At 36.4% G+C, this 227,438-nt stretch overlaps 9 protein-coding genes and 1 pseudogene across 17 annotated transcripts; 6 read left to right on the top strand and 4 right to left on the bottom strand.

The window, feature by feature from the left end:
• Positions 1–5,040: 5,040 nt before the first annotated feature.
• Positions 5,041–23,513, bottom strand: LOC124637441 (zinc finger protein 605-like). Of its 4 annotated transcripts, none has more exons than XM_047173932.1 (16): positions 22,893–23,513; positions 21,628–21,853; positions 20,657–20,907; positions 20,078–20,231; positions 16,280–16,437; positions 15,922–16,065; positions 15,108–15,295; positions 13,240–13,573; positions 12,858–12,941; positions 11,072–11,186; positions 10,556–10,635; positions 10,277–10,377; positions 9,847–9,967; positions 9,126–9,305; positions 8,123–8,277; positions 5,041–6,850 (listed from the first exon to the last, which is right to left on the bottom strand). In XM_047173932.1, exons 1-16 carry the CDS (start codon positions 23,019–23,021, stop codon positions 6,733–6,735), a joined length of 2,538 nt encoding a protein of 845 aa, XP_047029888.1. In that variant the 5' UTR covers positions 23,022–23,513; the 3' UTR covers positions 5,041–6,732. The 4 variants fall into 4 exon arrangements, with proteins under 4 accessions (XP_047029888.1, XP_047029887.1, XP_047029886.1 ...); XM_047173931.1 differs by having other exon boundaries at positions 13,246–13,573; positions 20,657–20,943; XM_047173930.1 differs by having other exon boundaries at positions 10,277–10,374; positions 20,657–20,943.
• Positions 23,514–23,973: 460 nt separating this feature from the next.
• LOC124637785 (COP9 signalosome complex subunit 7b) lies at positions 23,974–26,227 on the top strand. The gene is made up of 4 exons (XM_047174437.1): positions 23,974–24,351; positions 24,713–24,965; positions 25,331–25,551; positions 25,992–26,227. The coding sequence occupies exons 1-4, from the start codon at positions 24,157–24,159 to the stop codon at positions 26,142–26,144; spliced, it is 822 nt and encodes a 273-aa protein (XP_047030393.1). The 5' UTR covers positions 23,974–24,156; the 3' UTR covers positions 26,145–26,227.
• Positions 26,228–26,994: 767 nt separating this feature from the next.
• On the top strand, positions 26,995–155,867 carry LOC124637815 (protein yippee-like). Of its 5 annotated transcripts, none has more exons than XM_047174493.1 (6): positions 26,995–27,376; positions 145,552–145,667; positions 147,946–148,082; positions 149,236–149,279; positions 150,215–150,323; positions 151,580–155,867. In XM_047174493.1, exons 2-6 carry the CDS (start codon positions 145,631–145,633, stop codon positions 151,667–151,669), a joined length of 417 nt encoding a protein of 138 aa, XP_047030449.1. In that variant the 5' UTR covers positions 26,995–27,376; positions 145,552–145,630; the 3' UTR covers positions 151,670–155,867. The 5 variants fall into 5 exon arrangements, with proteins under 5 accessions (XP_047030449.1, XP_047030450.1, XP_047030448.1 ...); XM_047174494.1 differs by lacking the exon at positions 26,995–27,376 and adding an exon at positions 106,476–106,734; XM_047174492.1 differs by lacking the exon at positions 26,995–27,376 and adding an exon at positions 129,768–129,855.
• Positions 53,809–56,571, top strand: LOC124637528 (annotated as a pseudogene).
• On the bottom strand, positions 155,851–163,358 carry LOC124637813 (transcriptional repressor CTCF-like). The gene is made up of 10 exons (XM_047174489.1): positions 163,062–163,358; positions 162,624–162,882; positions 161,864–162,138; positions 160,830–160,943; positions 160,325–160,468; positions 159,434–159,584; positions 158,819–158,921; positions 158,366–158,492; positions 157,754–157,823; positions 155,851–157,424 (listed from the first exon to the last, which is right to left on the bottom strand). The coding sequence occupies exons 2-10, from the start codon at positions 162,843–162,845 to the stop codon at positions 157,029–157,031; spliced, it is 1,602 nt and encodes a 533-aa protein (XP_047030445.1). The 5' UTR covers positions 162,846–162,882; positions 163,062–163,358; the 3' UTR covers positions 155,851–157,028.
• On the top strand, positions 163,309–172,362 carry LOC124637812. Its single transcript, XM_047174488.1, has 11 exons — positions 163,309–163,777; positions 164,169–164,253; positions 164,596–164,666; positions 164,846–165,167; positions 165,610–165,796; positions 166,083–166,162; positions 166,452–166,667; positions 167,355–167,498; positions 168,140–168,268; positions 169,603–169,705; positions 170,795–172,362. Exons 1-11 carry the CDS (start codon positions 163,672–163,674, stop codon positions 170,975–170,977), a joined length of 1,626 nt encoding a protein of 541 aa, XP_047030444.1. The 5' UTR covers positions 163,309–163,671; the 3' UTR covers positions 170,978–172,362.
• A 528-nt stretch (positions 172,363–172,890) lies between these two features.
• Positions 172,891–174,703, bottom strand: LOC124637814 (26S proteasome non-ATPase regulatory subunit 11). The gene has a single exon (XM_047174491.1). It carries the CDS (start codon positions 174,550–174,552, stop codon positions 173,287–173,289), a length of 1,266 nt encoding a protein of 421 aa, XP_047030447.1. The 5' UTR covers positions 174,553–174,703; the 3' UTR covers positions 172,891–173,286.
• A 3,770-nt stretch (positions 174,704–178,473) lies between these two features.
• On the top strand, positions 178,474–205,817 carry LOC124637272 (WAS/WASL-interacting protein family member 2-like). The gene is made up of 8 exons (XM_047173613.1): positions 178,474–179,354; positions 182,162–182,487; positions 198,903–199,056; positions 199,460–199,697; positions 199,984–200,096; positions 200,433–200,587; positions 201,143–201,314; positions 204,999–205,817. The coding sequence occupies exons 1-8, from the start codon at positions 179,009–179,011 to the stop codon at positions 205,073–205,075; spliced, it is 1,581 nt and encodes a 526-aa protein (XP_047029569.1). The 5' UTR covers positions 178,474–179,008; the 3' UTR covers positions 205,076–205,817.
• Positions 205,085–207,458, top strand: LOC124637273. The gene is made up of 2 exons (XM_047173614.1): positions 205,085–205,997; positions 206,385–207,458. The coding sequence occupies exon 1, from the start codon at positions 205,319–205,321 to the stop codon at positions 205,973–205,975; it is 657 nt and encodes a 218-aa protein (XP_047029570.1). The 5' UTR covers positions 205,085–205,318; the 3' UTR covers positions 205,976–205,997; positions 206,385–207,458.
• Positions 207,459–209,942: 2,484 nt separating this feature from the next.
• On the bottom strand, positions 209,943–218,116 carry LOC124637400 (BUB3-interacting and GLEBS motif-containing protein ZNF207). Of its 2 annotated transcripts, none has more exons than XM_047173833.1 (9): positions 217,890–218,116; positions 217,628–217,754; positions 217,249–217,375; positions 216,983–217,050; positions 216,632–216,756; positions 214,912–214,998; positions 213,633–213,915; positions 212,448–212,700; positions 209,943–210,505 (listed from the first exon to the last, which is right to left on the bottom strand). In XM_047173833.1, the coding sequence occupies exons 1-9, from the start codon at positions 217,928–217,930 to the stop codon at positions 210,426–210,428; spliced, it is 1,191 nt and encodes a 396-aa protein (XP_047029789.1). In that variant the 5' UTR covers positions 217,931–218,116; the 3' UTR covers positions 209,943–210,425. The 2 variants fall into 2 exon arrangements, with proteins under 2 accessions (XP_047029789.1, XP_047029790.1); XM_047173834.1 differs by having other exon boundaries at positions 213,639–213,915; positions 217,890–218,115.
• Positions 218,117–227,438: the final 9,322 nt, after the last annotated feature.

Genomic DNA, 227,438 nt, shown 5'->3' on the forward strand with positions numbered 1-227,438 from the left:
AGGAGCCTAGTAGATACTAAAGTCTTGCATTTTTCAAACGCAAGATCCACAACTCAAACAAAATCACGAGAAATATCCTAAGGCCATTGTACCTACATAATGTGCAAGAAGCGTTATATAAATAAATATCGGTCAATTTTTAGGGTTGCATCTGTTGTCGGTCGTCAAAAACCGACAACAGGCGGAACGCAGCCGAGCAGGAACGAAATGCTCGCAGCGCGCTCGTTAGAGGCTTGTAAGTTGGTCCACACCAGACGAATTGTGTTTGGCTCGTGCTCGGCTCGTGCTCGGCTCTCCTAGCGCAGACGCAGCTAAAACTATTTATCATATCTAAATCAAACCCTAAACTTCGTCGACACTTCATTACATTTCATCTCAAACATTCATCATCCCCATGAAAATTACACAATATCTATTCAAAAGCCATTAAAAATGCAAATTCCGTTCTCACAAAGGAGGTGTCATACATCATTAGAGAGTTATCTCGAAGCGCGGGAAATTAGCGGCGACGTAATAATTCCTAAAGGCGTTCTGTCACTGCATGAGTAGGTAATGGCTAGAAGTTACAAGTGAATAGATACCCAGGCTGGGACTAATGGGGATGATTTGATATGTAAGATTAGGTAGTGATATAATGTTAGGTACATTCGTTTTTCATGTTACATTACAAGAAGAATTAATTACGATAGTGATTACAGGTTATAGGTATATGTAGGTACCTAAGACCACCTGCTCTCTAACATTTCATCTCATAAAAAATTGCGATCTACCACCATACCACCAAACCAACATAATTATAGTGGATTTAGTGGTTACCTACATCTGTTGGATTAACGGGCTTTCTTTAATTAAGATTTACAGCAGAGTATTAATTCTCGTCATAAGTGCGGTTTTAGTCGACGTAATCGACACACATGCCACTAGTGAATTAGCTTTTAACTAGGCTTTTGCTATTTTATTTTAGATACAATAGCCTCTCTCCATAGCTATAATTTCCATACACCCAAAAAGACTTTCCAAAGTAGCTACCAAAACCTTAAAATATAAATTACCCTTTATAGCTCCGTAACAAAATGCACATTCACTCACATTACAACGCATTCAGTTAGAGACCCCTTAATATGTCCTTTCGTAGCGAAAAAAGGTTTAGATGACAATAGACGGATGAGGGAGGTTCAGATCCAGCTACAGCCAATCCTGTGACGTCATTAATCACAAAAACTGCGCTTTAATGGATGACGAGCGTTTCTTAATGTGATCTGGAGCGAGGCTTCGAGTGGATGAGGCTGTCGTCTTGCCGCGTTGGAAGTGTGTGGTAAATTGAAGCAGGATTTTTATTTTTTATTTATACGCAGATGGTCCTAAGTGGCATGTGTGATTTTATGGAAAGTTAAGAAAATGTTCGGAATTTAGCTAAGTACATCAATGCTTAAGCTTTTCGTGAATTAATGCAAGGGTCGGTGACTTTTTTACTTTTTGGTTCCCCGTCGCGGGGTAGGTAAAAACTCATTTCAACTGTCCTCAACGCTTATATCAGTACAAAACCAACCCTTCGTCCCTTTGTCTTCACTCTCAGAATATTCTACGACAGAACTTTTTGCCTTCCATTTTCCTTTGTTTTAACTCAATTGTACCGAGGCATTTTATATAACTAATCCTAATATTTCATTCAGGGGTAGGCAGGCACATTGAACGGTGATAATGTCAGGGAAATAAATTTAATTTTTAGGCTTTCGTAAGCTGGTTTAAAAAGGGTAATTATCTGTTTCAAAAAGGATGTAGAAGGTACTTTCCTGGCTATTAATCTTTTAGGCTAATTAAGGTTTCATTTTCTTAGCAAAATTTATAAATCTTGTAAATAAGTAAAACTGTTCATACCACAATGAGCATGTCTTGTTTTGAGAGCCCAGAGTTTAAGAATATCTACGCAAAGCAATTGGACGTGCATCTAATCCAATTATATTCAACGGACTTATCGTCCCGTTGTGCCTTCTCTGCTGAGCCAATACTCCAGTGACTAATAAAATTCTTCTTTTCATCTCGAAGCCGCAATCTAATCCATAATGAAATCCTACTAAAGCTCTAGTAGCTTTATCTATAGATTTTTGCATCCACGTAAAAAATCGAGATTGAGTAAGTAGTAGAAAAATTTCAAAACGACTTTCGCACTATGATCAAAAAGTTACCTGTACATTGTGAACCTTACTTCTATTCCTACAAATAGGTACCTATTCAATATGTATGTAGAGGCATAGACATCTTCTTTTATTGCGTACGAGTGTACGTTATCCTACTTGTGAATGGGCTTGTTTCAGACCAATCACTTTATTTTCGGATTTTCCCCTTTGACAAGTGGAGTTAGGAACTTGGGATCTTTTATTGGGGTAGCACATTCGGGTAAGTTTGATCCGTGACTGAACTGAGAAATGTATGTAGACAGTAGGTACAGTTAGGTTCAAAGGTAGCTGAACTACTTACTATTTTTTCAGAACTGACTCACACCGTGTCGTCGATAACTTACTTACCAGAGTATTCATGTACTTACTCATTTTAAGTTCAGGATTTTTAGTAAAAAGACGTTTGGGTTGTTGAGAAATTATGACCCTTTATGTTATTGGCTATTTTTGAAAATCTTGTTTTTTCTACTGACTGTACTTAGGTTACACTACAAAGTGCTTATGTATGTAAATAGGTCTGGGGACTCAAAAGGTTTCAATTTAAGATTGACCTGATTACAAGGTGCGTTTGGTGTAGTAAAAAAAACTAAAATCAATTTTTCTCATTGCTTATGGCACGTCTGAGTGTACTGTAAAGCCTACATTGTATGCCTGGAATGCATTATCAACGACCCAAAAGAAAATTAATCGTGGTCATACAATCTAGTAACAAAATCCTCAACAGACCTCCCCAATTTAGCATCCTTCATAAAACGCCGGCAATCTCACCAAACGTACTAAAGGGACTGAACAATTTGGACAACTGAATATACAACAACTTTATGACCCCCTGGTGGGTACGAGAAGTTTTTGAAAAATGTACGCAGATAGCGTCCCTTTGAATGTGGGACACTTTGGGAACTTATTTCGTCGGTAAAAGAATCTCTTTTTAGGGACTCCTGGGATTTGAGGGCGAAAGTGTTGAACCCTCAACCTAATGGCGTATAGGTCAAGAAATTGAGACTTCGGGTCAAGTCGTTTTGTTGTCTATGTTCGTAATAAAACTCAGTTTGTAAAAGGGGTGAAAATAATACAAAAACATGATTACGGTATGTATATTCTCATTTAATATAAAAATTATACAAGCTGTTGATTTGCATCCGTGCCATATTCAAGGAGGTAATTATGCTAATGATTCTCGACCCAAATCAATAAAAAAATTGGTACGTAATTTTTTTTCTTTCATTTTTTTTCGGAATTCCATAAATGTTATCCAGCCTTATTTAAACTTGGCGCGTATGTTACTGGCGTTAAAACCGTGCTGCACCCTCACACAAACGCAAACACAAAGCATACGCAACGATCACTCATAAATTTCATTCATAAAATTGGATTACTTCGGAAATACCACGACATTACAATGACAAAAAAAGCAGTGCATATTAGTTATTTCCAATCTACTGTAATTCCAATCGATTATTTACGTATTGTATGTCCTCCTCCTGAACTATGGCACAAATGCAAATCAACACCTTGTAGATATCCACTATAATATTTACATGTAAGTTAATGGCAAACCACTTGTCAAGACTCAAAAATATAAAAGAAACATACAATATGGAAGTTATTCTGGTGTACCAGACATTTATATTTATTGTATAGATGTTTTATCTCAGGAAAGCGGGTGACCCATACTTGTGTGTGTGAAAGTACAAGCACATCGTCTTTGTATGCGTAAGCTCGGGAACGCTCAGTATTGGTCGAGTCGCCGAGTCACACAAAGACAATGTGCATGTATGTTAACATACACAAGTATGTCTGACTCGCTTTCGTGCGATAAAACATCTATAATAATGCATTAAAACTCAATAATACTCTGTACATACAAACTTGTAAGCAGATTTCTCGAAGTTTTCTGTCCGTAATATGTCGAAATCTAACATTAGGTATTATTTCGGTACAAATAAATTGTATACAAATTATTGTTTGCATTAAATGGAAGTCATGATAATGGAAGATTTATTTTATTAAGATAAAAATCGTTTTTTCAGAAATGGGTTTGGATACTTTTACACGTGGGTTGACACAAATAACATAAATCAGTACATATTCTTGTATGCATTTAAATTGGTGTCTCATTATACAAAACTAGTTATGAGCTTGTACAAACTGAAATGTCACAATTCTGTATTCGCATAATTTCAGCTAACAATACATGATTATGTACCATACAGTCTATTTCAAAACAATCATTCAAAAATAGTTTCAATTGACACAAACACTACCCATATTTTTGCATTAAAACTACCTACATAAATTATCAAAACCACAGAGCAACATATTACGGACAGAACAATTCATTCCCTATCACAGACTAGATACTCAATTTAGATATACCAAAAATAATAGACGAGCGCTATTTTTTAACTCTGGTAAGTTTGCAATGCTGTTTACGATACCAATTGTTTATGGAAGACTTTGTGCCACTCGCACCTAAATTTATTGGAATGCACCTTTTGAAATGAGTATTTTTATTTATAATTTATTGACAATTAAGTACAATTGTTGGCTAATGCAACTAATAAAATTTATAGAGACAATCAAACATCATTACTTTTTATATTAAAATTGATAATATTTGAGATGTGGCACATCAAATACAGTTGGGACCTTAAACAGCAGAGCTTACAGTCTATTTTAGTTTGAACACTCATGACGCAACTTGCTGAACACAGTTCACAATTATTTAGCAATCAATACTAAGATACTACAACACCTGTGTAGATGGAACTGAACAATACAGATTAAAAAACCCAAAGGAATAAAGCTCATTCAGCCAAGTTGCCTTAAAAAGAGTGAATCCTTTTTAAAATAAAAACTCAGATCTATAAATTTATTTAATCTTGAATTTTGATTGCACATTATACTCCTCCCATACTGCCACAACTTTGTAACAAATGAAGTAAACTGATTTATTTATATGTACTTAAAGAAAGCTTATTCGACGTGACACCTAAATTATAATAACGGTTGAAATGTATTTGCCGGACATGTTACAGGTGTTTAAAGACTAAAGTGAAATGACTAATGGGAAAATTAAATAATACTAGCAATTTTCTCTAACAATATTTTCGTTAATCTTAATTAAGTGTGCGTACTTTAGGTCCAAGAAAACTTTAATAATTACACCTGTAACATGTCTGAAAAATCTTATTCAACAATAACCCAAAACTTAAATGCTGGAACCTACATAGATTGTACATTTTATTACAAAAACCGCCGCTCAGTGCCGTAAAAACGTTGATATGTACAAGAGATTACAAACTATAGTAAGTTGCCCTTATGCTAGACTATAATACACAAAACACGTCTCCTATACCTTGTCTTTATACACGCCAATGTTCTAAATTTTAGAACATTCACTAATATACACAAATGAATCAGTTACGCGTTATTGCCATCGAAATTAAGTAGTTTCTGTACTCTACACCTATAGGACAAACAACGATAAAATTAAGGCTCTAATGTAAGGCAGACGTCTAAACATTAAATAAAGCTTTCCGATCTATTGGCATTATATATTTTTTTTAATTTAGGCTTAGATTTTAGTTCAATTTGGCTTAGATGGTTACTAAGGCTTTGGTATGTGCGAAACATTAAATAAAATCAGATAAGATTTATTAAAACAACAATGGATGTCTCTAAATAAGATAAATAACTGGTTTAACTGCTTTCCAAATACAGTAAAAGTAAAACATGTACCATTTTTCTCAACTATTTCATTATTAATATTCGCACATAACAAAGCCTATAGCAACCATTTTGCACCAAACGTCCTTGCAAGGGAAATGATCCAATAACAACCCATTCCACTGTATGTACACTCGCCGTAAGTCGTCAGTCGCGCTGTCCTGCACTTTATTTATACAAAATGTTCCTTTTTAGTTTTTGTGTTGAGAGTATGCTTGTATGAGAATTGTATTGTTGGATATAAGTTTTGTCCTTGATAGTACTTCTTTGTTAAAGTTGCGTTTGATCTTTGCGTTTTTAGATTAGAAAATATAAGCTTTTTGGGAATCAAAGATTTTTATTTTTCTTGGATCTTTGAGTAACTTTTACACTACAATCTTAGTTACATTGCCTCTTTTTTCGTATTTAGGCTATAGATTACAAAATGTCGAACGAACCAGCGAATTTGTACTTATATTGAGACATTCAACATAGACATTATTTTCTCATTTTACAGTGATATTTTCAAATAAAAATCTGATACCCAAATTGTTGTTAATCTCTGGCAAAACATAACAGAATCAGATCACAACAAACAGAATCATGTCTGATTCTGTTGTTTTGCTTCTGACCCAAGGAATTTCAATCTGCAACAGTAGGCACTCCACAGATATGGCTCCTCCCTTCCTCTACAATACATTTAGATCCAACTAAAAAAAAAAAATAAACTCACCACTATACTCCCACAAGACAATTCCCCACACAAGCATACTCTAACACTTCACTATAACGTTCACAATCACTTTTTGAGCCAAACGACCATAGGTTCGTCTGGTTCACGCTTCACTCAATCCAATTGTTGCACTTGCACCACGGACGTGGGGGGCGGGAGGGAGATCTCGTACTTGATGAGGCCTGTCCGACCCGCTGATAACACGAGGCCTCCTACTTCTTTCGCGTCACCACTGTGGGAGGAAGAACGGTTTATTTAGATCAGTGGTTCTTAACCTTTTTGACATGAGGGACCACTTTAACTAAAGTTTGTCTTGCCGGGGACCACCTCATCGGTTTACCTAAATTAGCACTAATTTCTTTATTATTTATCAAAAAAAAAAAAACTGAATTTTTGGGTCCGTTCTACTCAAAGCTAAACGCATGTCGGCAGTTGTGTAGGTAAGCAAATGCAAATAAAGAAAACCTTGCCTATGGAGTTTCCAAATGCGCGAGCGAAGCGAGCGCGAAATTTTTATCGGACTTAAACCAAATATTACGTAAAATGTAGCCGAAACGTACTTAACTTTTTGTTTCTTGACAAATGCAAAAATAATATGCTGAATACGCGAGCGAAGCGAGCACGAAATTTTGTCGGACTTAAAACAAAAATTTCGTAAAATTTAGCCCAAACGTACTTAACTTTTTGTTTGTTGACAAATGCCAAAATAAGGGCATACAGTTTCTGAATACGCGAGCGAAGCGAGCGCGAAATTTTAATTATTTTTTAAGACTCAAAATCAAAATTACGTAAACTGTAGCCCAAACATATATTTTCGTGAACTAGGTACGACACACCCGTTATACGTCCATGCCAAAACCCCCGCTCGCAATTATAAGTAGATAAAAATTAAGTTAGATAACGTATAGCAACGTCGCGAAGCTAAGCTTCGCGGACCACTTGGAATGCCTCCAGGGACCACCAGTGGTCCGCGGACCACCGGTTAAGAACCACTGATTTAGATGGATGTGATTTTTGACATGGTTAGTTAGGTGCATTGTGCTGTCATTTTTATGCTGATATACGATAATGTAGGAGCTTTGTAACAGGCTCACGAACCGATCCATTGTAAACGCCTAGCACGGTCGGTCAGTGGATGGGCCACCATCTTGTTACGGAAGGCACGTCAAAATGGTGATTTGAATATCTTTTGCCGTCGTAACGGGTAGTCAGAAGCCTAAAAGTCTGACAACCAATAACAGTTAGTTAGAAGCCCTTAGGGGTTTCGAGTTATTGGTTGTCAGACTTTACCAGTAACTCACTGGTGCTCACTGGGTTAAGGAGATTAGATAGGCAAATGCTCAATGTGGCTCACTGATACTCGGCTGCATCCAGTTAGACCAGAAAAAGACTCCAAAGGCTACATATGTAATAATTTTGGGAGAGGAATGGAGCAGTGCTGAAAAGGTTAATAACCCCTATATTCATGGTCTTTCATAAAATATTCCAGACGTTATTACAATACCTGGTGGTATGCTGCCGCTGGTTGTGCTTGTGCGTGAGATGCGCGAGCGGCTTGACGTCGCGGCCCAGCAGCTGCAGCGGCGTCACCAGCCGCCGCGTGCCTAACCCACCCACCACTATCTGGTTGCCGATCACCTGACCTGATCTGTTTGTTACCTGCGGAACATGAAATAAAGTTAACTAGGTGTTAACTAATTCATTAACAATAGATGGCCTGCGATGTGAAATTGACTACATGTACTATCAATAAAGGTCTATCAATATCCTCTATCAATACATGTGATACCAATCCTTCCATATGGAATTTGTAAAATGCGAAATGATGCTAATAAAACCAATCTAAAAATCTTCCATTTCCTATTTTTCAATGCCACTAAAGAAAATCCTAAAATTAATTCTTTTCTAAAATTATCGAAAACTCAAAAATAACTAACTAAACATGTAACTTACTCAGTAATAATAACTACCTACTACTATTTCAACTGTAATTTTATACAATTTACATCTACTAAATTAACATATTTCAAAATTCTTACAAGTATTTCTCCATAAAAATAACTGACTCAAAGATTCGACTTCTTTACATATTTTCTATTCCTTGCTTTGGACTTGGGCACTACTTGAATCTAAACAAGTAAAAGGAACTTGAGAGGTGTTAATTAGAGCCTGGTTCGTCTGTTTTTTTTTTCAGTGTTTTTTTCTCATAATTGAGACTTTAGTTAATATGCGATCAACTTTCTTTTTTTAAGTGCCTTAGCCTCTTGTATCTTGCTAATTACAAAATAATAGTAAATTAATTAATTGTGTCTCACGTATCTGCACTCTGACATACAACGGGATAATTATTTTTAAAAATTCTGCAAGAAAAACATAACCATGGTTGGTAGTAAAAGATGTTCATATTCATAAGGTCTATTATGTTATTGTTGCAGTTGCACCTGTCCTAGATGCACAGCTTGATGAAAATAATCATTATATTATAGGTCATGTTGAAAGTAACTCACAACTTGTATATGTGTGGCCTGCTGATGGTCCTGCTGGTCCATTTCGAGACTGTTCTGGTGTTGCACCTGTTGCTGTTGTTGCACCTGCTGTTGCACTTGTTGCTGTACTTGTTGCGCTTGTTGCGCGGCCTGTTGTGCTGCTTGTTGAGCTGCTTGTTGCGACGTGTTTACTGGTTGACTCTGTTGGTGAAATTAGATCTTTTATAACCTGAGTTTATTATGTATGTTTTTGGAAACTTTTCCTACTTATATCAGGGTCGACTTCTTTACTTATCGAATGTAGAATGAGATCAAGTATTGAACATGGAGCGTCAGCTGATTTCAAACCATTTATGAAATTCTCGCCAAACTTTTAATCTTCACGGAATTGCGCGAGTTGCTGCGCAGAAACCTACTTTAGGTATTAGGTTTACGTGACAGAGAGCACACGAGAAATATCGACACAAGCGCTACATGTGCTCGGAATTTAGTCCCGGACCACTTACGAGAACTGTACCTGGGCATCACAATTCCCTTTGCTAGTATAGGTATCGGCACGGATGTTGGGCTCTCGGCGGAAGAGTGGGGATCGCTTTGCGCACTGTACACATAAGGCAATAAACCAATAAATCGTTTCTGCGCCGGTGAAGGTCATAGCCCAATATCCGTGCCGATAACTATAACGATTGTCAGACTATCACAATTATTATCTATTCCTATAAAACATACAAAATCTTCTCACATTTCTAGGCGGCAGGTCCATGTGCTGGCGCTGGTGCAGCATGAGGTGGTTCTTCTGGAAGAACGCCTTCCCGCACTGGTCGCACACGTGCGTGCGGAGCGTGCAGCTGCCGTCCGGGTGTCTGCAAGAAGGGACAAACAATCACTTTGCCGCTCTGAAGTGAGCTGCTAATTAATGAGTTCATGATGGTCATAATGATGATTTTTCAGCTCTGAATTAGTCACATAATGACTACAATGGGTAAGGGTTTTGTTTTTCAAATATTTTCGCTATTGGCACCACTAGTAGCCAACTTCAGAGCAGCAAGGTTATTTGTCGATCGATAGTACATTGTTATAAAATCGACTAATTATGCTATTGTTTTTACAGGTATCAATATAAGTCTTTTACTGTATTCTTACAGAGCGCAGAAAATAAAAGTAGTTCATACCTTCTTTGATGCGCTAAAAGACCGTGTTTAGCCGCGAATCCCTTCCCGCAGTCTCCACAAAAGTGGATCTTCGGTCTGGGAGCCGTTATTTGATGATTCTGCTAAAACAACACGTTACATTGTTAATACATAATCTCTAAAAAACGACATATTGAATATTTAAATATTGAAAAATATTCCGAATGTATTATTATGTATGTGAGATTTCCGCTTATTTCTGAAAGTATTTTCGAAATAATCACATTTATTTATTATTTACTAATAATGAATGCAACTCACCGCAGCTATAACTTGCGTATGCACTACGTTGTTGGGGTTAGAAGAAATTATCTGTATAGGTTGGTCTGGAACTATGAAACCTGAAAATCATTTGGTATCCTTTAGTTAGCTCATATAGTAAATACAACAACAACTACTATATTAACTACAATGTTTTTTTTAAATTATAATAATTATGTTGTTGGAAGAGCTAGGGGCACGGTCAGTCGATCTTGTCATAACAAGTGAAGCCATATTACATTTCCTGGCTGTCATTTGAACATCTTTGGCAGTCGTTACAAATAATCAGATGCCAGAAAGTCTGACAGCTAGCCCTACCAAGGTAATCGAATTTTCAAGTAACTAGATTTAGGAGTTCAGATAAGCAGACGCTCTATTGATACTCAGCTCCATGCGGTTAGAATGAAAACCAGTTCTGACTAAGGCTTTCATGACTAGGCAGATGATAACCTCTTTGTTTGTTTAATAAGCAATATAGAACATTATCTTACTACAACAGAGTATATGTATACTTACTATGTTGTTGATGTGCGGCGACAAGCCCGGGCTGTAGGGCGGCAGTCAAAGCACATAAGTCCGTCACACACGTGCGGTCACCCGCGTGCAGACGGACATGCAGGGATAACGCCTCCTGTAATAGTGAAAATATATAATTTATTATATTGTACATAATATTAGCTACTACAGTTTAGATACAACTTCAATCACAAAAATGTGCCTTACAAGATACCTCAACTGTTTTCACAAACCTATTTCTATGAGTTTTTATTCTTACTCAAAATTTACTTTCAGAACAATAACCCTCTTATTATAAAACGCGGTATCAAATAAGTATCGGCTTTTGTACTACCTTTAATCCACCTTTAAGTACGACCTTGAAAAAACGTTATTACAAAACGCAGTTTATCGCAAGTCCTATTACTATCTGTAGTACAAAAGATAAACCATCGAGCCCCCTAGTTTATCTGCAGTACTTAGTCGACAAACGTCAAATGCCGACATTATTTACTTTTGAGGTTATTTGTTTTGTGATGAAAAAAACGAAAGTGGATATAAATATGTGTGATTTGGAATACTTGGATGTGTTAGAATACTATTGAGAGTGTCCGGGGACCCAACAGAATGCGTCATCGACAAAATCTCTTCAAATTACCTGACGACAATTTTCGATATAAATATCGATTTACGTTTTTCGAAATAATAGTCAATTGAATGCATGATGATAATCCAGGATGATCCTATGATGCTCAACTGGGCTCGCCATAAAGTAAGTAGCCTTTACAGTGCAAGTAGGTTGCCAAAACATCCTAATTAATTGTATAAGAGTCAAAGTTTTTATTATGGATGTTTGTTTATGTTCCACGCATAAACTACCACATAGATTTTGATGAAACTCCGAAAATATATTAGATTATCATACAGTCTATTGTTTATTTACAGATTCAAGACTATTTTGGCGTTTTGCACGCCGTATCTCTGCCAGTAATATGCAATGTTTGTAAAAGACTGGAAGCTTGCTAAAATGTAGAAAAATGCCTAGATGAGAAAGGGAACAAGATTGTGTGATGAAGAACAGTGTCCAACATGTATCAGTGCATTTGACTGTATAAATAGACATCGGAATAAAATATAATTTTCTACTTTTATGTTGTTTCAAATGTTTCATTTATTTTGGTAATTTAATGCACACGATATTCTGTGTGTAAGTTATTGTGCACTTAATTTTGAAGAGGTCCTAATTAGATGCACAACGTCTTATTTAATCATTTAAATCGGGATGAAAATAATCCAAATTATTTCTAACCTAAAAACAAAACAACTCGGAAACGCGCGCTGACGTTCCGTTATACGCGAAAACTCGATAGTTGTTTAAAAGAGAATAATTGGATCATATGTATATCGTTAAAAGATACTAGAAATATAAAATTACCTTTAAATAATAAAAAGTAATATTTTCAACTGCAGAGATATTTTTTTTATTATCATAGTTATTTATTTTTCATCAAAATAGACTTAACAAAATAATGTAAAAAGGAACTGCGCATAGAATTCGGAACGATTGAACGAATGATTTAAATATTTGTTGCTTATAATCTGTGGATATTATTTGAACCATAGACAAATCGAAGTACTAAACAGTCTTCTCTTAGTCTACGTTTTGTAATAAGGATGTGAAGACTATCGTAAGTACCGTAACAAACCAAGACGTCTTCAGTCGGGTTTAAACCACTACTTGCGGCAGTTTTTATAATAAGAGGGTAAGGGTTATATTAATCTATCTTTTGCTATAAATAGGATGTACCTTAGTGTTAAAACACGATCCGCACTCAGGACACGCGTAGCCGGGCGACTTTTCCGACACTATTTGTCCGTCTGCGCCTATCACCTACAAACAAAACAATCACATTAATTAACATCGCATTTATCTCCTAAATCTCAACAAAGAAGTGTTTTTTATTATATTTGTAGCCTAAAGGCGAAACTACTGGACCCATAAGAAAAATTCTTAACTGTTGGGAAACTAGACTGTATACTACTATATTTTCGGGTTTCGGGTACGAGAAGTAGTTCACCAGGGAGGCTCTTGAAACCGCGGCAAAACAGCTAGTTGTAAATATAGTCTGGATTTAGTTGCCCTGAAATCCTACCTCAACATATTAAACCTACATAGTAATAAGAGTAACCTGTACAATTTGCGGTTTAAAGTCATCTTGTTTTATCACAGTTGCTTGTTGCTGTTGTTGTTGCTGTTGCTGCTGCTGTTGTTGTTGTTGTTGGGCCTGTTGCTGCGCTTGCTGTTGCGCTTGTTGCTGCGCCTGTTGTTGCGCCTGTTGCTGCGCTTGTTGTTGCTGTTGCTGCTGTTGTTGTTGCTGTTGTTGTTGTTGCTGCTGTTGCTGTTGCGATTGGCTTGTGGTGAGACAGTGCCGCGTTATTTTGCAATGTTGTTGTAACTCTGATTTGCATTTGAAGGCCTCGCCGCATTCTAAGCATGCTACTGCTCCTTCTCCCGTGTGGATTCTGGAAGAGAGCGAATAGTGTAAAAATTAAATAATGTTTGATTTTTTAAGTTCTCGATTTAATAAATGAAGAAATGTTAGTGCTTGATTTTCAAAATAAAAATATGATTATATACCTACATCGAATGACCGACTCTAATATATAGGGTCAGCATTTTGGACAAAAATTTGGTGTTAGTAATTGCCGTCTTTTCACCTGAGCGGATGCTTTTTTTAATATTTAGCTACCTGCTTACAGGATTTTTTTTAACGAATGCTATCTCACTCAAAGTTAAAGAATTTATGTTTTTTATGTAGTTTTCCTAACACTAACTTCATGTGCGTGACGAGCGTCCGCTTCTGCAGGAACTCCTTGCCGCAGACGGGGCAGGCGTGGGGCACGGGTGACGAGCTGGAACACTACTCACTTCATGTGCGTGACGAGCGTCCGCTTCTGCAGGAACTCCTTGCCGCAGACGGGGCAGGCGTGGGGCACGGGTGACGAGCTGGAACACTACTCACTTCATGTGCGTGACGAGCGTCCGCTTCTGCAGGAACTCCTTGCCGCAGACGGGGCAGGCGTGGGGCACGGGTGACGAGCTGGAACACTACTCACTTCATGTGCGTGACGAGCGTCCGCTTCTGCAGGAACTCCTTGCCGCAGACGGGGCAGGCGTGGGGCACGGGTGACGAGCTGGAACACTACTCACTTCATGTGCGTGACGAGCGTCCGCTTCTGCAGGAACTCCTTGCCGCAGACGGGGCAGGCGTGGGGCACGGGTGACGAGCTGGAACACTACTCACTTCATGTGCGTGACGAGCGTCCGCTTCTGCAGGAACTCCTTGCCGCAGACGGGGCAGGCGTGGGGCACGGGTGACGAGCTGGAACACTACTCACTTCATGTGCGTGACGAGCGTCCGCTTCTGCAGGAACTCCTTGCCGCAGACGGGGCAGGCGTGGGGCACGGGTGACGAGCTGGAACACTACTCACTTCATGTGCGTGACGAGCGTCCGCTTCTGCAGGAACTCCTTGCCGCAGACGGGGCAGGCGTGGGGCACGGGTGACGAGCTGGAACACTACTCACTTCATGTGCGTGACGAGCGTCCGCTTCTGCAGGAACTCCTTGCCGCAGACGGGGCAGGCGTGGGGCACGGGTGACGAGCTGGAACACTACTCACTTCATGTGCGTGACGAGCGTCCGCTTCTGCAGGAACTCCTTGCCGCAGACGGGGCAGGCGTGGGGCACGGGTGACGAGCTGGAACACTACTCACTTCATGTGCGTGACGAGCGTCCGCTTCTGCAGGAACTCCTTGCCGCAGACGGGGCAGGCGTGGGGCACGGGTGACGAGCTGGAACACTACTCACTTCATGTGCGTGACGAGCGTCCGCTTCTGCAGGAACTCCTTGCCGCAGACGGGGCAGGCGTGGGGCACGGGTGACGAGCTGGAACACTACTCACTTCATGTGCGTGACGAGCGTCCGCTTCTGCAGGAACTCCTTGCCGCAGACGGGGCAGGCGTGGGGCACGGGTGACGAGCTGGAACACTACTCACTTCATGTGCGTGACGAGCGTCCGCTTCTGCAGGAACTCCTTGCCGCAGACGGGGCAGGCGTGGGGCACGCGGCCGTGCACGCGGCCGTGGTTGACGAGCTGGAACTTGCGCGCGAACGTCAGCCCGCAGTCGCCGCACACGTACGGGGAGAGGGAACCGTGGAAGCGGCTGTGCATTACTAGGTGCTCCTGGGGGATAGATAAACTTTTGTTAGGTATATGGATATTTAGGCTCGCTTCACAGCTTATCCGCGAAACCTGTACGGGCTATCACTACGAACGCCCGGAGCCGGAGCACATATGAGGCGCTAGATCATCGTTTGACAGCGACGCGGAACGCCCGTGCTCCGCGAGTACAGTCGATATGAGCTGAATTATATAGAGGACCAAAGAGAATTTATGACCGTCTGATAAAAGGGGTGTCGTACGGGTCGAAAGATCAATGTAATTGTGTATTTATTTATTTATTGGTTTACCAACAATTGAATACAATAGCATAAACATAAAAAACAAGCAAAACAGATAAACAATAGTACACAACCAGTTACAGGTAAACTCAGCATTCATATGGTAGTTGTACGTATGCAAAAAGTAAAACAATGAATTATATAGGAACTATATAGGAACTTTAAATAAATATTTAAATATATCAATATTAAACCTAAAAAGACACATTTATGACACAGATATGACAAAGCGACCACAGCTCCTCTTACATGTAAATCTTTGAGGTCAGAAGCCACTAAGTTTAAGGTTGTTGTGACCAAAAAATTTCATTGAATTTCTAGTCTATTTCTAAGGTAGTGGCTAACTACCTTCTGCGCGAAGCTCTCCCCGCAGTCGCTGCAGACGTAGGGCCGCTCGCCGGCGTGGTACTTGCTGTGCGTCACGAGGTGCCGCTTCAGCGGGAACCCGCGCCCGCACTCGTTGCACACGAACGGACGTTCACGACTGTGCACCTGCAAGTGGAGAGAAATCACGTGAAATATGAGGTAAATAATGCGTTATTAGTGGTCCCAGAGAACCTTTTTACTACAAGAAGACATGTGAACTTTGTGATCTAAGTTGATTTGAAACAATGGACATGGTTTACAGGCAAAATAAGGAAGAATAATCATCTCCTTGTTTAATTGACCAAGTATGTATTTCTGTACAGATCTACAAAAAACTCACCCTAGAATGCGTAACAAGATGATGTTTCAACGTAAACGCCATCTTACACTCGTGACACCTATACGGCCTCTGGGCCGAGTGCAACAGCAAATGCGTATTCAGGCAGTGTTTCCTCGCAAACGCCTTGCCGCAATGTGCGCAGACATGGGGCCTTTCACCTACGAATATTAATTAAAAAGGACATGTTATTATTTACCCGTGAATGTGAGAGTAGGTGGTGTTTGAGCGTGAAGGATTTCTTGCATTCGGGGCAGCGGTACGGGCGGTTAGTAGTGTGCAGTAAGAGATGGGTGTTGAGGCAATGCTTGTGCGCGAATGTCTTGGCGCAGTGGGGGCAGGCGTAGGGCCGCGAGCCTGAAACAGAGCGCCGAGTACGCACGCTGGGCTACTGCTACTAACTACAATACTGCTACTTTTACTTTTTAGCATGGAATATCCGCAAACGATTCCTGCTATGCGTGTTTTTTTTATTTTAAAAATGTTTTCACGTCTCCCCATATGTATAAAGCGGGTGGGAGTGAAGACTGAAACGTATACGAAACGTTTCTTCTGAAGGCAGCTCTAGAGTCGCAGTCAGGCTTTCGAAAACGCATTTACGAGATGGTGATGATTAACTTTGTAACACATGCCACGTTCTGACGACGCATTTACATGATACGGTTGAGATGATACGATTCGATGTTGAACTTCATAACATGCCACGTTCTAACTTTTGAAAATGTCTATGTAAACTAAGTGATCTTATAATCCACTAGCTGTTCCCGTGTCTCGCGGAAACAGCATCCAACACCCAGAAAAAACGTACCTATGACCTTTTTCAGACTGTTTTGACGTGAATGTCTCATCGGACACATAAGATTTAATTTCGCAAGGAATAGAATAGGATCAGGTTGTAACATTAATACCAACTCTCACTGTCCGTAAGTGCCTATCAAATTACATACTATGCATTTATTTCCATATTCAATTTAACTGTGTAAACAAAATACTCGTTTACTTCATAAATCGTTTTATAGCCTAACTAGGCAACAATTTAGTCACTTTGTCACAAATTCCTTAGAGTTTATGTTTCCTGTATTCAATTACTCATAAACGCGAACCTGATTCTTAGAATTCATTCATGATACCAACTAGCGCACCGTCGTAAATTTTGTTTTATAGTCAGAACGTGATTTTCGAAGACTGAGTCTAATCATTAGTAAAATAATGTATGTGTAATGAACACTGAATGATCTGAATCGACCAAGGCGGACGCGCCGAACGAAACGATTTTGATATTCTGTTTATCGAGTACATCGTAAACGCTTGTGCACTATAATATGTCCTGCGCAGTTGGCTGATCTCCTTACTTATATGAGAACTGCCACCATGACCGACAATCGGCTGTGGACAACATATATAGGAGAATATCAGGAAGTGCATAGGAGTAGTACATATGGGAGTACGTAAGGGATTGCATTAGGAAATGAAGCGGACAGCCGATCAGACTAGATATTTGTAATTAATTGAACGCAGATTTGGATAGCAACCTCTGAAGTAATAAAATGGCGATCTACCTACGATGGCCACGTAACTATTCGAACTTTTAGATCAAAAGACTAAATATACATCCAATAACTAAGCTATGCGTCACAATTATTTAACACAAGACATTTCATTGGTTTTCAAAGCATTTCAAGTCATAAAAATAAATAGGTCACCGCTGGATGCTGTAGCCGATCTATCGTTCCAGCAATACGGGTGTTTATTACTTTTTGCTTTTAACATCTCGTAAATTCGTCTGCGTTGAAATATTATTTTACTGTTGCCACTAAGTATTAACTTTCAGAACTTTTTGTACATAATTAAAGCAGTAAGTTCCACACATGATGCTCAGGTAGACACTCAGGTACACGCTACCTAGAACCCTTTGCCACTTCCTATTTGTTTTTTAACCGACTTCCCAAAAAGGAGAAGGTTCTCAATTCGGCCGGTATGTTTTTTTTTTTCTATGTATGTACATCGATTACTCCGAGGTTTATAGACCGATTGACGTGATTCTTTTTTTGTTCGACTCGGAATAGCTGCCAGTTGGTCCCATAGTCATCAGGTCAGGATCTGATGATGGAAACCCTGAGAAATCGAGGGCAACCTTCGAAAGTTGTAGGCATACATAGGGTAAAAACTTGACACTCAGGTGTACGCCTAAAAGCACTATTCAACAGTGAAGATTTGGAGCTGACCTGATGATGGAGACCAGAGAGGGCCGAGGGAACTCGACAACTGAATATGCAAACTACCTCGTGTTTGGGCTTAAATTATTTGTATTGACAAGACCTTTGCAACAGTGAAGGTTTGGAGCTGACCTGATGATGGAGACCAGAGAAAGTCGAGGGAACTCGACAACTGAATATGTAAAATGCCTCGTATTTGGACTTATATTCTTTGTATTGATGAGAACTTCCCACTTATATGGATAGTGACAACTATTCGTATCACTGAAAAGCTGTACATGAAATACTTAAAAAAAAAAAATTAAACCGACTTTCCAAAACACTAAAAGGCAAAAAAAAACTAATTTTAGGTGCATCGGCCGAGAAGTCGGTGGCAAAATTAACTTAGTAACATCTATTAGACACCGACTTCTAGGCCGATGCACCTAAAATTAGTTTTTTTTTGCTTTTTAGTGTTTTTGTGATATAAAATGCCGGAAAACCCCAAGGAGTATCAAAAAACTGCAAATATGGATTCAGAGGTCAGACTTTTTTGTTTGCTTAATGAATATCCTGAGTTTTCGCCTAAAGAGAAGAATTGTGCTCGAGTATGCCTTCTCATAACTTTTATTCTATTATATTTATCAAAGGTGTAACCCGGAACTTATTAATTGTTCAAGTAACTCACCACGGCTTCGGGCCGCGTATTGCGGAACTTTATTACTACACATTTACGTAAATATTTTTTATTTTGTCAAAAACTAAGCCAGTCGTGTGCCAAGGGCCGAAGCTGAAGAAAAAATGCAATTTAACAGACTTTGTTGGTTCAAAATTAACACAATTATCACGGTTTAACATCCGTTAGAATTTTAGATAAAGCTATAATAAGCCTTTTGTTGGTGCCAAAATATTTGCTAAATTGTTTTGTCAATAATTTTGGATTTTTGTCTTGTCATGGTGAGTGTTAAATTCATGGACCGGGGCAAGGAACTCCCTTATACAGAGAAGGCCAATCATTGTACACCAGTCACCATGCTTAACTCACACTACTGAAAAACGTGCCTACTACAGATACAGTAAAAATAATGGATAATTTATTAAATGGAAATGAAATATAAGTGGTGTTATTGATATAATTCTGCACGTTATAGTTATGTAACAAGAGTGATTAAAGAAAACCTATATTACACGCGTTTTGATTTATTTTCGCGGCACACGCTGCAATAGAGGAAGGGAGTAACGCCAAGAATCTTGTAGGTATGATAACTGGAGATGATCACGTAAAGGAGTAGTGTTTCGTAAGGTAAGATGTTCTCTACGTCCTTTATCAATTGTACTGTGTGATTTAATGAGTTTTCAAACGATTTTAGTCTCACTAGTGTCCAGTTCCTACCTAACCTACAAGAAGCTTGACCTCTACAACTAATGCCTGTTCCTAATATTCGATTTCGTCGATTCCCAATATTCGTTCGATTGATTCGCTTAGTAAAGACAGGGACTTGACATTACTTGTATGGAGCTAATGTTAAAATTCTAACTCTAGTAAGAAAACAATCGATAGATCAGTTATTGAAATCGGCAGTAAAACTAGACATGTTCCACATACCTGTATGTACTCTAGCGTGGGTAGTAAGATGGTGCTTCAGAAGGAAGGATTTGCCGCACTCGTCGCAGCCGTAAGGTCGCTCCTTCACCGCGGCAGGGGGCGCTGTCGTCATCACCGAGTTTGTGTTCATGAGCTCCGTCTGCGAATATACGGTCTAACAACACGTTATTATGGTACCTGTGAGTTTGGGAAGTAATAAAATTAAATGTAAGGAGGAAATATGTACATATTAAAATTACGAAAAGTTTTTTGCATTAGCATTTGCATATATACCATATGTATATCTCTTCTGCTTTTCCTACTAATAAGAAATTCTTGGCTGTACGAAAATGAAGGTAGGTATGATGAAAAAGAATGACATCACTAAAGGTTTAGCTTGAGGAGTGAACTAAAACGTCTTTTTGGCCATAGTTTCCTCAGTCTTAACTTGCAACAATTTGCACAAATCAATTTTTTACCAAGATTTTTTCATGGATGTTCATTGTTCATACAGTAGGGTTTCAACAAAGATTTTCTTGGCAAGTCCCAAAAGAAGATGGTATCTTCCAACTTTCCATAGGACTAATATAAAACACTTACTTTAGGCGAATTATTCGCCGTCCCCGGCTCCTGTTTCGTATGCAACAAGTGATGCTGATGAACCGTCGTGGTCTGAATGGTCTCCGCTTGGGTTTGCTGTGCCGTCGCTTCAGCCAGACTCTTCAACCCTCCGTTCAACAACGTATGGTTCAGTTGCGACGCATCAATGACTGGCGTGGCAATCCCCTGAGCTTGTAACGCCCTCTTCATCAATATTTCGTTGCATTCTTCGGCAGTCAACTGGATTGGACCTATTGGTGTCATAAACGGCTTAGCTGCTAAGTTCGCTGGAAATGATATAGGGTGTTATGTTTTTCATTTTGTTTGGGGAAGTTTGCCTGTCTTATTAGATTATATGGCTGAGTAACAGCCGTTTTGAGGTAACACAGAACTCGGCTCGGATGTTTGAAGAGTTACCGCGGCCCTGGTACATAAAGGGCTTCAGAAGGAACATGATGGGTTTTAGTCAGTCAGAGTCTGACACTCCCTCACGCTGCCAACCCACAGCGGGAGGGATCATTAAATGGTTTCCGATAAAAAAAACATTCCATGATCGCATGATCTTGCCATGATGTCATGCTGAATGAAACTCTCTTTAGTCTTGTATCAGAAGGCAAATTAGGTGTTATATAATAAAGCATTTTCCTTTACCTAGTAGTTAAAATCCTGACTCATTTTGCAATTCTGCTTCATTTTCAATCAAATATGAAACTATACTGAGACAAAGCAGTAATATTATATAATTGTATGATTTTATCAATGATTTTGAATTGATGTCAGACCTACTGATAAAGATCACCTAACAATTTAGTATCAATCTCGAAAAAACTATTATCTAATTTAGTACAGTTAACAGGCAAGTACCTGGTTAAACATGTAGAATTTGAGTGATGGAAATATTTTCTTGAACCAAATTGTGATGGATAAAGAAATAAATGAGCTAAGGATATAAACAAAAAATCATTACTCACTATGAATAGTAGTAGTTTGATTCTGCTGTGAAACTCTATTCAACGTATGTGCCGCAGCATCGTTGACTACAAACATAGCTCGTCTCCCTGATACCGGTGTGCCCGTAGTCACCACCCTTGTTAATTGTGCCCCTGCATTTGAAACTGCTACTGTGACCGCACCGACTTTTTCTTGGACCTGCGGTGTCTTGTGGGACATAACCGTTAGGGTTGTTTCCGGGGACACCTGTAATGAAGGAGACAAAGTTTTTGTAAGGCATTGCTGCTTTTTAAAGTTTATGTTATTGTGTCTTTGTATACTACACTTGAGTAGGCATTTATCTAAAGATAAACAATGTTGATATGACTTTTTATGATAACAAAAAAAAATATAGTTAAAACTCAATGTGAATAGAATAATAACAATTAATTAATTGAACCATTATTTTAAGCCACTAATAATTTAATATAGTTTTATAAATAAGCCTTATCATATAGATATTACAAGCTCTGCATGATGATTTCATTGTAGATACCTATTTGAGGATAATCTCTGGTCAAGAATTTTTTGTACCTATAAACTGTAAAACCTATTACGATACATACCTATTAGGATTTTAAATGGTAACTTAGATAGACAATTTTAAGCAATCAAATCAAATGTCTATGCTAAGATCAGAGATCATCAGATAAGCAACTGTTGTGTTATAGTTTAACGTTTTTAGTGATAAACTTAATCTAATTTGGAATTGATTTGATTATGAAGGGTACAGAATTTAATTACTATATTTCTTTTTCAACTTTGTCCCCTAAAGTGGGCCATTTCACACCTAAAAGTGCAGTATTGTATTATTTAAAGTCTTGTACATAAGCATTTTTGCCATTTAATGGAACTTGCATCTAAGGAAAACATCAAATTAGTTGCTCAATTTTCTCATACACATAAATATTATCAAAACAGTAGTTTTGATAGAATGTATTATGTAAATCATACAACATGTTTTTCATTCAAGTAAGTTGTTTCATGTGAATATAATTGTGTGTATAGTATTTTTGAATGAAATTTAACAAAATGCAATAGACCAAAGACAACCCCCAAAACATGTAAACATTGCTTACTAATATCTAATTAGAACAAAACAACTTTAAAACTTCATTGCAATTGATATAATTCATTCAAAGATAGCATTTCTATTGTATTTCGAAAGTTAATTACTATGCAAATAATGTCATTATGTATCGAGTTTGATAGATATTTAAAGGTTAGTTGAAATTATAATACGTACCGTATTCCCCAATGTATAACTCAAGCTACTCGGTGTTTCCACTTCGCCCTTCGTGAGATCTGCCGAACTCGTGAATCCCCACGAGTAGCCTCCGAAGCCCGAAACATTATTAGGAGTTGGCATACACATTTTTAACAACAAATATAATTCATTACAATTGAAAAATCTAAATCACTAACACAAATTCGCTATTTGATAGTAAACAAGAGTCCTCATGACAGTTTTATCATTGCGAACATGTATGTACGCTTTCACAACTACAAACGCACAACGCACTCATCGATCACGATGCCGACAAAAAACGTACTATCTATGTAAATTCATAGTTAACGATGCTTTTATTGACTGACGAACACCAGTCTACACGAAGAAATCTTCGTAAATTAGTCTAATCAACTCAATATAAAAGGCGGCATAGGACAACGACGCTATGAGCAGGATTGACACGCACATTATTTTCATCCAACGAACCGTGATTTAGGTCTTTAATCATACTATAACTATGCATCTTTGCTTTTAAATACTAAATAGTATACTTATTTCGCCAAAACTTAGATAAATCTCATGATTTCATGAAAACAATAATTTTATCGCACACACAAAAAACCGGACGCCATTTTATTGTTTATGGTCAATTAAGGGTTTTAAATTCAACTCATTCACATTCATAGCAATGACAATTAATCACACAAACAAGCAAAGTCGATAGTTCTCTTTTTATTTTAACAATAAAGTGATTCATGTATTTTTATTAATTATACAGATTGGTGCGTTTATATTCTAAAATGTGAAATATAACACTTTAAATAAAAAGTTGTATTGCAAAAAGAGTTTTATATAAAAAGTTGACATGAATCTATGGTAAAAACTATCGACTATGAAAGACGTTATGTTTATGCATAACAAAATGAACATCTTTTAAAGAATAATGTTTTATTTAGACATTATGCTAAGGACAAATTAATTAAATGTTATAATTATGATCCATTAAAATCATTTTTGATTAATCTTAACTTTCCTGTTGAGTTAATATTTACCATAAGTTGTGCAAAAAAGTAAACTAAACGCAACGTCAAGTAATTTTTTTGTCGATTCGAGTCCGATTGGTCGCGAATTTGTCAATTGCATCGAGTTGTAAATTCATTTCGTCGTAAAACAGAAAAAGTAACAATTTATAGAGATACATTATTCAACAAGCAGTGATTTTAGAAACTGAATACTTTTTATCTTACATAATAAAGAAGGTAACTTTTGAGCATTCAACATGAACCCGATGTCAATGGACAGAGATGAACCTTCTTCATTGTTATCATTTTCGACCAACCATCCTTTGGAGCAGTTCGTGTTATTAGCAAAAGGAGCTAAAGGATCAGCATGCGCGGAGCTCATCAAACAGGTTTTAGAAGCACCAGGAGTCCATGTATTCGGAGAACTTCTGGAAATGCCGAATATAAAGGAGGTTATATATCGTTCTGTTTACTATTTCACTATTGTAAACTATGCTTTATTAGTGAGATAAGGATTGTATCGCTGACCATTTCGGCGCAGGCTATACAAGATTTAAAATGATTTCCATTTCATAAAAAGGCTTTTGGAGAGGCCTATGTCCAGCAGTGGACTGCGATAGGCTGATGATGATGATGATGATGATGAAAAAGGCTTTTAACCCAAATCATTGATAATTCCTATTGTTGAAGATATAATTACAAAATATCGAAACATAGGTACCAATTACACTAAGCTTACTAACACTTTCAACCTAGAATTACACCACACTGTATCATAGTCATCAACTTTTAAATCTTTAAATATGATTTCAGTTGGAAACCGGACCTTACGCTACCCACCTGAAGACTCTAAACCTATTTGCATATGGCACATACAAGGATTACTTAGAGAACAAGGCTGATTTCCTAGAGCTGACTCCAGCACAGTGCAAGAAGCTCCAACATCTGACTATCGCAACACTGGCCACACAGGAAAAATGTATTCCTTACAGCGTGCTGCTTAAAGAGTTAGATATTAAAAACGTGAGGGATCTTGAGGATTTAATCATAGAGGCCATATATGCTGGTGAGATTTTTTAATACCTAATTGAAGTATGGTAAAATTTTAAATATGTAGGGCGGAATGTATGCATGGGTATAGCTAATGTAAAAAGCAACATATCTGCCATTAGAATTTACAAGCAGTTGCAATAGGGGTATTGCGACTGCTTGTAAATTCCTCTGGTGCAACGACTCCCATCATTCATCAGTAATTAAGGTTTACCATAAGAATGATGTACTTATTATTTTCAAGATTTGTACTATCCAACATGTGTCTGATAACAAATAATGGTCAAATTGGTGAAAAGATTCCTTATATTCTACTTTTAAATCATCAAAATAACATTGTACATAATCCAAATACTTACCCAACTATTCTGCACTTTCCAGACATAATCCACGGTAAGCTGGACCAAGAATGCAAGCGAGTTGAAGTGGACGTCGCTCTCGGCCGTGACGCTCGCCTTGAAGATGCCTCAGCTATAGCCGATGTGCTAGCAGACTGGTGTAATGCTTGTGAAGCTGTTCTGAACTCTGTGGATAGGCACATACAGCGTGCCAACCACCATAAGCAAAGGTCTATTAGGCATCAACAGGCTATTGAGCAGGAGGTTGGTATAATCAAACCCTGATTATGTAAAATTCTATGATTGGTATAGTTGTTCCTAAAGAAATATGCAAAGAGTTGCTGGTTGGCAATCACTTTTTGGTACCTAATACATAGCCGTGGTTTTCACATAAAAAGAATTGTTGTGAAATGAAATCCTTATTGAATCTGGTGACCCAGTAGGTCATCAGCATTTATTTATAGGATGTGTGGATTCTTTGGGATATATTAAAAAAAAGGCATGGTCTTCTTTGGATCTTACTATAAAATAGGTCCTGTAAAATCCAAAGTAGGTCTTGTATTTACTGTGTTGTATGATGACACCTGTATCACTATATAGCATAAATCATAAACAACAGTAGAATGACTAGGGAAAGATAAAGCAGCAAATTCAACACGCTAAATATTTACAGCAAGATTTAATATTCACATATTTACTTTCAGATAATGTACATAAAGAAAACATTAAAATCTCAAGCAGAGAACGATGAATCGGCCACGGGCGGCGGCAGCGAGACTCATTCCGCACCAAAGAAGAATTCTGGCAAAGGCAAGACTCCCCGTAATGCCGCCAAGTTCTGGCAGAAGAACACATAACTGCCAACCTGGAATCATAGATATTTAAACAAATAATATTGTAATTTTTGTGATACTGTTAATAAACACTTAAGTATGCTCTCGATATTTGTTTTATTGGTGGCCTGATAGTTTTCTTGTCTCATTAGCTTTTATTACGATTCTATGGCCTATAGTTTCGTTATTTTTGTTTATATCAGTATCAACGAAATAGTTTCAATAACAGAAGTATTCGTCTATGAATAGAGTACCTACAAGAGTTTTGTTGTGGAGAGAAAGCATAGAGAAAGTTGTAAAGTTTCCATATTTCTACTGTTTTGGTATTTTTGCACTTCTTAATTCAATCAAGTTTAGGGTCTAAAAAATATTACGCGCACCTACTATAGCTTAATTTTATTCACGGATAAGGTAACTACTAAAAAACTATAAAGCTATTACTATATAGATAACATTCCCAATAATTATGGAGTATATTTATCATATTGCGGAATTTTTGGGATCGTATTTGAATCTTATAGGCATTCTTGTTATATTACTTGGAAATCCTTTTAAATTAGTTGATGCAAGATATATCACAGATGTGTGATTGCTATTCAAATACTATCAGGCGCGTTTCGTTTTCTACATGACTTTTAACTAACATTTTACGATTAGAAATTATTGTATCTTAAACTAAACATAAACCAATAAGAAGAATCAATTATTTTCATAATATTTTGGAAGAAATTCTTGTAAATACTACGTTTAAAGGTTTTAAAAACGCTGCAACCCAGCCGGCAAACGTCAAATGTGGGAGTGGGACAAACCGCGAGGTTTCCTAGGCCAGCGAATGAGAGGGTAAACCGCTCCGAGCGAGGCGGCGATCTCGCCCGACATTGAGTGCCGAGAGACTGTTTTGTTGACGCAGAAGCGCAGCAAATAAAGTGCGCAGGCAGTGCAACGATTATCACGTTCGCAGGCCTCTAAATAGTGATGTAAATAATACATTTATCGTAATACAACGTAAACGTAGACTACGTAAAGTACTTACGGCAACAGAGTTATACGAAAAGAGACTCGGAGTCAAGTGTCGTGATAATTCACAGCACCATAGCAACCGAACAGTGAAAAACTACGACATAAGTGACCGTCGCGTTTTCCACTATGATGCCGTGATAAACCATCAAAATAAATAGACAATTTTGTTTTGTAAAGGGACTTGTTCATCGGAGTGCCACATCTCGAGGGCCTTCGTGTATTGGATGAACAGAAAGGCAAGTACTAAGTTGCCCTTTGTAGGTCGTATGTATTCATCTTTCACGTAGGAGGGCCTGATATTCATGGTCAACAATGTTTACTCAATACTTGAGCCCGTTGTCATGCAGCTGTGCTATAATAATATTCGATTGCGACGTCAAGGCTCGATAGAAGACCTTGTATCATCGTATTTGGCTGTATAATCAATTAATTTTGGGATGTTTCGTTGAAATATGGACTGATTATTAGTGTTGTAATTGTCTGCGTAGTTGTAGGGTTTCAATCAATACAGTAGCGTGTGCCTCCAGTTGAAAATAATAATAATGTGTCGTGATTGTACGTAGCGTGTACAGTGTTATGTTTGTGTGGGTTGGGTTGATGTTCTTTGTTGTCGGAGCTGTCAGCTGTTCGCGGGGGGAGCGCGGGCGGAGCGCGCAACTGGTCCGACGAGTCCGCGCGCGCGCCTTGCATTACATTATACTCGTGCCGTCTGACCCTACTCCGTTTGCAAAACAAGCTTTCTTTTCATCAAACCCCTTTACTAACCAGATTGATGGCTAAAGCACTTTTTGTGCACAAAGTGTGACATCAAAGAGCACGCGAGCGATTATGCGGACCTATCAATAAATATTTATGAAGCGCCTGATAAAAAGGCCATGTAGGTAGCGTGAATTACTTTGTAACGTTCCAGCAGATCGTATCTGTATAGGTACACAGCGTTTAGGCAAAGCTGGGGCCTTGCCAACAACTAAATGCGCACTAAAAAGCATGAATATTTTTGTTGAAGCGCTTTAGATAAGAGCTGAGTTATTGTGACCCCAACTCAGTAGGCGACTTCATTCAAATCTCGTTTGAATGAATAAAACACACATTTTTTTTTTTTTGTTTTTTTTTTTTTTTTTTCTGTCGGGACACCTTTTTCACACACGGTCGGTTAGCCCCATGGTAAGTTATTTATTAACTTGTGTTATGGGTGCTAACACAACTGATAAACTACATATAGCTACATATATATGTTACCGTAAGATTACAAACATCCTTAGATTACAATCTATCTCGAGAGATTGTAAACTGTCGAATTATTGTGAACCGTAACATCTGATTGCAATTTAACGCATTATTTTTCGCTATATTATAATCTATCGATGAGAAATTGTCAAATTGTCAACTGTCCGAAAGCTCTCTCTGATTGGTCAGTCTTTTTGTAAGATCGACCAATCACGACCAGCCGTTCTGTTCCCATGGAGTTCCCGTAGAGTTAGGAATGAAATAGAGGTGTCAGTTAAATAAAATAAATGCTCTTCAAAAATTCTTCAAGTATTAAATTTATATAAAAATAACTCTTATAAAAATACAGTTATAGTTCGGCCATTCAGAGAATGCGTTCCTGACACGTCGCGATTGAACTGACGACGTAACTTTGCAATGGCGTTGCAGTTACGATAAAAATATTTTTGCTGGTTGTTTACCGTTTTAACAATTGAGGAGCATTAAAACAACATTATTATATCAATAATCAATGAATGTTATAATTTTGTGCCAAACTGAGTGTCAAATAACTTGGTAAACAATATTTTTCTAAATCTATACTGCGCTATTACAAGGTTATGTCAGCGGTTTATATTTTGTAGTGCTGTGCTAAAAATAACAGGCAAGTATCGTAATCTGTTCTTATACAGTTATAATATAAAATAATACGTTTTGATTTTCTTTTTAAGAATTGGAAAATAATGGACTATAAGACTTAATTATAACTTTTATGAAATATAAAAATAAAACTATGACCAAACCGCATTTTTATACTTAGATTAAAAATGGTAACCCCAAATAGCGTTATGGGCCGCCATTTTGTGACGCTAAAACAGTCGTCCGTTGTCGTTTCGTGCGCATAGACCACGTTTTTCAAGTGTTTTCGATCTGTTTTTATTTGATTACCCGGCTTTTGTTAGACCGAGATATCAGGATTGATTCTGTTATTGATAATAATATAATTATACATGTAGGCGAAGATGATGATGAAGACACCACCTCCTCAAGCAAATCGGAGTCTGATTAATATTCTGTTCGCACATTCAATTCAATGTACTTGTAACAAAGAATAAATAAAACAATTTTATTATATGAATATTACCTTTTTTTGGTTTCCACTTAAATAACTAAAATATAAAACAAATGATTCCGCCAATTTAAAACGAAAATAATCTTAAAATAATGCGGCGGTTCATTTTGAAGGAACGGTAACGAACTCAGTGTTATGTTGTGCCCATCACTAGTCGTGACTAACTGATAGGTGTCAGGAACGCATTCTCTGAACGGCCAAAGTATAGGTATTTTGTCTTCAAATACAAACTAATATTTAAAAATAAAATAAAAGGGGTGCTAATTAAACAGGCTTCTTTTTAATATCATTATTCGCCCCCAAAAATGTATGTTGCCTTCTAAATTACTAAGTCAGCCACAATTAATAAAGCGTCGAGCATCTAAATAATACTATCTTAGCCACGAGTTATCTTCCACTCTAAATACAACTCAGCATGATGGTTATTTTTTTGCATCTAAATTTGTAGCATGCATTCTAACAGTAAACTTCTTAAATACTATTAAATGACATCATAAAAATATTTATTTACCTTCTAATTTTTTAACTCGTTACCTACTGAGTTTTTTGTTTAAAATATAACACATCCCATATTAATTGACCCAGCATGGAAGTAAGCATGCAACATGCAGCAAGCATAACTTCTGTCACGGCTTTTGGATCTCGGGTCACGGGTTTTGAATTGCACTCTAGGGGTAGGGCAGACAAGACTACGTGGAGTCGGTTTTGCAGCGATTCGTTTTCGTCACTAACTTCAATTTTTAATACAATTTTTAATTGTGTGTAATTTGAGTCTTAAAAATTAAGTACAATTTTTGATTTTATAAAAAATTAAACCGTCACTTATTTTTGCACGTCAAAGAGCTGTGACACCGGGAGTTGCAAAGAACATTGTCTTTTTGACGTTCTACCAATCAGCGCGCAAGATGCATTCCGTTCTACGCCAGTTGACAATTTGACCGCTCTACATCGCTCTCGATCTTACAAAAAGACTGACCAATCAGGGAGAGCTTTCGGACAGTTGACAATTTGACAATTTCTCATCGATAGATTATAATATAGCGAAAAATAATGCGTTAAATTGCAATCAGGTGTTACGGTTTACAATAATTCGACAGTTTACAATCTCTCGAGATAGATTGTAATCTAACGATGTTTGTAATCTTACGGTGACATATACATATTTATAAATACATATCATAACACCCAGACCACGGCCAACAAGCATGCTCATCACACAAATGTCGACCGAACCGGGAATCGAACCCGGGACCTCAGGTTCGGCGGTCCGGCATGATGACCATTGCGCCATCGAGGTCGTCAGAGGTAGTTTTACTATGAAATGTTATTATGAGCCAGGTAACCGAGTAAATGCGTAGGTAAACATAAATAAGAAGACTAAAACAGACGATCAGTATCTATTATGTTAGCTAAAGATTAAAGCACACATCAGACATTTTACAAAATATCTCTGAAAATGTATGTAGGTACAGGTTGGTCTAAAAAATAACATTCAAGCTGAAAAATCTAGATTCCTCATACTCACACACACGAAGACATCGCACTGATACTCCGTTACATCTTCTTAGACCTCCTTAGGTCATAGATAGACTAAACTCCATAAGATCCTCATCAAATAGAAATTGGAACTGTCTAGATAGAGGATCTAGGAACATGTTTCCTATTATCATCAATTCCTAGCGAGGATGTAGCGAACAAAGCTTCGGACGAAACTTCAGCATGCATTGATAAAGTTTGCCTTTGTTCAATTTGCCGTGGTCTGAAGTGAAATGATACGAGCGTTTACTTCAGAAGTTTGCCTTCATTATCTAAACCGCAGATAGTGTAGCTAGCTACCTATAGTCTCCGAACTAATTTCATACATGATGTACCTAGTACTTACGTATGAACGTATTCTTTCTACCTTGCGACTTTGTCTTTTGGGGTTCCAAAGGTATGGTATTCCAAATCAAGGTATTAAAAGTAAGCAGATTTAATCACCGGAGAAGGCAGAGGTTTCTCAAATCACCCTAACTTCGAATATGAACTAACTACCCCCTGTTACTAAGTAAAAGGCGGGTCTTTCTGCTCTTTTCTAGGTACGATGATGTGTAATATCACCAACTTCTCTGATTTTGGCTTGCTTTGTGAATGTTTCCCAAAACATGTTTCAAGGATTGTGTGTCTATTATGTAATGGTACACTTTTCTATCAGTTTCCCGCAACAATCCTTAAAAATTAGTCACGAACTTTAAAACCTACAAACCTAAACCCACCGACCCATAAAACGAGCCTAGAATTACCACATAATCGGCATAGAAACAAGATAACACCTGCATATTACAGAAGCCAGTCCACTTGCATCTGTCCGGCTTCCATAACGAGTAATGAGATACATTTGTGACGTCACTCACTATGTAGGTAAAGCCATTATGTCAGGCTGTCAGCAGACTTCCTTGTCATTACGTAGGTATATGAGATTAGTGCTAAGGTAACTAAGGTAGTTTTGTTGCAAGCGAATGCACTAGCAGTATTTGTGAATTTAGATTGCAATTACTAGATAAATACCCAGTTTCTGAGGTTTTATAAGCTGTGGCCATGATAGGTTATAGCTAGAATAAAACAGTCTTCAAAACTATAATATTTATCAAACTTTTAACTCTCTCCTATTATTTTATTTGGGGTAAACGCAACATGATTTGTTCTTCCATACCTCTCTGTCAATCGTCATTTTGACATTCTCTCCCTTCTTATTCATGTCATGTCTATTTTCAGACAATCCATCTTTCAGTTTGTCTCTCCTTCCAGCCATTCACTTTCAGAATTAACACACTCTTTGGGGCCTAGTTAATAGTATTAAACTAGAGGTACATAACACGTCAAACTCCTAATCGTAGGTGTAAAATTACTTAAGTAAATGTTAGAAGTTCAAACTAAAGTCAGTTTTAACCTCTGTTTGTCTTTAGGTTTAACTTCCAACCCGTATTTTATTTAATTAGAGCATTCCCGTGGTACTGTTATAATTTTCATTAGGTAAGTTTATGATTAAACATATTTATATTAGCCTTTCAAAGTAATTTCATAAAATGGTTAGTCATACACGTCTGTGCCATCTTTATGAATTAATTAATTAACCTTCAATCAACCTATGTTGTTTTCTAGACCCCTTTATATGAATGACATATTTTTTTTCATATATCTCAGTAAAATCAATCAATGGCGTCCAAAGAATATTTTTCGTTCCACACAATTCGGATCGGTCGCCGTTCTAATATTAAAGGAATTCCTATTACAAAATCCATTAACCGCTTCCTTGGTTTTCCTATTTTTAGTGGTAGTAAAATATGCGAAGCTTTTTTATAATCCTTCATAATTTTTCATTCATATTACATGACCATCCTTGCCCTGGATAGCACTTAATTCCTAAAAGAAAACAATTACATATTGTTTTCTAATGTCATGCACACGAATTAGTTTTGGACAAGAAGAAGTGGTAGGAGTAGTGGGGATTAAAAAAAACATGATATAAGAAAAAGAGCTGTTGCTAACATAAAACCAATAGACAAAGTTTCTGAAAACCATAAAGTATTAAAACACAATAATTTCCTTAATTGTGATAACCTTCCAACGTTTAACTTGGCAAGAAGCAACTTCATACTTAACCGTTTGAAGCCTTAAAGCGAAGAGAACTATGAAATATGAAGGTCTATTAGTTCTTAAAGGCAATAACTCAGACGGAGACGAACAAATCAAGCGTTCTGACTTTGAGGGATGAGGGTTTTGTCTATTAGAATATTTTACCTGTTTACTTTCATGGGAATGTTGATAGCTTCTTCGCGGTGTGTACTCGTACTTACATATAATATGCTATAGATCTCTCAATGGGTGTGGTAATTTTGATCAGATTAATCTTCGTTGTTTCACCAGTCTCATGTTTACAATTAGCTTCTGTTAGCATTTTACGCGCTGCACGTTGGAATTATTCACCTGGATAAAAAGTATCCTCGAAGCCCTCTATAAATGGGCCATCAAACGCTGAAATATTTAATTTTAAAACGCTTTCATTTCCACTTTTTTGTATTGAAACATCGCGATTGTAACCACGATGTTCCATCATAGAAATCAGTCTACGAATTAAATGTCTCGCAAAATGTTCGAACGCACAATGAGTGGTCTGCGGTTTTGCTGCAACCGCAGTTACTCCACCGTTTGAAAGCACGCACGTCATCTCAGATTACCCGCACTAAACACTTTTATTGTTACTTGTACCTGCTATAGAAGGTGCAACAACCTTCTCTGTAACTATTTCTGATAGTATTGTGTTTGCCTCGCTCTGTTGCGTCGGTATTAAGTGTCGTTGGGCTGATTCTATAGCTTCGTTCTGCGGTTAGGCAATCTGCCCTTTGTATTGATGCTCATGTGGTTTGCGCATCCATCTAGGATCGGGTCGACGAACGCAAGGTTTCTACCAAAAGAGTAAATGAAAAGCGACAAACAAGAGAGACGAATGAAATCCGTAAAAATGACAAAGTTACCTTTGACGTTCCAATTTTAAAACCGTTCTGATTTGAAAAGCTTTGATCGAAAAAGTCTGTCTACGTCAAATTCCATTTTGCAGACAAACAGATTTAGAAATCCAATTCAGTATTTATAGGTTGAGTCTAGAATTAGACTTAGAATAAACTCAAACTTTCAGCTTTAGGTAACGGAGTTTCTGGCTTATTTAGGGCATGGTGTAACAAACACAAAAAGTTCTTATTACATGACTCTTTGAAGCAGAAACTGTATTTAGTCTCTAATGTTTAATCTTTGCTAGTTTGTTTGAGATATGCTCTCAGGAACTACAAGTGCGATTTTTAAAAGAAAAAAAAAATCTACCATGTACCAATATGTATTTTTCATACCTGTCATTTTACCCGGGTGTGCTGAGTAGTTCCCATGGAACGCGGGTGAAACGACTGGTGGTGGGAGCTAATTTAACAAAACCATAATTGGTGGTTATTTCACAGAGCCAAAAAGGTCTAATGCGACTTCCAAAATGCCAAATAAGTTTTCTTCGTATAAAGTTTTGTAGTTTTCCAAATCGTGACCGAAGTTTTCATACAAGTGAAGTATTCGCTGAGAATTTAAAGAGTGCATGAAGTTGTGAAGAGTTGGAAACTGTAGCAATTTGTGCATTCTGCTTGAACGCGATATGGTTGAATATTTTCTTGACAAATTGCTGTGGAAACTTTTGATGTTCATGTCCATTTGTTGATGTAAACGTCTGTGAAACTGTAAATGATCACGTCGAAACTGATGGGGAATTTTATGGTTATATACTTGACTTGTAACAAACCTCGAATATATGAAGTTATAGTTCCATGCCTGGGAGGGTACGTAAAGCTAGCAATCCCTAATGCTGAGCAGCAGTCGTTGTGGCCCCTCGGTTTTGAGAAAACTGACTCTGGGGCTTGTGTGGTGTCTGGACAAGAAGAAAACCATACAATGGTAGTAGGTAGTGCAATGGTCTTGTTAGTATGAACTCAAAGTGAGTGATAAAATAAAACAGCGTTGTAAAAGAAAATGATATCGTTTAGCTTGTTAAAAAGTTTGAGAAAATATCTCCGCTCTTGTTTTCATGCAGTTTATGGTGAATCTGGTTCAATTTTATGAAATTCTTTGATATGTACCTAAGTGCAGAATGACTTCAATCAGTGCGGTTGTTATAAATCACAAGCGTCTCCCCGCGGTTTCGCCCGCGTCCCGTGGTATCTAACTCGAGCATGCGAATAAAAGTAGCCTATAATAAAACCTGCCGCGGTAAATGAATACATTGTGTTATTTAAATTGACAGTTTCAAGTTCAGTGTAAAAAAGTTTGAACTGAAATATTTATTTTTTATTTTTCGCTCTTGAAACACCAGTAATTGCAGACATAAGCCTCGTAAAATTCACGCAAGAAAAATCTCAATTTTACGAGTAAATAACCCGTAAAATATTGTATGCAATGTCGTAAAGGCGGTTAGTATATTACCGTAATTTTATTGGCACCTTCTGTCTCTTACGGCACTTTAATAATAACGTTATTTTATGTTTTTATTTAATAGGTATTTTTTATGTGTAACAACCCCATAAGATCCTGTGGGTAAAAATCCTGAAGTAGTGGAAGACTAAACTCCGAATGGTTGGTCGACTTGTCAGTCAGATCATCATCCTCCGAGCCTTTTCCCAATCATGTTGGGGTCGGCTTCCAGTCTAACCGGATTCAGCTGAGTACCAGTGCTTTACAAGGAGCGACTGCCTATCTGACCCCCTCAACCCAGTTTTCCCGGGCAACCCGATACCCGTTGGTTAGACTGGTGTCAGACTTACTGGCTTCTGACTACCCGTAAAGACTGCCAAGGATGATCACTGACAGCCGGGACCTACAGTTTAACGTGCCATCCGAAACACAGTCAATGGTGTCTAAGATATACTTAGAAAGTACTTGTCAGTCAGATATAAAGAACTTAAAATTATAGACTATTTTCTTTGACTTTGAACATTACTGTTCCGGTGTAAAATGCTGTATTACCGTATATTGTAGTACTTTGCCTAGAAGGCATCTTAATATCGCTTGAAAGTTACCTGTACGTAAACAGGCAATTATAGTCTGTTGACTTGTTAACATCAAATTCGCCCATTTCGCTGCATAATAAAAATTGTGAGTAGGTTTAAACTATGTTCATATCTACGTACACCGTGTTTGAAACACTGACATTCAACACGGTCTTATATGAATTTATTTAAATAAAAATCTGGATACTTTATAACAATTTTTCGTGCAATTTCGTGCAAAGTACAAAAAAAATACATATAGCTGAAATTATTGTAAAACATTTTGGAACGGTTGTCACCAAAATTGCAATAAACGTCACTGAAATAGTATGAAGTGATAAATGGGGACTCTGCATGGCTCTTATAAGTTAAAATATAATAATGGAGATGAATGAAAATGTTATAAACGACAAAGAAAACATTCTTGTACGTAGTAGTGAGTACAATCTTTAGTAGTTCAGCTAGAGCATTATTCTAGGTTCATCGTGAAATATGAAGAAATAATGAAATCTCTTCCGTTCCAAAGAGATTTCATTATTTTATTTTTTATAAAAAAATCATTCGGGATCATCTTTTAAGTAGATAAGTACCTATTCCGATCCGACTTTGAAATCACATTCGCTGAAACAAAATAATAAAGAATAATTAAAAATACTTACAGTAAAAATATTTTTTTAATTGTATTGTCAAAATGTATGTTAAGAGCTACTAGATAACGAGAGCGTTCCAATTAATTTTAACGATGCAATCAGCGATCTTGTATTATTAACATCAATGATGTGATACTAATTTTAGTTACATAATATTTTTCATCATCACCATCATCATGATTTTTCCTTCCTCTCTTTTTACTACAAGCTGTGCCCATTTTCTTCTTCAAAAGCCTAGCTCTTGTGGGTTCCTTTCACTTTTTGCCAATCGAATGTCATTTTTTGAGTATCCTAATACGTCGAAACTTTCACGTTCATCTTTAGCCATCAGGGTCCATAACTGTTACTTCTTTTTTATATTGCCACCTTGTACATTATGGATTGCAATAAACGATGTGATAAAGCGCCCTTAGCTGAATGAAGCAGAAAAGAGAGCCAACCATTCAGCTGGGAAATTCCCCAAACACCACCAAATTGAGACAAACCGAACGCCTGGCAACCCTACCAAACCCAACATCTTCTCTTGATGAGGGATAATATATGTTTGGTAATTTAGTAATTAATTACATAATTAAACATCGCCATGATGAACGCAAGACAGCTATATTAGCTATATTATTTAGATAATTTAAATTTCTCCCATTCAATCTCTTGACTCAATGACATTTATTTTATTTTGATTTATTATTTAATTATTATTTTTTAATGTTTTTACATTATTGACAAGATACATTCTTTGTATTAATTTTCTGTTTTGGATTTTAGTAAATAATACTACTTAGCGGGAACTGATAATTTAATCTTGATATTGAGTTGTGTAGCAGTGAGTATGTACGTCATGCTCCCTTAGACGGCACTGCTTGCGGTAGCGTCGGCGGTCGGGTTGCCTCCCTCCCTCAAAAATGTGCGAGGGGGGCGATGGCTGATCCTCGCGTTATGCTCGTGAACGGGTGCTGCTTGTGGTGCCAGGTCGTCTTACTGACTATCTATTAGTTTTTTTGTTTTTATTTGTAAACTCTTTTTATTTTACATATGTTCTGGCTGAGCGGTCTAATTTACTAGTTTACAAAAGAATAGCACATGTAGGTGGGCACTCCCTGATATTCTATTAAGTGTAAATATTTGGAGGCTATAATTTTCTGTTCATCAAACATATTCAATGCTTGAGTTAGTTAAGGTATGTAGGGTGAGTGCTAGCTAGCATGTGGTGTATACATTATTTTTACTGTATTGTCCTCTTTTGTAATATACAAATTAAATTGTATACAAATGTACATATCAAACAATGTTTAAGGTTCTTCTAACCGAACAGACAGACATGTGTTGCTGGGGAGTTTGTTGCGCCACTTCTTCTTCCCAGCAAAAACACATAGGAAGTGGTGAAGGGTGGGCGTTTTGGGGGCTGTCTTTTGTAAATTTTTTTTTGACGTTCGAAAAGTGCTGTTTTGCAGCCAAGTTTGAATAAATGACTTTTGATTTTGATTTTGAACATAGTTAGGAGATCGTGTATGTTTACCAACCACATAATTACCAACAGAATATAGAGTATACAAAGTCGACTGCGAAAATGATTTATGTAACAGGGCCAAGTTATTATCTATTAGCTGACATATTTCGATAAGTTGCTAATATAGAGGCTGAAAAAAGAACGAATCTAAACTAAATTTATATCAAATGAAACTGTGAATGTTGCAAATTCACACATTTCCACTTCAGAGTTCTATCCGGGACGGAAAGACAGAAACTAAAAAACTACCCTCCAAAAATATTCCGAGCGAAAGTTTGTAACTTGGTTGAGAAACTGAGGCAGATTTCGACCTCACCCTAACCCAAATAGCTGCAATTTGACCCGCAACTTGCAATGTAGGCCATGACGTCACTATGCGGAGATGCATCGCTGCGATAGGGGAAAGTCTATTGGTAAGTTGCTATGCTTCATGGGAATATGGGAGTAGAGTATGTTGGTGAATGACAGGTCGAGATTGAAGGCTCGTTTTTGTGATTGGAAAAGTTTCGAATGAAGAACGGATTTTCTGGAATTTTCGGGCAGATTGTAAAGGTTTTGTGTGTTTATTTGAGTAAATGGTAGTCAATGTTTATGTCAATATCGGGTTATATCTACTATAGACGACAAAGGAGCTCAAACAAATATGTCACTTATGGCAAATGTTCTGTCCTGTCTCCCAAGGCGTAGTTAGCCATGTAGCAGATTTCACGTATGAAACATACTGAATACCTGTGTAATGATGGCTGATAAGGTCCAATGCCGTGGTAAACGGGATCACATAATTCCCTAACCATGGATCGTTCGAAAGATAGGTGAAAGAAAATGGCTATGTGCACCATACATTTAAATTGTAAGGATGCCCAAAATGGTTTATGAAAAAGTGCCAGTATCGAAGAAAGCATCGCATAAAAATGTATTGTCAAAGTAGAACTTGTTTGCCAAGAATTTTGAACGACAAGAAGTCGTGGAAGTATGGTCAACGCCCACCGACTGTGCGGGCGCCAAGAGCACTCTCTTCTGAACTTTTCATAACACGATTCAGATTTCTGAATCTGGTAAAATTTTCAGTATGCTTATATTGCTTATGTTAGGAAATATATGGTCCTGGTAGTGAACGGGTTAATGGACGTTAAAATACCAATTTTTAAGCGTTGAAAAATATTTAATTTATTTCTTTAATTCTACACCTTTTATTTTTGTTTGTTTTTCTACTCCTTATTTTCAACCTAATTTTATCTTAGAACCCCTTAGAAAGCTTCTTTTTAAACACCTTTGTCGTTCCTTAATGAAAAAGTTTCGCGAAAAATCACCACCATTTATTCTTTGCTGCAAAAATCTGATATAAAATCATAACAGCTAGTGTTGCCAGCTAATCATTTATTCCGCCGGTGTGTCCCAGTGCATTATGATGCAGTGGCCTGACTGCAAACTTCTGATAGATAATCCTTCATAGCCCGTTATGTAGTCTCCGAGTATATTGGGACTTGGCTATTGCTACCTTCATGGAGAGATTACATGGACAGATATTCTGCGACATTTTGATATGAATTTGAAAATAAAAGGTGAACGGTTCATTATACTAGATTTATGGAAAGTTGAATATTTGTTTTAAGATTTTCATAGACGAAAATTGTAATGAGAGCAAAGTTCACAAAAGGGAATCACTATTTCCAACGCCGCCGCCAAGTTTTCGAAGCAGGAAATCCAAAAATGATTGTTATGAAGTATAATTTGAAATGTTTTTTATATTTCAAAAATTTCGAGGTAATTACATACATAATATACTGAAAGAAAACACTTATTCAGCTTTCAGGCATTTCTCTGCACACATCATGACAATAATCACGTACACAAAACAAAAATAAAGTTTGATTCACACTCCAAGTCACGATGCGATCGTCATCTGTTCGCAGCGTATGATTTCCTATGAGTGGGCATTTGATAAATTACATACAAGTACTTATTATTATATACCTGTAGTACGTACATAGGTATTAGGTGTAACTCATTATTGCTATTATGACAATCCTGTGTAGCTATGACTATGCAGAAGAGAGGAGTTCGATTCATCATCTCCCGAGCCTTTTCCCAACTATGTTGCGGTCGGCTTCCAATCTAGTCTGTAGTAGTAGTCTGAGTGCCAGTGTTTTACAAGAAGCGACTGCCTATCTGACCTCCTCAACTCACTTACCCGGGCAACCCAATACCCCTTGGTTAGACTGTTGTCAGACTTACTGGCTTCTGACTACCCGTAACGACTTCGAGTTCGATTCACTCCAGTTTATTTTGTACTTGATCAAGCGATTCGATATTGATCAACGAGAAAATCAACCTAAAGAATCTGCAGTCGATTTCAAATCACAGACTTTTCCAACAGATTCCCAACGATTGTAATTTAAAAAACTCATCAAACCATGACAAAACAAAAATGCCAGCAGACCCAAGACACATTGCACTCACAAACATTCATTTTCCACTTCATCGTATACTCATAATTGGAATCGGTATCCATTTTGTCGTTTTCAAAAGCCGAATGGAATCGATTTCCATCGGCATTCAAGTAATATGATTAGCCAGACTGTCTGTCTGACGCGGAGGTATCGATACCTAGTGTAAATCGATTTTGGAAATGGTCTAAGGATAGTTCCAGGGCTTGGGATAGCGTCTTGTGATGTTTATTCGTTTTCTGCTCTAGCTTTAGTAGTGCGTTATTGTGTTGCTTCTGAATTTATTTAATATGCAGAAAGAAAATGTGTAGGTAGGTAATAGATTTATTTTTCAATAACAACTGTAACAATTGATGTGAAAATGTTTTTAAAGTATCATAGTTTTCCTGACCTATCAAGGGCGCCTTTGTTAATTGAAAATTGGCATTTATCTTACTGGCAAGAGCTGCCGTGTCTTTTTGTCATTGGAAAGGCATTTCTTTATATGAAGTCGTCATGTGTGTGACGAAAGTGCTGTCACAGTTTTGCCATAATTTCATCTTCATAAATGCCGATGTCCGTTGCACTTTTCGATATAAAATTTTACCAGGATTTCAATAACCAATCTACTTATTTTTTACTTACTAGAGGTCGAATTTCGACAATAGACCCCACACATGCAATTCTAAGTTTTTATCGCTAGTAAGAAAATGTCATTTCGTTATTCGTTTTACTTAAAATTTGAATCAGAAGTAGACTCAGACCTACATGCTCATAGTCTTTTTTGTCCCATTCCATAAATAAATCTGTGAAAACGCAACTCAAACCGCGGGAAAAGCCAGCACTTTCTATAAATTGTTCTTCCAAAGCCCCGACAGTTTAAACAAAGAATGGCCTCCTAGCCTCTACACATAGACAATACAGCATGGTGGTCGCTCGAGCCCTTGGCTGCTCACAATAGACAATGCTGGCTGAATATAATACTGTTCGCTAGCTTACTTTACTCGTTTGCTAGAGAAAAATAAATTGTCTTATTGGGTTACATTTTATATTTTTAACTTGAGAGAGTGTTTTGTTTTTGATTTATTAAAAGTGAAATATATTTTTGTTTGTATGTGTTTGGAGATGTAGATCAGGTAACAAAAATATTATAACTCCTTCATCCTAATTTATCTCTTCATCTTTTCTCTTTTTTTTTTTGAAAAGAATATGCGCTTGTGGGTGATAAATCTGACTAGGAAACTACATCCCTCTAAGAGTCCCCCGTACTGTGCACTGTATTTAGGGATGATTTTTCTTTAGTGAGGCTTGTAGGTAGTATCCTATTTTAAACTATCACAACCTCTACTATAAATTAGATACTCCTATCAAAATATTTCCACAAGCGAACACCGCCTATTCTAACAAAACATCTAGGAGGAACAATGGGAATAGGTGCAAAACATGCGGTCTGACAGTTGAGAACACATGACCGATTGCGTCACTAATGAGTTGTGCAACTTTGTCAATTGTCTATGACACGAGTCGTGCCAATGTCCTTTGTATGCATTTTATAAGTAGTAAACGGGGAGATGGGGGGAGGGGCGGTCCTTTGTTGATATTGTCATAGTATGACACGTTTTTGCAAAGAAAGCATACTTATATGGGATTTCCCTAAGTGTGTCAATTTGCGAGTATTTAATAGAGGAATGGTATTCAGTTCTAGACAAAGACATACCAAGTTTTCAAAGGTCTTTGTGTGTAGATATTGTTATCTCGTATCGATACTACTAGTTAGGAATATAATTGCTCAGTATTCACATCTTTCTTCTCTGTGATACTCCTTAGAGAGCCAGTTTTAAAGTAACTAAGACTAGCCTAACACTGCCTTTGGTGGCCCTATCATTATCCCCAAAAATGGAGGCTCCACCTTTTGATTTTGTTACCAGTTAAAATCATATCAACACTCCCTGCCTTGCCTTTACATCGATTTTCTGAAGAATCTACCTGAACAGGTTGCCTTATTCAAGCTTCAGCGCCTTGAAAGCCTACAACGACTTACTAGTTGTAGTGTGAATTAATGATATCCTGTAACATTTAATTAATTAGAACTAGTAATAAAATTATTAGAAATGTAATGAATAACAGGAACTGATATGATATCACTTCTTGGTACCGATATTCTGTGTGTGGTAGGTTTGGTACTATTTCTGGGAAGTTTGAAAACAAGTGGCTAAAATATAAGTTTGATCTTTGCTTTCTTAGTTATTTTTCATCACCATCTATGCGTCCATGCCTTGTCCGTCCCATTTCAGATTTTTACTCCTTTCAACTCCTTTGTACCTTACAATTGAATTTTACACACAATTGCATGAATTGTCACTCGCACTAGAAAGCCTTGAAAAGCTTATTTATATTAATACGTTTATGTCATACATTTAAATATTACTATTGTAATACCGTTATCTACTACTGTGACATTCGTGATGTTACGAAATATGGTTTATTAATACTAAAAGTGTTTTCATGGATATTTGAAATATTTATGCTGGTCATGTAAATATTCTGTCTGTACCCACTAGTATAATCATATTCTCTGCCCACGTTAATATTTTTACCTACTTTACAGCAATTGGTAACAAAAGTATCGGAATATTGGATAACTATTGTCATTGTCCCTAAAACTGCCTGTTAAAATGTTGAATGTCATTTATACTTACTTCATTGGTGAGAGTATGAAAGATACTTTTTATTTTATTTTTGTGACTAATCCTTCTGATTATGATTATGGTTCCTTTTTTTATTTATTTTTTTAGTTATTTTTAGTAGTTTAGTAGTTTTATTATTTTTTGTCTTTAGAGCATAAATGATTTCATACCGATCGACACCCGCAACTCCTCATAGGTCCAGTTGAAAACCAGCGTCAGACACTAGCTGTCTGGCATAATGCTGAACTGGACCTATTTGGCACAACCTTTTATTACTTTTTTTTTTAATTATTATTCTATTTTTATTTCTTTGTTTCTTTCTTTCTATAAGAAAATACGTCGAGCGTATCATCTGTGTACCTCGAATACCTCTATCGCTTGTAAATAAGACACAACAAGTTCTATAACCTTATTCAATACTCAATCACATATACCTTTCAAACATACAGACAGACAAGCAACAAACTCTAACAAGACAAGAGACGGACGCGTTTTGATTAGCCAGCCACCAGTGAGTAATCGCACGTCAAAAGCCGTTGGAACTGCAGTATGCGCGGGCGCACAACGTCATGTACCAATCAGCTGGCCGATGCCAATTGGCTCCAATTTATTCGCAAATTGAACGATAACCGATACCATAGCAACTGAATAATGTCTTTTAGTTTTTTTTGCTGACTAATGGCCGGTTTTTGAGGACCTTAGACCACTGTTTAAGTATTCATTTTTCCTTAAAAAGTTTTCAAGGGAAAAATTACGTATGTACCGACAAGGACTAATGGTTGAGTAACTCTTTCAATTTTCAATTTGACTTTTGAACTGTCAATATCAGAGACGCTCTGCTCATAAACTACATACATCTCATATAGATTTTGCATATTACTAGTGATTGTGGAAAATTGCACACAACATATTAAATTGCAATATATTTAGCAATACCCGGGGAACATATTCTCTACGCCATTTCATTGTTTCAAGCTATTAAGCTTATTTAAAATGTGGGCGATTTTATACTGTAGTGTTATTCAACCTGTACAAAGTACTATAGAATGGCATACCTAGTAAATGGCGGTCACTATACACCCACGTGGCTATTAAATCACACGAATTTTACGACTGCTTGTAAACTAACTGTGGTAATGCTTGACTGTGTTGCAAGAGGAACTCACAGATTACATGTCCTACATAGTTAGGGTTGCCAGATGTTTACGTCTACGTTATAACGGTGCCACAGTCTACCAGTCCGTGGTCTAACTAGCTAGTTCTCGCTTGAGCGTTAAATTGTTGCCTAGAAAGGAATCCTTTAGAAATCGTTCTATTGAGTATCATTAACCAACCCTGGTAGCTCTTGAACAGTTTTACGAAGTGTAATCTAATTATGTATAATAAACAATGGACGTTAAGTGTACCATACATAATCGGAAAAAAAATACTTTTTATGTTAGTTATGGTTGAGTTACAAGAAAATTTTTAGGTTAGATAAAAAATAGATATTAATTGTCGTGTATAATAAAAATCCACTTGTGAACACAAGTTTATTGGTATTTTTTTCACAGAGTTTTTCGACAAACTGAGAACCTCTTCCTTTATAGGAAGTAGGTTAAAAATACTGCCCATTTCCCTAAACACAAAACTAATTGATCAACTGCATCAAGTTAGTCTGTGGCCGTGTGTGTGGTATTGCATTTAGTGAAGCGCTACTGTAATAGAATTACAGCGGGAATTTTCGACGCGAATTGATTTTGGAATATTTCAACTGACAAATTGAATTCAGGTTTTTGCATTGGAAAATTCTAACCAAAGCGCGGTTGTAGTGCGTTCGATGAATTAGTTTGTTCTCTGAAAAATATTTTTTTTTCGAAATATTGTTTTCAATATTTTGTTTATTGTTTTGCATAGATGTATGTTTTATTTGTAGGCTTATAGGGATGGATGGCGAACATTGTATTGGATATATCGACACTAAAGTGTTTTCCAGCATATGATTTAGATGAGCATTTAGAGTTTATGGGATTTAGGCCTTCCTTTATAATCTTTAAGCTTGATGCGTCCGACTTCTGCTTTGTCGTTCGTCATTACATTTGGCTGAAAAAATCCTGAAAGAAATCACAAATGAGATTTTATCGGGATCATAGACAGCCCTATTTATTCTTATAAGTAGTTAGTGAATGGGTGTTTATCAGAAGATGTGTAAATAGCGGCTAAGCGTGTTCTGTTTAGTATGAAAGCTTTTCAAATGAGGTTATCTGTAAGACTAATGTGTTTATCATACAGTGGGTCAGTGTTTAGCGAGAGGAGAAGTTAATTATGCCATTGCAATTTGTTCCCTGCATATTATGCATACATATTTATCTGGAGACTAGATTCTGCCAACGGTTTCAACCGCACACCAGAAGAAGAGTTTGTTTGCCTGAACGCGCAAATACAAGGTGTTGATTTGCATTTGTGCCATAGTTCAGGAGGAGGACATACAATACGTAAATAATCGATTGGAATAACAGTAGATGGGAAATAACTAATATGCACTGCTTTTTTTGTCATTGTAATGTCGTGGTATTTCCGAAGTAATCCAATTTTATGAATTAAATTTATGAGTGATCGTTGCGTATGCTTTGTGTTTGCGTTTGTGTGAGGGTGCAGCACGGTTTTAACGCCAGTAACATACGCGCCAAGTTTAAATCAGGCTAGATGACATTTACGGAAATCGGAAAAAAAAATAAAGAAAAAAAATTACGTACCAATTTTTTTATTTATTTGGGTCGAGAATCATTAGCATAATTACCTCCTTGAATATGGCACGGATGCAAATCAACAGCTTGTATAACGTATTAGGGCCTATGCACACTACGTTTTTTAAACGCGCCGTTGACGCGCGTTTTGGGAACGCGAGTCGCCGGCGCGTTTTTATCCTGCAGAGCAGTTTGTTGTCGTTTGTATCGATACAAACGCGCGGCACCGGCGCGTCTGTATCGATACAAACGCGCGTCGACGGCGCGTTTTTATCCTGCAGAGCAGTTTGTTGTCGTTTGTATCGATACAAACGCGCGGCACCGGCGCGTCTGTATCGATACAAACGTGCGTTTCCATCGCTACACACGCGCGTCTGTATGTATACAGGTGTGCAAAGATCTACAGGCTGCGTCTGTCTTGCGTGCGTATCGCGTCTGTATCGCTACAAACGCGCGTAGACGGCGCGTTTAAAAAACGTGGTGTGCATAGGCCCTTACTGGAATGGCTCTAAAAGAGTCTTTGAGTGTTAGATAGCTCATTTATCGAGGAAGTTTACTACTTATTATCTGGCGCGTGAAGTAGTTGCAACAGGACCGCTGGCGGAAGCTAGTTAAAAATAAACCATCTAATTTCCCAACTAACCCATTTTAAACCAAATTGTCTTTTAACTACATATATTATTTTAAATCACGCAAACTTCCTATGACGACATCTTGGAAGCAGTAAAGGGAACGCCACACGTACGATGTCGCAAGTCTGATGAAAAGCCGTCTTCGACTTATTTTGACACGATACGTTCCAACTGGCCCAATTTAGATGCATCGGGTAACTGCTGGATTAGAGCGCCGCTGTACCTATTTGCATTTGGGTTTAAACATTGTGAAATGGAACGTCTTATTCTTGTGTGTTTGTGAATTGTTTCTTTAGAAAGAAATTGCATTTACCTAACGTTAAAACCTTTAATATGCTTGAAATTATTCCAAGACTAGCTGTTTCGATGCTTACCACAATTTTGGTTGATTGAAGAGATTGCCCACACTTACGAGCATTTCAGTTTTGAACTGGTTTAAATAATATATAGAAGAAGGAGAGACGGAATAAATGCAAAGAAAATTTGCTAAAAATAAAAATAGACAACCCACCAAAAGTTAACACCTCCTTGTCTTAGGTAACGGTAATGTAATATTTCCCGTAATCACGAATTCTGGTCACGCCCCTTTTGAAAATATTTACTAACCTCATTTAAAGTTCAGATCTCATCGACACAACTTTAACAGCAGCTAACAGACTTAGATATTTACAGATAGTTCACCGTTCTTACTTATTTATAATGAGAAAGTTTATTCAATTATTTGTTTTTGGACGGCTATAAATTCTGAAAGTTTTGATGCTTTTCGACTTTATTGTTTGGGCCTTTCCTTTATAGGATAAGTTAAGACTTTTGTTTTTGGGATTTGTATTGTTGTTTGATTCATAATTTAGTCTTGATGGTTTTTTTCACTTTTTCTCACCTTAAACATAACATCTAACCTTATATACCTCATCTTCCCTGCGAATAATATTCAAATTAATTAGGTATATAACTAGTATCTAAATGCTATTTGCTGGTTAGCTATGCCGTGTGTATAATTTACCTCATACACACAGGTATACTCTTTTGCTTATCGCTTTTAGTTTAGTATTAATCATCACAGCACGAAGATAACCCAAATATTGCAACTAAAAAAATACTCTTCGAGTCCTCACTCCTATCACGCACACCAAAACCAATCTCATTTCCCTTTTGCCTTTATTTATATTTGTCCAAAACACGATGTTTAATTCAGCACGGTTGCAGGAAACAGGCTGAATTGACGGAGGTCTGTTCCCTTTTCCGACATGTTTCAAAAATACTACGAACGCCATTTTGACGGTTTTTGTGCGTATGCAAAGATGCGTGGGATGGCGGGAACTGGTATTGAAATGTTTGCAGATTCATCTGTGTGTTGGGTATTGTTCTGTTTTGATCAACAAATGAAGTGGGAAGGGATTTCTTTTATTCTTAAATGCCTTTTTTGTAGACATTTCCAATCGTTTGCATCGTATCTGCATAGATATCTAGGATGCGCCTTTGCCTAAACATTTCAAATAAAACTTTCTGCTCAGCCTGTTGCCATTGATAAATTTCTATGTAGATAAACCAACATTGTAATGAAATAGGAAGATATTTGTTTTATATGTAATTAGGTACATTTTATATGTAAAAGGCCTTTCATTCATGACTGATAAAGTATCATAGAATTTTCATTCATTTGCCTCACACCTCCCTATGCTTAGTATTTAACCATCTCCCTTTACAGATTACATTTTCAATATTCAAATTGCCTAACCTAACCAGTTTAAACCGGTAAAGTTAATTGGTAAAAGTATATCAACAAAGTTTATCAACTCGCCCTTACACGCAACGTAATGGATGGTATCAATTAACGGGCTTAGCCGCTTGACATTTATGCAACATGCAACCTTTGGGTTGACGCGTGGCAGCCTGACTTGATTAGCCAATCCGGTGGCCATTGAACCGGGTGGACCAATCAGAGGGATGGCTTTAACACGTTTTGACCAATCAGGTGCGAGGTTCTTAACTGAATAATGTTAGGTTTTGGTATTTATTGGTTTAGTCACAAACGTAATGTTATATATTGAGATCAAAGTGTGGTTCGAGGACCTTCGAGGGACGTTTAACATTTCTTATTAAGTTATTCAATCATTCACCATGCTTTTCTAGTTCACATAATAATACCTACATTTTGCGGTACACGCACATTATGGAACAATAAATGGTCCTGATTCTTTCTCCCTTAGGGTGCGCTCAGACCAAACATATATAAGATTAGAGCTAAAACAGGAGCAAAGCATTCTTTCATTATAATATTTACTGCTGTAAACAGCGTTGGAACACACGAACAGTCCTTGTAATAGAATGAATACTTGCTTTTTTTTAAACAAAAACACCCATACGCGACTATTCCTACCAAACACCCCCCCACCGTGAACCATATTAAAGCTACTATTCCAAAACTTATCATTGCAGTATGCACAACAATGTTTAACTGCACCGTCTAGACAAGATCTCTGTTTGCACTACGATACACAGACGATAAGGCGTTAAAATTAGAAGGAGAATATTTACTAAGTTCGTTACAACTGTTAAACAAATATCGCACTTGATTTGTATGGAGTGTGCTTTGTGTGAGTTCGTTTGTTTAGGTGCTACTGTGAACGACCGTAGTCAGATTTGAAGTCCTTCAAGAAGGTATCTTCGCCACTGGCATTATAGGCACCTAAAGCATCTAGAATAGGCGAAAATTAATTAAGAATGTCGTGTCGACCTTGTGAGGCTAATGATCTTTCTTTTGCGGATGTTTTTTGAAAGACTAAAATATGGGCTATAATAAATATATGGTTGATCTGAAAAAGTGCGTCTAGACTCAACGAACGAAGAACGAGAAGAGATGGGGCATTGTTTATTTGTCTTTTAGCACCTATTTTAGAACCCAAAAAGAACGATAGAGGATCCTGCGTTTGTTTAAACAAAAAAAAAGAAACGAAAGGGTGGATATCAATGCACGTTTGAACGTTGGATGTAAAGGTCTATCAAGGTGGTTAAAGAAATGCAGAATCTGACTACTAAGAGTACATCCAATTCAAAGCCACAGAAAGAGGTTACTACAAAACTACACATTACCTACATACCGTAGTAATTGTATTCACTGTTTCAAGACGCAAACTATTTGACGAGCCTTACCCAAAGGTTAAGTGTTCATGAATAGTTTAACACTTGAACTTTATCGGCTTACCCTTTGATTTTCAGCCGCTTGTGCAGTCACAAGTAATAGTTAGTCTGTTCTGGGAATTTATTGTTGAGAACAACTGTACTTGTCTTGGTAGTCTGAAATACGCTTTCAGTGTGAATTTCTGAATGAAATACTGTCTTGGCCCTCGAACGAAGGAATTATCAAGTCTTGAGGGTCAAATTGCAACTCAAAATTGTGTAAGACTGTTTTTTAGTCAAACCACAATGATATTTCAAGCTAGCCTTATTTCTGTGAATAAAGCTGTGAATTCAGAGGGTTTCGAAAAACAAACTTTAACTCTAGAACACACACAGAAAAACAAATGAATAACAAATTCAACATTTCGCAAAGCAAAGTGAGCCAAGTATAACCGTATATTTGTCCTCCCACACTATTTAAAGCGATAAGTACTAACTGGGCTTAGTAACTCGAGAACGCTTGAGAACGCTTTAGAAGCAGTTCTCAAAGAATAGCTTAAGAAAGCCAAGCTGATTAGAGCTTATATACGACCAGTTGGGTCTTAGAATGTTAGGATCCTAATTAGTTTGAAAATGTGGGATAAATATGTATTTTCTTTGGAGTTATTGCAGAATTTTTTTAGCGTCTTTAGATTTCTTTAACTTATCTACGGATTACGTTTGTATCATACTTTATACTTTTACATCATCATCATCCTCCTGTCCTTATCCAATTTTGCTTTTGGTTCGTGTAACATTTTTCTCCCGTCATACTCATCTATCATCATCTCATGTCTTCTGTCCAGCCATTACACAAAAACAAATGCTATTTCTGAACCTATAAAACTCCTTTAAAGAAGATATAAAACCTATATGGTATATAGGTATACAGCTGTTTACAAAAACACCTGTAGTACCGACCACACATTACCAGCCTGACCATCGGCCATTTTACCTCAGCTCGCGTGCGACACATAAATAAAATGCATTAACTTGACATATCACGCGAAATGTTTACAAACATAGGTGTAGGCATTTTACGTAGTTTCTGTTTATCGCATGTAGATAAACAGAAACTACGTAAAATGATAAAGGGTAACACGTGTCTGTGTATGTACACACACACATGGTAAGATCAATAAAAACTTGAGCCGTTTGAAAAAAAAAAAGGAAACGTTTTCTTACCTTTGGTGCGTGATTTTAGTAGTTGCAATGATTGCAACCCTGAATGGGGATCTGCAAAGTATTTCTCTCATAGATTTGGGATACCGATACCAGATTGGCAATGCGTGACAGATATCTTCATATATGTGGTACAAGTCTCAAAACAAACACTCTAGGATTGTAGTGTTCTATACAAAAACAAGAAACGCCACAAATACCGATTTTTAAGGTGAGCAAAGCAGCACATATTTACTAAAATATAAAAAGTCACTCAAAGCTGACGTATTTCATTTCTGGCTTTACAAAAATCATCCATCCATAAATCCATCTAGGATTTGCAATGGAGTCCTTTATCTATGAATTTTACTTAAGTAACTTTTTCTCTCACTAATCACACATTTGCACAGTATTTTTCGTTGTACTACCTATAATTATCTCACACAGTTAATAATAATTCATAAGTGAGCACGAGTAATTCGATTCTAATTGCTCAGATAAAAATCGGAGTGAAAATCGATTATTCAGATTACATTGTTCAAGTTTTTTCGCAAAGGTGAATGAACTCTCATTGTTAGTCGAGTTTAATGGGAATAGATTAATTGTAATAGAAAAACGCGTTATACTTTAGTCAGTGGAGCGCTAATTACTTAATTGTATGATTAATTAAGAATGTAATCTACAAAACGAATAAAGCAACAAAAAATAATGATGGCAATTTTAGTTTTTAGAAAATTAATTGGCGGTCTTATAACCAAACCTTTTATGATTTTGAGAACAAAGCACCGAAAATACGGACGTCCGTTTTTTCGTAAAACAACTGTTTACTATCAAAATTTAAGGAGATAATTCATTGTAAACAGTATTTTTTTTAAACTAACGTTTATGTTGTCGGTTAACTTAAGCCTCCCTTAGTCTGTTTCCATTAAAAAAATTTCAAAAAATTGATTCAGATTTTTGTTACATGGTATTATATTATGTAGTAATTTAGTAGTAAAGTCACAAACAACGTACATTGTTTTTATTACATAAGACAAACTACTATAAACTGTCAATAAAGATTTATGACGTTTTATCTCTGTATCTTAATACACTAATGCAAGTAGGTATAGTAAAGCCGCCATATGGTCTAGTCTATAAATGAAGTGCGTTGTCTGATAGTCTTATCTAATCTTTGAACTCATTACAAATGCTGTTATTATACGATAAATATTGTAAACGTCTGGTGAGGGCTTTAGATGTCTGTACTTACAAAACTTTACTGAGACGATTTTTTATATTTTTTCTTAGCCTTTATTGTCCCACTGTTGGGCAAAGACCTCCCCATTTTAACACCACACCTCTCGATCTTTCGAGTGTTGCCACCAATTTAAGAAGATTCTCAAGACAAATCAGTTTTGTAGGTTATGTTACTCTAGTCTAGATTCAAACGAAATCGGTATTTATCTTAAGATGGTGAGATTAATTAAAAGTTAAATGGGTTAAATTCTAATCATCCCACTCTTCTCCCACCTGTAGTTGCGATTTCAATCAACTAATTGATATGAGACTTACCAATCAATTGATTGATACAGGATCCTAAGCAATCAAATGATTGAGATGGGACTTAACTATTTCATCCAAAATGAGCAAATACGTATATTTTTATGTTTATCCTGACGCAATCGTAGGGGAAGAAATGTGCCCCTAACTCTAGGGATTTGAAATGCATCATAGTTTAAAAAAAACTCGTTCCATGAGTAATTATTACTTTTTCCTTATATATATTTTCATTGTCATTGTTTTCCTTTATAAGGAACACTGATAATGGGATTCCATTGTGCACATAAGATTGAGTACATCCACTGAATTAAATTGTCTGTGAAAGACAATTCACAGTGTTCACTTTTTGGAACCTTGCAAAGTTGCAATTAAGTAGTGTCTAACTTCTTATAAGAGCTTGCAAAGACCCATTTCCTCTCATCTCTCATCATCATATGACCCTTACACCACATACATAGCAAATCCTACACGTGTCCATATACCTATAGATAGATAGATACATAAGTAGGTACGTATATGTATCTAACAACGACGATGTCTTTGTAAACAAGCCAATGTCTGAAACGAGCAAATAACGAGCGGTTATGTGCCGTGTAATGAACATTCAGGATATTATGCAGTGCCATTATAGGCACGCATAGAGGAATGAGGAGTGGTATGACAGCAATTATGAGTGGCTTCCTTTTTATGGTGTGGTTTTAAGAGACCGGGGAAATTGGATGGGTTTGCAGGAATTTTGAAATCAGTGTTAAATTTTTAATGAATTGCTTAGGTTGTGTATGTTTTTAGAGGCTGTACATCTAAACCTTCTAGTAACAACTTACTGAAATATTTTAAACATTTTCAATGTCGCGCAAGCCTAGGTCGAAAACCTTCACCACTTTATTTAAAAAAATAGTCTTAAAAAGTATAAAGTCCGGGTAACTGGGTTGAGGAGGTCAGATTGGCAGTCGCTCCCTGTAAAACACTGATACTCAGCTAAATCCGGTTAGACTGGAAGCTGACCTCGACATAGTTGGGAAAAAGGCTCGGAGGATGATGATCAGTTTTAAAGTGTCAGCTGTAGTCAGTATCCTAGCACCAGAGGCACTGTCGTGTAATGAACATTCAGGATATTATGCAGTGCCATTATAGGCACGCATAGAGGAATGAGGAGTGGTATGACAGCAATTACGAGTGGCTTCCTTTTTATGGTGTGGTTTTAAGATTGGGGGAAAATTGGATGAGTTAATAGGAATTTTGAGAGGTATTGGAGCTTGGGGAGAAGTTGTTTGAATCTCAACATGCAGGTACTGTCTCACTAAGAATGGACAGAGGCATGAGAGCATACAGAAGAAAATCATTGAAAATATTATGTTTGAACTGTATCCATCGCGTGGGTCCAGATCGAAAACCGGTGCCATATAGTTAGCCTGTATATTAGATTTGTTGTAGTTAAATTTTTATTTCGAAAATTGTTCTTATTTTACAAGAATGCTCATCTTTGTTGCTTAGCTTGCCCATTCATTGCTTCGTTTCATTTTAAATCCGGCTCTCAATGCGTTGTTTTTCGTACGCTTACATAAATCTCTGAAAAGAGAGATCAACAAATCCGAACAATAGGACCTGATTAAGTTACTGCGAACAAGAAAGCTAAATAATAATTTCCAAATACACCCACTAATGACAGCCTAATAAATTACCGGAGGGCAATACACCACTTCAATCACTGCCTTAGAGCACTTAATCAACCGGAGACACCATGGCCTTGCCTTCCTCTGCCAAAGGATACTAGACCACCGGTCATACTCATACGTATGCGTCAAGTTTATGCTTGTGTTTGACAATTTTTTCGTGTAATTTTGTCGTGTGCATGTCGATGGGATCAAAAATGAACGACTGAGTTATCACTATTTGTTGCGTTGCCTCCCCATCTCCACCACTGGTAAACTTTGCTGTAACTCTCAAACCTTTTCGCATTGAGCACGGCTGGCGGTTCCTGTTGGTTCGATGATCTAAGGTCTCTACCGTGGGCGTTATCCTAACTTCGACGTATAGTTCGTGACATATGATTCACAAGTAACCTTTCATTATGTCCGAAATAGAAAACTATCATTATCCAGTGAAAGCAAAGTGACGGTATGACGCACGTATGTCTATCAAATATAAATGTTACTCATTCTTTCGACAATGTTCAGGAATTTTGTATAAACCTTCCATTAGGCGGAATTCGTGGTTGATACCAAGAACTTTGAGCTGTCTTTCAAAGTGACTGAAATCTGAAGGTGATTGTTGTTTTGTATTCAGATTTGTGATGGCTTGGTAGAATGTTACTTTTCATATTCTTCAGTAGGTACAATTCTGCAACTTCTCTGGCGTCTTATTCATGTCTGTTGCTCTGGTACTTGGCTTAATCCTGCAAAACACTTCAACAGAAGTAGAAGTATATAACAATATAAAAATCTTACTCAATATTCATAAAGCTGAAGAGCTGGATTGATTGTTGATTTTCATCAACTACAGCACTTATTTATTTGACAAATTACCATTAGATAACTCATTTATCAATTAAGGCTATAGGCTTCTTTTTATCCAGGTGTGCGAAGTAGCTAATTCCAATGAGACGCGAATCAAACTGCTGACAACAGCGAATTTAATATAAGGTATTCCTCCCAAAAACCCTCTGTATTTAAAATTCTAAACCTTTCGTATCTCACTGGCCAGTTGGCAACAGACCACATAAATCAAATCCCGGTGCAATTACGCCTGCTATACGACAGTGGAATGCATATCATTCCATCAGTCCAGTGCCATACGCGGTCGAGTACGGACGCGTTTGCGCTGCACTGTATGAATTTTAAATTCGCGAATTGCGCGGCTATAGCCGCTGCCCGGTTTTCGCTATGAGTGCACAAACGCTCATAGCCAACGAAGTGTTGGCATTTATTAAACATGCCATCGACTACATGGACGAGGTTAGCATCTTGCAGATCTGCAAGACCTCGTTCAAGGAAGATGAAATTAGCAGTGCTAAATTGCTGCTTTTCACGACGCTTGGCAAAGTTAGCCAGATGCCGTCTCGTCGAAGGGATGGCACAGAGAAGAGTCTCCAAGACATCGTCACGCTGTTGAAGGAGACCGACCCGGACGACGTGCCCGATTTCGTGGCGAAGGACCTGCACAAGCTTCCTCCCGTCACGTTCGACCACGTAGATGTCACCAGGCTGCTGAAGGACATTACACTCCTGAAGCAAAGCCAGGCCGAGATGCAGCATCAGCTGGAGGTGTCCAACAACACCATCAGTGATCTACGGGCAGAATTAGTAGCATTGCGCAATGCAATTTCTGCAAGTAGGTCACCTACCGACGGCGACAGAAATGTGAACACGCGTCGCGGGGCGCAAAATGCCTCCATCTGCAGTTTCGAGTCGGCGGGCTCGAATGCGTCACCTACTGCCGAGAATGCATGCGTTGCAACGTGTGCCGCCGCCGTCCCTGCCTCGACATCGGTAGAGACGATGACTCGTGTAGGTTCGTCAACCCCCAAACGAGCCTACGCAGCAATTGTAGCCGCTAAGAAGCCTGTTGAGTCACAAAACTCGCAGGTTAAAATAGCGGATACCACAAAAGGGGGTAAGAAGAGCCGATCGAAACCAAACCAGGTTTTGAGAAGGCAGGGTCCCAAGGTCGACACGTGCGACAAGGATGGTTTCGTCAAGGTCGAGAAGAGGAAGAAAAAGAAACCTCCTTGTCGGAACCAGTGCGGTACTGCGCTGGCGGGGCCCAATATGCTGCTGCGTCCAGCTATTCCGACGACGCAGCTGTACGTGTCCAGGCTGCACCATTCCACGAAGGTTGAGGAGGTCGTGGAATATCTGCGCGTGAAGACCAGCTGGACCTTGAGGGTCGTGAGGTTGGAACCGCGTCACAACACAAATTTTAACTCGTTCGTGGTGCGTGTTCCGACACAAGGTCTCGAGAAGGTCCTCAAGGAAGATTTTTGGCCGAAGGGTGTTCTGTACCGCCGGTTTCGTGGCCGGCTACGTGACACCAGTCAGCGTAACACGACGCCGACACATCGTGTGCATTAGTTTTAAGAATATTTGTTATGTATTTATAGTATGTTTAAGTTTTTATAGATATAGTATTGTATATATATATTGATATGGTGAATTTTTATGTATTAGTTTATAAGTATTGTAATGTACGATATATGTGTATTTGTATTTTTATGGGCCCTAGTTGCCTGAAATAAAGGAATAAATAAATAAATAAATAAAAAATTGTTGCTAGTTGTCATCCAATAGCAGTTCTGGTGTATTTATAGGAGGTATGACGCAAAACTTAGGAAGATGCACTCCGTTTGATGCAGGTGGGAAGACAGGTGTGATGGGGTAGGAATGTTTTGAATTAAGATCACTGAGATTTTATTAATGGAATTCTTTGGTGATTTTAAAAATGGAGTGAGAGATAAAAATATTATAAATTATAGTGCTTATCAAAACGATCCTGATAATAGAGATTCTATTATACTCTGTACATTGAATTCAATTGCAAATTACCAAACAATAAATAATAGAAAGTCTGCAGTAGTAAATAATCACGAGGAAACAAGAATTTACGGAAAAGATAATAAATCTCAAAAAGAAAAATGCTTTTGGGAATTGGGACTGTGAATTATTAAATACGTTAGCCACCTCAAAACAGAGATGCGTAGTTAGTGTACCTATGTAAAGAATGAGCAAAAAATCTAAAGCTCCCGAGCACACTGGTTAATAACTTAATTACTATATACAGAATAGGAAATCGCGTGAAAAGTTCCCATCAATTAAAAACCGTACATAATTCTTACGGCTTTTCAAATAAGGCGGGAATTACATATCTGGCAAGACATGATGAGTAACCTCTTTTGTGCAGTAAAACAAAGAACCGTACGCAGTTTATATGTGAATCATTTGATGACGAGAATATGGACGACGTTGCCCGAGGACGAGTTTTCATGTGTATTTGAATATTTCCTCGAAAAATGATTGATTGTGCGCTTAATTAAAAACTAAGACAGATATTTTTTTAAATTGATGTTTCCGACATATAAGTAGTAGAGAAAAACTATCACGTCGAAAAATAACTGGCTCTTGTCTATCTACACATGTATCATACTTTTCTTTCGATTCAGTATGTTCCAAACCTACGTACATTTACCTAAGTGTATTTATGATGTAAATAAGTATTTTAGTTTCAGAATCTTCTATCTAGTGTATCAATTCAAATTATTTATAGCAAATTCGATGCAAATCTATACAATAAAATCCAAATTTAAAATACTTTTAAAATTAAATAACCTACCTAAATGTTAAATTTTTAAAATGCTTTTAAAAATAAATTACCTACATAACACCTGTCGCTGATTTTAAGTACCAGGCGACCATAAGTATGTAGAATCGGCCGGCAACTGAACATTTAAATTAACGTTCTAACAAGCTATTTAAAAAATAAACTAGAAATGTTACATAGAAAAAACATTAAGAAAATGTGTGTTCGGCGTTTTCCTCAAATACTTGCGTCGAGGTAATTCCTTATTGTACGTTTGTATGTTTAATTAGTATCTAATGTTTATCGAGTAATTAAAAGTGGTTGGTTTCTTGTTATCGTTTCAGGCGTAAATTCTCCTTGTGACGAAATAAATTGCACAAAGACAATTGCGCACGAGGTTGAATCTAATCGCATGTATTGTCTTCAACTTCAACCAATATAGTTCTTTTTACAGGTTGAATGCGAAAATGTTTGTTTCAGAAGAACTTATACCGAAAACGAAACCGATTTTATTTCGAAAAAGTATTGTGCTAAGTCTAAATTAAGGTTCTATTCCTAGTTCAAACTAAATGTTACAAAAATTGTTGTGAATTTTTTTTGCGACAATTTCAGATCCTTTCCAATGCAAATTGTATGTAGGTGCAGGCTCTTCTGGAATTTAAATCAGAATTCTGACATGATGGTATATCATCATTCAAGTCGCAAAAGACCGCTTTAGTAACGACTGAACATAACCGTATAAAACCGCTTCCCACTAGAATCCAACTTGTGAATACTAAAGAAAATTTGCATATAAAGGGCGTGGTCTTATTACTCCAATTTAGTTGTTATACGACTGCTTCGGGCCGAAGTAATCCAGTGAACACTAAGGTCAATGCTCCTCCGTCCTCGGCGACCGTAATCAACAGATTCACTGTCCACGACAATTACATAAATGGCTCCCACCTTACAGTATTTAAACAAACTACAATAATTATATTGTTCTGTAAACTAGGACGCGATTAGTAACAGACCATTACGCGAACCACTTTGCCTCTTTATTGAAGGAAGTTCGGCGAACAACGAAAATGTTCTTGCAGTGATAAATTATTTAAGTGGTACGTATATAAACGAGAAAAGGAGGCGTTTGCTGCGTTTGTGAAATAGAAAACGCTTTTCCGTTTCACGATAAATTACTTACTTTGTTTGATTCTTGGTCGGATTTTTATGCTCCGAGCTAGAGGAGAGGAATACAGAGAATTACAGGCCATTTCACCTGTAAGCCGCAGGGGCTGTAAAGGGAAGACGTGTAGCGTTCAGGAAATAAAATATGAACAATAAAGTTAAAGCAAATTAATCCTGCTTTTGTTTTGAATTGTTTATACGGAAACTTCTCATTAAAAATACAGTTTTTAAACGAATTTTAGCTCACACGTGAGGATTAGTCTCGTCTCTGTCTCACAGACAGGTACCAGGATAACATGAACGGGTGGAGATTTGCAAAGATAGGTCTGGCGGTGGCAGGAGGGATGCGGGCGGCGGCGACCTAGGCCGAGAGGTCAACTCGGGTCGTGTTCCAGTTAACTAGGTCACAGACTGCTTGTGTACCGATGGGTACCAAAATAAACCGCTCTGCAAAACACGATGCTCACAAGCCAACGTTGGTTTGAAATGCTCGATAAATAACGGTTTCGAATGTTATTTAGTATTGTAGTATTTATTTATATCAATCTGCATTATTAAACGAATGGTGTTTTTGTTTCAGGTATGTTTCTAATCCGAAGATTGGAGCGCTCGAGACGAAAATGGTGAACGGATTATGCAACAAAGAGTTTTCATTGCATTTGGAACGCTTTTGAGCAACGTTCTAAGTTTCATTCAATTTATTTTTACAACTTGATCCTTTTTATCGTTAAATTCGTGATGGACTTCGGATGAAGTGTAGTGAATTTTAGATGCATCTCTTCCATTTTATGTATGTTTGGCACTTTTTAGCTGAAGTACCTATTTTAAGCCATTATATTTAGGAAAACCTATAGAACAGTGTACGCTCTGTCTATCCTTTAGTTAATCTTGACTTATGCAACAGGACTGCCATTTTAATTTAACCATTATTATTTCTGACGCCATGTCAGAAACTGCAATTTTCTTTTATGACAAAATGCTGATCAAGCCAGCGCTTCGTCTCCATTTTATTCATCTTTTTATTGCTTTAACGAACCAGGATAGCAGACAACCAAGGAGTTCGTTTACTCCTCGCTCAAAGACAATGCAATGTGGCGAGGGAGGTACTTGCTTTATGAATGTGAATACCGAATACTTTTTATCTTTTGCGGAACAAAAAGTAGCGAAGCGTTTTTGCTTTAGTAAAAGGGTGCAACCCGAGTTGTTTTTGTTTTATTCAATTTCAGAATTTCATTTTTGTGTGTTTGTGAAAGGAAACGTTTTTTGGTCCTTTATGTACTTCTTCATAACTTTTGGTTATTTTCATGCTTTGGAAATTGTATTCAAAGATTCGTATTCAGAACGCTATCAGTTATTCTTGTAAAAACGTTAGCTGTTTGTTTGAAAATGTGCATAAGTTTTCCACTTTTGCAACTGGCGACTAGCAGCCCTTTCAACAAGCAAAAAAAGTTACGTCATCGTCTCTCAAAATGGCAAAGCAAAGAACAAAAGCTCGCCACGCTAAGACAAAAGAGAATCAATAAGTACCAGGCTCGCATAGGTCGAAGAAAGTATATTGAAACGGTTCGTCAACAGAGATGCAGGGCGAGGGCACCGGGTCAACAGTCTACGCTAAATATAGGTCGCGATCTCGCGAGCTTGTCTGCAAACATTCTTTATTGCAATGTTTTTATGGTTTCGAAATTAGAATTACTCTTGCGAGTTCATGCGCTCCTGGTATTTCGTTTGGGTTTAATTATGTTTTGTTGATGGGATATTTGCTACGTAAAGATATGTTTTTGAATAATATTTTTGAACTAAGCGAAATAACTGCGTATTTTGTTTTATACCTTATTTACCTATCTCGTATCATTTCATGTAAACGTGGTCTCAATGTATTATACAAATATTAGTCATCAAATCCTAGGACAGCCGTTATCTTTAAAATAATAGTGAGAGATGGGAAGAGTTAATTTTGTTCTGCATATTCATATTTACATTTATTTTGTAAATACATAAGTTCATATGATTTTCTAAAGCTTAAATAAGATCAAATAAGACCTGTTTACATATGAAATTCATAGCAGCACTCAGCCCAACTTACTTCTGAATAAATCACCAACATTTAAGAACACAAATTTGAAAAACCAACGTAAAAAACGCTTTTCATTCCGTAAAAGTATTTTCGGCGTTGCGGGATGCGTTTCGTTCAAAGGAAAAAGTGTATTATAAAACACTGCACTGAACTGGTTTCAGTGACACGGCCCCATTAAAACTGACCCAGTTAATCTCACTAACTGGATGAACGAAGTATTTAGACCCATAGATAGATAGATAGATAGTCTTTTATCTATCTATCAGCTGATACCTATCTGTTTTGAACAATGAAAACAATGTTATAAAGTCGAATTTTATGTAGCTTACCATATATTTGCATATATTCTTAGATCTTTCTTAGAGCGATTTCAGCAGACTCTATAATGAACTACAACCACTAAAATGTATCCCATAGGCGCATGTTATTCTGATGTATGCTGTAGCTATAATACAGCCCAGTTTCAATCAAAATCCGTTTAATAGTTTTAATGTAAAAACGCAAACAGCCACAAATCCAAACTTAAATGTTCGTGATGTAATATTAGTGTATGTGACTTCATCCTCGTCTTTCTCTCTCACTCTCTTGAACTGGCCAAAAGTTACACAAACTGAGAAAACTTGCAAGTCCTGGTAGCAACGCATTAAGTTCAGTGATTTTGTCCGTAAAACCGTAACACGTATAAAGTTACTATCTACCATTTAGAATAATTAAAGCAACTTCATTTCGAGCACTTGTATATCACTTACAAATAAGGTTAATTCCTATGTAATTTAATCACTCTATCAACAGTAAAACCTACACTTTATCTATTACATATAATAAATCTGTAAAAAAACTGTGTCTGTACATTGAATATATTAAAAAAATAATAATTGGGTGGGGTTTAGAAACAGTAATGGAGCACAAATCCAAAAAAAAAAATCTGTCTGTATGTCTGTATGTCTGTATGTCTGTTTGTTTGTACACGCTAATCTTCCGAACTACTGAACGGATTCCAATGATTTTTTCTTTGTTGTATCAGTATTAAGCCTGGTCAACATATAGGCTATAATTTGTCTTCGAAACTTGAAGACCTGATGCAGAACTCCAACAGACCAACAAAACTATAAGAGATACAAAAATGGTGCCATGGCAAAAATTGTTTCATGTGATGAGCATTTTCAGCTGAGATAATAAATTTGAAGATCTGGAACACCTGATGTGGAACCCCAAGAGCCCAGCTTCTCTGTACCATATACAGGTATGATGTTTTAGCAAAAGTTGTTCAATTTGATACGCACTTTCTATTGACTTATACAAATTGAAGATCTAAAACACCTGATGTGGAACTCCAGGGGCCCAGCTAGACTATAGCATATGAAGATATGACGTTTTAGCAAAAGTGGTTCAATCTGATAAGCACTCTCTATTGACGTATAAACATCGAAGATCTGGAACACCTGATGTGGAACTTCAAGAGCAATACTACACTTGAAATGTATAGAAATGAATGTTATGAAATAGGTATGGCGAATCAAAAAAAAGTAATTAGTCCGTCTTTTAGATAACCCTAAAATAATGGACACGTATTTTTCTTTTCTCTCTCTCACAAACAAATAATAACGAAGATACAACACGCTTGAATTTTGTGTTAAGTCACTGCTTAGTACAAATTTTACATACCTAGACGTAGCGTTACGAGCCCCCACTCTCCGACTTTGTTGCGTTATATCTCATTATTATTTTGTATGTCTCTTCCAGACCTCGGGACCACAGAGTTCCGAATTTTTGGGAGGCAAACGTGGGGCCGAAGCCAACACGCTGAAGACCCTTTGAGACAACTTTAATGAAATGGTGACACAAAACCGACGATTATCCCTTTATACACTATAGAAATGAACCCAAGGACAATCCCCGATGGACGTCGTTAAAAAAAGACAATCCCCGGTTCTGTGCTAAACTATTGCTAACTATGGAGGAAAAGTACTTGAGCTATTGTGATGGGATGTTAGTGGATGACAATGTATTAGGTACATGTAAAAATGGCAGGTGGAGACTTGCCACCTCACTTACTGGGCCCCCGGGAACCAGTCACTGAATAGCAACAAGAGGGCAACAGGTACATGAGCGGCTGTAGGGTGAGGATACCTCGGTGGACTTTAAACGCTGATTACGCGCTCCCTGTGCTTACCATGAAGCACCTACCCTCCGAGCAGGGCTACTAATCCTGCTCTAGCGACTCCACTCTGGACGTCCAAACCAAGCCAGAGGCGTGAGACCTACCCCCGTCATGGTTCACTCCGACCGGCCGGAGATGGGGGACAGTATACTCTCCCTGGAAAACTCAGTATATATAGCCCCGCGGGGTCGCTACTCCCCGTCATCAGCCTCAGATGTCCTGCGGTACCTGTATCTCATTATTATTGTCGTTATTATCTCAAGAGCCTTTGTCCCAATTATGTTAGGGTCGACTTCCAGTCACGATGCAACTGAGTACCAGTGTTTTACAAGGAGCGACTGCCTATCTGACCTCCACAACCCGGTTACCCGCTCAACCCAACACCCCTTGGTAAGACTTACTGGCTTCTGACTACCCATAACGACTGCCAAGAATGTTCAATGACAGCCGGAACCTACAGTTTAACATCCCCTCCAAATAACGGTCATTGGTATCCAAAATATACGTAGAAAGTACATAAGAACTTAGAAAAGTTGCATTGGCAGGCACTTGCCAGACCTGGAATCAAAGCCGCACGCTCATACTTGAGAGATTGGTTCTCTACCCACTAAACCACCACGACTTCCACTAAGTCACCACGACTTTGTCATCTATTTAATGTTTTTTTACGTAATAATACGTGTACCTAATATTTTTGCCACTCACAACTTAAATGCGGACTAATTAGAATCACCACTTTTATCCCTATGGTCACGTCTATTGCGGTTCAGTTCTCAGCGTTTTGTTTAGTCTACTGTGCTTTTGCCGTTAAAGTACAAAAATTAAATATATGGAACGTTTCTAATGGTTATGCGTATTCCGTTGTTTCCAAGTCAACGGGCCCTTAAAATTCAATATCAGACTATTCAGATCTTTGATTTTGCTGACCCCGTAGTCGCTGGCATAAGGGACAGGATCCGCGTACGAAGTCGCGGGCAGAAGCTAGTATGTAATATGCAAGTTTACACTGCGGGGGACCAGAATAATTGTTTATTCAGTCTTTACGATTATCGATAAGCAGCTGATTTCAATATTCTATCTGATAGTTAATTTGATTACTAGGGATAGAATTTTGACATCAGGTACATACAAGTAATGTGTAGCTGGGGAGTTTGTTGCGGCACTTCTTCCCAGCAAAAACACGCAGGAAGTGGTGAAGGGTGGGCGTTTTGGGAGCTCTCTTTTGTAAATTTCTGACGCTCAAAAAGTGCCAAGCAGCCAAAGAATAAAGATTTTTAATTTGGAATGTCAAATCCCTATATATTGTGTATAGATAGATATAATATTGCAACAAGAAGTAAGGTTATCACCCACTGACTCGATACAATAAATCGATTCATAAGCAAAATTAAATTATGTAAATATCAGTGTCAATCACCTTCGTTATTAAAATATTCTAATTGGGTATGTTACAAGGAAAACCTTTGTTTGTTTGTATTTTTGTATATTGTATTCGAGAAATTATATCTGGGTGGCGGGCTGATAAAAATGGTATTGCAGGAAATATTGGTAAACAATAACTGCCTTTGCATTTATTATATTGTGCGTTTTTTGACAGCTTGTCTTGCTATTACGTTTACTGAGAGAAACATTCTTGATTCAAATCCCAGACGAATAGCTTTTAGGAGTAGCAGTCTGAAGCTTGTATTGGTATTTTTACATCGTTCAGCAAAATGTATGAGGTGTCCTTTAAATGGCCTAATGTCCTGTAGCCTGTAAGTGTGTCGAATGTGTCCCGATTAAAAAATAGAAGCATTTCTCGCAATTCTCACATGTAAAGATTTATTATATTTTTGGCTGACTATCCACAAAAATGTCGTCAACACTCTTGCCCCAAGTGACTTTTTTTCTATCCACAAAAAAAACAGCTGCCATATTTAATTCAAAAACCCTACATCTATCGTCAAACAAAAAACAGGAAAGTCTCCACACAATAAGTACTAATAATTTATCTCCACAAAGACCGTCACTTAGGACATTATACGCCAGCCTTTGTTGGCGCTTGTAACATTTCATCATAGACGTAAGTAGGGCGTTGCGTGCCTCAAACAAAGCAGGGAATTGATCGGGAGACATGGAAAACAAAATGAATAGCGGAGGTGCTATAACGGAAAATCTCCTAAGAAAGTAGCGCGCCAAGATGAGGGTGAGAGGGTGACGAGGAACGTTACTGTCTTCGCCCTTACGCCTTCTTTGGACCCGACCATTTTTTAAACCTAATACCAAAAGTCGTTGACAGATGTCTCAAAGAACCCGAACGCTACCTTTAGTTAACTCGTAACTGATCTTTGGTCATGCCCATCGTACATATTTGACCTAGAAGTAGGCGCCTGACCTACCTGTATTATGGCATCTCCGCTCATCTTTTCTTACTCCGTAATCGGGATACAATCGGGACGTTCTATAATGGCCTACATGTGCTTTGTGACTAATGATCCTGTACTAACCTTGTTTGCAGCGATGACATTGTAGAGCGCACTTCTTTTGTTCGTACTCAAGTTACACCTTTGTTCTTTCAGTTCTTTGTGAAAATGGATTTTTCACAAACAAGTTCGAATGTCCCTGCCCATACATAGTTATAAATACTCAAAACAAGTATGGGTCACCTGATTTCGTGAGCTAAAACATCTTTATTATAAAAAGGAATTTATGGATGATTTAAGGGTTTACCATACATTTTGCATTCAGTGTGATATAATATTTTAGTATGTCATGACATGTCTACATTTCCAGTACTGATTATTCAATAGAAAGTATCTTTAGATTTCCCCTAATGTCAAATTATGACGTTGACATATGGTTCATTTTGCAGCCAAAATTTTTTTAGACAAGTGTAAAACAGGGGTTTAAGTTTTTGAAGTAAGGCCACTAAGATCTGTGCTACAAACGTGCAACATAAATCGTAGGTGTGCGTAGACCGTATCAGATTACGTAGTAAAAGAAAGCTCGTAGCAAAAATTACGTAGCAAGTTTTAAGCTACGGTAGTGTGTGTACGTAGCAGAACATCGTACTGTTGTTAGTAGTGTAAGTAGTTTTTTGGCATATAAATGTTGAAACTCATATACATCATTTTCTAATATTATTTATTAATCTTAATAAAAACAGTATTATTAATCATTTTCTCGTACATATTTCAATAAACAAAATATTTCTTACCCTAAAAAAAAATTGAAAGTCTGGCATCTCTATATAATACAAGCATTTGTTAATAGAGGTGCGGTTTTCTAGGTACAATCTCAGTGGCAGAGGACAGACAGGTCGTTGACCCCGTCTCGGAGGGTCACGAAACGTCCCTAGTATTAGAGAGAGGTTAGTACTATGCCTTTTGGGACTGTCTCGTTTAGTTCATAATTTAAGGCCATAATGAATAACTGGGGTTAAGGTAGTGAGATAAATTAGGTGGTAAAGCCTTACTATTATAAATGTGTTAAAGTGAATTACAGTTTAGTCTTCGCGTTAAAGCAGCTGGAATAAATTTTGATAGGATTGTGATGATATACATATTTATTTTGGTATGGCGATAACTCCTCCTTTTAAAACTTCTTTTCACTTTGCTGGACGTAGTCCCTTAGAACGCTTGTAAAAAAATGTGTTTAGCAACTTCAGAACAAATGTCCCTTCTAGTGCAGTCGGGAAAAACATGTAGGTATACGTACTATATCGGTCCTTGCGATTGAGACAAAACTAATATTCCAAGAGCTGTGCGATTAGCGCTTCGAAATAAACTTTTCCCTATTGGTACTAGTACTAGTATTGGTACAAATTGTTTGTTAATCTCTTGCCACAAGTTATATACAAATAACTACTGAATTTAATAACATCAGGCGGAGTGTATGTTACAGCCGCACCTCAGTGGTTCACCGATGTAAACTTTATTTTCAGTTATATGTTGTACACGAATTAAACACGTTTTTGATGGAGTACAGCCACATTTTTAATTAATGTTTACGTTATGTTATTTATGACGTTGTTTGTACAACAGTATGTTTTTTTTGTTAATACGTTGTAAGTACTTAGTATGTACAATTATAAATAGTACAGGCCAGGCAACGGCATACAAATTCGCTTATGTTACTTACTAATACTATAAAAGAAGTAAACGATATTGCAGGGACATTTCATGAAAATTATTTTAACAAATGGAAGCGACGTCACTCGCGATTTTCAGTGGGTATATTATTCCGGACGCTGGAAAAACCTCAGAAAATAATCAGTTTAGCATAACTCAACCTTCACACTTAACATCAGTACTTTAGGTACCCGTTATAATGTCAAACGGGATACAAAAATATACAGTTGTAATGTCAATCAACTGGGTTAGCACGCTAATGACACACAAATGACATGTTGACGTGCCAAGCAAAGTTGGAGTCATTTGAGAGTCATTAATGTACTCGTTAGGTCAAGAATTATGCGTGGTCAGTTACACAAATGATAGAATCTTTCGTATTATTTTAATGAAGTCAATAAAAAAGTTTATTTAAGTAGTTCTAAGTCATCATAATTAAGCGGAGTAATTTAATGTTTCTTTTGAAGTTTTTTTTCTAAATTAAGGTTAGGTTATGTCGAGATACCACCGGTGACACACAAAAATGTTTTTACTGATCTTCTAGCTTAACATTAACAATTTGCGTGCGAACATGTCTAAAATATACCTACCCACCAAAACTGCTACCTTTTTACGCGATCACATGCAAGCAGAGGACCTCCGCCTATGCGTTAACATTTTTGCTCGCGTGCAAATGTGCGCCAACAATTTTTGTGGAATATCGCCATAACCATATCTTGTGGTTACTATTGATCTGACCATTTATTCATCACCATCATCATCCTCCTGCCCTTATCCCAATTTTATTTGGGGTCGGTGCAGTATGTTTTCTCCTTCCATACTCTTCTATCTACCGTCATCTTACGAGTATCTCATTGATCTGGCAAATTTTTATGTGAAAGTAGGTAATTCTGGCATTTACTCCATTGTTGGAAAATTCATAATGATATGATTACTTGTCTAATAAATCACCCAACAAATACCATTAAGTACGTAGTTGTCAAGCTCATGCGATTTTTCTTCAATTTCACAGTATGTAACATCAATCCTTCTAATCGCTCTGATAAAAGTAATCAATTATGAACCTTTTGCTGTATGTAATAAAGGTCACTGCCTTTCTGAGCATGAGCTTAATCATCTGGCTACGATCTTAATTCTTTCAGTACTTTCGCGTCCCGAATTCAATCAATCATTTCGATTCATCTAAATTCAATTCGCTGTAGATCTACTGAAAAAGCTTTTCGGCTCATTTTATGGCCTGAAATATTTTGTTTTTTATCAAGGATGGAAAACAATCAGAAGTGCTTTGATTTTCTAACGAATACGATCAATGGAAATTGATAGCTAAAAATTAATTGGCACTAATCACAAATGGCTCTTAATCATGACAAGATCTATGATTAATTCAAGAATCAATTTCCAATAATTCTTACAGCGTTTTCACGCTCGGTTTTTCTACACGCGACATGCGGAATATGTAAAAAAACAGGCGCTTGATTTCAGGTGTCATTTTTCGTAGCGGTAGTTGTAAATTGTTTGTTGACATTCGTATAGAGTCACAGCGCGAAAAAACCGAACGGAAAATCCACTAGTGCCTAATGACAGTAGTGAAGATTTAGTAATTATAATATAGTAAAAACCTGAACAAATCTGATAATAACAGAGTATTCCGATAAACATAAATAATACCTAACAGTCAAGGATAAACTTGTAATGTCTATTATTATCCCACCCAAAACAAAAATGTGAAAGACTGCCAAGTTCGATAATATGGGAATGCTTTGCCTATAAAAGAAGTGAGATCTGAATAAGTACCAAGTTCCATACACATACCTCAGTTAAAAATAGTTACTTTTTATGATGTTACTTGGCAAGTTTTCATACACCTTGTTATAAACCTACTAAACGCAATGAATCAAGTATTTAATTTTCTATTAAAACTTGCCAAGTAATCATCATTAAAAAGTAACTATTTTTAACTGAGGTATGTGTATGGAACTTGGTACTTATTCAGATCTCACTTCTTTTATAGGCAAAGCATTCCCATATTATCGAACTTGGCAGTCTTTCACATTTTTGTTTTGGGTGGGATTTCATTTATTTTTGTAAGGTTGTTTATTTTATTTTTTTCTTATGATGAAGTTAGTTAAAGAAATGTCTCATTTATACTATCTTTTAGATTTTTTAATATGCACTATGTTTCTTACAAAGAAATGAACTAGATTAACTATGACTAGATTTACCAACTGACTGACATGACATGTTATCATATATTATGTTCGTGGATCAAAGTTACACATTCGTTATTTTCTAAAGTGATTCACACTTGGCCGTTTTCAGATTTTTACTTTACTTTGACTAAATACAAACCTTTGTACCATTCGAAGATATATTATATAAATATAGATAAATTTAGTTCGTTTTAGTTCCTTAGGGGTATAAATTTACACCGGGTATAAAACACCTTCATTATTTTGAAACCGACTCACACTTGGCCATTTTCAGATTTTTTCCTTTACCTTGACATAAAGACCTACCTCCATGCCAAATTTCAAGTCAATACGACCATTGGAAGTGGTCTAGGTTTTTGATGAGTGAGTCAGTCAGTGAGTGTATAGTAAAAATAGCGATTTTCTGACGTCAATATCTCAAGACCTACAATAGGTATATTAATGAAATTTTGTATTTTAGATAAGTGAGGGGGTCTCAACAGATACTAGAAATTTGATATGCGTAAATAAAATAGATTTTGAGTTACAGGGGGGTCGAATTTGGCCCGAAATGGTTCGTGTAATATAACCCACGGCCGGTGTGTCGCCTTTTTTGCTCGAACTTGGCGGACACACTGCCGTGTGTCTAGATTGTAATTCTGGTTAGCAAAGAATAGAAGCTATCTAGGTAATCGTGTCAGGTTGTGGTCAAAAGTTTATTACGTACAAGGTAATGTTATTATTTCGTGATCTATTGTTATTTACCTGGATATGCATTTACAATGGTTTAAGTGACAAGTAGCAAGCGCACGGGTCGATCGACCATAAGGTTAAGCAACGCTTGGTGCGGACGGTCCGAGGATGGGTGAGCGTCTTGTCAAGAGTTTTTAAACAACCAATAGAATTTATTAAGAAAGTCGAGTTGTGAGAATAAGCAAATTCCATTGGTTGTTTAAAAACTTCTACGCTCTGGTTGGTGGAGTCTAGGCCTTAGACATCCTGGACCAAATGCTTTTAGCCTGTGTTTGTTTTGAAAAAATATGGTGGGAAACCGACCTAAAATATATCATCGCAAATCCATACCAGTATTCAGTAACAAGTTCTTTTTCAAACCGTTGTTCCCCGCGGCATTTTACTGGCAAATCGAACTTTACAGTTGCTACTAAATATCGCTGCTGGCTGGCAAATCGCCAACGCTTACGGTGTGACGCGCGCTTTATAGCGAATCTATACCCAACTGCCGCCGAGCCATAAATAAAATTGTTGAACCTTTAAAAATGCATTTTTTGTTTTTTTTTCTCTTCTTCGCTTCTTAGGTAGAGTATTGTACTTTAAAGGGAACGCATGTTTTGTCGCTCTGAAACTGCAGTTTTCAATTTTATTTTTTCCGTCATTTCCTCCTTCAGGTTTTTTCAGTTCAGGAAATCATTTATCATAATGCTCAAACTGCAAGTTATTTCATATATTATTTATATTATAAGGTGCTTTATTATTACCTGCCAGGACTTGAATGGGGGGTAGTATTGCGTTTATAGTAATTTGAAGTATACAAGTAAAAATCTCATATAGGTATTTGGGAATACTCAATACATATGGATAAAAACTTGTTAACTTAGTAAAAAAAAATGATATTTGAGCAAACTCAACGCCATTTGAAAGAAAAAGACTTGTTCTCTGAGACCCCTGGAATACTTTATCAGGTAAAAAAAACTCGCCGGTCTACATAGGCCTTAAAATGGTTAAAACAGTGTTTTTCGCACTTTTAGGTTAGAATATCTCAAAATCCCGAGCTAACAGGACAATTCTGAAGCCAAATTTGGATTCAGCGCACTGAAAACTTCCTAAAAACTGAAGTCTCATTTCTGTGGCTGGAAGTTGGTCTAATTTTGTTGACCAGTGTTATCATACAGAAATTATGAACTTTTTTCCTATAAGCTCACCTATTTAACTATAACCTTGAATAAATAATGTAACTTGTGTGTTGCGCAAGCGACTGTTTTAATTCACGTAATTTGAATATCGAATGAGGAGCCGTGAACTTCGGTTGCACTCGTCCTATGCATCGTGCATGGTAATAACATGCATTTGTGTGTGTGTGTTTGTTTTTGTACGTGTGTGTGAAATTAATTGCTAAATAGATTTTGTTGGAAAATCAAGGTTGAGAAAGGCTGTTGGATTGTGTATGATTTTTTTTTTACTGCATGCGTTTTATGAGTATTTGTTATAGGCGGATAATTATTGTTTTTCCTGTTTTCTTGCGATCTTTTATGAGTTTTTTACCTGAAAGCTATTTTTAAGTAGATAGTAGTTAGTTATGTTATGTCAATTATGTTCTCAAAAAAAACGCAAGTAATAATTTTCAATGATTTTTGTACAATCCAAAAATACTCTCAACTACCTCACAAAACCCTTGTACCATGTACTGGATATAATATTCAACAACCCTTTACCACTTAAATAAGTGAAGTCTTTACATAACCGTCTTGCCCAATAGCAGCGTTCCTTTGTTGTCTGGAAGCGCCCTGCACTGGACCAAAAATGTTGTAATTTTGACTTTATAGGATGTTTATAGAAAAGCTGTTGGTTTTTATTTTTTTGTTGTTTGTCAATAAAGATAAGGCCGTTGGTATATATGTTCATAAAAAAATGACACAAAGGCTGTCCTGCGCTCAAATTGTTTGCATTTTTCACTGAAAAAAAAAAAAAACAGTCCAACTATTTTACGGAACTCTTGTACTATATACAAGTGTACATAATATTCTACAACTTTACCACTTACATAAGTGAAGTCTTTACATAAACGTCTCGCCCAATCGCCGATTTCCTTTGTTGTCTGGAAGCGCCCTGCACCGGACCAATAACGCTATGATGTTGACTTTATAGGGCCCTTAAATAAATTGCATTTTTCACAACAACAAAAAAAATTAACCAATCTCCCAATCCAAAAATACTTCAACAATTTCATGAATCCCTCGTAATATGTCATCATCATCTTCCGAGCCTTTTCCCAACTATGATACCCCATCATCGGCTTCCAGTTTAACCGGATGGAGATGAGTATCAGTGTTTTCCAAGGAGCGACTGTCTATGTACTCTCTCCTACTATGCATCTACATAATATTCTACAACTTTGCCACTTACATAAGTGACTACATAACCGTCTCGCCCAATCGCGGCGTTCCTTTGTTGTCTGGAAGCGTCCTGCAACGGACCAATAACGCTATGATGACTTTAGTGAACGATGTCTGGTTTGGCTTATTGGGCTGAAAAGGTGTTGGTTTTTTTCGTAATATTAGTTTAGAGAAAGCTAATTTTGGTAAATAGTTAGAAGGTTGGCATAGTTTTAGAAGGCTTTCAGTTCTGAAAACAGTAAAGGAAATCAAGGATGGGATATAACTTGATACTTAGAAGTTTTTATTATTGTTCTTTCGGGGACATCCCTATAAAAAATGTTGAAGTCGTCCTCAAGATGCGCTGACAATCTCGAAGAACGTTCTACTTGTAGAATGTTATCAAGAGATATTATATTGTATCTATTTGTGCAAGTGCAGTACACTTGCCTTATACATTTTTTCACCACTAGACATAATATTTTTACAGAATTTTACACAACGCGAGTGACGCTGCGTGCACATATTAGTCAAAGACAAAGGACCGCAGCTAATGAGCCTTACTTCCTCCACCCTTTAATTTGTACCTAGACCAGCCCCCCCCCCCCCTCGTCACAAAATACACAGGTCCTTACCCCGTCAATTAATCACGTGCCTTTGTTATCTGCACTCTGCAGCCGCCATCTAGAGTCTGCAGTTTGCAGTCTGCATCCACGGAAGTAAATGTCTGAGAATAAATCAACCATTGTTAGGTGCGACTAATCTTGTGGTGTTTTTAGAGTCCAGTGCTGAAGAGTTGTTTCCAATATTTTATTAGAGGTCGAGTTTCGTATGTAGATAGGATGGAATGGCAAGTTTTGAAAATCATTTGTAGACAAGTGACTCATTATTAGTTCCTTTAGATCCTTATCAATAGTATAATTGCGAGAGTAACTCTGTCGGACGCGCTCTTACGCCAAAAGTACTGAATCAATTTTATGTAATGTTTGGTACAGATAGTCTATTAAAGCCTCATAACGGAACCTCGCGCGGTACCTAAATTCCTAGATCCAATTTTAGACACAAGTAAAAGAAAAGTAGTATATTCCTACACAGTCGCGATTTTTCCTTTGTCGTCTGCATGTTTACATGTCCCCGCCGGTAATAGGTCTCGCCGTACATAAATCAACTTTTTGTCCGCGACAAGCAATCCGTCTCAAAAGTATAGCTCCTATTTTACATTTAATTCATAGATTCGAATGCTTTTGTAAAGTTCTAGAAAAGTTTTTGTTAGAAATTCATTGAAAACTTTGTTATCAGATAGTTTTGAAACCATTATAAGTTGAACTATTTTAGAACACTATTACGAAGCTCGTTCATATTCATGCGCAAAGTTGGAATTTGTGATCATTTGAGTGGTAAGTATTTTAATATAGTATATTACCTATACTTTATTTTGCTTTTTGCATAGATTTTAATAAATTCTTGCCCTACAATCTAACAAGACAATATGACTACATAATTTGAAAGAGTTAAGATAAAAGATTTTTATCCTATCAATTTGAAGCTATTCTTCTGTAGCATTCATGGAGTATGTAGCTACCTAACTTTACATCGTTTTTTGATCATCTTACCAAATGCACTGTACTAAACTTATTTTTTGATCACCGTAATATGGAAAGAGAATACATTATATTACAGTGCTACATAAAAAAAAATGTATGCTATTTTGATGTTAAGTGGTTGGATATGGTTATGAACGAGTGAAATACAACCCACTCCTTTTCCGAAAGCAGGCCAACATTTGTTAACAACATTAAATAAGGTTTGTAGTTCCTTTGTTTTAACCGGTTCTATTCAAGTGTTTACGTTTCGTTCACGTGCGTTTATTTTTAAAATAGAAAGTGGCTGCTTAGAATTAATAATAGGTATGTACCTAAATGATAATTTAATTCGCGTCATGAGGAATCTACTTACCGTACCCGAATGTATTATATGGGATAAAAACTATATAAACGATATCCTATTTTCACCTGGTTTTAAGCTACCTTGCTTCTAGCTGCCGATCAATTTTCAGTAAAATCAGTTCAGCCGCTCTTGAGTTATAAGTAAGTTTTAAGTGTAACTAACACTACATACTTTCTTTTATAAGTAGAAAGATAGATTCTCGTCCAATTCACACCTCCAGTTCATCTTATACAATTCTCTTTAATCTGCCATAAAACTAACGTACCACCCCACTGTGGTCAGAGTTCAACAACCCCCCTCGCAAGTGCATCCATCAGTAATACTGCATCTTATAAAGAGATAATTGAAGCTGTGTGGGTGGGTGTACCTCCCGAACGATGCCCCGATGTTACAACTATATTGGATGACGTCATCAAATTGGACATTGCAGGCTGCAGTTTATAAATCTGAGTTAGCAGTGTAGGATATTAATTAATGTAGGTATCTGTGTCTCAATTGCTACACTTGACAAGCTCATTTGAACATCTTTAGCAGTCATTACAGGTATTCAGAAGCCAGCAAGTCTGATAACCAGTCGTACCAAGGAGAATTGGGGTGCCCAGGTCACTTGGTTGAGGAGGTCAGATAAGCAGTCGCTTCATGTGACACACTGGTACTCAGCTGCATCCGGTGAGACTGGAAGCTAAACCAATCATAGTTGGGATAAAGTAAGGTATATGATTAGCCTGACTTCGTTAACAATACTTTAAAGAACCTTCTGAAGATCTTAATACAGTAAACTGCAATTATTTAAGAATAATTAAAAAACACAAGACTCATATTTTTATTCATAAAGAAATTAACCTTCACATTGTTTACACAACAACGTAGAAATGCAAAAAAGGTTTTATTTATGTCTATGCAAAAATCTGACCCGTTGCAAAGTGCAGCAAAACAGTATAACAAGGTCGTAACACATAAACTGTGGCATATAAAGCTTATTCACACATTTGCATTCAATTGATATCATTTCCAATTGTTTATGCATTTTTCATGGAACTGTATGCATGCATACATACATGCGTAATGTGGAATTAGACTTTAATGTAGCTACTGTTTGTACACAATCTTTTGAAAGTTTTTTGAGTATTTGCAAGTGTATTTAATTGTTCAAAAGCTTGTGCTATTTTCTACATTATAGTTTTATTCATTTTTATAGGGCGAGTATATAAAGAACATAATTTAAACAACGGGGTAACTACTCTATTTCGAAGCAAGTTTATTTCTGTCAATTTATGCAGTCTTGACTACCAAAACTGAAACTATCAAAAATCGTCTGAAAAAAGAAAATTCACATTCACTAAAAATAATAGTTTTGACATAAAATCCCAAAAAAGGCATATTAAGATTATGAGAGCTTTATTCGGGGCTAAAGGCCAACCCTTTAGTGAGATGACATTTTTACGAGCACAGACTTACGAACCAGTAGACAGTCCTTTGAATAAATAAAGATAAGTTGAAGAACCTCAGCGATTGCTTATTGTAGGGGTTTGTAGATTTATTTGCAGTACTTTAGTGGGCTAAAGCTGTGCTTTATTTTATTTTTACTGTTTATTGGCTGTAAAAGTTAACGATGGCTGAGACAGGTCATAGTTGTAGAGACTTCTTTTTGACAACGATTTTTTTTTGTATTTGATATATTTTATCCATTATAAAAAAAGGTTTTTCTACGTATTTGTGCTTACACATTATTAAATATTTACAGTAAAAATAAATGCAAAATTATTTAATTTGAGAGTTCGTGAACAGCCTACTCAATAGATGTAACTCAAATAGACAATTAGGTTCATAGCCTTTTTAAATAAAATTCAAAAGTATTAAATAACTAATTGTATGTAGCGCGTTTACAATTTTACATTGCTTTGGAAATCAATGTGTGCAAATGAAAATACTACTAAGTAGCTGTCATGTGTTTTCCCAGTTTTCAGTGCTTTTTTTTTTTTTTTTTTTTAATAAATAATGTCGGGACACCTTTTTCACACACGGTCGGTTAGCCCCATGGTAAGTTATTAATTAACTTGTGTTATGGGTGCTAACACAACTGATAAACTACATATAGCTACATATATACATATTTATGAATACATATCATAACACCCAGACCACGGCCAACAAGCATGCTCATCACACAAATGTCGACCGAACCGGGAATCGAACCCGGGACCTCAGATTCGGCGGTCCGGCATGATGACCATTGCGCCATCGAGGTCGTCGTCGTCGTTTTTTTTTTCAATTCGGTTCAGTTGTTTTGGAGCCTTTTCATGTCAAACAATCTTTTCTCTTTATAATATTAGTATAGATAATATAAAACCAGTCGTCCTTTACTATGCATCAATAATTTATTCATCATCATCATCATCAGCCTATCGAAGTCCACTGCTGGACATAGGCCTCTCCAAGTGCACGCCACTGAGATCGATTTTCGGCTTCTCGCATCCAGCTCCTGCCAGCCGTCTTGCGCAAGTCATCACTCCACCGTGCCTGAGGACGTCCTACACTACGTTTGCCGAGGCGTGGTCTCCACTCTAGAACTCGTTTACCCCAACGGTTCTCGGTAATAATTTATTATTCTATGTTATCTATGGTACCTAATTCACGCCTGTCCTGGCATTAATTTCAAAGCTTCGCACCTAATATCTAAAATGTTATATGTGAACAAACTTGCTAATGTAAATTCGACCTTAATGCCTTTGTGATTGTATTACGTTAAAATGAATAATTGAATACACAATAGATATTTATTGCAGATTAACATTCTAGTGTACACTTGAACTAGTTTGAAAGCATTTAGCCTAATTTACGCACTTAGGGAATTTGATTAACATGTGAACGTTTATATAGACTGCTTTTCGTCCTTCATAGTAGGTAAATTATTATCAATATTTTCTTGTATTTAGGTATTAAATAATTGCCCTGTAGCATACTCCTAGGTGCATTATACCTACATTTGAAATATCATCATTGTCCTGCCTTTGTCCAAATTTTATTTGGGGTCAGAGCAGCATGTTTTCTCCTTCCAATTCCATACTCACCTAACCTAACCATAATCGACTTCAAATCCATCCATCGTTTCTTCGGTCGTCCTCTTCCACTACATTCATCCACGTTTATGCCCATAACCCACCCAACGGGACTTATTCCTCCTACATTTCAAATAATGAATACCTAAAACAAGCCACTTACTAAACAAAGGGCTAACAGGCAATAGTTTGCGATTCTAAGAACGGCTCCTAATTTTTCAATTCCTAAAATACAGCTTAAATATTCATAAAAATCTAACTAACCGGCATAGCAATTATTCGAAACAGAGGCAGATGGTTGACTCACGTCCGTACCTCACATCGTTCCGTCGGATCCAAATTGTATTCTACTAGCCGTTTTCCCGCGGTTTCACCCGCATCCCGTGGCAACTACTCGTGGTAACGGGATAAAATGTAGCCAATGTTACTGGGGTACAAACTAAAAAAATATTCCTCTTTATTATGGCATAGATAATAGTTACAAGGGCTTACAATATTTCTTTGAAACATGGAGAACTGTCTTTGACAAGGCCATTAAAATCTATACTAAGTACATATTACATTTTGTTGATCGACCATCGGAAAACCTAAGCTTTTCTAAGGTAACTAAGAAAATGTTTAACAATTCATTTGACCTCAGAATCAAGCTGCCTGCACAGTCACTACAGCCTTCACTGTAAATTAAACTTTAATACATGTTGTAATTAAGTTCATTTTCAAGCGGTTTAAATGAGCTTCAAGTTTGCGGTGTGCCGTAATTTAGGTTATATTAGACTTCCTATAGTCTTGAAACCTAAGTAGTGCTTAGTTCTAGGAAGTTATAGTCTTGTGTCATTGGAAGCTTTGAAGCTTAATATCTAACAGGTGGTCTCTATGTTCTACCTATTGTTAAGCATAATTGGGTACCTATATATTGTAAGAATTGAGATGTGCAATGAATTTCACGTACGTATATTTATCTAAATGAGTAATGCTTATATATCTGATAAAATCTTAATTTGATTTAATACGATAAGTATGGCAAATGTATCTCTATACTTTATACTAGCCGTTTTGCTGCGGTTTTACCCGCGTCCCGTGGGAGCTACTGTCCGCACCGGGATAAAATATAGCCTACGTTACTCGCAGATAATATAGATTTCTAATGGTGAAAGAATACTTAAAACCGGTCCAGTAGTTTTTGAGTTTATCCATTACAACCAAACAAACAAAGTTTTCCTCTTTATAATAGATATTAGTATTGATGTACATATGTATGTAAATTCTTAAATTAAGGCTATTGCGTTTGCCACAAAAATCCCAAAAACTGCAAAAACTGGACTTAAAATTGCAATCCGCAGTATCATCTTGATCATATTACCGTGTGGGTTCTCCAAATAAAACCAAAAAATAATGAACTCATTCGGCATGCAAATCAGTTATTTCGAGGAAAACAATACGGTTTAGTTTAGTCAGAAGCTGACCCATTCACACGCCGCCGCCCGGGCCTTCGGTCCGAAGCCCGAGACAGTTGTCAAGGGCGGGAGGTCCTCGCCTCTTGTCTGGAAATGTTAATGTGCAGAAGTACCATTTTCCACAAATTCCATCAGATCTAGTAATTATTAAAAAAACATTATTTGCAATGTTAATTTGTACCTTCTATATAAATATAACTTTATGTATGATGCGGCCTCTCTCGTATACCTGAAGGAATACACATACAGCAAATTATGTCGTAACTTTAAGATGGATGGTGTGTAGGTATCCTTCGTTGGAGATCCAATAAATAAAATTAAAATGTAAAAAATAATTAAAATATTAGAATGTTTTGGTGTCTGTGACGAATCTGCATTGACGAATCCTGTTTTTTTGGACGCTGTGAGATTGTTCGAAAGAGTTACTGCTGCCCTGGTTTACAGAGGGATCCAGAAGGAACCTAGGTTTAGAGGAAAAAGTGGTTTAAGCATGCGTCTGACACCTCCCATCGCACACACAGTATGATGGTATCTAAAAAAACTGGTCCTTCTGTACATTTTTCTTTACTGCTATCCTCACTATTTATATTATGATTGAGTGAATCACTTGATTAGAGACAATACGTCTGAAAGCTCTTTGTGTTTTATTCACATTAGTGTTTCTGCGAACGACGGTTGATTCTGATCAGTCCACACGGGTTATGAGAGATGTTGATTTAATCATCATTGGCTGAGTTTTTTTGTTGTAAAAATAGCATAGTTTTTATTGGTTTTAATTAAGATATATGGGAATAGACTCCTGCTATCATAAATCTTTGACAGTTTAACCCTACTTCTTCTTGACTATTTTCAGCAGTTACTTAGGATTTAAAAGCGACACTCCTTCCGATTTAGGATTCCAGTTAGAATACTAATTACCTAAGATATATATTTCCTCTTTCACTATACTTCGGCCGTTCAGAGAATGCGTTCCTGACACCTATCAGTTAGTCACGACTAGTGATGGGCACAACATAACACTGAGTTCGTTACCGTTCCTCCAAAATAAACCGCCGCATTATTTTAAGATTATTTTCGTTTTAAATTGGCGGAATCATTTAAAATTTATATTTTAGTTATTTAAGTGGAAACCAAAAAAAGGTAATATTCATATAATAAAATCGTTTTATTTATTCTTTGTTACAAAGTTACAATCTGTATTTCTATGCAATAAAGTAAGTACATTGAATTGAATGTGCGTACAGAATATTAATCAGACTCCGATTCGCTTGAGGAGGTGGTGTCTTCATCATCATCTTCGCCTACGTGTATAATTATATTAGGTATTATCAATAACAGAATCAATCCTGATATCTCGGTCAAAATCTGCCAAAATCAGGTTTTTAGTCTTTGCGCACGAAACGACAACAGACGACTATTTAGCGTCACAAAATGACGGCCCATGATGCCATTTGGGGTTACCATTTTCAACCTAAATATAAAAATGCTACTTTCTTTCGCGCGTTCAGTTTGATCATAGTTTTATTTTTATATTTCATAAAAGTTATCTTATAGTCCATTATTTTCAAATTCTTAAAAAGAAAAACATTATTTCATATTATAAGTATAACTGTATAAGAACCATCGACTTATAAGAACAGATTACGATACTTGCCTGTTATTTTAAGCACAGCACTACAAATATAAAGCGCTGACATAACCTTGTAATAGCGCAGTATAGATTTAGAAAAATATTGTTTACCAAGTTATTTGACACTCAATTTGGCACAAAATTACAACATTCATTGATTATTATTGATATAATAATGTTGTTTTAATGCTCATCAATTGTTAAAACGATAAACAACCAGCAAAAATATTTTTATCGTACTGCAACGCCATTACAAAGTTACGTCGTCAGTTCAATCGCGATGTGTCAGGAACGCATTCTCTGAGCGGCCGAACTATAGGTTAGTCACTGAATTATTTAGGGCGCTTCAATTAAGTCGATTGGAATAAGGCCTTTTCATTTTTACAGTTAGTGTGCCAAAAGACGGCCAATATTTACTGTACTTATACTGATTTTGTTCTAATGATCTGAAAGTAAGTTCCACTTGACACTTGCACCTCCATCCGCGTTCCTAAAAAGTTTAATAGAATATTGTATTATATTAGAAGAATTGTATTTATGAGCATGGAGAGACGTGACAGTGCACGCATCATGGTTATCATAACATTTTATGATCATGAGTGCTAAGAGAAATTCATGGGAACTTTGTTGCCTTCGCGGCTGCTTTTGTTCTGGATATCATCAGATCTGCGATCTGTTTTTGTTTTTATTTTTTGAAATAGGAAAGTTAATTAATAAGGCAAGAAGTGCCTAAAGAGGTTTGAAAGCAAAATAAGACAAAACAAAACGCAGCGACTATTAACATAATCTAATGTCAAAACTTTCAATCAACTATAGACAGCAAAAAATTAAATAAATTTTATAAACAAGCACTATGTCACATACATAGTGCACTCATTTGTATACAACCATACCTTTATCAAATAAAGAACTGTAGCAACACCCTCAAAATTAACACACTTAAAACCAACCTAAAACAAACAGCACTAAAGTCTAAAATCCCATATCAAAAGACCAGCTCCCAACCTCAACCATATCTTTGATAGCATCTCCCTCCATACATATATACATGAGCGATGGCAATTGGCATAATTTCAACGGCAAACATAATTTTACCTATTTACAAGTCATAATGTTGCTTTGTTTACCGAAATAGAATTGCTTTGGCAAATTATACCCTTATTCAGCAAGGCTAGCCTTGGGGTTAAAGGTTAGCTAAATACCCTCGGATTGTAATCGCTTGTAGTTTTAATAAGAACATGGTAAACTGTTTTGTTGTTTGGTGTAATTAATTTTGTTTGGGCTTCTTTGATTTTCATAAGTTTATATTGGGTGATTAGAGTTGGCATTTGTGTAGCGAAATAAAGGTCCCTAGAGCTACTGCTTTTAGATTCCAGTAGTTACTTGAGGGGTAAAGAACATTCATTTGCCAAATGCCATACGGAAAGTACACCAATAACTATTTTGTCTACCTTATTCTTAACGTGGCGTGAAAGCCGCTGTAGAATTCTACTTCTTAGCCCTGTTTCTTGACGGGGTCTGCTTTCCGTACCTCCTTGTTCCACTTCGCTCTGTCCTGGACATCTTCCTCTTCGAGTTTAATTTTGCACTTTCTACCCACTGCCCACTGCCACTGACTCGTGACGTACAGATTTAAATATTTCAGCCATTTATATGAAATTACATGTAACTCCCACTGGAATGCATTTTGGCTCACCTCTATATTCGAACCGACGATACGAGGTGTCGACAGCCAAACCTCTTCAATTGAGAGATTAATATGTTTACACCTTCGTTGATCTCCAATGCGTAAGTTATATGAAATGGAATGTCTTCCTATAGTCTGATTTTTAATTCGAGTCAGTAAAATGACATTTCCAGTGTTGCGCGGTTTTAAAAAAATAGGGTCCCAAATAAATAGTGATGTGGGAAATCGAGATTTTTAAATCGAGAATTAATAGTTAGTCTAGATTACATTCATTTATTTATTTGTACATACATTACATTTTTTATTAATATCAAATTGGCTTTATATTAATATAAATATGTAATTTACGGAAATTAAACTGGAGACATGTAATTAAATATTACATAGAATACTGTTGTTATATTTTTTTTTGTTATGTAATAATGTTGTAATGAGAAGTTTTAGTATGCTGGGAAGGTTCATATTTCTAAAATCGTATTATTTAATACGTTATGCTTTAAATATTTAAGAATAAATCATGACTAAACTTCTAAGTCGATCGATTGTGGAACATCACTATTGTAGTGGGTCACCCTTTTTTGTGAAAGTGACAGTTGCTCCTGTCATTTTACTGACTCGAATAAAAAATCAGACTATAGCTTGTTTTGGGATTGTAAGTAAATATTTTTGTTTCGTTTTTTAACTATCTGTTGATTATCATCATCCTCCCAGCCATGTTCGGGTCCGCTTCCAGTCTAACCGGATGTAGCTGGGTACCAGTGACAAGGAGCGACTGCCCTATCTGATCGCCTCAACCCAGTTACCCAGGCAGCCCAATACCCTATGTTGATTATCTTACCAGCGATACAATTTTTTTATTAGCCCCATACAAGTATTGTCAAACTCCTATCTATAGTAAATAGTTACCAAATCGACAGATAGATAGATAATCGCGAACAGTCATTGATAAAGCTGAAGAGTTTAACACGCTTACCCCAGGAACTTTTTCCACTTGCAAAATAGGGATTTGGGTAAAGTCGCAGGCGATAGCTAGTAATTACAAAAGGAATGTTGACGTCATGATTTCTGTAACCGTCTCAATCCGTGAATTGTTCAGTTTCTCGCTAAATCTTGTTTTGACTTGCTTCAATAACGCAATCTGTAGTTTGTGAAGTTATGAGCGCAATGACACGCTTCCTCTTCGCAGATGTGTGGTTGGTTAAATGTTATGATGCGTGGTATTTGATGCAAGTTTGTTTTATGTTTGATAGCGGATTATGTTTTTATAATCGTTCTTTGTTTTTGCTTGTGTTTACCGCGATGAGGCCTCTTTATTTCAATATAATCACCCTCTTGTCTTTGATCTAAACCGAACGAGCTACGATACCCATTCTATCACTATTTATCACATTATTTTAGGGAGCAAACCGAAACAATGCCCTGTGTATGTTTATATTAAAAGAACTTGAGAGTTTAAATGACGTTTGTTGGCCTATTCTAGCTCAACAACAATACTTATAAGAAGAACTAATTGCAATGTCGCGACCCTTACAAGAGTTTCAATTTAGAAGTCTAATCTTTACCACGTTATTTAACACACCGTTTACCTAACGACGGTAGCTAAGAACTAGACAATGGCCTATAGCTTCTATTACAATTAACAGTATCCTTCTTTTCAATTGGATCTACGCTTTACGAAACATCTGCCTGACCTAGACAAATTAGATGAGTTTTCACAATGTGCCAAACTGACAAACAGTCAAACAGAGTGACAAACAGACACACAGACAAACAAAGTGACAATAGTCACAGCAGCTGCCGGAACAGCCGATGATTAAGTAGACAAATGATAAACGGCCGGACGCCGTGTCGTAAAATCAATTGGTGACATGACGATTATGTACAAATGAATATTTGGGGGTTAACTGTAGACGATTCTTGTAATAGTAAAAAATCTTCAGGGCATTATTCTCTACAAGAATCTATTATTTTTTTACTTTGGCCGGCACTTTCATTTTTGGGTACAAAATGTTCGAGACTTGAATGATCTCCTTTATCTATATTTATATAATATATCTTTGAATGGTCGTACCGATCTGAAATTCGTTCCAAAGGTTTGTATTTAGTCAAAGTAAAGTAAAAATCTGTAAACGGCCAAGTGTGAGTCACTTTCGAAAATAACGAATGTGTAACTTTGATCCACGAACATAATATAAATGATAACATGTCATGTCAGTCAGTTGGTAAATCTAGTCCATTTACTTAATCTAGTTCATTTCTTTGTAAGAAGCGTAGTGCATATTCAAAAATCTGAAAGATAGTATAAATGAGACATTTCCTTATATAACTAACTTAATCATAAGAAAAAAATAAAATAAACAACCTTACAAAAATAAATGAAATCCCACCCAAAACAAAAATGTGAAAGGCTGCCAAGTTCGATAATATGGGAATGCTTCGCCTATAAAAGAAGTGAGATCTGAATAAGTACCAAGTTCCATACACAAACCTCAGTTAAAAATAGTTACTTTTTAATGATGTTACTTGGCAAGTTTTAATAGAAAATTATATACTTGATTCAATGCGTTTAGTAGGGTTATAACAAGGTGTGTGAAAACTTGCCAAGTAACATCATTAAAAAGTAACTATTTTTAACTGAGGTTTGTGTATGGAACTTGGTACTTATTCAGATCTCACTTCTTTTATAGGCGAAGCATTCCCATATTATCGAACTTGGCAGCCTTTCACATTTTTGTTTTGGTTGGGATAAAATAACTACTTATGTGCTTTTCATGTATCAATACAGGATTTGTACCATTCACTTCTTCTACCATCAAAGGGTTTGGCGATTATCTTTTTGGGAAGCGTGGTGTGGCAGGCAAATGAGGCCTTGGCTAATGATGATCAGGTTGCTTTAAACATAAATTTTACATTTATATTTAAAAATGTTACATTTATATTTAAAAATGTAAAATATATGTTTAAAAATAAATAAATGGAAATAAAAATAAGTCGTTTTGTGTGAAAACAGCAAAATCATCATTTTGTTGGTTACGATAATATACGTAGGAGGTGTCGTTTTATGTTTCTATTGTTCGAATTTGAGTTTCTTTTATCCGAAAATGTTTCAAGAATTGAGATATATTCGATAAGTTTAAAAAAAATGACATTCGTTACGTGTTTCACTAAAGTTCTTACTAATAAATTGAGTAAAATACTAAAGAAATAAATTCTTGTGAATTGGAATTCATTTGACGACTTCTAAATAAATTGGGGCCGTTTCTACAAGTTTTTTGTAGATCGTATAATAATAATCATTTTGTTAGTTATGTCACGTTTGCAACTAAAATGGGCATTGTGCACGTTTTTATTTAATCAAGTGTAATGCTAGACTGTATCAGTGTAGGACTTAGGGCTGCTACCTTTGGCTAATATAACTCTATTATTTCTTTGCTAGATATTGTCAGCGCGCGATTCATTTAAAATCCTACAGCTCTCGTCAAATAACTTTGCCACTTTGAAATAATTTTTGTCTAGCTAGTTTGCTAGTGACTGCGTTACAGACAAAATATATGAGGCCTCAAAGGCATTGATGACGAGCGTTAAAGTTACTCGACCACAGTACTTTATACTAAAAATATTATCCTATAGAATAAAAAAGTTATTTTTATTCGATACAGTTTACACAGGAATACTTTGTATTATATGAAAATTGGCACCCTCTATATCAACAACTAGCTCGTGCCAGTGGTTTCACCCGCATCCCGTAGGAACCTCGGCACGAACCCGGATAAAAAGCAGAAAAGCCTGGAGAAAGATAGCCTATAGCCTCCCTTTATAAATGGGCTATCTAATACTGAGTAAGAATTTTTCAAATCGGACCAGTAGTTCCTGAGATTAGCGCGTTCAAACGAATAAACAAACTCTTCAGCTTTATAATATTAGTATAGATTTGCATACTTACTACACTTTACGACCAGCTAATAATAAACAGTAGACCACAGTGCAGCAACCCTGCCACTGCAAATCGGTCTTGGTTATGTTTCGTTATCCTATATCGGTGTCAGGGCGAAGTTTCATAGATACGTACCGACTGTACCACGGAGTAAGGAAAGATCAGCGGAGATGCAATAGCAGGTAGGTCAGGCGCCTTCTTATATGTCAAATTCGTACAGTGGACATGACCAAAACGATCAGTTATGAATTAACTAACGCTTCATTCGGTTTCTTTGAGATATCTGTCAACAATTTTGGGTAGGTATTATACAAACAGTCGGGTCTAAAGAAGGCGTATAAGGGCGAAAACGCTCCTCGTTCCCCTCACACCCGCGCGCTACTTTTCTTCTTCTTCTTCTTAGCGTTTATCCCGTTTGGCGCGCTACTTTCCTAGGTGATTTTCTGTTATGGCACCTCCGCTAGTCATTTTGTTCTCCATGGACTGTTCATACTTACATACGTACAGACATCGATATTTAAGTGTTGAATGCACGAGGTTAGGTGAGCGGGCCTGTCTAGATATACGTTCTAGTTGTTGCCATGGTAACTGGTAGTTTTTGGCTCTTGCGGAGTTTCTGATTGATTTTTGTTGAAACTTCGTGGTTTCAAGTCTCGTTATATAATATTGCAATTCGGAAGTCGGCTACAGTGACTATAAAAATATATGAACACAAGACTGTAGAGCATGTGCGAAGTGTCGAATGGCTGATTGCAGAATAGGTAAGTTTTAACAAGATCAAGTCACTTATGGACAACTTCGGACACGTGAAGTTATTTGACTATACACACAGAATAAAGTGAAGTAAATATCATTAAAAAAACATTGCAACTACTAATTACCACGAAGGCATTCATCATCCACTTACTCTATATCATTTTATCTCAAGCCACATTTCAGAAAATCCTTCAGTATTAAATCTCGTTGGTAAAATACACAGGTCTTAGTTCGAAGTATTCCATTTGTCCCGCGGGGATCATTCAGGATGGATGGGATCGACTCCAACAGTAGTGTCTCCGTCTTTATAAAGTCCTGAGGCTACGTATACTTTTGTTTTCCGTAGTTCATCTTCATCATCTTCTTCTTCCTGAGGTTATTGATCTGCTGACATCTAGTGCTTTTGAAGACGAGATTTTAGAGCACAAGGTGCACATCACTGTTTGGCTTTTAAGTGTACAATACACGCAAATGATGTTTCTGGTCTGCTCGCCAAACACAACCGAATTACGCACATTTTTTTTCCATAAGATCAAAGTTTTATTATGTTACTGGCTTCAGCCACCGGCTTCGCCCGCGTGGTGTGTTGATAAAAAGTAGCCTATGTGTTAATCCAGGGTATCACCTATCTACATACCAAATTTCAATCAAAGCGGTCTAGCCGTTTTTGCGTGATTGAATAACAAACATACATCCATACATTCTCATAAACTTTCACATTTATAATATCAGTAGGATATAAGTAGGATTGTTTTGTCACTTATAATAATAGGATTTTATTCTGTTACAGGTATGTGTCTTCCGTATCCTGAAATCGTAAGGTATGGCTTTACCGATTCTTTCGCTTTGCTGTCATACAATGCATAGAATCTTGTACTTTATGAAGCTCATATATGTAGAAAATCTTTTTTGCCATGACATAATTTAAATAAAATATAACACTTATTCAATAAAATTCAACTCAAAAAACATTTTATCAATAATATACGTATTTTGGTCTCCTTCAATCTTCGTACTGCAGATGTAATTTCATTTCGCAGTGACAAAGATGTAATAAATTCAATATTGGATAAGCAAGTTAGCAGAAAACCTACGCTCACAAAATTGACTAATAAAGAAAAGTAACTGACAGCTGTCAAACGTGGGGTATTAGTTGGTCCTTGGCTTTTGGCTTGCGGGCAAAAGGACCAATAAAGTTATCGGTACGTCTATTGGTAAATTGAATTGCTTAGCGTAACTAGTAAACAAGTATAAGTATTTAAGCCCCAACAGGATAAGGTGATCTTCACACTGCCCCGCATCACGCTGCATCTTGCGTGTCGACGCACCTACGCGCGTTCCTGCGGGAGTGCAGATCTGCATCATCGTGCGGGTTTTTCGCGCACTCACGCGCGTAGGTGCGTTTAGTAGATTCACGCACGGCGGCTTCCATTTTCAAATATACACGTCACGCCCATTCAAAATCACGCGCGGCAATGCGGGATTCAGTGTGCCATACCTTGCGTCTCGCCCCGCACCTACGCGCGGGGGTGCGTATTTCTCCGCATGTATGTGCGTGATCCGCATGAACGCGCGTGGATGCATTTTCAGTGTGTTGGACTATGCGTGTTTTCCATACAAACGGAGATATTTACAAGCAACGGAAAAAAACGCATCCACGCACTACGCTGCATCATGCGGGGCAGTGTGATAATCGCCTTAGACATCTATTAATTGGTCTGTGAAAAACTATGTATACTGTCTTCGTGCTAAAATAATTAAAAACTGTTTTCATTACTTCCCAGTTTCTCTTTACATCTTCTAATCTTATTAACATTCTGTATCGGTGTACCAAACTTTTTGGATGTTTGTGAATTCCTAATTCAAATTGACGCGTGACACTTTTTAGAACTTGCAATATTTTATTTACAACGTTATTTTATTATGACATCCAGATAAAAACAGATCTCAAGTAACATTTTATAGAAAAATATGCAAAGTCATGATTGTTTGCACATATTTCGCGATTGGCATTGATTTGACGTAGAATGCACAGTTTATTTAAAGCTTTCGAATTCTGTATTGACAGCATGTTTAGATTTTGCACACCGATTTCAGACAGTGAACTGGTATATGCTATCTGAAATACTGACGTCGGGTTAACGACCTCTGTCGTGGTAGTTACAAAATCCTTTGGGAATTAAGTATCTACATGAGTTGCTTCAAATACTAATGCATTGTCATTACCTAATGCACTGAATGTATTGTGTGACAGCACTAGGTATTACTAGCTAATATCCCCTTGAGCTTGCGGGTTCTTTGAATAATTTATAAGTAAATTTATCAAAGTCTTTTCTTGTATTACTGGTCCACTTCTGTCATCGGTCAACGCTCTTTAAAAACTTCCCCGATAACTTTGACCTAAGTTTGTCTTGATAAGAACCGTGTCAAAATTGTGAAAAAACTACATTTACATTTTGTAATGTGGAACTGTAAGGATTTAATCGGTTCTGTTAAGTTTTTAAAGTTTTCACGACCCTCACTCTATGCGTAATTTCTACTTAAAAAAATATATTATACATATAAGTTTTCTTTTTCATTTTTATTTATTTTTAAGAATCACTAGTTTTCGCCCGCGGTTTCACCCACGTCCCGTAGCCGGATGGTGACAAAAACTATCCTAAAACCTTCTCCTGGGTCTAAGTTCCCCCCCTCTAATTATCAGCCAAATCGGTCAAGCCGTTTTCATGTTATATCGTGACAACGGAAAGCGGGTTTCATTTATACAATATAGATGAAGATTACTTCCAATATCTATATTATTTTCAAATCTCCATCCACTACATACGTACGTACATAAAGGACCAAAAACACTATTCGTTCCCAAATTGTTCCTTTGATGACATTCTGAAAGTTTTTGTCGGCTGGTATGCTACCTGGATTGTTTCCGCGGCGCGGTCATCGCTCGGCGCTCCATTCGTCGGTACGTTGACATCGCTTTGTCTTGCACCGATCGAATACAGTGCAACTCGTCTGTATTGTGTAGTCGATGTGGGAAGGAAGTGAGCTGGGTAGATGCGGTAGTGAGGTTTAGGGTAGGTCAATTGAATTGTGACAGTTTTGGGGTTAGAATTTGTTGGGAATGAAAAAGTGTGTACATGTTTCTTGTAATTATGTCGCTTTGTATATTTTTTAATTTGATGTTAAAAATGAAAATATTGTCAGTTAAGTAGGTTCCCACTATTTCTAATCAAAGTACAATGTAAAATATGTGTAAAATGTAACTAATAAATCTTTGGTAGGTTTAACGGAGCTTTTCTCCTCCGTCCGTTTCTCAATGTTATCAATAACTGAGTTGATATAATATATCTACGTTCTTGGTAAGAGGAAACTACATTTGTGCTGCTATATCTGTCAGAATGTGAATAATTGCATCCGTAAGTTGTCGTCAGTTTATTTAAACATTATGTATGTTTAAGTAAACTCAGATGCATAACATCATGCATATTTCACCCAAACACGACAACACAAAAATATTTTTCCTACATTACCTCCCAGACACGAATCTACATAATTTCCTCGGGTACACCACGAAGGTTGTTGAATTTATGTGTCTGGTCGCGTCTGCCGTCTCGTCGATGCAGGACCAGCACAGTGCATCGTGCATTCAGTTGTGAACGTCACCTGGCCGCGGCGGCCGCGAGTTGCGCGCATCGCTCATCCAAAACCGCGTTAAGTTTCGTAGTTCTGTGGTTCCTTCGTACTCACTGACGGATTGTTACTCGCTGCCAACAAAAAGGTTTGATTACAACGTTTTGTTACTATTTATTTATCGAGAAATGCTTAAAATGTTCGCGTTTGATGAATTCTTAGGTAAATTCGGCGCTTGCAACTTTGTTTCGAAATTCGGGGATCAATTTCCAATTAAATGTTTCGGATTGTTTTTAACTTTCTTAAGTCTTTTTTAATGAGATGTTACAATAAACTCTTTGTAAAATTCGACTTTGATGCAAATAATTTTACATAGTAAATTATTTCTAAACGGGCTAGCTATTAATCAGAAATATGAGTTGTTTTTTTCGTCTAGAAGCTCTATAGGTATTTAAAACACAAACACAGTTTCAAACTTCGACAAAAAAGTTCTACTAACAGCAACAAAGGTACTTATTCCTAACTATTTACTCTCGACTGTAACTAAATAAAAAAAAATAGACTACATTAGGAAAAACATTATGAAAGGGAAAATTATAGCCATAGCCAAGTATAAGTGCGCTTGCCCGCCATTAAAGAAATTAAGGGTAATTTCCAACGGCTTAACCCAGGTGTTTTTTAAATGAAAGTTCTCAAGAACGTAACATGTAAGTAGTTTTTCCCTCTCAAGAGCTACTAGGCACTTATTCATAGTTTAGCTTTAAGTTTTTTATTTCGTCTTTTGAATCGGTTTTCGAAGGACCAATTTTCTTTTATATAAGAAGTAGAGACTTACAACATATACTTACTATGCAGGTACCTATTTTTTGTTCTTTATTCTCGTGTTTACATTACATATAAATTATCTATATCTTAGATTTGTACATAGGGGCTTTTAGGACTATTGACTAAAGCTGAAGCTAGAAACTCATTGAATGTTGTGAATAAATAAAAAATACTTAAACATGCATCACTATAAAATAATGAAACATCTAGTGACAAATAAACATCTCATCTCATCGTGGAACGTGATTCATACAAAAAAATATTAAACGTTGACTAATTCGGAATTTAAAGTTTAGGAAGAAAGCCAAGTGTGTTGTTACTGTGAAAATATTTGTTAGGCATTTCCGGTTCTTTCTTGACAACGTCTGTGTAAATCTTAATTTTATTAAAAATCAAAATAAAAAATCATTTATTCAAACTTGGCTGCAAGACAGCACTTTTTGAACGTCTGGTGCTTATTCACAAACAGTAATCACTGTAATATAAATGAAAGTCCTTGATCTTGGGTTACTTGAGTTTTATTTCACAACACACATTCACACAGTTACATAGTCGACCCATACCAAGGATATGGAAAAAGACAGATGACAGATCATAGCGGAAGTTATTATATTAGTGACGTACTAATTAGTATTACTAATTAGTGATGTTACAACATCCCCCCTGTTAAGTTTAAATTAACCCTTGACAAACAATAGACTTAAGACTATGGACTGACTTGACAAAAATTGACTTTATTATACATAGTTATGATAGACAAAGGTTTTTACTTAATTATGACTTAATTTAGATTACAATTATATACTTAATCTATTTCTTCTATTAGCCTACGAGAAGGCTTTACAAATCGACCTGAACGTGTGACAATTTGACTACTTGAGGATTGAGATGAGAGTTCTTGAGGTCCAGCCTTCTGACTGTCACCATCCTCTCTCCCCTGCGACGATGACGACGACGACGACGAGTTGGATAGCATAGGAGAGTACTTATGCCTTAAGTGAATTCTATTTCTCCTATACCTAACTCCATTGACATCCTCAATGACATATGACCTATTATTTGCCAGCCTTTGCTTGACAATGGCATGTTCCCAATTATAATTTGGTTTTCTTTTAAAGTATACATGATCATTAGGATACAACAATGACAAAGGCTTAGAATTTCTATTATAATATGTTGACTTATTGACATTATTCTTGTTTACACATTCTTTGTAATCTTTAAATTTTACAACCTTTGGTTTTAATTTTTTATATGACTTTGGAACATTATCTCTTAAATTCCTAGACATTAACAGTTGTGCTGGGGATGGTAAATTATTTTTAGGTGTATTTCTATATTGTAATAAGGCTATATAAGGATCAGACGAATTTTCTTTACATTTTTTCAACATATTTTTTACAATTTTGACTGAACTTTCTGCTTGACCATTTGACTGTGCATGATATGGGCTAGTAATAATATGTTCTATGTCCCATTCATGTAAAAAATTCTTGAATTCTAAAGATTGGAAAGGAGGTCCACCGTCAGACACTAATGACAAAGGTATACCATGACGGGCAAAAATAGACTTTAAATGTGTAATTACATTTTTGGCTGTACTATTTTTATTTAACAAAGCTATCTCTATGTATTTAGAATAATAATCTGTAACAATTAAATAAGAAAGGTTATCAATATACATTAAATCAATACCAACTTGTTGCCATGGATACTTATTAATCTCAAAATTTTGTAATGGTTCTTTTTGGTTACAAGGTTTGAATTTCGCACATATAAGACATTGTTCTACTAAATTTTTGATATCACCTGACATGTTTGGCCAATATAAAGAATCTCTAGCTAATTTAAGACATTTGTTTATACCTTGGTGACCTTCATGAATTTTATCCAACATTTCCTTATACATAGACTGTGGTACTATCAATTTTGAACCTTTGAACAACAAATCTTTTACGACATGAATTTCAGCTTGTATATTCCAATATGGTTTGACTAATTGACTGACTTTACTTTTACTTTTTGGCCAACCTTCATAATAATATTTCTTTAACAATTGCAAACTTTCATCTTTATTAGTATGTTGTGACAATTTTGTGCTGTAGTCTTTAGTGACTGCTAAATTTGAATACATTAAATTGACATGACAAGTTATTTCTGCCTCATTTTCTGGTATATAATAATCTTTTAAGGCAGCTCTAGACAAGGTATCAGATATAAACATTTGTTTACCTGGGACATGTATGACTTTCAAGTCATACTTTTGTAAAGTTAACATCATTCGCTGTAACCTAGCTGGTACATCATGTAATGGTTTATCAAATAAGTAGACTAATGGTTTATGATCTGTATGAACTGTGACTCTATGACCATATACATACTGATGAAATTTTTCACAACCAAATTGAATTGCAAGCAATTCTTTCTCAATTTGAGCATACCTAGACTGAGTTGTGGTTAATGTTTTTGAACTATAAGCAATGGGTTTATTATTTTGTAAAATGACTGCTCCCAATGCTGACTTAGACGAATCTACTGACAAGACTAATGGAATATTGGGGTTATAGTGAGCTAAAACCGGTGACTTTGTAATTTCATCTATTAAACTCTTAAGACATTTATTATGATTTTCATCCCAAGACCAGACTGCATCTTTTTTCAAAAGATTTCTTAAAATTTGAGTTTTTTCTGACAAATTGCTAATAAAGGGACCTAAATAATTGATCATACCTAATATTCTTTGCAATTCTTTGACATTTTGTGGTGTAGGCATATTGACAATTGCTTTTACTTTTTCTTGGTCAACCCTTGCACCATCTTTACTAAAGACATAACCTAAAAAACAGACTTCAGAAACTAGAAATTTACATTTGGACTTGTTAAATTTTAAATTAACTTGACGAGCTCTTTGCATTACTTTATGTAATCTCTCATTATGTATAGACTCACTTGGACCATAGACTAGAATGTCATCGATGAATATCAAGACTCCTTCTAAATCACCAAACAAATTCATCATAACTCTTTGAAATATTTCTGATGATGCATTTATGCCAAAAGGTAATCTTAAATATTTATATCTGCCAAATGGTGTTTGAAAGGTACATAAATTAGAACTATATTCATCTAATCTTAACATCCAAAAACCTGAAAATGCATCTAAATGAGAAAAACAAACAGCTCCTACTAATTGAGATCTTATCTCATCAATTGACTTTATTGGATAAACTTCCCTTATGATATTCTTATTCAAATTTCTAGGATCTAAACAAATTCGTAACTGACCTGAACTTTTGACCGTAATTACTATGCTATTCACCCATTCTGTAGGCTTAGTGACTTTTTCAATGACTTGCATGCTCTCCATGCGATCCAACTCCTCGCGTAGCTTTCCAAGCATCGCAAATGGTACTCTCCTGGGAGGATCCACGCATGGTACTGCATCAGGTTTGAGTTTCAGGTGACAGACAGGAGGTAGACAACCAAGACCCTGAAAAACATCATTATATTGTGTTAGAATTTGTTGACAAAAATTTTGTTTAGATACTGAAAAAACTCTTTTAATTATTCCTAACCTTTCACAAGTAGGAAGACCTAAGACATTGGGACATACTAAATTTGCGACTATGAATACTATATTTTCACTGACAGTGTTATTATTTAATATTAAATTGCATTTAATATTGACTTTTCCCATAATGGGTATTGACTTGCCACAAAATCCTGTGACATTTATGTGACATTTGACAAGTGACATTTGACTTTGTTGACGTTTTAAAGAATCAAAAGTTTGTTTTGACATTATGTTAAGATCAGCTCCTGAATCAATGATACAATTAAATTGTGAATGACCTACTTTAACATTTATGTTCCAAGACTGTTTACTATTGTTAATGTTATGTTTATGTTTTGACTCGACTGTATTGACCTGACTAAATGATGATGTGACTTGTTGACTGTGATATGGTGATGTGACTGTTGTGATTGTGTGAGGTGATTCCTCAGACATGTGTCTGTACTCATCATTAAGATACCCACTTTGACTATCACAACTTTTATTTGAATTATGACAATATGACTTGAGAATTGATTTCTCTGACTGGTGACTGCTTTCATCACCGAGGTACTTTTCAGACCTCTCAGACATGACATTATCACCCTTATCATCTTTGAAATATGACTTGAGAATTAATTTCTCAGACTGGTGACTGCTTTCATCACCGAGGTACTTTTCAGACCTCTCAGACATGACATTATCACCATTATCATCATTGAAATATGACTTGAGAATTAATTTCTCAGACTGACAATATGAGTCTCGGTGAGATCTCTCAGGAATGACACCAATGTCATCACCGGAATCATTCCCTGACTGTGACTGACTATGTATGTGTGTAAATTGTGGTGGTGGAGACAAGTGGTACAGTGAATGTGTGCTTGCTGACTTGACATGTTTATAGTGACTGTTATATGACTTTAAATGACAATTAGACTTATGACTTTGACTGGAGCTATGACTATTCAAAATTCCAAAAAAATAATCTTGTTTATTATTATGACTTTGACTTTAATTAAACGACTCTAAATGACTGATATTTTTATTTTTGAAGCAATATTTAGCAAAATGACCAAATGATTTACATGACCTGCATTTGACTCCTTGCGCTGGGCACTTGTAGCGGTGAGATTGCCCACAGCGGCTACACGGCCTCGAGCGCCTTTCAGGGTTGGGAGACTTCCCTGCGCCAGAACCCTGCTGACCGACTGGTGAAGCTCGCTGTCGACGATCCCCTCGACTACGGCTCCTCCGACGTAGATGCATGACATTTTCTGACTTTTCAACGTTGGAACTACTGACAATTTTTTCAGCATCCTGCTGTGCGACGATCAGTGTTGTTGCCAGTTCTCGCATCTTCTGATATGTCAGATCAGGTTCCTGGAGTAGTCTCTGACGTACATGTGCTAAATCCATATGCAGATTTGCAATGAAAATATCCCTGATGAGCGATTCCCTGAGTGTTCCAAATTCACAATCTTGGCTTTTGTTCTCCAGATCTGCTAGGAATCCTTCGATCGACTCGGATTTCTGTTGCTTTCTGGTGAAGAACATGTGACGGCACATGGTTATGTTCCTTCTGGGCTCAAAAAAATTCTGAAATTTGGACTTGACTTCGGCAAGCGTGGTCTTCTCAATGGTGAGGTAGAAAGTATTGAATATATTTAAGCCCTTTTCACCTATGAGATGCAACAAGATAGCTATCTTACGCTTTTCGGGTGCCTTATCCAAACCCGTGGCCAACAGATACAGCTCCAACTGCTGCCACCAGCGTTTCCACGCCTCCGCATTATTATTTGTGGAATCTGACGAAATTTGCAGTGATTTTATTTTGCTGTTAAGGCCTTGGACGCCATTATGGTCGCCCACGCCGCATGGCTCGGAACTCGACTGGTCCATTTTCGCGACCGACTATCTTCCAGACTTCGACTTTTTTTTACTTGAGTTCTTCTTGACTTCTGACACCATGTAATATAAATGAAAGTCCTTGATCTTGGGTTACTTGAGTTTTATTTCACAACACACATTCACACAGTTACATAGTCGACCCATACCAAGGATATGGAAAAAGACAGATGACAGATCATAGCGGAAGTTATTATATTAGTGACGTACTAATTAGTATTACTAATTAGTGATGTTACAACAATCACAAACAAAGGATACTGATCTAGTCTAGCTACAGTTAACTACTTAATTGCGGTGTCGCGAAACTTTTACCTGAATGTTATAATTATTCAATGTTCATCTATTTTTATATCGATTATAAAGAACAATATCATCCATTACTCATAAAAGCTATAAAGGTAAGAACAGACATAAGTCACTATCACACTCCTTAACTTAAAGAAGCACTATTAATTACATATGCAACGTTATCAGCGCTTTAATGCGGTTCTCAATCAGTGTTCCATTAGTGCAAACATAGCTTTATAAATGTGGAACTCCCATGGAGAACAAAATGACTAGCGGAGATGCCATAACGGAAAATCTCCTAAGAAAGTAGAGCGCCAAAATACTGGTGTTTCAGGGTTAGAGTAATTTTTCTGTCTCCGCCTTTTTTGGACCCGCCCATTTTTTGTAATATTGAAAGCCACTGACAGATGTCTTCCAGAACCAGAACTCCTAGTTAATTCACTCGTAACTGATCGTTTTGGTCATGCCCGTCGTCCGTATTTAACCTAGATGAAGGCGCCTAGCCTGTCTGTACTATAGCATCTCCGCTCATTTTTCTTTACTCCGTGTGAACTCCTTACGGAACTCCGCAAAGGGCATTGAACGAAAACTTCAACAAGCACAGTTTTAAACCACCACGCATTTGTTTAGCGAATAAATTCGACAAAATATCACGTTCGGACCACCGACAGAGAGAAAAACATTCAAACATATACTTAATACGTGTTATAAATGCGAATGAGAGTGTTGTGAATACGCTATCACGCTAAAATGATAAAAAAATTGAGTTGTAATTTGACATGGGTGAGGTCGGACCTTGAAGACCTTAAAGGCCTAGATCACGGGTTAAGTAAGGAACTTTGTGGATGCGGTAAAAAGTTTTCTTCGGAATGCAAAACCTCGGAAAATGCCAGTAAAAAGTCTACATTGTACCTACCTGTCTTTTTGAAAAATAAACAAACTGAAGTACTACCATATTTCCATAGCTAAATGTCTAGCATGTCAAACACTAATGGTACATATCGGCGGTCCCATCTGTGACGTCATATCGCTACAACGCCGTGGTTGAAACGACACATGTCATTACGTTTAAGGGTGAAGACACAGTTATCAAATATCTTGGCTCTTTTTGTCGTTGGAAATCTCTAAATGATCCCTGTCGCCTGCCTGTGGGTGCAGCGTGAGGGAGTGTCAGACTGTTACTGACTAGAACAAATCATGTTCCTTCTGGAGCCCTTTCTGTGCCAGGGCCTGCGGTAACTCTTTCGAGCAATCCTGCCCCAGCAGAAAAATCTTGGTTCTCACGGAAAATTTCTGTTCCGTGTTGGTCCTAGTTTTCTCATTTTATTGCATTAATAAATTTGTCATTGGCGTTGTCAACTCTACATTGCTTTTATTCATTGAAACACATACAACAACATGTATGTAAACACAGTACATTTCATAACGTCTTTAGGTCATCGAATGTACATTGAACGAAGGCATTTGACAAGTGTAACACCAGCCTAAGAAAATGTTCTGTTTTGATTTATGTCCAAGCTGGTGGACACTTTGTTTTTCAGACATTATTAATTGGTGTCCTATGTCCACATGGATGGCACGTGTATTCTTTCATTTTCTAACGAAGTTTTGTTGTGCTTTCAGCAACGCCTACAGTTTTTAATTGATCAAATATTTACATTCAATTTCATTCATATTATTCTGATGTATTTTGTATGCGGTGCGGACCGAAAGAACCAGTTTAAAGTCAAAGTCAAAAAAGTTTATTGAAAGTAGGCTAGTTTTTAGCACACTTTCAAGTCAAATTTACAAAGGAAGAAAAGCACCCCGAAAACGCTTTCCTTTCACCACCTTGTGATATGGCTGGGAAGAAGAAGCGGTGAAGATCAAACTTCCTAGCAACCAGTTTAAAGACAGCATAGAACTTGATATGGGCTATGTTTCTAAGCTTTTGTATAGATCTTTTTATTCCTTCAAATAACAATGTATTTGTATGATTAACAAAACACTTTCTTCGAAATATTTATCTGCAGTGAAAAAGTGGAAATACTCGTAAATAGTGTGAATCAGTGAAACGGTGTTGTTTATTTGCGAGAAAAAAATCTAGCTAGGTGAGTCAATGTTTGTTAAGCTTTTCTTTGAATTAGAACGATTTAACTGTCAGAAGTTGTTTACATAGACTTATTTGACTTTACTTCGGACACTATTACTCAAAGCTTTGGCAAATCTAAAAATAAATTGTTTACCTCCTGAAGAACCTTTTTTTTGTTCTTTTGTATAAAAAAAAAATATCTTCGTAAATAGTTTTTACTAAGTGTCATGTCAAGTTTGAGCCTCGTAAAAAGTAAGCGCATTCAAAGACAAGAATAGAGGGAATAAAATAAGTTGAAAGCTGCATAAACTTTTTTTTCTTTTAGATGTTTGCATTTACTACAGAAGTACACTATCAATATCGTTTCCATGAGTTTCTTGTTCCAATATAACTAATATTCAGTAGCCTAAATCCAGTAGCATATTGTTAATCAAAAATCTCGTTTAATAACAATCCACTTCACGAGACTGCTCATAAGCCAACTAGTTCAATTTTAATTTCCTTAATTGATTTCCCAATCAAGTGCTGCCCCCTATTTGTAAACACAGAACTTCACGAAAACAGGTTTTATTACGTAACGGGATTAGTAAAAGGTTAAAGTTGCCAACGATCACGCAACTGAGTAATCTGTGCTTAATGAAGTATTTACTGAAAGGACCAATTTCGATTCCCAAAGTACCAGGAGACCATTAATTGGTCCTTTGAAATTTGGCGGCAAATTAAAGAAAATAGAGGAAGATTCGACTTATTTTGTAATGGTTGATCTATTTGAAAACAAAGGTTGATTAAGTAACATTGTGATTGATATGACACATATTTAAGTAATTAACATGTAACTAGAGAAACTACTCATAGTGCACGTAAATACAATGTAGGTACACGTAATCGTGTCAAAATACAACAGAAAAAGTCATTATATACCTAAACACGACCTGAAAAAAGGTTGCCGTATACTACCTGTGCCTATCGAGTAACAATTAAACCTCTAAAAATAACTTCTGAATGAAAATTTTCTGAAATGAGGTCAAGTGTTCATAATAACATACGTACAACTGGCCAGTTTGATATGAACGTGGATTGTATTTCTGCACTCGACATGCCCCGCTTTTTACACATAGATCCATTTAATTACAAATTCCGAAACTGTACACTGAGAGAATTAAGACTAATTAGACCTCTTTTTGTCTCCAACTACTTTTAAAACGCGTATTTGAAAAGCGAACGTGTAAAAAATATATTATTATGTGCCAGTTTTACTTTGTGTTATGATAATAATCCTCGCGTGTGGAAACAACGGTTGATTCTATTGTTCTCTATTTGAAACCGAGTTTGTCTCGAATTTTCGATGAATTCAGGATATCGAATAAAAGTTTGGTATTGTGAATTTGAATAGGAATACCGATTTTTTTTGGTCCGTAATTTTTTTTCCCCTAACTTTACAATAAATATACTTTAATATATCGCACATAGTAAACAAACACTGGTCCTTCTGGCGAATGTAAGGACCAAATTAAATAACACCAATGTCTTTGACAACAACACAGCTATTCACTTACAAACATTACAAACTGCTAATAAAGGTCATAATGAAGAATAATGACCATCACACATTACAGTACTGCCGTCCACAAATCGATCAGACAATTGGCCAGCACGCTACCCGTGTCAAGGACTAAACTAGATCTTACGAGCTAGATAATACGGGTCAAGGTGCAATGCACTGATTGGGGGCTTCCTTTCTACGGAGATACATAACAACTTGTTAAGGAAAGATTTTGATGAAGATGATGATGTTGTTTCATGTTGTTGACAAACTCTGTTCTGATCTTTGATACGACAATTTCAGTTGTTAAATATTTTGAATAGACAGACCTTATAAGTGACGAAGCTAAAATACAGGGTTTTTAAACCCCAAAAGAAGCCTGAACGTTATTCATCGCTATAGATATATTCCCATTTATAAATACAAAAATCATATCAGCGATATCCATGATATTGAAAACATCAAAATTATTAAATAAAAGCAATCATTAATTCTTTTTACCCTTTACACTTTTCAGGCTTCTATTATTCGGAAAAATATTCAAATATCGAACGTTACGTCATTGGCTGATGTAATTAAGTTGTTTGGGGGTGATTTCCCAGAATTTCCATCAGTTCAACGAAGCGCGGTGGTACGAAACTTTTTGGTATTGTTTGTACATGAACTGGTGGTAAAGGCACGAACATTTAACTGAATTACGTAACAAAACCATAAAAATAGCCTATGATAAAATAAACTATGCAATTTACATACGATACTCATAAGAGTATAATATTTTTATAAAATACCACCTGAATAAAGTGAGTAAAATACTCTACTTATGAACATCAATTTTCCTGTAGACGCTTTACGAGATAATAGAGACACACTCGAGGCGTATCGCGTTTGATATTTTTTTCATATTTATCGTTTCGCTCGTAAAATGTATCAGTAATCTCTGATTTCGTAGCATCCTGAGAGTAATCTAAAATTGAATTTTGTACCGAATTAGTGAGTCATTAAAAGATAACGATAAATACAATTTTTATTGGTAAAAAGTTCTCAATTTAAACATTTACTTGGCTTATCCAAGCTATGAATATCTGAGGAAATTAAAAAGGTATTACTCCCAAAAATACAGTAAGACATAAAAAGAAATATAAGATTTGCCAAACAACTGGTATCTGGTAGATGCACTCAAAAAATCCGGCTCCCAATACTCGATTTGTCTCAAAGTCATTTAGTGAGCCAATTCCGGTTCGTTTTGGACAAAAAAATATCCCCGTCACTTTTGAAAGGCTGTTTTTCCAGTAAGTAACATAACGAGACTCTTTACGAGTATTGATTACCTATTCTTAAAGCAACACTAGTTTGTGTATTCGATGATTCAAAGTTGTGTGTGTCATACACACATTTACATTGTAATGATGTCGGCATTACACATTAGCTCCCAATAATGAATTCGTACACGAAAATCTCGGGAACATTCATGGATATTCAACTGTTATTTTTAATTTGAAATCGATTCTTAATTTAAACGAATCGATTCCTCAAATACGGGGCACTGTCCTTTCTAAAGGTCGTTTGGAAATAAACGAATTACAACGAACGTCAATGTTTTCCGCGCAAATTATTTTCTTTATACTAATTTGTGCAGCGTAGTAGAACTTTATCTGTCAACGATAATGCATGTGTCATGTACGTTAACAAAGTGAGTGGAATATTAAGCAATATGAGTTTGTTACTTGAATCTGTCATCACTCAACGTCAGACTCGAGAGATGTCCCTAATTTTTTATCTACGTTCACACCCCGATTTTAATTAACTCATGTAAATTATTCGCCTTTTAATTTCGATCACACTTTCGACACCGTTTTAGGCAATAATGACATTGAAAGCCCCTCGAAAATCTAGGTGATATATTCGTCTTTAACACTCACCTATTTTACCTTTCGGGGCACGTATTTGAAATTCATTGAGTTCTATTTAGAGTCCCGAAATTTCAAGAAAGGCACCTTTGGCGCTGTCATTGTACTACGTCGACGATATCATTGAAATCATCCGAGTGATGTAAATAAAGTCACTGAATCTAGATAAACAGCCGTTTCACAATTTGCGTAGATCTTATGCAAGGATCGAGTGATTTGAAATTTCGAATACGTCGTCCATTTTGAGTGCGTTGACTCGATTGAATCACTTTGGTTTTGCGTTGGTCTTTCGAGCGTTTTTTGTTTTGGTCCTTTGAACCGTTTGTATTGGGTTACGAGTCATAGTGTGTGGTTTACATAAACATCATCTATACTTAGTTCTCAAGCACCTACGCTTTAACCTACGAACATAACTTATCTACTTCTTTCTTCCATTTTTTGTTGGGGTTATTCAGTGTCAATAGGCAAGTAGTATAATTTTGATTACCTACACGCTTAAATATAGATCTGACTGATAATAGTGGTTGATTGAGCATGAATATCTAATGATTAAGCTTATTTCTATAATTCAGTACACAGTTCATTAACCCCCAGTAGATTAAGAATAACTTAGGTACTTCTGCATTAATTCAAATATTGTTAGTTCAATATTTTCACGATTAGTTGACGCGTAGTGCGCAGTTTTTCCTGTGCTATTTGTAGGACAAACGATGTAGGGAAACCATAGATTTGTACGGACTATTATCGTGAATTCTTAAATGTTTTTAGATTTAATTGGAAACATATTGTGGACTGCACAAGTGTGACAGTTACAAAGATCTCGAAATATTTTCGTAATCTTATCGAACACAGACAGGAATTGTCTAAAAATGTCCTCAGTAATCCATCATTGTTGATGTTACCTACCGTATTTCTTATTCAATACTATTATTTACGTCAATGTAGACGAGTAGAGAGAGTCGATTTCAGTCGATAAAATATAATCGTTCTATTTTGTCCGAAAAATTTCCCGCGAGCTGTAAACCCTACCCGCCCACGCGTTGGACCAAATTTCTTTGTATCTCCAATCTCCAGGTTCATGGTTAATTCTTTATTTACGTATCGCGTGCCAACATTAGAACATAGATTCATGACCTTTCACGATTTACTTTCCTAACTATCAAAGTACGGTTCGATATAATTATGTGTGTTTACGAAATCAGCTGTCGAAGAGTCTAGACTGGCGTACCTACTTACTTACCTACGATTAGTTTCACAATTTACAGGTTTCGATAACGCGTGAGTCGCGCCCGATAAGAACCATGTTATTGTTTTGATGCGCTCGTGTAAGTACCGCGTGCTCGCACATTCGACAATCGCTATCTACAAAGTTTTTCGTATTATTTTAGAAAATCGCTCCCGCTTTTCAATTGCGTTTGAAAAGGTTCTAAAGGACAATGCTATTCTTTGTATGGAAGTTGGGCTCAAGAGTTGCCCACAGTAACTGCATAGTGTATTATGTTCCATAGGCTTATAATAGGTCCCAGACCGAAATATTTCGAAATCTATCCCGGGAGTCCTGAGAAAAACTGGTTTGACTCTTATTCAATATTACGAAAAACATCCTTACGAACTCTTAACTATTCCACTTTTATTACCTTAATTGAAATGCATTATAATATTAATCGACAAATACGAGGTATTGAACGAGAATTTTTTTTACCGGCTTCAAAAAATGGAGGAGTTTCTCACTCAGTTCGTTTGTATTCTTTTTACGTAAGTAAAAAAAACCGATTTAAACAATCATTTTATTGTTTGAAAGGATTTACTTTCCAAATAGTTCCTTTGTTATTCGGTCCAGGGTCTGGTGATAGAAACCTTAAAACAATAGGGAACTCTCGGAAATTGTAAGCACATATCGAATAAAAACTTGTCATTCGGGTATATGTCTCCGACACCACAAAACTGTGGAGGTTAAGACCTGACCTGCCGATGGAGACGACAGTGAGACGAGGGAACTCCTCAACGATAACTATTTACTACCTCGTGTTCGAGCTTATTTAATTCGTCCTGATAAGATTTTTCCATTGCCATTACGGATATTAATTGCATGACGCTACACGAACTTAGGACTGATTGTAGTAGATAGAGACTGAAAAGCAAGAGAAACAACAATTACCTTTAAACGTCTATTTCTGTTATTTTATCCTGTTAACAGTGAAACCACTAACTATCTGAATGTTATTTCAAGAAAAGAAGGTTGTTAGGTTTGTGGCTGCTTAAAATGGCTAGCTAACAATGGCTGGCTAACATGAGAACCGGTTTTTCTCTTGACCTCTGGGACCGATTTCAAAAATATTTGGAGTCCGTCTTAAGAGTGAAGTAAAGAACCTATTCTAACCATTCCCACTACTGGGCAAATGGCTTGGGCTTTATAAAGTGACTGTTCAAGTTTAACATTATAACCGGTTTTTTTCGGGACCTCTGGGACCGATTTCCAAAATATTTGGATTTCGTGTTAACAGTGCAGTAAAGAACCTATTTCGACCACTTTCACTACTGGGCAAATGGCTCAGGCTTTGTTAAGTGACTATCTATGGAGAACATTTGAACCGGTTCTTCTCGGGACCTCTGGGACCGATTTCAAAAATATTTGGATTCCGTCTTAAGAGTGAAGTAAAGAACCTATTCTAACCATTCCCACTACTGGGCAAATGGCTTGGGCTTTATAAAGTGACTGTTCAAGTTTAACGTTATAACCGGTTTTTTCTCGGGACCTCTGGGACCGATTTCCAAAATATTTGGATTTCGTATTAACAGTGCAGTAAAGAACCTATTTCGACCACTTTCACTACTGGGCAAATGGCTCAGGCTTTGTTAAGTGACTATCTATGGAGAACATTTGAACCGGTTTTTCTCAGGACCTCAGGGACCGATTTCAAAAATATTTGGATTTCGTGTTAACAGTGCAGTAAAGAACCTATTTCGACCACTTTCACTACTGGGCAAATGGCTCAGGCTTTGTTAAGTGACTATCTATGGAGAACATTTGAACCGGTTTTTCTCGGGACCTCTGGGACCGATTTCAAAAATATTTGGATTCCGTGTTAAGAGTGAAGTAAGGAACCTATTTTAACTATTTCCACTACTGGGCAAACGGCTTGGGCTTTGTAAAGTGACTGTTCAAGTTGAACATTAGAACCGGTTTTTCTCGGGACCTCTTGGACCGATTTCCAAAATATTTAGATTTCGTGTTAACAGTGCAGTAAAGAACCTATTTCGACCACTTTTACTACTGGGCAAATGGCTCAGGCTTTGTTAAGTGACTATCTATGGAGAACATTTGAACCGGTTTTTCTCGGGACCTCTGGGACCGATTTCAAAAATATTTGGATTTCATGTTCAGAGTGCACTATGGAACCAGTTGGAACTACTCCCACTGCTGGGCAAACTTTGAGCCCAGACCCTGGCATTGTCCTTTCCACAAACCGTTTTAATTTGTCCGAAGAGAGAGGCGCGACTTCCAATTTTGTAACGAAATAGAGTACAGCGAAATCTACTAATCTACTCAATGTTTACGTGTTCATTCACACGCGTTGTATTGTGTGCGTGTGGCGTCGTTGCGCCTGCGCAGAAGGCTCGCGATCGAGCCCTCTTTGTTTGTTGACAAGCCGAGTGCTGAACTCAACAAGCTGTTCTATTCGAGTATGGACTTCGTGCGCGTCGGACGTGCGCCGCGCCGATACATATACTTTGTTTAGAGCTATCGTGTTATCGCGTATATCGGCTAAATTTAGTGCAGTTATTTTAAAGAATTTTTCCCACTTCTGCGCAATATTACTGTGAAGTGTTGTTCTGTGGAGCTCTTATCCGTCAGCGTTGGTTCCGAAGATTTTTTCCACATCTAAAATTACGCGTTCGCTACTGTGCCAGAAGGTAATTTGTTTTCTTTTATTTTTCTTGGACATTGTATGTAGTATACGGCAATCAAGGACTGCACTTCAAAGGAAGATTGTAATCTCAGACTTTATATCGGTAGTGTAGCGAATTTATAATACCAGTGACGATAGATATCGATGCACATCGACGTATTTCAATGAAAATGCATGCATTGCTCATAACGTCGCCTTTATATAAACAGCAGAGGTGCAACATCGTACAAATATTCACACACACGATTGATCATCGCGAAATGTCAGTCAGGACGAGGATTGGAAAGTTAGTGCAGACATGGTCATTAAATGTGGCACCGCACGATTTCACCGCAAATGAGATGTTTGCACACGAACGACTAAAAGACAATCTTGCGACTTGCGTTTATCCAGCGCTTCTGTTGTAACTAGATACTGTTATAATTTGGCCGGTTGCCGTAGAAGGCGTGTAGCGGTATCTTATGGTAGTCTGGTGGCCTGGTAACTCGTCTCTTAGCTAACGGTGAATTTATTGCACCGTACGTGTGTATCTCATGTACACAAACAATTACGACCGGTGACACGATGATTCAATTTTGCGGTCAACTGAACTGTATGGCACAGTTGCGGTCAATTTACTGTTAGAACCTATTAATAGTAAACAAAGCCTATGATATCATTTTGTCAACAAACTTTTAAAGGAACCAAACAAAGTTATTCTTCCTTATGTCGGGTGATAGTGATGTTACTGTCGATGTCAATAAGAGGGCATCAATGTAATGTCCTCCTTTGTTTATTTATACTTTTATCGCATAATTTAGAAGTCGTGAACTTGTCACTTACAATACTTGTGCATACTTGTGCATAATGTAAAGATATAAGTGATGTACTTGTGACATCAATACAGTTCCTTGAAACGTTTTGTATCTGTACTGTACGAAAGTTGTTGTAATTGTGAACTGCGAAATAGGGACTTTAGTCTCTTGCCATTCAAAAGTTCTTAAAGACCTTTTCAGGTAAAAATCTGCATACAAAGCCTGCTTTCTTTTTACGTTTATTCATAAAGCTCCTTTACTATTTAACACGATATTCAATGAATTTCGTTTGTCTATTTGCTATTGTTGAATATTTCTTTAAAGCGCTGTTCATTCTTGAGTTGTTTCAAATACTTGAAAAGTAATTTGGAAAGCTTTAGTAAAGTTGAAATCCATAGTTTTAAAAGGTTTTGAGCCGTAGAGGAATTTTATCTCTCCCTCGCCTGTTGACCTCGGACGACCTCGATTGCTTTGATACGCGTCGGATAAAAATAATCTTAAGTGAAAGTTGAATACACATTTGAATAAAATTCATGAACATATTATAATATCGCGTGTTTACGTTTTAGATGTAAATGTTTTTGTCAATTTTATGAGCTGAGTAACAAATGGAGCCGTCAGCTGACTGTCGTAGCGTTGAGGAAAATAGTCAATTTTATACTGACATATATATATTTATAGATAGTGAAACTGCGCAGTAGTACCGGCTGATTGTTTACATACTGAAACATTGCAGAAGAAATACATATTTCCATACATTTATTTACGACACTGTAAAACGCAATTACCTAAGAAGAAAGGGTTGGATATTGTTGTCCTCATAAAAATATATATTTTTGTAAAAAAAATCTTTTGGTTTTTACAGTATTAGTACATTACATAAACTATGGTCTTATAAATTAACAACAAAGTGTCTTTACTACCTAAGAAAAACATCTAGTCGTAGTTAAACTTGTATGGTTACTTTTAGCAACATTACAATCTCCCACAAATGTATTATTACCACACAAAGTTTATAATGCTCTCAACGAAATTAGTCTTGCGAGAACACGAAGAAAAACTCTAGCGACGATCTGAGAATTAACTTAGAATTTATAATGCTTAGATGAAAATAAGTAAAAAAATATAATATTTTTTATGCCAGTATAAATATTTTGAAATTCGTTTCGAAATTACTTATCGTACAAAAGCAGTTTCGGAATATGCATTTTTGTCCAAATTTTTGCTAGTGCTCTATAAATAAAAAATATTTTTTTGTAAGTTAGGTACTAAGTAGAACTCAACTTAATTGTAGCTTATTATGTAGCTTATACAATCCTCTGACCTTTAAATAAAAACTTCGTCTGAAAGTCCCTAATAACAATTTTCGAAATTAAATCATGTCATTGCTAACTCATTCGCTTTCATGTTAGGCAATAATGATTAGTTTAAGTCCTCGGATTACTTAATGATTCAGTTCCCAAGAGATATTATCTATAGGGCTCATTGCCAACTGTCTGTGGATTTATTTAACAGAAAAACCCACTTAGTGTATACTAGGACCGAGACCTGGCCCGTACACTAAGACCAATTTTGTTTTTCTTTAAATATGTTCTGAAATGTTTGGTCCTTTTATCCGTAAATTGCAAATTCTGTATTGCTACGTCTTGTTAGTCATCCAGTTCAATACTTCTCAGCACCCTACGGCTAAAAACGGAGTGCAGCATTCGATCTTTCAAGATCTCGAAGTAACACAAAGTGACGGTCAGGTCAACAAAGCTGTGATTCACGGAGAAAGTTCCTGTTCAGCACTTTATACGCTACCCCTTTGGCTGTTGGCTGTAATCCAAAGAACGTGTAAGTCTTTGTAATACACTAAATCTTTTGTAATTAACTTGAGTTCGCGCTACAATGCATTTCTGCAATCTTCAAGAATTTACTAGTGATTTACTTAACGTTTATTAATCATACACTTCGTATTCTGTGTTTCTACCTAATTTTCATGTCCTAGTTCGTAAGTACTAGGTCATATTTTCTTAATCTTAATGATATACCGCTCGTAATATAGATAACTTTAATAGGGACGCTTTTGATAAGGCGAGCGGTTGTTTCAATGATGTCTGTATGCGACGTAACATCAGTTGCAGTTTTGTATGCAATTCGTACTAGTTCGGATTCAACCGAAATAGTCGATGTATTTGTAGGCTCATAAAGTACACCACTAATCTCAGCTATCTTTGGATCGGCTGCATTGGTCGGATCTAACGACCGTACGATAGATCTCGTATTCGTTCGTCTATTGTAAATTGTGCAACATCAGATACCTCAGTAATGTTCTCTCTATTGTAAGATTTTTAGTTGGGTTTTTACTGATTTTTATCAAAGGAGTAACTTGTAGAGGTTCTCGTCTGTTCTTTTGTAACTTTTGTTATGGTTCATTGACATAGGTACTCCACAGCTATTCGATAGTTCAGAAGTGTCTATTAACGATCATATTGCAGTAATTTGAATTCTTCGGACTTTTCCTTAAAATCAGTTATGTTTTCCCTAAGTTAGTGATGTTTACTAGCCTCTAAGAGCACGTATATCTGCTATGGGAGTAGTAGTGGCGACAGACGGTCGTTTGGCAGTAACGCTTGGCAGGCACTCTGCTGATTCACAGGCGCATAAACCAGGAAGTGAATATGAAACTTTGTGATCTTTGTCTCAATGGGTTACTTTTATTAATTCGATCTACTGAACTTTAAGATTTATTGGAGTTTGGAGAAATTATCAAAGATGTTAACGTTACTTCTAGGCATGCGTGCACCATATTCCACGGCGTCTTCGCTTATATTTTGATAATAGTTTCTATGAAATTTGTTGCTGTTTGTTCCCCGTAAAATCGACTTCCCGGCACCGTGCTTCAAGCTGTAACATTTCATAACTTCATTTCTTTACATTAGTTTTAGGTATAGTGGTTTAGTGTAGTGTGAGATAAATGAGAAAAAATTTAGAGTTACAATATAGTCTGATTATAAAACAATTCTAAAATTATGTAACAACTAAATTGAAATAAAAGCCATAGAAGGCAACAAAGCTTGCACACAATTTTCATAAAAACTTCATTTCATAAAACCGCAGACAAAACCATAATGGAGCTCGAAATTGCAGACAAAACTTTAATATTGTACCTGCAAGTGAAGATGACCTTGGGGATATGAAATACGCCAGAAACAAAAGAGACAGGTACAGACATTCTTTAATTGTTTTGACTACATTATGTAATACAATATAACAGTGTTGTGTAAACTTATCAGTACAATGAGGAAGTTGTTATAACTTTGATAAATTACAACTTAATAAAGAGCACATGTGGAATGACATTGCAACTAAATGTCAAAAGTCATCCGATTACAACAAAATCGCGGCTGCATTTCGATTCTCTTAAATCGATTCCACTGCAGGGTTACGCAATCGACTAATCGCAACAGTGAATTGTAACGACTGCATCGAATTTATATTGAGTCGAAATATCGTTTTACAAGACACTGATAACATCAGCTTTACAGTTACGCTTGACATTGATCGCAAATTGCCAAACTACATATATTCATGTAATTAAAGTGAAATCTTGAGTAACCAACCGGTCCTTCATTACTGTAACGGGTCCAGGCTCGAATACCGTTGCACTGCCAGCGAAGGGAAGTAATCACCTAAATAAAGTAATTTTAAGGTATAAACTCGTTTCGGTTATTTTGGCTGCCATCCAACGAGTTTAAGACAAACATTCACGCGAAGGCGACTGGAAATACCGAAACCCTTTGTTGTAACTACTCACTCTTCTCTACTACGTCTTAGCACTAAAATAAAGCCCACTTTATTTTCATTGTAATTAAAGAAAATGCTGTGTCCTTATAGTCTAATCCTGCGCAGTTTTGTACGAACGGAGATGCAATAAAATTTAATTTGTGTCTCGTTAGTGTGGACTCTAATGTCGCTCAGTTAAACCCCTGTTTCAATTCTGTTCCGTTAAAACCTGCAGTTCTGCGTCTTGTTACGTCACTTTTAACTAGAACGCTGTTCGTAAACACTGCGATTTATTTCATTGTTGTCTGCACAAAGCATTCCCAAGAATCTGTAGATGAATCAAAAATTCAAAGAACGTTATGATTGGTAGTAGACGAGGTTCAATAAATACACGGAAAATGGAAATAAAATCCATTTATTATTATACCCCGGAGTAGAAAATTTAATCGCGAATCTATTGGCGTACTTTATATCCCAGACGGGGTGTACTTACATAATATTGTTACAATAAATTCTCTGTGCACTCTCCCGTCTAGACATGCGTGCATTAAACTTGAAACTGCATCTCCCTCTCCCCGTCTGCATCGAAATTGCGATCCTTATTTTCTGCTGCATCAGGATAAAGCGCTGGAACACTGTCTGGACAGTTTTCAATTTAGTTTTTATAATAACCAGCTTCCTCTATGTTTTGACTTCTAAGTTTGAGCAATAAAACGAATCGGTCTGAGTGTTGGTGATTCTGTCTGAATGTCTAGCCTTTGTGTCCTGTCCCGCCGTCGGCCAACTTCTGTAATAATATTCTGTGTGTCCTTGAGTTTATTTTGTCCACACATATATATTACAGAACCGATCCCTTTTGTTTCTTTTTTACCTGCTCTGTCTGGTGCATTAAGTTTTTCCTTTAATGAGTATTTAGTTTTGGCTTAGTCGGTTTAGCTCTCTTTAATCTTGCTTTACAATAGTTGAATTACCTCAGGGAGGGTGAGATAATAGCTTTTCTCCTTCGTATTCTTAATTCTTATAATATCTTTTTGAATTAGCAAAGCTGCTTTTTTCTCAAAAATCTCACCCAATGCTTTCCCTTACTTTTAAAGATTTGGTCGGCTGCACCCTTGCTTGCTATTAGTTTTTTTTATCCATAGTTTGAGATATCTCTCTCACTTTTCGCTTCGTTCACATCTCGGTTCCATACTAATTCACTTTGCTTCATATAATTTGCGTCTCGTTGCAATCCAGACAGCCAGACTTTGACTTGGTACCATTTGTAAATTGAGCAATCCCTCTGAGTCCTGTTTGGGTGAGATTCGGAATTACAAGTTATGGAACTACCGAACTGTTTTATAGTTCCCGTCTTATTGTGTAATATCCAAGATATATCTCTATGTCGCTTGATAATAAACTTGTCCATACAATATTTACATAGAACATTTAGCTGTCAACCACACAATAGTTTTTGTTAGATTTTTTGTTAAACCTGATCTTTATTTTAATGAAGTGGATGAGCAAAAAATGTATGTACAAGATGTTTTAGAACTGTTGTTATGTAACGAAGCACTTATCATTTTTGAGTTATATAAATTGTTGTGTTTGAAATAATTGAAAAGTCGTGGTGGCGTAGTGGGTAAAGGACCAACCTCTCAAGTATGAGGGCGCGGGTTCGATCCCAGGTCAGGCAAGTACCAATGCAACTTTTCTAAGTTTGTATGTACTTTCTAAGTATATCTTAGACACCATTGACTGTGTTTCGGATGGCACGTTAAACTGTAGGTCCCGGCTGTCATTGAACATCCTTGGCAGTCGTTACGGGTAGTCAGAAGCCAGTAAGTCTGAAACCAGTCTAACCAAGGGGTATCGGGTTGCCCGGGTAACTGGGTTGAGGAGGTCAGATAGGCAGTCGCTTCTTGTAAAGCACCGGTACTCAGCCGAATCCGGTTAGACTGGAAGCCGACCCCAACGTGATTGGGAAAAGGCTCGGAGGATGATGATAAATTGTTGTGTTTGGTTTTTTCTGGATAATCTTTTATGTATTTTGAAGTAGTGCTAAGTGCAGCTTCGTGGATGTGGTATGGTATGGTATGGAATTGGTTTCTTTAATTGAATGTGCGATTCCAAATGCTTAAGGCGTTAAATACCCCTTTTGACTTGGAAGGCTCATTTTTATCCGATTACATGGAGTGGTTCTCACGGAATTCTGGTGAAACCGGCTTCAGAAGTTAGTTATGTTTTATTCTCATATGTGATAACAGGTATTGAGACATTTTTGAAGGTCATACAACTATAACACTGTTGTTAATCTATCATTGTTACAATTTTTATGTCATTCCGTTACATAACAAATAATAATAGACTGTTGTCGACGAACTCAGTCTAATGATTATTCATTATTATTGTTTTCCTTTGCGATAATAATACGATAGGTTGTATTGTTTACATTTTTACTACCTAGTCGAAATCAACAATTTAATACAACAAGCGTTTATATGAAAGGTCGTATGTGTAAGGTGTGTCAGTATAAAAAAATAAAATACTTTGATTTCAGGCGGTTATAAAACACATCTAAATAACATGAAAGCCGTATAATGTAAATAACATTAAAATGTGAATACAAGTAAATCAATAATGTCGTTTCCTTGAACGCTTGGTACCTTTGTATGCACCAAAGAAATGGATGTTACTAAATATTGTTAGCAGAACTGATTTATTTCCCAGATATTAGCAGTTGATCTCTTTCTAAACAGCTCCGGAAGCTATTAAAAAAGTATGGCCGGTATCGTTTCCCCATAAAGTGAAACAAAGTAACTCATCATGACCATAATTTTTGGTGCATCATGAAAATGACGAAAAGTATTCATTTGTATAAAAAATACTTCATAAAAAAAATGACGGTTATTTTTTAATTTTTGTAACCTGCTTCGCCTCACACCTTATGTATATTTTTACACATCACGTTTCTCATATAAATCTTATGATTCATCCACATTGCAAGGACAGTTCACTGGAATATTTTGGGGGCACTAACCGTTCGTACTTCTAATATCGTTGACAGATCTGAGAGCCTAGTGTGATTTCTTCAAGTTTACGTTCTCACTGCGTCAATTATCATCTAGCTTAATTACGAAGCAGTTATTTTGTAAATGTTTGTGTTATAAAGTTGTCATCGTCTTTTGGTCGTCTTATGTATGATGCGCTCACTTACAACATATAGTAAACGTAATAACCGACAAAATAAATGAAAGTGAAATATTCTAATCAAATGATATAACTTAGGATATTCCCGTAATACATACCTAGTTCAATCATAAATTACCTAATTGAGATTTCAATGACACGATGGGTCTGATCTGTTTAAATTATTCGTTTATATTTCAATCCACTGAGATCACCCTGACCTAAAACTGGATTTTTTCTAGTTAACAAAACGAACAAAATACCCAGTTAATTCAGTTTAGGCCACTAAAATAGGACAGATCTGTCAAAGCTTTGACGTACAGCCCTGATCTGGACAGATCTGGATAGAACTGGAATCTGATAGCGAGTGCGATTCTCTGATTGTGCGATATTGACAATTACCTAGTACATATTGGAGGCCTCACTTTGAACTAGATTGGTGCAGTAAGACGTGGGTAGGTCAGTTTATATTCGGACTAGTTTATTCTGGTAGCTTAAAAAGACTCAAATTATTATCAGTCATAAACTTTAACCAAGAAATATGTTTCTTTGGGCTATTTACCAATTTTTGTAATAAAATGCAAAATTCATTTCGATTCGATTAACTTTTATCGATAAATTATCTTTCTATGAAACAATAGACAACCCTAAAATGCCGAAGAGACAGTCTCCATAAAAAGACAATTTTACTTTTAAAATAATAAACATGAACATTTTCTTTCATCGCTTTGATATTGTTTTGAAAATCAACAGAAGATTTTATCAATTCCTTTACAAAATTCATGTTCATGTTTTTTTGTAAGAAGCTTGTTATTTTGATTTGAATTATATTATCAAAGAGGTTCAGAATTTAGTTTTGAGGAAAATCGTAACAATTTAAAATTATGATCGTATCGTATTCACGTTTCCATGATCTGGTTAAAAAACTGTTTTGTTATGCTTCGATTGATTGTTTATTTTTGTATTTTTCCTTAGTTAGATATAAAAAAAAATGGTAACTATAATTTAATGTTCATTTAGCGCCCAAATTTTACTGCAAAAAAAAAACCTAATGCAACGCTCCTTCTAGGTACAGACAGTCCATTGTAGGTATATGTAATTTCGGCCACAGATCTAGTTACAACTAGAAACGGAACTCCTTAATTATGCGAACTCGAAGCATAATAAAAACGTGTGTGATCTAGAAATGGTCGCGTTACTCAAACAGCTAATTTGCATAGAGCTGGCGATTCAATGACCTGCCGTCGTCGCCGTATCAATCGATTGCTGCGTTTGTTCGAATTCATTCACCCCACATACATCGATATACCGACGAGGGAGCAATGTACGGCATTCCAAATCAGTAGGGATCCGAGTTACCGAGTCGCTGAATAACAACCCTATTAACCCTCGAAAGGTACGGGGTTATTAACTTTCGTTAAGTCGACTCGATTTTGACTGTAAATGAATTTTTAGTTTATTTATTTTATTTTTCTAAGCCTAGGATTTAGTTAGACGCTAAATTGATGCTTTTTATATTTTATTTTCTTTTAACGAAGTCATTAATAAACATTGTCCAATTTATTCATTGCTTGTTTTACAGTTGTTGTTCCAAATTTAATTTGATGTTTAATTAATTGTCAATTAGAGGTCGAATGATTGCCACTAATTATAAATGAGCTATCTAATGTTACTATTTAATGTTTTGATTTGTTTTGTATCAATAATAATATGTTTGTTGAAAGGTAACATATTTTATCAGATTGTGTTATTTAATATTTTATTTGCATAAATCTTAAACATGTATTTTTTACCTGGGCAGAAGGAGGGTTATGTTTTATTCTTAACATTCATAGTTGAGATAAATCGTTACAGTTCAAAAAACTATCCAAGCAGTCAACAACCACTTTATCGATAAAAAGCTGTCACATCACTATTTCATTGGAACTCTCGATATGCGTTACAAAAACTGTTTATGTACACAAATGCACCGTGGGATTGTTTTAGCTGTCGCTTCAAGCGTTCTGCGAATTTTTTCACTAATCTTCAATAGTCTTCATGATAGTTTTATGAGCAAATGGTGGTTAGCTCTTTAGAAAACTAAAACTAGTAACTTTCTTATTGCATATTGTAAGTGTTCTATTTATGTTGTGGCGTACGTGTCGACGTGTCAGTACGAACGAAAGGCTCCTCAAAACAAACAAGAAGAATCTGAAATCGTATTATTTTTAATTAAAATATGTATATGTATGATGAAAAATCTATGCTAACATGTTTAAATGCAAACCTTTAAAGCTCCTAGCTATTATTTAGATGCTAAGAGACATTTTAAACCCTAGTAAAGATATTTTTTTTTATTCTAGACTGTAAAACCCGTCAGACAGGGAAGTACATAAGAAAGAAGGTCGGTTATCACTGACGCGTCATTTGACCACAAATAAATAAAAACAAGGATAAAGGTAATGCAGTGACGATGATGATGTCTCCAAAAAGTTTTCTTAAAGGCGCATGAGACTGCATAAACAACATGAATAATATAAACGTAGGTAAGTTTATTGGTCGGCTCCGGCTAGACTGAATACTAGTCAGACCGGTTTGTTTATAGGTCTGTCCCAACTCTTCCGTACTGCACGTGTACCTAGCACTATTAATGCAATATTATGCAACTTGTTACCTATGGAATTATTGTTACTATTTTGTTGTACTAAGTGATTGGAATAAATCTATAGTTTACGAGATTAAAGCAATTGTGATTAAAGACCTGGTGATTTGCTTACTGTAGATAGAATTTTGATATTAGTCCCATACAAGTAATGTAAATTTTTTATATCTAGTAAGCAAATCAATGTATGTATAAAATATTGGGAACGGCCGTTATATTATATTTAAATGTTGCTTATTGTGTTGTTAAATCATGTCTGTTTTTTTCAATAATGGTCTTGACAACCGTAACAGTTTTACAAATTAAAAAAATGCAAGTAAGCCAAAGTCTATGGTATTTATAAAAATGAAATAATAAGAATAAATAACTTTGGAGATCATCATCATTAATTTAAGAGCCCAGCTCTTGTCGGTGGCGCTCCTTCCATTTACACCTATCTAGCGCCAACTCCTGAACTTCCTTATACGTCACGACTTTCAAGCAAAAAATGAAAAAAAAAAAATGTAAAAAATGCAAAGGCAACTCTATAAATTATTGGGTTACCAATAGAAGAAATGTAAAATTGTCTTTACTGGTTTGACAATTGAATTTTAAGCTTGACTTGAATTATCGTCGAACTATTGAAATTGTTAGGTTGTTACCCTAATATAGTGTATAAGAGTATTCACCTAACCGTTAGCTTAGAGTCTGATGGAATATTTTTTAAAATTTTCTAGAAAGTTTCTGTGACTAACTTGTGGTAGGTTATCTATAACCAGGATTTTTACGGAAAATTGAAACCTCCGTATTGAATCATCATTGGTATTATGGATTTACAAGTGACTTATTTTTTGTAATTTTTTTGTGTAGGTACTTAATGTATTTAACCATATATCAACTGTGTATATTATATATTTGAGTGCAATTAATATTATATATTTTCTGTAACTAAAACAAGAAGTTCTTTGAAGTATTAATATTAATAACATCACGTCCTTTCAAGGTTGACATTAATTTTAGTTGGCGCCAGATTTTTAAGTGGCATTATTAACACTTTCGATGCCCAGCACCCGGGATTCGAGTCGAACCATAGTTCATTCCTTATGCCCGCAACCCGAATACCGAGTCGTCGCTATGTGTAGCTATAGATGCATGTGCTCATGCCCAGGACCCGAATAGCGAGTCCATAGCTAAGTAAGCTGTAAGGGTTGTCAAACGTAAGGCAATCGAAGTCCAGTAGGAAAGCCAATAGTCAAACACAAAAGTAATAACACAGAAGTCCGGTAGAAAAGCCAATAGTCGATCACAAACAAACGTAACACGGGAGAGAGTATTCGATATAGGTTTAGCCGGAAGTGCAAACAGATACCGAATGAGCTTAAATTATTTTGTAAATACGTACCTACTTTTAGCAGCAAAGAAGGGTTAAGTTTTTACCTGAGTAAGACCTTTAGGCGATTATCACACTGCCCCGCATGATGCAGCGTAGTGCGTGGATGCGTTTTTTTTCCGTTGTATGGAAATATCTCTGTTTGTATGGAAAACACGCATAGTCCAACACACTGAAAATGCATCCACGCGCGTTCATGCGGATCACGCACATACATGCGGAGAAACACGCACCCCCGCGCGTAGGTGCGCGGCGAGACGCAAGGTATGGCACACTGAATCCCGCAATGCCGCGCGTGATTTTGAATGGGCGTGACGTGTATATTTGAAAATGGAACTCGCTGTGCGTGAATTTACAAAACGCACCTACGCGCGTGAGTGCGTGAAAAACCCGCACGCTGATGCAGATCTGCACTCCCGCAGGAACGCGCGTAGGTGCGTCGACACGCAAGATGCAGCGTGATGCGGGGCAGTGTGAAGATCACCTAAATCGTTTGCCGAAAACTTTTTTTAAAGTTAAAACAAAAGTGCATCTATCGCCTTTTGTGCAATAACGAGATTTATGGTTCTTTATCTCTGGCCCGTAAAATGACAAACAAAGCGCGTCGGCATGTTTTTTGAGATTACGAGTATTTAAACTAAAAACTAGATACTTACTTTCTTTGTTATCCTATGCAGGTGTTAAAACAAAGCACGTCGGCGTTGTATTGATTAAAAAAAAAGCTTACAGAAACATGTAGATAAATCAACAACATAATAAATTAAATAACAAGACGGGATTTATTTTCTTTATTCTGATCAAAAATGCACAATAATTATATTCTAGTAAATTATTTTGGGTAGCCCTACGCTCGGTGGGCGGGGCTTAAGTGAACCCGGACGCCGGGTTTTCGGGCATAAGGGTCCCGTTCCGATACAATTGCGCTGTTGGACTCGAATACCGGGTTGTTATGTAATTATGCAAAATATTTTTGGGCATGTGGATAGGAATTGCATAGGTGAGCTGGGCAGCGAAAGTGTTAACCTTGAAATCTCTGGTCGTGTTCTATTTTTTAATTTATTGTTTCTGTTTATAACATTTGAATTCTTATAATATGTTTGGAGTTTAAAGCCCTTTTCATCCGTACTCTGTCCTACTTACGAAATTATTATACTTTATGACCATGATAATATAAAGTGCTGATATTTTTACGAAGTTCAAAATACGAACTCGTTTATCTGTCAAAATGGTATTCGATGTATAAATAATGTATGTATAAATCTTATACATACATTAGCCTACATAAGAAGGAAGCAAACAAAACTAGGGTTAATGAACTCTGAAGAAAATATCATCGAAAGTAATCATCAGGTTTTAAATTAGACTGTCTAGATTTAGGCCTCTTGAATTGCTAGTATTGAAATTCTTTAGATATAGTGGGTAAGATATAACAGTAATTTTATTTATTTGTTGTTATTTGTGTTTATTTTTAAATGATTGATGAATTGACTTGTCGTGGTGGCCTAGTGGGTAAAGGACCAACCTCTCAAGTATGAGGGCGCGGGTTCGATCCCAGGTCAGGCAAATACCAATGCAACTTTTCTAAGTTTGTATGTACTTTCTAAGTATATCAAAGACACCATTGACTGTGTTTCGGATGGCACGTTAAACTGTAGGTCCCGGCTGTCATTGAACATCCTTGGCAGTCGTTACGGGTAGTCAGAAGCCAGTAAGTCTGACACCAGTCTAACCAAGGGGTATCGGGTTGCCCGGGTAACTGGGTTGAGGTGGTCAGATAGGCAGTCGCTTCTTGTAAAGCACTGGTACTCAGCCGAATCCGGTTAGACTAGAAGCCGACCCCAACATGATTGGGAAAAAGGCTCGGAGGATCAATTAACTTTTATTTTAATATAAACTCCAACTTGTACCTATAGAAATGACATCAATTGGTGATTTCGAGAAATCTGAAGAATATTCAAAACACAACCTAATATTTTGTCGTTACCATGTTATTAAACATGAAAAACCTTTTCACAACGAATAAAGTAAAGACGCCAGCCAGTCGAGTGCTAAAGCAATGAGTCTTCTAAATGTCCATTATGAATAAATTTCAATACATAATGTCCATTTGTTAACTCTTTTAACGTCAAGCGTTGAAAATTCTTCAGATGTAACGTAAATGGGACTTAGTTCTTTCATCCTCCGAGACCTTTTCCCAACTATGTTGGGGTCGGCTTCCAGTCTAACCGGATGTAGCTGAGTACCAGTGCTTTGGACTTGGTAATGGTAAAAAATCACTAACAATTTCCCTGTCACATGAATATGAGTCATATGCACTGACCTCTATATTTACCACTGGACCGGCTGTTCCGTACGTTTGACAGCAATTTTTTGTGCCCATTTGAAGCGCCAATATCGTCTAAGCGAGTGTCCACAGATCTAATTTTGACGTATAATTTCAAATGGCTGTGAGAGAAGTGTTTGTTCATTGGTTCACTATAAAATAATTTTAGTACCACGGACACTCGCTACGTCTAACAGCGCCAAAATGGCGATTATCAAACGGGCACAAAAGCACGTTGACAGCAGCCGGTCCAGTGGTAGAGGTCAGTGGTCATATGTGATACACACCGATTGTTTAAATATTGTGTCTGCATCATGGAAAGTGAAGTGGCTAAATATATTTCTGTAAAAAAAACGTTGCTAGATCACAGACAACAATTTGAAAAGAAATGCAAATCTATCTTTCTTTCTGCATAAGGTGAAATTATTTAAAAAAAAAAAGTTCTTTCCTGCATAAGCTGTAATTATTTAAAAAATATATTCAGAGGTCTTTAATTCAAAGGTCTCAGGTGTAAATAATCTGAAAAAAAAAATGTTTGACATCGTTAATTAATGAGTGACCCCAAAGACTCAAACTTCAATTGAAATTCCATCTATAAAACATATCTTACTCGTTCAAAAGACTTCAAAAACTTAGCTTAAATTAAATGCAAATTATATTTTCTGAAATTTCTTATTCAGTCCACGAGCATTATTTTTATAAAATTCAATTTGTTTGGCAAAGGCATGTAATTGACGCGTCTGATGTAGAATAAGCTTTTAATATTAATAAATATGATTAATTAATGAGATTATTTTTCATATAAAGTAATGGTGTTAGATTTTTTTCTGTGAAAGAAAATTGCTAACTTTCTCTGACATGTATTTTGATATTAAATATTCAAAATGTTTTTGTTAAAATAAACTATGTAAGTATGTAAGCATATATTTTCGTCCTTTCACTTTCTCGTTTGTGGCATTTATCCAATTTGTTTAAATTCTTAGAAAACTAGCATAGCTTTTGTTTTTGTCTTATTTGTTAAAAAAAATCACAGTTACAACCTTTTTATAAAGTACCAAAAAGGTCGTAACAACACTTATTAAACCATAAACACAGCTTTCTCGCTAACCAAAGATTCACAGAACACCTCTTTGAAACAATGTCTTCGCTAATTCACATAGACATAATATTAGTAAACAGGACTGCGCATATAAACCCAAAAAACGAGCCGAGTGAAACAGTTAGTACGGAGGCTGTCTGTCCCTTTCTAATAGGGTGACTATGAGATTAAGCTATGTGAGACAAATCCGAATTTGCTAAGATTATTAAACACAGATTAGTATTGAAGTTTTAACTTACGCAGTTTGTGACCTTAAGATACTAATAAAGGCTTTTAATAATTAGCGGAAATTAGCAGTATAAAAGCAGGAAGATTCGAAGTGAAGACTGTTTTTTTTTGTATTTCTACTTCATATATAGACTGCTGAGCCATTTATGTCGCCTTTCTTCATTTTTTGGGAAGCTATAACAATAGTACAACAGTTTTAAAATCCATCACCCATATTTTGACTAGTTACAAGAATTCATGGGCACCCTAGTTGTTTGGTTTACGAAAATTTTATTATTAGCCAACCTGTGGAACGATATATTGCAACCACCATAGGATTCACTTTTGCAAGTAGAAACGCAACACTTTTTCACCATTTTAATAGTTTAAATTGATTTAATACAAAAAAATATAAACAAAATTTTAAATGCTGATTACGCGCCAAGAATGTTCAGGGTTACCGCTAGAAAATAAAAAAAAAGCAAAATAAAAATTTATGTTGTTTATGTTTTAATAATAAATACGAATAAATTAATGAGATTGTTATTAATTTGTTGACTTACAATTGTTAAAATAAGATAAAAATATAAGTGATTCAATTGTTTTTGGGAAGACAAAACTTTTGATCACAACATTTTTTTATGCTGGCAAGGTGTTAGAAAGAGACAAACAGCCTCCGTTCGAACTATCCCTCTCGGCTCGGATTTGCCTCTGTGTATTATGCAACCAATTTAGTACCTTATTACGTTAGAATAGAGTTCATTTTCGTAAATATATATTTTGAGCGTGCGCAATCTTGTTTAGTAATATTATATCTATGCTAATTCATAACAGCTGGCCATAAAGAGTTCACGGCCGTTTGTTCATCACCCAATCAGCTGACCAGCATCTGTCACAAACAACTTTCAATTTTAATACTACGAAATAAAGTCTATAATCGTTTGAAGTGATGTTTGTTCTTTGTTTAAAAAATGTGTTACTAAAATTCTATGTTTTTTTTGTTTCAGGTAATACATGAAACTATTTTGAGTGATACGAGAATATGGGAATCATCATTTCAATAATCAGTAAGCATTTATAAAGATAGCGTTAGTTATCAATTGATATACATAATAATATTTTGTTTTGACTCTACCCGCCCGATATACAAACAGGTTCTACTACGTCACTGTTATTATATTATACAAAGTCGACTTTTAATTACCAATTAATTGTATATAATTATTCATAACATTAAGAACTGGTATTAGTCTCAAGTCTACCAAAATAACTATTATTTTAATGTCAGATTATTATGGTCTCAACCAGTTAACTTTGCCTTTTACCGCTAGTGTTTTCAAACACGTGGGCTGTACGATATTCTAGGAAACCTAGGTATGTAACAGATATGACTAAGGGTCAATTCCCACTGAAAGAGCAGCGGCCGGCAGCGGCCGTAAGAGCACGGAAAATGTAAGAGCGCGGCGCGGTGCGGCGCCGCGCGGCCCGCCGCGCTCGCGCTCAATCCCTTGCAATTACGGCCGCTGCCGGCCGCTGCCGGCCGCTGCTCTTTCAGTGGGAATTGACCCTAAAAGGCCTATAGAAGTTAACTAAGTATTATTTAACAATTTTCAAAAAAGTGGATGTATTTTGCAAGTATAAGGCAGATAAAAATCGTATACTTTCTTGCGTATCTTAACCGAACAAGTCCGTGAATATTAGCGAAAGCTTTCGTAGTAAACAAATTGCTTAAAATATAGTTCCCCTTTTTTCATTATTTCAATGCCTGCAGTTACAGTGCACTCTAGTCATTACAGTTCAATAGCTTAGACTTTAGGATAATACACATTTTGCTACCAACATCATCATCTTTAAAGCGTGAATTTCGAAATTCCGACTCATTTCTAGCCATCAGCTCTTCATTTGTGATATATCTGCTATCTTTGCCCCATTTCTCGAATGTTCTACATTCAGCATCGCACGTGTCTTGATAACCCTCAATCATTCTGCAAACACACGATACAATACTTTGACAACTGCGTTACGGTTCTTCGCACTTTGTTATCACGTTTTAGAAATTTATTCTTGACTAGCTGATCCCGCGAACTTCGCATCGTTAAAACCTTCCCTGGACCTCTACAAACATTTTAAAACAAAAATCAGCTCAATCGGCCCAGCCATTCTCGAGTTTTAATCAGACTAACGAACAACAATTCATTTTTATTTATATAAATAGATAGATTTCTGTGAGTCAGACGTGTGTTTTTGTTTGGAACGGAGTCTGGCAGCAGTGTTGTTGATTACTTTAGAAGACATCAAATCAGGAATCATTTGTTAACCTTTCAAAATCCAGTAGCTTCTGCCAGCGGTTTCACCCGGGTCCCGTAGGAACTATGTCGTATGTAACTACCGTGCCTTGCTATGTAGCCGGTGTAACTAGCTGGTGTTTACTCCTAAGCCTTCATACTCAGGTTAACGCCCAACCTTCATAAATCAAAGTATTTCTCACAAATACGCCAAACACTAAACCAACGTTTATAAACACACATTGAAGTTAAATATAATGTGTAAGGTCAATTCGACCTTTTTAGACCCTAATGGCTTTGGTGCAAAGGTGCAATAGGTTTCATGTCCATTGCTTGTTTTGTGTACGCGAAGGTGTTTAAAAGTCTCAGTCAACACGCGTTGTATTGCTAATCAAGATGCTCTTTGTTTTTGCTCGATTCCGAGGGATATATAGAGCTATATGGCTTGATGGAATATGAACAATCTTCGTGGAAAATTTGGTTAGACGACGCAATGTGCGTTTCTCAAATCCTTTTCAAAGAAGTTAGAAGTTTATCGAAGTTTCTTAGAGACCTCTTATGGCTAAAACGTTGTGTGTGAGATTTGTCTTATAATTTCTAAAATAACTGCAAGAAAAAGTGTACCAAAGTGTATTAATTAATTATTACATGAAATTTATTTCCTGCCCACTACAACATTCCCATGTATGCTGTTATAGCATTTATGTTGTAGTGTCTCTTGTTGTTATTTAAGTGTTATTTTTACTACCCAAATATTTGCGATTATATGTATACTTAATTTCCCTACACCCTAGACCTATTACTATAATCCCAACTCTGAACAAGATAGCCTAGTTTTATTAATCTTTTTATTCACCGACAATTTGGTCCGATAGATAGCCTGTCATGAAGTGGTGTCGTGTTCGATAAGATAAGGGGAAAGTCTTTCATTAAATGATATTACAATTCGCTTTGTAAGCCTGATATGCAATTCGTAAAAAACTTAAAATACGCAGTTTTGAGGACGCGAGAAAAATCTAGTCATCATCATCATATCGGCCGATTGCCGTCCACTGTTGAACGAAGGCCTCCCCCAAGGAACGCCAACCCTGGCATGGGCAGCCCGAATCCATCCACTGAAATATAGTTCTTGATAATTATTCTTATATCACTTGCCGTACACATTGTGACAATTCGTTCCAGGCATTAGTTCAGAATTTATTTTATCCATTGCATCGTAAGGACCGATTTAAAGGAATACCCAATTTTGTTTACATTCGTCAAACGAGCCGGGTCACATCCAATCGTGTTTATTAGATTAAATGTAGAGAAAAATTTTCATGTAAATGTCGGTTCGAAATAAGCTTGTCAATTGATATTTGTGGTACTAGGGTTAAGTTATAGGTACTTATTCCATTTATTTATTTTATTGACATCGTTTGGTTTACATACAAATTAAGGCTACTTATGCTTCAGCAATATTTTGAAGATATGGTTAGTAAAGTTAGGTAAAGCTTTTTAATCTTTATTATAATTACGTATTACAAACTACTAATTGATTGATCTCTTGAAGTACTGGAATATCTCAATTTCATTACATTCTCATTAGGTGCGAACAATCATTACAGTATTAAAATGTCTAACCACTAAAACCGAATTTAAATATTTTTAATAATTTATATTTTACGTGTTTAAATATGGAGATTTTTAACATAAAGCAGTTTTTGCTTTTCTAAATTAAAGCAAGAATTTTAGCCTTGGTCCCTTAACGGTTGATTAGGAACAAATTGAGTGAAAGATGACTGAATCTTCCTAAGCCTTTGTTTCAGACAAGCCATATGGCTGATGGATTGAGGCGTCTGAGAGCAAAATTGAAACCTGTGCGAGTCTTGGCAAAATGTATAGGAAAACGAAAATGACTAACAAATTGAAATAATGAAGAAAAGCCACTGGCTAATATAGTCGTTCAATCATACAGCTACAGCCTTTTAAGTGGACATTGTATTAGAATTTGTAATAATGCTGTAGATATATTGAAGGAGATTAACAATTCATATATTCTTAACATAGAAACAAAACTCAATACATACTAATACAAATAATAACGTGTGTTGAAAATGTGGATCAGACCAATTTAGGAGTTATAATCCTCCGCATATTGATGGATTAATAGTCCTGATTGATAGATCAAGTAAATTGTATGTTTGAATACAAAATGATTTTTTAGAAGGACGGAAAGTTTGTATGGCATAAATTCATTAAACAATACTTTTTTTGTAACTTCTATTGAAACAAAAAATATTTTTTCCAACCATAAATAACAGGTCCGACTGTAATGTACATTTGAAATTTTGTGGTGTTATTTTTTGGAAAATGATTTGTGGTACATAAATATTAAATACTTGATGAAACATTTAATATTCTGCATAGACTGCACCTGTTGATCCTGTCAAACGTCAAAGTCAAGTCCTAATAGAGTAATCAGGATGAAGCCATAAGGAAGCCAGCCTGACAGACAGACGGGACCAACTTGACAATGTAGCGAAACAATTTTCAATCATCCTATCCATCAATCAATATAACTTGTGACATCTTGTCAATAATATACTCTGGATCGAGGATAATACATTGATATTTCTTGCCATGGATCCATTGTTTCTTGCCGAGGGACTTACTTTTTGGGAACGTTTAGTGTGACCATGAGTCTACAAAGCCTAACATTTTACATTGAATTTGTTTTACAAAATTTATCGTATAGGTATGTTCTCTTACCTAATCTACAAGCTGAAAAAAAATATTGCCATGAAACGCGACAACAACACACATATTCCTTTGAGGAACTACATAGCAATAGATACTCTCAATAACCTGCTTTAAGATCAAGCACTCCACAACTAGATTCAGACGGATAATTATACAATAAATAAAATCTTATAGGTACTCTAGAGGTCAGACCACAAGGACGTTTATCTCTGTATTAAACAGTTATGTATGTGTTTAAATCCGTCACAGACACAAACGACTCGTTAGCTTAATTGCCAAATGAGTCAGCTGTCATAATTTTGCAAATAACAACTGTGACGGGAACACTTTTGATTTCAATGATCTTTTTATTCTTTTAATCTTGGGTGTTGTTAATGTGATTTATGATATTCATAAACTTGATGCTACGAATGTAAACAACGTAAAAAAGTCTTCTTAGATTTCAACGAAATCTGACTAACTCATACACAGATACTTTCAAATTTGAAATCACATTGACAAACTTTTTATCTGTTGAGTCAGGTTCAATCACTTATATAAAAAGCCCTAGTGTCAGAATATTCTCAAATCAGCCTGACATGGAATCATAAGGATGATAAAACATTTATTCGAGATTAAAACCAGCCATATTGGATTCATAAGTTTTCCACTTAGCAACTGTTAATTTATCGAAGTGCGTTCAACCGTGAAGCTGTTGCCACAAAACTTTAGCAACACGTTATATCGGCAACTGCTGTAAGCCAACTTGAATTTAATTTATAAACGTTTAATATTAATGAAATGGGGGTCGCAGTATAAACAAAGGTAGATCAGCTGGTTAACCTGGGTGAGCCAGCTACGATCAGGATTTTGGGTAGATCATTAAAATAATGATGCTCGTAGAAGAATAGAGCCTTCAGAGGGAAAAATTAAAACTTAGAAGTATGAGACTAAAGGGAGAAGCAGTGCACCAGTGTCGGAACAAAAGTATACTATGTACCTATAAGACGTGTTAGTGCGTCAGTAATCTACTCTCCAAAATTGGCAGCCATGATCGAATTCGACATAGTAAACAATTTTACAATGTAAAAACACGAACAGAATAAATTGGAGCTAAAGAAGGAAAACGCATACAAAAACTAGTTTCCAAAAAAAAACAAACTTAGCATATTTACGCTAAAATAAAAAAGTAAATATTTCCATGTGATAAAAATATTATTGTTATTGCAAAACCTATTTTCGTAGGTTGTTTTCGATCTGCTCAAATTGTTACACTACGCAGTTATGTTGAAAATCCATCGCAATTTATTTTATCAACTGATAGTTGAGTAGTAGTGCGGGCTAGTATTGAAAAATATACGGAAGCAACTGAATTCAAATACGTAATCATCATGATAAGTTCTCAAGTAGTTAAAAATAGTAGTCCATTATATTGTCATGTATCAAAAAACTTAGGATTAAGTGCTACTGTCCTTGATCAATTCATTCTTGTAGAGACTTGTCTAATAGGAGACCAACGAAAGACTAAAACATTGAACTTAGTAGATATAGCCTGGGCGGCAACCACCACCAGTTGTTGAACTTATTGATAATGACAGTAAGAATCTTGTCAGTGATGCAGAGGATATGGCTGCCCCTCCTCATGACACTTATCCTCAAACGGAAACCACATATACGCAGAACGTCCAACACAAACTAACACTTGATGATTTAAACGGTATAATTTCGAATGCGTCTGTTTTCGTGCTAGCATGAAAGTCGGTCGTAAAGACTTTATTTAAAAGTTCTGATGCCTTTCTTGGGGAATCATAAAATATGTATTTAAGACTAAAAACAAACTTTACATTTTTAAATACATCTGCTGTCGCTTTGATTTTTTTTTCGTTTGGTTTTTAAGGCCAGCAGTATCATCTATGATTATATCGTAGAATGCAGCTGCTGTTATAATTAAAACAGATATTAGAATAGGTTTTGGAATATCTGCGATATCTCCACATGTTCATGTTCTAATGAAGCTATAATGGTTATCGTCGTTTGCAGCTTTCCATAGGTCAATGTTGGCGTGAAACATTTTGTAACGTGTGTCTTAATTAAACGCATTCTTGGCGCAAGCTACAGCCCTACGTTCATTGACATTTCGCGTGTGCATTATAAATATCTTTGTTTTTATTTCCGTGTCGGATCGGCGAAGAGAATCGGTTATTCTAAATAACGATCGATTCGTGCCTTCATGCTTTAGAGCGTTTAGTGCAACTCGCCTTCATATTTCCTATTCTGATCCATGATTTATATTCACATTTATTGCTTTTAAATTATTGTGACCGTTTTCATTTCACTTTCATTGTGGCACTGTGTTATTTGTAACTATAATGTTGCTAACATGCATGCTTGCAAGTCTGTAGCTTGATCATGTAGATTTGTCCTCATATACAAACTCTGCACCTAAAATATGGTAAAAGTAATAACTGTTCCCTTGTATATCACCGATACGCAAGCAAGAAAACGAAACAAATATAACGAACGCGGCATTAAACATGTATGGAAAGAGATTCGTAATATGTATGTTATGTTCCAAGCTTGTTTCTTCCAATTGTATCAATTCTCGGCACGATCGTATCTCCATTAATTTATTCTCAGTGTGGTCTCATTATAGTTGATGTCTCACTGCTTCCTAGTCGTGTGCCATCTCGGTGAGCGGTGCGAAAATATTTACGTTTTCACTGTGAGAAAATGTTTCTGATAAAGCTTAGGTGAGTGACCAGCCTCCTGTGTTTACTCGCTCCAGTTTATCCAATTTAACAACGGCACTGTCAATATCTGTTTTCACGAGTTCTGTTATGATTGTGGGAAATCTTGCAGTTTGTGGAAACACCGGAAAAAACACGTTCGCGATGTTTATTTTGTGATTTATTTTAAACAATTGTTTGCTCTTCAAACTTTGTTTTGGTGGAACGTAAACAAGATACGTCACTTTTCACGTAGCGGTAATATCGGCATTGATGCTTGTAGTGGTTTTGTTATTCCCCAGTTCACAGACGTGTGTGCTAAATGTTAAATGTCAGCCGTCATCATATACCTAATAATCAAGTAGAAACTCACTTATTGCCACGGAAGTTGTTTCTATATGTCGACTCTGCAACTGTTTGCTCGCGCTAATCAAAGGAAACATATGCCTTCACTGCATACAATACAAAGTGCACCCTATTGCTTTGTGCTTTGATTGAAAATTGATTACCAATAGTCCTCCCAGCCGGTTTCGCTTCGGCCAGATTATGTAAATGGCATACACATTACACAGCTGTGAGCCAGCGTGCTCTACTCTGTAAAAGTGTTTATCGTCGGTTCCAGCTGATTATGGGCTGTATTAATGAGAGTATAGGGCTCATAATAGTGTGTACTGAGGTAAATGCGCAGCCAACGTTATCTGGTTGCATAAGAGCGAGGACTATTGTCTTTATCAGTTGTTGTTCAGGCATGTTTATCTGACGCAATTGCGCTCTGAACCCGAGCCGATACGTTGTGCACGATTATGCGAATAACCGATCGTCAAAATAAAGGAGTTTAATCTGCGAAAATATGACCGAATTCGAACAAAGTTTCGTAGTAAATGTAGGGAGAAAAATATCGTTTCCGCCTTCGCGACTTTACCTGAGGTATTTTCGTTACATAACTATAAATCAAGTGGCTCCAGGTAAACAGTGGGTTCGCCGGTGGTTATTAATAGCCGAAGGGAAATTCAGGACATACTTGCGCGATATGCATGTTATCGTGACTTGTGAGAGATAAACATTTCAAACGACGGATGTTTTTAGCTCTGTCGCCCTTATCTTGGAGATTAGGAGAAAGTTCTATATCTGCGATAGCACTAAGTATTTTGCAAATAATCTTTATAGCTGTGAATCTTGTTTGTTTTTAGTAGTAGGTCGTAAAAATATATCGGATGAGACGACATAATTTTTAAGTGCGCCTCCATAAAAAATACTGTACTTTCTGAAAACAGTTTCAATTTTATAGATTGTAATCCAGAATCAATTACATAACCAAAGGTCGTAATCAAGAAACTAGATTAAAGTGAAAAGAGAGCTAACACTTGAGCTGATTACGACATTCCCCCGTCATAGGAAATGGTTCATAAACTTTTCTCTTTGTCCGTCGTCTAACGTAAAACGTTCGATTGCATCGGTTACGTTGCAGCCTGTGGCAGTTAACTTCTGATCTCAGTAAATGGCAAATTGTCATAATTACGATAAAGCGGAAAATACACGACATTTATGAGCATTTGAATCTTTAAGTAAACTGTAATAACTGATACATAGATGATGTTGTATCGTTCTTGATTTATGATAACGAAGTCAATTTTTTTTGTGTACTACTTGTTGAAAGAAAATTTGATGCAAAACGATGTTTTTCAAAAATAAATAATCGTATGACAAAATACCTATCTAATAAGGCAGAAAACTCTTCTATGTACAATTATTGGAAGCACACACAAAATGCTATTTTACATTAATTTTGTCGTGCAAAAAGCCATGTCTAAGAAGACTTCACGATGTAAAATGTAAAGTTCCACGTCTCTTGACAGACAGCAAGCTGAATCTCGGAGAAAAGATAACCTAATAAAATCCAGCAACTAATGCACTATCATAAATCATGTCTTTCTCTTGAAAAAATGTTTTGCAAAGCTTCGGGAACATCTATTTATCTAGTTGGTGCAAATTCGCCAACGCCTAGTCTAAATTAAGGCAGCTATAATTAGCCATGTAGATGATCTTCCCAAGCAACCTTGGCGCCAAATTAGCTTTCAAGATCAATACTTGTTTACGGTTTTATCATTCATTCATAGTTTGAGCTGCATTCTTGCTTATCTATTGTTGGTTTTTCAGCTTCTGGTTATCTATCTACTTCAGTGTGCTAATCAAAAACGGCTTCGTTTTTTTCAATACTTTGATACCGCCAGATCCATGATGGACTTGTCATATCGCGACCAAAATTGGTAACTCACTAACTCTGTGTCTTTCAAATAACTTCGTAGTGACCTGTATATTATAGTGATATTCTAAGCCACCATCAAGGACATAATCCTCATTTGAACAATTGGTTTCCATGCAGTATTTTCTCTGTAGGTAATCTTAAAGTCATAACTCTTTCAAAACGTCTCCTGTATCACAAACTATTAAAAGATTATTGAAAACGTATTGATGGTGAATAGCCTATAAAACAACAATGTTCTGTATCATCAAAGAAACAATGAGGCAAACGGAAGTAGTTTACACTTTCAAATTGCATAAATAAATAAACTTGTGTGTACACATTTGCATTTTGTTGTTCTTGCTCAGTTATTTTCCATGTGCTGTCCAGTTATTCATGGAATCGTGCTTTGTGGTCTATGTTATTGAAATCATTGACTGGATGGTGCATCATATTAGTATCATCGTCTTCGCTTTTGATGTCATCATCCTTTATATTACTATCCCTAAGCCTTGCACTATATTGATAAATGCTACTTCTAGTATTACATACATTTTAGTCTCTGTCTTTGTTACAATCAGTTTTGTCTACATTAATATATCCAGCCTTTATTTATTTCCCTATTAATTAAATAAATTTGCATGCACTAGTGGAAACAAATGAGTATCATGTAACAATACAATCATTACAATTTGCATGATCGGTCTTTCTATTTGTTTGACCTTCAGATAGCGCATAATGCAATCTAGTAATATCATTTATTATAACTTTATATTGTTATAAAATGATTAAGGAATATACTCATATGTATCAGGATAATTTAAATAATACAATGTTTAGTAAATTTTCCTATATTTGCTGTCTTGTTAGTCCTGTAAAATTTGATCAGTTAACATCATTCCACTTTAAAATCTAGGGAAGTAAATACGTATATGTAGAATGTTGGTACACATTGCTGTACCTACATATCTTTGTAGGCAAGAGATAATTTCCAGGCTTTTCTAAAAAAATATAGCCCTCCTTTTGGTGCTATTGGGTAAATATAAAATATCCTGCGCTTACATCTTCATCATCTCTTCTTCATATATATCCTTTTATATGGATGTTGTCCCTTATCAACGAAGTCAGTCCCCTTCAGAAACTCAAATGACGTAGCCATGGCAACAGAATCTATACGTCAAACAACTAATCTTAGCATTTGGCAAACAATCTCGAACCACCAGACTATATGTCGACGCTTGTCCCAGCACACATTATGTCACTGGCAACGCATAAAAAAATATTGAACTTTAGTACGGAACGTAGTAACTATTTAGTAATGTGTGGTAGATCTATCCTCAAAGAAGTTTTCTACTTCTCTAAAGTTAGCTTTACGGAACCGACATTTATGAACTAAGGAGAAGAATCAACAAGTGGTTTTAACATTAACTTTTTTCAAAGTACAGGTTTCCTCAAAAAGTTTTCCTTCACCTTTACTCAGTCATCGGTCCAAGATATTAAGAAGGGCTGCAGGATTGTTCGAAAGACTGTGGCCCCCGTACATAAAGGGTTTAAGAAGGAACATGTCGGAATTTAGTCACCCACAGTGGGAGGGGTTATTTGATGATTTCCAATAAAAAAGATATATTTAGAAAACTTCAACAATAATGTAAGCACGTTTTGTATCGATAATAAAAACTCTCTCAACACGAAAGCAGTGCACTAATGTGTTTTCCAACCATTCATTATCACCTACGTAATTGTTTATGTTGATGTTTCTTTAACCTATAACGATAAAATATCGATTACTTACGCGATAACGATTTGTTTGCGTTTCCTTTGTTTATTATTTTTGCTTCGATAGTTTGTTTGATAACTACACTTTAGAGGTCGTGAGACATGTTTTATGGTGCGCGCCAAACTTTATGATGTGTCGGAACATCGTATGAGTCGCTGCGCAGAACCATTTTTAGGGGTACAACTACATGCACGTAACTGCTGTGCTCGGAAGTTAGTTGCGAGACGCCATTAACTTTGACGTGACCTATGTGTAGGTATCTACCGAATAACTGATTAACAATTAAAATAATAATAACATTCTCTAATTAAAACTAGGCCAAATTATCTGCGTACTGTTTGACCGATATCACAAATGATAAACTATCGTCCGACCAAGGACTCCTTATCTTCTATTTGTGTTAGTTCCGTGTTGACATAATTTGATCATTATTTTGTGCGTAATAAGACACGTAATTGCTTATCGCGGGTCGTGTATTTCTTCCTGTAGGTCAGGGGTGAGGTTTCAGGATAAATTAAGGCTTCCTGGTAAAATATGGCTGACTTTTTCGTGCGGTATATAATATGGCAATAAGGTCAGTGTGTTGAAGGTACATGTATCATTGTTTTAATGGTATAATGGAAGCATTGTGCCCCCAGTTTTTCCCATTTCCCGAGGGTAGTACTCCACGCAATCGGGTGAAAATTAGCCTAAAGGGCTTATTAGACTTTACTAAATTTAGTAGCCTATTTACGTTTGTCTAATTAGGTTTCGAAATGATTAAATGAAACCTACCTTCCTAAATACGATTACATTTGTCTGAATCTAGTGACTGAATCATTTAGACGACTGAATTTAGTCAAGTGTAATTTAAGCCCTTTAAGCCTTCCTCCTTAAATTAAACTATCTAACCCGGAAAGAATTCTTCTGATCGGACCAGTAGTTCTACAGATAAGCACGTTCAAGCCAACAAAATTATTTGTAATAGGTGTTAGTAGATCTATAACCAAAATCCCCTGTCTGTCTGTCTATGTTGAAGACAGTAGGTAATAATAAAAACGTAAGGTTGTATGACTAATCAAACGGTTAGTTAGTCTAGAGTCTAGACGAACCTTCGTAACGTCTTAACGTGATGCCAAACAGTTACGTGACGAGAATTCAAGTTAACCTTCAGTTATCTTGCGAATAAACTGGAGTTTAAATTACTTCATTTTACACAAATCCACTTCGATACGTGACAAAGCTAGAAAAGCGAAAAAATATCTTATACTATACTCATAGTATCTATTTACAACTGTAAATATAATAAATAAGGTGTCATAAATACCATTAAATGTATGGAGAGACAAAAAAATATTTTTGTCGGTAATTCCAAGAAGTACCTATTTAATAGTTATAAGCATGCAAAATAGTAGCTACTTAAGTTCCAGAACTCAGAATCTACTTAAGATAAAAAGTAAGCGGATCTTCTTTGATTAATGTTTCTATAATTAACATAAAAAACCGTAAGCGCAGTATATTATTAAGTATATTATTAAGCAAAAAGTTTCTATTCAACACAAATTCACAGCATAAAAAATCAGTCTTCAAATAACAAATAAACTACATACAACATAGTACTTTCATTGAGTAAATATTAACTCGCCGAAGAAAAACAAGCGACTTTATTATGTTTGTCAAGCTTTATTTGTTAAACAGGGCAAAAACTTTTGTTTGCAATCTACGAACGAGTTTAAACAGTACAAATCTAATTAAATTGTTATTCATACTAACAAAGTGCAGCACTATGTACTCGTACTGATTCGTAAAAACAAAAGAAAATTAGATTTTAAAGTTGCGTTTTGGAAGCGAGCTGCTAACTGCAACTGTCGACCGCGCGTGCAGTGACTGCATGAAACATGTCGATATTTGAGAGCAACTGCACTTGCGATCGGCAGTGGCAGTCGGCAGCTGGCTTCTAAACCCTACCTTTAAAATCTCATTTTCTTCAGATGTTTTTTTAGTGTTTTAAATAAAACGTCCTTACTAAAAGTTCAATGACCTGAAATACGAGAATTTATTCTCTTGAACTTCAGACATTAAAGTGTTTAATAAAAACTTAATTGAAATCTAAACTGGATTGAAAATGAATAAACGAACTAATTGCTGTTTTAGAGCATTTTTCTTTCGACGGAGAACGGTCAGTGGCCCCTTTTAATTCAATTGTCTAAGCTTTTCAAATAACAAGGACCGTCTAGATGCTGCAGCTAACAACTGCTAGTGGTCTTAAGAGTATAAGTCTATTAATCTAGAGGTTAACTAACAGCTGCACGGTTTGATCGATGATAAGGTAAAGCTTAAGAAAGAGGCCAGTCCGAGGGTGGATGACCATCTTGTTATGAAGAGTTCCACCGTGTTTTGAAAGGCATGTTAAATGTTGCTCCCGGATTTCCCAGATACCTGGGTTGAGGAGATCAGGAAGCTCTTAAACCCGTGTTAGCGGTCCCTAACAGAACAGGTGGTGGATTAATGCATTATGAATGCAAGCACAACCACAATTCAAGACTTCCAAAACCTGAAAAACAAAACAACAATAAAAGCAACTTATCTAACATTAACTACTTAATCAATACCCGGTGTCGCAACGCAAGTATTTTCCCAAACGTAGTCAGTACACGAACAATATGCATTGTGGTGGTACACTGAAGCTGTTGCCCCAACTCCTGGGAACAATGAGCCTGGTTGTTGCGACACTGAAAGACAATCGGCAATACAATTGCTGGTGACTGGGGAAGGTTTCGAAGAAGGAGGTAACTTTCAAAGATTTGAAGAAGAACTAGTTTTTAGATTGAAGCAAAAACAGTAAGGCAACAAAATATGTGAGACGACAGAAATCTATGAACGTATGTGATTAGGAGTTTGAGATCTTCATCTGCCTAGCCTTTTCGTATTAATTTGAGATGAAGAACATATTAGAATCATAATGTATAAAGAAGCGACAAGGATCGAAAAAAACGAGCTATTCGAACTCAGAGACTTAAAGGACATTAGAGAAGAAAATTAAAATATTATCATCATCAATATCGCCTATTCTCAACTATGTCGGGGCGGCTTCTATCTTAAACTTTTGCAGCAGGGGCGACTTCTATCCCATGTCCTCAACCCAGTTACCAAAGCGATACTCCAACTTTAAATAATAATAACGCGTCCAAATAAACAAATGAATCCAATAAAACCGAACGCCATAAACCTGCACGGCAATATAACAAGCCTATTCAAACAAGCTATCGAGTCAATCGGACTATTTCCATAGTATTTGTAAGCTCAAAGCTAAAATGGCGGACAAACACTAAACAGACTATTGCAATATTTGCACGTGTGCTTAATTTCGCAACTGTTACTGCAATCTGCACCAATTTTATAATGGCTGGCTTGAATTATTGGCTTTATCAAGCAAATAAAGGACTGAATTTATTGAACGCATTTGTTCTAGCTAGTCTATGTTGATCGAGGGTTTACTTTTAATGAAGCTTTATTGTTTGCAAATGTTAAATGAACAGAAATGTTAGATTTATGAAACTGAAGAGTTCGGTTGGTTGAACGAGGTTGTCTCAAAATTCTTAAATATTTTTTTTAGTTTAGATGATCCATCGTTTGGCAATGGGTGACTTTTTATACAGGTGTGCGAAATATTTCCTAGATATGACAAGGTGTAAGTTCGAGTGGAATCTAGTTTTCTATATGTAATCAAACGCTAAGTTCTGTAACACATTAAAGTTTGAAATAGAGAGTTAATGCTCAGTGACCTTTGCAATCCTAAGAGGCTTAATTAAGAGTTTCTAACTATTACGTGAAGTATTTAGCTTAATATCTCGATATCTTAATATCATTGCCATGTAACTCGTCCTGTTTTACGTCCTGTGCAAACTACTTTACCAATCATCTATAAGATCATTCCATGCCCTCTACATGATTTATTCATTTATTTGTTTTACTTAAAAAGCCTTACTTACTGCGAATTTCAATAATCCATGTATTCGTTGTTTTGCGATTAGAGATGAATATTGACATACTCAATCTCTTACTTACTGCAAATTTATATTCCGCATTCAGTACCTACTAGTGCCATGATTATTTTCGCAGTCCTTAATTCGTGTACCAGCCTTATTAGCAAACAAAAAATATCTTTATTCATTCAGAACAATGAACTTGAGACGACTTTGAAAGTTTTTTATAGTAACCTAGCTGCTGCGGTGTCACTTACATCCTAGGATAAAAACTTTGTGCTAAATGTAGGTATAACAAAAAATAGGTACTTTACAGTGCTAAAATAAAGATCTAATTTTATTTTTGTTGCTAGTGCAATCGAAATCTGAAATAAGTGAGAAGTTCTAAATACATAATAAATAATATTTTTAGAATGAAAATGTACCAGAGTTTAGAATTCATAACGTACTAAAAACAATGGCACTGGTAATATTCTAAGTCCACGTGGACGAAGTCGTAGGCAGAAAGTAGTTCTTAAAACAGCAATTAAACCAATTTCAAACTTTTCTAATGACACATGCAATATTAGGACCTCTAACTTAACTAACTAATGACGTCATTCAGGATTATAGTGATGAAAGTAATAAGATTAAACTTGAGGTGAATGAACATTATTAAACGAGACGGAAATAAATTATGAGGTCAGCAAGTACTTGAGTTCCAAGAGCTTTTTGTTATATTGTAGTATAAATTATAGTTCGGCCATTCAGAGAATGCGTTCCTGACACGTCGCGATTGAACTGACGACGTAACTACATTCATTGATTATTGATATAATAATGTTGTTTTAATGCTCCTCAATTGTTAAAACGGTAAACAACCAGCAAAAATATTTTTATCGTAACTGCAACGCCATTGCAAAGTTACGTCATCAGTTCAATCGCGACGTGTCAGGAACGCATTCTCTGAATGGCCGAACTATAGTGTTAAGAACCTCCGTACGTGTAATGGATTTCGTACTTTAGAGTTAAATGATGATAAAGAAGAGATTAACAAAGAAAACAAGTAAGATTTTTTAAGTCAGCAAGTTAAGAAAAAAGATGTTAAATATGTTTTAATGGAATTCTAAGCTGCCCTTGATTCACCTAAAGATGAAGATGATTTGAATATTACGCCCGATGCTAATCAATAACTATAAGAAACAAAGTCCAGCCAAGAGCGAATCAAATCGTTATCAACTCCGATCGCATCTAAGTAACTTGTGTTCAAACCATGCAAAATGAATAAAATAATATTCGTACAAAATCCATTAAAACCCTATTTGTGGTGGATGACTGATTGATTTGTTATAAAGCCATTCTAGTTGGATCCATTTATAATCCAGGTGATTAGTAATGGAATCTAAGTCATGGTGGGAAAATGATTCTACTGATTGTCTGTGGTCAACACATGCTCTATTTGTTCCTTATATGTACGCAAATATTTTATTACTAAGAAACTCATTTTCTTGTTTATCTTAATGTATATCGTCTACGCCATTACTGAGCGCATCTTCCTGGTAAATAACAGTCTATGAAGTATCTTCTAATGTTTTTCCGTCATCTTTTTCATCAAAGCAAAAATGTGGATCTCTATTTAATAAACTTTCAGTAAAATCTACATTGGTTCCGAGAGTTATGAAATTTCTAGTTTTTTCTTTTTCAGTTTTATTGCATCGTAAAGATCTTAAACTAGTTTTTATATTTAATTCAATCTGTTTCTTTCTGACCGCTATGTATCATGTGGGCTACGCTTTATCTTACATATTTTTTTCTTTGCATTTGTAAAAATAAAATTCTTACACGTTTTCACTCTGTTTGCTTGCAATGAATCTAACGATATCAATTGGAACTTTTTAGTGCTTTTATGAACTCAATTTTTTCATATTTCACAAATTGGTATATCAGCTGTTGCTATTCCAAAACTGTATATTGCTATGGCTTTATTTCTTTTCGCAGTCAAAATCAAAGTATAAAAATATCGTAACTACTTAACAGTAAAGATGATAAGTCTATGATAAATTAAAATGATAGTTACAAATATAATACTCGAAACTTTCCACCTTTTAAAATCGGCCGACAGAACAAAAGCAGTCATTGTTTTCAAGTTATATCTGTATGCAACAACCCAGTTTCCGCAACCCACATTAATGTAGGGATATAGGTCAACTGGATTTATTCCAAAATTCCAGATAGTTAGGCTTAACGGCTAATCCGTACATTGAAACGGTGCTAGTCATTAGAGCAATGAGCCTTCATGTTTTTGCCCAAAAATAAATTTGGATGTTCGAGGTAAACATAATAATTGGGTTAACAGTTACCTCCACAGATAATAAATTGGTATGTTTATGGAAATAGCTTCGTTAATCCTATTGTGGGACTTACTTTCAATGGACGTTGATGAAAGGGCAATTTAAAATAAGAACATGATTATAAATATCGCGGTCTATTAATGATAATGTGTAGGAATCGTTGCTGATGAATATACTCTATGTCTTAACCTACTAAAAAATCCGAATAGAAACCTTAACAAAACAAGATACACAAAGTATTTTTTTATTCAGATAATCTTCTATTTTAAACAAGCCAGACTATAAAGAACCTCTTATGATAGAATAAAACCAGTAACTCAGTCACATTTAATTTTGTTCATACATTATTGCCATTACATGTATCATCTTTAATTGTACAAGCGTGGTTGAGATTCATAAAAGGATAATAAATTATGGAGATCATGTGGTTTGTATGAGTAATACTTCGCATTTTGCATCACGGATCAACAAACATTGGCGCCAATATTGCAACCAGCTGAAACAAAGAGGCGATTTATTGGCCGCATTTGAATTTGGAATTCCCATAGAACATTTTTGATTTTCAAATATATGTATACGTTTGTTTTTTATGCGAGCAAAGAGGTTTTATAGATATTTGAATGTGGAACACAATTTTTTTAACAGATAAAAAAATGAACAACAAACAACGCTCAATTAATTATTTCCAAAAAAGTAGGTGGCGTCAAAACGATGACCCAATCCTTGCCGTGAATTGTATTCAAAATAAACTTTTTATTATTGTAGCGATCGTGTCCACAGACAAGTGATAATAAAAGGCGCGTAAATAAAACGATTACTAACGGTTACTGCGCATGTGCTATGAAGTTTATATTGACATTGACACAAATCATTTTCAAAACAATATGGTTACTGTGCTGTTTTGACAAAGAACAACCATAATGTAATTTTATTCTAACATCGTAGTAGACACAAAAGTTTGTGGTCAGTTTATGACATAGGTAGATATTACTCTACCTACTAAACCGATATGCACTTAGTGCGGGTCACCCATATAATAACCCCATAAAATTATGGAAGTTTAAAATAACACTTTCATCGGTATTCTATGTTTAATAATACATAATATTTGTAAAAAAAAATTACTCAGTTTTTTATATTATAAAGTTTGTAGTTTGTTCATACAGACGTGACTCTCCCAAAATCCGTCACGGCCAAAATGTCAAAAAGATCTTAGGTCATTAACACATTTGTTTTATTGTGTACCTTGACATTGGCCGAATATCTGTCATTCATGAACAATAAAGAGCCATAAACTATATTGTCGATGAATTTAAATACAACGCAATAGTGTTTTAAAGTTAAAAAACATTTTCCGCAGAATTGATGTGATAATTATCACGACTTGAATTGTTTTTTTCTTTCAATGCTATTTAAGATGGTTCAAAAGGAAATAAATAAATCATACACCTAACTTAACCTTACATAATACCTCTCCGTAGTGTGAAATGAAAGAAATTAAATATAAAACCGACTTTAACCTTCTAAGTCTGAAAAATACTATGCTGAGAACCTACTTTTTTGAATCGTTTAAAAATAATATTTAAAACACTATAAACGTCTCGTGAATGAGTATTAACAGTAAACTACTTAGTAAAGAATTGACACAATGACATTGTTTTATAAAATATGCATGTTCAACTTTGTCTTCTCTTTAATACATTCGGTAATTCACGATAGATTCATCTATCTATTCTAATGTGCTCTGGTTAAAACCTTCTTGCGACTAAAATGTCTAAACCTCAAACATTTAGAACATAGACAATTAAAAAAAGGACAGCACCCCAAAACGCCCCCTCGCACCACTTCCTAGGGCTATGGCTGGAAAGAAGAAGCGGTGAAAAATAAATTTCCCAGCAACACAGCTGTCTCGTGATTAAGTACCTATATTACTTTTATTGGGAACACATCATTTTGCTTTTTAATTAATGCTTTACCAATTTCTTTTCAAAATGTATTGAATCTCCTTATCGCCTCACAATAATGGGAAGCAATCAGTTAACCTACTCTATTATAGTTCTGAAATATAAACAGTTATAATTTCCCATACTATACTACAATTATATTTCTTTAATAACTTCCTTTTGTTTTTCTTTGCCTGGGAATTGGCACAAACGGTACTATTTGAGACTTATGTATAACATTACTCGTACGGATTTACGAGCTATTGAAATTTTATACCGTAGAACACTTACGGCCGTTCCCAGTATACTATAGTTAGTTCCCAATATAGGAGTTTGACATTACTTGTATGGGGCTAATGTCAAAATTCTATCTCTCGTAAGTAAAACAATAGATAGATAGAATATTGAATACCGACCGTTAAGCTACAATGTACAAAACGCTGTAAATACTACAACGTTTGCATTTCAAGTTTTAAGTAGTCGATACTTATGAGGTTTCCGACTTATTTTCTTTGGGACTTAAAATTTTCCCAGTTTACAGAATTTTTTGTTTGTGTTTTTATTTCTGTATTCATATTAAGATAACTTCTATTCACAAAGAAATGGAAATGTTGAATTATTAACTGTTAACTAGAACTACATACTCCGCTGATTGCATTTTTTCAATTACATTTTTCACGTTCAAGTTTTTTCTAGATAATCATACCAGACTGGACAAGTAACTCATTGATTTGATATTATCTGTATATACATAGATAACACGTGAACTCAGAGTGGGCAGATATTATTTATACATGTAGAAGAATAGGCCTAAAACAAACAGTAGTTAAGTATGTATCAGGACATAAACGGTGATCATTATCCACCGTGACAACGCTGTTTCCGAACATTGTCAATATTATAGTTTGAATATAGAAATGGATTTTCCGATAACGGCTATATTTGGATCGAGAGTCGTGGTTGTGAAGTGGGTGAAAGAACTAACCTCTTAAGTAAGAGTGTGACTTCGATTACAGGCGAATAACAATGCAACCTTTCTAGGGTTTTATGTGCTTTCTAAGTATATATATCTTGGTTGGGCACCAATGATTGTGTTTCGGAGTTCATGCTAAACTGTAGGACCCGGCTGTCAATTCGCTTTCCAGTTGATAATTATCAAACGTTTTCATGTCATAAACTTAATATCGTAAAATATAATGTAATAAATAACGCTATAGTTTTCATATCCGCATTTCTCAGTGAAGTTTATAGTCTATGGTGAGCAGGGGGTATTACCCGATCAACAATGCGTTACTGATTGCCGCCATCTTTACGGCAGCCATTACAAGTCATTTCACATTTCACCGGACTTCAAATTGCATGGTATATACTTTAATAGCTCGAGTGTGGTCTAAATTGAGACCTAGATATCGGAAATGTTACAATCAGAGACAATGATCTGGAATAAAACCTATTTAGAGTTCAATGGACGGGTAGACCATAGAGTATCGAACAATTTAAAAAGCTGTCAATGTTAGAGGTGTTAATAGTGGCATGTAACACGTTTTAGTGTTGAATTTCATTTGATTTGAATCGAGATTTATATCACAAGGTTAAGAATGTGGTAACATTATAATTAGATCGTATTGTGACTAAGTATTCGTATTCTTTTAGTTTTGTTTGTTTATAAGATCAGAATTCTATCTATTATATTATATAAGAGACAAAAAATCAAATCAAATTTCCCTGTATGATAAGACAAAGCTATTTTGGATGGATTATGTACTACCCACAGTTGGTAACATAAAAATGCTTCTTGGCGGCTAACCCTATCAACACATTTTTGCTCAAAAACGAACAGATAAAAACCTCCGTAGCAACGAAGCAACCTCGGCATTGATCAGCATATGCATATATATTTTAAAACACTTCAATACTCTGATTCATCAATTACCAGTGACATAGACTAAAGAGTATCTAAAAAAACGTTATGTTCGTTCGCAGGCGTCGTACCGTCCCATGGACAAGTTGGGTTCTTAACCCGTTGGTCAATGCTCGGGCACTCAGACCGAAGCGGCCTTGTCGCTCCGGTGATCGAAACGTGCACCAAATGTACTATGTACGAATAGTGATGACATCTTTGGAGGTATTTTCCCCAAATTGAGGGAGCCATAATGTGTGAAGGGACTTAATGGGGATTTGAGTTTTCTAGGTGGTATCAATAAAAAAATTGTTAATTGATACTTCAGCCATGGATGGCTAATTTGATGTAAATTCGGTGGGTTTTTCATTGCTTTTGGGGGTAAAGTTTTTAAAAGTAAGTAATACTGATCACGAGGTCAATCTATCATTAAGGATTTGTATGCCCAAAGCATTCAAGCACGTGATTCTTTTTTACAATAAGACAGTTGATCGATTGGACCCTAATTGAAATCAGAGGAAGAAACTTTCTGGTATGAATGCTTGTAGTTAGTTGATAACTTATTTACTAAGCATTAATGCTTTTTATTTAAATAAAAGGAATTCGCTGAAAAGCTTTGTCTTCTTGCCAGGAGTTATGTTTTTAAGTATTAAGGAAATATAGGATATTTCATATTGTTTTTGGTCCGCGTTCTGTTCTTAATGCTTTTATTGCAATAGTTTTGATCGAAAGTAAAATCAACTTAATCCATTTCTAAATTAATATTTCTACCGACCTTAAGATCATCAATACGAATGCTAAATAGGTTATTTAAAAGGCTGCTAATAAAATTGAGTAACAAACTACTGTAAGTTTATTGGCTCATCGTAAAATGTCATACTTAACTAATGCGGTAAGCGCACCTCGAACGATGTTCAAGTCTCTTCCCTTGGGACCAGTGACCTGCTTTCTGTAAGCCTATGTTACACAAGCGATTCTTTGAGCGGCTTCCAGATACCAGTTGCTATAGACAGCACAATATGATGATCTACAACCACGTATTCTTATTATTCCTACACCTCTGGTATAGATCTAAAATGACATTTGGTTTTGGAAACTTTAGGGAAAACTTGATCAACCTACATAGTCCGGATTGCCTTCGCATCGGGCTATGAGAGAGTAGGAATCAAGACTGCACTTATGTTTGCTCAAATGCTTATGCACCATAATATGTCGTAGGCTGATGGCTGGTGGCTGATCTCCTTACGAGTGTTCCAAAATTCTTTTTAACTATTACGTTTTGCTTTACTAGAGATATGAATTTGCCATTACTATGACAGATGTCTAACTCTAGGAAACAACAGATTTTTAAATGGCATTTAAAGAACACGAGCATTTAGAGATCTACTCGCCATTGTTATAATAATTTATGCTATTCGTGAGGGTGGCGGGATCAACGCATTTAGAGTTTGTTAAATAAAATTAAATAATAAGGGTAAGATAAAAATACCTAGCTGCAGCCTATGTTACCTAGCATAGAAAAAATATCATTTTCAAGTCTAACATTAATCTCCCTTGTTCCAGAGGGTGGCGGGATCAAAGTGGTGGCGCGCGGCGCGGTGCGAGAGCGCGCGCGGCAGGTGACCAGCGGTCTCCGCGGCTCATGTGGGCGGCGAGTGCTTGCTGCTCGCGCCAGGCAGGTCTGTTCATGGCATTACATGATGACAAAGGTGGAATAATACGTTGGAAGGCTTTAGAAGACCTCCGAATATCAGTTATACCGTCAGTTGCAGAAAGATCCAGTCAAATTAAGGCTTGTTTAAGTCTATTGCTGACTCTTTTTTGTCAACAAGATGAAAAGTGAAGTCAATAGATTTATGGTAGCTTTAATTTTAATGGATCTTTCTGCAACTGACGGAGTTATACAGAAAATGTAAATTTTTGCGCGTCATGGCTGTCAAAATTCCAGTACTTGAAGGAGCTATGTAAAATGTGTATGACTCTTTCTTGAACTGGGTTATGGCAGCAAATATCTTACTAATGTGTTATTTCACCTTTACACTAATGACAATCTTTAAAAATCATACCTTTTTGATTTTGAGATTCTGGCTTATTCCTATACCGTACAGGTCAAAGTTGACGTAAGCTTTATCATCGAGGACGAACGAAATAAATAGGAATATTCTGATTGCGTTTAAAAAACCGGTTTATTATTTTGAATAACGATCACATTATTTTATTCGTAACCCCAAAAAGGAGGTTCTCAATTCGGATGATTGTATTTCTTTGGAGATCAAAATATATAAACTTCTGAGACCATACCTCTTAGTTACAATGTTTTTACTTCATCTTGAAATTCTTTTGAAAAATCACGCAGAAACGAGATGGACAGAAACAATCAAAGCTAGTCTTCGCAGCTCCATTAGACAGATAGTTAATTAAAGATAATTAATGACTTTACGTAATTAATCAGTTTTACGTCAGCCGTTCTAGATGGTATAGTTCACGTTTTCTATGGACCTAGTATTTTAATAACTGCTATGTTGTTCCACTTGTGTTTTTATTTCTAAAAGTCAAAAGATTTTATTTCAGGCCCATGTAGCATCCTGTAAAGTCGTACCTAAATTTAACTAGCATGTTTACTCAAAAATTTTGCACATTGGCTAGATACCCATTTATTTGCACATAAAATTGTCCGTAGTATGATCCTACTACCTATCTTCAAATCAATAGTTTAATACATGAACAACACAGGTGGAGCAAAATCATAATACAGTCTGGTAACGTCGGAATCTAATTAGAATTCTATGTAATAACTGTCCCATGAGTGCTGTTACTGTTCGCCCCACGTGCACTATAATCGTATGGCTGCCATTGAGGTTGTAATACATGCAACCTTCTTTGTAACCTACATTCTGAATAACCATAGCCAAAATACATCTGAAGCCAGTTTTTGAATTTAGAATGCATGCTGATTTGACAGAAGCATTCTTATTTTGAAATGACAAATGATATTTGAAAGTTTTTGAATTAAGAATTGATGTTCGTTTCATCGAATTGAATTCTTAATTCAGAAACTGTCTATTAATGTTAGGTTGGGTTGGATTTTCATAAAGAAAGCTAGATCTATTGCGGTTTTTGGTGCGACACTTAATTAAGTTATAGGTTTCTAGTTCGTATTAAGTTTCACCGTAAATCCGTTTGTGGTTACGGTTCTAATCCAAGAGAAATTCATTGTGAGGGAATAAAAAGTTCTTCGTTATTTACTCGAAGGGACTTAGGTACTGCTATCTTAGAATATAATAGTGATATTCTTGATAATGTGCAAGAAAATAAGCTCTTTCTGAAATAGCTTCTACATCCAAATTAGATCCAGCTACGTTGCACCTTTGTGAAACGAAAGGCATTGGATTATCTTTTATAATACAAGACAATGCGCATATATTTGGACTGAATCCAAAACTTGATGACAGAAAATATGGATACGTAGTTTGGCGCATACATTTTGCGAGTCTTAAAGAGCTTTTTATAAAGGAGAAGTTTATACTAGATTTGGTCACTTATCTTCCCATAATGAATCATCATTTATAATCAGGCTCCTCCACTAACATAAAGGTTGCAAGGAGGAGTTGGAGCAATTGGGGATAGATAACCACACTTAGTTTGCTTTTCGCTGCGCAAATGTCGAGTGCGATACGATTTTTGCTCTATAGCCACTAGGAACACAAAGGACATGCAACAATATCCAAACCGTTCAAGCTTGTAAGTGACTTTTATCAACGCGTTCGAAATCTGAATACAACTCCAATCGAAAACTGCAACAGACTCATCACAAATTCTACATTCAAAACTCCATACAAACCTCAACGGCAGCCAATCATAGTGCACTTAGGGCGTCCGCCAGCCAGTGCTGACGGCAGTGTGTTGGTAGCTAGCAGGCACTCATGCGTGACGTCACTAACCGAGCGGGGGTGGCAGGCGAGGGCGGCGCCAGTGCTGCGGCCGCGAGGACTCCCGTCAAGACCTTCCAGGCGTATCTGCCGCCGGCGCATCGCACCTACAGCTGCATACACTGCCGCGCGCACTTGGCCAGCCATGACGAGCTTATATCTAAGGTATGCATACTTTTTTGACTTCAAACTTCTTTGTTACTGGCCAGTCAGAATTCAGGCCTTGTTTTTTGACGAATCTTATGCAGGCTCTTTGAATGAAGTGAAAACTCCTTGGACTTAGTGATTTATTCGTCATTTGACATTGCCTAAACTAAATCTGGCTTTGCTACCTTCGTATAATCTTATTGTTTCTTTTATTATATTTAGTATATATTAAACTTCCTTATAAAATAATCCATTCCTTTCGTATCAATAGTATCAATATATTATTGATATTTCTTGATCTTCCGGCAAAGATAATTTGATCTGCAATGTTTGTAACATTAATAATCTCACTTTTATTTTCCAAGTCAATATTTTTTGCCAATGTGTCAAACTTTGCGCCTCATAATTAATTGACTGACTCTGATATTGACACCTTCCAAAACTGCTCTTGTAGCGGTCAAATTAATATCAACAACCATGTAATTAATCTTAGTTTTTATATAGAACTTTGTGGTTTACTTAAACAAAAAGTAATTAAGAGAGTTAACATATTTAGCCAGAAGCACATTTTTCATATTATATTGTTACGGTCAGAGTGACCTACCCTATGGTTATGGCACTTACCATTCGCGACAATTATTCCACTTCGCTTTTCTGAAGTCAGCCATTTGACAAATCACGTACCTATTACCTAATGTTTGGTATTTTTTTTGGCAATTATGAAAAACTTCTCCCAGGGCAAATGGCTCACTTCAGAAACGTAAAAGTATAAAAGTATATAAGTATATAGTATTAAGTATAAAAGTGTTTGACGACCTCTATGGCGCAATGGTCACCAAGCCGGACTGCCGAATCTGAGGTCCCGGGTTCGATTCCCGGTTCGGTCGACATTTGTGTGATGAGCATGCTTGTTGATCGTGGTCTGGGTGTTGCAATACGTATTTATAAATATGTATATGTGTAGCTATATGTATTTTACCAGTTGTGTTAGCACCCATAACACAAGTTAATTAATAACCTACCATGGGGCTAACCAACCGTGTGTGAAAAGGTGTCCCGACATTATTTATTTATTTATTTATATAGCGCGAAGGTACCTTCTCATTCTGAAACTGTAATGCATAATTTTAAATACAATTCAACACTAACAAAAATATGTTTGTGTTTCCAGTCGTTTCAAGGCAGCCAGGGGCGCGCATACCTCTTCAATTCAGTGTGAGTATAACATTATCAACGTCACTTACATATTCTGTATTCATGCATATTTCATGCCAGCGACCTGCCTAGCACACTAGGATTTCAACACAAGACATATTAGCATTATTTACGTAGTTAGTCCTTTTGCATCTTAGAGCATTCAACCAACCGTAGCCGCCATAAGTACAAATCTTCATACAAAAAAGTTTGCCGATGGATCACTCATGCGTTTTCGATCACATCGTTACAAGTGAGCTGAAACGAACTTGACATCTATAGGGTACTTTGGCATAGGGACGTAAAAGGCGTCTCCAGTTAGTAAATGCTCAAAGTACCACACCATGGACTTTAAAGCTAGTTTCGTAAACAAATAACTAAGCCGTTATCGAGATTATATTCGCTCTTGACGGCTTATTGCTAAATGATTGAAACTTGATGCGCGTCCTTCATTCACCTGCAATAGAACATTGGTGCAATTCAGCTGTTCCGTTCAAATATTCAATACGGTGTACCGTGGTCTCACTTTCAAAGGTACTGCAGTTTTATTTTTCTATTTCCTGACTCCGATGTCACGTGCTTTGTGAATGTCACGGTCAACGAGTCGAAATTCAACGTCTTTCATAATATTTTTGCCTAAAATCTTCGAAATAAGATAGTGTTTGTGTGAGCTTTCCTGACGTTGCGAACAGGCTTTTAGGGTAAACTTGATATTTTGAAAGCAAATTCGATGCTGGCAGACGTTGTAACATGCCAAATATTAACATCTAACAGCAATAGAAAACCACAGGCATGTTTTTTTTAACAAATGGCACAGATACAAATCGACATCAATCCAAAAAGTGTTTTTTACTGGAAGCTATTTCACCTAATCCGGGTCTTCAAAGTAGTTTTTTATAGCTGCTTTTTCTTATTTGTATAGATTTTCAATAGTTGTGTATTTTGTAATATTTCAGTGTAAACGTGGGCTGCGGGCCGGCAGAGGAGCGCGTGCTCCTGACGGGGTTGCACGCCGTCGCCGACATCTACTGCGAGTGCTGCAAGACCATGCTCGGATGGAAATATGTAAGTAACACTTACTTTTATATTAAATATAAATGCGAGAGTAACTCTGTCTGTTTGTGTGGTTTTCGTGACAAAACTGCTGAACCAACTAAATGAAAGGCTGGTAGGCTAGAGCCTGAGAAAGGATATAGGCTATTTACGCATTTATTTGTGGTTGCTGACCTGTATTTTTACATAACATCCAAATATAAACCTGGGTAGTTAAGTTCACCATTAGGTCTAAAGGACGTCCGCCGTTCAGCTGTTACAAAGGTAACAAGGCGATATCAATTAAAAGTTTACTTAGGTAGTCTTGTAGCAATTAACTAATTCACCAAACTAGATAGGTTAGTAATTAAAGGACCCTTTGTAAACTTCCCACAATCTTGTCTGAAACTAATTATTTTTCTACTACATAGTTACTCCTAATTATGAACCCAAGCCTAAGGGTCAATTCCCACTGAAAGAGCAGCGGCCGGCAGCGGCCGTAAGAGCACGGAAAATGTAAGAGCGCGGCGCGGTGCGGCGCCGCGCGGCGCCGCGCGGCCCGCCGCGCTCGCGCTCAATCCCTTGCAATTACGGCCGCTGCCGGCCGCTGCCGGCCGCTGCTCTTTCAGTGGGAATTGACCCTAAGGGTTAAAACTTAAAATTAGCTTGACCCCTATGTGTTTTCGTTTTAAAATAAATGCAGTACTTTTTACTTGTGATAAGCAAAAATTATAATTGTTGAGATAAACTTATTTTCTACCCTTAGTCGGGCAATTAAAGTGGGTTTTTTAATTAACTGATATTGATAAAACCTGAAGTGTAACACGCATTCCTAAGGAATTTGTGTACCAAAATAACACGCGAGACTCATGCGTGTTTACTACGTAAAAATCTGTGTTTTGTTTACTATTTACCTTAGAAGATTCCTGGAAAATCTTAGCTGATTGATATTTACTGTTTTCATGTAAAATGTGTATAGATATGAGATTCTTCTTCATCATTCTGGCCTGTACCCAAATTATTTGGCGTCGGCGAAATATTTATTCCGTTTCCATTCCTCTTAGGACAGTTATTAGTCAGTTCCCGGTATACCTTTCAACTTAGGCCTTCCTTGTCTGGAAATTCTGCTTCCTCTTATACCTCAGTAATCTCTATTGAATTGCATTTACTTGCAAATCCATTGGTTAGGTAGGGCACGTGCTAGATATCTCAAACTGAATTGCGAATACACCGCAAAACGGTAAGACGTGTTTATTATATCCCTTATTTAATATGATCCGTCTTTACAGGAGCACGCGTTCGAATCCAGTCAGAAATACAAAGAGGGCAAGTTCATAATAGAACTAGCTCACATGGTGAAGGAGAACGGGTGGGACTAGACCTCCGACCCTCCGACCGGCCGGACTCGAGGCCTACTGACTACAGTGCTGTTGTGATACGATTGGTGGCCAAGCGATGGAAGCCCACACCCCGGCGCGACTACAAAGACTTTCCAAAGCGTCAATTACCCACAAACATGTAATTCGCACCACGAGTGTTCCTTAACGAGGCCTCGGCAGCCATGTACTGCCGCCGCCAGCTACTGCCTTCGTGATGACGCGGCAGGCGAGTCACGTCACAGCTCGCCTCACTCGCGACATCCCCCACACTCCCGCAGCGTCACAGCTCCACTATACAGACTATGAAGCCCTTTGACGTTGAGGGTATATCTTAAAGCTGGATGCTCGCGCGGCGTAACTCGGTTGGACACGACTACATATTATTTTTGTCACAAGTAACTATTATTGGGAGGTGGTGTCCGACCGAGCTGTGCGGCGCCGGCTGTGACAGTGACGATATCGCCTTATGTGCTCTTTTACTTTAATCGGCTTCAGCGCTTTGGCACCGCCAGTCAACGTAATGTTATATTGTTATAAATGTAAGTAATCGATCTCAACCGCCCCACGTAAGGGGCTATGGGCTTAGAATTTATTATTATTTTTAAAAACGATTTCATCAGGCCGCCCCCCTCGGGCGGTCGCTAGTACATCGTAAGTTGTCTTAGTTTTTATATTATGTAGCTACGTATGTACTGTATTGAGAGAACACTAATACTTTCTCTTGTCCCTTTTAACCTGTGATAAGTATGTTAGTAATAGAAATTTTAAATTTCTTGAACGTATTCTTTCAAGAAGTTGCTCAGATAATGTCAGTTGTATGTTCCTAATGATTTCAGCTGTACAATTTGCTTTTTATTTTGTTTTATTTTATTTTTGTGAGGTAACTAGTCGAAACTGATGTGTTGTGGGAAGATGATTTCCATTTTATTTTACTTTGCGCCTGATGATTTAGTGATTTTTAGTTAATAATTATTGACAACATTTTTTCGACTGTTCCTCGCGTCTTCGCAATTTTAGTTCTTTTTTTCAAAATTAGTTATTTTTTGTTCCAACTTTTTCGTTGGTAGTCGGAAACGAAATCTGAGCTCATTTTTATATGAACATATGCGGTGAGTTAGCCATCGGACGGTTTTATTATTCATTTATTGTTTCCATTTAATATTATCAATTAGATACCCATGTACCCGTATATTTTATCTTAATCACTTGGTACTTCATTTATAATTGTATAAACTTATTATCATTGTAAGAAATTGCATGAGCTTCGATTATCTATGATTATGTCTATGTGAATCGATCGTAAACTCGTACGCACTGATTAATTTCCCGATATCGATATAATTATAATCGACAAACTTGACGTCCGACTTCAATAGTGATGTAATTGGAGTACTTTTTTGTATTTGTATGACTTTGCCGTCGCATGAGTGTAGAAGCTCACTACGACATCACTCACGTCTCTAGCGCCTTATTTAAAAACCGAACGCAATATTATATTTTCAATTATTTTTTCCGCCTAAAAAATATTTTTCAGATGACTTGAAAGCCTTTTAAAAATATTGTGAAGTATGAACTTAGTGAGCTTTTAAACTACCAGTTGAATATCAAGAGCGTTCATAACTGCCACTAGTGTAACATGTAATATACATATTATAATAAAATCTATAAGTGAACGCTCGTTTGATCGACGTAATGTGAACTTCTGGACACATTTAGAAACAACGGGTTCAATATTATTTGATATAATATAACAAACTATTCTAAATATATTTACATTATTATACTCAAAACGATTACGACTTATTATGTATTGTGTACAAATAATCACTGAAGGAACCGGAGATTGATAAAAAAATTGAAATATTTTCACTAAATTTGTCCAGAACTGTCTTAATATTCAGAGTTCTTTATTAAAAAGGCCAACATATTTTAGGACAAATATCGGAGGAATGTTGGCTCATAAAAACTTTTTAATACAGGACTTTGCCCTTAAAACTTCTGCTTGGCTTAACATTGTGATAAAACAATTGAACTGAGCAAAAAAATTTAATAACTGATCATAGAAGAAAACATGTTTTCAATGCAAATGGCAACATTCAGAAATGCAATTCTTACTTGCAAACACAATATACAATACTAAAACCAAAATAAACATTTATAAAACACATTCAAAAGTTTTATCATCATGTAAGTCGGGTAGATTTTTTAAGATACCTACATATTATTTTTACAATAAAAAAAAACTTAGCTGGCTACATAGATCGTCGGATAACCGAATGTAAGACACTTTTTTTATCATTTTATTTTTATAGAAAGACGTATTTGTGGAGGCAGCTGTTGCAATGAAATAAGCATAAATAACCGACATTTTACTCGATTTATTATCTTCAAAATATAATATCTGTACTAATAAGACCAAGATACATTCTGATATCAAAAAGGAAAGCAATATACTTTTTATCACAAAATCAAAGAAGGAAAACATCAAAATCGTCCCAGCGCCAAACAAATACGTCTTTTTAACACGAAACAAACACATATTCGTAAAAGTAAGGTCAAACGATAATGCATTACAAGTTCACAATATTGTCTGTTTAATATAATCGTGTTACTGTTATCATAGGATTAATGTTAACATTTCGATGCACAATGTTCAATGAAAATGTTTAAGAGGCTGAGTGTTAGAGGTTAGTTATAAAACCCCATTTGTATAAAGACATGAAACGGAATGTGGTCTGTGTTGAAGAATTCATTTATATAATCTGTGACTTTCATACTTTTGTTGAATGCCCCACCATATAGGTTTTTGGGTAATTAGCGTTCATTTCATGAGCAAACGAATTTATCTGATGTGTGGAACACGCTAGAAATATCATGTTAAATAAATCTGCCTTGGTATTTGTTTCGCTTTACTTTTAAGGGCAAAATTGTGGTATGTCGAGGCAGAACATTTTAAATTAAGTCGTTGTCGAAATATTGTTATAAAATGTTGAAGTTGACTACTGCATACTGGACATAGTTTCGACTTCCGAGACAGCAGTGGCAGCCATTTTGTCGAATATGAAAGATCGGGAGCAGTATTCTAGATGAAAAGCCTTAGAATAGTTCTAGATAGTATCGATGCTACGGATTTCAATTGCATATCGATAGATGGAGCGTAATCAAAACAAAAATGCTTTAAATCCCCACTCTATTTATCGATATCGATAAAAGTTTAGTTTTATACAGAGTGATGAAATATTTTCATCCTGAACATTATGCAACACGATAATCGAAACTTATCGAGATTGTCACAGTAGTATAGATTAACACTCTTAGACCCACAATGTATTCTTTGACGCAATTCGACATGACACAGAAGATATTAATATTAAAAAAAATATATCTTGATGATAGTGAGGGGAAAATTAACAAATGAAGCTAGATTTCTGTGAGGCATAATTAAAAGTATTTTTCTACTTGATCGTTTAGGAATGCTACTAGATATTTTTGGACCATTGTTAAGATAAAACTATGATCAGTATTCGTGGAGTGAAGATAAAGAGTTGATGTTAGTTTTTGTGGTTGTTGGTCGAAGTGATTGTTGTTGTCGAGAATAGAGAAAAAGCGCTTTCTAGCTCTAAACAATGCACCCACACACTTTACCGTATAGTTTTTGGACATCTAGAACATGTTACAATCGTCAGCCAAAAGATAAATACAACAATAAGACATACCGATATGTTCAGTAATTTATATCGATTGATTATTCGATTTTAATGGAGTCAATCATATCGATTCAAGAGTTTTAGTGAAGCGTGTGATTGTTAACATAAACTCTCCTGCCTTCGTCTGTATTTTTGCTCGCCACGAAAACATCAGATTGTATGGCATTTTGGACACTTGAAACATGTTCTAGGAGCTCAAAAGCAAAGGTCTTGGAGTGTTAACTGATGACCAAGGTGAATGAACAGCGTATTATAAAATGGTGCATTTCATTAAGTACGTGTACATTTCGCATATTTTTAAGGTATCCCGATTAGTTGTTTACCAAGAAACCGCTTAATATTTTTGTATTTTCCTAGTAAGTAACGATGCATTATAAAAAAAAAATTCGTGGTGTCTTCTTACGATTGTGTACGCATTATGCTATAGACGAGTAAACTTATTTGGTTGAAATAATAAGTGCGTAATAAAACACATTTTCGTATTAAAAATATTTTGGCATTTTTATTTTTTATGTAACAATCAACTAACATTTTCATGTCCTTTCCTAATCCTAAGAAAAATAGTTCATTTCTCAGACGTACAATATATACACACTGAAATACCTATAATACAATGTCAACAAAATCAAAATTCTCAAAAAGTTTTTTTTTATAAACAAAAAGTAAAAATCTAATTATTGCCTGGCCAGCTCATTATTGACAATCCCATGGTCCATTTGGGTGTAGAGAGGACACGATTTTTTTAAATAAAAAGTCATAGGATTTTTGCATTCAAAAATAGCTAAAGAGCCAGGGACTCTTCCTCCTTCCTCCGAGCCTTTTTCCCAAACTATGTTGGGGTCGGCTTCCAGTCTAACCGGGTGTATCTGAGTACCAGTGCTTTACAAGGAGCGACGAGCCAGGGACTCATACATGCATTGCAAATGTTAGGACACATCATCATACGAAATGCCAAGGGTGAGTTGCACCATTTAACTCCATAACCAGCCGTACTTGCCGCCCATTGGTCAAATCACCGATTTGACAACTGAAAATGGTTCGGTTATCGTTATAGTTAAATGGTGCAACTGACCATAACACTATATTTTTTTAATAATATCCAACAATAAATTAACATATGCTTATCAGTCTTAGTACGTGTATCTATTTGCGTTTCATATAAATCCTCTAATTCAATCTGTTTAGCACACACATGTTGTGTATCATTGAATAATGAACTTTATTACCAAGGCTGGTTGCATCAAAGTCTTACTTATTATTTATCAAGGAGTATAAACCCGATATAATTTCAAAGTTTTTACGTATCTCTCGGAATTAAGGTATAAATATCGCCAAGGAAGTTACTTAATAATATTCGCGTCTATCACGAAAAAAGGGAAAATTTGGTAAACCAGCATCATACAACATAATGCCACGGTATACGGCATCATCCTCCGAGCCTTTTCCCAATCATGTTGGGGTCGGCTTCCAGTCTCACCGGATTCAGCTGAGTACCAGTGCGTTACAAGAAGCGCCTGCCTATCTGACCAAATCTTATCTATATGTCACGGTATACTGCATTACGCAAAGAACTTAATGCCGGCCGTTTGCATTGTCAACAAATAATATCAAATAAGTTCCAAAAATTATTTCAATAATAAAAATTTACTTACTCAAGGAGTCCCTAATAAGTCTGGTTCAATTTTAGGTGCTATAAAAGAATTTTCTAAACTCTCATCATTATTCGAACGTTCTACTCGTATAATAATATTATTTTCACTATTATCACTGTCCTTTTCAAGAACTTCACCGTTCTGAATATACACTATTTTCGCACCTGAATCTTGTCCGTTCTGACTGACGTATTGCAAGAATTCTTCCATCGATATTTGCTCAGTATTTTCTGCGTCATTAATATAATCTTCTCCATTAAATTCTTCGTTATTTTCTTCGTCAGTATATTGTTCAGTCTTAGGTAAGCTAGTCATTTGATTTTCTTCGTATTTCAGTATGACTTTAGATTGCTGCACTTCTAACTCCGACATCGTTGGTAGGGTTTTGAAGAACATCTAAAACATTTATTTAGTTTTACTTAAAAATATAAGCTTGGGAGATTTTGTATCCATATTTTATCTTATATATATGATTATGTATGTAGATAGAATATTACCTCCGTTTTGGTAAGTATCAATATATGCGTTAACATGGATCATCTGCAGATTTTCCACGAGACAGTTTGTGCAAACATTTGACAATTACCGTTTCAAACGATGACACGTAAACCGCGCGAGTTTTTTTTCCAGCCAAATACCATATTTCCAAATACGACAATTAGATAATAGTACAGTGGTTTCTTTTACAGTGTGACAATATGAAATAATCTTAAGTCAATCCTTACCTTCCTCGTGATGATGGTCATGCCATGCGCTCTCTTCATGTGTGCCTTCAGTAATGACATGCGCGGGTACCTGGAAATAAGTAGGTACATTATTAATTATTAAAAATCGGATCATTAGTTTAGAAGATAGGTGGGAACATTACTTTGCACAAACACACAAACGCACATCTCTCACCCTAAACGCATATACCTGCTCCGTTCCATCGTGGGTAAAAATTAACAAATACGATGACTTTGACTATGACGTTAAAACGATTGAGATAAAATTAAATATGGAACTTGTCCGAAATGTTTCAGAAGACACGTTAAACTGGTGGGTCCCGGCTGTCATTTGAATATCTTTTTTCAGTCGTTAGGGGTCAAAGTCGAATGTTTTTATTTCAAATAGGCCTTTGCAGGCTCCTAAGAAGCGTAACACGTCGGGTCGTCAGGGACCAGTAAGTCTGACACCAGTCTCACCTACGGATATTGGGTTGCCTGTGTAAGTGGGTTGAGAAAGTCAGATAGGCAGTCGCTCCTTATAAAACACTGGTACTCAGCTGCATCCGGTTAGACTGGAAGCGGACCCCAACATAGTTGGAAAAGGGTCGGAAAATCATGATATATACTAACCTCTTAGGACATATTTGACAGGCACAGGGCGGAGGAAGGTTTCTATGAACTTTATTGACATGTAGCATTAAAGCTGATTTCTGGGCGAAGCGTCGATTGCATTCCTCACAGCCGTGTTTACGATAAGCTGTTAACAAAAAAAATATTTTCATTGTTTTTTATTCATATAGAAAATCAGCTGCAATTTAAATATGCGCCAGTTCTAAAGCGTAAATTACTGGAACAAATTAAATTAGATGTAAAAATACAAACATGCAAATTGAAAACCTCCTCCTTCTTTTTAAGACGGTTCAAATTGGTGTTAAGCTGATTTGGACTGGACTACTGTTTATAAATTTAATGTTTCCGTTGATCCGTTAAAATGTATCCTTTAAGCATGCAGTAATAAAAGTACCTCTATTTATTTTTTTGATAGCTTAATAAGTATTGTTTGATCCAAAATGTTATACTTACGCTTATGTGTATCCATATGAGCCACTAAAGCTGCCTTAATTTTGAACGATCTGCCGCAGTGGTCACAAGTGAATTGCACGTTTGAATGTTTTTTGGTATGACGCTGAAAATAAATCATAATCGAATTAGGCTCTAGACAGACGGACCGCGCAGGCCGATTGCAGTTGGGATGCAGTCGGCGTGCAGTCGTGTTCTGAAGTTGATTTGCAGTTCTATTGCAGTCGTGTCAACTGCGTTCAAACTGCCTTTGAACTGCAAATTGCAGTCGAAATGCAGTCCGTCTGTCTAGAGCCTTAATGGGTATCATCATCTCCTCCTTTTCCAACTATGTTGGGGTCGGCTAAGTCGGCCAGTCTGAAGGAATGCACCAGTGTTTTAAAAGGAGCGACTGCTTATCTGACCTCCGCAACCCGGGCAACTCAACAGTCCTTGGTACTAATTAATGGGTATGTTGTGAGTTGAGAACTAAGAAAATTATGCTGTTATTTTTTAATTGGTTTTATTGGCAAATAGACAGTCGGTCCATGTGGCACACTAGGACTAAGCTGCAGTTGGCTTAATAATGATAATAGCCGAATATAGATGTACGTAAAAAGTAGAAAAGCTATAACTAACCGACAAAGCTGAATAAGAAGTATATGCACAAGGGCACACATGGCAGCGGAACGGTCTCTCTCCTCGGTGCAAGTTCTCGTGTGACTCCAAGTTACTCTTAGTTATGAACACCGCTGGACACAGGGTGCAGGGAAAACTCTTCCGAGGTGCACTGGAAATGAGGAAATATGTTGGCTAATAAATTATGCTTTTATATTTGTTAATTTATTTGAAAATGAATATGAGCATTAAAGGATATTAACATCATAAAATTGAAGAGTTTATTTGATTGATTGGTTGGTTGTAAGTACTGGAAAATGATTTAGTGTGAGATATCAAATAAATGCACAAAATAGGGACGCTGACAAAACTGCGAGCAACATGAGCTTCTATTCCTCCCTGGCACTCTCTCCCTTCTTATTAATTTAATCTTTCAGGAAATTGTTTTTTAACATTGCACTGTAAATTAAATTAATAGTACAGGTTGAAAATTTCAACTACATATTTAATATTCAGGAACACATATGTATCCCAATAATAAAATGAACTCACTCATCCTTGTTGCCGTAGAACTTGTTCTTGGTTAGAAAGGGTCGACTGCGTCCCTTCCGTCCGAGGAAGATGGCGCGAGCTCGCAGCACTATCTCCGCGTCCGGAGCGATGCAACGCTTCTCATGCTTGTATAGATTTGTTGTGATAAGAACCAGATAATAAAATAATAATAAAACTTACTCATCTTTGTTGCCATAGAACTTGTTCTTGGTTAGAAAGGATCGGCTGCGTCCCTTCCGGCCGAGGAAGATGGCGCGAGCTCGCAGCACTATCTGCGCGTCCGGAGCTATGCAAGGCTTCTCATTCTTGTATAGATTTGTTGTGATAAGAACCAGATAATAAAATAATAATAAAACTTACTCATCCTTGTTGCCGTAGAACTTGTTCTTGGTTAAAAAGGGTCGGCTGCGTCCCTTCCGTCCGAGGAAGATGGCGCGAGCTCGCAACACTATCTCCGCGTCCGGAGCGATGCAACGCTTCTCATGCTTGTATAGATTTGTTGTGCTGAGGATAACATAAATGATAATTGCAATGGATCCGTAATAAACTGACGCCTTGCAATTTTTAATAGTTCTCAAAAGAGATGGTTTTCAATTTGAATGTTTATTTGTGTGTGTTTGTGTGTTTTACCAGGAGGTACCTCCATGCCAACTTTCATCTTAAGTGGTTCAGTTGCTAAAACAAATTGAAAGTGTAACAAACAGACATTCGCATTTAGGAGTTGCAATTTTAACAGTGCACTACTTTAATTAAACATAATTATTAAAATTCTTTTTCACAGCTAAGCTAAAGTTTACACAGAACTTATTTCAAATTGAAACTCCCTAAAATGATGTTAATATAATTCTCATAATCATACACTGACCTCCTAAAATCCACACCACAAGCATAACACACGAGATACCGCGGGCCATGCTTCTCCTGGTAGTGCCGCCCAGCTGCCGGCACCGTGTCTGACATATACGCACAATACACACACCTGGAATAAATGTGTTAATGCCTGTAGCACACCTCCGCTGCGAAACCCAAAGGGCGAAACCGCCATAGTTTCGCTGTGAGTTGTGAGTTGTTGGGCGGCGAAACAATAGCGAAATTCCCTGCTCTACATCTCCGCTCGTTGTCCGCCAGTTGTCCGCCAGGGCGGAGATGTAGACGGCGCCTAAGCAAATGAGCGAAATCATGTTAGAAAGAGACAACGTCATAGTCAGTTTTGTACGTTAGAGCAGGGAATTTCGCTATTGTTTCGCCGCCCAACAACTCACAACTCACAGCGAAACTATGGCGGTTTCGCCCTTTGGGTTTCGCAGCGGAGGTGTGCTACAGGCATAAGAGTTATAGTTATCGGCATGGATAATGAGCTCTCGGCGAAAGAGTGGGGATCGCTTTGCGCACTGTACACTTAAGGCAATAAACCAATAAATCACTTCTGAAGGCCGCGCAGGTGAAGGCCAGGGCTTAATATCCTTGCCGATGATTATAAATTGATGAGAAAAATATTTTTTATTATTCTTAACCCCTGCAGCACCATAGCCTTTAAATGGCTAAACCGAATTGATTATTTGAAAACTGATGTTGTACTGTTCCAGGTATGGTTAAATCAGTTTAGCCATTTTAAAGTTATTAGCACTGTATAAACTGCTTGAATGCCTTTAATCAGAGGAAAATAGAAAATCAATTGTGTCTTGCGGGGATCCATGCACCAGCATACCCAGGGTCAAGAGTCAAGTTTAAAAACAAACATGTTCAGTTAGTTCTAAATTCGGAATATGACTTCAGATTAGATTAACTAGCCAACTGGGATTTCATTTTAGAAATATTATTTTACAACAAAAATGGAAATGAGCTTTCAAATATCATCAAGCATTTTTTTAAGTTCATTGAAACAATTTAAAAACTCACTCAAACATAGTCTCATTTATAATAAAGTAGTCATTCGGTGGCGACGGTGGTTTCACCGACTTCATAATCTTTCCTAAAGTATAGACCAGTAACTCTTCATCATCTTGCAATTCCTCGTAATTCTCTCTCAACTCAGCTACGAATGACCGCTGTTGCCACGGCTTGAGCATTGAAAACCGATGTTTATCATATTTTTGGTGCGGTGAACTTTCATCTGGGGCAACATAATCCTCATCATCGTTGTCATATTCTGTGTGTACTGGCTCTTGTTTCACCTAGAATCAGTTTTATAATCATTACTAGCTGTCCCATGGGAGCTATTGCCCAAATATAGCCTACATTACTCTGGAAAGGTGTAGCTTTAAAACAGCGAAAGAATTTTGCAAATTGGTTTAGTTGCAGCCTTTACAAACAAAAACTTTATAGTTGGAAGCTACAAGCTGTGACCAATATATTTATGTACCTATAGGTTGATGGATCTTTGATTAGATAAATGTCTATATAATCAAAGCGATGGATATGCTTGCAGCCTTGCTTTTTTCTATAGATACATGGATGAGTATTATGAATCTATAAATTAGGTTCTATGTTAATATAATAATGAGGAAACATTTTGTTTGTCCAAACGGCTCCAAAACTACAGAATCAATTTGAAAAAATATTAGACTATTGGAAAGCTATTCCCCAAGTAGTATAGGCTATATTTTGAAAACGGCGGGAAACCCGCTAGTTCATATTAATTGGGGTTTGGGCGTCGTACCTCAGTTTTGAAATCTTCCTCAAGATAATCGTATTGGTATTCATCTATGGGTTCTTGCTTAAGTTCAATATACTGGCCATGTTTCTGCGCTGTCTCAATTATATTATCTACTTCAACGCTAGATATGGAAGGCTCAGAAACCGAATTGTTTTCGGAACTTTTCGCCTTCTCGTCATCGTCGTCCACAACAACCAAAACAATCATATCATCCTCAGTCTCCATACTTCATAGATCAAGTAACCTCAGAAACTAAAAAAACCTGTAAATAAATTAGTTCCTAATATAGGAATCATTCCAAAAATACAATATTTTTTAGAAAATATTTTCAAATATCTTTGACAACCCATGACCGCCATCAATATTTTTTCAGATTAGAACAATCAAGCAAAGGTCTTTATTTAGAAAACCTGAGCATAGAACATGAGTTAATATTCTTACATAAAATATGGGAGCATTCCAGAACAAAGTATTAATTATTATGTATTTATATTAATAACCAATCGCGATACAATAACATTGTTGAAATTCACACAACAAATTCACAACTTAACCCAACTTTATTCCTTTGCCTGATTTTATGGCAGATGCTTAAGAAGATACAATGACAACGTCATTCCGATTTCTTCAAAAGAGGTTTTTATTTTTCTTGAATGCCAATTTATTTTATGTTTTATCTATTACAGTCATTTTAGTGAATTATTTACAGTATTTATCCAGTTATTTCTGTGAAAATACTTTTTTCTCTGGACTTAAAGTCAGTGACTCGGATTTCACAGGCTACGTCATTTGCCTTTGCGTCATTTGTCAGTTTCCTTTTGTGACAGGTGACACTAAGGCGCGAACAGGTGTTTTTTTCATGTTTTTGTTTCATACAAGTTCGTACAAGAAAAACATTTTGTATTAAAGTTTGATTTTCCTGTACTATACGGATAATTTGTTACAAAAACAGTCTTGTTTATTAGTAAATATGCTTATCGTACCGTTTATATAAAAAGACAATAACTTACTATTCATCCGAAATTGGCGCTAAACTTCTGTATTTCACAAAATGAGTTTTGGAAACATAAAAAACTCTTTATCTTCGGTGCTTTCTAGAAATACAAAAGTTTTAGCCCTTGAAAGGACATTGCAACAAGGTCTGCAGGATTTCAAAGGTAAACATAGTGATTTTATCATAACACCTTGACTTGAAGGTCTTTTTTCCTTTTCCTGATTACTTGAAGTGTCTTCTATACAAAAAAGATGAAAAAAAAAATATTCCTTATTGCACATGATTAACAATAAAAACACAAGTAATACAGATAGTTTTTGTACAACGGTAATGAAATACATTTGGTATCTGAAAGGATCTGAAACAACTGAACAAATTTTTTTTTTTTCACTATTTGGAATCTACACTTTGCGTTGGTCTTCACTCCAGTAGGCTACCTTTATTTTATCTGGGTATGGAGAATAGTTTGCACTGGAAACTGTATATAAATTATTGTATGCTTATTTATAAATTTGTTGATGTATTTATACTAACTTGTGTGATATTATTTTCAGAGCTTCTTACAGATTTTGAGCAGCTTCACATTGAGTCTGATAGTTATAAGACACAATATATCAAACAGAAAGAAAGATGCGACAGGTAATTGATTCAAATTAATATCAATTCAAAAGTTAAATTATATAATCCCTACTAATATTATAAATGCGAAAGTAACTCTGTCTGTCTGTTACGCTTTCACGTCTAAACCACTGAACTGATTTTAATAAGATTTGGATAGTTTTTATCCCAGAACTCGATGCGGGCGAAGCCGCGGGTGGAAGCTAGTTAATTAATTATAAATCAATTTTATCCATATTCTTAAGTTATTGACATTCATAAGTGCTAGTAAAGATTTATAAATCTTTTCTAGATTGTAGTTGCTCATTCCCAAAGTTCTTTACCTAACAGCAATAAATATTCATTTGCTAAATTAATTTTCAGCAACAATTGCAGTAGTGCTGAAGCTCTAAAAAGGATTATTGAATCAAAGGACAATATTATACAATTAGTAGGTAAGTACTTAATTGAAATACTTTTCATATCCAGCTGCAAAAATAAGGGTGATATTATTTTACCTGCTATTTGTCTGTCTGGGCTACTGTTACACTTAAAGGATGAACAGATTTGGATGAGGTTTTTAAGTTCAAATCTAGTTTTATTACAAAAGTTTTTCTATTTTTCACACTTTCAGCATCAACACTAACAAGACTAAATGAAACGAAAGACCTAAAAATATTAGATGAAGTTTTCAAAATATTATTTGGAGAAACTCCAACAGTCCCAAAGTACCAGGACAACATCAATAGTAAGGAGGTTAAAAAACCTTCACCGGTTAATGTAAAGAAGGAAATACACTCGTCTTGTGAAGACCTGTCTTTCAGAGAAGAGTCTGTGTCTGAAATTGAGGGCACGCCAACAGGACGAGTGAGCCCTATAATACAGTCGAAAAAACTTAAGAGTTCTTTAGTAACTTCTACCGATTTTAGAGATAAGAAGAAGTGTCCGGATACTTGGTAAGTGAAAGTTACTAGAGCATGTTTTTAGTTTATTGACACTATTTTCCATAAGCTTGAAAAAAACACTTTAACTAGGTAAAAGGTACCTTACATCCTTGCCCAAGCTATCTGTGTACCAAATTAAATTTAAATTGGTTTAGTAGTTTACATTATCTCTAGGTATATCCTGGACACCAATGATCCAGTTTTTGAGGGCAAGATAAACTGTAGGTACTAGCTGTCATTTAAACATCTTCAGCAGTTGTTACTAGTAGTCAGAAGCCAGTAAGTCTGACAAACAGGCATCCAAAGGGTTGCCTGGGTAAGTAGGTTGAGGAGGCAGTCTCTCCTTGTAAAATACTGGGACTCAACTGCATCCAGTTAGACTGGAAGCCACCCCAACATCGTTGGGAAAAGGATAGGCAGATGATTTATGAATATTGGTCTCTTATCACCTCAGGCCAACTCCAGAAAAGAAAACATTGAAGCTATCATTCTCAACACCGCTGCGAGCCAAACCGAACGGCAAGTTGAGACAGGCTCGATTGAATGTAGTCAAAGTAAAGGACAACAATTTCATTGATATTTCATGCACACCTGAGTTCAGTGGAGGGAGTAGGAGGAATGAGAGTGATGGAAATGTGGCGGTAATATTTCTTTTTATTTATAACTTCTAACAAATCTTACAGTAATAACACTATATTTTTGATATCTTACGTTTAGTATAGGCTATTTTTTTAATCTATTTTTGTTCTTTTGTGAAGTATAAGTAAAAATTAGTCTGATAATTGAAATAGACCATTGTATTCGTAAAATACTTATACCTATTTTGAATTTTCTACTCTTGATTTTTTTATCCAATTACTAACTCATTTGTTTTATATTAATATTAATGAAGTTAAAATTACAGAAGAATTCTGCTTAATGTTACAGCCACTGATCAAGAAAGAATCGATAGAAAATGATGACACTATATTACCTTCACCTACAAGTGGACCCAATAATTTTACGATGTAAGTAAAAGTTTTACATGAAAATATATGTATACATAGTTACTTTTATTTACATAGATATTAACATGTTTACAATACATATAAAAAATTATCTCAGTAAAACAAACCACTACCTATAGCTAAAACGCGTCAAAAAATTCTTCAAGAGGCTGGCAGCATTACCCCGTTGGATGGCCATGCTGATCCTTTGTCCGAGGTAATAGCCAGCCTTTTGGTCACGAGAAACGTCAAATATATAGTAGATATTTCATATTGTCACATGAAGGTAATTCATTTCCAATTTCCACAGTTTCAAATCAAAAGAGAGTCCATTAAAGTTCAAGAAACCGCAGCTAAGTTTGAAAATTAAATCTGAGAAGAAAACTCCAAAAAAGGCAGATCAGACCGCAGTACTTGATATAAAGAGGGAACCAGATTCTGAGAATATATTAGCGAATGAATTTAAGATGCATGACAGTGTTACTTACACTCAAGATGATTCTATCAATTTGTTGAATCCTAACAGGTAATTTACATTTTATAGTTCGGCCATTCAGAGAATGCGTTCCTGACACGTCGCGATTGAACTGACGACGTAACTTTGCAATGGCGTTGCAGTTACGATAAAAATATTTTTGCTGGTTGTTTACCGTTTTAACAATTGAGGAGCATTAAAACAACATTATTATATCAATAATCAATGAATGTTATTACGTCGATATTTATTATTTTTTTTTTTATAATAAGGACAATGTTTATAATAGTAATTTTTGAATCGGCCGAAGGTAAGCCTGATGTTCTGTAATACAGGATTAACCTGCATCAGACACCAATCTTGCAATTTGGAACTACCAAAATCATATATGTACTTAATGATGAGAAATAAATAAAAATTGATTGATTGAAAAATGTGCTATAGTCCGCCATATGTGCACCATAAGGTTTTTTCAGACTGAGAGTTTCTGAAATGGTCGACAAAAAGTTGCATATCTATTAATCCATTTTCCATATATGAGCATGGTTGCATCATGGTTGCCTTTTGCAAGTGGCATAGTGTATCTATATCACTAAAATAAAGCTGAAAAGTTTTTCCATAAGTTTGCTAAGATAAGTTTTAATTAGATTTCATAAAATTATTTCAGTGTTAGATAGATCCTTTAAAAACTTATTTAACTTCTTATTATGATGTTTAACTTAATAAATTTAATTTCAGAATGCCCAAGAACTTTATGAACCAATCCCCTCCGAAACAGGAACGTAACAATGACCTAACATACTGTGACACACAGGCTAGCATATCTTTACTACAGCATGTTGGCAAGTTAGATAATATGCATAGAGATTGCAATGAGTGCAGGTAAGACACAAAATCATTTATTCAAGCTTGGCTGCAAAACAGCACTTTTTGAATGTCATAATTTACAAAAAGTCAGTCCCCCACAACGCCCACCCTTCACCACTTTCTTTGTGTTTTTTTTTTGGGAATTGGTCCAATTTGAAAAAACTTGATGATGATGTCCTCCTAGCCGATTATATTATTATCGGCCATGGTGGCAGTTCTCATTTAAGGAGATCAGCCAGCTGCGCAGGACATAATTATAGTGCACGAGCTTTTGCGCAGACACAGGTGCACTCACTATTCCTTCACTCTATAACCTGTGGAGGTATGTGAGCAGAGAGTAAAGCTCATCATACCTCGCAGTAAAGGGGAGGATCCTCCGAGCGGACAGGAGTTTTTGTCCTGTGGGCTACTGCCCGACAGTTGTTGTCGGGGTGATCTATCTGTGTTCACTGCGCGCGCGAACACTGCATGTGCGATGCAGGGTAGTTGTTGATAGTTGCGTCTCCGAATGTGTAGATGGCGGTGTTGTCAGTTGTAGTACCGCTACAAACCTCTCTATATTCCATAACCCGATGATGGTTATAGTTCTTCCTTTACCTTTTCTTTCACATAAAACTTGCGTAGTTCTAAGTACTAATTAATTTATTATTTTGCAGTCCTTCAAAAAGGCCTCTAGCTGAGAACATAAATGTTACAAATCTGCAAGATGATGAACTTCAGCCGAGCATGTCGATACTGGATCGAGAACCTAAAAGTAGCAGAGTGAATGCAGACACAGTGAAAAGGTGAGAAATTGCTGGGCACCGTTAATAAAATTGTTAACTTCGTTAATCGTTAATCCGCTACAAAAAAAGTTAGCTTCGTTAAACGTTAAAGCGTTACATTTCGGAAGAATTAACGCAAGTTAAAGTTAATCGTTAATCCGTTAACTACGTGTAAAATTGCATTTTTATATCGTAAATAAATAAATGTGTAATTTAATCGTTGGACATAAGGTGCATATTCCCCTTCATAAACATTAACATGTTGAAGTTCTCGTCTGAAAGCGGGGCTCGTTTTGGTGTTAAAATGTCTTTACCCGTGGAAAACAGACATTCTACTGCAGCGCTTGAGGGTATAGCAGTATTGTATTTAATAAATAGATTAATAAATATCTGTTCCCCGAGGAATCCGGTGCTCCAATACCCACTCTTGACATTGAAACAGCAATTGAGCTGAATCGGGGGTCAAAGGTGTTCGTACAATCTCTTGGAAAAAGGCACCATAGACCACATCCACACAGTGCGGCAGATTATACAGAAGACCGAAGAGTATAATCAGCCCCTGTGTCTAGCATTTGTGGACTATGAGAAGGCCTTTGACTCGGTTGAAATCTGGTCTGAAATCTGGTGTTTCACTCGCTGCCACGCGCCGCGCTCGCCGCGCCCGGCACTTGTCTGAACCTGCTTTTCGCGCCTCGTCCCGCGGAGCCGTGCGGTAAATTAATAGTAGGCATTGGATTAACGATTAACGGACTTCTGCATAATTAACGGAAGTTAACATGTCCGTTAAATTTTTTTAAAGTTAACTTAAAAATTAACGATTAACGGATTAACGAGTTAATGCCCAGCTATGAGAAATAATATATCTGTTTTATATATAGGAGTAAAATGAAATAATATACCTAAAACCTACTCCAAAGTCAGATAAATACTACGCTGAGATAATCGCGCACATACAGTTAGTCCTCTTCAGAGGAGGCCGCAGCCCAGCAGTGGGACGATAAAAAGGCTGTAACAATAACATATATGTACTACAAAAAATTCTGAGAACGTTAGTTTATAGAGCCTTTGTATAGGCAACTTAAAAACTTTAATTTACGCTTGTTGCTATAAGTAACTAAAACTTCTAACCGCGGTTTTTGATAATGGAAATAAAGGTGACAACGACCGTATTTGCGCTCTATCATTTTCCTGTGGTTATTATTAAAAGTTATCATTTTTGCCATATTACAATTACGAAATACATTTTATATCATAATATTTTGTCTATATAAAGTTTTTATGGTAGCCATTGAGTTGCGTTCGTTGTTCATTTCTATATGCTCTTTACTTACTCGTGTAAATTTTTTTGTTCATAGAAAAATACCTGAGTTTGCAGAAATGATATACAAAGATCCGAATATGAGGAAGAAGTCAGAAAAACGTATATTGCCAGGATGGAGTTGCGACAAATGTAAAGACGTAAGTACCCACGGGCAGGATATAAATATTTCGTTTTTAGTTTTACACACAAAATCTTGACCTACTTTGAAATTAAGGCCTAAAATAATTACTATTTCTCATGAAACATGGAGCTTTGCTCGTCAGAACTGTCTTCAGTATAGTCAAAATGCATAGACAAAAGACTAACGCTATTTAATGGCTACTTTCCGAGAAGCAAGTTATTTGAAGGGAACTTGAACGATTAGTAACATTACCGACTTATATAATAAAATACGTCTGAGACCGATTTCAGCTAAGGCGGCTATTCTCCTATAAGGAGATGAGCCAGCTGCATAGGGCATACTATAGATAGTGTACGAATATTTGCGCAGACACAAGTGCATTCTCTATTACTTTACTCTCATAGCCCCATAGAAAATCCGACACCACCGGAGAGAGATCAGAGACGACAGACATTTACGTGCTCAGCTGCACCTACTTATTTCAAAAATGATTATTAAAAAAACCGGCCAAGTGCGAGTCGGACTCGTGCACGAAGGGTTCCGTAAATTACAGTTAAATCAACCTATCTCAAAAACTATAAGAGATACTTTGATCAAACCAAAAATCGTTGAAAGAGTTAATTAGCATGCATCACCTCTATTTTTTTTAGAATTTTATACCCCGTAGTTATAAAAATAGAGGGGGGGGGACATACTTTTTACGACTTTGAGAGCTGATATCTCAAAAACCGTTCACTTTAAGAAAAATGTTTTTTAGAAAACTTTATATCATTTTAAAAGACCTTTCCATTGATACCCCACACGGGTATGTACATCGAAAAAAAAAATTTCATCCCTCAGTTACATGTATGGGGGGCCCCACCCCCAATTCTTTTTTTTACTATTTAGTGTCATATTTTTGTAGCGGTTCATACAACACATATTCCCATCAAATTTCATCACTGTAGTACTTATAGTTTCCGAGTAAATCGGCTGTGACAGACGGACAGACGGACAGACGGACAGACGGACATGACGAAACTATAAGGGTTCCGTTTTTGCCATTTTGGCTACGGAACCCTAAAAACTAAAATGGCCCAAAACTTACAAATCCTTATTCTTCTAGTTCTTCGGCGAGCTGTACAAGGATGATCCGGAGATGTTAGCGAAGAAAATAAATGAGTGTTCGCACCATAGAGGCGTGAACAACCCGACAGATAGGCCTAGGACTCCGCCCGGCTTCTGGAACCCTCGGTGGGAAGTACCCGATGACACTGAAGAGTTTAACCGAATGAATAATGTAGATTGATTTTATGTGTACTGGTTTTGTTTTATTTTGGTAGTAAAAAGTGTACCTGTACTCCATTTTGAGTGGGCATTTAACTAAAGGTAAATAAATAAATAAATAATACTGCTTAAAATTTCAATTTCAAAAATATCAAATTATGAATTAACTGTTATATTTTAGCCGCATTTAATATTTAAACTGCGTTTACAGCTAAATAGTCATATCAAGATTGTACCTTTAGTTGTGCCTTCTAAAGTGGAGTACGAATAGTGCAGCTGAATAAACATGAAGTGTTGTAATATAAAATACCAAGTTTTCCCATTTGGGCATTCGGCTAGGGGCACGTGGCATTTTGTCGCCTGGCCACCCTATTGTTACGTCACTTAGTAGAAGTAAATAGCCGGCTGGGCTCGTTAGCTCTGGATTCAGAGCTCAATACTTCAGCAAGCTTATAGCGTATTAGTGATGATATCATCAACCAATAAAAGGAGTGTAAACTACAGATTTTGCAAAACAAGGAGGTGCCATAATCTTCATAGATAACCATACAGTGTTATCTATACAAATAAATAATTCTCATAAGTACGACTTACGTATTCATCATGAGTTAAGACAATAATTTGCCATACGTAATTGCTTTAAAAAAACAGCATAGGTGCCTAACAATATTTGATGTAACCCTCCAATATTACATAGGTACCTATATACAAACCTATTTGCACAATTTGGCGTTCGCGCCAATTTGCCATCTATAAACCGGTAGGCGTATACAACCCAAATAGAAATAGGACGACTGTTTAATTAGGTCGTAGTAACTCGTACTGATGTGTCAATCCATTCAACCTGTAACTACATAATATTATTATCTTATCGTACAAGATTGAGCTAAAAAAGTTTGATAATAATTGAAGACTCCATGATTTAGGAAAGGGTCAATGTTTTTTATAAACTTGTGAGTAGGTGTGTTGTATTGTATTTCAGTATTTAAATACTACAGTGTTTAATATTTATAACACGATTATTGCTACCGAAGCATTATCTGGCGTTATGAAATGATAGATATGAGCGACTTTGACCATCATGACGACCGATGACGTCATGTAACGGTACTATCAAAACACGTCTAATGTCGCAGTTACGAAGAAAAGTAATTTCTTAAGCAATGTTTGATTTAGGAAACTGTGATTTTCAATTAAAAGGGTCCAACTTTCTGAATAATATAAGTGTTATAATACCTCATTAGTTTTAATTTAGATTTAAACTGTAAATAAAGAAAGTCGTAAGAACAAATGCGGGTAATTGACTCGCTAGGTCATTGAAATGTTAATTAAATACTTTTGGAAGAATACTGAATTAGATTTGGAAATGTGATGATTTTTAAGTAATAAATATGTTTTTAAAGTTAATGTATTAGTTTTATTTCTTTGTTATTTTAGTTTGAAAATGTTGTGTTTACCTTAGATCTGTTGGAGTTTGTCTCTAAATCACCAAATAGGGTATTAAAATTGCAGTTGACCTGTTCAATGTAATCCACTACTATGTTTGGACAATGAGGTCGACTTTACCTACTCACTGGCTAGCTAGATCATCTAGATGTCCTACAGAAGTTAACAATGTACTTACTATATATAGCAATGTATGTAGACATGTTTGTAATACAAAGTGGATTCAAGAGTACTACTGATTGGCCAACAATTGAGTAGTAAACAATCTTTCTTAAAATAGTTTGATCACCTAGTATTGTTAGGGAAAATATTCTAGTAAACAAACTCAGCAGTTTGGCTTTACAAGAGCATGGGTGCATACAAAACATTGGTGTGTATGTATGCCTGTATCTGTATGTGCAATGTGATTCACTGTGCTGTGTGCCAACAAGTTAAAATAACATGACTTGCTAAATGTGTGTGTGGGCGGCCATCTGAAGGAAACAACTATTTGGAGAACACCTTTTATTTATCTCAATAAAACAGAATATTATAATTTTTCACTAGCTTATGTTAAAAAAGGAAATGTAAAATCAAATTAAAGATTAGTAGGTATATTTAAAAATGCGTATCTTTTGTAGTAGTTAGGTGCCAATTGACACAATGAACCTTAATAGCCCTCAACATTGGGGTTGCAGCAATTCCCCGTTTTCTAGACTATTTTTTATATATTTTTTTAAACATTTTCTGTAATTATTTCTTTCACTTACAACATTGTGGTACAAATAATGCAATTTGGAATTCTTTCAAAAAATAGTTCCATTTACAAATAGTTTCAACTGAAAATTTATGGTTACTTTGATATACATTATTATTTTTAATGCTACAACAAATTTACAGATGGGTCTATGAGAGTTTCTTTGCTTTCTGGTAAAGAGTATCAACAACCTTACTCATGTGGTGAATCGTCTCCAGGACGGTTTCATAGGTTTTCTCGAGGGGGGACTCATCAAACACAATAAGTACACCTTCACCTTGATCCAGGATCCCATTCAGTTTCTTGTCAAGAATCATCTGGGAAAGTTTCTTCTCCACTTGTACTACGGGCAGACGGATACAACGGGCAACATGGTCTACTTGGACCCTCATGTAAGGTTCTACAATGCGACATAAGTTTTGCTCCAACATGGTGTCATACAATGCCCCAAGGTGAGCTCTCACCACCGCATCCTCCTCCAATTCTCTCTTGTAAGTCTTGAGTGCGGCTTGGAAGTCAGCCAGGGACCTCTTGTGGGAAGCTGTGGCCACAGCTCTCATGGCCTCCAGCTCTTTGCCTGCATACTTCAGTGCTGCCTTACTGCTGCAAACGGTTCCAACTTCCTCAGCATTGTTCAACATAATCTTGGACAATAACATGTACTTCAAAGCAGTTAGGGCTTTTGGACTGTCTGCCCCATCATAACCTTCAAATGCCTCATAGAAGTATGAGTAAGCAGTTTTGAAGTCACGCTCATCAGCAGCATGGAGTATGCCAGATTGTAAGTCGAGGGCTGCTTGCATTTTGGGTGGACAGTAAATAGCGTTCGCAGTAGTTCTGGCTGACGTCAGGGAGGCACGGGCTTTGGGTAGATTGCTAAGGGCATGATAAGTTTTACTTTCTAAAAGAAGCACTTCAACTAGTAAGTTTTTGTCATCTAACTTTTTAAGCTCTTTGAGCAAAGCAGTGGCGAGGTCCAAGGCTTCCGTGTACATACCCGTGTCGAAGTACAGCGCAATCAGCCTCGCTTCCAGCGACTGCCTCAAGAAGGTGCGGCGCTCTTCCTTGGCCCATTCTATGCACTCTTTACACAACTGAACCTCGATGCCGATGCCCGCTTCTAGATCCAGGAAGAAATCGACCAGGGAGCGCACCAGTTTCGCTGCTTTCGCTTTACTTATCAGACTTAGGAAGGGTCGAGTCGCTTTGATCAGTTCCGCTAATTCTTTAGCCTTTCCTTCTTTTTTGTATTTCTCGCCGAGGTTCAGGATGCCCTGCTCCTTAGCCCTTATGTTTTCTTCGTCATCTTCGGGAACTTCGCCAGTGCTAACCATTTTGTCGGTCATGCGGACGTCCTCGTCTCTGTTCGTCGACGACGACACACGCGATCGCTCGAATAACATCGCTCCGGCCATGATGTGTATATTTATATGCTTACACTAAAAAACGTAGATAAACAGTAAAATAGCACTACAACGGACACACTTTTTCTTTGTAATTTTGTATAATCGCAAAGTCATCGACGACCTCTTCAGAAACAAATCGTAGACGCGTACCGGGTTGCCAGTCATAAGTTTTATATTTCTTCATATTGGTAGAAATCAAAAAGGGAAATTTAAACTCTTTTATTAAAAATAACACAAATCTTATATATAAAAATGAATTGTTGTTCGTTAGTCTCACTAAAACTCGAGAATGGCTGAACCGATTTGGTTCATTTTGGTTTTAAAATGTTTGTAGAGGGCCAGGGAAGGTTTAAACGATAACGAAGTTCACAGGATCAGCTAGTTAGATATAAAATAATACATAGGTGTTAAAACCATATTATAGTAGATATTATTTTGTTTGTGTTAATAGTTCTGGTATAGGTCACTTACACAAATTGATGAACACTATGATACCATTGAACCTATAAAAATTATTTAAGAGCGTTCTACAATATAACATCAATTATTAATATTAATTAATAATATAATAAGGGAGGTTGAATTTAGTAAAGCCAAGAGCCACTTTTACCTATATAGAAACGATGTTAACATTATGACTACGAAAACGAAATCAATTGACTCAACAACGACAACATCCTATATAACTTGGCAAGTTTGGCTGCCTAGTAGACTATTTTACCTCTAAAACTTTACTGTCCAATCAAAAAACTAATCAGTCAGACTCAAATCTATCCTGGATGGAGGTGCATTATGTGCATTTTTTTGAAAAGGAAAGTCCTAACAGGTACCTTTGACGCCTGATCGATGTTCTTTTATATAATATGTTTTATGTTTATATATATTTTGTATATAGTATTTTATTTTTAGTTTTGTATAAAGATAAGTAGTTTAAGTTTGTATATATAGTGTGTACATTGAGTAAATAAACAGGTACCCATTATCCAACCTCATTTTCAACTGTTGTTGATTCTTATTTTTATTAATGAAATAAAACCTTGAAAACTCAATAAGAATATTAAATATTTGTTATGTCATCTATCAATTTTGACACGGCAATTTTAGTCTATTATAATTAATTTATTTTCAAAATACATTAATAATCACAATGCTTGAACCACACCGAGATACGGATTTTCTTTTTGATATTTCTAAACAAGTTAAAGAGTTTTACGAGACTGTGGTGATATTTGTTACCAGAAAAGATTTATCTGATCCTATTTTTAATGCGCTGTGCTCTGTGCGTACTTCTTTACGGGAACTGGATAAGCATCGCATGATTGATATCATAGTAGATAGCCATTTACAATGGTTACGTGCGGTTAACGACATTGAAAGCTTTAGGAACCGTTTGGAGCCTGATTTTCCTAGGGAAGAATTATTCCAAGCTGTAAATTTTACTATAGATGCTATGGGCTGGCGCTTAAGGTATTACCAAAGATATATGGAAAAATACCGGGTTGGTTTACCCAGTGACCAACAATCCCACGTTCACGCTGATTTGGAAATAGTAGAAGATATGCACAAAGAAGTAGCGGCTGGACTTCAAGATAAATTGTCAAATCTTAGAAACCACGTTTGTTTTGAAGAATTTAAGGTCTGTGTAAACGATATTGTCGATGAATTACTTCTATGGTTGGATAAAAATTATGATGGCATGGTCACGAAGTTGACTAAATACATAAATGTCCATATGCCTCATTTGCAAGAAGATTTAACAAAAACATTACAACAAATTGTTGATGATCTTCATACTGATCTATCAAATCCACGCGCTGTAGAAATGCTGGAAAAATTGAATAAGAAAGGCAGAGAAATAGGTACATTGATACGATACACTGCTGGGCACAGTCTTGAGCTTAGCAAAGTATTTGAGAAGATTAATATCCTGGAAGATAGGATAAGTAGGTTGGAACACGAACCGAATAACGCTGCCCTACTGGCGTTAAAACATAAGAAGGAGTATCTGGAGAAAAGAGTAGTTTCCCTCGAAAACTTAAAAATGACGTTGAAAAGCGTGCAAAACCTAGCGGGGGTAAAGTTACAGGGTGATGTAGAAGAAGATGGTGAAATCTGCCCATGCGAAGACTTTTACCAACTAAGAATTTTTAATCACTTTCTTCCACCGGAAAACCGCGAGAAATTAGTCACTGAATTATGTTACTTATGGGATTTGGCAGTTTTTGGTGAAAAAAGTCAAGAATCTATGATTTCCATTCTGAGTGCTGGGGAAGTCAAAGAAGAATTTACCGATGAGTTGGGCGCTTTCTTTATAGACGAGCATAGTAGAAAAATATATAAAGTACCTGATTCTGATATACTGTACCAACCCAACGAGCATGGTGAGTTAGTGCCTTTGTCTGATGACGTAGATCATATTTATTCCTATGACGATTGTGGACGTTACTTTATCGATCCCAAAACAAGGCAAAGAATTTATAAAGCTCACGCAACTGCCAGTGAATATATAATGGACTCGTCAGGCGTTTTGCTAAAGGTAAAAGAAGAAAGAGATGGAATCGTATTCTACTATGATAATTGTGGTCGCTATTTTATAAATGACGAAGGTAAACATATTTATAGAGACGAAGATCGTGTGAGTGAGTATGAAAACGATGGATTAGGAAATCTAGTGCGAATTCGCAGTCAAATTGACATTTTTCAACCATGTCCTGAAGACGCACACGTGACTGAAGATTTTAAATATCTGAGGCAAACAGTTGGTCCAGCTCTCCGTGTCTGTATTGCAGATGTTTTGTTGCGGCAGCCAGCAGATCCAATTAAACATTTGTCATCGTCTCTTGAAAAGTATAGAGAAAATATAGAACTTAAAGAAAAACGTTTAAGGGAAAAAGAACAGTTAGATGAAGAACGAGAAATAATAGCGGAAGAAGAGCGTGCAGCAGCTGAACGAGCCGCAAGGGAGGCTCTGCTGATGACGCAGGGCGGAAGCGAGGCTAGCTACGACTCAAATTTACTGATGTATACATCCATGCAACCGGCTGAAGAGCCAGTTTCAGCTAGTTCTAAAGTATAATTACTATGCACATTTTATTGTTTTTAATTGTTAAAAAGCATATTATCTCATTGTTTCGTGCAAAGAAGTGAGTTTAAGTTTAGTTTATTTCTTAAAAAATATATTTGTTATTCTATGTGCTTGTTTAATTAATTATTAAATTCTTATATGACCCATATGGCCAATTTCTTGCAGTTTTTTGTCAGATTGTTAAGTTTTGTCAGATTTTTTAAGTAGTTCCTGAGATTAGAGCTTTTAAACAAACTCTTCAGATTTATAATATTATAAATAGTACCTAAAACTGCTCATTCCTATATCGGGTGTGTCGTTCACAATCACATTAAATCATATCGCATATACTTTATGATATTCTATGACGAATTGTAAAAAAAATAACCTAATCCATTCAGTGGTTTAACCACAGGAGTCATTTTTCGTTTTTATAATTTACAACATCATGTGTAAAGCAGGGATAAAGTTAGGAGTATCGAATGTTTTGATCAGTTGTCAGCTGTCAGTTTTCAAGGGAGAATTTCAGTTGTTTGTGTAATGACTGACTTTTATATGGTGTTCTAATTTTTGCACATTTTTATTCAATTTACTTTGTTTGAAAAAAACATTTTTTTATTTTTACGTATTTTTCTTTTACCTTTGTGTTAATCGACATATATTAACCAGTATATTAACGCATTTCATTTAATGTGATTATGAACGACACACCCGATATACATATACCCAGATGAGTCGACAAACCTGGGAGGGTGTATCTTTTCCAACTATCGCTTCCAACAGCCCATTCTTTCTGGTGGAAAACTACTAATATCTTTAATTTATTTATACTGGTAATATCATTGTTGAATCTATGCTCACTTTTTGACAGTTTCAAATCTGCTTCTCTCTGGCTGACTCAGTCCGCCATTTGTGAACGAATATCACAAATCAGAAATCTCTTTCGGGTTCATTCCGTTGATTTTAGCACATTGCGGTGGCCGTTCATGTTTTGTAATATTATAAAGTTGAACTCGTTCTTATTCTAAATATACTACGCTTCATAAGAATAATAAACGATGTTCAATACGAACAGCAGTTGATTATTATGACAAGGTGAACACAGACCCAGTAAAAACAATTTCTATTATAGTGCCTACGTACTTCCTACAATGATTAATCTTTTGGGGCAAGGTTCTTCAATATTTTATGTAAATTAGTATGTATTGGTGTACAGTGACGTATCGTGCATTGAGTGGTGTCATTACGTGCAAGAACGTACAGGGAGATTACTTGTAAAGTTGTGGAGACTTGAAGGGCCGTTATCTAGAATTCATAAAATTGTTTGGCATCGCGAAGTTAGTCGTTTTGCATTGGTGTCTGATGGAAATTGGTAACAGAGTTTGTTAGTATTGTGTAGTCATGGGACCTAAGCCTCCACCGCCGCCTGGGCCTCCGCCGCCCCCGGGGCCGCCACCTCCGCCTATTTTCGGCGGCAGCTCGAAGGGTGGTGGTGCTGATGACAGGAGCGCCTTGTTGAGTTCAATAAGGCAGGGTGCTAAGTTGAAAAAGACACATACTGTGGACAAGAGTGGCCCGTATATACCTGGGAAAGTGTCAAATGTGTCTGGTGGTGGATCACCGAGTGGGGGCAGTGCGAGGAGTGCAGCGCCCCTGCAGAATGGCGGCGGAGGCGGAGCGCCGCCAGGCCTGGGCGGCCTCTTCGCGGGAGGCATGCCCAAACTGAGGCCTACTGGGAAACTGGCAGGTAAGAAATCTCATAAAACTGGTTCCGTTGACAATAGTTGATAGTGGTCCTCTTATCTCAATAGAGTTCCTATCAAACAGGTGCAATGTAGAATCAGTTAAAATGTTACAATTCTGTAATTGAAAACTTCAAGTAGGTGTACTGGATTCAAAGTAACTTAATAATTTTAAGAAATATCTCAGTTAATGGCAAGACATTGATAATGTCAGTTAAAGTTGTTTATACAGTTAAAATAGTCCTTATTTACACTATCAATCTAAGTTCCATAGTCGCAGTGTCACCTGTTATTACACCTGTGTACAGTTTTATCAAAGTAGCATATAATATAAGTGATTCATAGCGTCAACTTAGTATCTCTCGTGGATCTGTTAGGTAAGGTGGCAATGTTAAATAGCTTAACAAACTTTGACCATCACCTGCTGACCTATTCTGCGGTTAATTTCTTGTCTCTTGGTATAAAAACCTGTAGTAATAATTGCAAGATTTCTCCATGTTTAAGTAATGTCTTACTTATCCATCAACAAGTTCCACTCATTTTTATTTACTATAGTATCTGACCATTTTAAATATTATTTAAAGTAGGTATTAAAAGATTCAGATAAATTGAGAACCTTTTCTGAAGCCAGTTAAAAATGTATTTTCAGTGAATAGGAATAATATGTATTTGGAAATATTACTAACTTTATTTCTATGCCTATAACCCTTATAACATAAGCTAGCATTGATTTTTCAATACATGTACTCCAGACTGCTATCATATTATGATGAATTTTATATACTCCAATTTATTAAGCACTTAACTAAGAGTAAACAATCTTGCTAGGACTTTTTACACAATTACATTTTAAATAAATAAAAACATACCGGCCGAATTGAGAACCTCCTCGTTTTTGGGAAGTCGGTTAAAAATACTGATTCAATTAGTAAAGCTTTTATTGCATTTACATTGATTTTTAGCTGCATTTTATTTTTGAACAGTTTTTTTTAATCATATCAACATTGTGTTTTATTTATAATGAAATTTTATCTATAACCTAATAAAATGGAATTTAGAACCACAATTACATAAGTACAATAAATAAATTGACTTGTAAACATGTAAAGGAAAATTCAATATAGATACAATTATAACAATATCAGGAAAATTTTCATTGTTGTGGGGAAAATAATATGGAAAAGATAATACCTATAAAAAACAGTTTATGTCATAGTTAATTGCCATTATGTGGTATTTTAGGAAAATTCTAGTAATTAATTCATAGTCAGTTTTACCCTGTAACTTATATATTTAGGTATTATCATTTAATATTATAATTGAAAAATGGAAATAGCGTATCATAAACTAACTGATAATTTAATCACAATTTATTATTATTAGCCTGTAATGTCCCACTGCTGGGCAAAAGCTTCCCCATCTCTCTTCTACACAATCCTTTGGCCGAGTCCATCAGTGTTGTTGATAGGCATTTAATCACAAGTCATTAATAATAAGAAAATAACAATGGTTGTCACACATTTATTGACCACATGAAAGCTAGTCTAAAACCTTTAAAAAAATATTCTCAGGTCATTCACCTTCAAGCCAATTCAACACCCCTCTAATTTGAAAATTGCCAATGACTCACTAAAATTATATACAAGGCGAAAGTTTGTATGTATGTTGCTTAACGACGTCGAAACAGCTGAATGGATTTTGACGTACTCGTACAGACTGTATGTCCAAAGATATAATTCATCCTGGATTGCTACATAGGATGTTTACTGTTTCGTCATAGTATTAATACACAGGTGGACAAAACATAGCTTTTCATTGTAGCCAAAACATTATTTCCATTGATTCCTTGCAATAAATGTTAGAATTAAAACTATACCAAACTAAAGACCCTGTATCCATAAATAGAAAAATAAAGTGGATCTAAAATGCATCATGCATAAATGCATCAAATTACCTTATTGTTATTAAGTATATTTAGGTATCTACAATTAGTCATAACAGTTTATGATTTAAAATACATTTATCACAAAGCTTTAATTGGAATTTAATTTAGGTTTTCCTGTTTAAAAAATTGTTATTCCATGAATACGAGCTTTACCTTGTTAACACCTGATGCAAAGGTGCGAGGCTGTTGAACCGTGCTTTGGTGAACGGAGTTTTACTAAAACTACTACTGTAAATTAATAAACAACTACTATAAGAGCATTTTATTTAGCCATAAATTCCCAAATTGCAATTCTTTTCTTTTTTGTATTTACTAGTATGCTTTTTTAACATTTTTGTAAATAAATAAATTTTATATCATAAGTATTTAATAAAAAACTCTATTAGGTAATGTTTTACAGGACTTACCTTTGAAAGGCCGACTGGTAGAATTAAATCTTGAGACATCGAATCCTTCCAATTTTCTTAGGATTCCATATACATAAGGATACTATGTACTTTTCCTGTTGAGTCTGTCTGTTGCATTCAGCCGTATCGACGCGGTTGAATTAATTCTATCGCGTTTACTTCAATAGTAAGACATCAAATACGATAATAATAAGACATAAAACTCATCATACCATTTGAATGGTTACATTCAAGTTTATGAATCAAAATTGTGTTAGGTCACGGTGAAGCCAACCATTGAATCACTATAAAATTATTATGTTCCTAATTTTACTTGAAAGATTATGCCAGATAGAAGAATACTCCTCGATATAGAAGAAAATCCATTCTGCTCCTACCCCAAACAAACTTCGGATAGAGGCGGGAAGAATATGCTTATGATATTTTTTGAACATGAGAATTAAATAAAAATGTTTTGCAGGCTCAACACCAAATGGACAAGTCAAATCCGACGCACCGCGGTACCCGCCACCGCAGCCGCACCAACCACCACAACAAAAGTCTTCCCCAGAGAAAACCCGGCCGGCAATGCCTCCCGCTCCAGGGAGCAATGTTGGGGCACTATCAGCCGCATTGTCAGAGGCTCTAGCAGGCAGAGACAGAGAGACGAGGGAGTATTCTAGAGAAGTAACAAGAGAAGTACCGAGAGACCCTCCCCAGAGACCAGCGGTGAGGAGACAGCCGAGTGATATAAGGACAAGAGGACCCCCGCCTCAACCGCCTGTGCAGAAACCGGCGATGCCTTTAGTAAGTCTACTTATTTTAATTTATGTAATAACTCTTCTTTATGGCTAGACAGATGATGAACTCTTCTTGGACTGGTCATGTACGCAGGATTTATACAAATGCTAGGTCCCAAATATCACAAACCGTTACTAGATCAGATTCTGACATCAAGGCATACAATATCGTCCAGAAATCTGCTAGATATCAACCTCATCGAAAACCGTGGTTAAGGAAAACTGCTAATAAATTAAAAGCAGTGTCAATTATCTATTTGAAGGCTACTTTAAATTCCTACGTGATAAAATTGATTAAATAGGAAATATCTTCATTGGAAACAATTGTTCTTGATAGCAAGCATTGTGAATAAGCAACGAGCCGTATTTTTTAGAATTAATTGAAAATTAGTCCTCCATTACTTGTCACGTAATAGTTATGTTGTATATCTATTCTGATACCCTACTATACGGGATATAGGATATAAACGAGTTCAGAAATACGGTTGACAGACAAAGTTTCATGATGAATGTTTGACGACAATCGCTCGCTGCTGCAGGCAGGTAGGACCAATACCTAGTGAACGTCGAAACGCCTGTCTTTGTCTTCATGATCCTACTTATGACCTGCTTTTACACTTTAGTCTAAAACGTCAAAATTCTTTAAAGTGTTTCATTCATACCTTTGTCAGAAAACTATGTTCTATGCCCAGTGTAACATAACCACGCGTTATCTCGCTAAATGAGCCTTTGTTGGTTACGGTGATGCTGCGATACTCTTAATTGATTGATCAATTGAAACCTTGTCATTGTTTAACTGGAATAAACGCTTCTGCGAACATTCAGCAAAGTCCATGACACGAAAGGAATCGAAACAATCACACGAAAACAAACTAAGGAGTTCCAATTACGAAGGATTTCTTTCTTTTCCAAACATGGTAGCTGCGATGACGTCAATGTGACCGCCTATAACATGTATAGGCAGTTTAGCATCTTCCTTATTGGGGATCATAAAAACAATGTTTTAATAAACCAAAGTATGATGTTCAATTGTTATTTACATCACCAGACGTGTTGGCTCGTGGAGAAAGTTTAGAACTTCGACGTTTTAATATTTGCTGGCTTCTTACGTCATAAAATATACGTGATTAAATGTGCTTAAGAATTAGCTGTGTTCATCGTTATGTCAGATAGTATTCGAGCTGGTTTTAGACACTTTCAACATAATTTTAATTATGTATTTCTTGTCTGGAAACTGCAAACATAACAGTTCGCTGTACCTCGGGCCACATTAAACTAGCTAAGAACTTCCTAACTAATTACAGCTACTCCTGAATAAGTTAAATTAGTAATAGTCGTAATTACATCATTCTGGCGCGAATGAAGCTCTCTGGCCTAAATTGCAAACAAGTGAAGCTCCAAATAAATTATTCATACCACCCCAAACAACCTTTGTTGTAACAAAAGATACAAAGACAAAAGAAAGGCTTGCGACTTGCTTTATATAGATAGGTGTTGGGTTCAAACACCCTAAATGTCATTAATCAGATAACATGAACTTTATGAAGTTGAAAAATATGGCAACTTCTACACCCAAACAATGAAAAACTTGACAATGAATATTTTCTATGCTAAAAATAATATTTTCCACCCACACGATTGTTTTGAATTTAAAAATATACTAAGCGGGGATGACGGCCATGTGTTGCAATGAAAAAACGAAAATATCGCCACGTGGGAGGATTTCGAACTGATTTGGTAACTTGTTTATTTTGTGCCAGTGCGCCACCGCTAACTTTATATCCGACCTTTTTACTGCATATACTGGCAATACAGATATTTATTATTCAGAGACATCTGGTGCCAAAATCTGCAGTGCATACTATGGTTTCGTTGAGACTCAAATCTCTGTTATTCCAATTTTAAAAGTTGTTTTTTTTTCTTTGCTAGTGAAAAGTCGTCAAGATAAGATTTTATCATGTCAAAGGGCTGTGATGTTCTTGTTTTGTCACAGATTGCAAGGGTCAAAGCGCTGGTAACCTTGATAGCGGATCTCGTTTATCATACTCGTCACATCCACATTCATTGTTTTACTAAAAATGTCAGCGTGAACAAACGTTTTGATTGCTATCTTTATTAGTGTCGTAATTACATCATTCTGGCGCGAATGATGAGTTAGGGAGATTCGATGGTGTAGTTAACTGAAAGATCTTAATGACATCTAGGCCGACTTTTGACGATGGTGGCTTTTTCCCTTAAGAAGATCGGCTAGCTGCGCAAGAAATATTAAGCACAAGTGTACGAATAGACACTGGTGCACTCTCTATTCCCTCTTATTCCGATGAGACGGCGATCTGAAAGATCACGAAGTCAGCGTACTCCTACCCTAAGAAGAATAAATCCATGTTCTAATTCTAAATCCTTAGATCAGGAATTATTAAAAAATAATAAATTCTACTATATTGTACAATATTTTAAAAAATCTACTTTTGTATAATATTGAAAAAAACGAAACCGTGAAACTCTCAACCACAAAGATTGTTTACGCGAATGTAGCTATTTCTTTGAAAGTAAAAGTTGAATTAATCATAATGTTTATTGCTGCTTATTGACCTTTGACATGCAGATTATTGTGCAAACAAAACTATTAATAAATAGTGAGTAAAATCTGGTTTAACAAAAGATTAATCATCATGCTGATAAAACTAATTAATAGTGATTCACCTTGCACCGAGCTTTGAAATGCGCTCGTATCCTCTGGACTAGAATATGGGCCTGTCTCCAAAGTATCGTATCTTTTGCCTTTGCGGTTAAACAGCTCAATTGACGAAGAAAGCCCACGTCCGAAGATTTTCTTTGATGAAACTGATTCCTATATGATGATGGCATTATGAAATCCAAAAAAAAAACGATGCCACTTTAATCTCTATTTTGAGTCTCTAGTTTGAGAAAACTTTGCACCAATTATTTATTCTGCCTTCCATTTATTATCTCCTGTCTTTAATTAGTCTTAACCAATCTTAATAACTTGTATTTAATTGACGCATGTCTGCCTGTATATGGAAAAGCAACTTTCTGGTAATGTCAAGGACTTATCGTTCGCTATTCAGAACTATTTTATTGCCGTGACGATTTTCGAGCCCTATCGAAGACTCCAAAACTCGTTTTTATAATTAACGTAAAAGGTATATTTATTTATGACTGTAGAGGAAACTTCTACGAAGGAAAGAGAGAGGTTAATGCTTAAGCTTTTTTTGGGATTGTTTGGTTAGAAATTCTTGTTAAATTGTAAAGGTCTTGGGTTGTACGTACCCCATACCCCTCAAAAGTTCATCGTTTCCTTATCAACAATGGAAGACAGCTGTATCCTAACCTTTGATTATATATATGTCTAGATGTAGCGTCGAGTGCGCGCAAGCGTGGAAAAAAATGTCCATGTACTGTTCATCGACAGGAGCTTTCCCGTCAATCAGAACAGATCGTGCCGCTTAACTGTCAAAACGTATTACGCGCGCTAACTAAAATACAAATAACAGAGTTAAAATGACGACATGTGCAATTAAAGTCTGCCGGAATTATAAAGGAAGACTAAAAAGTGCCAATAACATCATCTATCATCGGTAACTGACCCAGAAAATAAATATATGTTTTTTGTAATTATGTTTACTAAATCACGCCATATTGTATAAGTGTTGCCAGTTTCTGTTTTTCATTTTCCCAACTTCACGTTTATATGTTATGTATAAAGGAGATTTTTTTAAGCATTGCGCAAAAAAATAATAGGTATAATTTCTATTTTTTATTGCTCGGATAGACATTTTCTGATTCTCCAAAATATTATCTACTATTATTTGATTAGTAAATTATGGTCATCAACGTAACATCATTTTTTAATAGAATTCCAAGTAATCCTATTGTTAGGAGTCAGTGGATAGACTGCATTAAAAAAAGCCGTGGAGATGCGATGTGGACACCAACAAAAAATACCGTAGTGTGTTCCGATCACTTCCGTAGCAAGGACATGAGTACCTACTGTCGACAAGATAGGGCGCCGAAGACTTACGAAAGGAGCAGTGCCAAGCAAGGTTCAATTTTCTATAAAGTTATAGCTAAACCGAATAACACTATGTATACAAACTTATTTGATTAGTCTATTTTTTTTCATTATTTATGGAAGAATCGTAGAAGCTGGTATCATTATTTACGTCAACGCGCAGTGTAAAATGACACCTACACGCACACATGCATAACAATTTTGTCTCTGCTTCTTTGTTGGGATTGTATGGTGACACTCCATCTAGACATATATATAATCAAAGATCCTAACATAGTCTGCTGGCAGACTGTTCGCACTAGCATTTAATTGAAGCACCCTCGTGGTGCCAAACGGCGAGACGATTCAAGAACTGTTTTGGCACTAGGAACCCTGTTTGTAAATGTGAATGTCTTTTAACGTAAAAAAAAAAAAACTTCTTGTGATTCTTCACTTATCGTAAACTGTGCTGATCTAAACAGAACACCTGAAAGTAGATTTTTGCACGTTGACATTTAAACAAATCTTCTCGCAAACGTAAACAAACAGACTTTTGTAAGGCTTCTGTTAGCCTTTTAATCGCAAATTAATAGTACTAGTGTCATCACCCAAGGTTGTAAGGCTATCTAATTACGATGTCTTACTAATTAACTACAATATTAATCATATCAATTACTTCGATAGCGGGACCGCTAGTTTGCGGAGCTAGAAATCGACTCACGTGATACTGTGTTTAATTGAATAATAGATAGTGATTAGTGGTGAATCATTATAGTATTTATAACAAGGTTTTATAACTGACCATCAATGCCGACTAAAGATATCTAAAATAAGCCTTTCTGAACAAAATAGCGTTCGAAAATAATAGACTGGAGATAACGAACATATTTTTTGCTGTAGACAGGTTCGATCTCCAAAGCCCAAGAATAGGCTCTCTGAGAAATCCCTCGGTGCGAAATACTATTTGACAGCTCTATTTCAGATCAATATAGGGCGTACTGAGCATCCTATCTGGATTTGAAATGTTAAACAAACATATAAATCGCTGTCATTGTTTGAACTGGTTCATATTTTTAGATGATCCTAGAAAGAATACTATCGACGTTATGTAATAATCCTGAAGATACATACTTCAAGACACAATGACATTCGTAAAAATATTGTGGCTCTGTGGCATCACTGCCTGAAATAAGGTCCTAAGGGACGCGTAAAGCTCGGTACTCAAGCATCGTTACTCCTAACCCGAAGAGACTATACCCATAAGCTGCAGCATAAAGTTACTCCGCGCGATTTAGTCCGGACGCACCGAATTATGTCGAGTCATGTAGTCAGTATGTTTCCGGAGGATTGTTGAGGTCAAACGGGGAAAAATAGGGCGTGGACCGCACTCAATTCATTATTTATCTTTCAGCGAAGGATTTGTTTTGGTTTCGTTTGGAGAGAACTTGATAATTTAGGACCACTCAATCTTGGTTTAGGACGCTAGGGAGTTACTTAGATTGTGTTTCAAGACTTCTTGCATTCTATAACTAGATTTGCATACTATAGGACCGTATTGTATACACAGTATACCTAGTTTTGAATTAATATACTGTTTACTAAGTACTGTATAAAACAAGATAATTAAAATAACATGCGTTATTAGATGTTGGAGATAACTCGATTGCCGTGCGACTTGCGTCATAATCATATCAAGTGTTCAACAAGATATCAACAGTTACAGCTGTGTATGGTTCTTTAAGCAAAAATATTCCATCATTGTAGGTTAACCACGAGAAGAACATTAGAGTATTATTAGAAGCAGACCACACGCCTACTGAGCAAATTATTGTAATAATTAGATCTTCATATGCAGCAAGCATGAAAAAAATACTCCGTTACTTTATAGCTATTACAGAAACCACAGTATCAGTAGATTGAATTGTTATCGGTGTAGCCGTTATTTGCCTCAAGTATTATCTGATAATTATCAATAACACGTATTATGTGCACGCTTTCATTTAGCTTTGTACAGTCGATTTCAATTTGCTAATATCCACGTATTATATCGAGATGGACGATGAATACTTTGGTAATTTTAATTGGTATAGGGTAAGTAGTACTGTCAAATGTTTCAAAGAATACGTTGTCGTGATTTACAGAAAGTTTAGAAAGATATGGATAATTTTCCAATCAATATCATTAATGTTTTTGTGTCAAGGCTTAGTACAAGGAAAGTGTTGTTTGGCAATCTTGAGTAATTCTGTTGGTATTGCGTTTCAAGTGTGAGTGCCATTAATTGGCAAAAGTTTTTTAACTTCAGCAATATTTAGCTTAATTAACGTTATCGTAGATGGTTTCCTGCTGGTCTCATTAGAGTAATGAGGTATTAACACTTACTGCGTCGTTTTAAGCGGATTAAGATCATCGATAAGGCTAATGCTTTTTACTTATGAACTTCTATCGCTCTTTAGTCTTTAGCAAATTCTTTTTCTTTGGTGTGAGATTTTTATGGGTTCCTCTTTGTTTTATCGTAGGTTTAAAGAGGAGAATATGTAGATCAACATCTCATGTATATTAATTCCTTCTAGAGGTACATGAATCGAGAGAAACTCTAGAAAGAAATGCTGATAGATCTGTAATGATCTTTAAATTCAGAAAAAGAAGAGTTTTTTTTAAATAGTCATTAAAATCTGATGTTTTCATTAGAAGAATAAGGAAGTTTTTCACAAGCTATAAAAATTACTTTTTCTTCTCCCCACCTCAAAATGTCACTCACCACTTTGAGTGTCGCCTTCGTGAGCTCTTTGCTTGGTCCTTAATTAACCTTGATAATTAGGTTCTACAAAGTAAATATTGAAACAAGTGTTGAATAATAGGACTATGCTAGTTTGTCTTATCTACAAGACAAGCGGGAACTACTTGCGGAATGCTTTGTTATGGTTGTTCTTCTGTATTTTGTTTATTAATCACAATATTTTAATATTTCACACCACCTATTGTTACTTCATTAAAGTTATGTCAATTGTATTTCATCAGAATGCTCTATAAATAACAGTTTTCAGAATCTTTTATATTTCCCGTAGTTTAACTAACGTAATTGCTAATTAGATTCATTGTGGTAATTTGATGAAGCTCCAAAGGTTTCTGATTCACAGTAATTAAATGAAGTTAATCACGTTTTGTGACATAATTGTCACGGCTCTGTTTATGAAGAACTCGGAATTCCATGTACGTAATATTGTACTGGAATAAAACTATTCCGTTGATTAGTTTTCCGGACGCTACACTTTGACCGCGTTTCAAAACAATATGTAGCAGAAATGGGTCATCGGTACTGCTAAAATGATTACTGGCCGTAGCTGTGTTATGTTATACGCAACGTATAGTTTAACAGCTAATGGTATCATCTATTATCATAATAGAGTATATAAATTGTCTACCAGCTGCCTATAGGTCTGCACATGACCAACATAGAAACCTGGTCATAGTAGTATCAAACAAAACGGTATTGCTAAGTGATAGACATAAGACAGTGTGCAGCACAGACAAACGATTTGTGAGATAACACCATCTATACAAGGAGCAATGTACCTACGAAGTATAGAAATTGAACACCTGGGCAGATCGAACGGAGCATCCCAAGTTTGTATACGAACAGAGAGGCAGTGTTAAAAGGATTAATTGAATCAGCCTTTTGTGATCAAGCTCAACGGATTAGAACACGAAGGTTTTTGTCAACACGTGCTGAGTACTTTTAGCTCACGTGGCGTAATAATACAATGCTTTGTGAAGCTGATGTACTGAACTAAAATTTCGCCACCTTGCTCCGAATTTATAAAGTAACATCAATGTCAAGTTAATATTAGATAAGAATGATAAAGCCTGAAATATGCTCGATACGGTACGCCAGATAATTCGCTGTGTTAGTTTAGTTTTCCATCTGTACATGAAATTAAAAGTTTTCTCTCCTGCAGTCGACAGGTCACGCGCCATTTTGAAATTCAATTTTTGAACTCCGTAACCGACTGTCAGTTTTCGCGGCAAAGGGCGTTTTTTTGCAAATGTTGTATTCGGAAGTGGCCAGTCCAAAGCCGGTTCATCATGCACGTATAAGGCAGAGTGAGTTACGAAAACATTAAATACTTCACCAGATGTCCATCTGGAATATTAAATGAGCAACAGGCGATTTTTTATTGATAATATACGGGTTTGTAGTAATAAATATGTTGCGTTTGTACTTTGAAATACTTGAGTGTGTGAATGATGGCATCTACAAATATAAATTAGTATTAACGTTTGTTTTTCCAGATGTAAGTAATAGACGAGTTCAAAAGATACGCTATCGATAGACTTTTTGCTATGTAAATTCTTTAAAACGTTTGCGAAGTTTTCGTTTGTTTGTAAATATTTTACCTGTACGCTCCCAAAGCTAACATCATGTTTATTTTAGTTTGTTTGGTCTTCAGCTAATAATAAGTCCCCATTGCTATGTGTGGTTAGATTAAGGTACACTTTCGTTCACAGAATCGTGCACTTATTTACATATTTACATAAATAGAAAAGAAATTGCCGTTGGTCGACTCTATTCTTTGAACCAGAGGTTTTGCCATAAATTAGTGGTCCTTCGGTCACAAATTGCAATATTTGCTGAACACAAATCAAATAATTTTCATGATATTATCTCGTTCTATCAATTTTCAAAAAGGGATACTTTGGTCCTTTCTGGTAGCTAACGCTGTTCGGAAACCTATGAATTGAATCAGAATATTAGAATGCCACTAGGTCCTCAAGTTGTGTTGCTAATATAGCTTTATGAGAATAATTCAATAAAAGACTAAGATGCGGTGTTAGTCATTGTCATAGGCAGCCATGTCTGACCGTGAATATTAATGAATTGTGAATCACTATGTTATGCGATCAGAATGAGAATATGAATGACCTTTCGCCATTTTGGAATTTGTGATGTTAACCGTCAAACCATTGGATGTCAAGATGTCAACATGGGATATGGTTTAGCCAAATTCTATTGAGGATTGGTGAATCCTCGTCTACCCTACATTTGAAGCTGATCTATGTTATAGTCTGTTTTTTAATCTCGTAGACTAAATTGACACTTGCAAAATGTCAAACTTTCTAATAATTTTGCTAGCTCTGTGGTGCAGTGTTGTACTTACGATACCGGTTCGTTGAATCGTAACTTTTTACAATAAGTCATCCTGAAATAATGGGCTTATCCTTGATGATTACGCATGGCTTTGCGTGGTCAGATATCCCTGGCAGTTTGTAGCACGTCGTACAGCCATGTGTACGTACGTGAATTTTAAATATAAAACTTTGAATGAATATTAAATTCGTCTATTATAGATAAAAAGTTACGATTCAACGAACCGGTATCGTAAGTACAACACTGCACCACAGAGCTAGCAAAATTATTAGAAAGTTTGACATTTTGCAAGTGTCAATTTAGTCTACGAGATTAAAAAACAGACTATAGGCAAATAAATGAGTCTGGAGAGGCACTTCGTCTTACTTCGTCCAACTTTCCCGTGTACTTCGTTAAGGAACTTTGAAAGTAGTATTAGATGTAGGATAGCTGTTTAGGAAATAAATTATTGTCCGGCAATCTCGTGTTGCTTTTTTCCTTTGTATTTTTTTGTTCTTATGTTAGTTCTCCGAACACTGCGAGTCTTTGCGATTCAAACATGCATTAGACAGTCGACGGACTGCATCACGACACAAGTGATGAATTATAATCAAAAGATAGTCTGAATCGCGTATAAAACGCAGTTAAAATTCGCAATGTACCTATTAGTCTTTTGCCAGCCAACTTTGGTTTAACACTGTAATAAAGGGTTCGTGCGTTAGAACCCCATACATTTGCAAAGTGCAGATAAGCTTCATGGAATTCCATATTAGGGAGTGTTATTGGTTTTCCCCATAAGAATGCAATTTTCCTGTAAATTGGGTATTTTTTGAGGAATTATATTTTTGGTTTAGTTAGTACAGACTAGTGGGTTTGTGGCTTCATTTATGTATAGGAAAAGAGTCATTGACATAAACTATGACAATCGTTTAAGGAAATGCCTAGCTAAGCTACCTACTCTCATTATTACAGGGCAAAAAATTACTCAGCTTTAGAGCATTCCCTTAAGTTCGTTACCTAAAACGAAGACATACTAAAGTTACGATTTACGGAACTAGCTAAAACTTAGTCGTGGTCTTCCTTTCGAACTTTCCCCAAATCCGAATAACCTAAAGTACACGGCAAAATAGTACACCTACATAGCTTACATACATATCTTCTTAACTGTTTATACAAAACTGTAGGTTACCAGTGTGGGTCGTAATTTCGGATGCCATTACCATCCAGCTATCGGCTACCAATAACATTATGTCGACGACTCGCCACAAATTGGGCAGAATCACGGAGAACAAAATTAGTTGCGGAGGTGCCATTAGGGAAAGTCGCCTAAAAAATAACACGTTAAAATGCGGTTGTATGGCGGACGAGGAACGTTACTAACTACGCCCTTATATGCCATCCTTTGGACCCTACCATTTTTTTGTAATACCAAAATGTCTCAAAGAACTCGAACGCCTCGTTCGTTCACTCATAACTGATCGTTCTGACCTAGAAGAACGCATTATGGCATCTCCGCTTATTTTTCCTTAATGCGTGGTCTCAGCACTTACGTAATAACGTGTAGCTAGTTCACCTTGTTCGTCCAAAAGTGCCCAAGTTTCGCGAGTGGCCTATCGAAGCTTTCGAACCCTATCATTGTATGTTACATCAGTTTTGGCGAAAGTGAATTGAAGAAAAAAATGTTTTAATTGATTTTTTTTTCATTGCCTAGGCGTGATAGAATAATTTTAAATTTATTTTTTACATTGTAATAGATATAGGGATTGATGTAGCAGTGTCTTGAATGTTTTTTAATAACTCTCAAAGATGAAGACAAGTCACAATATTACGATCTCAACTACAATATTACCTGCATTAATTCACCAAAAACGAATAATTAGAGGAAAAAATACAGTTTATCTAAAGAACACAATATAAACGTACCTATGTATCTAATTCAATTACGATAAACACTTCAATGTCTTGTTTACTCAGAAAGGCTGTACAAATTATAGAAATATACAATATTGTTTGCCGTCTTTGGAGTTAATTCATATGACAACACCTGTCTTTCCTTACGGTTTCTGATTCATCTCGTGAATGAACTCTTGCAACTAGTTATTCTTTATCTCATATACTGTTCCGGGTAAATGCTCTAAAGCCACTTCCGAAGGTGACAATACGTTATGATTCAACTACATTACCACATAAAAGTCCTTGATATAACCTCAAACCTGTGTAATTAAAGTTTCACTTTAAAACCGTGTCAATAAGGAATCATTTGAGTCATCACTGAGTCATTAGATAGGTATAGTAATGATTCACCGGAAAACATGTCTTGTGTGATTGTGATATGACTGGTAATTAGTTGTACTGAAGGGCAGGGTGAGGCCTGACCGCAAGCGACGATGTACGTGTTTATTTATTTGTTTTCCCATATGTCTTTGTAGGATTTTCGCCTCTAGGTGTGGGTAAATAGCCTCTATGTATTTTAGATTGACACGTTTTGCAGAATAGATAAGTTATAGTAGTGTAGTTAGAATTCTGCAAGGAGGTAAATCTGTAGTAACAATAAATATATGACGTCTTGTGCCCGATTGAGTTTAAATTCTATAATTGAGAAAACTAATAACTCATATACAGTAGGTCGATAGATCCATTTCCTTGGCTGTTCTTTCCTGAAGGAGAAAACCACTTGACTGTCAAATATCGACGCCGTGAAATGTAATAGATTTCCATATCCTGGTTGTTTGAAAGAGTTATTGCGGCCCTGGTACATGAAGGGCTCCGGAATGAACTGAAACTACCTTCCGATGACTCACAACACCAGGTTTATGTGATGATTTCCCACCTGAAAAGGTCCCTCTACTTTCTTCGGTGCAGATAAAAAAATACCTAAAACTTCAGATATAATAATATCTGTTGTTTTTAACGCATTTATCTTCTCTCTTCTCCGCCAATCAGCTATGACATAGAACGCAGCTTCGCAATTACGTAGGTTTTGTCGGGCGGACACTTTCGCAATGACTGACTCATTGATAACAATTATATCTACGCTTTGTTTGTTTACACTCGTAATTATACTCGACACTTGGTATAAGAGGTTTATATTTCCGCAATCAGAGCCAGGAAATTGCTTTTAACTTATAGAGCTTACTCTGCTTTAGCTGTACTTTGAAAGAAAATTGTAACTATCAACAAAAAAAATAATTGGTAACCGAAATATAACTGATATTATTCGTTTTTTTTAAGTACTTATGTTCAAAATAAGACGACTGACTGATACACTTAATATTACCATGCTTGTAGTCTGTAAAGTCATTTCAAGTAGGAATATCCATAAAAAAATAATGGCTATTTTCCTCGAAGGTAAGGTTTGAAACCATCAAAACCACATAATGGTACGTTTTATTTAAAACTTACAAGAAAAATAAAATTACCCGCTGGAAATACATAAAAGGTACATACATATTATTAAAGGTATACCTACATATTTCCCAAATTAAGGACTTTTTCTATTTATCCCTTAACACTTCATATAGAGAAGCATGGTATTGTGGCTTGCTGCATTAGTTTCCCATTTACGTAAATCGTTCATATGAATCACTAGTTTAACTTAAATGACGTCTATCAGAAATAAATACACATATTAACACTTTCGCTGCCCAGCTCACCTATGCAATTCCTATCCACATGCCCAAAAATATTTTGCATAATTACATAACAACCCGGTATTCGAGTCCAACAGCGCAATTGTATCGGAACGGGACCCTTAGGCCGCTGCCTCGAATTTTGCGGGCAGCGGGGCGGCAGCGGCGGCGGCGCGTTCGGTCACCGTTTTGACTGGAGCTCACCGCTCGTTGCCCGCTCCCGCGCCGCTGTATTCGAGGGCCGGTCCATTTGATTATACGCGTAAGATCCTGCCGCTCCCGCGCCGCCGCCGCTGCCGCCCCGCTGCCCGCAAAATTCGAGGCAGCGGCCTTATGCCCGAAAACCCGGCGTCCGGGTTCACTTAAGCCCCGCCCACCGAGCGTAGGGCTACCCAACAAAATTTACTAGAATATAATTATTGTGCATTTTTGATCAGAATAAAGAAAATAAATCCCGTCTTGTTATTTAATTTATTATGTTGTTAAAGAGACTATTTTTTTAATTTTAACGTACATTATGTTAAAACAGATTTACTTAATATGATTTATCTACATGTTTCTGTAAGCTTTTTTTTTAATCAATACAACGCCGACGTGCTTTGTTTTAACACCTGCATAGGATAACAAAGAAAATAAGTATCTAGTTTTTAGTTTAAATACTCGTAATCTCAAAAAACATGCCGACGCGCTTTGTTTGTCATTTTACGGGCCAGAGATAAAGAACCATAAATCTCGTTATTGCACAAAAGGCGATAGATGCACTTTTGTTTTAACTTTATTTCCCATTTATATTAGGCAAGGATTATCTTTGCGAATTTAACGTCTCTTGATTTGGACATACATCAATAGATGGCGCGCGTGAGCGCATTATTACTAACATCAAACAAGATCTAACCTAAGTACGCATGTACCAAATTAATACAATACTGGAATGAAGCAATAACTGGATGGAATAATACCAATTTACGTTTTCTAATCCGTTATAAACTAAAGCGATGTTTTTTCAATTGATTTCATTTATTTACTTTTGACAACCCTTACAGCTTACTTAGCTATGGACTCGCTATTCGGGTCCTGGGCATGAGCACATGCATCTATAGCTACACATAGCGACGACTCGGTATTCGGGTTGCGGGCATAAGGAATGAACTATGGGTCGACTCGAATCCCGGGTGCTGGGCATCGAAAGTGTTAATCGGAATTGCACATTATAATATGCTTGAATTAGTTCTGTATTTCAATTTTTAACCCCCGACGCAAAAACGACGGGGTGTTATAAGTTTGACGTGTCTGTGTGTGTGTGTGTGTGTGTATGTGGCATCGTAGCTCCCAAACGGATGATCCGATTGTAATGCGGTTTTTTTTGTTTGAAAGGAATGTCATTCGGGAGTGTTCTTAGCCATGTTTGGTGGAAATCGGTTCAGGTCTTCAAGGTCATCAGCTCATTTGTTAGGTGTGATAGGAATGTTACACGCTCAGTTTACTTGCAAGCATATGTGGGATCTGAAATTTGAAATACTAATGTCTTCTGGAACCACTGAGCTGGTCTGCTGTTAGGGCACGAAGGTAGGAGACGTAACCCTGAACTGCCTTTTAGTAAACCCATCGAGTTTGGGCTCGTTGAATTTGTCTTGACTGGTTCTCTTCATGTTTCTAATTGACGAGAATCTGATGCTGGAAATGGGATGTGGCGGATAAAACCCTGGAATGGTATATAACCCTGGATCACCAAAGGTTAATCTTTATTGTTTCTCAATCTGTGCAATTCTCCCAGAGCTAGTTTGTCATGAGGATTGTTAAACAGCTTCCTTTGGCCGAGATCGCATATAGCTACCCCATCTTAAAATAAAATAAATTAAATGAAGGAAAAATTAAGTAGCTCCTTCAAAAAGCATGAAATAAAATTAAATTATAAATTAAAAAAAACCCCCGACCCAAAAAAAGTACGCAATTATTATGACAAAAGGTTAAAAACGCTAAACCCTATAAAAAGCAAAAAATAACAAACTTTACACGACACGACAAAATTTAGTTTAGTCTGACATGCTTTAGTTGGTACTTACGTAGTGTTAAAAGTTATTTTTTGCTTTTTATAGGGTTTAGCGTTTTTAACCTTTTGTCATAATAATTGCGTACTTTTTTTGGGTCGGGGGTTTTTTTAAATTTATAATTTAATTTTATATTGAGTCATATTTTTTTCTATGATCCTGGATTCCTGGCAATAAATATTATCCTGTACTTCCTGAACACTGAAATTAATGAATGGATTTTCCACTACTAACCAAATAAATAAATCAGACCAATAGGCTTGTTGTCCCATGTTTGAATGGCTGTGCACTAAGTGACAGCAATGCCGAAAGGAATAGTTTTTTTGCAAAGGTAAAAGTAAATGCTGTGGGTGCAATTGTGAGAAATAGACTCGCTCATAGGCTAAACAAACATGCTGAACATTTTCTTTCTTGCCATTCATGGGCCTGTGCAATTTTGGAACGACAGTGTAGCCCACTCCGAGTGGGCCTCAAAAACTAATTTTGTACAATATTATTTCGGAAACTAAGTTGCCATTGTATGTATAACAGATATTACATTTTATCCATTTACGGTGTTGTATAGAGCGGCTAACTTTATAACTACTGATGGTATCGTTATTTTATGCACAAGGTAGTCCTCGCGGTTTCACCCGACTCTAGCCCCAGATCTGCGTCGCATCGTCCCGTAGGTGGTCCCATACCTGTCTACTTACTACCAATTTTTTTTTTTGTAACTTTGTAGTTTGTGTTTGTGAGTTTTTGTTTGTAAAGAAAAATATTACACTGTTGAAAAGCTACTCTATACCCGGGTGATATAAGCTAAAATATATTAAAAGTACTTTATCTGAGTGCAAGAAGTAGTGTCCACGAGACGCGGGTCAAACAGCTAGTATCCTATAAAGAATGGCAGATCGTCAAAAACGTTTTGTTCAGTTGAATGCATTTCGATACGGGTTAATTGAAGCATCACTCGTTCCAAATGTTAATATCGATAAGCCTTTTGCCTTTTAGATGTAAAAATTATTCAGGAAGTAAAGTTATACCCATACATAGACAGACTCCATACCACTATGTTCATACTCCATGCCTAACTGCCTACATAAGTGCTAGCAGAATTCTGGACCTCTGCCAATGCACGTCATAAACGGGAATCAACCTATCTATGTATAATAAGGCTGTGCTGTGGTTACAAATGACACATTAAAAGCCTTTGTTTTATAAAATGAAAAATTGTAGGAATAGGTGTTGATGTGTCACCGAATAACCGCGGACGTGCAATGCTTAGAAGTGTAGTCACATGAAAGAAAAACTTCAATCTTTAGTTCGCTCTATAATAGTTATCTATCAGCCATAGCACAGATTACATAATAGTTACAAATTTTTTTATATCCCGTCACTACCTACTTCGCCTTCTCCAAATCTTAAAAAAAAATCATGCCAAGATACTCGAACAATTATTTTCTTACCCAAAAATAAATCATAATCCTTGTGTCTAAAGTCTAGGAGGCCGTTTCTATAACGTTATATACGATATTTTCAGATTCCCAGATCTACTTACCAAATTACATTTCATCTCTTTTTGCAATATTCTTCCACCAATACTCATTCCCATATCCTTGATTACAGAGTTCGTCAGACTCAGTGCTAACAACGAACTCAGTGCTGGACCGCATCAGCAACCTTCAGCAGCAGACTTCGGAGCAGGCCATCAATCCTCATGTCGCGTCCACGCTACATAGAAACAAGAGCTCCTTGCATGCTGCGGGGCAGGGGAATTTGGGTATGTAGTTTTATCATAATCACCATATTTATTCTAACGATCGTAGTGATATACTGTAGCCATAGAAGTTTTACTGAGGAACTACAGTTATATGTTCAACTAAGTGCCTCCCCTATTGGTTTCCTAACTCTTTATGTAGCTGTTAGAAGACTCCAGGCTTAGAGGCTTTTTGACCATGATTGCTTTGGCACAAGATCCTCGATTTTTTTGAGTTCTTCGTTCTTCAAGATACAGATATTCAATGTCATCACAAACGCATTTAAAAAGATGTATAAGCATTGTAATGATGAATTGTCTGCCTCGAACAGTTTTTATTGTTTTTCTATCAAAACAATTTCAAGGAGGTAATTTTTGATGAGGTTTATTCAATTAATCACAGATAACACTAATTCTTCAATTCCAGGTGGTAGCATGACCTCCCTTTCCTCAGCGTCCCCGTCACCCGCGCCCGCGTCTTCCCTCTCCACCTCAGACCTATGCGACCGGCCAGCCCGCGTCAGCCACGGCAAGCCGAACCTAGCGCCCAAGCCCCCGCAGTTGGCCCCAGGCAGTACCAACGATACTAGGCCTTCGCCCCCGCCTAAGAAGTTGATAACTAACGGGAAAGTTGCTGGAAGGACTCAGAGTATGAGGGTGCCTAGGTGAGCTGACATGATATTACTTTCTGGATAATAATTTCTAGTCTAAAATGTAAAATTCGCATATCTTGAAAATATTTATTTTCGTAAAATTTGAGCAAGGTATAAAAAGTCTCTTTCAAAAACAAACATGGGGCATCCGATAGGATATTTGTTTTTGAAGTGATGTCGTCTTTTCTTTTTACATCTATTCTGACATTCATACATAGATTTGTTCATATTATTTCTGGTCGTAAATAAAACCTGTAATTATATTCTATTATCTCATAAAATATATGCTCTTCTTCAGATCACCACCAGCGTCCCCGTCGTCGCCACAGACGGGCGGCGGGCGACCGTTCAACCTGCCGCCCGTGCCTTTAAACCCGCCTATTGGTACTAAGAACCCGGCTTCACATTTCGGTAAGGTTGCTGTTAATGTTAGGCTATTTTAAATGAAATTTTAATGAACGCAGTTTAAATCTCGTACATTTGCGCGCTGCGAATTGGTCGAATAGGCCGAATGTGGAAGAATCATAAATGACATCTGACAGACGTGATTTTGATGTCAATTCTGATACACCTTTAATATTTGATCTATTTGAGGATATGGTCCCCAACTTTTTGTTTACTTCAATGTATACAAAGAGATACAAAGTATCTTTATAAAGAAATCTCGGAATGTTGTATTGCCTATTCTTGACTACAGTCATCCCAAATGGCGAGTTCCATCATATAACACTTTACTTATTATTACAGGAACGTTACGCGCCCCTCGCGGACTTCGCCCCCCAGGAGTGTGTCCCCCTCCCCCGCCGGGCGCTCCGCCGCCACCCCCTGGTGCTCCGCCCCCGCCCCCCGCGCGGCACCTGCAGCAGCCGCCGCCGCCGCCTCCGCCGCACCACAGACAATCTGTTAGTTATCTACTAAACCGCATGTTATCCCATCTACATATATTTATTTTTTTATTTAATTCAGGCAACTAGGGCCCATAGAAATATAAATATATATCTATACATCATACATAACAATAGTAATAAACTAGTACATAAACCATAATTATCTACATAGGTATATAATCTACGTATGGAATAGTTTTGTCCTTTTGAACCTTGATGATGAGAAAATGTTTTAGAAGTTAAACTAGTGTGTGATCTTTTCTTTCGAAAAATTTATATTTATGTTTGTGGAGGACGTGAGACGGCTGAGAATGTGATTGTCCATATTTCATATATTTATTTGCATTGTATGTTGTGTATCTCATTGATTTGTGTAAGAAGCCATAAACTAATGCGATTTAATCAAAGGCCAGATGATTTGTCACAATAAATATTGAACTCTTTTAAATATACCTTATTAATAAATAAATTGGGTCCAATAAATTAGGTCCCTTTGATATAAACTGGTCGTTAATACCTCAATATTGAAATTTGCACCCAACCTCAACAGTATATTATTTCAATTTCCAGAGTATAAACGGCGACGAGGGCATAGCTCCCATGCCCCCAGTCCGCGGGTCCTCCATGAGGTCTCTAGACCTGGAGGCTCGGTTCGCGGACCTCTTCCAGCATCCCTCGCAGTTCCCCGCACCCGATCCCTTCTTACGCATCGCTAAGGGATACAGCAGTGCCACCGTCGCCGGTAAGTATGCGTGAAACGAAACGTTAGCTCTCGTATAAAAGGACCAGTTTATCTTGTTCATTTTTGAATGTCGAATTTCTGTTGTTAGTGGTGGGGATGAGTTAAAGATTTAATAGTGGTGAGATGGTCTATTAAAAAAACAAAATGGTGCAGTCAGTCCCATTGGTATCCGTGAAAAAGTGGATCCACTCTAACAGATCAAATAATCGATCAAATCATTTAGTGGCATATTATAGTAATGAAAAATATAAATATGTCATTATTTTTATAGGAATTCACACATTCCTAAACAGTTCAAGTATTTTTATTGTACTTGAATACAATTGATTTTGTCTTCAAGATTAATTTGCAAATAAAGTTGGATGTTAAAGTTTAGAGATGCGCATTTCAACATCGATATTTTCATGTATCGATACTGCTTAAAACAAAGATTACAAATAATATCCTTCGTAGATATTTATAGAGCAAAACGCACAAGCATGCTCTACTTAGTCATATTATATTAACGTAGTTTATTTAGATAATTTAGTTTAAATTTAAGTGCAATAGGTACAAGTCAAAATTGACACGCATAATATCTAAGTAAAATTATTATAGTCATGAATATTTTTACGATTCTAAACTTACGCTTCGTCTCGAAGATATAATTGTTATATTATTATTGATAAAGTATTATTTTTGTTATTTAAAATGTTTATTTTTACGTGCATGACCGCATGAAGTCTTGGTTAAGTGTCTTTATGGAGACTGAAATTTTATTAAAGGTAGCGCGCAGTTGTTGATTTGAAGTCTCGAAATATGATTTATACTTCAACAATCACTACTTAAATTAAACAAAAAAAAAAACATATTTTGCCATTATTGAAATATGAAAGAAAATACTTTTTCTAAATGGGGTCGTTACTAAATGTATCGATAAATTGTTCAAGTATAAATATTAATTGTCTCGAATTAAAGTGCGTCTTTTGCACAATAATGGTCTCTTGCAATAAATAATCACGAATGCGCGCTACATATTTATATGTACTGAACTATACTTTGCTAGAAACTGCACAGTAGTATAGACATTAGTTAAATTCTATGCTTTCAGGTTAAAATATAATATTTCCAAAATTGTTCTCTTTATAGTACATTTTATTTTATTTTTTATTAAAAAAAAGTACAGTGATTCTTTCCAAAAAGTTCGCATTTAAAATGTCATTCCACATTTACATTGGCGTTATATTTGGTTGGTTGTTGTTTTAATGCAATGTTTTCAAAATCACGGTCGCGGACATCACGTTTTTCCATGATTTTTCATGTTACTAACAAATGAGTGACGTTATTATAGCGAAATACTGACTTGACTGTAAAAAAACTTGTTTCAAAATCTTTTCCTATCATACATGACATTTCGTTCTCAAAACATTTGAAATTCAATAGCATTTAAACGTTTTAAATTGTCAGGAAAGGCATTGCTTGTCTATAATTATATATAACAAATTAATAGATAATTGATTTTGCTAAATTCCATACAACGTGATGTTGTTTTCACTACAAGAAGCATGCATATGCAGATAAATTGAAAAAAAAAAATGGATGTATACATATCCATTATCTGTAAACAAACACTTTTTCCTCAATCGATAGGGAAACTAGTCTTTCTGTTAACGTTTTATCGAAGTTGAGTCAGTATTTGGTTTGGCCACGCACCACATACCAATGCAAATCATTCGTTATCGACATCACTTATCGCTCGATACTATTCGATAAAATACCAAATTATATTTCATCTATTATATAAGCTTAATATACACGGAGTGTTTTGTTCATTATTTAGTGATTCTACTATAGGACTTCTACCAATGTATCGCGTTGAGTCATTAAGAATATTTATATTTAATTATATTATTTTTTTATTATTATAATTTAGTTTATATTTATGATCGGTTGTTGGAGTCGTGTAATTTTAATAGTTGCACGATAGCAACGGAGATGAGAACTATGTTGTGATTTCTTTTTTTTTTAATATAGTGAGGTGCCATTACTGCAGATTTTTATGCTATTATTGTACCTGTATCGCTTCATGCCCATATTTCACTTGCTGATCAGTAAATTGCTTAACTGGCGACTGGAGAGTTGGTTCATTACATAAAATCGCCGCCTAAAAAGTTTAACGTTTTTCGTTTATTCCGTTTCTGTCAGCTATTGCATTTGATGAGACAGAGAGATGTTTTCAAAATATGGCGGTAATTATAACAAATGCATTAAAAAAAAGTCATTTTCATAAATGCTTCTTGGGTAAAAGTTCGCCTCATAATTTTGACGACCAAATGCTTAGAACATGCACTAGTGTTGTGACGGTAAACCATTTGTCGATTTCCACACATCGATATTCCGCAGTTAAGGAATTTAGTGATGGGCCAACAGTTACGCTTTATGTATTTGAAACGCAACCGGTATTGTGATAGTGATGTGTAAGACGCTCATGGTATTTATAATATAATTATTATTTTTTTGGAATAATAAAAGAGTAATTATTACCAATCAGTTGTCCTGTATTTTATTGTCCTAACATAAATGTCGTAAATGCTTGTTTGTGTACGTCTGTCCGTTCTGTATGTAGATTATTATAATGTAGATAAAATAAAAACAAAATATAGAATATTTTTTTTATAAAAGGGGGCTTCCGTTTTGTCTGCCTGCTGCTAAATATAGCTTGCCTCAAAATATTTATGATATAATGACAGACATTTTTTTTTTCACTTTTTTTGAAATTATAAATTGCAAAATGACAATATTTTGCTTGACAGATACGTTATTTTTTAATCACTTTCATCTACTTTTTTCCGGGTTAGTCAAAATATAGTCTCTTACTGTAGATCTGAGATAATTATAGTTTCAATAGAGTAAATAAGCATTTTTTCTTTGAGTATAATTTATTTATAGTCAGCAGTAAGTAGGTAAAGTGTGGTGTACACCATTTGGTCTGCATGTGATCCGGGTAAGTCCTAATTATTATTTCGAGCATGATTTTCATTCTTCATGTAAACATAACTTAGCATGAAGCATTTTGCATGAACACACTAATACTCGTTGCATGAAAGGCGGGTCATAAATGTAGGAAAAAACGTTTTTTGATAACAAAAAACGTTTTTTTTAGAGTCAATGGTTTTGGTCAATGAGCGGCTTGGAACAATCTATGTTAAAACATTATAATATAGGTTCTTAGTCGTCATTGTTTATAGAAAAGGAAGACACTTTCAATTGGAAAGCGAAAACAAATTGTTAGATTAAATGAAAATTGTGTGTATTGAATTTTGCATGAAAATCTAGTAGACATGGGGTGTGATATAACTCAGCCGATATAAAAAATGTGCGAATTTGAGTAGCAAGTTAATATTAGAAAATGTTTTGAGAAACTGAAATGGTGTTTAGATTTTGTGACTATCATACATGCTGCAAAAATAAATACCAATAACATATTGTATAATACACTAGAATTTAGTACTCGTTCTTTTAGGAAACGGAGGCCCAATGCTATAGTCTTCATTAATGTCAAATCCGTCATAACAGTCAGTAGTTTTGAAATCGTTGGTAACTAGCGCCTCAAACCGTCTGTGAATGAACTGGGTTTCCTGAAAGAACTTGTGATTCTCGTGTCTAAATATGACGATTATGTAACATAATGTGGTGTGATGGCAGTGAGCAAGGCGCAGGCGCCGCCGCCGCCGCTGTCCGTCCCGCTGGAGGGCTGGAGCGGCACCTCCTCCGCCTGCTAGCGAGCCCGGGGGGCGCCCGCCCCCCCAGCCGCCCCGCAGCCCGCCCCCACCCCCGCGCCCCACCCGCCCCCGGCCCGCTCGGGCAGCACGGCGCACCTGGTGCCGGCCGCCGCGCCCGCGCACGCGCTGCTGTCCGTCGCGCACGCGCTGCTGTGCCCCGCCAACGCGCTCGCCGCCACGCTGCTGCCCGCCGCCGTCACGCAGCCGACCAGTGGAACCGACATACTGCCCATCGAAGAGCCCATGATGCCCACCGATGACGTCAGCGACCTCAAGGACGTGTTCGACGCCATCAACAGACTGTGCGAGACCATGAGGACTTCTACCTACGACGAAGTAGCGGACGATTCGCCGGGAGACGATAATGTCGACGAATTCGTTGAAACTATAAACAGTAACGTAAGTATAAGTAGTGTAGCTGAATCTGTAAGCGTAGTTGAGTCTGAGGCGCCCGTCGCACAAGTTATAGAGTGCGATGCAGAGCTGATAAGCCCCACAGAAGTATCCATAAGGACCATAGAAGCGTATAGAGCGGAACGTTGGAGCGACGCGCTTGTGTCGCCCCCTACTGATGAAACTGATACGTTCCCGTCAGACACGGAACCGGCTAACCCGACCTGCGAGCCGGTTAGTGAAATGTATTATACGGCGTCTTCCGAAGTCTCGCTACTGTCTGATCTAGAACTGCCAGAAAGACCGCCAGTAGACGAGGAAGCGACTGAAGTTAAAGATAAAGAGGAAAGAAAGGAATGCGTTATAGCCGGGCATGTGGCCGCGATGCGAGAGAGATTCGAGTCTATGACGCGAACTAACACGCCGTGCCCCGACCTCGCTCGCTCTACGTCGCCGTCACTTGACGTGTTTCGGAACATTACGCCTTCTCCTGACTTGTTAGGGTAGGGATTTAGCAGTTGCTGGACATCTGGGGCCCGATTCTCCTAAGTTAATAATGTCAAAATCGAATAGAAATCTAATCGCAATAGCAGTTTTAACCATATCGGGCATTCTGCTACTAATAAAAGACCAATCGTATTCGATTGACATTTGATTGGCGTACGATTGGTCTGCTATTTTGGTAATTTTGGTCTATACGGTAGTTTGCTGTACAATCATTTTGCAATCGTAAATCATTTGCAGACAAAATGATTCATTATTGAATGACAGAAAAGGATAAAAACGTTTATTTCAAAGAAAAAATAGCGGAATGCCACATACGCTTCAATCGTAATCGAGTCGGGATCGGATCTCAGTCGAATCGAGTCGAACGTGAATCGAATGTTGCTTAAGTAAAATTAGGAGAATCGGGGCCCTGTTAACACTCGGGTGAAGGATAGGCAAGTTGTAAGGTACTTTGCACCAAGTAAGGCTGGTTATACTGATGGCTATAAATCGTTTATAGGTCTACAACTTCCTTGACCATTGGCAGGGTACATACTTCAGGAAGGTAGGTTAACTTCCTCAACTAAGCGCCATTAAATTTAGATTTACTATGTGACTGGATAAAATTAGTAATTTGTAACCTCTTAATATTCAAGTAAATCAGTATTCGTTTCGTATTCGATCGTTGCTAGTCCACTCGTAATAAAACACGAATTGTAATAGACCGAGCGTGCCAAACGGTGTGTTCACATTTAGTTGAAGGGTTGTGATTTATTTTCCTTAGCCTCGACAGTCGCAATTATATTGAACAGTTACATATCGACAAAGATTGGTTGTTTAGCTCTAGTTGTAGCGTTACGTAAGGGCAATTTATAATAAAGTAGGAGCTCAATATTAGCGGGCTAGTGGGCCGCTAGTGTATTCGTAACTTTCGAAGTATTCACGCTATCTAAATCGGTTACAGCCGTGACCTCGGGAAGCTCAAATTTTGTAGTTTTTGTAACTAAATCGTGGTAAACTTGCAGTGAATTGTACACTTGTATTTCGTCAGACCAAGTAGCCAATAATGCTTAGCTTAGACGTTACAAAACAGATAATTATACAGCGGTACATTAATCAATGCCACTTACAATTTTTACTGTTTTTTTATGTGTTTGCATTTTAAATTGAGTTTTTTAAATGTTGCCATAAATAGATGTTAAGTATTTGTTGTGAAATTATTTAAAAAATAGCATCATTTGTTTATTTTAAATTGATTAATGTTGTGAATTATTTACTAAAATATTTAATTGGGTTGAACGAATCGTTTAATGGTGATACTAGTTAAATGCAATAATTGTATTATTACTTTATATGATTAAGCCTGTTGTAATTCATGTATTTTTAGGATACGGTATTAATATTTCTTCTAATAACAAGTTAGCGAATAGTTGTCATGTATAAATGTGTTATGTGTACAGACGAGACCTTTTATTATATAATTCAATATACAGCTTTATTCATATGCACACTTGTATCAGTTACTTACCGAAAAACCCTAATCCCATCATCTACCATTGTCCAGGCCAGATTGCATAGGGCTGATTTTTCAATCATCAGTTAGCTTCTATCTGAGGAATAAATATGGCGGTTTGACATATTTTCTATATAAAAGCTGTCAAAACGTCAAACATATTTTTCAGATAAACGTTATCTGGCGATTGAGAAATCGGCTCTAAATAAAACAGAATAGATCTGTGGAATTTGGCGCCTGATAAAAAATAAATAGCAAATATCTCAATGTCTTCATCAGGAGCTTCTATGAATTATTGAATATTATTAAATTATAACCATAGCTAAGCACAAGCAGTCGATACAACTTTTATCAAACGCTTGTTTGCCTAAATAAAGGTCCAGGTGAAATTACATGGGTTATTGGGAACGTTTGTTGCCCGTGGTACTACCAATGGTACTACTATCAATATTATAGGTTTTTTTCAACCCTTTTGTTCTCACAGTTGATATGGTCATCCTAGAAAGAGAATTGAAATATATTTTTTTTGAATGTGGATTTTGGTACTATTTCGTAAATAGATCTGGTAGTTGTGAAATTTTTCATTGCTCAAAATTGACAAGAGTCAAAAACACTTAGTTTTTTTTCACAAATTAGTATTGAATACCTTGATCTCGTGGGATTAACTTGATGTATTTTATGCTATCGTTGTACTTGGTGAGTATTTCCGTCGGGAAATTGGAATACCTACTCAGGTAAGGCGATTATCACACTGCCCCGCATGATGCAGCGTAGTGCGTGGATGCGTTTTTTTCCGTTGTATGGAAATATCTCCGTTTGTATGGAAAACACGCATAGTCCAACACACTGAAAATGCATCCACGCGCGTTCATGCGGATCACGCACATACATGCGGAGAAACACGCACCCCCGCGCGTAGGTGCGGGGCGAGACGCAAGGTATGACACACTGAATCCCGCAATGCCGCGCGTGATTTTGAATGGGCGTGAATTTACAAAACGCACCTACGCGCGTGAGTGCGTGAAAAACCCGCACGATGATACAGATCTGCACTCCCGCAGGAACGCGCGTAGGTGCGTCGACACGCAAGATGCAGCGTGATGCGGGGCAGTGTGAAGATCACCTAAGTTTGCTGTCCTGGTACACGGGGAGAGCAGTTGCATCGAAATTCAGAGATTGGTAGGTTCACTTTTTAAGTCCGGTGATTGATGAAAATAAGAAAAAAAAATAAGTAAGAAAGAGTCACCTACTCCAAGATAAATTATAACAAAGCAATTTAATTCTCTGCGCTGAACGCAAAGTACGTTTTATCCGGGTACGGAAAGCAGTTTCCCCAGACGAGGTGATTAGTCAAAAACTAATTTACAGAATACGGCCGAACCAAAATAATAAAGTACTAGGACAGCATAACTTATATGATCATATCAATACTCAAAGCTTTAGATAATTTTAATGAATAACACTACCTACTTAATATTACAAATAAAACGAAAAACGTAAGTTGATATTCAATTCTTATAAAATTTGTGAAAAAAAAAAACAAGTGTTTTGACTCTTGTCGATTTTGAGCAATGAAAAATTTCACAACTACCAGATCTATTTACGAAATAGTACCAAAATATATCAACATTAAACAATATATATATTTCAATTATCTTTCTAGGATGACAATATCAACTGTGACAACAAAAGGGTTGAAAAAAACCTATAGTATTGACAGTATTACCACGGGTAGTTTTTTCTTGCCCGTGGTACTACCAGACCGCTTGGTAGTACTACGGGAAGAAAAAAATGCCCGTGGTACTACCAGTAGTACCACGGGCATTTTTTTTCAACAAACGATTGGGAAATGCGCTACATTATCACAATTTATTTCAAGCTAATTGTCAATCTCCCAGTAAAGACATTACTGGAATTTGGAACCTCAAGTATGAACAGCGTTATATCGGTATCTACTTCCTGATCTATTCCCAATTTTTGAGTTGGGGCCCTAGCGGCTATCTGGTAATTTCATAAAATATTTTAAGGTTTTACAACTGAGACTATAGCAATGAACTGGTTAATCTGGTTTATTACCTTATTTATTTCCGATTAAGAATTGTATTAAATGGCAAATTAGTAAAAGTTTTGTTAAATTCCCTGCAAAATTTATTTCGTTTCAAAAATTTTATTTAATTATTGCACGCCCATGGGCGATTTCTAATGTCGTATATAGATGGGTTCTTGAAGGATTTCCAAAAATAATTAGCCTGTTAGGTGCTGCAGCTATCGGTGCAGTTTGCTAGGCGATACTAGCCGGGGCAGCTTCAGCTTGCAGTAGGTTGATATGTTTTCATCAGTTTAGGATCCAATTGCATTCATTAAGTGACTCAAACTAAGCCAGAGCTAATATTTAATTTGTTTTCTACGGCGGTGCTACAGAATAAATTCCATAATAAAAATAATACACATAGAAGGTAAATAAAACAAAAAAAATCATGTCCAGAGCATTTATTGCGTAAAATAGTCAAAATTCTACAAGAGTAGGCAAAACGTCACAACTTTAATGTGGAAACGCTTAGAGAATTCAAGGCAGATAACATTTATTTTATTATTATTCTTACACACATCTCTTAACACCAGAAATTTAATTAAGAACGAAATTCACTACTGAAATCTGCTGTTGACAGTCTATGTGAGAGCTCAGTGGTAAGGTAGGAATATAATGACTTATGCTAAGGACAGGGGGCCGCCAATCCAACAACTGACGTTGTGACAGGTAACGCGTCGCCTGCGGTCGCCGCAGGGAACTGCCGGCCCAACCCGGGCGCCGGGCGCCGGGCGACTGGCGTCACCTGTCCGCTTACCTGAGTTAGTAGCCCCTCACCTTAGCATAGCGCGGACACACAAGCGGACGTACAACATACGAGCGACGCCTACCTTCGGCCGGCTGTCAACAGGGCGGGCCGAGGCACTGCGCTATCGGTAGCGCGGCTGCATGACCATGCCGCTCGGGAACATCGCGCCCATCGGCATCATGCCGCCCGGCAGCAGCATCCCTGCACACACAAAGGCTCGCTCACTGTGGGCCGCGCCGCCCGGCACAGCAACAGGGGACCGCGTGGTCCAACACACGGCAACGCCGTTGTGACTGCTCAACAATCGCCTGTCACCCGCCGCCCGCCGGCCGACACCGGCCAGCCGACTGATAAGGTGCAGTAAGCAAAGGAACACAGGTAGGTAGGATAAATAATTCACATGAAAAATCACACTTCCAAAATACTCGGCGATGTAATAATCGTAATATCCGTAGTACATGCATGTTTCAGTGTGATCCGACAATGGTTGCTCGTAGAATCCAATTCAGCCAACGACTATTAACTCTTTCTTTTCATGCACATTGTAAAGCGACAAAACTACTGTACGTAAATATAATATTAGTGTACCCACCCGTAAACCGACAAGTCATATTTTATATGACACTACGAGAAAATCGAGACAGTAATAAGATAAGAGCTACTACAATAAGCAAATCCATTAAGGAATGTGAATAAAATTACCGCTCATTTTCATTCCGTTCCTCCGATAGTGCGGATGGCACATCAAAATCACAGTTAAAGTCTTGACAGTGTTAAGTCTAGGGACCGGAGTCCGGGTCTAGGTGAGGTGTTAGTGGGCGTTAGGGTGAGTATCGACAAGCCGTTAGTGTAATACTGAGACTGCAGGTCCAGCGGCGCGGCTACACGGGGCACTGGCGCCTGCGACTTTACCGAGCTAAGTGGACAACTGCTCCACGCTCTTAAACATAAGCGATCCTTACACACAGTCAACATCAACTAGAGGCTTCAGTTCATACATCTCGTGGAAAATTGAAAAATAAAATCAGTCAAGTGAATGCACTTTATTTGATGATCAAATGTTCATGACACTCATTTTCCACGTTAATTGTAAAGCACGCGTCGCGTGTGTAACAAAACGATTCAAAAATAAAAACAATCATGTTTTACTGTCTTCTTATACTAAACTATCGTAAAGCAATATTATTACTAAGAAAACCACCCACTCTAAATTAATCTTAAGTTCAATAAATGCAAATAATACCATGTGTCAAAGTGTTACAGAGCTACATTCAACATGTGAACTGTGTCCTTGCCAATATAAAAATATGGACGACTATAGTGAGTATCAATCGGAATGTACTAAAATCCAGTCTTTTAACTAACCTTTAACATTACATAATTTCTTTGGTTTACATTGTACAAAAAATTTCAACGAGTCTCGGTTTTGGACCATTTCAACATCAAAAAATACATTTGTTACAATTAAATACATTTAACTTCATTTCAATGTGCAACATCAAAGACAACGAGAATATATCATACGAATTACCTAATACTTGATATGTCCTACGTTAGAGTATATCATATCCATACAAATACATCATAATACTGTTCATTTGGGGGGGCATCTGAAAGGACATCAGAGGTTTAGACACGGAGAGAAAGGATAGCCCTCGTGTAGCTCACGAGCAGCTGGCATCGTCAGCCGGCGCCGAACGACTACTTTATATAATTCATCATGGAACACTGGTAAACATCATCAAAAGGGGATGTAAACATTTACTAAACAATGTTTGAACATTATCAACTTCACAGAATGTCCTCAGAGTAGTCATTGAGTGGGGTACACCCGGGGCGTTTGCAAAATGTTTCATAACCACTTAGTGGCTTATTGTGCTTAATGAAAGAACAAAGAGGAAACTAGTTTAAATCAAATAATCAAAACGCTGTAGTCCAAGCGATGAGAGCAAAAAAGGGGCAAGAGGTCAAGACAAGAAAAATTTTAAAATTTTTAGGAACAAAATACAACCAATTAACGTTTCTCCCTTTTTACAGTGTTCGCTTGCACTACTAATTGAAATAGGCAGTGATTCAGTTCAGCTGCAACAGTTGGCAAACACCCCGGCCTAGCGGTAAGGGTATTCGTTGTGCGGGTACTGACCGGGCTGCAGGGGCCGCACGAGGTTGAACTGCGGCATGACGGGCAGCATGGGCACCACGGGCGGCATCTGCGGCACGGACACGGGCACGTGCGGCACGGGCACGCGCGGCACCATGCCGGGCGGCAGCATGCCCCCCATGCCCATGCCGCCCATGCTGCCCATGCCCATGCCGCCCAGCACGCCGCGCCGCAGCGCCGCCGCCGCCTGCTGCTGCCGCGCCGCCGCCACGGCCGCGTTCATGTGTGCTTGCACCTGTCATACAGAAAACATTCCTTGTTGGTGTATATCGCTCTGGGGGCTTTAAAAAAAATGTTATAGATTTATCAATTCTGCTGGATATCAATTTACTATTGCAATGGTGAATGGTTTGATCAAAATTAATGTGCTTTTAAAATATTGTGTTGTATAAAGTAATTAGGTATTTATGGATGGCAATAATTGGTCGGACAACAGACGTACCCAATATTGTTTCTATCCATTCATTTGCTTACCACAGTTAAGAATTTCACATTACAAGTATGGGGCTTATGTCAAAATTCTATCTTTAGTAAGCGAAGCAACAAATAGATAAAATATTGGGAACGGCAAGAGTCTAAATAACATTCATTACACAAGGAGTGCAAATAAGACGTAGTAGAATATTTAAAAAACAAGCATACAAAACAGTATCTACAGCAGGAATTACTTCTAGTTTTACCAATAGAGCAATCCATTCTGTACGCACAAATAAACAAGGCCGATTGTTAAATAAACAAAATTTCCGGCAACTCTAAGAGTAAATAAACATCTTAGGTACTTTGAACTGGAATGTTTCCACACGGGTGCTATTAGATTACAATTCTCTTTGCGAATGTATTAGTTAGTATTTTACAATTACTGCAATTTTGAAATCAAAATGATTGTTTAAAGCTTGCGTCAAATAAGTTTACCCCTGATACGTTGGTATCGTGAATGTAGTGTTTGACCGACTGCTCTAAAAGAAAGTTCTCAATTTCGATGATAATAATATTCCTTTTGATCTCACATTTTAACTAATTATCAGCGCTTAACTTCGAGGGGGTAAAGTTATTTAACACAACCTGCTCATACTAAAAAAAATCAACAAAGCAAAAAAAAAGTGAGCAAAAAAAAACCATCTCTACGTGCAACAGAAAACAACATAGAGAATATAAAGAACCACTAACCCATACCTCAGCTTGGCTCGTGCTGGGCGTGACGAGCGTGGGCGCGGGCGCCGGCTGCGCGGGGGGAGCGTCGGGCTTCGGCTTCGCGCGGTACTTTACGTTCCGAGCCCGGATTTCTTCTAAAGACACGTCTTCAGGGGGGTGGACGATCTTAGAGCCGGCGCCCGTCGCAGTGACGAGCGGACAGGCGTTGGCGGCGGGTGGCTTCACGTCGCCGTTCTCTTTGGGCTCGCAACTCGATGACGGCGTCGACGTGGTGGGCGGCGCGCTTATCGTAGCGTTGCTGTATGTGTTAGCCGGTATAAATATGGCGGGAGCTTTTTTTAACTCCCTTTTGGCAAAGAATTTGGTCTCAACTAGACCGTTTAAAAGGTGTAGTTGTAAAACGTGAATGTTATATGCAGGTTTAAAGTTCTGCATCCGAAACACAGTAATCCTAGTAACATCAAAATACGGAAGAGATAGCAAGTTTATCATAATCGCATTGTGATAAATTGATAATACCCTCTTCCAAGACGCAGTTTATACGTAAAATAATAAATTCTGCATAAATTCTACATGAAATTGATATCTAATGTGAAAATATTGCAAATGCAATCGTTTTCCCTATCCTAAACGACGTCAATATGCATATTTCTAGCGTAGAGTAGCTCTCGTAAATTGTTCATTTAGAAAATGGCATAAATACAGACACAAACTCATCAGCATTAGTAGAATGTACACCACTTAAAAGAACAATGTAAAATGATTATTATCTACCTAAGTCATAGTTATCTGTCTACATAATTGCATTTTCAGATATTTATCGAGATTTCTAATTAAAACACCGCGTAATTAGTAAGCTATTTCATGGTATAAATTGGCACTTTTACGTGACAAATTTTACTGTGTTGGCAGATGTTAAGTGCCAAAATATTTAGGAGTAACAACAATATGATGATAGATAGAACTATATCTAAATGGCAAGGTAGTACATAGTGTTATTTTCTATGAATAAATAGTCCATGTAAAACCTTGACTAGCGCTATTTATACATAACTACAAATACAGAAGATTACTTATTAGTGTGTAGTACACATTGAATTTTATTCCAATACAAAATTCTCTCAAAATCCTGTAAATAATTACCTATTTTGAACAAAACTGCTTAACTTATTTCAGTGACTGTGTAAAAGCTTATCAAACCCCTAACGCACTTACATTTCCTCTTTTCCGTAACATCCACATAACTATACCGGCAGCTACAAATAAAGGGTTATATACAAAATGGCGGACATACCTATAGGCGGGGAACGTGGGTTTGGCCGTCGAGGTGGGGTGCATGCTGGCCGCCGGGAATAACGGCCGCATTCCTGGCATCATCATTCTGGAACAATTAGGCAGATTGCTTAGAAGATATTTATTTAAATAGGTTGGTTTGGGATTTGGAATGTATTATGGTAAGGTTGATATCCAAAACTGTTGGGAGTAGTTTGAGCTGTGCGTGTGGCTGAGGTTATGGACCTAGCCAAAGGCAACTGTCAACTTGTATTGATTTGAGACAAAAATACCAATATTATTAGCTGTTTAAAATGTTGACTGCTTGTTACAAAGATGTCATAAACAGAAGACTTTGTTTGGACTTTTGATATGAATAGGCGAAGTAGTTCTTACTGGAGGCAGGTAAAACCACTGCAAGAAGCAAGTAAATAAAACTTCGAAAATGGAAATTGAGGTATAAGTTAAACTATTTAAGGGCTAACTGTCATATACGTAAATATATTAACAGTAAAAAAGGCATAGTAGATGCATTAACATCCCAGAGAATAAACTGAAATGTTCCAATACCTACACAGCACCACAAATTAGTCTAAATAGCATCTAATTAGCATGAACACATGTTCTGAAACCTCATTACCATGTTAATAGATACACATTATCACTTACATGACTAACTTATGTAAATATATGCAATGATACTTAATTACTGCAATTACTTTCAGTTTTAATATAATTTATGATCATTATTGATATATTTTTATGTGACATATTAATATTCTTGTTTAATGTGTGATATCATCAGACCATACAAAATATACTATAAACTAATATCCTCGCTGATAATGTTGATTATTTTGTTTGATGGAAGTAACTGCATGAAATTGTATAACTGATGGTCTCGAACCATAATAAAAGTAAAAAAAGCACAAAATATGAGATACAAACTAATTAGCTCAGAAAATAAATAAAAAATATTGAAAACAGGTAGTAACTTGAATGTCCTATAATCCCAAAATGATGATAAAACCTATAATTTTAAATATGATTCACATAGGTAAGTACATATTGACCTTCTTTTAGTACCATTTGGACCAAGGTGAACCACATACTAAAATATTAAAGTTACTGCATGCAACCTGTGTCTACCTGCACTGTTTCATAATTCTTTTGTTTTTATTTCAAGCCATGGGTTTTACTTATTTATTGACACGCTTTTATTAGGTAGACCTATGGTAACTATGTAATGGCATCTAAGGTAATAATTTATCCATCATCAATAGATTGTAGCATCATGAAAATTGACCACTGTATGTAATTAGATAGATTTTTTTTTTAATTAAAAGTGTATTTTACCAGTATTTATTAAGCTATAAAATAAAAGTAAAATATTTACAACATGATACCACAACTATGTTGTGAAATATAACTTTGATGTATGTAAATTCATTGAGGAAGACTGGCTAGACAACTTTAGTAAAGTAGGTGACTGGGTCATTGAACTCTAGACGTTTCAACATTTTATCTTATTTCACAATATTTGATCTGCAAGTTAGCATAGCCAAATAAATATTATGATGCTTATCCATGCTAATATCATAAAAAGGAAATGCTATTTTTTGTTTTAAAGTGAGTCCTTGTATATCGGAGTGCAGATATGCACAAGACAATAGATTTTCTATTGTTCTGTAATTAGCAACATACAATCAGTTAATAGTAAGTTAATAAGTCATAGAACTTACCTAGGTGCCTGCATAAACGGAGGCATCATTTGCATTTGCATATGTCCGGGATACATCCCCGGAGGCACTGGTCCCATGGGTGTGGGTAATATACCCTGTGTCACTTGTGACGGGCCTGGCCCTAACTGTAACAAAAAGGTAAAGATGTAAAGATTATTCTTGATATAAAACAGAAATAAGCATGTTGTAAGACTATGAGGGTAAATTACAATCCAGACTGAAAGTGTGAAAATAAGAAAATATTGTAGTATTAAGTCAAGAAACATTTATTTGAAGTTGAAAAAACTCTTAAGGTCATAATTAATGCATTAAGTTTGTAAACAAGGGGGTATAATGAAAAATAATGCTTACCAAAGCAGGCGTTGCTTTTTTCTTTGCAGCTGGCTCATCGTCGTCACTATCTGATCCTTTTCCACCACCTGTGCAAACAACCAACAATAATAAAACATATTCATACAAATATCAACAATAACGTACCTACCTCTTGTTGGAACATTGATCAAACTACACACCTATGTACATTTATACATATCTAGTGTCCCAGGCATAATAATGAAATAGTACATACATCAATCCAAAGTGGTTCAGTTGTCGGCCAAATAAAAAAGTTTTTATACCTGATTTCTGTTTCTCATGCTCCTTCACATCTTCTGGTGGTATACCTTCCATACCATAGATTTCTATTTCTATATTTGACCTATTTGGTAATGAATTTGGTACTTTATCTATGGCTTCTTTGTGAACCTGGAATAGAACAGAAGTAAGATTGTAACACATCTGTTGTACAATAAACAATGTTTTTTTGTTTAATTTACCCACCCAAGTGAAAATAGGGAAAGACATTTTGGTTTAGTACTACTATGGGAACGGAATTGGGTCTGTAAGTTGCGCCAAAATATCTATAGATATATTATGTATGAGAGTTAAAAAAAGCGAGTGCGCGTTGGCCGTGGGCGGGCGCGGCGGATGCCAAAACTATGGCACTGACGCACATACCTGCATGCAGTGTATTGACAGTCCAGGCCCCGTGTACAGTTTCTTGTGACAAATGTGACATTTGAAATGTTTCGCCTTTTGATGTTGGATCAGTATCTTTTCGTCGTCGAACTCCCTGTTGCAATACCTGCATACTGGCTAAAGAAATCATTTCAAACCCTACGTCAACAATACAACGTGTACAAGTGTGTGTGACCTAATTAAGAAGGTCGTGTACAAATCTAATTTCGTAATCCATTTAGTATTTATTGGAAAAGGATACCAGCACCATGGCTTAGATGCCTTCTTCTTCTTTCTGCCCATTGTAACGTAAAATACACGAAAACTTAGAAAATAATAAGTAAAAAACAATTAGATATAATACACTACTAGTTACTAACAATCACAGCTTCGCTATAACAGAACAATTATTATTTAAGTTAAATCTTTCAACAAGCCACACAATTTCAAAGGAAAAAGCAACGCAAAATGGCGACGCGCTAATAATATTGTCAATGGATGGAGCGGCCACGCCAGCTTTATGGAGACCATAGACATTGATCGTAAAAGTACGGTTTTCATTCTAATAATAAATATTTTTTTGGATATAATGATTAACTCTCAATTTAAAGTTTATTTTGTAAATAAAATAAGTAACAGATTTTTTTTCTAATCGATGTCTATTTTGTGTAAAAATATTAAATGTTTACTAAAATCCTAAGGTTACATCCTATAGCTATGGTCTCTAGAAAATATGCAAAACCGAAACAATAAAACGTTTTGTAATTTCAGGTTTTATTTTCTTTACCTTAATATATAAACATACTTAGGAAAAGATGGTTAATTTTTAAGAGATTAAAAATTTTTTGAAAAAATTCAAAACATTGTTTTGGAAGTGTTGCAATAGATGGCACTGTTTGTTCTATTTTAGACACTGACCTCTATATTTACCACTGGACCGGCTGTTCCGTACGTTTGACAGCAATTTTTTGTGCCCATTTGAAGCGCCAATATCGTCTAAGCGAGTGTCCGTGTCCACAGAACTAATTTTGACGTATAATTTCAAATGGCTGTGAGAGAAGTGTTTGTTCATTGGTTCACTGTAAAATAATTTTAGTACCACGGACACTCGCTACGTCTAACAGCGCCAACATGGCGATTATCAAACGGGCACAAAAGCACGTTGACAACAGAGTGCCTAGTGCGAGTTTTGCAAGTAAATTTTTTCGATGCGAAGATTATCATACCATTGAATCACGTAGCACTTATCATAGAATTGTTTATTTAATAAAGACCGTCATCAGTACTTGGTCGTATTACACTTGAGCTCACTTTTGCGAGAGTAATCATTATTAACCGGCAAAATAAAAGAAGAAGTAATACCTAAATCATGTGACGTAGCATACGACTCTTTATTTCAATAGACTTATAATTACGTATCGAGTTGCGAATGCTGTCAAAACTCGGAATCAGCACTCAGCCTGTCCAGTGGTAAATATAGTGTTCAGTGATTTTAGAGAATCATCGTTATTATGTGGTCATAGAGGTCAGTGTGTGAGACCATGTGAGACGTAATAAATATTTGAATAAGACAAACTGCTTGGTATAGGTAGACTTATTTATTTTCATAATATGATAATCACATTAAAATTGTGAAAAGCATGTTACTTTTCCGCAGGGCTGATATCACTTAATATATTATGAATCTACTCCAGTGCACACCGCATACGATCCATTTATTAATTTAGAAATTTATAGAAAGAGCATGGATTTGAAACGTTTTTTTGCTAATCTAAGAGCGCAACACACTGGTGGATTTATCTCCTGACAACGCTTGTGCATATACGAATGACAACTAACAATAAATAGACAACACCTCAAATCTGATAGACTTTTTGCCGCCGCGGAATATGTAGCGCAAAGAAAGACCAGTACTTGTAGTACCTATACGTGTTCGATATCCTTGGAGGACTTTGTCCAAAATTGGACGTCTTTAAGCTGTGACGACGAGCTTCTCATTAGAAGATCGGATCCAGCCCTCAAAAAAGGCTGTGCTCACGTATATTTGATATGGCGGGTGTAGGTACAAGGGATATACCTACGTAAGGGTCGGTATCATAGGAGAGTTATTAGGGGGAGTACCTAAGAACGTGTCATGTCATGTACTTACATGAGAAAGTACATAAGGGAGTGTTTATTTTTGTCGATATAAGTAAATTAGGGTTGAGGGCATGCCAATTACTGTGTCCACTTAAGTAGATCCGCCACTGAAGACAAAGGTTTAAAATGTTATTAATGGTCTACTGTCTCATGAATGACACAACAAAATGGACACGTAGTTTTCTACCAAGGTCTCATTACCTAAAACTGGTTTAGCAGCAGTTTAGATATAAGAAGTAGGTAGACAAAGACCAGACCAGTATTTAGTCTCAATTTGTGTCGTTAATGAATATAATCGGTTCTTAGAGGCCGTAGAAAAAAATGCAGACAGACAGATGCTTCTTCCTCGTCGACACGTAAATCCGAATTTGGCACAGCCTCCACATTTTTTTAGAAGTGAAAAAAGGTTTTGATCGGTATTAGATACTCTGAAGAATACAAGAAAAACCAAGCAGTGCACACACTGCATTACAATTTTTCAATATCTTATTGGGAAAAGTCGTGGTGCCGTAGCACCAGTTACCTACTTATGCATGGGTACGACTCCAGGTCAGGAAAATAACAATTACAAGTTTTCTAAGTTCACTGAGTAAAAAGGAATGGAAAAATCGTCTTGAGAAAACCTGGACTTTAAAATCTATGATCGTCATTGCTCTATATGTCGCTTAAAGATGGTGTAGATGAGATGATGAGTGCTGCGGGTTGTTCGAAAGAGATACCGCGGCCCTGGTACATAAAAGGCCTACGACGGAACACGACGGTTTTTAGTCAGTAAGAGTCTGACACTCCCTTACCACTGCTAACCCACAGCGGGAAGGGTCATTTGATGATTTTTGACGTCGGAAAAAAAAAGAAAAAAAAAGGTGTAGGCGTTCTGCCTGGTAGTACCTAGGCTAATCTAGCATAGGGTGGAAAAACCTCAGCCTGCATGGATGGCCTGTCAGTGTTCATATAGTGGTCTCCATATGCCATAGTCGTCGCCATCGCTACACTTATCGCTATTGCTATCGCTGATAAATATAGTACCCTCCCTTGCATTCCGCAATAAGGTAAAAAAGAGGCGCTTCATTCAGTCGGCTCGGCCCTGCTATACCTACCTAGATATCTACAGGGGTCCGATTCTCTTAATTTTACTTAAGCAACATACGATTCACGTTCGACTCGATTCGACTGAGATCCAATCCCGACTCGATTACGATTGAAGCGTATGTGGCATTCCGCTATTTTTTCTTTGAAATAAACGTTTTTATCCTTTTCTGTCATTCAATAATGAATCATTTTGTCTGCAAATGATTTACGATTGCAAAATGACTGTACAGCAAACTACCGTATAGACCAAAATCACCAAAATAGCAGACCAATCGCACACCAATCAAATGTCAATCGAATACGATTGGTCTTTTATTAGTAGCAGAATACCCGATATGGTTAAAACTGCTATTGCGATCATATTGCAACTCGATTTCTATTAGATTTTGACATTATTAACTTAGGAGAATCGGGCCCCTGAATACAAAAGGCACACCGATCGAGAGATACCCTATTTACTTTAAGATCGTTTCTTTAAGCTCTTTGTAAGCTTTTTAAGTAGGTATCTAAGAACATTTGAAGTTACTAGTCACGTTTTCATTGCAGATTAGACAAAAAAAGATATGCCTAGCCTAAATCGTGTAGTGCTGTAAAAAATGTGCTATACCTACATATCTTGACACAAAGCTGCTAAAAGCTATCCTTATTACATATTACAATGCCTTATCTCATTATTTAAAAGTCCCAACACGGAACTACTCGTTTTAGCATCTAAAATAGTCCTAAATATAAGCCATATTAGCGGCCCATGCTGTTAGTGCATGTTCAATACTTACACGAGTTTAAAGGAGCATTTTAGCACTTCCCCTTTTCCCCCCAAAGGAACACGAGTCGTATCATCATGATTCGACAAAAATTGAGAAAAATATACTTGTCATGAGTATGTTAAATTGAGATCACGATTTTGTCGCCAAATAATTATTATTATCCGCTAATAGTCATAACGTGATCTATGGAGTTATTTATGATTATCAGTAAGGCGGCAAATATGGTCTGAATTGATTGATTAGATCTTGTTAGACCGTCTTGTAATGGGTTTGGTCTAATAATGCTAGGAAGTGGATTTAGTTAGGGCTGTTTGTTGAATTTTGTTTCTTTAGTTACATAAATACTTTACCGATGTTCTATATACATAAAAAAGGTTATTTGAGTCAGGAAGTCGAGTAAATGGTAAGAACTTTATCTGCGAAGATTTTGGCATAAGTCGGGACAGGAGGACGATGATAAAAGTTCTGATCCACTTCTTTAATATTTTGTGCGGATTTAAAATTGCGTATTCTAAGATCTGCGCAGAAAAAAAATATTCAGTTTCATCTTGAAGCTTAATGTGTCAAGCCTTATCGGACATCAAGTTCAAGATTATTATGTAACTAAAGATTACAAACGAAGACTAAGACCATGTAAATTCTATGTAGTAATATAACTTCAAGTCATTTAGTCATCAAGGTTCACCTGATTTTTTTTGGCTAGAATTTAGAATATTAAAATTTTATTGTTAAGTTCTTGCAGTTTCTCTCCTCGGGCTTCTCAGCTAACTAACCCATCCTAATAGGTTAAACCCTATTAATTGAGTCACAAGAATTATTGTGTAATATCACCAGCCCTCCAGTCAGCATTGACGTTCGCTTGTTTAAAAGACAAGTGAGGAGAAGGATGTGACGTGCTCATGATATCCGAATGGCTCGATAAGATTATTTTGATACAGATTGACAGGAGTCATTATAAATGCGAAAGTAACTCTGTCTGTCTGTCCGACAGTCCGACTTTCTCACCAAACGCACTGAACCGATTTAAAAGGTAGGTATAATGGAAGGGAGTGTCAGACTTACTGACTAAAACCCAGTCTTGTTGCTTCTGGAACCCTTCTGTTTCCAAAGCCGCGGTAGATAACTCGTTCTAACAATCCCTAAAACCAGTCATGGTTATCCAAACTTAAGAGTTTAGATTCCATCTTAGAAATATCCCACGTAACGGCCCACTTACCGATCGATTAGAAGAGCTATTAGTAAACACTATAAAGGAGACAACTGCAGGCAATGCAAACAAACAATGAGTTAAAACATGTCAACAGCGCATTGTTTTATGCACTTCTATTTCCGCTCGGTCGGCTGACACACCTTCTGTCAACAAACATGGCGGAAGGCGATATTCTATCTTGTTTATACCTAAGAATTTTATAACAAGATCATTAATTTTAGCAATTGCTCTCTCTAAAAACTTGCTAATTTCTCAAAACTTACGGCCGTTCTTAAAGAGCCATTCTCAATCTATCTGTGGTTTTAGTTACAATAGACAAGAATTTGACATGTATGGGGCTCTATCTCTAGGAAGCAAAGCAATAGATAAGAAGAGTATTGGGAACGACTGTTGAAGAATATTTTATATATTTTAACGGCATTTGGTAGGTCATCCATTGATGCCATTATAAACCATTGTTGTTATCTCATCTATAAGTACCTATCTTCATCTACAGGATACATAATTAGGTGAATAAGTAAAAAAAATATAATCCACTAATGATTCTTTGGCTAAATATAAAATGCGTTTAAACTATTTCATGTAAGCCATAGAAGATTCTCGATAAAAATAGGCCAATTAAGCTTAGTCAGAATTTTATTACGTAATTTAAATTTAGAATAGTTTCGAATACAGAAACAAGTCAATTATATTGTACATCCTAGTTCTAAAAGCAGTCATTATTTATGGAATTCTCAATCTTTAATTGTAGTTAAAAATAAACTACTGTTATTAAATGGCTTAGGAAAAAACCTCTATGATTTTAGTATAGGTATATTTTGGAAATACCCTGATTTATATTGCGCTGTTAATTTTTACGTGTATTTCAAGTTTTAATAAGTAGGTTATTTGAGTAGGAATATTTTAATTCTAGCTTTGGATCGAGTTTACGTGGAAAATACAGAGACGTTTTGTTTGACATATGAACACTATTTTTCTGCACCTATGGAAACTTTTACGATTTACAAGTTCTACCTGGTTGTAAAGTAGAACTATGAGGTAAATTGCTGAATGTGTTTTCCGAAATTCTTCACTCAGGTAGGTAAAACTTTATTTTTATAACAATTTTTGTTAGGTGTTTTGCAAGCACTAGGAATATTCCTTGCGCCTCGATCTATTTACGTTATTAGGTATCACAGAATATGAAAATATCAAAGAAATAAGTAAGAGAAAATCCTAAAATGACCTAAAACTCTAAAAAGTAGGTTATTACAAGCTAGGCAATTAATATTACGAATTGTAGTCTTTATTGTATAAAACAAAGGGATAGTAGATCCGGGTCCAATAGTGGTATGCAAGTAGCAGCGCTTGCGAAACTTAATACTATGGCGATAAATAAGACAAAACCTATAAATATCTTTCTTGTCTAAAAAATAAGTAAAGTATAATTTATTTGTATTTGTACAAAATTAAAAACAACACACAGCGCACACGCAACATCCCCGCAGCTCATGGGGAGGCTTTTATTCAGCAGTGAATGTTTATAGACTGTGATGACGACGACGACGACGAAAAACTATTTATATTATTACTGCGAACAGGGCAGGAGGAAGAATAAGACATCATAAAGTAAATGAAATTCTTTTAACGAGTGATTTTTCACCCCCATTTCCCATTTAAAGCAATATATGTACTTACAAAAACAAGGGCTCTGAAATAAAAATAACTAACTTCAACTACATATATAAGTGCTAACCCTACGCCATAAAACAACTCGGAGGCACGGCTACAAAGGCTTTACATTGATATTTGTCAAGGAATTAGCGAGATTACTTATCATTTTATCATATTTCTGTGACACGACTTCTTCACGACCGTGTGGCGAGCATGTGCCGCACTTCTGGAATTCATGACACTCATGAGACGAGGGCGTGAATGAATACGACGATTTCATTGGTCGGTTAGTGTTGCAGTTACGTTGAACGTTTAACAGTTGAGTGTCGGAGGATTATGTGGTTAGAACTCGAGACTGGAGAGGAAAGTTAGGGTGGTATAATACTTGTTTAATGTCTTGGGACAATGTCTGCTTTTTAACTTTCATGAGGTCCTTGATACTTATCTAGATCGACCGGCCATCTAACGGAATAGTGTTTCCCGGCTGAGGTCGACAGAAAGATCGAGCAAAGTGGCGAACCTTTGGGAAGGAAAAGAAGCCTTTGTCCTGTAGTGGGACTTTAAACAAGGCCGATAAATGTATCTACCTCTATACATATTTCTAGTACCTACATTTTGATATTTGAGCCAATTCGATGAAATCGTGAAATGATCAAAAATATATTGTATCAAGAGAGGTACCTACTTGTTTGATAAGTGTAGTGCCACCCTTATGTTTGCTGATACAAAGTATATGAGTGCGAACATACTTTCAACAAGCATGTGGTTTTTTTATTGGCGTCTTGAAGGAATTATGTTGTTATTGCCTGTGATAAATACTTACCTACTTGATTTGGTTATAGGACATTTCTGCAACCATTGAAGCTTAGGTATGATACTTAGTAATGTGATAGGCAGGTCCTCTTAAAAAAATAAGTAAAAAAAACAATTTGGCTCAATTCATAATATTCTTCAAATATCTCGATGAGAACAAATTTTTTCACATCAAAATTTTAAAAAAATGTCTAATGTCTTTTTCCACGTTCAGCAACCAAAACAATAATTTGGTGTGAAAACATAATAATTTTGCTTAAATAAATTATACAGAAGTAAACTTACTTGTCGTAATGTAAAAATAAGATATGATGTGATGTGTAAATCGTTTGTTTTGAGATCATACACATTCACCTTAGACAATCGAACCAACTGGAGACGACATTGTCATGCCTTCGCTTCTACCAAAAGTACAAGAACCTGATGAAGTTATCACTACTAGTTGTTGCTCATAAATGGCAGCCTTTCGCATAGAGATTTGTCCTCAAGACGAATCCTGTTGGTTAAATGCTCTGTGACATTCTCAGAGCAAATAGAATAGCTTGAGCATGTGTCATTGTGTCGGACACCGAGTGTAGTCGCAGTGTACCGGTGTATGTTTGGCACAGACAAACATTTAAACAAACACTCATCAGTCCACTCACGTACGTGTCTCATTTCTCAGCATTCTCCTGCGAGTTCTTATTCACCGCAATATTTGGAATCTTGAATAGTGACTCGCTATAATACATATGTATTAATGTCCATGGCGAATCCGTAGTCATCAATATGAAACTGACCCGGCGTCGGTCGCAGTAGTTGAAAGCGCTACTGCAGTGCATGGAATCGATTCGTGTGTCGAGTGGCTTTGTGGGCTTTAGAACCTTTCTCAAAGTAGGCCGGAGTCTGTTGGCGATGTCTGATGCCTAAAAGATGGAACGTAAAGCTGGCGTCCCCGAATGCCACGCAGTAGCAGTCGTTGTTACTATTCCATGTCAGGCGGATTCGAGAAAACTCTGTCACTAGGGCTTGTTAGGTGATTAAATAGGAGCTCACTTGATAACAAGAAGAAGAAAGAACATACAGCACTCCCTTTTCATAAAATTCAAGATCTCCAGCTAGATTTTTCAAAGATCACTTCAAGAACAAAACTTTTTATCTCAAGTAGCGTAACTTTGTTTGAGATATATCGCAATAGTTTCTGTGATAGGCAAGTCACTATAACTCTGTTCATACCTAAGAGTAGGTAGTTGTTCAGTTGATAACACTGATTATACTATCTGCCCTCTCTTTGTCTATAATCAATCTTTCGCCTTCATTCGTCATGTCATGATAGGCAGGTGGTGTATTATTTAATAACGTACCTACTTTGCTATCTGCTGACATTGTTTGTCTTACATCATTCTTCATTTCCTAGATTTTACACCTCTTGTGGTTCTTAGTAAAAATTTTAAATAACTTAGCTTCAACCGTTTTTGCGGTTGATCGATACTTACTGATGAAGTGTTACTATGTACTTATATTCGGTCGATTTCTGGAGACGGACATAAGCTACTTTTTTTATCAAAGTAGTGGGAGTAGTTCTCCTCGGATGGGGGTGAAAGCGGGCGGTACGTAGCAGTATGTTTAGTGTTCATTGCAGACTCTGTTTTTTATTTAAGATTATGTCAGATGAAAACGTTGTATGTAGATCTTGACTAATTCTGTAAATTATTAGTCAGCCAATAGTTTGATTAGATGAAGATGAACAACAATGTTCAGACGGTTTTAGAGCTACAAAATAACCTTTCTTTAGGTCAATCACAGATACTATATAGAAATAGTGTTATGTTTGATATCCCAACTATCTGCGGACAGTTTAGTCTGCAGTGTTCTTTCAGAAGAGTGCCAAATATTCTAATTGTTTTGAAGTCTGACGTAACCATTCGCTGGTAAAACCACAATAGAACATTGTAAGTAAAGTTTCTCACGCCGTCATTAATATGAGAAGGTAAATATCCGTTATAGTCTGGTTGTTGCGTTTATAGATTGCAGAGTATCGGCCTTAAGCCGCGTACGCACGTACGAACAAATTTGTTGCGTTACATGATATGCAACAACTTGGTTCGCACGTGCGTACCACTATCGAACATCGAACACTCTGTTCGTCAAACATGTTCGC

The sequence above is a fragment of the Helicoverpa zea genome, chromosome 16 (assembly GCF_022581195.2).
Source record: "Helicoverpa zea isolate HzStark_Cry1AcR chromosome 16, ilHelZeax1.1, whole genome shotgun sequence".
Taxonomy (NCBI): domain Eukaryota; kingdom Metazoa; phylum Arthropoda; class Insecta; order Lepidoptera; family Noctuidae; genus Helicoverpa; species Helicoverpa zea.

Coding starts and splice junctions, on each gene's coding strand:
- LOC124637441 (XM_047173929.1), bottom strand. CDS start 23,021: ATGTGTATGCCAACTCCTAATAATGTTTCGGGCTTCGGAGGCTACTCG. Junction 12,942..13,239: donor TTAAACCGCAAATTGTACAG/GTTACTCTTATT, acceptor TTTTGTTTGTAG/GTGATAGGCGCAGACGGACA. Junction 10,636..11,071: donor CGCCGCACATCAACAACATA/GTAAGTATACAT, acceptor AATGATTTTCAG/GTTTCATAGTTCCAGACCAA.
- LOC124637785 (XM_047174437.1), top strand. CDS start 24,157: ATGAACCCGATGTCAATGGACAGAGATGAACCTTCTTCATTGTTATCA. Junction 24,352..24,712: donor AAATGCCGAATATAAAGGAG/GTTATATATCGT, acceptor ATATGATTTCAG/TTGGAAACCGGACCTTACGC. Junction 24,966..25,330: donor CATAGAGGCCATATATGCTG/GTGAGATTTTTT, acceptor TGCACTTTCCAG/ACATAATCCACGGTAAGCTG.
- LOC124637815 (XM_047174492.1), top strand. CDS start 129,836: ATGTTTCTGATAAAGCTTAG. Junction 149,280..150,214: donor GCATACCTCTTCAATTCAGT/GTGAGTATAACA, acceptor GTAATATTTCAG/TGTAAACGTGGGCTGCGGGC. Junction 150,324..151,579: donor CCATGCTCGGATGGAAATAT/GTAAGTAACACT, acceptor CCGTCTTTACAG/GAGCACGCGTTCGAATCCAG.
- LOC124637813 (XM_047174489.1), bottom strand. CDS start 162,845: ATGGAGACTGAGGATGATATGATTGTTTTGGTTGTTGTGGACGACGAT. Junction 160,944..161,863: donor ATAAATGAGACTATGTTTGA/GTGAGTTTTTAA, acceptor CATTTATTCCAG/GTGTGTGTATTGTGCGTATA. Junction 159,585..160,324: donor TTCTACGGCAACAAGGATGA/GTAAGTTTTATT, acceptor CCTCATTTCCAG/TGCACCTCGGAAGAGTTTTC.
- LOC124637812 (XM_047174488.1), top strand. CDS start 163,672: ATGAGTTTTGGAAACATAAAAAACTCTTTATCTTCGGTGCTTTCTAGA. Junction 165,168..165,609: donor AAGAAGTGTCCGGATACTTG/GTAAGTGAAAGT, acceptor TTATCACCTCAG/GCCAACTCCAGAAAAGAAAA. Junction 165,797..166,082: donor AGAGTGATGGAAATGTGGCG/GTAATATTTCTT, acceptor TTAATGTTACAG/CCACTGATCAAGAAAGAATC.
- LOC124637814 (XM_047174491.1), bottom strand. CDS start 174,552: ATGGCCGGAGCGATGTTATTCGAGCGATCGCGTGTGTCGTCGTCGACG.
- LOC124637272 (XM_047173613.1), top strand. CDS start 179,009: ATGGGACCTAAGCCTCCACCGCCGCCTGGGCCTCCGCCGCCCCCGGGG. Junction 182,488..198,902: donor AGAAACCGGCGATGCCTTTA/GTAAGTCTACTT, acceptor CCTTGATTACAG/AGTTCGTCAGACTCAGTGCT. Junction 201,315..204,998: donor CAGCAGTGCCACCGTCGCCG/GTAAGTATGCGT, acceptor GTGTGATGGCAG/TGAGCAAGGCGCAGGCGCCG.
- LOC124637273 (XM_047173614.1), top strand. CDS start 205,319: ATGATGCCCACCGATGACGTCAGCGACCTCAAGGACGTGTTCGACGCC.
- LOC124637400 (XM_047173833.1), bottom strand. CDS start 217,930: ATGGGCAGAAAGAAGAAGAAGGCATCTAAGCCATGGTGCTG. Junction 217,051..217,248: donor GCATGAGAAACAGAAATCAG/GTATAAAAACTT, acceptor TTGTTTGCACAG/GTGGTGGAAAAGGATCAGAT. Junction 212,701..213,632: donor CGAGCCAAGCTGAGGTATGG/GTTAGTGGTTCT, acceptor TCTGTATGACAG/GTGCAAGCACACATGAACGC.